Source organism: Antechinus flavipes, chromosome 5 (genome assembly GCF_016432865.1).
Source record: "Antechinus flavipes isolate AdamAnt ecotype Samford, QLD, Australia chromosome 5, AdamAnt_v2, whole genome shotgun sequence".
Classification (NCBI taxonomy): Eukaryota; Metazoa; Chordata; class Mammalia; order Dasyuromorphia; family Dasyuridae; genus Antechinus; species Antechinus flavipes.
The window spans coordinates 80,380,705-80,669,062 of NC_067402.1; the positions used below are offsets into that span (position 1 = coordinate 80,380,705).

The following is a 288,358-nucleotide window of genomic DNA, read 5'->3' on the forward strand; positions in this document are numbered from 1 at the left end:
ATATATATATATATATATAATGTATATTTATATGTGTGTGCATATACAAGGTATTCTTTGTGTACATATGTTTATAATATATATTTATATGCATTATATGTTTATATCATATATTTATATTTATAAAAGATAAAGTAGCTTTGCAAGGGAAGGTGCTGTCAACTGGGGAAAACAGAGAAGGCTTTACATAGAAAATAAAACTTGAGCTGAGTTTTGAAGAAAGCAGGGCTTTAAAGAGGCAAAGGTGAGGAAAGAACAAATTCCAGCTATGGGAAGAGAGATGCAAGAAGGATTATCTGTCAGGTATGACATATAGTATATGGCCCTGCATATAGTAGATTCATAAACACTTATTGAATGAATGAATATATTTGGTTCATCAAGTTTTGTTCCCCAACTCCACTCCAGCACTCCACTGCCAAGCTCTCTTTTCTAATGTTTCCTCTTCCATCTGCTACCTCTATAATCCTAGCTTTCATCACCCTTTACTGGACTGCTGGATTGCTTTGTAGTCCCTAACTTCAGTTTTTTCCCTTTCAAATTCATCTTGTAAATCACTGCCAGATTAATCCAAAGATCTCAACAAGCTAGAATGATAGGGCAAACCTTATAATATGAAATTTAATAGAAACAAATTTGTAATTGGTTTCAAAAACATCAACTGCTCAAGAATAGGTTTAGAGAAAAGAAAACAGCTCATATGAAAAAGCCCTGAGGGTTCTCATGTACTGCAAATTCAATATAAGTCAGCAGTGTGATCACACAGCCAAAAAAGCTAATGGGATATTGGTTAGATTATAATAATAGAAGTTGAATGTTCAGAATGAAATAAAAATGAGTCCCATTTTACTCTATTCTGTTCAGAACACACCTGCAGTAAGTCCTGCTGACATTTACATTCTAGGAAGAATATTGACTAGTGAAATACATACATACAGAAGAAGGTAACCAAGATGGTGGAAAAACTAAATGTTTTCAGCTGGAGAAAATTACACTTAAAGACATCACAAAGTAATAGGGGTAATATTTTGCTATTCTTACAATGCAACAGATGTTGGCACTTAAACAACAATGATTTTCATGGTGGTCTTTTTACTTATGCTAGTCCTTAGCACCAGTCCCATGGGAAAAAAAAGTTACTTGTTGCCTTTGGGCACACAATAAAACCAATTCTGTTATTTTCTTTGTTTCTTTTGTTTAAAAAAAAAATCTGAATTTAAATACTATCAAAGGGCACTACCGTACACACAGAGCACACAATGTTGAATAAGGATTCCATAGGAAAACTGTACTTCATCTTTTCATACCATGTTTTTAAAATTTTTATAAGAAATTCTGCAGGTTATTTTATTTTTTTAATAACAGCTTTTTATTTTCAAAATACATGCAAAGATAATTTTCAACATTCACTTGCAAAATCTTGTGTTCTGAATTTTCCTCTCTTCTTCCCCCTTACCAAGTAATCAAAATAGGTTAAACAAGTACAATTCTTCTAAACATATTTCTATATTTTTCATGTTACACAAGAAAAATCAGATCAAAAAGAAAACAAAAATTAGAAAGAAAAAAAAGCAAGCAAACAACAATAACAAGAAGAAGGTGAAAATACTGTGTTGTGATCCACATTTAGTCCTCATAGTTCTCTTTCTGGATGCAGATGGCTCTCTTGATGACAAGTCTATTGGAATTGGCCTGAATCATCTCATTGTTGAAAAGAGCCAAGTTTATCACAGTTGATCATCACATGATCTTCTTGTTATTGTGTACTATGTTCTCTGGGTTCTGTTCACTTTACTTAGAATCAGTTCACTTAAGTCTCTCCAGGCCTCTCTAAAATCATCCTGCTGACCATTTCTTCTTATAAAACAATTATATTCCATAGCATTAATTTACCACAATTTATTCAGTCATTCTCTAATTGACGGTCATCCACTCAGTTTTCAGTTCCTTGTCGCTACAAAAAGGGTGGCCACAAACATTTTTGCACATTGGGTCCTTTTTCCTTTTTTATGATCTATTCAGGATACAGGCCCAGTAGAGACACTACTTTCTGGATGAAAGGGTTCAACATCCCTTTGGACATAATCCCAAATTGCTCTCCAGAATGGTTGGATCATTTCAAATTCCAACAACAATGTATTAGTGTCCCAGTTTCCCTCCAACATTTATCATTATCTTTTTCTGTTATTTTAGCCAATCTGAGAAGTATGTAGTAGTAATTCAGAGTTGTCTTCATTGCATTTCTTTAATCAATTGTGATTTAGAGCATTTTTTCATATGACTAGAAATGGCTTTAATTCTTTATCTGAAAATTATCTGCTCATGTCCTTTGACCATTTATCAATTGGAGAATGGCTTGTATTCTTATAAATTTGAGGCAATTCTCTATATATTTTAGAAATGAGACCTTTCTTGGAACCCTTGGATGTAAAAAAAAAAAAAAAAATTTCCCCTATTTTTCTGTTTCCCTTTTAATCTTGGCTGCATCGGGTTTTGTTTGTACAAAAGCCTTTTGATTTAATATAATCATTATTATCCATCTTGCATTTCATAATGTTCTCTGGTGATTCTTTGGCCATAAAATCTCTTCCTTCTCCACAGCTCTGAGAGGTAGACTGTCCTGCAGGTTATTTTGAAAACTGTCTTTGACTGTTCTTCCTGATGAAATTTCCTTTTTTCTGTTTTCTTATGTGTACTTTTAACAATGTTAGAATGATCCTCTTTTCCTTGGATTCATTACTCTTAATCTCTCTCTTCCCAGTACTAACTCTTCCCATACAATGAAAATGGAAAGAAAATAAAAAACTTTGTAACAAATAAGCATAGTTAAATAAAATGGATCTAGTCATTGGTTGTGTCTAAAAATATATGAAACAATAAATGCACCATGAGGACATTCCCTTACTGGGAAGAGGTAGTTAATATGCAATTAGGGGGTACACTAGAGTCAAAAGTATCTTAGTTCAAATCCAGTGTTAGATACTTAGTAACTACAGAACCCTGGATAAGTAAGCGATTTAATCTCTGCTTGCCTCAGTTACTTCAACTTTAAAATGAAAATAAATAACCCTGGAAGGGTTGTTATAGGCATGAGATAATATTTGTAAAGTACTTAGCACAGTGTAGCTCTTGGCACATAGTAGGCATTTAATAAATGCTCATTTCCTTCCTTTCTTTATAAGAAATTCTCTGGATATAGAGTTGGTTATTTCATTGACCAGAGGTAATAAGTCTTTAAAAGTCTCTTTTCTTTACAAAGTTGCTGTCCTAGAATAAATTGTGTTATTTGTTCTGCTTACTTCATTCTGGAACAGTTTGGTATTCCCTGAAATTTTCTCCCTTATAATTTCTTAGTGTGCAATAATATTCTATTACATTCACAATTTGTTTAGTCATGCTCCCAGGTCTATAAAAGGCAATCTAAGGTATTCTCTTAGGTTATTTTTTTTTCCTTTTAATTCTCTTTTACTTTCTTATTTCAGTATCAAGAAATTTGTTTTCTTAGTTATACCCTTCCCACTATAGTCCTCCCAGTTGTGGTTGTTTCCCAGTTGAGTTGTATAATTTTACATCAAATTCTTTTTGGGGGAATCAGAGAGGAGGAAGGAGGAGTTTATGCTCCTCTGTCTAATTAATATAACAATGAGATTCATCTGAATCCCATTACCTCAACAGTTTCTTCTACAGTTATATATTTTTCTTCTCATACATCCTAATTATAAGAAATAACAAGTTCTGCTCCCTTCTTTGTCCTTCCTATATTAATGGATTCTTTTATCCTCCTATCTCTTTTTTCTTTTTAAAACACTGAGGATAGAACCTTTCTACTCACAGGAATTTTTTTTTGTTGTTGTTATTTAAGTCCCTCAATACTCTTTGAAGACATTCACACTGGGAAATGACACTTGTTTTTGTGTTTATTAGAATTTTAGCACTATATCATCATACAATTCCTTCTATCTTTTCAAGCAAATTCACATTTCTAGATTTCTCTGGTTTCTGGTTTTTGTATTTCAAAGTTCCTTCTCATTTCTGATCTTTCCATTAAAAATACATTTCCTTCTTATAGGATTATATTCATTTTTGCAGTGTGTTATTCTTGGTTAAAAACCTGTGTTTTCTGAATTTTGGAATATTCTAAATCAAGAACTCCTCTGTTATCTAATAGAAGCTAGCAGCACTTGTGTGATCCTCCTGTGGTCTTTAGTATGTGCCCTGTTCCTTTCTGGATGCTTGCAATAATTTTTTTTATTGACATGAAAGCTATAGGTTTTGAATATCATATTCCTAAGACTTTTCTTTGGGAGGTTTCTTTCAGTAGGTGATTAGCAGATTCTTTCTATTCCCCCTTTCCCCTCTTATTCTAAAAGATATGGGTTTGTCTCATTTATGCTCTCTCTCTCTCTCTTTTTTTTTTTTTATTTATGAGGCAATCAGGTTTAAGTGACTTGCCCAGGGTCACATAGCCAGTAAATATCAAATGTCTAAGGCCATATTTGAACTCAGTTTCTCCTAATTACAGGGCCAGTCCTCTACTTAGTACTGCAAACTACCTGCCCCTCATTTATGATTTCCTATAAGTATAACATCCAGTCTTCTTTTAAAAATTATGTTTTTAAGAGAGTTTATTGATTCTTACAACATCTCTCCTTTCTTATTTTCCAAGTCAGTGTTTTCATTTTGTTTGATTTACAAAATCTTTTGATTTTATTCTTATATTTCTTGTCTTGTGCAGTTATTGATTTTTATTGGCCAATTCTGATTTTCAGGGAGTCCATTTCCCTGATAAAAGTAAAGTTCTTTTTCTTCTAAGCTATGTATTGTCTAATTATTTCCTGTAATAATTTCCTAATTATTTTCCTTTGTTTCATTCTTTTCTCTTGCACTTATTAACTATTCACATAGACCTTGAAGAAAGTCCATTTTGCCCCTCTAAGTCATTTGTATAGATTTATATCTCTCTCTTCTTTGAGGAAGACCTGCAGATTTCTAATAATTTTTGAACAGTAGAGTGTTTTCTTTCATTTTTTAAAAATCTGCATTGACAGAAGAACTTTCCTCAACTGGAAGTCACTTTTATTAATGAAATAACAAGTCCTTTTCTATTTTGACATTAACAGAAATATCACTCAGTTCCCTCATAAGTATGGCAGTTTCTTGGCCACTGAAGTAGTATTTGAAATACTGAATACAAGTTTAGAGTGACAATTAGACTAAGATGATCTGAAAGCAGGGCCATCTTAGTAACTTCTTCCCTTCCTGTTTCAGAATCTAACACTGTCCCTGAAAGTGACTGGAAACCATTTTGTATTTTTCTTTGTTTCATGGGTTACCATGGTCAAAGACAAGTGACCAAACACTGGGAATGAGCTTTTCTGTACTTAATAAGTTTTGTACTCAATAGACAGTTTCAGTCTTTTGTCAGTACCATAGTTAATCATTTTACTATAGTAGAATCTACTTAACCTTGTTTATCCTTTGAGAGCCCACATCCACCTCCATACCCTTCAAGTCTTAGAATCATGACTTCATGGAAGTATATTCTTGGAACCCTTTTATGCTTTAAACTTACAACATTTTTTAATTCCTTAAATTTATAACATATTGCTAAAGCTAGGTGGCATTTTTGTTAGAGGGCTGTTCTTGAGTCTGGAAAATAAGTTCAAATCCAGCCTAAGACACTTCAGCTACTATGTGACTCCAGACAATTCACTTAATTTCTGCCTACCTCAGTTTCCTTGTCTGTAAAACATTTAACTCTCAGGGTTATTTTAAGGATAAAATAATATTTATAAAGTATTTTACAAACCTCAAAACACTATACAAATGTTAGTTATTTTTCTTGTTTTTACTGGGTAACCTACTTTATGAATAAAAATTTGTAATGCCAGAACATAAGTGCATAGGATTTAAAACTGGAAAGCATATTTCATGTCAACTCAGTTTTTGTTTTTAAACAGATCAAAAACTGAGACACAAATAAGGGACGTTTGTGTCAGGCTTTAACCTGTGGTTATAAGTACAAAAAATTCCAGGACACATTCCTGACCTCCTAAGCCTGCTCTGACAAAGCAGATCTGTATACTACCAAACAACATATAGAATTACACTAGAATAACAGGTCACTGACAGAATCTTAAGGAATTCTTGGTCTCAGGGCAAATTCAGTTGGAGAGGAATGAGGTGGTACATAGGATAGTCTGCTCTTAGTGTATCCACATTTAGAAAGTCAATAGGTTCAATCCAGAGCTGATGACGCCCAACTCTAGGAGAAGGTGGAATAGTGGGTGAGTTCTGAGAAAGGGTGGACCCTCCTAGAAAAGTAACATAGTAATAGAAGGCTGACCAGAGAGGCCTAGAGAAGAAGGGAGCAGAGCTTAATAGTAGGTAATAGCTGAGAAGGACTGTTAGTCACATAGATAGAGGAATAGAGCTTTGCCAGAGGAAGTACCTCTTCCTCTACTTTACCATTCTGGGAGCAAAAAACCCTGGTCATTTTACCTTAGTTAGGAATCCAGCTTCTGGTTTGAGGCAATATGACTCTTTTAATAACTTTTAATGGTTTTGAAAAATATGACTGTATCATTATGGGCATTCTTTCTGTAATTTGTGAACTGCTTTGGCCAAAAATTCATCATCCTTTTTGTAATGAGCCCCTCAGTAGTTATAACTAGACAGGTTATCTATTGTTTATTAATCTCTTGTTCAACCCCAAGTTGAAGCATTTCCAGCTTATTAAAATCTGTTGAGTTTCTGCTTCACAAGCACAACCTTTAACAACCCACAATCATCTCCTTGTCACAGTGCAGCAACCAATTGGGACTGAGGGTGGAATTTTTATGTTCACAAAAGAGGTGATTCAAAAGTGGTAAATGTATACCTGTAAAAACAAAATAGAAATCTCAAATCTGGGTTTGTATTTGGTATATGCTCCCCAAGCTATGTGCTATTAACATATTCTAACAAATGCTTCTGAAAGAAATTTATCTTCCATTTGGTGGCTTGGCAGAAGAAAAGAAGGAAGATGGGGAACATTTATTCCAGTGATGTTGCAAAGATAAATCAAAGCGGATGTCTTTTCCATCAGTAAAGCCTTGGAAAGGAGAGGCGTAGGTGGTTTGGAAAACCAAAGTTAAACTATTTCATGTCTTTGGCAATCCCTATAATTAAGAAGGCTACAACCCTTTATTTTGTACCATGGTGTTCTCAGTGAAGTGTGTTCTTGGAATCTGCTAGGAACCGGTTTCCATGCATGAGTTTAGCAGAGACTTGGGAAATCAAACGATTTATAGTCAGTAAATCACTAACTACACATTGGGTTAGCACTGTCCTGGCATCTAGGAGGTAGCCTTTTAGTCACCATGACAACTTATCTTTGATGGGAAACTTGTTCACTTAAATTAAAAATAGCAGAAGCATATCACTGTGCTGTAGTGACATGTTAGGCTTAAAGCTACAATTACATCCTGGCTAACCTGAGATCCAGTCTATCTCTGGGATCCTAAAAATGTAACACCAAAAAGAACAGGCACTAAAAAATATACATAAAGGTTAAGGATCTCTGGTTTTAGATTTCCTATTTGTATCCCCTATGTTTTAAAAGAATGGATACCTGACCTTGGGATGTAATTGGCTACTACAATCATACTATATTGAACACACTGATCTTTTCTGAGATGGAGTTGAAGTGAGAAAGTACATGATGATTATATGTGTCTGCCTCCTATTACCAAAACTACTATTATAGTTAGTTTTTACCCAAGATATCAGAATAATTAGATCCCTTTTAAAAATTCCAACAGGACTAGGAAGATCATAGCACTTATTTATTCAATTTTTGTCTAACTACATTTATAATATTATGGTCAAATGTGAGCTATAAATTGGGAATTATATTGCTCAGCTGAATTGTGTCAGAGGATGACAACCAAGATGCCAAAGAGCTTTGTCATTGAGCCATAGAGGAGCCAAAGGAATTGGGGGTTAGATGGAAGCAATGACAACTGGCTTCTGAGGACTATTGAGTGGAATGGGTAATAGACATGCTCAGCCTCCAAAAATATAAGGAGGAATAATGGCTGCAAATTGAAAGGAAGTAAATTTAGTCTTGACATATGGGAAACATTCCTAATGATTACAGTTATCTCAAAGTAGAATGGACTGCTTCTGAAGGCTTTTATTACTGTACAATTTTAGGTAAAGGATGGACAGATATTTTCTGGAGATGTTACAGAGGAATTCCTAATTAAGGTATAGTCTGGACTCCTCAATATTTGATGTCCTTTTCATCTTCTAAGTATAAGTGATTCCATTATATCTTTCAAATAAAGTATTCTATAAACCACAATAGCTAGAGGATAGTAAGTTTTGGAACTTCTAAGGCATTCTATTACTATTTAAAGTCACACATACCCAAATTAAAAAAAAAGTCACAGACTCATACATTTAGAAATATATGGTACCGTAGAAGCTATCAAATCCTACTCCTTCATTTTATAGACCAAGAAACTGAGAATAAGAGAAATTAAGTAATGTGCAGGTGACACTGTTACTGTGTGTTTGAGACAGGATTTGAGCCTAGATCAAGTCTAGCATTGCCACTGCTCCACCAAGTTTCCTTAACATACCTTCTAGATAAAGAGTCCTTACTATTACTGTGGAATGTGCATTCTTCCACTTCTAGCTGTTGTTTAGTCAGTTTTCAGTTGTCTCACTCTTCGTGATCCCCTTTGGGATTTTCTTGGCAAAGATATTGAAGGTTTGCCATTTCCTTCTTCAGTTCATTTTATAGATGAGGAAACTGAGACAGTTAAGTGACTTGCCCAGAATCACACAACTTTTCCTTCCAAGTAGCACTATTACAGGAAATTAAGCTCTCATTACCATCAAGAATGATCAAGAATGACTTGACATGGGTGAAGATTGGGGAAGGTGATCAGACGATGAAGGGTATGTCCTCAAGCTATTTATACTTTTAACAGTAAAATGAATTCCCTAAATATACTATGTTAGGTATTGCTTTATTTTCTAGGGAACAATATTGTAGTTTTTCCCATTAAATATGGCTTCAGGGCTGGGATCAGGAGAAATTGCTGTTACTATATAGAAAAATAGATAAATAAACACTAGACACATAAGAGTTAGACAAATAGATATGTGATATGATACAATAAAGATATAGATGAGATATAGTATTATGTACAGATCTATACAGATATCTCTCTGTACAAAGTGTTAACAAAAGTCTGAGTAAAATGTTAGGCTATTAAATATTGCCATTGATTCTCCATTATCTGCTCTAGGTACTATTCCTTTATTTTCAAACTGAACTATTGGAGATTACATACAGCTAAAAAGAAAGACTCCCAGGAGGAGCATATGCAAACATGTCATCACAATTTAGGTTTTCTGCCTCAGCAAGAAATCCTGCAATCTTTATTTCCTAAAGGTCATTTTATAATTGCCTAGCATGAAAGGAAGTAGAAGAATGGAACCACTGGGAAAAAAAACCCAGAATCTTTTAGTGGAAAAAACTCTGGCCTTAGAATCAAGGGGGCCTGGGATTCTAATCCCCACTCTTGTCACTGACCAGCTGTGTGACCTTTTAATTCCCAGTCTATAATTGACTAGCTGGGTGATTCTCATCTAGATAGTTCTCAGCCCTACTCCTCCACATTGGATATCATCTATTCCACTGAAACATCTGACATGCTCACTCTTTTGTTAACAATGTCTCCTTTATACTCTCTCTATTCTCATGGGATAACAGAAATCTGACTCTCCCCAAAAGACAAGCCAACTTAGGCAAAGCAGCAAATGTACCCTACGGGAGAAATAGTAGGCAAATATGCCAGACGGATCAAACCACCATCACCACTGATCCTCAGACACTGGTAGAGAAAAACCAGGACCCTGAACTTAAAAGCCCAAGGAAGCTCAATATCCTCTGTTCCAGTCTTTTGATCCAGCCCTGAAGCCATTTTCAAGGGAAAAAACTACTATACTGTACCCTAGAAAATAAGGCAACATGTAACATAGTATATTTAGGGAACTCATTTTATTGTTAAAAGTATAAATAGATTGAGGACATATCCTTAATCTCCTGAGCCTGGTACAAAGAAGGTGATCACCGCCGCCCCCCCCATCTTCACCCATGCCAGAAGTCAACTAATTGTCATCAACAGTAATCAAGCTATATACCCCAAATAATCTACTGACTTCTTAAAATCTTAGAAATCTTTTTCTTAGACTCAAATTAGACACTAGTTACATGTAAATGTGTTAAACTTTTGTTTATGGATATGCTAGGTGCATCAATTCATAGGTCATCAATTGATAAGACCTATGATACCATTCTACTCCACCCTGCAAAAAATTGCCTATTCAGTGGGGGGAAAAGTAAAGAAAAACAAGAAAAATATTTTCCTCTAATATATTTTCTTAAGAAATTAATATATATTCTGTTTTGTAAAGGTGATCTTGAAGAAATTATCTATGTGTCTTTCAGATATGAGGGGGAGGAAACAACAAAAACTTGGAAAAACAGCCTTAAACAAGTTAATCGTTGTTCCTCTTTTTAAAAAATGTAAATGTATAACCAATAATAGGAATAAAATAGCAGATATTATAACTTGTGAAACTTGTAAGTAATGGGAATAAAGGTGTCAAAGGCAAGTATTAAAATAGATAGCTGAGTAAGTCAGTTATGAAATCTGCCAAGGAGAGAACAGAGACTGACTGAGATGTAGATAAAGATTGAAAAAGATGAAATACTAATCACCACAAGCAACTCCTGAAGACAGTTTTCTCTGACATACTATGACAGAGAATATGAAGACAGCTACATGGAATATTGTAAATGAATTCTAGGACACAGCCCTAAAAATCCCCGCCACCAATAAAAACCTCCTCTGTTTCTCTATGTCTTTGTATTTTTCTGTTCCAATCTGTTTTCTTTCCCTTCAGCTCTTTTTTCTTTCTCTGTAATCTTCCCTTCTTTTCTTGTTTTCTCTATATCTCTGGGTCTTTATTTCTATGTCTTAGTGTCTTTCTTCTATTTCTCCTCTCATTTTTTTTTTTTGCTTTCTCTTTCCCTCTCACTTTTTTGTTTCTCCTTCTCTGTCCTTTCTTTTCCTCTCTCTAATTCCTTCAGTCTTCGTCTGTTTGTCTCTCTTTCTTGGTCTCTTGAACACACACACACAAACACACACACACACACACACATCTTGGAACATTTGCAATATTTCCTTAACCAAAGTACCTTTGTTGCTATAGACATGCTATGAAGAGAAAACAGAAGCAGTGACTAGTTCTGAATCACCACTGCTGTTAACTAAGGCAGGATATAAGACTTTGCACCAAGGCAAGAAATTTAGAGAGGACCAAGAGTATCATCAGAAACTGCTACCCTGATCATGTAAAATAAAGAGTCTGCAGCTTGATGAGTAAAGAAATCAGAGTGGTAAAAAAATGTGGAATCCAAATCTTACCTCAACCACTAACCAGTTATATGCTCCAGGCAGGTCATTTAAACTTTTTGAGCTCCAATTTCTTCTTCCATAAAATGGGGATAATAATAGTACCTATATGACAGAGTTATTGTGAGAATCAGATGAAATATGGTAAAGCCCTTTATAAGTTTTGTTACTATGTAAATATGAATAATTTTTATTATTAAAAGAAGATGACAGTTTCTATCAAATCAGAGGGCCAGAGTAGGTCATGTCTCAGGCAACTTCCAGGTCTAAATCCTATTAGCAATTTTTGTTCATGGGGTTTTGGACTTTTTTGGGAATATTATACTGGAGGTTGAATCTTAAGTTATCAGGTTTGATATATTATGATTAAGTTAACCGTAAGATGTCCTGCCCTTTTATAATTGATTTATTCTATGCAAATTCAATTGAGATTGATTTACATGCCAAAAAAAAAATATGTTCAGCTATACTAGAGGATATATATATATTGTATATATTTATTTATTATATATTATTTATATATTTTATATATGTAATTCTAGGGGCTAGTTGTCCTGATTCTAGTCTCTCCCTATTCTAATACATCTTTCACAGAACTGACAGCCAAAATAATCTTCCCTTTGGTATCAAAATGACCAGGTCAATCCCATGCTCCAAAGTCCTCTTGCCTTCATTTGAATTCCTCAGCCTAGCATTTAATGTAGTGCACAGATTGACTCCAATATAACTTTCCAAACTTATCTCCCATTGCTCCTCTTCACACATTCTGTATCCTGGACAAATTGGACTACTTGCTGTTCTCTAAAATTCAACATGCTTCTCTCATCTCCAGGCATTTATACAAACCAGTTCCCATTCCTTCTTATTTCTTTACCACCCAGGATTCCTGACTAATTCAAGGTTCAGCTCAGACATTGCTTCCTCCATGAAGACTTTCCCAATTCACCTGCTGATAATGCTGTCTTTAATCAAGTTACCTCCCATGCATATATCTGTACACATCTTTCATTGTTACCTTCCATGCATATATCGGCACACATATTATATGCCCTCTTCACCCCACCTCTAATAAAAATTTAAAACTACATAAGCTAATTGAAATCAGGGACTGTTGCATTTTTGCCTTTTTATCTTCTATACCTAGTTTAGAACTTTACACGTAGGTCTTTAAAAGTTTTTATTGAATTGAATTGAGTAGAAAATCTAACCTATGCACTTCCTGAAATATCAGAAGAGTCAAAGTGGTTATGAAAAAAATTGACTGATGAGGAGATAAAAATAACAAAAGCTATTAGGAAATATAGTGGGATAATTAATCTAGATAACAACATAGCTTGACATACTGTAGTATCATAGCGGAGATATAGCTGCACAGGTATTTAATGATTGGGCTCATAGATTTAAAGCTAGAGGGCATCTTAAAAGTCTTCTAATTTAACTCCCTTATTTAACAAAGGTCCAGAGATTTTAATGACCCATTGTTCCCAATGGGTCCCAAACCCAATTCTGGGCTTTCTTCTCTTTTACTATAATATTGTACTATACACAGTTACTAATGGTGTTCTAATTCTAGATGTGATGGTCTTTTCTCAGTCTTTCTTCTTGACTTTTTTTGCAATTTTTGTCACCGGCAAATACTGAGAAATTTTGACACTAAGTATCCTTCTTCTAGATTCCATTATAACAATTATCCTTCTCTTTGTGCTTGTCATTGCAACAATTCATCTTTTCCACATATATCCCATAACATGTTTCAAATACAAAAGTCCTGACTTGTTTTTACTATTTTATTTGAATTCACTTGCTTCCATTGACATATAGAGAAGTATATTAGTGGAAATAGTAAATTACCTCTGGATTTCATTGTAGAATGAATCCTCCCTGGAAAAAATTTTCTGCAGATTTCTCATATCATCCTTCATGGCCAGACTTGAATCAAAGTCTTGATTAGACTTTGATCTTGACTTGAATCAAAGAAAATAACTTTTGCCTGAAATCAATGTCTCATTATCTTCCTAAACTTTTTCTTCAGTGGCCTCTTCTATATTTTGGGAGCCTTTTCACTTTTGAGCTTGTAGATTTTGATCCATTGGTATAGCATTGATAAGCTACTGAAGTAGGGGTTTGAATTGTGCTGAAGAAGAGGCAATAAACAGCAAAGTTTTCATGGTCAAAAGCTATTTGTGTAGGCAATGTTATTTTGACAATATGTGATTCAGATTCAGCCAATGGGTAAAGGCTCAGGGAATAAAAGGAAACTAGCTACTGTGAAGAGTACCATAAAGTAAATTTATAATGGAAAGACCTGAAGGTTATATACTCTAACACAATGGATGACATCTGATAGAAGTAATGAAGTGAAAGCAAAAAAATTAAGTGAAATAAAGAGATATGGGGCTGTCAAAATTATAGAGGAAAAATAGATAATATATAGTGGGCAACTTATAACTATATATGTTTTCCATGGATTAAATAGAAAGAGGAAAAAATCTTCACTCACTACTCCTTTTGCATTCCAAAAATTTTCATTTCTATTTTAAGAAGATTATTTCTATTTAGGAATATAGCCTATGAGAGCTTCCCAAATCAAATAATATCTAAGATCCTCTTGCCTCAAAATATACACTCATTGCTTTCCATAAGAACCTGCCTTGTAAATTAGGAAGCAGCATCATATATGGAAAAGCCATGTCCTAGGCACTTGGTTGAAACCAAGCAGAGCTGCTAATGGAATATGGAGCAACTATTTCTGTTTTCTTATAATTGTCTTTATGTTTTGATGATTCCATCACTGGAAATTTTTTTTTTTATGTATCAGTCAAACACCTCTTAAGCTTTTGTCCTTCACTCTGCAAAAGGACCATGGGGCCAGGGAGGTGATGCTGTGATATGCAAGTGAATCAGATTTAAGTGAAGGATGGCTGTGCAAAGTCATCAGTCTTACTTTCTCCTCCAGAGCCATCTGAGTTCAACGACAAGATATAGATCAAGACGACTGGAGATGGCACTTACTTTGGATCAGAAACAGAAGAGGAAGGAATTTTTATTTGACTTCCAATTCTTACTTTGGAAAGTACTTCATACTGAAGTTCAAATAAGATACTGCACATAAAGGATTTTTGTGAAGATCAAGTGAGATAAAAATGTATAGTTGTAATGGGCTGAGGAAAAGGAAGGGGAGGAGATGGCTCAGTGGATAGAGCACCAGCCTTGAAGTCAAGAGGACCTGAGTTCAAATCCAGCCTCAGACATTTAACAAACAGAAAAAGCTGTCGAAAGCAGCAAAAAGCAGAAGAGAAACAAATCAGCTAACAGAGAGAGATGTGAGCTGAGCCAACCGTGGCAATGACAATCCCAAAAGTCTCTCCTCCCCTTCCTTTTCCACTCCCCTGCCTCCACCCACCAAAATCGTCATTTCCTATACAACACATCAGGACTTGCACAAAGAGTGGGTGGGGCCATTCTTTCTCCAAGCTTATCTATTAATAGAGTATGGTCCAATTACTATTTAGCCTCATGTGCCTGGGACCTCAGTGCATCAACTCAAGCCTCAGCCCATTACATATAGTAATTAGGAAAACAAGTGCATGTGTATATGTATATAATATATTTATTGATACAACTTAATCTGTATAAGTACTTCCTTTTGAGGAAGTCTTTCAACTAATGCAGATCAGTAACCTCTGTGACTTACAGTCTTACAGTCACTGAGAGGTTCTCTTAATCAATATATTTTAGAAGCAGGATTTGAACCCTGTCCTTCTGACTTGAAGATCAAGCATCTACCCACTCATCAAGCTGCTCCTCTGTCCCTATATTATTATCATTTTCACATTTACATGAAGATTAAAAATACAAATATGTTGCCTGAGATGAATAAAATGATGTCATTAGCACCTTATAAATATATTAGCTTGGGTTAGTTTATCAATTCATAACCCAAGCCTTGAAAAAAGGAGTTGCAGGATAGATTACTAATAAACATATCAAAAGACTGGAGCAAGTCAGAAGATTTAGGGCACATTTTCAATTCAAACTTTCATTTCAAAATAAACATTTATTAAGTGCCTGCTATTTGTCAGGTTTTGTGCTAAAGTGTAGAGATACAAATTAGGTAATGAGATAATCCCTGCCCTCAAAAAGCTTGAAATCTAATAAGGAAGACAACATACAAAAGGGAGCTGAAAAGAAGAAGCTTATCAGGAGGTACTGGGCACAGGAGTGATTGAAACCAAGCAGAACTGCTGATGGAATATGGAGCAACTATTTCCTTTTTCTTACTCATAACTGTCTTTGTTCTGTAGATTCCATCAGTAGAAATGTTTCTTTCTACCTATCAGTCATATACCTATGAAGCACTTACTTTGTATCAGAAACTGTGCTAAACTCAGGATATATAAAGAAATGTACTGTCCCTGCCTTCAAAGAGGTCATAATCTAATTGGGGGAAAACATATAAATAACTTTGTAGAGACAAGTTAAATTCAGAGCAAATGGGAGGTAACTCAGAGGCAAGACATGAATGAGCATTTGAGATTATAGAGGATGAGTGGGTATAGTTTCTTGCAGAAGATAGGACTAAAGCTAAATTCTGAAGGAAAGAAGGGAAGCCAGGAGGCAGGGATGAAGAGAAAAAGTATTTCACAAATGGTGATAACTAGGGGAAAGGGATAGAGAGATGAACTGTTGTTAATGAGGAACAACAAAGCTAGCGCCTCTGGTCTGTAGAGTATATAAAGGGAAGTATAATGTATGGAACACTGGAAAGGTAGAACAGGAATAGGTTGTGAAAGAACTTTAAATTCTCTACAGCAAATTTTATATTTGATCTTAGAGGTAATAGTGAACAATTGCAAATTATTGAATGAATGAGGGGGTGACACTTGAAGAAGATCGCTTAGGCAGCTGAGTGGGTGATGGACTAGAATGGTGGAAGAAACTTAGGATAGAGAAAGCAACTAGAAGATCATTGTACCCATCCAGGTATGAAACAATGAGGACCTGAAGCAGGGCGGCAGTTCTGTGAATAGAGAGAAGGGTTAGCATGAGGACAGGTACCATGAAGGTTGAAATAACAAAACATGGCAATAGATTAGCTATGTGGGATGAATGTGAATGAAAAATTGAGGATAATGCCAAGGTTTTGAGTCTTCCTGGAAGATAGAGTGCTCTTAATAATAATAGGGAAGTTGGGTATTCTTGCTTCAATGCTAATTAGATTGTGCCTATCTATTTTCTTGTTACCATAAGCTAAGCCATAATGTTTAGGAATGATGGGTAAGCATGTAGTGCTTATTCCCCATAGAGTTATTCCTTGTGCTTTTAACTAATTAAGATCAGGGGTATTTTTGCTGACTTATGGTACTTGAAACTTTACAAAAAGCCTTTATCTCCTTCAGAGTGGCTAGTCTCCTAATTGTGCCTGGAAATCTCTTATTGGAGACTTCTCTAACAATATGTGAGCTTCAGGAACCCTAAAGTTCAGAATCCTATAACTCAGAGCCAAAATAATCCTGCCTTGTTCTATTTGGTTTAACAGGTTAATGGTAAATAGTATCATTGACGCTAAACCTTTCCTTATCGTAAAAGGAAATAAACAGCGAACTCCCTTTTAAATCTATGATCCTAAATTGTTACCATCACTCTCAGCAAAGGTATACTGTTGCAAAGCTGAATGGATGATTTCCAGAAGAAAGTGATCTATTTATTTTCTCAGTCAGTACTTCCATAGGTATGTGCTGGAAAGTGATTAAAATACAGGACCTATTGTTCTAAAACTTGGGCACAAATCTTGAAAAAGTGTCTTAAGTTAGATCAACACTAAGTTCCTTTTCCAGGATGCGGTCAGAAGGATTTTATTTTGAATAATTTTTTAATGCTAGGGAAAAAAAAGCAAAATTCATGAGACTCAAAAATAGGTATCATCATTCTGGAGCCCAGATGTGATCATTGAATGTAGATGCCCTATTACTTTCTGTAAAGACTGACTGGAAGCAATCAAAATGAGCAGGAATAGGGTGTGTTGACACTCCCAGGTTGCTGACAACTTAATTAATATGCAAATGGAACTAGGGAAGGGATTGAGGCCAGAGTGAGTAATTACTTAATTTCTAAATTAAAGGGGACCTATACCTTGCTGCTGTTTGAAGAGGATCAGGGTTCTCCCTGGATCACATCAACAATTCAAGGAGTAGGAATATCCATGCTGTACTTTGTTTTGGCCCTGTAGAGCTCTAAAAAGGAACTGGGTATGAGTGCGTAAGGGTGGGGAAGGAGGCCAGGAAATAATTAGCTTCTCATTCTCTACCAATCATTCCCAGAACAACCTCTCACATCAGGGATTTCCTGGTTCCAAAGGTCTAGACCCTCTTTGCCAAATCCTAATTAGTCTCTTTGGAAATTCTATCTATGTAGAGAGTATATTTTAATCAGGCTCTTTGTAAGGACCAATCTAGTGTAACATGCATAGAAGGACTAATGCATACTTACAAAATGAGAATGGGAGAACTTGACTTTCCCACAAGATTCAGGCCGAACCTAAAGACAAAGGGAAAGACAGGTTTCTTTTTCCTCAAACATTTATGGAATTGTAAACACTGGAGATTATAAATTTAGAGATGGGATCTCAGGCATCAATTAGGAGAAGTACCTTATTTTACAAATGAAGAAATAGGCCCAAACAGATTATTTGTTCAAGTTCACATGGCAAATGAAGGCTTCAACGAAAACACCAGTTCTCTGATTACAAATCTGTTTTTGTTCAACCACTTGGCTCTCTTATCTCATGTGGACATTGTCCTCAAGGGGTTTACAATCCATTTCAAAGCTTCTTAAAATATGGATTAAAGCTGAATGTGGAAGTCATGAAATATCAAAACTATGAAAAATGTTGAAGATTCTCTATGTCCTGCATTATCAAATATTCCTCCAAGATGTAATTCTTTATATAAAAATAAGACATCCATCTCATTATCATGCAAATTTGCTTTCATTTTTAATCAATGTAAAATTATACGTATATCAAAGAATTGTTTTAAAATAAATTCTTTATAATTTATTATCAGTAAATCTTTGATTTGTGTACCTATTTTAGATATTTACATATCCAGGCAACTGGATCTATAAACTTTCTCGGGCAAAAAAAAGGTGTCATGAGTGGAAAAAGTTTAAAAATCCCTGACCTATTTGGTTTGACAGGGTATAAAAAGAAACAAAAAAAGTAAAGTAGCATTGGTTTATGGCCAAAGAGTGATATAAAAAGAGAGTACTATAGGAGTTCAGAGGATGGAGAGATCATTGCAAAATGAGGCCTTCAAAAATGAAATGGGAGATCTACACTTGAAGAAAGGGTTAGATTTAAATATATCCAGGTAGTCAGTCCAGGTAGAACAGTAAATAGTGCTGGTCTTGGAGTCAGAAAGATCTGAATTCATAGCCTACCTTAGGTATTAATTGAATGGCCCTGGCAAAGTCATTTAACCCTTAGCTTCAGTTTCCTCATCTATAAAATAGGGATAAAAATAACACCTACTTTACAGAGTTGTTGTGAGGATTAAGTAAGCAAACAAAGCATTAAATAAATTTAGCTATTATTATACAAGATGTCCAAAAAACTTAGTGAAATGATAAACTATTATAGTTTTAAGCATTAATAGTTCAAAACAACACTAAGACTTTTGGAAGGCCATATATATTGGCTATTATCACATATTTATTTATAATTTTCTATGTGTATGCTACTGTGCCAATAATTAGATCCATTGTAAAACTTACTGAATTTATTTTTTTAAATGATGAGATATAAATGAAATAATATTTGATTCAAAAGTCAAAAATTGCTAGTAGATTTTAGTGAGTAGAGAAATGTTACGGAAAAATCTGTGCTTTTGGGAAAATCTCATAGGTAGTGAGAAAAAGAATAAATGGTAGAAGGGGAAGACTTGAGACAGAAAACCTAATCAAAAGGCCATAATAAGAAAAAAGTGGTGAGGGTCAGAACTAGAGTGAGGGCAGTGGGAAAACAGTAAAGGGAACAGGTACTGAAAGATATGAAAGTAGGTTCAGCAAGGTTTAGTGACTGATTGGACATGAGTAAGAATGAGAAGATTAAAAGATAAATTAATCAGATAGATTCAAAACTAATTAAAGGCTCAGAATTAAAGACAAGTTATTCATGATTCAATACCAATGAGTCAGGAAGTCTTTAGTGGAGCATCCCAGGAATGTGTGCTTAAACCTCTTCCTTTTTTTTTTAAATAATAGTTTTTTATTTTCAAAATATATGCAAAGGTAGTTTACAATATTCATTCTTGCAAAACCTTGTGCTCCAAAATTTTTAACCCTCTCTTCCCCTTCCACCCTCCCCTAGACAGCAAGTACTCTAATATATATTAAACATATGCAATTCTTCTATATTTTCACAATTATGACACAAGAAAAATCAGATTAAAAGGGAATAAAATGAGAATGAAAAGAAAAAGCAAGCAAACAGCAACAACAAAAAAGAATGAAAATACTATGTTATGATCCACATTTAATCACTATAATCCTCTTTCTGGATTCAGATGGTTCTCTCCATCACAAGTCTATTGCTATTGTCCTGAATCACCTCATTACTGAAAAGAGCCATGCCTTGGAACTCTTTGAGTCAACAATTTTACCAATGTTTTATATAAAAGTATAGATGATATGCTCGTGAAATTTGTAAATAACAGAAAGGACAATTTGGATGACAAAATCTGAATGCAAAATGATCTTGATAGATTTGAGCCTTGGACTGAATTAAACAAGATGAAGTTCAATAAAGATAAATGTACATCTTGTCCTTGGGTATAAAAAAATCAACTTTACAAATATAAGATGAGAAAAGTGTGAATAGACAGAAGTTGCTCTGAAAATGATTTGGGAGTTTTCATGGCCCAAAGCTTCAAAGAGAATAGCAGGCAAATGCAGCTAAAAAATGTGAATATGAGTAATCTCTTAGTTCATTTCCCTTATTAAGAAGAAAATAACTTTCAAGAAGACATAGGTGACTGACTTATTGTCCTCTGCCCTTGTTATATGCAGAATATCATTCTCAGTTCTAGACACCACAGTATATGGAAGAGACTGATGAAGTGGTGAGTCTTCATAGCAATACAACCAAAATGGTGAAAAGCCTTGAGTCAACGTCATATAAGAATCAGGATTTAAACATGTTAGAAAAAAGTATATTCAGGAGAGATATGACAGCTGTCTTTGGATATTTGAAGGGCTTGCATGTGGAGTAGAACAAGGGATTAGACTTGTTCTCCTTTACTCCAGAGATCAGAACATGCAGCAATGAAAAAGAAATTCAAAAGAGGCAAATTTAGGATTGATGTGAGGAGAAATTTCCCCCCAATTAAAGCTGTCCAAAAGTTGAATTGGCTATTTGATAAACAGGGAATCCATCCTTTCTTTTCCAGTGATTACCTGACATACATGATATCATAAGGATGCCATTTCACATGAGAATTGGATTAGACTAGGTAGCCAAGGAGGTCCCTTCCAACTCTCAAATTACATGATTCAATGATTCTTTCAGTTAAGGATTAATATGCAGCTTGTTGGATCCTCAACCAAAGAAATGTTTAGAAGATGAGTACATATTGGAGGAAAGAAAATCCAACTGGGTCTGAGATTCCTATGATCACTTTGTGAAATTCACTTTGTCCCACCAAAACAAAATGGGCAGGAGTGGAGGGTATGATTGTTCCCAATGATCCCTAAGCCGTGTGTAAATAATTATTGGGTGTTTCTTTGGCAAGAAGGGCCTGAATTATGTTTTAGGAGGTGAGGGGCTTTAGTTTCCACCCTCAATCCACTCCCAGGAAATTGTTCCACTATCCAATTAAAAAAAAAAAAGTTCTAGGGTGACTAGTGCCAACCTATGCAAGATATCCTTCCCTTGAAAGCATCTGGAAAAGTTCAGGATGTTTTTTAGCTTTCACATGGAAACTTTTAATTAATCTGTTAGGCACCATGGATTGCTTTGAATCCAGCAATGGACACCATTGACCTTCTAAGTACCAGTTATGTCTCCTTCCAGAAATGAAACTAAGCTGGACTTCTAGTGCTAGTTTTAAAGTTAGATTCTTCTTTCTTGGTTTTATTTCGTTAGCTATTGAAAAATATAAATATTAGCTTTTCTTTAATTTACAGTGGAAAAAAAAACAAACAAGGTCATGTTTCCATGTAGTCACCATACATGATAATTTGTGACTTTTAAAAATAAGTTTTATAGATGACTAGTTTTTAATGGCACAATCATTTCTGAAATCCAGTCCTTCCCCTTCACCATCAACACCCATAAAGAGCCAAACCTTCCCTTGTAACAAAGAAAAACAGCTAAGTAAAAAGAACCAATACAATGCTTCATGTGAAAGTTTATGTTATTTTTGATAACCTTCAGTGCCCAGCCTCTCTGTCAACTGAGAGGTGATATGCTTCGTGATCTCATTCCTGGGATCAAGTAATTTAATTTTTTCTTAAGAAATCTTTCCATTTCTGAAAAAGACCTCATTTCTAAAATAAATAGAGAGTTGATTCTAATTTATAAGAAGTCAAGCTTTCTCCAATTGATAAATGAACAAAGGATATGAACAATTTTCAGATGAAGAAATGGAAACTATTTCTAGTCATACCAAAAGGTGTTTTAAATGACTATTGAGCAGAGGAATTCAAATTAAAACTACTCTGACATACCACTACACATCTCTCAAATTGGCTAAGATGACAGGAAAAGATAATGATGAATGTTGGAGGGGATGTGGAAAAATTGGGACACAATGTTGTTGGTGGAGTTGTGAACTGATTTGGCCACTCTGGGGGGCAATTTGGAATTATACCCAAAAGACTACCAAACTGCATCTCCTTTGATCCAGCAGTGTCTCTGCTGGGCCTATATCCCAAAGAAATCATAAAGGAATAAAAGGGACCCACATGTGTAAAAATGTTTGTGGCAGTCCTTTTTGTAGCGCAAAGAAACTGGAAATTGAGTAGATATCCATCAGTTGGGGAATGTTGAATAAGTTATGGTATATGAATGTTATGGAATATTATTGTTCTATAAGAAACGATCTGCAGGATGATTTCAGAGAAGCCTGGAGAGATTTATATGAACTGATATTAAGTGAAGCAAGTAGGACTAGGAGATCATTGTACGCTTCAACACCAAAATTATATGATCATCAATTCTCCTGGACACAGTTTTTTTCAACAATGAGGTGATTCAGCCAGTTCTTGAGAAGACGAGAGCCATCTTTACCCAGAAAGAGGATTGGACCGACTGTGGATCACAACATACTATTTTCATTTTTTTGTTATTTGCTTGCTTTTTTTTTTCTTTCTCATTTTTTCCTTTTTGATCTTATTTTTCTTGTGCAGCACAATAATTGTGAAAATATGTATAGAAGAATTGCACATATTTAACATTTATTGAATTACTTGCCACCTAGGGGAAGGGGTAGAGGGAAGGGAGGGAAAACAGTAAGGAACATAAGGTTTTTCTTTTTCTTTTTTTGCTGAGGCAATTGGGATTAAGTGACTTGCCCAAGGTTACACAGCTGGGAAGTGTTAAGTGTCTGAGATCACATTTGAACTCGGGTCCTCCTGATTTCAGGGCTGGTACTCTATCCACTGTGCCACCTAGCTGCCCCAAACATAAGGTTTTTCAAGGATGAATGTTGAAAATTATCTATACTTATGTTTTGAAAATAAAAAACTTTAATGATAAAAAAAGAAATGAAAAAAAAAAATGATGTGAGATAAAAGAAAAAAGAAATCTTGCTATTGGAAATCCTCTCCTTTTTAAAAGAAATTGTAAATTTATAACATCTATGGGATTTATTCACACTTCATTGTGGACATGTTGAAAAGTAAGTCATCTATAGAATTTATAAACTTGAAGGTTAACCATAATTCTGACTCTTTCAAAGCTTATATGCTAAAGGATTGACCTATTAATTTAGCTATATAATCCAGTTTAAAAAGCATTAGGCATTTATTAAGCACCTATTATATGCCAGATATGATGTAAAATTCTAAAGTGGTAACGAAAGAGACCTGTATACCCTATGAGGAGTATAATGAGTATATTTGGGAGAAAGAGATAGGTTATTTTTGAGCTTTTTTTTTTTTTAGGAGAGCTGAGCAACCTAGATCTATGATTTTATTAGTGTAGGGACTTTGTGTGAAAATTTTATCATCTGATAAAGATTGTCAATTCATATGTAACTTATAGTTTAGTAATTCAGGTTAAGTCGTACCTAATTAAAAATTTTTAAAAGTCAAGAAAACTATTTTATACTGAGCACAGTGCTAGATATCTAGATAGTGCAAAGACAAATAAGCTATCATGTGTGCCTTCATAACATCTTTACAGTTTAATTTGTGCGATGCATGGATAAATAACCTCATAGACCCGAACCCCTGATCCTGCACTCTTAAGTTCTAAGCAATAAACCAAATTCCTGGATAAATTTCTAACAGTGAACCCAGTTAGACGGCCAAGAGCCCGTAGCTATTAGGCTACATCAAGTGGGACCAGATGATATCCCAGAGGATGTGTTTGACTACAGCCAGCAGCCAGGACCTCTTGTGGCAAAAATCCCCTGACAGAAATTTTTTCTTAGTAACTTCGTTTATCTCAAATGTCATCTTCCATAACAGTTGCCTAGCTACATGTTTATTTACAAAATAAAGTGTTAGTTTCAGAAAATAAGAAAACTAAACATAATAGATAGGCAAGACATAAAAAGACGTACAGCAGAATCATTTTTTTAAAACCAAGGGGCATTTCAGATGGCTCCAAAAAGCACACAAATTTTACTGTGGCTAGTCCGTGATGGATCTTCCCTGATCCCTACTCCCCTCCTTCTACAAGAATCATTTTTTAAAAATTTTTGTTGTTCTCCCTTGCCCCCCCAGCCCAGGACCAAAACCCAGAAACATTCTGCATCAGGATTTAAGGAGACAGGTATCTACACTGAAATTTAAGGACAAAACATAATTCAAAGGCATACAAAGTTTCAATTAGACGGGATACTGGCTAAACACACACGAAGCCTGTTTTATTAGAAAGCAATCTCAAAACATAGGAACCAACTAATGCAAAAATGCCCTTTTATCCCTGTAACTAGAGAAAGAGATAGATGCATGGCACACTGTGTGCTGTAACAAATTAGGGAGTTTTGCATGCAAAAAGAAACCTGTCACTTTTGTTCGTGGGTGGCAGGAAGGGGGAGTAGAGAAAATTGAAATGACAGGGTATGAAATTTCTCCAATTGCCAAGATCATTTCTCACCTTCAGAATTTAAGATAACATGAAAGAAAATAACTCATCATTATACTTGCCCTCAAATCCAGGAGCACTATTTCTTGTCTCTGGGTCTGAATTGAAACTTTAAAGACTTCCTAGCCCTACTCTGCTCTCTCACTCCTACTCCCTCACTAAGGCTCTATAGTACGCTGGCTCTTTGATTCACAAGGGTTTGCAGTCAAGTCCCAGCTCCTAGATTTATTAACTCTATCATGCTGGTTATGTAAATCACATAAGTTCTCAGAGTATGATTCCTTATCTGTAACATGGGGATAATAATACTCCTGTGCCCAATCTCTTGGAATTCAAATTAAGAAAGTGCTTTGTAATTTTTCAAAGTGCTTTAATAAGAAAGCTATAAATTTTCCTTTAAGGTCACAGTTTTGTTTTGTTTTCTTTTGTTTTTATTCCTTATGTCCTTTCCAATTTTCCAGTAGCCAGAACATGTCAGTTGAGGACACATCTTGAAGCAGACCTGCCTTTTGGGCATAAAAAATGCATAGTGAATAAAAAGATCTATGGCTACCTACCAACTTACAGCTTCATTCATGGCAATGACCATCTAGTATAGGAACTAGATAGACTAATCCAAATAATATATTAGGAAGAATATTGTAGATTTTCTAAAGTTTATGACTATCCCCATCTTGGGCAAAAAAAATGCATAACACAATATATATGTCAATGTGTAAGTCATCTTGAATTTTTTCAACATGAGTGGAATTTCTACCAGTTATTTGAAGACTAGATTAACTACAAATTGGATTAACCATCCTAGCTGCTACTTAATAGTTTATCAATAGTTACTTTAGCAACCTGATTTTATGTAAAAATTGCCCTTGTATTAAAAAATAACACTCTCCAGAAACTTGTTTTTCCCACCCCACCCCCTACTCCTTGAACATAATACTGCTGTAACCCCTCAAGTAGTATGTTTCTAAAGTACCATTTCATCACTCTGAAGAACTGAGGGGTTCAAAGAGTTCTTGCCACAGAAGGAGATAAGTGAAACAGAATTTTGGAAGACTACTAAAAATGGAAACTCTCTCAATCATGAGAACCACTTGTTCCAGTGCTTGAGCAAATAAAAATTTCCCTCCCTCTCCCTGATCCAAGGATCTCTTCCACAAAGTGGTTCTGGTTTATAATCTTCCTCACTCTCTCAAACTATGGAAATTCATCTTTGGGATAGCTATCAAAAGTCTTCCAGAGATGTCTGCTCAGTAATCCTCTTATTCCTTTCTTGATCCAATCAAAGAGGTGTGTGTGTGTGTGTGTGTGTGTGTGTGTGTATACCTCATAATTGGATTAGATATCTTCAAAGTTAGCTAATTCTTCATAAACATCTTTTAATTGTATGAAGGTCATATAATCCAATCTCCTTTTCTAAAAAAGAAAAGGAAAAAAGGAATGAAGAGAGAGAGAAAGAAGGGAGGGAAGGAGGGAAGGAAGGAAGGAAGGAAGGAGGGAGGGAGGGAAGGGAGGAAGGAAGGAAGGAAGGAAGGAAACAAAGAAGGAAGGAAGGAAGGAAGAAGGAAGGAAGGAAGGAAAGGAGGGAGAAAGGGAGGGAGGGAGAGAGGGAGGAAGGAAGGAAGGAAGGAAGGAAGGAAGGAAGGAAGGAAGGAAGGAAGGAAGGAAGGAAGGAAAGAAGGAAGGAAGGAAGGAAGGGGAGGAGGAGAGGGAGGGAAAAAGGAGGGAAAAAAGGAGGGGAAAAGGGAGGAAAGAAGGAAGGAAGGAAGGAAGGAAGGAAGGAAGGAAGGAAGGAAGGAAGGAAGGAAGGAAGCAAAGAAGGAAGGAAGGAAGGAAGGAAGGAAGGAAGGAAGGGAAGAAGAGGAATATAAGAAAGAAATTAGGAAACAGAGTTCCAAATTTTGAAATAGTTTACCCAAAGTCAAAAATAGAAGCTAATAGAGCTGGGATTCAAAATCAGGTACTCTTGCTCCTGATCCAACATTCTTTCTTCATTGTATTGCTCTGGTCTCCTCTGTGAACTTCACAATTCTGTGAAAAACACATTTTAGATGTGTTGCTTTCTCAGCCTGAACTCTGTTCCTTTACTTTTATAACTATCTAGAAAAATGGAAATAGCCATTTTTTTTTTTTTGATACTTCAAAGACATAATCCTTCACTTGATATGTCTGGGAATCAGGCTTTGCTGAGATAAACTGAGGGCTTTTCAGGAGAATCTAAGCAGATATCTTCAATCTAAGCAGATATGTACTAAGTGGCTACCCTAATCTAATCCCCAACTCTAAGAGATTACCCTGTAGGAAGTCAGTAGGTAACATGCAGCACTTTCAGATATCTGTGCCAATGGTTTTTCAAAGTAAATGTAACTATAACAACAAGGTCCTTCATTGGCAAAGGACCCTTAACTCTGCAGAGAATTGTCTTGTCAATCTGACAAAAGGAAGTGTTAATGATTTATAAATTATTAGACTCAGCTTATTTCAAATCAGAGTTACTAGAAATAAAATGAGGTAAGTGAGGTAGTGGAACTCATATGAAGTACTTGGTTTCTTTTGCCTGAGATGTTCAAGCAGTAGGGGGTGGGGTGGAGAGTGTTATTTTTTAATACAAGGGCAATTTTTACATAAAGTCAGGTTTTGGGAGCAGAACATGTAACACAATCTTAGGGAGGTTTCTCAGGGACTAGAATGTTCACACCAACAGATATCTACATGATTAGAAAGAAACATCTCTCTGTAGGACCTCCTCCACGCAGCTTTTAAATTTATACTTAAATTAATAATTTATTACATATAATTGGTGATAATTGATAGTTTAAATTAATTAATTTTTAGAAACTAAAATTTAGGTCCATTAATGTAATTCTTGTATTCTTAAAGCTCTTTACACAAAGCTATAATAATCTTACTCCTCTTTCCAAATTGATTACACGTTAAGCCTCTTCCCACACTCACTGGCTTACTTCCATCCATTTTCCCCATCCGTTTTATTCTATCTCTCAACCCGCCTTTAAACAAGCTGACTACCTTTCCTGGAATATACTCCCTCCTCAATTCCTTATCTTAGATTTACTGATTCAAACAGATGCCTTCAAAGTTCAGCTCAAGAGAGACCAAGGCCTTTCCTGATTTGCTGAGTTGCTGATGCATCAGCTCAAAATTACTTTTTATTAGCACAGAGATACACATATGTACACATGTGTATACATGTAATAAAGTAGTCTCCCACAAATTGGATAAGAATGTTATTGTATGACTTGAAGGAAGGCAAAATAAATATCTTTAGCGTCTTCTCTCGCTTTTCCAAAGGAAATTTTAATTCTTGCAAGGAAAAGAAGTAGAAGATAGAAAGCAGAGACTACTTTTTTCCTCAGAGAGGGGGTACTATGCTAAAATTATATCTATTTGCTCCCTTATAAGTTAGAAGGCATATTTTTCCATTTTTAACTAATCTTTTGATAATTATCCATTAATGGAAAAGGAGGACCCAATATTTATATTCAAAGATTGTCTCTTCCCCCTAAATACTATTTCTACAATAAATCATATAGCAAGTAGCCAAGAAACCCATTTATTCGAGTTTATAACTTAATGGAGATAAGGTAAAATATACATAAGAGAATATATATCAGATTACACAGACTGAAGCCCCTCTCCCACTCAAAGTGAGATAAATTGGCTCAACTAAAAGAGACAGGGTGCCAGATTTCCCTGAAGGAAAATTCCTCAAAGTTTCTAGTATAGCAGAATGAAAATGGGAATATGATCCTTGAACTATATATCAGCCTTTTCTAAAGCCTTTTCTTCCCTTCAGCAACCTAAAGCAGGGGGAAAGGGGAAGGGAGAGAAAGAGAGACAGAGGGAGGGGTTGGTACTGATCATCTTCATTCTTGAAGCTGGAAACCAAGAGAATGCAAAGTAATTATAGAGCCTGAACTACTCTCACCAACTCCACTGTACCCCTTACATACCTATGGGGTTATGCTCTTCCTTACTGAAGAGAGAGTCCCATAATAATTAGCTTTGGGACTCAGGTGGCTTTGACATGTGTATTTGTGTGTGTCCTGTAATTCCTTAACATTTGGACATTTACCTTACCTTACCTTTTTTAATTTCAAGCATTTGAAAGATTTTACCAGTAACCTTATGTTTACTTTCTCACTGGCAACCAGGTATATTCCCAGCTATATGCAATAGGAAAAAAAAAATGAAAGGCATGATGTGTGCAAATTTGTGGAGTATCTGCTATCCTACTAGGCTGCTGACCAACTAGATTATTCTCAGGGTTAAACGTCAGCTTATCTGGCCATCTTCCTATTCTCTGAGACCATTAAGGATCTCAAATGGCACATCAAACAGATATCAATTGGCACACAAAGCAGGCATTGCAGGCGGATCATCTGAAGCTAATGCATCTTTCATGATCTCCAATGCCATCTACCAGCTCTGAAGTACAGAGAGTCGGAGGTGTGATTGAGACTTTGTCAGAGCCAGTGTCCTCTGATAGCAGCAACTAAACTCCCAATAATAACTGCCTAGGTTCCTATAGGGGAGACCACAGTAGTACAGTGTATAAGTGCAATGCCTTCATATTGTCATCTGACACAGGAGAAGGTAAGATTCAGGCTAAAAATGTTTCAGTTTTAAGAATTTTATTTGCTGTACACCATTTACAGTACTATAGATTTCATGTTATGAAAAGTAAATATTGTCTATAATCAATTTTAGTTGAAATATTAATACAAAAAAGTCACAGAATTCTAGTGAGTTACTAGCAAAAATATTTTGCATATTACCAATTTTGTTATAGATACTGCATTTTATGGATTATTTTATGGTTATTGTGTCAAGAAAAGTACATATTACCAGAATTAGTGTTTTATTATAAAGAGTTATATGCAGAAAAGTATTTTCAGCAATCATTAGCTAAAGACTACAGTTTGGGGTTGTTATAGGAAACAGGATTCTGGAAAAGGCCAGTTTCTGCAAAGGATGGGCTGCTCCTGGCAGAACACTAATTAATTTTGAACTGTTCTCTGCCCTGCTCTCCATTGTCCCAGCACTGAATGGGGATGAATTCTCTGTTCCATCATTACTTAAATTTTCTGAGGTCCTCTTAAGTTGACTTAGAAGGATATATTTTTACTCCTTTATTTTGCTGCTTTACATTTGTTTGTGGTGATTTTCTGGCTATGGAGAAAATCTGGAGCACCTGGAAATTTCTGACGTACTCCAACATCTTTGGATGCTAGAATGTATCTTTTACATTAGATTGATTGCCCCCACATGAAAGAATTCCTAGTTATGACTCTGATTGCGAATTCTCAAGGAGCTCCCTCAGGGAATTTACATTCTTAATAAGAAAGCATAATAATCCCACGTGGAACAATTAGGGAAGAGTTAAGATCTAAATGCTGCAGTCCTAGACACAAAGGCAAAAGCAACTCAGACAAGAGAGACTTCAACCAGATTGTTCTAGCTGGTAAATCCTCACGAAGGAATGGAACTTGAGCAGAGAGTTTTGTAGAAAAAAAAACCCATTTCTTTTTTAGTATTTCAATGATCCCAGCTTTCATGGGTATAAGTACTCATTTCACAGATTGCTCATAGCCTTCTATTAAATAATTGTTTAGATAAACAATAACACACTTCATAACCAACCTGATGATGATCCTCTCTGAACTCAAATGAATGACCTCATGGACATAGTCCATTGGAGGACCTGTATTTGAAGTATTTCCAGAATTTGCAGTATACCAACATAATCTTTGGATTCCAGAATTATTTTCTCATCGTAAGGAGATATTAGCCTAGGGCTTTTTTTCTCCTGTTATTAACCATTTAAGTTGCATCTAACTCTTTGTGGTCCCTCTGAAGTTTGGGAGTGGTTTGCCATTTCTTTCTCTAGTTCATTATGTGTGTGTGTGTGTGTGTGTATATATATATATATATGTATGTGTATATATATGTATATATACATGCATACACACACTATATATGTATGTGTATATATGTGTGTAGATATATGTATATATACATACATACACACACTATATATGTATGTGTTATATATATGTATATATACATACATACACACACTATATATATATATATACACATACATGTATATATATATATAAAAACTGGGGCAAACAGGGTAAAGTGACCTGCCTGCCCAGATTTGCATAGCTAGTATCTGAAGCCAGATTTGAACTCAGAAAGATGAGTCTTCCTAACTCCAAACCTAGCATTCTATCTACTTTGCCACCTGGTTGCCTCTAAACTAAGACTCATATGGGGGCAAAAACATAAAGCATTTTAAGAAAGTGATTATTATTGGAAAGAGATTGGGTTAATAGAGATTTCTGCCAACACTGCAGAAAACTACTTCATGGTCATAGCAGAAGGCAGGCTGAAATATAAACCCTCTAGAATTTATAAATAGGAGTACAACATAAATGGATTTTGAAGTATGAAGTGATTCTATCATATCTATCATATAGATCATCCATGATCTATAAGCCCTTTATGAAAGTATCAATGTACCAAGCTTTTCTCAGGGCTGGTAACTGAAACATAACCAGGAGAAGGTAGAAGATGTCTAGAGGACAATAACCAAAGGAAAAAGGAAAAGGAGATCATTCTATATAACTTAAAGAAGAAAAAGTAGTATTCAGATACATGATAACATATGATATAAATAGTGAATAGTTCTTGTTTACATTTAAGAAAAGATTATTGTAATAGAAGATACCAGGGTTAGAAAATAGAGGAGGAAATTTCAATGATTCTGAAACACATTAAGATACAATTTTAAAGGAAGTTTGGGAGTTTTCTTCTCCTATTCCTTTTTTAAAAAGGATAGATCTTTCTGGAATGCTTTTCTTAATAGCTCTAGAAGCAGCGAGATGGACAGAATGACCTATTGAGGTCTCTTCTAACTCCCTTATCAAGCTGTTGTATAGTTGATGGTGATCCAAGTCAATTTCACTTTGCCAAAAGCAAATTGATGTAATTTTTCTCCTGGGATTAGAAAGTGGGAATATGTCAAATATCCCAGTGATAGCCATGTAATTTCTCCGTGGTTCATTTTGTATATCTAATCTATGGGTATTTTGATAATGGACTCTTTTGTATGTGAAAGAGAGAGAGAGTGAGAGACAGGTGGGGAGAGACAGGGGAAAGAGACAGAGGGATGAGGGAGAGAAACAGAGGGAAAGGAGGGAGAGACAGAGGGACAGGAGGGAGAAACAGAGGGAGAAGGGAGGAGAGAAGGGGGGAGAAAGGGAGGGAGAGGGAGATTTAATATAAGAATGTTATAATTTGGCTTCTGTCTAGGATTATGCATAAACTTGATGACCTAAGCAGCCTTTTTTATACTATTGTGGTTTATTGCTTTTATGTGTTTTCTTAAAATTCTTGTTTGTATATTTAAAGATCTCAGCGATGAGTACATTTTCATAAATCTAAAATAATAATAAGCATACTCGCCTAGAAAGGTTTATTCATAGTTAATCCAAAGTCACTGGGTTCCCATGACAATATTTGCTTCTAATTGAGCAGAGCTTCCTTTTCCCTAGTTTCTTTATATTTCTCTCTTCTCTACTCATTTCTCCATCTACTCAGCCACTTTATAACTTAAAGAAATTATACCCCCACCAATAATCTGTAAGCAAGAAAAAGCCTGAATTGAACTAAGGGGAGGGAAAAATGCAAATCAGTAGGATGTAAATATTGAATCTAATGGCAAAGACACTTGGTATCCTTAGACTTTTTGTGGAGAATTGCCCTTTACATTATGAAAACTTCCTAACTACAACATAATAGATGAGCTAGGGAAACCGTAGATAAAATGATGACCTTGGAGTTAGTAAAATGGGGAGTTAATTCTACCTCAGATCCTTAAGAATTTTATGACTCTTGGTAAGTTTCATTTGCTCACTTATTAAAAATGTATAATAATGTTGTTGTTTTCAGTTGTGTATGACTCTTTGTGACGCCATTTGATGTTCCCTTGGCAAAAATACTGGAGTGGTTTGTCATTTCCTTCTTTGGTTTATTTTAAAAACAAACTGAGACAAACAGAGTTAAATGACCAATCCAAGATCACACAATCAGTAAATATCTGATTTACTCACATTTACTCATACCTTAAAAATAAATTGCAAATATTTTACAGTTATTATGTATGTACTGGGAAGTTAGGGTTGGGGATGATGGGAATAGGGAGAGGTGGCAACAACCTTGCCACATGTTCTGTTCATAGCCTATCTAATGAATATTACATAGGAGTACTTACCAGGGAAAGAAAAACTGATTTTTTTTTAATTCACCACTTAGTCATCACTTAAAAGAATCATGTCTTAAATCTCTTTTTAAGGTCTCTCTTGGGAAGGTTGTATTGATACATCACAGATGGAGGAATGTTCATCCCTATAATCCAGAACACATTTTCATAAAAGAAAGGGACCAGCGTCTTTCCTGCAGAGTTGCATCAGTAGGGTTAATCAGATTTGTAGAACAATCCAGAATCCAGGATGCCAAAACCAAATCATTTTTAAAAAATGGAGAAATTGGTACTCAAGGTCAGGTTACTAAATTGGGGTCATAAACAGAGACAATGAATTTGGATGGAAGCGTATGCAGGAAACAGGAAATAGGGGTGGGAATACAGATGTCAGATTTGGATTACCATGCCAAAATCTGTTAGGCAGCAAGAGAACAGTAAAGCAGCAAAACCAAGGCAAGGATACCAAAGGTCAGAGTGAAGAAAAGGTAGGGAAAATACCATGGTTCATGTTCACAGGCCTAAAGAAGGCAGGGTCAAAAAGGGTGATTACTGGGAAGAAGTATAAAGAATTAGAAGACATGGTTCTTCCTCCATTCAGAGTTATTTATAGGGGATGGAAAAAATCAGCTCTCTACTATCTGACGTCCTCTCAAATTAATATAGAGAAGAGTTGACTAGAACTAAACAGTCAGTCAAGAAGGCATTATTAGAAGGAGCTGGAAAAAAAAATGCACAGGATTATATATGGCAGTCAATACAAAATAAGGAAAAGACCCAGTATTTTGTACATAAGAAGACAAGAAAGTCCTTGTTCTTGAAGAGGACAATATAGTCCTACACAATATAGTAGGGAAAAACAATAGGCAAATAACCATGTACCAAAAAGCTAAATCAAGGATAAATCAGAGATTATCAATAGAAGGGAAATACTAGAATAAAGAAGGATCATCATCTGTCCCATTGAAGTTCTAACTTTTCCCCCACGCCCAGAAAGTACTATTCATTATATAATAAATTGGTTCTTTACTACACTGGAAATGAAATTACAATTTCAGCCTCTCTGTAAAATAATTGGGTGGCAATCAATGTCCATCACGATTCCTACACCTATCATTCTATGTTTTTTTTCCTAATAAAGTCTGAACTCTTAGACTCTCAGCAGCTGTAGCTGCTTTTGTGAAGATTTATGCTCTCACTTCCCCCAACCACTTCTACATTAAGCCTTGTTGCTCTTAAAAAAGATGAAACAATAGCATCAAAGGCCATAATACCAAGCACACTTAATCTCAGAATTATAATCACAACATTACCGGAAGGGGTCAAAGTCTCACTACAGTGACATTCACTTAGCATCACTGTATGGATGGTGACAATTATCCACTTCTGTCTTCATTCTGAGGTCTCCTTATAGACCCTAGAGATGCATTAGGATGGCCATAGATACTTAGAAACTCTTTTTATCCTGGAACCCTTCCAATGACATAGCCTCTTCCTTCTGGTATCTAAAAGTTTCAGGAAATTGGAAACAAAAGCTGATTAAAACATGGGCTATCTAGGTTTTCTCAAAAATCTTGGTACAGTTTTAAAATTTAATAACTTAATAACTTTAATAGCTTACTAATAGCTAGCAAGGTTTAAAACTGCTCTGAGACTTGTGAATAATTTCTTGAGCCTCCTTAATTACTGAGTAATCAAAAATTTGAAGGAAATAGTCCCTCCCATTAAGGAGATTATTTTCTAATGAGGGTGAGAGCAATATGTGACTAACACACAGAACAATCAATCAGTCAGCAAGCATTTATTAAGTGCCTACTATGTTCCATATAATATGAAAGGTGCTAGGGATAAAAAGATCCCCCAAAAATCCTATCCTCAAGGTACTTACATTTTATGAGGGAAAAAATTGTGCCTATAAAATGAATACAAAATAAATGAAAAGTAATTTGAGGATAATATAAAGCATGATGTAATGGGAACCAAAGAGAAATTCCCATAATGTGCTCTCAGAAAATCTGAGGGTAGAAATATATAATAAGGTTTTCAGAATTATATAATAACCAAACTGATTCATCAATTAATAAATATTTATTAAGGTTTTATGACATGCCAAACTCTGTGCTAAGTGCAAAGACAAAAGGGAAAACAAATCCTGCCTTTAAACTTACAATTTAACATAGAGACAATCATAAAAAGAAGCTACAAACCAAGCATCCCATTGGATGTAGCCAATGCAAAACCTGGGAGATGGAGTTTCCTGTGGAAGAAAGAACATGTACACAAGTATGGTTGGATCATAGAAGGCATGGAGAAGTCACTATCATTCATAAACTAACATACAGCAAATACTGGTCCCAATTTATTCTTGAGAGCTCATCTGAAAACCACTGGAATTAGAGTGTTGTCCACATAAAATCATTACTCATCTTTGACTACGTATACCATTGATTCATAAAAATTTAAAAAAAAATTTTATGTTGTCATGTTGCATAATCCTTATCTCTAAATTAAGTAGAATGAAAAGCTTCGCAAATACAGAGATGTGCCACATAAAATCAAAAATATTTAGAAATGTGACCATGTGATTTTTTCTCATCTAGGAGGTCCCCAGGGAAATCACAGTTTTAGTTCATATTCTTATGTTATTCACAATTGCTATTCTTAACAAACATTTCTCAAATGCTTACTATATTCTAGGCACTGTGCCAACTACTGGGAATATAAATGCAAAAGTCAAGAAGCAATTCCTGCCCCCAAGTAGTTTATATTCTATTTATATATTTACAGACATTTCTCTTGCATCTTCTTCCAGCACCTAGCATTAAATTGAGTGAATTCCCCTTTTCTTTTTATGCATTTGTAATAATGGGTTCTACATCCTTCCCCATAAGTCTTATCTTGGAAAGGCATAGTTGTTTGGAAACATGGAGTATTCCTGAAAAGTCCACTGGAACTGCAATCTTGGAGTTAGCACTTATAAACTATTCTCTGAGTACCCATCATCCAAATAAGTGGATTTATTAAAAGTTACTTCTCCCCTCATATGTAGGGTTGGTAAGAATACTTGGTCTGCATAAATATGCAGACACACATATACATATAATGTATGTTTACACATACAATCAAATTATTCTGTTCTGGAAGGAAGAGAATAGAGTAAAGGAAGAAACTAGGGGCTCAGAGCTCATGTATCTGAGGTCTCCTTTTAATTTCTATCAGGTGAAAGTTCCTTAATATTCCGAAAAAAATTGATATTGACAATCAAGGAACTTGGATGGGAATTTACAAAGCCATTTAGAAAACCAAGGGGACTAGTCAGCTTGGGAAAAATTCAGCAAGTCCTCCGTGTGAATCACTGAGCTAGGTGCTTTAACAAGAAGTCCTCTTATAGCTATTGGGACATAACATTGCAGGCTGAATTATGCATTTTAGATCTTTAATCCCAGTCATAGACAATGGACTATATCCTTTCACATTTGCCTATTATATGTTGCCTGATCACTCTCTAACTTGACCCTTAATACTTAACCTCTTAAAATATTGTAAAGCCAAGACATTAGGCAAATTTTGGTGAACCAACAAAATTCAATGTGATATAGTAGATATAGTGATATATACAGGTTTGCCAGTCAAATCTTTGAAGACTTTAAGAGATGAGGAACTTCCTATCTCCTGAGGTAGCCCATACACTTTGGATATTTCCAATTATTAGGAATTTCTCCTTTATATGGTTGAAATCTACCTATTTCCCCATTGTCTCTGGTCCTTCCTTTGAGGTTCAAATAGATTTAGAGAATTTTCAAGTAGAGGAAAGAAAATAAACATTTATTAAGCATCTATTGCTACTAAGTACTTCATAATTATTATTTCAATTGAGGAAACTGAAGCAAAGAGGGGTGGGGTTTTTTGATAATTTGTTCAGTTACACAGTGAGGAAAAGTCTGAGACTGAAGTCTTCCTGACTTCAGACCTGGCTTTCTATCATCTGTAGCACCTACCTGTCCTAGTAGGGAAGGATTTCTGGACCCTGTTCTGTAATCTAGTCATGTATCTCTGAGTTAGTGATTTGAATTATAAAGTCCATAGGATTCAGTTTCTTGAGCTTATGAAGTGCAGTGAAGAAAGAGTTAGATTTGGAGTTGGAGAACGTGTGACACTTATTAACTGTATGACTCTGGGTCTTTTCGTGTTTCTGATCAGGCAGTAAAACTATAATAATCATTTATTAAACACCTACTACACACTAGGAACTGCTCCAAGCACTGATGTTAGTGTTGACCCTTTAAAAAGAGAGATGACCTCTTAGATCGCTTTTTGCTCCAAATCTCTAATGTCTGAAATCCATTCCAAATCTAAAATTCTGTGACAGTTTATAAAAATTGCAGTACCACATGTGCTATCTCTGCTGTCTCCCCTGCTTCATTTCTGATAGCCAAAGTCTGGCTTTATTAAGGTTCTTATTACAGCCTCCTCTTTCACTCCCTCTTTCCTTGTTCAGTGCAGAATAAACACTTAAAGAGGAAAAAAAATCTTCAAGAATCACAAATTCCTCTGAGTATCACCAGAGCTGCTCATGGGGAATATTTGTGCAGGAATGAGTTTTGGAAGAGCGTGAGAAAGTTTGGGAGTCTCCAAGTCCTGGTTTGGAGACTTGTAGGAATTTTCATCTGAAAGTTGGCTTGCAACTCCCTTCATTTGCAAGCATGGATGCTATTTGTGTTTTACTCCTGGAACCTGTTGATGCAGTAGCTTCCAGAAAGAACAATCCCAATCCCTTACAAAAGTCACACTATTTGAATGAAGGAATAGATGCATAAATCACTTTCTCCAAAGCAATGGTTCAATTGCAATGAAAAGAATTTTTCCAATGAAACATCTCTCTTTTTTTCCATTAATTTCCATGTCTATTGCTACCAAAACCATCCTAAATTTATCTCTAATCCTAATTCTGATTCCACCTCCAACTAATCCTAAATTTTACATTATTTCAAATCTAGATAACAGTAACGTCCTTGTCTAATACCAAGATCTACTAATTCAAATTCATCCTCTATGCAATTGCTCTGTTAATTAATTGGGGATAGTGGGCCTGAAAAAGAAAAGATCTGGCATGACATACAGCAGAAGAAACTTAGTACAGTGAAAAGAACACTGGCTCTGGATTCAGAGGATTTGGGTTCAAATTCTCCCTCTAATACTTACTACCTTCATAACCTTAAGACATACATTAAACTTCTTGGAGTCTCAGTTTCTTCATCAATAAAATGATAAGGTTAGATTATGTGACCTCTATATAAATATCAAGTATTGTGAATTATAATAATCATTACCAACTTTTTTTTGCTGAACTTTTTCCTATGATCTTCCAGTACCCCATAAGTTAAAAAGAAATAAGAACAGAATCTAGGTTTATTATCCTAGTCTAATGCATCAAAAGCAGAAATGTTGTTTTTAAAATTATTTGCATAGCTGTAATTTGTGATCCATTTGGTTTAATGTCACACCTGACAGATCCAGTGCATTATTTCAGAAATTCAGTTACCAAACATCAAACACTATTTCTTCTTGAATTTTACTTACAAAATTCTAGTGTTTAAAAAAAAAAAAAGCTAACTGGTAGCTCAACATAACTTACAAAATCCTAAGTGAAATATTCATAAAATTTTATGACTATCTCAATACTGGGAGAAAACTTACCCAAACAGAGTGGCATTTCTTAATTGATTTACTGACTTACAAAAATTTCCAGGAAGTGAAATTCAAAAGTACTATTGACCTCTATTAAAACCCAGCCTGTGGTGAGGACTTAAGTCTCTTATCAAGATATAGACAGACTCCAGGTCTCCATGGATTTCTAAGAGTTAACTTCTAGAGCATATGAAGAGAAGATAGCTTGTCTACGTCTACTGGTGCTGCATATTATCTATAATAATCAGGGCAAAGTAGTGCTTTTATGACAAACGGTTTGGTATTTGATAAAAAACAATGATCAACACACTTAGTATTATCTTTAGGTAACATGGTAAGACCCACTGAGGTGCTCATAGTAAAAGATATTAAATATTCTGGCAAGATTTAATTCTTTAGGTAAAAATAAACAAGTACCCATGCCATTAGTATGCAAATTTGATTTTATCTTTAATAAATAATAAAAAATTATATGCATACCAATGAATTGTTTAAAAATAAACTTATGACTTGTTATCAGTAAATGGTTGATTTGTATACCTATTTTATATACTTGTATATCAGGGGGTCATATAAAAATTTCTCAGTCATAAAAAGGTCATGAGTGGGAAAAAAGTTTAAGAAAATCTGCTTTAAGGGACCCACACTTTCCTCTTTTGTATCCTTTTTTGGGGAATATTCTTTTTTGCTTCTTCGTGCACTGGGCACTTACTTTCTCCATTTGTCCCTATTAAAAACCTATTCTTTGAAAAGGATCTGATATAAGAAACTAAGATGATGAGGGGAATGTGGAAGCTAAGTCACAGGACATTAGCCTAAAGAAAAGATTTTTGGGGAAGGGGGGTTTCAAATGATAGTAGGGGAAAGTTATCTTAAAAAAAAAAAAAAACCCAACCCTTAACAGTTGACATATGAAAGAATGCTTAGGCTTATTTTGCTTTTGTTAAAGAGGACAAAACTAGAACCAGTGGGTGGAAGTGGAAGGGTGTCACATTTCAACTCAATTAGAAAGGACTTTCTAGTATTTATAACTGACCAATAATGACTAAGCTCATAAGGTAATAAGTTCTCTTTTTTGAGAGATGTTTGGACAAATGTCTTGGATGATCACCCATGGGGATATTGTAGAAAGAAGTCCTACATAGGTTCAAGATTTGAACAAGGTGACCATGATTCCATCTAAAACTAAGGTTCTATAATTTTTAGCTTAATCAAAATTTAAATCACTAAATTATCCCTTCTTAGGCAGTATTTTCATGTAAATTATTTTCTCTCATCCATGAAAGAAGGAATTTGTTGCTTAAGGAATTTCAACCAAGAAAAGAAGGAGGTATTTGGAAGATGCCTCAGAAATACATTGCATATATAAATATCATTATTATTCAAAGGAATTATTAGAAATTTAGCCTTACATTGTGGTGGGGATGTTCAGAGTTGGCCATTTACTTCCTTTGTTCTTGAAGCCTTTCCTTGAAGTTACTCAAACACTGCTTCTTGATCCTCCATTTGTCAATTCTCTCTCTTTATTTATAAGTCTCTGCTATAAGAATTAAGTTCCCTGAAGGCCTCCTTTACTTTTGAACAAGCTCTTGTTATTAGGATATTTTTTCCTGATATCAAATTCAAATTTGCTACCATGCAATTTCCATCTATTTTTTTCTAATTATTTCCCCTCCAGAACACGTTTTATCTCTTACCCATATGGCAACCCTTCAAATTCTTGAAAACAACTATTGGACTCCATCTCCATCCCACCCAAAGCTTTCTATTCTCTGGGCAAAATATGTTTTCATGATATATTAGTTCTGCATTGAAATCTATATGCTCTCATATACCACATAAATCTCCATTGTCTTCTGAATAATTCTAATTTTACTAATTTTTAAATCTTAAGACCTATAGTGTTTTATGAATCTTAGCTATCAAACAACAATAGAAAGATACTACCATTGAAAAAGGTTAATCATTTGATTATTATTATTATTATTATTATTATTAGAAAAGTTGAGATGATATATCTCTGGTGATTATAGGACTAGAAAAGAATTTACATAAATCTTAGCTGTTACATAAAACCTTTATAAAAAGTTTATAAGACCATATATTGGCACATAAAGATTTCACTAAAAAAAATGTAGAAATGCAAAAATACTAAGTGTATTATTTACTGATCACAATGCAATAAAATTATGTTTAACAAAGGAGCCTTTAAAGAAAGGTTCTAAAAGTAATTGTAGACTAAACAGCATAATTCTGAAGAACTGTTGAGTCAAAGAACACACCATCAAAATAATAGAAAATTGCACTAAAGAAAATAAAATGAGAACTTTGGGGATGAAGTTAATACAGTTATGAGGGGAAAACTTACATCTCCAAACATTTTTATCAACAAAAATGGAAAAGAACAAGTTAACAAATTGTAGTGCAATTAAATAATCTTGAACAAAAACAAATTTTAAAATCCCCAATTAAATAACAAGTTTAATTATGAAAATTAAAGCAGAGACTTTATCAAAAGTAAAAAGATTAAAGAATTGATAAATAAATTTACCTAATAAACTAGTGAAAAGGTCATTTTGTTTGTTTGTTTTTTTTTCAAAATAGAGGAAAACCAAACTGTTCACATCAAAGTTGAAAAGGGAGATTTTCCAATGGAAAAAATATAAATGAAATCATCAGAAACAATTTTGTCCAATTATGTGCTAACAAAACTGATAACTTAGAGGAAATAAATGAATACTTTCAAAAATATAAATTATCTGTATTAACAAAAGATGAATTATACTATTTAAATAACACTATCAGAAAAAGAAATTTAACAAATCATAAAGTAAACTCCCACTGAAAAACTATAATAGTAAATTGAGCCCAAAGTGAATTCTATAAATATTTGAAGAGCTTTTAGTGCTAACCTATTAGCAAAAATAAAAAAGAAGGTACCTTTCTAATAGCTTTCTATAAAACAAATATGATCTTTATAACTAAACCAAGGAGAAACAGGGAAGAAACTATGGAGTATTATCCATTTGTTGAATATCTATGCAATTTTCCATATACATGTTTCACAAATATCCAAATAGTGACAGAAATTTTTTAAATAAAATATTAGCAATTTGGCTAAAACAGGAAAGTCTTACTCTGTTTAGTTTGGGATACCAGGAATTCAGAATTAGTCTAACACTTTAAAATTTCATAAATGTAATAAGCCATGTTAATAATAAAAATAACAATATTATAATTTTTTTATTTCAACAATAGATTGTCATCTTCCCCACAAACAGGTAAGAGATTTTATGGACACAAGGATGTCAAAAAGTTACAAACACATGGAATTGTAACAAGCTGCAAGTCAAAGGCCCTGGATTAATACTTCTAGGGGTTGTCCTTCCTCCCCTCCTTATCATGGCTATAGCTCACCTTAAGATTCTCTACTATGGATGACTGACTGGCAATGTTTCAGCCCTTCCCTAGCTGTGGTTGACAGGAAAGGTAGTCCCCAGAAATGATAGCCTCTAAACTTTTCATTGTCAAGGCCTATTCCTCCACATCCTAAGTCCTCTAAGCAAGGGCAGGACTAGATTCTTTCCTGTACTGGCTGGACGATTTTCTGAGCCACCTCTGCTTCCCTTGTTCTCCAAGTAGTTTTTGCTCCAGGTAAATCATTCTGAATTATAATTCTATTCACAATTTCCTCTTAGCACAAGAAATATTTCTATACTTATATAGCAAACCATCCTGCATTGAGGGAAGGTGGGTGAGGGTAAGAGAAAAAGCAACATCTTGATGCAGAGGGAAGAAAACCAAGAGAAAGAAGGTATGTGTGGGTGTCTCTTGGTGTCTGTCTCTCTCTCTCTCTCTCTCTCTCTCTCTCTCTCTCTCTGTGTGTGTGTGTATGTGTGTGTATGTGTGTCTAAGGAGATGGTGTTTACTTCCTCTGGTCTTTGTCCTTTTGTCCTACTGGCACATGGAAAGAATTTTTGTCTAAGAGCTTCAGTTTAGCAAAAGGGAACTTCTCCAGAGAAACCTGCTTTGGGAAACTGAAATAAGGAAGGGAAACCCCACTTATAAATTCCTCTTTGAAGCATACTTTTTTTGTTTATTATGGAGCATTCTAAGAAATAGATTCAGCTGCGAGTCAAGGCTCCTTGAGGAATGTGGCAAAGACTTTCCACAGATTGATATATTTTTATAAAATCTAAAAATATATAATTTTTTAAAATACCTATTAAGAAGTGGGTTGTAAGAAAAAGGACTGGTATTTATGATAAATATGACACATTGAAAAGTTTTCTACTTTGGGATCAAATTGGAAACTTTTTACCAAGCTATTAACTCTCTTTTCATAATTTTCTCATTTTTTCCCATATCCCCTTTACTTATTTCCTGTACTTTCCCTGTTTTTTCCCTGATCTTTTTTGACTTGAAAAAAAATTTAGAAATCTATTTGTTTAGCTCTTCTAAGAAATCTTGTTGAATTTGTATCCTATCTTTACTTCTCTTTGAGGTTTTGATTATAGATATTTTCACATCACTATCTTACAAATTTGTATCTTAAGTTGCCCTGTCATCGTAGAAGATTTTTTTGTAACCAGGTGATATGATTTCCAGAAAGACCTGGTCATTTTTCTCCTCTTCTGTACCCTAGTCTTTATCCATGTAGGGCCTTTACTCCCTCTTGGGACTGGATAATAGGCTTTAAATTAAAAAAATAAAAAAGACACAGATCCTGTACTCACTGCTAGCATAAAATCCTCTGGAATCTCTTTCTGATCAGATTTTCAATTATCTTACTCTCCTTGTGCAATGAACATACCTAGTCCTTCTACTGATGCTACTGCAGCCACTGCTTTCAAGGCCCACAACCAATGCCACTTCCATGGCAACTAGTCCTCTGTGTTCTGGACCAGTCCCCACTGCAAAGTCCACAGACCTCTCTTTTTATCTGTCTAAGCTGCCCTGGGCTAGAATAATGACTCACTGACTTTATTCCTTGTCTTTTTTGCTCAGTATTCAATTTAACATTTTGTTTGGTAATTTTGTCTGAGAGATTTTGATAGAAGTTTAGCATTTATGTTGCTTTACTTACCATCTTGAGTCTACCCCTCAATTTGCCATCCTTTGGATGTTCTTCACCTTATAAATATCCCTCTGACAATATGGTACCTAATGTTCATCCTTTACTTTTGAAAAGGACCAATGACATTATGGAATGATTCCTTGACTTTCATGTGAATTGGATTAAGTGAAGCAGATATTTTTTAGATTCTAAGTTTGAAATTTTAAAATGAGTTTAAAACCCTAACTTTTAGAAAATTTCATGAACTGAACTTTTAAAAATAGTTCCTCTCAAGTAAGATTTATTGGCTTCTTTAGTGTCTTTCATGTTCATGGGATGAAACAAGTTAACAGTAGCAGCAAAAGCAACTCCAGCCTGAAGATGTGGCAGGAAAGAAGCAAAAAGTACATGGTCCCTTTTTAAAATAAATCTTCTTTTAAAAAAAATCAATACTTGTTTCTTTTTGATTTACAGTTAGGTTGACATGATCTTGGATGCCAACTACCTAAAGAGTACCACAAATAAGACATAGCATTCTAGGACAGAATGTTGTTTTTAAAATGATAAATTGGAGAGAAAAAAAGCTCTTCTGTTTTTCATAACAAGTTAATAAGTTCCTTCTGAATTTTACTAATACTAAAAACACTGTACTTTATTCTATTTTCCTAACACAAGTCTATCAAAAGGCCTTTGTTATCCACATTAAGCCCACATACTCTTCTCATTTCTTTCATTTCACTTTGGATTGTATGGTTTAAATATAAAAGTTACCTCTCTTCTCCTGACTTTCTTTCCCCCCAAGAATCACATTTTTATTCAAATTAAAATTAATTTTTTCTACTAGTGATCAAATAATGCTCCTTTAAAATAAGGAGTTCACAGCAAAAAGAAATTCAGGGTGGTTTCTCTTTCACATGAATCCCTTTGCAAAAGTATTGAATGACCATTGAGTTACTTCAAAACTTTCTCAGGTAAAACTTCAGGTTATTCTCTTACATGATAGTTGAAAAGAAGAAGGATCCACCATTCATTAACCAACATCAATGCTCTTTTTATCACTGAATATATCTCAGCAGTTTCTTTCTTTTCCTGCTCTTATAAGGCAGATAGAAAATTTTCCTCCAGACAAAAATCTAGAGTGTTCCCACCAGCACTGTGGGTATTTGATTTCCATTTCAGAATTGTGTTATAATGATCTTTTTAGCCATTTTCAGCTTGAAGAGTATCTAATGAAGATATTAACAGTAGATATAATTTATGGTCTGATGATTGTTTATGACTATAATATTTTATAGCCAGTCTATGGAAAGTGAATTTTTATGATTAATTACATGGTGGGGAAACAGTGGAGAACAGTGGCCAGAGAGGAGTCTTCAGAGCCAGAATGACCTGGGTTTCAAGTCTTGCCTCTGATCTATGCTGCCTGTGCTAATATGGGCAAATCACAATTTTTCAGGACTCAGAATTTGCTCTAAAACTAAGTTGCAGAAACATATCAGTCTGAATTGTTAAAGAAAGTTTCCTCCTTGGCAGTTCCCTATATCAGTGAAATTACAGGCTCAGTCCTATCCCCCTCCCTCAATTAAATATGAACAAAGTGGCCACTATAATGGAATTCTTAGCTGCTTTATCCCCTAGATTTTCTCTTCCTGCTTACTCATCTATGTGAGGCCTTACTGATGGCAGTCCTTGGCTCTTCAAAGCAATGGACAAATAATCCCTTAGTCTGCTACTGTAACCATCTCTTATTTACCGAGTATAGAAGTTGTTACATGCCTTCTACTCTTATGTTCAGAAGGCTGAGGAAAGCATAAGAAGCAAAATAGGACTTCAGTAGGAGTATGGAGTAGGAAACTAGGACTGGATGGATGGGTTCACTTCTTACCTCACTTCTTGGTTCCCCTTTCCTTTTAGGAACATGGAAGAGTAGCCCATAACCCATTTCACAATTAGAAATCTGGTGATTTGTCTTAGATGTCCTCCTACCTCCTTTCCTTGGAGCCCCATTGCCCAGGTGTCCAATAACTCATGTTGTACTTAGTTGCTTAAAGATTCCCTTTTTCAATATTCTGTTCCAGTTAACATTATCTGTCCAGTCATAATTTACCTGTTCCATATTCCCTTGTTGTTGGGAAGCAGTTTAGTAAATCAGTCCCTGATAAACCATTCCAAGAATTTAAGTATCTTCTCAGTACTATGTTTGCTTCTGGGGATATATAGACTGAAATGAAAGATTCTCTGCCTTCTAGGACTCTGTCTGTCTGTCTGTCTGTCTGTCTCTCACACACACACACACACATACACACACACACAATTATTACTACTATGTAAACACCCTTTGGACTATTCCTTTGCTTTTTATGCATTTCTCTTCCCCCTCCCCCCAATTATATTTGTGACCTTCATCTCTCTTGGATTCATCTATAAATGTAGGCATTTGAATTAATAAACTCTTATGGTTTCTTCCAGTCATAAGTCTTGATATAATTAGCAAAAAATAAGCAACTGTGAACTAAGAAATGTATTTAAGGCAAAGGAAGAAAAACTTTCCATACATATGCTCTCAGTTTCCACTTTGCCAAATAAGTAGAAGGATAGCTCTTAAGAATCTGACAAATTGTGCTGAGGGACTTTCACTTCCGGGGCTTAGAGGATTAACGGATAACAGCTTGTAAACAGCAAAACAGAACTAGGTCAGTCTCAGTCCTGCTAGTACTCTTGTTTTAGGGAAAGAAATTCATGCTGGTATTAATCACCAGGCCTCAGCTGCCTCCTAACTATTCCTCTGACCACCTTCTTTGATTGGTGAGTTTTCCCAGGAAACTACATTCTAGAGAGAAACCCCACTTTGGCATCCACCCCTTATTCTCTACTTAGTCTTAATTCTTAGTCAAGGTACCCTTAGTCAGGGTACCATTAGGTATCCTGATCAGGTACCTCCCTTTCATCTATATGAATTCCCAGCTATTTTCATCTTTTCTTATGTGTTGTCTTCCCTCAATAAAATGTAAATTTCCTAAAGATGGGAACTGTTTTTCTTTTTGCTTCTATTTGGCTCCCTAGTGCTCCATATAGTGCCTGGCACATAGTAAGCACTTAATAAAAGCTTGGTGACTAATTACCAATGTGAGATGTAAGACCACTCACAAACTAAGATAAAACAGCATGAGTTAGACAACAGAAAGTAGTACTTAAGAATATTCTACAAGTCATGCACATAAACACTTCCCAAAAGTAATATATCACTCAAAATCTCTATGAGAGCTCTAGAGAGCTCTCAAATGCTGATAAATGTAATGAAAACTTAAGTATCTAAGACCCCACCTTTACAAGGCCACCAGGGTTTCAGATTTAAAGTTCTTTGGATTAAGGATATGAACAGTTTTCAGATAAAGAAATGAAAACTGTAATAATATTAAAATGTTCTAAATCACTATTCATTAGAGAAATGCAAAATAAAGCAATTCTGTGATATTAGCTCATAACTATCAAATTGGCTAATATGATGAAAAAAAGGAAAATGATAAATGTTAAAGGGGATATGGGAAATCTGGGACACGAATACACTATCAGTGGAGCTGTGAGCTGATTCAGCTATTCTAGAGAACAATGTGGCCTATTCCCAAAGGACTATAAAACTATGCATATCCAGTGCTACTGTTTGTTCTATATAGCAAAGACATCCTTCATAAAGTGGAAAAAAACCTATTCATATAAAAATATTTATAGCGGTTCCTTTTGGTGATAAAGAATTGGAAATTGAAGGGATGTCCACCAATTGGAGAATCCTAAATAATCTGTGGTATATGATTGTAATAGAATATTATTGTGCTATATGAAATGACAAGAAGGATTTCATAAAAACTTGGAAAAAGTTACATGAATTGATGCAAAGTGAAGTGAACAGAAAAAGAAGAACATCTCATATATTAGTACCAATATTGTATGATGAAAAATCATGATTTAGCTATTCTCAGGAATACCATGATCTAAAATAATTCCAAATAATCACAAAAGAGTAATGATTAAGCATATTATTCTCTTCCAAAGAAAGAACTAATTAATTGAATGCAGACTACAACATGCTTTGTTCACTTTCTTTCATGCTTTTTTTTACTTGAGTCTTCTTGTACAAAATGAATAATATGAAAATTTTTTACATGATTGTACATTTATAAATTATAACTGATTGCTTATTTCAGGGAGGGGGAAGGGAAATAAGAATAGAATTTGGAACTCAAAACATTTTTTAAATGTTAAAAGATTGTTTTATCATGAAGTTGAGTAAAATATAAAAATTGTAAAATATATAATTGGGTAAAGTACTAGAAAATTTAAAAAATAAAAATAAAAAAATAAAGTTCTTTGTATTTGGAGCAATCTGGTAGGACAGCTTAACTATAAACAGCCAGAAAACAGAACCTTTCAATTTGTCTCCAGTTTTCCTGAATTCAGATTCAGTTTTAGAGTCTTCTAAACCATTTTGTAGTGGGAACTTTAAATTTCCAGGAGTGAAAATCAAAAAGGAAGATTCACAATAAATTCATAATAAAATGAACCAGCATGTAAACCACTATAAGAACCAGCAAAAACAATTACTGTATGAATATTTACTAAAGTACCTACACTCTACTAGGTGCCAGATACAAATACAAAAGCAAAAGCTGTCCTAAAGAACGGATAGTTTATGTGGGAGGACAAATATTTATGCATGAGATAGGAAAGTGAAGAGATGAGGACATTTGTCCAGGCTCAGGGCAGAGTAGTTTTAGTAGGTATGGGAATCAAGGAAGACTTGACATAAATAGAAAGTGGATCTTGACCTGCATTTTGGGGAAAACAAGAGATTTTAGGAAGCAAGGATGAGTAAGGAATTAATTTCAGACATGGCAGAGAGCTTGTGTAGTAACATTAAGACCAGAATTGGAGTTTCATAAATGAGAAACAGCAAGGCTAATTTTATTGGACCACAGAATTCATAAAGGGGAATATCAGGTAGTAAGACTGGAAAGGTAATTTTGGATTTGTATGAAGAGCTTTGAATGCCAAACAGAAGAATTTGCATTTGATTTTAAGACAACAGGGAAGAAAAGAAAACAAAGTGTTACTGAGACATTAAAAAATCATACACAGAAGAGATAAGAAGGAAATTAAAAAAGAGGTATAATAAGATTATGATAGTACTTTCATCAAATATATATTCTATGTATTAAATATAAAATATACATATAACATGTAGTATATATTATATATATATATAAATATTCACTATAAACATACAACCTAAAATCTATATTATTAAACAAAAATATCATTACATATAACAAACCTTACATCATGAATTCATGTTTTTCTGTACTTTGTATATAGAATTGTTCACATACATTCTGTTAATATTTTTTTCAAAAATTCTTTTAAAATCACTCTGGAAGCTGTATGAAAAAGTTTGGAACAAGAGAAGATCAGATTGGGGAAATTACAGAAAAAGTCCAAGCTATAGGTGATGCTCTCTCCTTTCAGTTTTACATTTTATATACCCTCTCATTTGTCAGAGGGTCATAGCATTTAGAAAAGCTCTTAAGAGATCCCTTAACCTCTGCTTGCTTCAATTTCCTCATTTGGAAAATTAGGATAATAAAGTACCTATCTCCTAGGGTTACTAGGAGGATCAAATGAGATATTTGTGAAGTGCTTCATAAATCTCAAAGCACCATACAAATGTTAGTTGCAATCATCATTGTCATCATCATGATGATCATCCAACCCAATCCATTCTTTTCACTTTATAAATGAGGAAAATGAGACTCATACTAAGTGACATATTTCTCCAAGGTCACAAGTTGCTGAATTGAGAGTTGTAATTTAACTCCAAAGCCAGTATTTCTTCCAAAATACTATACTTGGGTAGTTTATACCTTCTGGGGGTTGGAAGAATGTGTTAAGAGGAGATAGAAATTGACACAAACCCATCATGCTGGGAGTCTGAGAAATTGTAATTCAGGGATGAGTTGACAATCATGTAAATTAAGTTCATCATTCATGAGAAAACAAGGTACTCTTCACATATTCACTACTTAAAAGTAAACATTAAAAATGTAAACATTACTGAGGGGCCAATTTTGTTCCTCTTGTTCACTGATATGTATTTTTGGTTCTTTTCTTCTTTATTTACCTCTTTTCCATTTTCTGTACCTTTCCTCACTGTCGGAATCTTCCTATTTTAACACTTGGAAATTATTTAAAGTGCCCACTGCAGAGTGGTTTAGAACACTCTGAGTCTTGCAACTTGGGCTCTCCAGAGAAAAGCTCTATGAGAAATATTAAATAAATAGAGGAATTGCACTCTTAAGGTCAAAAGAGGCTCAAGAAACTTTAAACATTCAATGTCAAATCTTGCCCTAGAGACATTCATTCAGGATCAGTTAGATTGTGCTATTACAGAATCATAAACTTACAGCTGGAAAGGACCTTAGAGGTCATCAACATCCAACCTTTCATTTTACAACTGATGCACAAAAAGGTTAAGTGAGTTGGTCATCTAATAAGTGCTTAGGGCAGTGAATTGAGATCCAGCATTCCATCCATTATACCAAGTAGCTGCCAAATAATTTGGCATACATTACAAATAGTTCTGAGTCAACGTCAAGGATAATGAATTATAAAAACCAACTCTTCCTGAGCTTAATTAATATTAACTCATATTTATATAGACCTTCAAGATATCAAATAAAATTTAATTTAATCTACTCAATCTAATAACAATAATATAGTGCTCTAAGGTTTCTGAAGTATATCACAATATTTTATTTTATCCTCACCATAACCCTGGGAGGAGATACTATTATTATTCCCATTTTACAGATAAAGAAACTGCAACAGACAGGAGTTAAATGACTTGTCAAGAGTGACAAAGCTTTTAAATATCTGAGGCTATATTTAAGCTCAGGTTTTCCTGACTCCAGGTTCAGAATCCTATCTACTATGCTATCTATTGTCTTACAAAGCACCTTCCTCACAACTAATATAGTGAAGTAACAATGTACATATAATTAATGTGATTTTACAGAAAAGGGAACTGAGGTTCAGAGAACCCAGTTTAGCAGCTAGTTCAGCACTCTTTTTTTAATAAAATCTGTGGCCCCAGACTATGTATTAGTCTTCATGTGCACATGTATGTATGTTATGGGAAGGAAGTAGGGATTTGCTACAGTATGGTTCTGTATTACATAGAAAGTCAACTCAAAACAAAAGGATTTGGTACCCACTTGTTGGAATCTTTACAAATTGTTAAGTCATTAGAGTTGATAGAGACAATAATTATCTAATTTAGCATGGTTCAGAATCATTGATCTGATCTTATTGCTCATTGTTCCATTGCTCCAGTGATTGCATTAACCATAGTTGCTTAATTTCAACTTGGTTGAACAATCAATGTATTAAGTGTCTACTATATCAGTGCTATACTAAATATTGAGGATGAAAAACTAAAAAACAATTCGGTTCAAAACTTGAAGGAGCTTACAATATAAAAGAACACAATATGTGCACAAATCATGATAATGTAATAAGTCAAGGAGAAATGCAAAGTATTCATAAGGAGGAAGCCATCTTTCCAAGTTGGAGGCAGAGGGAGGGAAGCTGCACTTAAAAAGATTTCGTGGAGGAAAATGCACCTAATTTGGTCCTGTGTGGCACAGAAAGGTACTAAAAGGCAGAGATGAAGGGGATACATTCCAGCCTCAGGGGCTAGAGCACTTAATACATAATGACTGAAGGAAGCCCAGATGAGAGCTAAGAATGGCTGGTTTTGAAATAGTTTTGAAAGTTATTCATGTAACCTAGGGTTAGAAAGGTAGCTTGAAACCATACTGGGTAGAAATTTAAATGCCAGGCTAAAAAGAAGGAAAGGGAAGAAATATTTATGAAATGCTATTGTGTGTCAGGTGTTGTGCTATGTGCTTTGCAAATGCCTCATCTGATTTCTCTGAATAGGTGCCATAATTTCCCCCATTTATTTTATAGTTGAGGAATCTGAGGCAGACAGAGAGAGGCTGTGAGTTTCCCATGATCATATAGCTAGTGTCTGAAATTTGAACATAGATCTTCCTTACTCAAGGCTGAACATTAGGGGCAGTGAGCGTAATAGTTTTGTTAGAAATAGTTTGGAGACAAAACAGACATAAGGCAGGGAGAACAGAGGAAACCATTAAGATAGCCAAGGTGAAAAGTGACAAAAGACTCAACTATGGAGAAGAGAGGAAGAATGAGAGATACGTGCAGTAGAATCAACAAGGTTGCAATTGCTTGGAGGTAGGAGCTAAGAGAAAAAGAATTCAATGATTCTGAAGTCTTAAACCTGTGTGACTCTTAGTTCAATGGTGCCCTTAGGTTGAAAACTCCTTAAGGCCTAGAACTGTCTTTTGCCTCTTTTTCTAACCCTAGCTCTTAGCACAGTGTCTGGCATACAGCAAGCATCTAACAAACGTTTATTGATTATTGTCATAAAACTAGGGGGATGGCTGGGATCTAAAAATGTGGTACCCAACTCTAAATCTCCTAAGTCCTTTAGATCTGGAGTTTAACCCAGTGGCAAAGTTGTATTCACAAAATCACACTTTCTTAGCCCATAACAGAAAGTAAAAAAAAAAAATTAAAAATTGAAAATAAGTACCCTATGTTCACTTCTTTTTCTGTTTTTTTCCTCTCTCCTGTTTTTTTTTTCTTTTTGCTCTGATTTTTCTCTTCCAACATGATTCTTTTTTTTAAAGTTAGGTTTTTATTATTATTATTATAGCTTTTTATTGACAAAACATGTGCATGGGTAATTTTTCAACACTGACCCTTGCAAAAATTTTTGTTCCAACTTTTCCTTTCCTTCCCTCCACCTGCTTTCCTAGATGGCAGGCAGCCCCATACATATTAATCACCAACATGATTCTTAAAGCAATGTGTATTAAAAAATAAATAAAATTACTAATTGTCATAGTAGACCACATCCTGTATTGTACTGGTGCAATCAACTGATCAATAAACATGTATTAAGCAAAAAAAAAAAAAAAAAAAACCTACAAAATTTTGCTCCTTAGAGAAGCATTTAATAGGTATTATCAGGATGTAGAGTACAAGGAATTTTAGCTCAAAAATAAATTTACCAATCCATTGTAAATTGAAATACCAAGCATAGGAACCATCAGGGGAATCCTTAGCTCAACAATACTTATTAATGAGTTCTCTAACACAAGTACAATCCTTAATAATAACCTTAAAAGTAAAAAGCACTAAATGATTTCCATAAAGAAAATGGCACTGTTTAAATGTCTCATAGGGATTTCTAGGCTATATCTATATAGAAAAGATGAGAGAGAAAGAGACAAAAAGAATGACAAAGAGAGAGAGAAATATAGAAAAATATAAAGAGATAAACAGGGACAAAGAGAAAAGGAAACAGAAAGATTGAGAGAAAGCCAGATAAACGAAACCATATCTTTTCTATGTGACTTGGCTCAAGAGAAGAGACAGCTAGGTGCTGACCTGAGTTAGGCTCAGAGTTTTCCTGGACCACTAGGAGAGGGACACCAGTATGGCATAATAGATAGGTTACTGATCTTGAGTTCAAATTCTACTTCGGACAGTTACTAGCCATGTCAGTGAGTAAGTCACTTAATTGCCCTGTACCTAGGTTTGCTCATTTGTAAAATAATGAGATTGGACTCAATGGCCTCTAAGATTCCCCTCATACTTACTTGCAAGGTAAAAAAGAAAAAAGAGGGAATGTCAAAAGCCAAACCTCCAGAAGCCCTACTTGATACTTAAACTAGATTCCATGCAATTATCTGTCTCCTTTCAGTTTCAGCTTTTTAGATTTAAGGCAATATTTATCTATTCTGTCACTTTGGAGAGGATACAATGTTTTTCTATAATAAAATGCCAAAAGGCATCATATTTTTGTTTTGTTTGGTTTTGGTTTTTGTTTTTTCTTTCTTTTTTCTTTATTTATTTTATAATAACTTTTTATTGACAGAACCCATGCCAGGGTAATTTTTTACAACATTATCCCTTGCACTCACTTCTGTTCCAATTTTCCCCCTCCCCCAACCCCTCTCCAAGGTGGCAAGCTGTCCTATCCATGTTAAATATGTTGCAGTATATCCTAGATACAATATATGTGTGCAGAACCAAACAGTTCTCTTATTGCACAGGAAGAATTGGATTTAGAAGATAGAAATAACCCGAAAAGAAAAACAAAAATGCAAATAGTTTACTTTCATTTTCCAGTGTTCTTTCTTTGGGTGTAGCTACTTCTGTCCATCATTGATCAATTGAAACTGAGTTAGGTCTCTTTGTCGAAGAAATCCACTTCTATCAGAATACATCTTCATACAGTATCATTGGTGAAGTATATAATGATTTCCTGGTTCTGCTCATTTCACTATGCATCAGTTCATGTAAGTCTCTCCAAGCTTCTCTGTGTTCATCCTGCTGGTCATTTCTTACAGAACAATAATATTCCATACCATTCATATACCACAATTTACCCAGCCATTCTCCAATTGATGGGCATCCATTCATTTTCCAGTTTCTAACCACTACAAACAGGGCTGCCACAAACATTTTGGCACATACAGGTCCCTTTCCCTTCATTAGTATTTCTTTGGGATATAAGCCCAGAAGTAACACTGCTGGATCAAAGGGTATGCACAGTTTGATAACTTTTGGGGCATAATTCCAGATTGTTCTCCAGAATGGTTGGATTCGTTCACAACTCCACCAACAATTTATCAGTGTCCCAGTTTTCCCGCATCCCCTCCAACATTCATCATTATTTTTTCCTGTCATCTTAGCCAATCTGACAGGTGTGTAGTGGTATCTCAGAGTTATCTTAATTTGCATTTCTCTGATCAACAGTGATTTGGAACACTGGTAATAATTTCAATTTCATCATCTGAAAATTGTCTGTTCATATCCTTTGACCATTTATCAATTGGAGAATGCCTTGATTTCTTATAGTCAAAAGGCATCATATTAGGAAGGATACTGACTTCCATTAAATTCCAAGTGTTTTCCCCTCTCATGCTGTCTTCCATCAATGTTGCATTTCTTGTTTAGACCAATTTTTATATATGTTCTCTCTTTGAATGTAAATTCCTTGAGGACAGGCACTTTATTTTCTTTTGTCTTTTTATAGCCAGAACTTAGCATAGTGCCTTGTATATACTAAGTGTCTAATAAGTATCTGTTGATTAGTTGATTGATTTGATTAAATGAAAAGAAATCCCTTTACCTCCTAGATGTCCATAGTTTTGAATAAAGAGGGTCTTCTGCTTCTGAATGGAAGTTGGATATGTGAAGAGTTGAGGTTAAGAACAGAGGTTAGGACTCTACAGATTCTGGGTTCATTCAGATGAGATAATAATTGAGGCCATGCAAGAAAATGAGATTGCCAATCAAGTGAGCAAGAAGGTTAAGGACAGATGCTTAGGAGAAGGAAAATGAATTTGTGAAAGAGATCAGAAAGAAATGTCACAAAATCAAGGGAAAATAGGATAATTAGAATGATTACCAGAGTTAAATTCTACAAAGGATTCAGTGGTGATGAAGACTGAAAAGATGGCTCTGGGTTTAGAAACAAACATATTTAGTGATGTTAGAGAGTAGCAATGTCCATTCATAAGAAGAGCTGTACACTCTGCTGGCTAGGTACCATTTTTTCTCCCTTTCATATGACTCCCTGCACTATGTCCAACTCTAGTAGTAAGCCATCTACTTTAACACAGATAATGGATTCTCTCCCACGTAAGTAGATAAATCATCAGGGAAATCATTAACAGTAGAAAGACATATAACCTTGAAATCTGGTAAATGGTTTCAGAATCTATGAATAAATATTGCCCCCCAAAAAATGAGTGATCTAACACTTGATTAGATAGAAGACCCTGTGGGATTTGAGGAAAATATGGAACCATAAGATACTTTTCCTGCATGGTTCAAAGAGAAATGAAAATTATGAGAACAGAATTTATAGCTTGCACAACAAAAATGATGGACAGAATAGAAAAACAAATCTGCAATGATAATTCTCACCAAAACAACAAGAGAAAAATACATTGAGAATGTAAATATGTAAAAATGTAAATGTCTAGAAAAAGACAATCAAAAACCATTAACAGTAACGAAAATATGTTTTCTATGAAAGCAAAGTATGCACAAACGCATAAAGATAACTTAAGGTTCATAGACCTTCTAGAAGAATACAACAGAACAAAAAAACTTAATTATCACAATGCAGTGAAGAAAATATAAGAAAACTGCCCAGAATTCCTGAACATAGAAAATGAAATATGAAGTGAAGAAATTTATAGGTTGCCATAAAAAACTAAGATTGTAAATTCAGATTTAAATTTAATAATTAAATTTAGAATTCAAAATTTTAACAGTTCAATTCAGAAGCAATAAGCTCTTCAAGAGGATCAGGAGAAAGTCCTTCTGAACCTACCAGAAATTGGAAGAGGGAATGGAATAATGTGTTCCAAAGAGCAATGGAATTCAGAATGTAGTTCAGGGTCCTACCCTGCACATTTAAGCTTAACCATACATAAAAAGAGGGATATTAAATAATAAAAAGGCATTTGAGACAATCTTTAAAAGAAAACCATACTTGGAAAGATTATTTGATTTTTGAACACCCCAAACAGAAATGCTGAAAAAATGAATAAATGTAAGAGCCAAGGGCAACAATATTAAGAGTGACAGAATGGAAACCAGTAAGAAATTCTTTCTAAGAATACACAAGGAGATGGGGATAAAGGCCCAAGTCTGGTGGAGATTAGGAGGAAGAGGTAATCCTGAGGAATTATGGACATAACCTGGTAGCACCCTGCCTAAAGGTAAATCAATGTTCTATTGGTTTGTTTTTGTGGGAGAGTATCTTAAAGAGGGGGGGAGGAAGAGAAGGATAAAGAGAATCTGACTGTGATGTATCTGGATCAAAATGAGGACTAACAATAAAAATTGGAAAATACCTCTAAGGTCTCAGTCAGAGAAGACCCTGCAAGGTAATAGAGAAAAAGGGGGAAGAAAGGAAAGGATGGGAAAGGAAGAAGGATTTTGCTTTGGTGGAAGAATGGGGTTCCACTAATGAATGCTCCTAGAAGTGAAGAGAAGAAAAGATGTGGAGGAAGATGAGAATCTTGCACTGGACATAGTCTGAAGGATTTGATGCTTGAAAAATCCATTTGTCCTTCCTCAAGAAGAGAGGAGTAGAAATTTCTAAGAGACCTAAGATAGTAAGAGGGCATGGATCCAGGGAGAATCTAGAATAAACAGATAGAGAAGATGGAAAGGGAAGAGCGTGAGAGCAATCCCTGTTGGAAAGGGAAACAAAAAATGAAATTTTTAAAAATCCTAATGAATAGGATTAAAGGGGAAGAAAAGGGAGAATCTACATAAGTGAAAGGGGAAAGGAGGGGCAAGGAGAATTATATGGCTAATTAACTACTGTAAGAAAGAAAGAAAATGGAACTAATAAGCAAAATTCCAAAGGTAATCAAACAAGAGAAGGAGATCAAGGTTGAGAAAAAGACAGTCATTGGGAATAAGGCCATCTTTTTAAAAAATTAATGGAAAGTAACTAAAATAATATAGAATAGTTTAAATTAGAAAGAATAAATTGTAACTTGAAAAACTCAATATTAGAGACATATATAACTGATAACTTTGTGTGAATAGATTAAATAATTCAATAAAATGAGAAAGCACAAGTTGGACAAGGAAAAGAAGGCTTTAGATTTGTTGATTATTACAGGAAATAGTTAAAAGATATGCTAAAAAAAAAACTGAGGGAATGGGAAAAGATTTACTATGAATTGAGTGAAGTCAAAAAAGCAGTTGCAATCATGCTTTCGAACAAAGCAAAAAGAGATAGGGATAAACAAGGAAACTTCACTATGCTAAAAGGAACCATAAGTAACCAATAAAAGTAAAAAAGCAAACAAAAACTACACCCTCCAAATGCCTTACCATCTAAATTCATAAAGGAAACATCTGAGATACATGAATATGAAACTAAAGAAATTACCAGACAAATTTGAATTAAAAACACTTATGAAGTCATTTAAATAGGACAACAAAAGAATAAACATATTTGTCAGCACTATTAATTTGGACCTTTCACAAAAGATACCCATGTACTAAGTAGGGCACTGAGATATGAAAACAAAAGTTAAAAGGCATAAATAGTTAATTCATTAGTTACAATACAAACAGTAATTGGTTCAAAGACTACAAACAAAAGATAGACTTAAATGGAGACTTAACAATGAAATTCTAAAAAATGAGTGGTTCAAAGAACAAATATAGAAACAATTAATAATTGAAAAAAAAATGATAATGAAGTAACAACTTACCAAATTTCCTGGGATGCAGCTAAAGCCATCCTCATGAAGAAATCACCTTCCTATAAGAATACATTAACAGAATAGAAAAAGAATGTTTTAACAAAATGAATATAAATCTTTTTTAAAAAATTAGAAAGACAACAAATAAATCTAAAATAAGCACAAAAATATGGTAAAATTAAAGAGGAATTAGATAAATTAGAAGCAAAAAGCTCCATAGAAATGATAAATAAAAGTAAAAGTCATCCTTTAAAAAGGCTTTTAAAAATGATAAACTGTTAGCTAATCTGATTAAAAAGAAAACAGAAAGTCAAATCAATACAAATAGTAAATGAACAACATTAAATCATAGCAAAACCAGAATCAATCAAAAAGAATAACCAGAACATAGTATGCATAATTATGTTAACAAAATTGAAAACACAGAAGAAACACAGAAATACTTTCAAAAATATAAAATATCTAAACTATCAGAAAATCAGATAGAAATAACAAATAACTCAATCCCATGAAAGAAAAGAGATTTAATTATAAAGTAATTACTAAAGAAAAAATAAGTTCTGACCTTGATGGATTCTCAGTAATATTAGATTTTTAGAGAACAATTTGTACCTATACTTCAAAAGTATTCCATTCTAAATATAAAATGCCTAAAATATCTTTGGATCTACCAAACACACGATTCTCTGTATTGCAGATAGCCTTTTCCTTGTGAAACCAAGATCTAAGCTATTCATCCCAAATCCCTCTCAGTCCTTTCAGCTGAATGGATTTGGCTCATTTTTAAGAGGATGTGTGATCCACCCTCAGGTCTGAGGTAGAAAAGAACCGAAATCATGTCCTTAACTCTTACTTCTTCACCTACCACATGCAAACAGTTACCAAATCTTATTCTACCCCTATAGCAACTTTCACTATCCTCTTTCCTCCTTTGGAGGATCATGCAATAAACAACTCTAGATTAAATCATCATCTTTAGCCTAGACTTTTGCAAGAATTGACCTCCAATCCTTTTCTCCAATCCATCCTCCATATGACTGATTACCAAAGTGATTTTACTAAACTCCATTCTTACCAAGTCACTTCCTTAATCAAGAAGCTCCAACAGACTCTAGGATAAAAAAAACCGGACTCAGTTTGGCATTTATATCCTTCCACAATCTGGCTTTAGCTTATCCTAATAAAATAATCCTCTCATGAATTTTTTCCTCTCATGAATTTTATACTTTTCACCAAACCTACTTGTTGGTCATCATATGACATTATGTATCATATATCATCTTTTAAGAATCAAGGTTCAAACTGTCTCCAAACTGAATAAAGGCATTTATTAGAATAACACATTTAAGAGGCCCTTTTTTTTTTTTTTTTCAAAGGAGCAGCAGCAATAGCACTCCAGTTGGAAAGTGGTTGAGTTTATACAGAATATAAATGCTGAATCATATTATCAGTCTGGGGCTGGATTGTGATTAGCTATCCACTGGGGGTTGGAGTGAGATTGGTGTTAATGAGTGCTAATAGGCCCTGAGATTACTATCAACTGGGAGTTGGAGTGTGATTGATTAGTTCAGCTGTCTTATCCTAGAAGTCTAGGCTGTTGCACTGACCAGGGAGTTCCTCATTAACATTCCTCCATACTTTTTACCTACTTAACATATGCAAACTGCCTCCCTGACTTTGCATAGGCTACTAATATACTCACTTCCACTTCACCTCCAACTTTCAGGTCTAAGTCCATTCAAGACCTAACTCAAATGTGATCTCCTTGGAGAAACCTTTCCTTATTTCCCCAAGCATTAAGATTTCCTCCCCAAACTTTGTATTTATTTCATTTATATTTTGTTTGCATTTATTTGTGAACATTCTGTATCTCCTCCCCCTCCTTCACCTTAGCACTCTAAATAAACTCTTTGAAGGGTAGAGACTGTCTCACTCTTACATTTGTATGCTCATTATCTAGCACAGTTCCTGGCACATAAAAAATTCTTAAATCAGTCTTTGGTAGTTAGGTGGAGTGTTGGAAAGTGTATTTAAATTATTATTTTAAATTATTTAATTATTATTTATATTGTATTATATTATTATAAAATTATTATTTAATTTAAGAAGAAAGGATACCCTCAAAGAAGGGAAGAGTCTCAAAATTGCTGGAAAGAGGCAAGTGAATAGATATATTTATACATGATTAAATCAGCTTTCTTTAATTGTATCTAGTGCCAATGAAGAAGAAGGGGAGGAAGTAGAGATTTGAATATTCTTCCCTGCCTAGAATCAGCTCATAGATTTATTGCTGAGAAGGACCTTGGAAGTCATCATATCAAATCACCACACTTTACAGATGGCAATACTGAGAGCTACAGAAGTAAAGGGCTTTGCCAGCCCAAGCTCACACTGCTAAAGTAAATGGCAGATCTAGGATCCACTGTTTTTTGTATTTTTTTAAATGTCTTCTTTATCATCTTCTTTAGAGGAAAATGCTGAGTCGTTATAGGACTCAGCATTAGAAGCACCCATAGAAATAATTTAGTTTGACCTCTTCATTTTACATATGGAAAAACTGAGGCTTGGAGAAATAAGGATCAATAATCACTTATCATTCTTCTTTTTTTTTTTTTTTTATCCTGCCAGAGGGCAAACATGAAGGGAGGGGATACAGAGACATTATAAAACTGCATTCAAACAGTAAGCTCCTTAAAAGCAAAGGCTAACTTTGTTTTTCTTTGCATCCCTAGCACTTTAGTATAGTGCTGACACACAGTAGGCACTAAATAAATAGCTACTGACTGACTGAATAACAATGAAAGTGTCCTTAGACATCATTTAGACAAAATCCTGCATTTTACTAATAGGCAATCCTGATCCAAAAAGATTAAGCAACCAGTCCCTGAATATAATGGTGCTGAAGGGCAGAGCTAGGATTCAACCTCAGATCCTCTATCTATAGATATAAAGTAGCATAAGATAAATGCTAAGGATACTTCTGTTCCTTTCCCTTATTCCTCTCTTAAGCCTTAGTTTTCTGAGCATCTATCTGGTAGTCTTAACTTGTCAGAGGTCTCATCTTTTGTTTCAATGCTATTTTGGAAATGGGAATCATTTTCCAAAGCTCTGGCTATATCTCTTCATTGATCTTGTTTAAGTAAAGGCAGGCTGAATCTTCACATTTTTAGAAGCTTCCAAATCTTTGTCTTTGATATAGCTTTGAAATAGAATGGTAAGGCTCATAATTAAAACTGCATAGGTACCCTGTTAATTAATTTAATTAAGTTTTGAACTGAATGGGCTCTTGGGAAGTTATCTTGCCCAAATCTTTCATTTTGTAGATGTAGAATCTGAGGACCAGAAAGTTGTAGTGATTTGGCCAATGTGACACAGATAGATATTAGGGTGCTATTGGGACCTTAGGTTCTTTGCTTCTGAATCCAGTATTCTTTTCACTTCCATGAGATTTTCTCTACAATAACACCTAGTATGGAATGTCAGGACTTCCAAATAAGAAATATTTACCTAAGTTCTTGAGTTTTGAAAAGTACTTCCTCCTCTCCCTATTTCATCTGAGTCCCACAACAATCCTGTGAGTCATACATTAAAGATATTATACCCATTTTACAAAAGAGACAAATAAGGCATTTAAATGTGAAGTACCAGTAGTACTTCAACAGTAGCAAACAACAAGGGTCAAAATGCTATGTTGTGATCCATACTCAGTTCTCACAGTCCTCTCTCTGGGTGTAGATGGCTCATTTCATCAGAAGATCATTAGAACTGGCCTGGATCATCTCATAGTTAAAAAAAAAAAAACACATCCATTAGAACTGATCATCATATAATTGTGTTGTTGTCATGTACAATGATCAGATCTGTTTTTTTTAAAACATTAATTTTACAACTGAGTGATCTGATGGGCTGGTATAGATCTGACTCTGGAAGTTCAAAAAGCAATTATGACATTCAGACAAAAGGTAATAAGAGCTTGAAATAAAATAGTGATAGTGTCAAAGGAGAGAATCATACATAGAAAGATGTTACAAAGTCATAGACATCAGAACTTGATAGCAGATTGAATATAGAAGGTAAGAGAGAATGGGGGTCAAGGATAACACTTAGGTTGAGTCTGGGTAACCAGGAGGCTGATAAAGCCATCAATAGTTAAAAAAAAAAAAAGTTTAAAAGGATTTAAAGGAAAAGAGAAAGATTTCAGTTTTGGACATACTCATTTAATACATCTATAAGACATTCAGTTTGAGATGTCCACTAGGCAGTTGGAGATGCTATTCTGGAGTTGAGAGGACTTTAATGCTGAATAAGTAGATTTGAGAAACATTAGCATAGAATCAGTAATTGAATTTATGGTAGCTGATAACATTAACAAGGGAAAAAGTATGGGGGAAAGTGAAGACAACCCAGAATAGAGCTCTGGAAGACCCACCATTATCAAGCACAGCCTACATTCAGCAAAGGAAACTGAAGTAGTCAGATAAGTGGGATAAAAAAAACTAAGTCTAGACTAGCTCCCTGTAGGGCCTCAGGATTAGCCAGAATCAGGAGAAATCAAAGTCCTTGGTCTCTAGGGGGAGAAGTGAAAGAGGCAGGCAAGCTGCCAGGTGGCTTGCCAAACATGTATCCGGGATTCTGGAGTCTGGAGTCTCCAGCCTCTCTCTTCCTCATCCTGCCACCAAGGACCTCTGACTTCTCTCCCCCAACCCTCCAATCTTTCTTAGGATTACCTCACTACTACTCATTCAGCAGGCACCAATCATGAGGAGAGCAGCATCTAAATATATGCTAATATAGCCATTATCTTACATCAAATAAATAATTAGCCTTAAGTACTCTCTTGTCTGATTCAAGCACACCTTTTTTAGAGTTTCAGCCCTCTACAAAAACACAAGGATAAGGTTATATCACAGAAACAAACCAAGAGAGAAGAGCATTTAGCTAGTAAATATCAGAGGCAGGTAAGATATGAAAGTTAGTCTTCCTGATTCTGATGGTGTTCCATTTCTGACTGTAGCTTTTGTATAAGAGACATTAGACTTTATTCATTGGACTTGCCTTTACTAGTATCTGTTAAATATCAGCCATATGAAGGTTCTGTGAAAGCCATACAAAATGCTTTTTTGGTTGGTTAAGCCTTCAAAGACCTCTAACAAAATTAACAGGAGCATGAAGGAATAGTGATCATGTGTGATGGGTGGAGTTTGTCATGCTCCTCAAACCCAACAATGACTGAATCATTCCAACCTAACTCTGGGTTTCTTCCCTAAACCCACCCCAACTCAGTATATACAAGACATTCTCAGAAAGCCAATAAACATATTTTTCCCAGCAAACAGTAAAATAGAATTTGGAAAGTTATATTTAGGGTAGATGTTAGAATGCACAAGAGTAAATTGGTACTTCTACTTTGGAGAAAGATAAAAATTTTCAAGAAGAACATTATCAAAGGAGGTGCTCCTAACCATTTCTGAAAGTTCAAGCAATAGAAATCAAGAAATATGTTAGGAATTCAGCTTTCTCCAAAGGATGGGGTCCTGTTAGCTACTTAAACCTTTCTCACTTGAACTAGGTTTCCCCGTCTATCAATCTCTTTGAAGTCTCATCTCCCTTACAGTAGCATCCTACAGCTGTCCTTCAGGGAACTGTCCCACATCCACCCAGGGCAAGGTTGTTTGTTACACATGGAATCTTTGAAGGTTGACCCTGACTAATCAGATCAGATTTATTTTAAAAAATATTATTTATATAGGTTAGTAACATAATGCCTAATATCTGCATGGCATTTCATCATTTTCAAATGCTTTCAAGGTATTATTAGCTCTGTTTTACAAATGAGAAAACTGAAGCCCACAAGTTCATTGTACAAGATGATGTAATCATGGGCAAAATCAGTACTAGAGCCCAGGTCTCCTGACTCATAAAATCATTGGTTCTTAGGATTAGAGTAGGGATCAGTTTATTTGTTTGATTGTTCATTTGCTTTGTTTTGTTCTTGCCTTTCTTCACATCCCCTACGAACAGCACAATGCCCGGCACATAGGAGGCACTTGATAAATGTTTGTCGACTTGATTTGATATTGTCCAACATTAAACATACTGCATAAATTCTCAATAATCCACCCTCTGTTTCAAAATTTCCAGAGAGAAGGAACTATCTAATAAGGCAGGCAAACCTGATCTCTTTGCCCCTATGTGCTCCACTACCAATACTGCTTCTTATTGCCCTCTCTTCATCTTTCTCATCTTTTCCCTCCCTTTCTCCTCTCAAAAGCAGCTCACAGGAGAGATGTTAAACCCCTGTTCCAAATGCTCTTTCCACTACACTGCATTGCTTATTATATTAAAGAAATAGGGCATAATGTTGAACTAGATTGTGTTTATTTTTGGATCTTCCCCTTCCTACCCTGTGTATGCCCCTTCCTTTTCACACATGTCTCAGATAGCCTCACTACTTCCCAAAAGGATTTATTTTCTTGGATAGCTCTGAAGGATGGAGAACCAGGAGAGGAATGAGAAAGAAGGTGAAGAAGCACTGAGAACCAATTACCAGCAATTCCCCTGACTACTGACATGACATTGGATAAATCACTTTCTCTGTATCTTAGTTCCCCAATCTATAAAATAAGAAAATAGGCTAGATCAGGACATCTTAAACTTTTTCCACTCCTTTTTGAGAATGTTTTCATGACACTAATTATATAGGTACATAAAATAGATATATAAAAATTAAACATTTACTGATAATGAATCATAATTTCACAATCTCTACCATATGGAGCCACAAAGCACAATTTAAGAAGCTGGGGGCTAGAACATAACTTTCTCATTCTCAAATTCAAAAGTTTAACTATTCTAATTCCTCACTAGGCTTAAAACTATTCTTTTTTATACAATAGGGAGTTTCCTCTAAAACTGAATGGAAATGGATTTCTTTTATTTGATAGGAGTGTGATGGGGAAAATAAAAAAGTTTAAATGCACTAAAGTAACTCAGTAAAGAAACTACACTGAGAAATATTTTGGAAAGTGAGCAATTGCCATGATTCCATCTCACCCCCAAATTATGAGTTAAGACCCAGAGTTTGCCCAGAGCATGACCTGTCTTTTTTTCATGTCTCTGAAGAATGAAACCAGAAGCTTCAAAATGGATGCTACTAAAAGAGATAGTCAAGTGGACTGCTTGACGTCTTGGATTCTTTACCACTTAAAACAAAAATGTCCCAGTTTCTTTTCCTCTTGGGTCTGATGGGTCCGTAAAAGTCAGGGTACGTTCTTTGGCCAGCAGAGGGAGCTGTGCGTATGTCTCTGGAGGAAGAAATTGAAACTCTATGCTGCTTCATCTCACAATGCTTCATTGCCAGTATCTCTTGATTATAGTTAGGGCCCGCCTTTAAATTAATAGTTTTTCCTCCCCTTATCCAGTCACTATGATTTCAGAGGCACTAGAAATGCCCTGCTCAGTTCCTTCCATTCACTTGGGCTCACCAATTCTTTTAAATGTAGAATTCTACAACAGATTTCTTTTGACATAGGACTTCTTCTAAGAGAAGTCGATCTTTAAGTATTTATTATCGGTCATTTATATCTTATCATCAGTAATTTAACCTTTTTTTCCCATGGAGCAGATTTTGATAGAGGGGATACTTTGCTCAACATGGATATCGAGTGCCTATGGGAGATAAGAACAATAGTGAAACACTGAAAGGAGAAAAGAAAGATGGAAGTCTTGAAGACAAACCTTCACTCATTTCATTAATAATAATAGTTAAGCGAGTTGTCATATATAATTGTGATGGGATACTATTGAGTTAGAAGAATAACTAGCAGAATATTTTCAGAAAAACTTGTGAAGACTTGCATGAACTGATACAAATTAATTCAGAATATTGTAAACAGTGACAGCAATATTATACAATGATCAACTGTGAATGACTTAGCAATACAGTGATTTAAGATAATTACAAAGGACTTCAGATGAAAAATGCTATAAATCTTCAGAAAAAGGACTGCTAGAATCTGAATGTAGACAGAAGCATAATTTTTACTTTCTTTATTGTTCTTGGATTTGATTTTTTTGGTTTTGTTATGGTCTTTTCTTTTGCAGCATGATTAACGTGGACATGTTTTATGTAACTACATATGTATAATCCATATCTAATTTCTTGCCTTCTGAATGAGGGATAAGGGAAAAGAAAAAAGGGAAGAATATGAAACTCAGTTTTTTTTAAGAATGTTAAAATTTTTGCTTGCAAGTAATTGAGAAAATATAGAACTTAAAAATTTTAAATTACTTTACTATTTTAAAAAAACAATAAAGAAAAATTTCTCACTTATTTTGTCACATGAGGAAGGTCAAGCCCTAGCATTCTAGTGAATGCCGCAAAGACTCAAAAGTACTCATCTCTAACATCATGAAAGAATTTTACCTCAAAATCCTTTGATAGAGGGAATAAGCAATCATATAGCATCTACTATGTGCTAGGTCCTGTGTTAAGTACTTTACAAATATTATTTCATGTGTTCCTCACAACAATCCAAGTATAATTATCAACCACATTTCACAGTTGAGGAAATTGAGGCAGAGTTGTGATTTGTCCAATTAGGGTATATCTGATGCTAGATTTTTGACTCAGGCCTGACTTGAGGACCGGTGCCATAGCTATTGCATTATGTAACTGTCCTGAAATTCTAAATAGTGTATTCACAGGGCCTAGATACTGTATTGTATGCTCAATGAAGCAAATTCATATGAAAGAAGGAAAAATTTAGGCCACATATTAAATATAATTACTGACTAAAGCTTATCATTATCTTAAAATTATTACTCAGGACTGTTTGTAAATCTTTTTATCTAATTTTTTTTCAAAAGATAAGTATCTTGGTCTTCCACAATATTGCTCCTTCTGTACTACATCTAATTTGAAGGATTTACAGCAAGATATAATTGAGGGTTTCAAAAGAAGGGAGGATCTGAATTACTATTTGATCTTCACTATGGAGTGCAAATCTGTTACATTGCTGATTCATTGAAAAAATGGAGCACAATATAGCTATTTTCTAGGATGCCATAAGTATAATTCTTTCTCAATGCAAGTAGGAGATATCTCAAGATTGATTTCTGACTGTAAAACTTACCAAATAGATAAATCAAGACATTTATTTTTTACAAAAAGATTTAATAATATTTTATTTTTCCAAATACATGCAAACATAGTTTTCAACATTCACTTTTGCAAAATCTTGTGTTTCAATTTTTTCTCTCTCCTTCTTCCCCGCTCCCCAAGACAGCAAGCAATCTGATATAAATTAAACATATGCAATTCTTCTAAACAAGTTTTCATATTTGTCACATTGTGCAAAAATAATCAAAAGAAAGAAAAACATGAAAAAGAAAAAACAAGCTAACAAACAACAATAACAAAATTATACTATGTTTTGATCCACATTCAATCTTCATAGTTCTCTCTGTGGATGCAGAAAGCACTTTCCATCACAAGTTTATTGTTGAAAATCTCATTGTTGAAAAGCGTCAAATCCATCATAGTTGATTATCACGTAATTATTAGTTCATGTAATTCTTTCCAGATTTTTCTGAAATCAGCCTGCTCATAGTTTCTTATAGAACAATATTATATTCATATATCATAACTTATTTAACCATTGCCCACTAATGGGCATTCACTCAATTTCCACTTCTTTGTCACTACAAAAAGGACTGCTATAAATAATTCTGCACACGTGGGACTTTTCCCCTTTTTTAGGATCTCTCTGGGTACAGACCCAATACAGATACTGCTAGATCTAGTTTCAAATTGCTGTCCAAAATAGTTGGATAATTTCATTCCACCAACAATGCATTTGTGTCCGTTTTCTCACATCGATCCTAATATTTATTATTATCTAAAAATGTATTTCCTTTATCAAGGAATTTAATACAAAATTCTTTTAACAGTGAATTCCATTATTCCATTCTCTGGTTAACTAGTTTATATTAACTACCTGGTGAGAAAAGGAATTTGAGATAAGGAAAATTAGCAGAGAAATCTGAAAATATTTTGAGCTCTTGCCAAGTGAAGATTACTCAGAAATTAGAATGAAGTAGCTGGACTTAAAAGCAGGGTGGGGATAGTTATAATATGAGTCAAGAGTAAAATGAGACTTAATTGACCAAAATGTGATTCCCCAATTTTTTTTTCATGAACACATTTACCACATTTTTCAAATGAACAGGTAGAGTTAATAGCTGTTTAATAGGTATAATTTAAGAGACAATTTGGAAAGTCTATCTTGCTTCCCCCATAAATATCAAGGAAAATGCTTCTAGTCTGAGGAGGCATTTCTTTGAATGAATCATTTATCCAAGATCTAAGTAAAAGTCAATTCATGAAGTCACTACTAGTCATTTGTACTTCAGCAAGGTCAGCTATCAAAGATATTTAACAGACAGAATAAGATATATGATAGGGAAGTTTTGAGGAAAAGATGAGAGAAGAAAATATCCAGAGAAACTGATGCTGACTAATCAGGCAGACTTGTGTAGGCAGGCATCTCATTGCAGGGTACATTATATGAAGACATGGATTTCTTGAGATATAGCCAAAATGGAACACAGAGAAAAAAGAGGAAAGGAAGAGTAACTGCACTTGATTTCAAATTTTACCTGATATGGGCCCTGGCATAAATCAAAGTATACTTGTGCTTTTATACTAAAGATCTGAGAACAAGAAATCAGTTTCCTATGTTTTCCTATAACAAAATTATAAATTCTCATCTTATACATTTTCCCACAGGAAATTCAGGAGCATCGTGAATTTCTCTTTTATTGGCCTAATTTGTGGGATCTTCTGGCTGAGACACATGTTCCAAGTAAGCACTTACACTGGGGCTCCTAACAGCTCAAGCAGTGAGAAAGAATCACAGTTTCAGAGTATTAGATATGGAAGGAACAGCACACATGTCCAGTCCTGCCCATTTGTTTTACAGACGGAAAAAACAATTGAGTTCCAGAGAAATCTAGTTCCAACATTTTCAGCTGAATTCTTGAGAACTACTTCAATATTTCACTTCAATTTGACATGGATTTATTGAGTATCTACTGGGTACAGGACTCAGTTATAGATGTTCAGAAAAGAAATAAAATCTGCTCTCAGGGAACTCAGGTTCTATAGAGGTTTTTTTCTTGGAGATAGCCAGTAGTTTAGAATGGATCACCAATAGCTCTCTTGCCAAAAGTATCTCTGCCATGAGCCAGCCATATTGTCTAAAATAATCATAGACCTGTAGGCTAAATCACTGACCTGATATTTAAAAGCTTTGGAACTACAATTTAATGACAAATATCACCTAGTAACATATTTGTTCCAATAATTTGCCAGATTATATTTACTGAAGTATAAATCCTGATGTGATTCAACAAAGAAGAATTTGAGGGTTGAAAAAGATCCAAATGAAAATGAGAACATAAAAAAGGTCCTATATCTGAGGATTAGGACTTCAGTATCATATGCTTAAATCTTAGTCTCCTAATAAGTTTCCTAATTTCCCTATTACCTCTAATCCATTCTTTTCTCTAATGAGAGATATCTCCTTTTGCATTAACAGGGTGGTGGCATTCTACCTATAATTTTATAATATTTATCTTCTACCTATCACGTCCATTTTAAATGCCTTTGCTTGACATTTGAGGCTTTCCAAAATGTGATACCACTATACCTTAGCAGCTTTATCTCATATTATTTTGTATTTTATACTCTTTACCCAGTCAAAGTGGGCTCTTCATTTTATCATATATTTTCCCATTCCACCAAAGCCCTAATTGTCTCTAGCTAGTTATAGCTTGAAACTAAGAAACCTCTTATAAATGATCATAAACTATGTAGACTATGTTACACATTATACTTGAAATATCTTTAGTCATAAAGAATCCAAGGTAGAAATACTTGAAAACTCACATATATGTATATACACATATCATATATATATACATTTAATTATGTGTGTTATATATAATTAAAGCATTTTAACAGCAAATCCAATTATTAATGGGTCAGCAACATCTCAGATGAAGGTGAACACAAGACTATAATAGTTATCGTTAGAGAATGTATACCACCAACCTTCCCATCCCAATATCTTAATATTCTCTTGACTTGCATTCAAAACATTTATTTTTATTCTTACTAATAAATTGTTCATCTTTTCCCTCTCCATAACTAGTAGAAAATATCACAAGGAAAATTCTTTTCCTAGATCATAAATTTACATATAAGTTATGGTTAAATTATAGGAAACCAAATGAAAAGAACAAGGAAGGTGTTCAAAGCTTTCAACTGAATATCCTAGATCTAAAGTTCAATTTGATCTTTGGAAAAGGTCTTCAATAAAATCAACATTTTCTCTACCCTACAATGAAGAACAATAGGAATTTTCAGTCAGGATATAGATTTAGTCTGACATCTGGGTAAAGTAAAGCAGAGTACAGAATATTTAGTGAATATGTGGTCAACCAAATAGGTGAAGGCAAACTTAAACTCTGGCCTTTTTATCAGGAGCAGGGAATTTGAGATTGAATTATTTGCATAATTACCTAAAAATTTTACAGTAACAAGATTGGCAGAGGTTCAAAGCAATTGCATTTCTTTGTTCTGTTGGGGCAGGGAAGGATGGCATGTCCACAAATGCCTGTGGCATAAAAGCAAAATATAAATCTTGGGGTTTTTAGGGAGGAGGAACAGAGAGGAAGAAAGGGACACCAGAGAGAGAGAGACAGAGACAGAGGGAAGGAGGGAGGGAGGAAGGAAGGGAGGAAAAGAGGAAGAAAAGGAGGGAGAGACAGAGACAAAGACAGAGAGACAAAGAGGAGGGAAGAAAGAAAGAGAGTTAGAGACACATAGAAGAAGGAGACATAGGAAGGGAGGCAGGGAGGAACAGAAGGAGAGAAAGAGAGAGAGAGAGAGAGAAAGAGAGAGAGAGAGAGAGAGAGAGAGAGAGAGAATATTTTGTTTTAGCCCAAGATGTATGAAAAACAATTCTAATTGTGCTAAGCACATAGTAGGTACTCCACAGATTTTTTAAAATCATCAAGCAAATCTTTATGGAGTATAGGCATCATGTACATGAATCCACATGCCTATTGAGTGAAGAATTAAGAAGGCAAACAAAAGAATCAATGACAATTAAATAGGTAAAGATAACACTTCTTTCTCTTTGATAGAATCAGTCTGTGAAAATAACTCTAACCAATAGGTGAAGCCATAGGGTCTGAGTTCCCAAGCACAGCTCTTCTAACCAGACCTATGAAATGCATAAGATCTGCTGGCTTCTGAGCTTCCTTCTTTCTTGGCCCTCTTCCCATTGCAGTATCCCACACTGGGTCTGAGCAAACTCTGGGATCGGCTTAGAACTTTCTTTTGTGCTGATGTAAAAAGGCTCTACATCAGAGAAAGGATCTACATCAGTAGAAAGGGAAAGGCTCCCTAGGCATCAGGGTACTCCACTTGTCATGTGGTCCTGCCCTAAGCTGTCCCCTGTATCCACAGACCTCTTTGTATCATTGTGTTGATCTGGGATGGACTAAAGGACTCACAATGACTTTTTTTCTGAATTTCTCCATCAAGATAAGATCTTGTGCATTTCACAGGTCTGTTTAAAGAAGTTATGGATGGGGGGCAGCTAGGTAGTGCAGCAGATAGAGCAACAGCCCTGAAGTCAGGAGGACCTAAGTTCAAATATGACCTCAGATACTTAAAATTTCCTAATTGTGTGACCCCGGGCAAGTCACTTAACCCCAATTGCCTCAGCAAAAAAAGAAAAGAAAAGAAAAAGAAGAAGTTATGGATGGGAGCTCACCTGTACTGCTTCCTTCTACTCTGTTATCTTAACCCTTTAAAGAAATCAGATTACAAATCGTTCTTCTTATATTTTACTCTGCACCCTTCTTGTCTCAGCTGTTTTTATAGATGATGTCATTAGTCCAGTCTTGAATTAAGGTGAGGTTGGACATATTCTGGAAGGCAGAGGGTCTTTCCTGAGATGTGCTCTTATAGTAGAGCCATTTGTAGTTTCAGCCCTTCTCACCACCACCCAAACCTTGAACTGGTCTAGATTAGATGCTCCCTAATACATTCTAGGTCTTCTCATGTGTCTGAAAATAAATTAGAGAGATTGAAGCTTTCCTTCACCCTCAAAATGATGGTAGGGATACTCAAAACACAAATACTTAAAAAAAATCTACAAGCAAAATTTCAGAGAAAAACACGGCTTGAACACAAATTGTGGGCGGTGAGAAGAGAGATCCTGGCAGATTAAAACAAAATAAATTATTTTTTTAAAAAATGTTTTAATGTAAAAATAAAATTCAATATAAAGAGATGGAGAATTAGAATAATTTATGAAATAAAGGCTATTATCTCCTATAAGTAAATCCAGGAATAACATAGCTAAAAAGTGATTCCTATGATTTCTTTTAGATCTTATCTTTTTGTGGCTTTCCATGGGTCAGTGCTTTATTTTGTCTTGTCAAAGTTTCCATGTTGCTTTCAGAAGCAAGTACAAACCTGCCAATGTGCTGAAAAGAAACCAGGAAGTAGTAAAGGCCTGGATTGCTAGAGGATTCCTACTCTGACAAATTATATTCTATTATATTATATAGCTTTATCCAAAGAACCTATTTACCTAGTCTGGCAGAGAATCAAGGGAGGAAGCACTTTGCTAACATAGTGGTCATCAAAAAAATAAAACCTCAGGGTCCAGAAGGCTTAATGAATCATGTCTTTAGGGGAGTCAATTATTTAATGTCTATCCTTTCCTCAGCATCTAGATTTGAATGTAGTGTAAGATTGTCTTTTGTCTTTTGTTTTGTTTCAAATTTAACAAGTCTTACCAAAAATTTGGGTTGATGTGGAAGTTATATGATGTCTAAGCTTCCTTCTGACTTTCAATTCTACAACAGTCTAGACTTCTCAATGTATCATTTCTTCCCCCAAACCATCTTTGACTTTTTATGTCCTCCATTTATATTTTTGAAGTTAATTTGGAATCCATCGCTGTCTGAGAACCACCCATTTTGACTTACACCTTTATACTGGTTGTCTCATGTGTGTACAATATACAACTTCCTCATTTCTGCCTCTTAAAATCCTTCCTTTTCTTCCAGATTCAACTTAGGAGCCACCTTCTATGTAAAGTTTTTCTTGACATTTCCTATATGTTTGTCCCCCACCACCATTTTCTGCCATCATAGGCTATAAGCTCCTTGAGGGAAGGAATTCTTTCACTTTTGCCTCTTTAGTCCTAGTTCCTAGCAAAGTGTCCAGCACACAGTAGGTACTTAATGAGTATTTGTTGATTGATTTATTGGCAGTAATGTAGGCCTGGGAGTGCTAGAAGAAATGCTTAGAACCTAAAGCCACAGAAACACTGGATTCCTAGTCATTTACAGAACTGCTAACTCTGCATCCCATTGGGAGTGAGGTCTCCAAAACCATGGAGGCCATAAGCCAGGTAAGCATCAAGAAGTTGTTATAAGAGAGAGAGCATCATGAGTCCTACAAATAGTTCTGTTTGTTACCTTCTAAAACACAGACACATCAAGATGAAGAACATTAGTCATCAGTGGTTAACAACTTATAATCAAAATATTATAAGTACTGTGAATAAATACCAACATGGACACCTTTCCATTTCTTTATAAAGAATCATCTTTGTGGCCAGTGAGTGGTTAACTTTCTTGCTGTTTTCCACACACAAAACTCTGTGTTCTCTCAATAGTGATCCCCATGCCTAGAATACTTTCCTTCTTATTTCCATCTTCTGGTTTCCTCGGCTTCCTTCAAGGCTCAACACTAATCCTCCTTCTCCAAGAGACATTTCCAAGGGTCCCTTTTACTTTCTTCCTCCAGAACTAGGGCTTTCCTTCTGAGATTACCTCCTATGAATACTGTATATGTTTTGTATGTACATAGTATGTGTATGTTGCTTTCCCCATTAGATTGTGAGCTCCTTGAAAGAAAGGATCATGTTTTTGCCTGTCTTTGTATCCCCAGTGACTATTAAGCATAGTCAATGCTTAATAAATGTTTCCTGATTGATTTTTGTCTACAGATACAACAGGTAGGAAATTGTTTCCTCCCCTTTGAGCACACCCACAACACTCAGTCCAAGCTCTTTGATATTATATATTATCCTGGGGCTTCATTGCTTTAGTCATCTAAACAAACATTTATTAAAGGATGAAAGAAAACAAGCCCTTATTATATGACTACTATGTGCTAGACCCTGTCCTAAGTGCTTAATGAATTTACTGTGCTAAGAAGAGCCCCTCTTTGATTTGGGAACCAATACAGGAAAATATCTAATTGTGAGACTGTCACTGTCTTCTAGAAACTATTGGGGATTTGATATTATTAGGCTCAAAGAGCAAAATGTTGGCTAGATTGTCCAAGTCTGCATTGTCCAAGTTTGAATTTGAAACTGAACTTGATGGTTAATGCTCTAACAGTATGTAGAAAGACAGAGTGCACCTGTTTAGCATGATGTTAAAATGGTTTTTTAAGAGCAGTTTTTTCCTCCCTTTTTATTTTAGCTTTAAAAATAAAGGGATATACCTTGCAAAAAAAGTCTGTCTTCTAGAATCTGGGAAAAATTCCCAAATCAATCCATTCACATCTGCAGAAAGTCTTCTTGCTGCTTTTGCACAAACATATTTTCTCAAAGACTGAGAGTTTGGAGAAACAAAACATCCTTATGAGGCAAACAGGCAGCAGGATTTGACCAGTCTCCTGCCTAAGGGTAAAAAGAACAAATTTTTGCCTCTGACCTTCCAATTATGTAGCTGACCCTCTTTGAAACTCCACTTCCTCACCTGAAAAAGGAATATAAATTAGCATGAGGCTTTCTGAAAGAACTAGTTCTAGGACAACCATTTGTTCTGGAGTCTTGAGTATTAGGGAGATCCTATACTGCTATGGAGCAACTGGCCAGTGATTTAGGGAACTACTTGTTGAAGACAGAGGAAGTTGCTTCAGGTGATATTTAAAAATACTTGCATATAATCAATGTACAGCATACACCTCTCCCCACCCCAATACACACACACACACACACACACACACACACACACACACACACAATGGATGATTGGCTACCTAATAACATCCCCTTATCCTGTCCATCCACTCCCTGAAGCTGCATATTGATGATGCCTTCTCTCCTTCAAAGTTGTCCTTGATGTGCATTTTATCATGATTTCAACCCTGTAAACATATTAGGGAGAAAAGAAAAATTCACAAGATGATTTATGTAGGGGCTAAAGATGATTGGGTTACACAGAAGCGGCCTTCTTTCTTTACATTAATGATTTGCATGAAGGGGGACACGAAGGTGAGAAGAATGCTGAAAGACATCAGGGAAAAAGATGAAAAAAAGCCTCTTCTTCCTTTTGTGACCCCAGAAATCATCTTTCCCACTTCAATGGAGAGAGTCAAGTTGAGTAATGTCTGCTACTGATCTGTTTAAGAGAAAAAAATGCCAATCCAGCTGACATCTGCTAGTCCAAGGCTAAATGGTGAATTGGCAAATCTGGCTTGTAAGATATTTCCATCTCTCATCAGTATCTCTTCTCTGTGAGGTTCCCTTAGTCTAAGAAGACTCCCAGGACCCTCCACTTTGTCCAAGGACCTTTCCTAGGATGCTCCATATTTAAGTCTAGAACAAGCAGGGAACTGAAGGGATCCCTATTAAAACACTTCCCATTAGACAGATAAGAAAATTGAGGCTTAGGCCTTCTAAGTGACAAAGCTTTTATTCATATTTATTTCTCATTCTCGTTCTTTATTTCATATTTATTTCACTTTTTTCTCTCATGTTTATTATAATAATTAATATAATAATAAAAGGTACTCAGTATAGGCTTAGTGCCTCATTGACTGACTGAAAGGTGAAGTTTGAACTTGGGACCTCTGACTATAAAACTTATTTTCATTATGCTACTCTGCCATGTTTCTCCAGGCAAAATGTATCTATCTTATGTCCCAGTTTCTTTATAACTCTATTCAGTGATTGACCTAGCTAACAGGATAAACTGATTTGGGTGGTAAAATGTTAATGGGTAATAATGATTTAATGTGTTACTAATTTCTCAACTTTTAAAATAAGAAGGTTGGATTAGGTAAACCTGAAGGTCACTTTCAACCCTAATATTGTATTCTTTTGACTCTTTCTGCATATGTACATTTCACTAGGGTCTTTGACTCAAAAGAATGGCTATGACCATTTCAAGCACCTTGCTTGGTTAACCTCAGTGAAAGGATTGTCTCTGGACTTCTGCAGTAACATAAAGTGACTATTGAGACTATCTGTGATTGAGGTAGAGTCTGCTGCCAACACACTGAGCATGTCTGGTGGCTGAAGTGAGAACATCTACCCAACCACCCTATTATTGACCCAACTATCATTTGATGGTCCACATTTAAGTAGAGTGCAGAGGAGAAAATTGAGAATCAGGAGACCTTCATTTCTCAACTTGGCTACTAATTAGTTTTGTGATCTTGGGAAAATTATTTCATCTCTCTGTGTCTTAGTTTTCTTAAGTATAAAATGGAGGCGGGGGGGGGGGGGGCGGGGTTGACCAGATGATTTTTGGAGTATCTTTCAGATCAATTTTCCTAAATCTAAGCTCAAGGAAAAATCTTAATTTAGAGTTTGAGAAATAGTGCATTTAAAAAGACAGGACCCACCACATTTTTTAAAAAATGAAATTGATTCTGAAACATACATTTTTGAGTTAATAGTAAATGTTAAAATGGTATATGTGCTGCCGAAGCAAGCACTAAATGTTAAAATAGCAAATCTAACACCCAAATATGCATGCACAAAAAATTAAATAAATAAATCCCTTGTTTCTTAGTCCAATGACATTACTAAGGCTGCATTGTCCTATTCTCAGCCAGTGGTTAGTGTGTGAGCAATGACACATTCTAAAGGGAAAGAAGAGGAGAAGGTGGGAGGAGAAGATGGGGAGAATATAGGGTCCACAAGAGGACATCCACTCAGGGAAGCAAATTAGAAAGAATGCTAACACAGAGACAAATGAAAATGTTTCTACCATTACTTTTTATTTCCTTTTGAATCTCACCAAGTTGGTAAAATCATAGCTGATAATCTACAGCTAGGTCAACCAGACTGCAGCTTGGGCAGATTCATCTCCCTTGGGCCATAAAAAAGTTATTAATGGTATGAAGAAGCAAATGTAGTTATTAGAATAGAGCTAGAAAGGATTAGCTAAGGGGAGGATTTTAAGTAGGATGAATTTTAAGTAGGCTCTTAAGAGGAAGGAAAAGACAAAACTCAACAGAAAAGCAGAAGGACATTCATTCTACTCTGGAAATGATATGAGTGAAGGCCTATTAGGTGCTAGAGTAAATAAAGCACTGGACAGATCTGAGTTCAAATATGGTCTCAGTTATATGATGCTAGACAAATCACTTAACTTCTGTCAACTTCAGTTTCTTCAACTATAAATGGAGATAATAATAGCATCCATCTTAAAGAATGGATCAAATGAGATATTTGGAAAGAATTTAGTACATAGTAGGCACTTTTTTAGTGAATGCAAATAGAAGGCCATAGAAAATTTTTCATTTTTTACTTAAAGCCTAGTCCATGTTTAAAAATAATCATAAGCTTAGGGGGTACTCAATGGAAAAGTTCAGGTTAGTAACCAGAAATCAAAGTGAGAAAAAAAATGTGAAGTTCAATATAACACTTAGGAAGGGAGTCTAGTCTTCTGTGAGGATGAGTAAAATGTAACTTTGGTGTGACTTCTGGGAAAAGATAAGCAAAGGGGGTAGAAACATTTTCATTTGTCTCTGTGTTAGCATTCCTTCTAATTTGCTTCCCTGAGTGGATGTCCTCTTATGGACCCTATATTCTCCCCATCTTCTCCTCCAACCTTCTCCTCTTCTTTCCCTTTAGAATGTGTCATTGCTCACACACTAACCATTGGCTGAGAATAGGACAATGCTGGAGAGAATGTCACTGAGAAAGAGAATAGTGTAGGCTTGAGCTAGGAAAAAATTTCCCCTTGAGTCAAGAAAGATCTTAGGATCCCATATTAGCTTGCACACATAGACTAACTTCCCTGGGATATAGACAATTTTCATGTAATTGGGTGTAATTGGCTCTATCTACTCAAGTGTCTGACATGTGCCCCTCTTGAAGTAGGTCCAGTAATCTCTGACCTCACAAACCATAAGAGAGGTGACATATAGGATTAAGTCTTTGAGGGAGAGGATGCTAAGTTGGTACTTGTGTCCCTCACGTCCGGGATAAATGGAGAACTATATAGCAGTGTTGGTTCCAGGCTGATAGAAAATCATTGGAGATGACCCAGATAAACTTCAGAACTATAGGCTTAAAGTCTTGATTGTCTCACCCCTAGTTGTGTCTCAGATTTTGAAAATGTTAAGAAATTCTATTTAGTGCCCTTCTCTTACTATTCACCCACCCTGAGTACCCTGCCTTTATTATTACAGGAGGCAGAAGATAGCAATCTAACATCTGGGCATCTGTTCAATTAACCAATCAATAGGAATCTGTACGTGTTTTCTGAAGGGAGCTATTTGGGACCAGCCACCTACTAGATCTACAACCTTTGGAAAGAGTTTCTACTTAAGTGTCTATTTGCTCCCTGAAGAAAAAAAAAGTAACCAATAAATTTGTCCCAGAAGTAATGATTGTATTTCATTAAGTTCATCAGTAGTTCAGATGAGGAAAAATCAATTACTAGCTTAAAAAGGCCAAAATACACATTTAGGGTTTTTAGTTAGTTTAGTACTTTAGAAAGTAATAGGACAGCATTGGGTCTCTTTTATTTCATTTCTCAGTCATTTTATTATCAAGGTGGATGGATACCTGCAAGGATGTAGAATATTTTCTAATTTTAAGATATAAAGCCAGAATACATCGAGTGTAGATTGAGCAGATGGAAGAAACCAATTAGAAATATAACAGTTTGACCTTTGTTGATAGTAAACTGTTGCTACTTTGTTTTTTCTCTCCTTTTGTTATTTCTCTATAGTACTATACTTGAAATGTTCTTTTTTTAAATGTCAATTTATGATATTTTTATTCCTCTGAAAATGGAAAAATAAATTTAACCTATTCTCAACTAGTGATTAGTGTGAACAATGACACATTCTAAAGGAAAAGGAGAAGATAGGAGGAGAAGATGGGGAGAATCGAGGATCTAAGATACTATCTCTTCCATCATTCCATTTTAGCTCTTGCAACTATCTCCTCTTTGTCTGAATACCTTGGTTTATGTTTATGCTTTCTGGATCTCCCTTATCAGCTATCATTACACATCAGCCTTTTTTATTTATTATTGCATACCAAATAAACCAGCACCAGGAACAAGATGTCTTTCAGAGTTGATATAATTCTTTAATAGACTAACTATTTCCATTTCCCTTTGCTGTTATAAACTAAGATTGGAAAAGTTCTCCTGCCTTTTCCAACCTCATCTGGCTTTTGCCAAGTGCCAGAATTAGTTCTGTTCTATGTATTCTATAGTTAGTTTATAATAGCAAAGGGAAATGGAACTTATAATCTGAGTTCAAATCAGATCTGTCAGTTATTACTTATATGAATTTGGGCAAATAATTTTATCTCTCTAGACTTTAATTCTTTTGCCTTTATAATGGAGGGTTGATTCAAATGGTCTTTGAGCTACCTTCTAGGTTTAGATTCCTAATCCTGTGATGTATAATGCTATAAAGAGGATAAAATAAATTAGTCTATTAGGCTGTAAAGTTTTATTTTAGCAATTGTATGTTTAATAGATCATTATTGTTATTTCCAATCATTACAAGTACAAGTTAGTCTATTAAAGAATTATATCAACTCTGAAAGACATCTTGATTCTGGTACTGGATGGTGAACTGGGTTGGTTAGAGTTAAATATTAGAGCCATGGCCACTCTGCTGAGATACAGTTTACTGAGTGCTGGATCAATCAAATAGAGGCAAGAATTTTCTAGGGAGATGACACTCTAGAGGGAGAGTCAAATAAAAAAGGCTGATGAGTAATCGGTATCTGATAAGGGAGATCCAGAAAGCATAAACAGAAACCAAGGAATTCAGGCAGAGAGGAGATAGCTACAAGAGGAAAAGTGGGAATGATGGAAGAGATAATTCATCAGTATACAATGAGAAAGATCTAGAGAATGTAATCCAGACACTTTAGCCAAGAAATTAATATATGGGAGAGTTACTGGCAGAAGGATTCATAATATGGGCTCCAGTACTGCCTTAATTTGCTTGGGTTAATGTCCCAATCCTTCATGTTTGTGTTAGAGTGCTAATATGTCTGTGAGTCCAACCCCCAAGCCACTTAGCATTCCTGCATTTCATAGCCACCAAGGGAGAAAAGGGGAAGAGTGCATGGTTTAATTGTAAAAGTTCATCTTTCAACAAATATTTGTTTTTGTGGTACACAAATGCATGCCATGGGGAAGGTCCTAAGCTAGACACTTCGGAAGGATACAGTGAAGCAACAGTGACATTCCCCACACTCTGGGAGCTTACAGTATATTCAAGAAAATTTGTAATCTTGAAAAAAAAAATTATACCAGTGTTGCCATGTTGTTGTTTGTCCTTTGTTCTCAAAGAGGACATCAGGAGATGATCCATATGTGGCAAATGATTGGATTTAAGAGAGAGAGGGATGTGTAAAATGACCAAAATTCTCCTCTGGAAACATCTGGGTCCAGTTGCAAGATATAGATCAGAACAATTGGAGATAGCCCTTACAAAATAAGAGAAGTGGAATAATTGAGCAAAAGGATGATAAGATACCAACTACTTTCAATGACCCTAAAAAAGGACAGCAACTTCTCTCTTTTACAGAGCCTGCCTAAAAGCAACCAGATATTAGCAGAGAAAGGTATGACTTCTGCATTAGTATTCTAAGCAGACCTACTGAGTTGTAGCTGCAGAGCCACTTACCTTTGAAAGGATGAGGAAAGAGAACAAGTGATAATTCTGTGACAGAACACTGGTGCTTTTAAAGATCTGTTATTCTGAAATGGTTTCCTCTGTGCATGTGTGTGTATTGTGTGTGTGTTTGTTTCAGTGTGCCTTTGGGAAATCTTGTGTGCCAGCCTTGCTGTGTGACTTCTAAAGCCTTGGGCTCAGGACATAGAAGAGCTTGGCAATGATGAATAACTAGCTAACTGCATGTATATGTAGGAATGAATTAATGTGTATATCTATATTTAGATATACCATAAATATGTACATATATTTATATAAAACATGTGCACATATACATATATGACAAATACACATTCACATATATACACACACATACACATGTGTGTATGTATATATACACACATATATGTGTGTGAATATATATAAAATAAAGTCAGTAATGACTGTGTTTTTAACAGTGTCTTGTGAGCCCTTCACTATTAAATCTGACTTGCTCTTGTCAGAGATTGGAGCTTGTTAGCAAAGATAGTAAAGGATCATAGTAAATAATATAAAGATCTAACATTACATTAATGAATTAGAAATTTAACTCAAAGAGCAGTAGTTAGTTCTCACACACACACAATGGTGGGGGAGAAGAAGAAAAGAAAAAAGATTTAATTTTATTCTGTTTTCAAAATTAGGAACTAGATTTGAATAAATTTACTATGTTGTAATAACACAAACAATAGAGAGACCACTACAGAGCATGGAAATATGTCACCATATGGTTTACAGCTAAAAAAGGCAAGTTTGTTATTCCCTATTTTGTTAATGGATAGAATTAACCTCACCACCACCACCTTCACCATGGCATTTGCCTCCCTTGAAGCTTGTCTTTGAAGGTAGTAATTAAATGCTTTTTAAAATTCTGGGTCTATCTCAATGGGATTTTATCCTCAGTACTCTTTAAGTTCTTCTAAAAGGGAGTTAGACCTAGAATATCCCTTAGAATTTTGAAAGGAATTCCAGCTTTGAATCATGATATCATGGTATCATGGTCTCTTAAAAATAAAACAAAAACTGATGTTCCATTTACAAACTTGTAAATTTCATTATGTTCTTTAAAATTTTTTTGAGATATTCAAGAAGTATGACTGAAAATCTTATAAAATGATGAACTAAAAGAATGAATGCTTGAGTAGTATCTTAGATCCAGAATCCACCATTTCAACCTCTCAGGTTGTATTCACTGTGGGTAACTTAAAAAAAACTCTGTTTGATGGTGAAGCTATCTTTACCAACTATTTAGTTGGCAACATGTATCTTTGCGACCATGAACCTCACTATTCATTCTCCTCCAACTTTTCTTCACTCCTAACATGCTTAATGTTGCAAAACCTTTCCCATTCCAAAGCTCTGTCCAAATTGTTTGCACCTCCTGGAATCAGGAAACCAGCTCTCACTTTATATCCCTTGGGGCAGCTATATAGCCCAGTCAGGGGTCCTCAAACTTTTTAAATAGGGGGCCAGTTCACTGTCCCTCAGACTGTTGGAGGGCTGGATTATAGTAAAAACAAAAACTTTGTTTTGTGGGCCTTTAAATAAACTTCATAGCCCTGGGTGAGGGAGATAAAAGTCCTCAGCTGCTGCATCTAGCCAGCGGGCCGTAATTTGAGGACCCCTGGCAGTGGATAGAATACCTGCACTGCAGTCAATAGAGCCTGAGTTTAAATCCACTCTAAGATATTTAACAGTTACTAGCTGTGTGACTCTAGGCAAGTCACTTAACCCCAATTGCCTTGACTCTCCCAAAAAGATTTTGCTCTGACACTTACTAATATGTGACCATGAAAAGAAAAATCACCTAATCTCTCTCACTATATTTCCTTATCTGTAAAAGAGATGAAACTTGAAATACCTTCTTCAAAGTATTACTGTGGGGTGTTTTCCAAACTTTAGTTAATGTCAGTCTTGAGAATTATAATTGCTAATAGCTTTAAACTTCTTCCCTTCCTGAGGGAAAATATATTTCAATGGAGACTGAATGAAAAGCAATATTTCCCCCCTTTTTTTCCTGTTGTTTTTTTTTTAATCTCCTGTCTTTTTTCTTTTATTCTGCTTTTTCTCTCCCAACATAATTCATAAGAAATGCGTATTTTTTTTAAAGTACATGTATAATATAAACTGCTTGCATTTTTGTTTTTCTTCCCGGGTTATTTATACCTTCTGAATCCAATTCTCCCTGTGCAACAAGAAAACTGTTCGGTTCTGCACACATATATTGTATCTAGGATATACTGTAACCTATTCAACATGTAAAGGGCTATTTGCCATCTGGGGGAGGAGGTGGAGGAAGGAGGGGAAAAATCAGAACATAAGTGAGTGCAAGGGATAAGGCTGTAAAAATTTACCCTGGCATGGGTGCTGTCAATAAAAAGTTATTAAAAAATAACAATAATAAAATAAAATAGTAAATAGGAATAGCAGGCATTAAAAAAAATACATGTATAACCAGAAAAAAAAAAACAATAAAATTGAAGCAAGAGTTGGCTTAAAAACTACATTTCAACAAGTAGTAAAGCCTTAAATTACAGAAGCTAAACTTTTACTAGAATTTCAGGCATCATCCAATAAAATCAGTGAGGATTTGGTTCCTGGCCATTTTCCCTCTACCCTTTAATTCACACTGTTTAAATTCAAGTCACTCACTTTGCTTATGAATAAATCTGGCCCAATTTCATAGACTGTTGAGACCTAAAGAGACCTTTACAAATCAGCTTTAGAAATCAATATTTCTGTTTTTATAGATTAGGAAACTGGAGCTCAGAGATCAGACTTGGTCAATGTCACATAGAGAGTAAATGGCAGACCCTGAACATGAACTTACACCTTCTAAACAAAACAGTAACCAAGAAGTCAACTGAGACATTCTGCCTCAAAGTAAAAGAGGGCTGAGAGTGAAGACTGCCCTGTGATAGGGAGACAGAGGCCAGAACACTATGAAAGTTGTCAGTCCTCTCTGAGTGGCCTTTTGTAAATTCATGATTATCAGGGATCTTTTTCCAATTCCAAGTGCAGTATACTTTCCACAATTGCATACTACCTATCTTTATGATTGTTCAGTAAACTGGTCACTGACCATTTCTGGTTCAACTGCTAAAATGAGGAAACTGCCAGTTTCCATGACCAAGGCCAGTTTTATGCTGATTGCATCACTAGCCCCAACAACCACTACACAAATGGGCACCATTCAGGAATGAGGATCCTATGTGAAAGAAAACATTTTGGGATCAGTATCTCTCTCATTACCCTGAGTCAACCATGAAGCATTCCTGTAAAATCTGCTCATCAGTAGCATTGTTCTTGTTTAGAAGATGCAGTCCAAGTGCAAAACCTGCATCAGATACCTGTTTTCTCTTCTTTTTCTCCCCACTGCCAATTTATTCCTTTCCCTCATTTACTGCAGTAAACCCCAGCAGGAGAGGCCACTGAATGCTAAAGAGCTCATTCAAGCTTCAGCTACAACAGGTGATATGAGTCTCTTCTGTTCCACAGAATATTGATTTCCCAGTCAACCCTGTATGAAATTCATGCTGTTCATCCAGAGATTTCTCAGGAGACAAAGTGGAGAGACCATAGTATTGTAGTGAAATGAAAAGAAACTGAACTTGAGAGTGCAGAACCTGGGTCTCAACAATACTTTTTTCCCCCCTGAGAAGGGTTTAAGTGACTTACCCAGAGAAGGACAAATAGTAAGTATCAAATGAACTAAGATTACATTTGAACTCAGGTCCATCTGACTCCAGGCCAGTACTTTATCCACATTAACCATCCAGTAGTCCCCCCTCTCCACCTCCCAATCCCCCACTCCCCGAATACTAGTTCTGATACCTCACTTGGGTAAGTCCTTCCCTCTGTCTGGACCTCTCTTGCCTCCCCAAAAAAAAGAGTATTTACTTAGATGAATTATGAGGTCCCTCTCACTTTCTTACAGTCTGACTCCATATTTCTGTTAGAACCAGAAGGGAAATTCAAAGTATATGCCTTGCTAAGAGATGCTTAATGATGTCATCATATGGAAGAGCTGATACATCATCTGGGAAACCAATCAGCAAAGACATGACAGCCAACAGGGATGTTCTGAGCCCAAAGAGTATTGCATTCTCCTTGCTGGATGATTCAATTACAAATTCTTTTTGCTGTAATACATTAGTTATTTGAAACTTTCCTTTATTCAGAGTAGTTCAACCTCCCTAATGAATATCACCTCTTAATTCTTCTGAAATTTCACTGATTCCTCACTGATTTCTGGGGAATGAACCGGTCCACAGATATACATTTTTTCAGAGAATTAAATTCTTCCCTCCCACCCTTTAAAGAAAAATAATGGTGAGTTCCTTGAGGTCCAGGCATCTTTGTCTATGTCTTATTTAGTTTTGTCTCCCTCAGGTTACACCTGGCCTTTAAAGGATAGTGTTTTGTAAATATTTAAAATGGTTTCCTGAAATGTTGAATTTATTTGGTTAGATTAACTAGTTATTTTGTTGTTTGATTGTATTGAATTACTTTTCTTTCTTTTTTTAAATTTGTTACAAGGGATGGCTAGAGAAAAGGGGGTAGAGCTATATCTGGACATGGAGATATGAAAAGAACATATCAAAAACTTTTAAAGTAAAAAGCAAGAGAATATTTCCGCCCCTCCACCAGAGAGAAAATTATGTTCAGTGACCAATCTTGAAAACAAAACATTCCTTTGATTTAAAAAAAATCCGTTTCTTTCACTGATAAAAAGAAGAGGTTGAGAACAATTAGGCATACAAAATTCCTCACTTTCATTTGGGGTTTTAATTGCTCTCTGGAGAACATTATTAATTATTTAAAGGACCACTTGAGTAATTAATTATCCTTCACTGTTCACTTTGAATGCATACTTTTAAAACTTAGCTCCATTAACTAATTTACCTCTCAATTGGATTTTTAATTCTGCTGAATAAGCAGTTAAAAACAGATGGTCCCTGTCATGATGCCCTTTGGTTTTATTCTTTTTTTCTTTTCTTCCTGAAAAAAAGCACCCTGAAAGCACCTGTCTTCCACACCACAGTGTTGATTCCATTTAGTTTTGAAGTCTATAGCAGGGAACAATTGTTGTCCTAGACAGAGCTGGCCATAGCCAAAACTGAGAATAAGCATCAATCCATTTTTTAATTCCTCCCCTTTTTAAAAAATCACTTCTCTTAATCCAAAATTTTTTGAAGATGGCCAATTTGCCCTTTTCCTGCCAATGAAGTAAAAAAATCTAACTAACTAATTTATACTAAAGTGTTAGCAACACAATATGATATTCCTCCAAAGGCTATTTGCTTTTTTAAAAAGGGAATCATAAAGATGGGAAATTTTAATAAAGGGATAATTAATGGAAGAATTTCAAGGACTGGGATCCCTTATAAGATTCTTGAAGAGGAGGAGGAAGGAAGAGAGAGGGGAGGGAAAGAAGGAGAAAAAGGAGGAGGAAGTAAGGGGAGGAAGGAGAAAAGGAAAGTAGAGGAGGAGATGTAATATTTTTCAAATTGCCCTTGGTGAATGATCTATTATCCTACAATGGAAAGAGCAGGGAGCATTTACAATGGAGGGAAAATAGGGGAGGTCATTGTTGGAATTTCACTCTCATCTGAATTGGTTCAAAGAGGGAAAATGTACACACACGCGCACACACACACACACACAGAGAGAGAGAGAGAGAGAGAGAGAGAGAGAGAGAGAGAGAGAGAGAGAGAGAGAGAGTTGAATATGGAAATCTACCTTATTCAGTAGGGAAGTAGGTGGCAAAGGGTATAAGAAAAGGGGTAAGAAAGTTTAAAAATGGGATGGCACTCCCTCCAAAAATGAGTTAATGGTCAGAAGCAAAAGAGACTTTTGAGGAGGGAGAGGGAAAGTGAGGGAGGGAGAGAGACAGAGACAGAAATAGAAAGAAAGGCAGAGAGAAAGAGAGAGAGAGAGAGAGAGAGAGAGAGAAAGAGAGAGAGAGAGAGAGAGAGAGAGAGAGAGAGAGAGAGAGAGAGAGAGAGAGAGAGAGAGAATAAATAAAAGAAAACAGGATGGAGGGAAATGTTCACTTAATAATCATAACTATGAATATGAATGGGATGAATTCACTCATAAAAAGAAGCAAATAGGATGGATTAAAAACCAGAGTGCAAACAATGTATTGTTTGAAAGAAAAACACTTGAAACAGACATAGAAAGTTAAAATCAAAGGTTGCAGCAGAATTTATTTTGCTTCAGATGAAGTAAAAAAAGGCAGTGGTATCAAGCAGTACCTTACACAAAGCAAAAACAAAAATAGACCTAATTAAAAGAGATAATTAAGGAAACTACATCTTGTTAAAAGATACAATAGATAATGAAATAATATAAGTATTAAATAAATATGCACCAATTGGCATAGCATCCAAATTCTTAAAGGAAAAATTACAGTTGTAGGAGTTATAGGAGTAAAAATATTCTTCTGGGGAAACCTTAACTTTCCCTTCCCAGAACGAGATATATCTAAATATAGAATAAATAAGAAAGAAGTTAAAGAGTTGAATAGAACATTTAGATATGATATATTTCTAGAGAAAATTGAATGGGAATAGAAAGACATATATCTTTTTCACTGTTCTATACAGCATCTTCATAAAAATTAATCATGTACTGCAGCATAAAAATCTTATAAACATGTAGAAAAACAAATATTAAATGCAAACTTTTCAGATCATAATATTAAAAAATTGCATTCAATAGAGGAATGTGGAAGCATAGATTAAAAATTTACTGGAAACTAAATAACCTAATCCTAAAGAATGAGTGAAATAATAAATAAAAAAATCAATAATTACATTAAAGATAATGACAACAAAGAAACAGCATGCCAAAATCTGTGGAATGCAGTTTAGCAGTACTAAGTACTTAGCTCTTAAGGAAAATTTTGTATCTCTAAATGCATAAATCAATAAAAGATAGAAATGCAATTATAGAAACCTTTAAAAACCCAAATTAAAAATTCCCAATTAAATATCAAAATGAAAATCCTGATAATCAAAGAAGAGATTAATAAAATTGAAAGAAAAAACCCAGTACAGGGAAAAGTCCCATAAAGCAGATAAATCATTTGCTAATTTTATTTTTTTAAGGAAGAAAATCAAATTACTAGCAGGAAAAATAAAAAGGATGAATGCACCACCATTGGAGATGAAATTAGAGCAATTATTAGGAGATAATATGCCCAATTATATACCAGTTAAACTGACAATCTAAGTAAAATAGATGAATGTTAATAAAAATATAAATTGCCCAGGTTAACAGAATTTAAAAAATAGCATACTTAAATAACCCTACTTTGGGAGAAAAAAAACCTGAACAAATCATAAATGAGCTCTCTAAGGAAAAAATCCCCAGGACCAAATGAATTCACAAGTGAAATCTACCAACATATAAGGAATTTATTACTCCCAATGTTATATAAACTCTTTGAAGAAATAGGCAAATAAGGGTTCCTACCAAGTTGGTTTTATGATGCAAATATTTTATTGGTACCTAAACCCAGGAGAGCAAAAACAGAGAAAGAAAATTATAGGCCACTTTCCATAATGAATATTGATGCAATTTTTTAAAAAATAAAATGCTAGCAAGGAGATTATAGTAATATATTTCAAAGATGATACATTATGACCAGGTAGATTTCTATCAGGAATGGAAGTTTTGTTCAATTTTTAAGAAAGCTATCAATATAATTGACCACATCAAACAAAAATAAGAAAAAATTGTATGGTTATCACAATAGATACAGAAAAAGCTTTTAACAAAATTTAACATTCATTCCTATTGAAAGCAAAAGAATAGTTTTTTTTCTCTTAAAATTATAAGCATTATATATCTAAAATCAAGAGGAAGCATTATTTGTAATGGGGATAAGCAAGAAGTCTTCCCGATAAAATCAGGGATGAAGCAAGCCTGTCCATTAACCCCATTATTCAATATAGTACCAGAAATATTAGCTACATCAATAAGATGAGAAAGAAATTGAAGAAATCAGAATAGGCAAATAAGAAATAAAATTATCATTCTTTACAGATAATACAATTATGTATTTGGAGAACCCTAGAGTATCAACTTAAAAATTAGTTGAAACAATTAACAACTCTAGCAAAATTTTAGGATATAAATAAAACAATATATTTCATCAGCATTTTTAATACTATAAACAAAATCCAGTAGAAAGAGATAGAAAGAGAAATTCTATTTAAGATAATGATATAAAATACTTACTTAGGAGGCTATTTGATAAGACAAACCCAAGGACTATATAAATACAGTTACAAAGCATTCTTTAACCAAATATAGATTTAAATAATTAGAAAAATATTAATTGCTCATGGGTAAGCTAAGCCAATATATTAAAAATGACAATTCTACCTAAATTCATTTATTTTTTGTGTCATATTAATCAAACTTCCAAATAATTATTTGAGAGCTAGAAAAAATAACAAATTTCCATTGGAAAAATCAATGGAATCAATGAAAAAAAGTATTTTATGCCATTATCTTAAAATGGAATTTCTCTTTCTGTCTTATTCTGCTGGATTTTATTTGTACTATATAAAAATGCCAGTGATATATATCAGCTTATTTATATCCTACAATTTTGCTTAAATTGTTAATTATTCCAACTAATTTTTAAGTTGATACTCTAAGGTTCTCCAAATATGTCATTGTATTATCTATCTTCAAAGAATGATAGTTTTGTTTCTTCATGGCTTATTCTGATCCTTTTGAAAGAAAGGGGGAAATTTGAAACTTTGACAGCAAGTTTCTCTGATAAAGGCCTCATTTTTAAAATATATAGGGAACTAAGTCAAATTTATAAAAATAAAACCCATTCCCTGAATGATAAATTGTTAAAAAGATATGAATAGGCAATTTTCAGAAGAAAAAAACAAAGCTACAATAATGATGTGAAAAAGATTTCTAAATTATCATTGATTAGAGAAATGTCCATTAGAACTATTCTGAGTTACCACTCCCAACCATCAGCCTGGCTAACATGACAGAAAAGGAAAATGACAAATGTTCATGAAAATGTTGAAAAATTGGAATATTGTTGGTGGAGTTGTGAACTAGTCCAACCATTCTGAAGAACAATTTGGAATTATGTTGAAAGGACTATAACCTCTTTGATCTAGCAATACATCTCCTAGGTCTGAATTGCAAAGAGATCAAAGAAAAGTGAAAATGGCCTATTTGTACAAAAATATTTATAGCAGCTTTTTTTATGTTGACAAACAATTGGAAATTGAGGGAATGCCCATCAATGGGGAATGGCTGAACAAGTATATGATCATAATGGAATACTATTGTGTTATAAGAAATGATAAACAGGATGATTTCAGAAAAAAAAACCAGGAAAGACTTACATGAATTGAGATAAAGTGAAGTGAGCAGAACCAAGAGAACATTGTACACAGTAACACAATATTTTGATGATGATCAACTGAAATACTAAACTACTGTGATCAGGACAATGATCCAGGAGAATTCTGAAGGATATGTGATGAAAAAAGCTATCTACCACTAGAGAGAAACCTGTTGAATTTTGTATATACACTGAAGTATAATTTTTTCACTTCCTGTATTTTTCTCACTTTTTTTGGTGACATGCTAATATGGAAATGCATTTTGCATGATTTCATATGTATAATTGAACTCATATTATTTACCTTCTCTGTGTGGAGGAGGGGCTACAGAAAGAAAGAGAAATTAACCTCTAAATTTTTAAAAAAGAATGTTAAAAATTAATTAAAACTAATTAATTATTAAAACAAAATAAATTAATTTAAACAATTAAAAACAATCATAGCAATAGCTAATATTTATATAGTGTTTTACGATTTGGAGCTAGTTGAGCAGCTAGAATACTGGACTTGAAGTAAAAAAGATTCATCTTCCTGAGTTCATGTCCAGCCTCAGACACTTACTACCTCGAAGTAATAATAGTAGGAATAGTAGTAGTTGTTGTAGTAGTTGTAGTGGTAGTAGCAGTAGTAGAGGTGGTAGCACTAGACTACCCTGGACACGTCACTTTGCCTCAGTTTCTTCATCTGTAAAATGCACTGGACATAGAAATGGCAAACCACCCTAGTTACCAGATACTAGAAAATCCCAAAAGGTGAGATAATCACATAATTAAAATGACTGAACAACAAAAACAAATTTTGCAAAGCAATTAAAAATAATATCTTATTTTATACTCTCAACAATCCTGAGAAATATGTGCTATAGTTTCCCCACATTTTACATATGAGGAAACTGAAGCAAATAGAAACTAAGTGATTTTTCTAATGTTTGAAGTCTAGCAAGTGTCTGAGATTGGATTTGAACTCTTGTCTTGCACTTCTTATGCTTTATGTACTTACTACATCACCCATCTACAATGATTTGCAAGAGCTATATACATTTCAGTTATTTCTATTTTTGTTAGTTCATGAAAATATAATATTCATTCATTCTATTCATTCATCCATTGTTGTACAGTATTGTACTATGGATGAAGAATTAGGAAGATCTGAGTGAAAATTCTGCTTCTGATTAGCTGACAAGCTCACAATAGGCAAGTCACTCAACCTCAGTTATCTCATGTGTAAAATGGGAAAGCTTATAAAACCTACTTTACAGGTTTGTTGGGAGGGTCAATTGAGATTAAGTATGCAAAGCACTTTTAAAACTTTAAAATGCTAAATAAATGCCAGTCCTTGCTGTTACTATTATTACAAAGTACTATGCTAAATCCTAGACTATGGATTAACTGATTTATTAATACAACTTGAACTGATTTCAGCTACTCCAATTTATGCTTTAAAAAAAAAAAAAGTCTTCTATTTCTCATTATTCCTTTCTGATTCAGCCCTGCAGTGGAGTAGATGGATTTAGAGAATGTGAAGTATATTTGTTTTGGTTAGTTTGGGGGTGATGGAGGGAATGGAAAGGGGGAATGGGATTATCATAGAGAATAGTACTTCCATTAGTCTGAGGGATCAAAAGCCATTAGAAAAATTATAGCTCCATCTGACAGCAGGTGGGAGCAGAGTGATCTCCCCCTCCCCCATAAAAATCCTCCCTCTTTCTTTTTTCTTTATTTTCCTTTTTATTTAATATCTCCCTGCCCCAGCTTGATACCAGTTAGTAATCATCCTCTGCTATCACAATTTTGGGGAAAGGAGCAGGAAATTAAAGAGCAAAAAGAGAAAAATCACCACAAGTGCTGATTATTCTCCTATTTCTTTATTGTGTCCTAAATATTTGAGGAAATTGAGTCTACTAAATAAGAACTGCCACATAAGTAGGCAAAATAGATGATCACTCATTAAGTGTGAGTTGAAAGATTCTTAGGAGTGCTCCTGTTCTCAAATAGTTCTTGATACTTGTCACAGTGTTAAAAATTCCATCATTTGATTTATAACTTTAATATAATTGATGAAATAATAGTTAACATTTATATAGTGCTTTAAAGTTTGCAAAACAGAATCATCTTCAAATGTGCATACCTCTGTGAAGAGTAGTACTTTTGGTAAATATTCTAGCTTTTATTAACGTAGGAGGAAAGAACACTATTGGCATTGGAAGATAATTAAGTATGGGCTTCAACACTTACTAGCTGAGCAATTTTGGCAGATCACTTAATTTCTCTATCTCTCAGATGCTTTCTCTGTAAAATGGGAATAATAACAGCAACCATTTCAAAGAATTGTTGTGAGAAATGTGTTTTGCCAATCTTAAAATATTATATAAGCTTGTTGATATCATTACTCCCTCTGGAAGTGAAATGGAAAAATGTCACTAGGGATACTCAAAAACTGGCTGGGAGGCCATTTATTAGGAATATTGTAGAAGGAATTGTGCATGGTTAGGGGATTGGACTCAGTGACCTTGAAAATCCCTTCCAACTCTGAAATTCTATGTACTCCCATAATCCAATAATTCATGATTACCCAAACATATCTTTGGTATTCAGAGAGCTTGTACACACACACACACACACACACACACACACACACACACCCCTCTTCTCTTGCTTAATTGAACTCTTTGTTGTTCACTCATGTCCAACTCTTCATGATCCTATGGGGTTTTCTTTGTAAAGATACTGGAAAGGTTTAGCCATTTCTTTCTCCAATCTTATGTAGGCAGGAATTAAGAGTCTGAGCCCAGAGTAACACTAGCTAAAAAGCTGTATCAAATCTGAGGTCAGATTTAAATTCTGGTCTTTCTAATTCCATGCCCAGTGCTCTATCCACTAGACCATATTGCTGCCTATTTGAACTCTGTTTTCCCCTTAAGTCCCAGCTTTCTTTTCAAAATTTAACAAAGTCTACTGTAATTCTATCTTTTCTGGACTGCTATATTGCTTACTACTTATACCCATCACTTAGCACTGATTATATCTATCTTACTTAAAGTTTCTAGTGTGCCTATGTTCTCATTCCAACAAGATTGCAAATTCCTTGAGGAATGGGGCAGGTTTTAAATTAGGATTCTATTTTGTCCCCCTTCCTTTCACTATCTAGTAATACCTTATTTGAATTTATTGTTTAGTCATTTTCAGGACCCATTTGGGTTTTTTCTTGCCAAAGACTGGTTTGTCATTTCCTTCTCCAATTTATTTTACAAATGAAGAGACTGAGACAAATAGAATTAAATGATTTGTCCTGGGTCACATGGAAATAAGTGTCTGAGGCCATGTTTGAACTTAGATCTTCTTGATTCTAATCTACTGAATCATATAACTGCCCCAAGTAAATCTCTACAAACTGTTACTGTGGAGGTAAGGGTGAGCTCAAAAATCTATAGGAATAGGAAACAGGATAGGTTCCTTGAGAGTTTGACTTAAGAGGATACCATGGGGAAAAAAGAGGATTTTGAAAGGAAGGGACCTTGGGATGACCCATTCCTTGAGCTTTAAATTTTACAAAGAGTTTTACAAATTATCTCATTTGATCCTCAAGTAAGTGATATTATTGTCCCCATTTTACAGATGAGGATATTGAGGCAGTAAGAGATTAAGTGATGTGCAGGGATACACAACTAGTAAGCACGTGAGGAAGGATTCCCATTTCTGTCTTCCTGACTGCAAGACCAGCCTTTTATCTACTGTGACACCTAGATAGCTGCCTAGCTAAAAATTCAGATCTGAGAAGCATCAGAGTCCCCCAGATTACTACATGATCATTGAAGAAGCAACTTGCTTAGTGGCCTGAAATGAAAAACTATTGCTTCTGAAGCTCCTCCAAGTGTGGAGGAGATGAGGCCCTGGGAAGAGCAAGTTCAGTACTCAAACTGATTGGGCTGCAGTGAAACATTTCTTCAGCACCCCCCAGAGTGAAGTGCATCTCGCATAACGGTTAAGACAAGAAGGTGTTTATGAGCTCTTTAGTCTCCATCACTTTAGAGCTCACTACTGAAAATTAAGGCAGCAACATCAGTGTCACCCAAGGGGATACAAGAAGCAGCTGTTTGGGAACAGTAACTGCGCCATTTAGTGATGATTTATAACTCAAGGCAAAGTGAATTCAATAGAGAATGGCAGAATGGGGGCTGCAAACACCAAATGGAATAGTAAGGTGGATTTTGCAAGAATTGCTTTTCTTTTTTTTTCCTCCTTCATTCCTCTCCTTTTTTGTTTTTTGTTTGGAAGGAAAATACAGTATGTACTAACTCTGAAGATGTTATCCAAGCTATCCAAAATCCAAGGTTTTGGGGGAAGGAAATGAAGAAGTGTGGATTGCCCAGTTTTCAAATAGCATCTTCTCTTCTCCTGTGACCTTTGTTCTATGAGCTGTAAAACTTGCTAGTTTGGACTTATTAGCTTTGCAAAGTGAGCATGACATCTAAAACATCAAGGTTATAACTATCAGGGATTTTGTGGGATTTTTTTAAGGTACAGAAAATCCTTCTGTCCACATTTGTCAATTGAGAAAGCATTCTCCATCTCATCCTTATTCCTACTGGAAAAAAAAAAGAAAGAAGAGGGAAAGAGGAGAGTTTGAAGTGAGAATTTATTAATCCATAGAATTTACTTATTTGAGTCCCTTAATAGTGTCAGCATTTGTTCCATTAATACACAAAAATGTCTAATTTTTTTAGTAGATGGTCTCCATGAGTTGCTAAACCATAGATCAAAACAAAATCATCATTGCCTTATTGCCAATTCTCCAAGTTACTCTGGGTTCGACTATTCATGATCACTCACAAGTGCTCCCCAAAGATACTCTGGTCTTCTAGATCTACCAAAGATCCCGATCCCTTAATCCAGCCTCAGATAATCCCCATATTGGGAAGGTTATCTCTCCCACAACAATGAGGCATTTAGAGCAGAATATCACTGAATAAAGTAATACAAGGTTATTCACTAAAAGAGATTCTTCCTCTTTCCCCATGGATCCCCTATTTTCTGGTTAAGGATGATGCTTCTTTGTTCTCTCTTATCTAGGACATGTCTGTTGAACCTGCCTCTGTCCCAGATATTTAAGTTCCTTTGGTACAGATTCAGTGTGGAAGAACTGAATGGTTAAAAATGATGTCAGAGGAGGCATGGGGCCAATAAACTAAAGAGAGATATCCAGGGGCTAAGGAGGTTCTTGGAGTAGCACTTTGGAGTTTTTACTCTCTGCCTAGGCAGGATGAGGCAACTACAAAGGAGGGATGCCTAACTGTTTTCCAGGTTTTCAGTGTAAAAGCATAAACCAGATTTAAAGAAACAATTTAAATCACTGAGGGGAAGGATTCTTTCATTCACTATATGTGTATCCTCAAGCATAGTGTCTAGTATAGAGTAGATGCTTAATAAATGCTTGTTTCTTAATTCAATTAAAATTGATAAAATTAAATTGATTTTTAAAAAAATTACAGAAAATCCATTTGAAAACCCCTCAGAAGTCACCTAGTCTACCTTATCTTTTAATAGGATTCTCTTCCCCAACAGGTGATCACTCAGCCTCTACCTAAAGACCTTTATTAAAGGGAAGCCCAGTGGTGTTCTGGACCCAATTTATATACTCCCAGTATTACAAATCAGCATTTGATCTATTCTTTTGTTGATTGTCTAAACTTAAGAACGTGGTAGAGAAAGTGTTAATAATGCAAATTAAGTTTTACAAGTATCAAACTTAAACATTTATCGACTATTAAGCAGCTATTAGCACACCCAAAGGGAACTGACTAACTTCTGAAATAGCTTGAGGTAGCTCTAACTGAATCAACCTATTAATCAATAAAATTTTATTAAGTGCCAACTATGTGCCAGGTACTATGCTAAGTGATGGGGATACAAAAAGAGGCAAAAGATAGCCCCTGTCTTCAAGGAGGTTACAATCTAATGGAGGGAAACAACACACAAACAAATATGTGCAAACAAGTATATCTGGGCAATTCAGAGATAATTAACAAAGGAAAGGGACAATAATTAAGAGGTTAAGAAGCCATAGTGGTGGTAGGGAGTAAGAGGCAATGCTGGGAGCTGAGAGATGGAATCTTGTTTGATATCCAGACCAATGTCCTTGGATCAAAGGGAGAAGAATGAGGTCTAAGAAGATTCTAAAGATTGGATTAGGATTTTGGATGCCAATCAGAAGATTTTATTGAGTAAGCGGGTGAGAAGATCAGACAAGCCTTTTAGAAGAATCACTTTTTTGGCTGTTTGGAAGTTTTACTTCATATGGTACCTAAATTATCTTTTTTCATTGCCCAATTCCTCTTACAGCTTCTGACCTATAGGACCAAGCAGAAAAATTGTTTTTTTTTTTTCTAAATTGTTTCCTAAAGGTCAATCTTTCAAATGCTTAAAGAGAATTATCGTCTCACTAAGTCTTCTCTTCTCCCGTCCAAACTTTCCCAGTTGATTTAACTAATCTTCTAAGCCATAGACTTCAGGTCCCACCCCATCTTGGGCTGCTTTACAAAGGATGCTCTTTAACTTCTCAATGTCCTTCTCATAATGTGATGCCCCGAATTGAATACAATGCCCTAAATGATTAGGGCAAAATAATAATGGGGTTATCCCTTCTCACATTCTCAATGAGAATCTCTATTTACACAAGATTTTCAAGGGATTTTAAAATATGTTTTAAAAAATAAAATATATATTCAAGGTTTTTGCACACTTGATTTTCAATGTTCTCTTGAAACTTGAAGGAAAACAAGTGATTTTTTCAAGTGCATTCCAGTTTTAGAATCATAGAGGGATCCTCAAAGTTATCATTTCTTGGATGAAGAAGCAAAACTGCATAGAGGTTTAACTGACTTAGTCAATTGACAAGTCAATGGACAGATCTGAGGTCATACAAATAATAAAGTGAAGAACTGGTATTTGACCTAAACTCCTATAATTCTAAATGTAGTTGACATTGCTTCTCTCTTGTCAGTCGAGGTATTATATATATACATATATACACATATATAAATATATATAATATTTTAAAAATAAATATACAAATACATTATATAATATACAGTATATATGTATATATACTATATATACTACATATTATATATATATAAATATATGTCTTTAAATTTTGCAACTATTTTTCTGAAGAGTAAAGTTGATATCTTTGGAGTGTTTGTGAATCTCATTAAGGAATGCTGACCACAATGTTAGGACATTGGATGCATTAATCAGTATGACATTCACAAATAGAAGAATCTGAAGAAGTTCACCGTTTATAAGAGATACCTCTTTCCTTTGGACTATATGTAGATAGTGGATAATAGATACTATCTTTCATTATGGTAGAGACTATCTTTGGTGAACATACGTCTCCCTGTTTTTATGACTTTTCTGTTATGAGCAATCAGATAGTCACAAAACAGTTATCATTGTAGTTGTATTTGTCAAGGAATCTTATATGATCTTATCAAAAATATCATATGAGACTTCTTGCTGCAAGGCAGCCTTCATTTTTTTTCTGCCATATCAAATACTTTTTTTTTTTCAATTAACAAACAATAAACAGAAAGGGATTTTATATTCTCTGTATCTTTCAATCAGTCAGTCATGTGATTATTAAGATATGGTTTACTGTTGATATTGATTTCAAAAAGCTTACTTGTTCCTTTCTCATATTTTCATCATGGATAGATCAGCATGTAGAGATTATTCTCATAAAGATTTTTATGACTAAAAAGTATATATGCATACATATATGCATATATTTTTTTCCTTTATGTCTTTTTGGTTGTCTTTTCTGGGAGTACTGAATTTTTTTTCCCATTCTCCAAGAAATTTCTCGTAAAATGATCCCCAAGAGTTTCCCAACAAATTCATACTTGTTTTCATCCAACTGCTCTTCCCAACCTAATTTTCCTAAATGCCTTTTCTACATTGTAAAGTACATTTAGGATCAATCATTCAAAAAAGAATGTACTAATAATTCACATAGGAAAGCCTAACTGGATGAAAATTACCCTTTTCCAAAGTTATAATATACATCCATGTGTTTAGTCCATTGATTGACTAAACACAGAATCTTACACACACACACACACACACACACACACACACACACACACACACACACAATTTACTGAGTACTTACTTGAAAACTGAATTTTCAATGGCTAGTGTCTCAAAAAGCAATGGAGAGAGTTATAGAATATCCACAAAGAGTGTGTTGGACGGGAAGGAGGAGGAAATATACTGCTATTTAACACCATAGATCCTGAACCCTTAATTAGTTGTTTCCCATATATATAAAAAATCAGTCAGGCATAATGATATTATTGACTCTTAAGCATGAATCAAAACCTAAGCAATAAGGCAAAAGTCAGGCTGCTTATAACAATTGTCCATTAAAAAGTTAAAAACAGAAATAGTCATGGTGACTATATTTAAAGGCCAAAAATGGATCACAGCATTCACTTGAAAGAGGCAAGAGTTGAAACAATGCAACCAAAACAGTGTATTTACAAACCCAAGTGCCAATGGCAACCCACAACTCTGGATGACAGACCTTTGTGTAATGAGCCTTTTAAACACAAAACTACTTTTCTGCTATCTCTTCCCCACCTGATCTTCATCACTCTCCTGTTGGGCAAAGCTGATTCTTTTCTACTTTCAGGCTGCTGAAGCATTACATGTACATATAATCTTGTGTCAAACTCTTTTAGCACAAAGCTGTCCTTTCCAGGATATTGAGAAAACATTACAATTTTTCAGTTTCATGCAGCATCTTTAGGCCAGAAGAAAACTGCCAAGTTTTCTAAGATCTGCTCTGGGCCTCTGAGAAGTTTCTCCATATCAAACTATATGAAATTACAGGGACATTCAGCCTGGCCCTGAAATAGGAAAGGATTTTGCTTTATTCAATCAGTTGTCAGTCAATCCACACATCTCCTCTCAGGAAAGCTGATGCAAAACCTATCTTTCCCCACTCTGTTTTTCCCTTTCACAATAGAGATGGAAATAAAGGACAACACCGACTCTGAAAATCTGCAAGCCTGTAAATGGCACAAAAGGGCATTTCAACTCTCTAGTCTTTTACATTCCATTAAAGTCATGCTCCTTTCCCCTTCTACAAGTCTGCCAGTCAAACAATTGCTATCCTTTTAGATCCTATTTTCTGAATCCTGTGTCTTCTGTTCCTGATTCCACCAGAGCTCTTTTTTTCTCTTCTGTTGCTAGCTTCATTGGTCATCTTCCCTGAATCTTAACTCCTTAAATATTGTTATGGTTCAGTCATTTGAATTGTGTCCAACTCTTTACAACACCATTTGAAGTTTTCTTGGCAAAAATACTGGAACAGTTTGTCATTCCTTCTCCAGCACATTTTATAGAAGAGGTAACTAAATCAAACAAGGTGAAGTGATTTGTCCAGGATCACACAATTAATAGTGTCTAAGAATGGATTTGAATTCAGGTCTTCCTCAAGCCAGGACCAACCCTCTATCCACTGACCTACCTAGCTGCTATGTACATATACATATGTGTATACATGTCTGTACATACACATATATATGCAAACATATAAAAATAAAATTCATGAGCCTACAATCTTATCTTGTTTTTCATTTCTGTTATAATTCTCATATATAAATATATATAAAATACATGTATGTATAATTTTATCCTGTTGATTACCATGTCTCAATTATAATCCTCATATATAAACATATATATAATCCATGTACATATAATCTGCTTATTTATCATTTCTGTCATAATCCTCATGTATAAACACACATATATAATTTATGTATACATAATCTTATCTTGTTTATCATTTCTCAGTTATGATTCTCATATATAAATATATATGTATATAAAATTCATGTACATATAATCTTGTTCTATTGTTTATCATTTCTGTTATAATCCTTAAAACATCAAAAAGAATCCCATGCAACTGAAAAATGATAATAATAATTGCTAATACTATGTAACACTATATGCTAGAAATTATGCTAAATACTTAATATCATTTGATATTAAGAACTTATTATATTAAATACAATATCATTTGATCCTCACAACTACCTTGGAAGGTGGCTGCTATTATTATTTGCATTTTTCAGAAGAAGAAACTGAAACAGAGATTACATGATTTGTCCAGGTCACAAAATAAATGTCTGAAGCAGAATTTGAATTCTGCTCTTTCTGACTCCAGCACCACCTAGCTGCCCTGGTGACAATCCATTACTTTTCGCTGGGTCCTCTTAGCAAGTTTGGGGCTTAGGAGGGTCAGAAAAGTGCCCACCACACAATGTTTGTCTGAGAGGCTTTGCTCCTTCTCTACCTGATTTTCTCAGTTTTCCTAATATAAGTGTCCTTTCTCTGCCCATTTTAGCAGACAAAAAAATCTCCTGGATACGGATGAGGAATCTACAATGCAGACAACTTGTCCAAGATCACAAAGTACAAAAAACAGGATATAAACCAGCCTTTCTGACTCTTTCCACTCCACTCTACTTTACTCTTTGTTTTTATGTTCTTTCCAAAAGTTGCCCTCATATTTCCCCTTAGTTCTTAACTCACATAAAAAAGAAACACCTTAAATGTTTACACTCATCCTGGTGATATCCTATATAGAAGTGCTGGTCTTAGAATAAAAAGATCCCAGTGTAAACCTTCCTTAGCTACTTACTAGCTGTTTAGCTCTGAATAAATCCCAACTTACCAGCCTCAGTTTTTTCTCATCTGTAAAAATGGCAATATTTTTAATATTACCTCCTTCACAGGGCTGTAAAAGTCAGATGAATTGTTATTTACAAATCTGAAAAAACTATATATTAGCCATAAGCCATTAGCTATTATTTCCCCTTTCTCCACTAAAAGGTCACTGTCAGGTTAGAGTCAGAGAATATCAAGAATTGAAAGGACCTTCAGAAGTCATCTCTTAACACCCTCATTGTGCCAAGGTCTCCCATTTAATTTAGGACCATCTCTAGTCTCTTGATCTGTATCTTGCCACTGGATTCAAATGGCTCTGGAACGAAAAGTAAGGCAGGTGACCTTGCACAATCCTCCCTCACTTAAATCCAATTCACTTGCATGTCATGGAATCACCTCCCTGATGTCATAGTCCTCTTCTAGAACCAAGGATGAAGAATAACATTGTACAGGTGGGAACACTGAGGCCCTCGTAGTTAGCGACAGAACTGAGATTCCAACGGGAATCCTCAGCCCAAGATTATAGTTTAATGGTTCTTCCACCTTTTTAATGAAATTTAAAAATTTATATAAATTATGTATAATTGAATGCATCTTCAGATTTTATGTAGATACACTCACTTCTTGCCTCTTTCTGGATTCCAGTTAATTTCGGTATTCATTCCTAGCCAAGAAACATCTCTCTTGTCCTGCCTCAACCCACGTGGGGGGTCTCCTCCTGTGGGAAAAACTCAGGATCAGCCCTTAACAGGACTCCCTTCTTTCCCTCCTACTTTTTTCTCTCTCCCTTCTCTTCTCTCCACCCAGAAGCAAAGTCAGGCACTGGAGGAAAGCAGGGTTGTGTTGGGGGTGGAGGGAGGAAGAGGGAAAGAGAGAGAGAGAAACAAAAGGGGGAGAAAGTGAGAAGAGGAAAGCAAGAAGGGAAGTGAGTAGGAAGAGCTCAGGAGAGAGAAAAGAAAAAGGGGAAGAAAGATTCTGGGAGATCTTGCCCTATGTTCACACTGCACCGCGCAGGGGCAAGATTAAGGGGGGTACATTTAAGAACCTGGGAGCCTCTGGCTGTTCCCCCGAGTAGCGAAGGGGCCTGAGCTACTGTAGCCGCAGCTACTGTCCCAGACTGCACGTGGGTGGCTGCTCCAGCAGCGGCAGCAACGGAGGCTGCACAAGCTGGACTGGCAGTGGGACGTGGTCTTGGGTGGGCACCTCTCTCCCTTCGGAAAGAGAAGACACGACAAGGCAGGGCTCAGGCGCCTCGGCTGTCTGTAGGGAGCAAGGCAAGTCAGAGGACTAGGTAGAGTGGGAGTAGGATAGAGGTGCGTGTGTGTGAGAGAGAGAGGTCGGCTCTTGTCCCCTTTGCTGACCGGACCTCATGTTTCTGCTCCGGGATTACGGAACTCTTTGGAAGAAGACAGCGAGGACGGGATTCCCTCTTTTCAGCTGATCCGTGCACCCCCATCCTCCCCGCATCCTCCAAATCTAGGACCTAGGCGTCTGAGGGGATGAGGAGGTACACTGTGCTGATCCCCGTTCTCCTAACCTGCTGGTGCCTGCTGCCGTTGTCTGTAAGTAACGTCCTTCCTCCAAGCGGGGTTCAGGATTTAGGGAGGAATGGGGCGTGAGCGGAGAGGCGGGGGGCTATGAAAAGGGAATATTCTCTCTCCTCTCTACAGCCCTCCGAGCCAAACGTTGGTTCTGTTCGATCAAGCTGTTACGGATTCTTTCTGAGTAACCCAAGCAGGGGTGCGCCTTTGCTGGGAGTTGTCGAGAAAGTTTAGAAAAAAGAAAAAACAAACCTCCGGGCAGGGTTTGGGGGTCAGACTTCTATGAAAGAGCCCTGTGGGGCAGCCGCCCGCCTGTTAGGGTGCTTGAAGGGTACCCGCATGCCCGTCTCCTTTGTGCATTACACATAGTAGGTTGCAAGCTGGCTTGCTTTGCTTTTCACGAGCTATCAGATAAACAAGTTCTCCTACGGAGCTCGCTGCCTACACAGGCAGATGTTTCGAAGTAAAATCGCTCCAGTCTGGCGAGATATTGCAACTCTGAGGCTTAGAGAGAGAGCCTTGTCTTCCTTCCCACCAAAGTTCTCCCGCAACATCCTTCCCTTGCTAGAAATGGGCTCTAGCTGTCTATTCTCAACCATTAATACAAGTGATAAAAAACAGCTCCTGATCCTCTGAACGCAGAGACGCAGCTGGGAGGCTGGAATTGACAATGACCTTTCAGCTTTCTATTGCAAGAGTCAGCCTGGGCAGTCGTTAACACAGGTTTCAGACTCCAGAGAGCAGCAGCGTGTATTTGACTAGGTCACTAAAGATCTTTCCGTCTCTAATCTCTTTATCCTCTCCATCCCCATCCCCACCTTGCACACAAATGCTCAGCCCAGTACTTTTCTGTTTAGAACTTGTTCCCAAGAAAGGAGAGAGAAAGGAAACCTTCAGAACATCCTAAGTAAATTTGTTGCTGGAAAATGTTGAAGCTGAAACTCTCCATTTCCAAGCATAGGGATTTAAAAAAAAAAAAGATAAACCAAAGTGTAGTAGATAGGTAAAGTCAGTAGAGAGAAAAATCAATCGATTCTTCTTCTAGTGTGAATTGTTCATTATTCGGAATATATAATGAAAGAAAGTGTTCCACAGTGGCTGGAGTTTATTCTCATGGGAAAGATCTGGGTTCAAGTCATCCCTCTGATGAAAACAGAGGCGAGTCATTTATTCTCTCAGCCTCTTGCAAATCTCTAAGACAAACTGCAACCCTGCTACTGAGTTCCAGATGAGGAAGGACTTTCCACACAGGTAAAACTACTGTCCAAACAAAGAATGGGAAAGTTAAATCTCAACTCTAATTTTCCTATGTGCACATCTTCCATTCAGGGAAGGGAAACTATTTATTAAACATGAGCATTGTTATTACTAACATGTTAGTTGAACTTAAAGCCTAGATCAAAATGATGAAACTAGTTAGAACTGATCTTTGTGTTTGAGAACACAATGTAATGTTTTCAATGGAATGCTTGAGTAGGGAAAGGTGAGAATTACTAAACTTTGTTCGGAGGAGCTTTCTTGTCATACACGAATCCACAACAGACCCAATCACTTCCTTTCCTGATAAACTGATAACATTACAATATTATAGAAGTCTTTTGAAATGCATACTTCTTGGCATTACAAGGTGCTGTTCCTTATCAATGCTACTTTGGTCATACTATTATTGTGACTATTTTCTTTTGAAATACATATTTCTTGGCATTACAAGGTGCTGTTCCTTATTAATAATACTATTATTGTGACAATTTTCTATATCTAATCCATAGTGGTCTTTATTTTTAACCATCCTAACCAATTTTAACCAATAATTTGAATGTTTTTAATCAAATCAATAAGATTTTCCCACATTTTGACATTTTAAGTGTATAAACATTACTTATTTCCCCAAAAACTTCATTTATAATCAGGAGTTTTCTCAAATTGTAGCTTGTATACAATTTGTGTATAACAAAGTGAAAAAATGAGACTTTGATTCTGTGTGTGTGTGTGTGTATGTGTGTGTGTGTGTGTGTGTGTGTGTGTGTGCGCGTAAGGTACACCTCCTGCTGTTTAAATTCTTTGCCTAATGTACCATGTATTATATATTCTGTGAATGTTTTCCCCTCCAAAATAAAAACAGTCTACACTAGGAACTCTATCTAACCTGTTTCAAGGGTATTAAAATTATATGTGACTTTATAAAACAAAAGAAACACAATTCTGTGCTTATCTGCTTCCTTAACAAAAAATATTCTTTGGCCATACATTCAGTCCCCTAAATCTGAATTCCTTAACTGATGAAATGCAGCTGAACAAATGTGTGTAGACATAGGGACAAGGGAATTGAGCCTTCTCATCCAAAAACATCCAAAACCAGAACTCTGAGAATCAGCATTCTACATGGATAGTAGTTATTCTCTAAGATACAGAAAATTCAGTAGCCTTATCTTCCTTGATAGTAGCTTTCTAACTAGCATTTCTTAAATCAATACGTGTGTAATATATTTAAATCTAGTTACAAAGTAGAAAATTATCTATCTCTTCCTCTGTTTCTCCTCCCATCCTCTACTCTAAATTTTAAAATTAAAAAAGTCACAATTTCACATTTTGTGACTCATTTTAAAATCATGTCTATACTATTTTTGTTTAGATAAGTAATAGCTAAATCAAAAAGAGTGGAGAGTGCTTCAGAAAACTATGCTGACATACTTGCATCTGGTATACGGTGTCATTCAGTACTCCCCTATGAATACTCACCAGTGTATTTACTTAACTCATCAACTATGAGATATTATGATTTTCTGTACCAAATAATTACTCAACTAAAGCATTCTTTTCTTCCTAAGATTCGTGCAAACTGAATACACCATATTATTTGTTAATATAATTTTCTTTTAAAGGTGAGAGACTGTATTCAGTTTTGTTTTTTACACTGATATTTTCTAAAAGCAAACAAAAGAACTTCATTAAACAATAACACCAGAGGGTTAATACTGATTGATCTTGAATAGTATTATTTTGAAACAATTGAGAACGTAAGGGAGTATGTATGTTTTATTTTTGTTTAATGAGGGATAGGTTTGATTCTACTCCGTGTGAAAGGACCATAATTTATCAAACATTCCTTTAACTTCTCATAGATAAATGGTATTCATCCAGAATGCAGATTGTACATGGAAATCCATGAAGAGGAAACCAAATGTATGGCCTTCCTAAGTACCCAAACAGAACACAAAGGTAAGAGAAACGGGCCTTTTCTTCAAGTCAGAAAGAATTAATTTTGTTTAGCTGTGTTTAACTCTTAATGACCCCATTTGAGGTTTTCTTGGCAAAGGTAATGAAGTGTTTTGTCATTTCCTTCTCCAGCTCATTTTACAGTTGAGGAAACTGAGGAAACTGAGTGACCTACCAAGATTGCCCAGCTGTTTCTGTTATTGTTTGTTCTTCATTTTCCAAGAGAATTGGATTTTAAATTAATGAGGGCTATGTCAACTCACCAGTCTGTCTTTCTTCTGGTGCCGTCTGAGTCAATGGCAAAATATAGTTCAGGATGACTGGAGATGGCCCCAGATATAATGTTCATGAATATATCTGTGTAACATATATCAAATTGCTTACTATCTCAGGGAAAGGGGGAGAGAATTTGGAACTCAAAAAAATTTTAAATGAATGTTCAAAATGGATTTTATATATAATTGGCAATAAGAAAATAAAAAATATTTTTAAAAGTTTAGATTCACCCTCACTCTGTTTCCTTAAGAAAACCCACCTAGACACTTGAGAAGGAATAGCTTGCTAGGTCATGATTAATGCCAAGTTCAATTACAACAAGATTAAATTTAGAGATTGTAAATGATGAACTGATATGGGATCACATTTAATTCAAACTACAATTTAATTAATGCAATGAGCGTGAGCTGGTCAAGGGTTTTTAATCTGGTTAACATCAGTGTTCACTTGCCTGTTATAATATGTGGGAGTGATGTGCTGTTGTATACCATATTATCAGCAATTGTGTTAATGTGTGTGTTTTTTAAAGAGTTCTTAACAAATTGGACAAAAAGAAAAATATTTCACCAGAAAACACTGCCAGTGGGGGATGAGGGGAGGGGAGAGAGAGAGAGAGAGAGAGAGAGAGAGAGAGAGAGAGAGAGAGAGAGAGAGAGAGAGAGAGAGAGAGATGAGAGAGAGATGAGAGAGAGAGAGAGAGAGAGAGAGAGAGAGATGAGAGAGAGAGAGAGAGAGAGATGAGAGAGAGAGATGAGAGAGAGAGAGAGAGATGAGAGAGAGAGAGAGAGAGAGAGAGAGAGAGAGAGAGAGAGAGAGAGAGAGAGAAATAACAATTGGATGTAGCTGAATGGCATAAATGTGGTCATAGTCACTTTGGGATTGAATGAGAAGTCAAAATACCCGAATGTATAGTTGTTACTTTTGTTATTCCCAACTCTTCATGATACCATTTGGGACTTTCTTGACAAGATACTAGTTTGTCATTTCCTTCTCCAGCTCATTTTACAGATGAAGAAACTGAAGGAAACAAGATGATGAGACTTACTGAGTACCACATAGCTAATAAGTGCCTGTTGCTAAATTGAACTCAGATCTTCCTAACTTCAGGCCTCAGGGGTTCTACTCATTTGGTCCCCCAACTGCCCTAAAACAATGAATAGGTAATTCCATTGCCTAAATATCTCTTAATTCTGTCTCAGTGAAAGTATTATTTAAGACTGTAGCTTCAATTAAAATTTCTTTTCTCTTTTATGAGCCCCAGGAAAAGTAAATAGTGTTGAGAATAGTTTGAGCAGTTTTGACATTCCAGTCAATTAAAAGTAAGCTTTAATCCTCAATAGTAACACAGCTTTTCTGGCTTGTACTGATAGCAATAGTTACTAAAATAATTACATGGTAATTGTAAGGAGAAGAAAAAGTAGTCCACATATTGCATGAAGGGAAAATGTTTTACATTTTTTGCATTTGGGGAACTGTATTGTTTTATTTTTAAGTTCAAGTAAATGGAAAGCTTATCAGAATGCAAATAGGGAGCATGGACTCAACTAAGGCTAAAATAAATATACTTTTGTGTTGTGTTAGAATTTTCTAGTTTAAATAAACAAAAAGCATACTCAGAAAACACAGATGCAAATTGAGGAAGGATCACACATGATGTTTATAAACATCTTGCCTCTTCCACTTACTAGACATGCAATCTTGGGAAAGTCATTTAAACCCCATTAGAACTCAGTTTGCTTATCTATCAAACGAAAATTTTCACCTAGATCTTTCAGGTTTCTTCCAGCTCTCTATCTACTGGGCAGGACAAAAGTCAGAACTGATTTGGCTATTTTGCTTTGGGTTTGTCCTTTATGATTAAGGAACTCTCCAATATGAAAGAAACCTCTAGAAGGTGCTTCAGTAACAAGCCTGATGGATAACTGATGGACGCTTATGTGCTTCACGATTATTCAATGAGATTAAGAATATGGTTTGGATCCTTTTTGGAGGATATATGTCAAAATATGGATCTAAGCTCCACAGAATAAAAAAGTATAGATGGGTTACAATTTTCTCCCACTGGAGGGAGTATCACATTAATGAGATAACACGATTCAATGAATGTGTTTATATACATATATCTATATACATGTCTATATATCTATTACATATAAAATATATTTCCTAAATATTTTGTAGTTTTACTTATTATTCATATGGTCTGAGACAAATCACTACTTAGCTGGGTCTTAGTTTCCTCATTTGTAGATAATTTCTAAGATCCTTTTCAACTTTAAATCTTATTATGCTCAAGTTGGAAAGAATCTCAGTTGGGTTGTGGTCTAGGTTTTTTATTAATTAGCTCTATAACTTTAGGTAAGCCACAATCTCTCTCAGTTTCCTTATTTACAAAATGGGGTAGAATTTAGATAAAGTGATATTGTCCAGGAATCTATGTCATGAGTAGGGCACAGATGATGACAGACCAAATAAAAGGATTAATAAGACCCAGAGACCTATGCATTCACTGGGAAACCCCAAATAGTTGCTAATAGGATAAAGGCCAGAAAGTAGGAAGTTGTCATTAGGTAGGTAAAAGATGTTAGGAGAATCAGTCAGTAGGAACTATTCAGAAGTTTGCCTCTTAGGCAGTGATTGTCAAAGAAGTTTTATAATTCATATAGTAGGAAAAGAATCACAGGGTCTGAGAAGATGGAGGATTCTAATACTTGGAAAAATTAAGAATGTAGGTATATGAGTCAGAAGAATTGGGGATATTGGGCAAGGAGCAAAGGAAGGGATGTGGGTCCAGAGCAAAAATAAAATGGTCTAGTTATTAGAATAGGGCTATAAAGTAGGTACTTTGTCTCAAGTTCAGTTACTAGAAATAAGGAAACAAATTCAGAGTGGGATCCACTGAGCTATGGAAGCTACTGGCATAAGGATCCATTTTATTATCATCATCATTATTAATATGCTTTGAAAACTTAAAAGCACTGTATGTATATATATATATATATGTTATTCTTATTCAATGACTAATAAAGGCTTCATGATAAGCTTTAGAAGCAATTTGCCTAAGCCCTCAAATTACTATTATTCTTGTTGTACCTTGCAAACTTGAAAGCAGTATACATCTCATTTAATAATAATAGTACATGATGGCATATAATGTATAAAAAGAATGGAAGAGGGAAAGAGAAAATTATGGAGGACTTTGAACATCAAATAAAGAATTTTATATTTGATTGTGGAAGTAATGGTGAGGTTTATTGAATGTGAGCAGGTAGGGAATGGTATGGTCAGATCTGTGCTTTAGAAAATAAATTTGAAAGTTGAAGATAAAATGGACTGGAAGGAAGAGAGACTCTTAGCAGAGAAGCCAATCAAGCGGAAGGCGATGAGGGTGTGTATTTGAATAATGTCATAGGAAATAATGGGTCAGGTCATATATGAAAAATGTTATGAAAGTAAAATCTAGAGCCCTCAGCAACAGGTTATATATGCGTGAGTGCATATATACATATACATGCACATACATGTGTGTGTATAGACAGACAGAAAGAGATAGAGACACAGAAAGAGAAAGAGAAAGAAACAGAAAGAGACAGAGACTGAGAGATAGAAATAGAAAGAAAGAGACAGAGATGGAGTAAGGGAAATTGAGAGTGATATCTAAGTTAATAACCTTGGTCTGCATGACATATTAATCTAATTCAATATTATTTAATGGTAGAATCTCCATTAAGATTAAAATAAATAAAAGAACACACTATTGCTCAAATTATAGAATTTTAAATGGCATGTATTCCAACTTCTTACCTAGTTCAGGAATCTGCCTGTATACCTCCAGAAATGCAGAGTTTTCTATGCCCATCTCACTATCTAAATGCTTTCACTATTTAAAATATATTTGTTATTTTGAATTCATCTGCCTCCTTTTAATATACAAACAGTGTTTCTAGTTCTGCTTCCTAAAGCATTAGAAACCATGTCTTCATCCTCTTCTGAATGGTAGCTCTGAAAATATTTGAAAAATATTTTGTTAATAATTATAATGATGGTATTTTAGCTAGTGTTTACTTGAACTTTCAGGTTTACAAAGCATTTTGCACATATTATTGCATTAATCTATTCTTATATACATTTTACAAATGAGGAAACCGAGGCTCAGGGAGGGTCAGTGACTTGCTCAGAGTCATATTGCTAGTAAGTGTCTGGGGCAAGATTTGGACTCAGGTTATCCTGACTTCAAGCTACATTTCTAAATCTATTTTATTGATACAATTTAAATTATTGTCCAACTTAAAATGTGACACCTAGAGTTGAACACAATATTTGATATGTTGTCCAAACAGTTCAAAGCACCATGGGACATTTTATAGCTTTTAATAGTCAAGATGCTTTATTTCTATCAATAGGGTCTAAGATCAAAATCATATTTTAGAAGCAATACTAAAACATTGGTTAATATTAATAAGTCACTGCATATTCATTTATGGCTTTTTTCAAAAGTACTCTAGTTAAGTCATATTTTTTTATCTTGTAGTGTGCAGTTGATTTTTCAAAAATTTAAATAGAGAACTTTGCACTTATTCCTTTTAATTTCTATCTAGGATCATAGAATTTTAGAAATGAAAGGGACCTTAGCCTTCCCTCTGGCCCTTTTATTTTAAAGATAAAAAACCCCAGGCTCCAAGAAAAATGTTCTAAAGTCATATACAGTATCACATATCACTAGTAATAGTAATCCTAACCTTTTAAATTCCAAATCCAGGGCTCTTTCCACTAATTTATAGAATGCTGAGATTGTATTATCTATTGTATTGTACTAGTGCATCCATCAAAGACAGAGTATTGAGATAGATGAGTCAACATGGTAGTTATCATATTTATGCATACATAGCACACACATACAAATACATAGATGTATGTGTGTTTTTGTGAGACATATAGAGACACATAGAGAAAGAGAGAGAAACAGAAAGATCATATAAACATGGAGAAACCTTATAATAATGCCATTAATATTAAACTGATTTGTCTGGTGCCTGTCTAAAAGGATTCATAGGATAATAAATTTAGAATAGGAAAAAAATTTAAAGGTCATGGAACCTATTCCAACCTCTTCATTTAACAGATGAGAAAATTGAAGTTAGGGAAAGCTAGAGAACTTGGAGAGTTTAAATGACTTCCCCAAGATCACATAGCTTGTAAGTTAATGATTCATGAAAATGACTTCATTAAATGTCTGCTTTCCCCTCCTCCCCCCATAATGTGGTGCCATACTGTTGATCTAAAGTATAGAGTTCTACTAGGTATACAGTGTACGGTAGATAATCTCATCCCTGTTGCAGAAAAGACTTTAAGAGAGAAACTTAAGGAATTAACAATAATTTTATTGGAGTAGGAAATACTAGTATGGAAATTCCCTCCATTAATACAAATATGAAAGCTGTTTTGCTCGGTTCCAGTCATAGGTGTCAGAGGCAACAAATTTTCCTGTTGGGAGATAACACTTTCTACTATACTTGCCATTTTTCAAAGGAAAGAAAACTGTGAAGAATTTATATTATGTTTGAAAATAATCAAACTTTAGTTCCTTAAAATTTTGCTGTAATCTTGTCTTCTCTCCTGCCCGCCCCCCAAAAAAATGCCAAGTAGAGAATTTTTCTGATATGTGTGTTTCACCCTTGCCCAGAAAAACCTTGGGAATACATTAAGATGATACAATACATAGAGAAAATCAAAGAGATTAAGCATTTATTTAGTACCCACCATGTGCCAAACACTGTGCTAAGCATTTTACAAAAATATTATTTGATCTATCTAGAACTTTACAGAATAGAAAACAATGATAGTTGAGGTTTCAGAGTTGTAGAAGGGATACACAATCACTTCTTTACTATCTGTATTCATACTAGGGGACACATAGTTCGCTGTCTTAAACTATTTGAGTATAAAAAAGGAAAGAACTAGAATTCCTCAGAATCAATGTAAGAAAGAACTTTCTAACCACTAGAACTGTCCAGATATGGAAAGAGCTGCCTAATAAGGTAGTAAGTTCCTTGTGACTGGGAATGTTCAAACATAGCCTGTTAGAATTCATGCTTTAAGTAAAGGTCAGAACAGAGGACTTCTGGGATCCTTTCCCACTCTGGGGTATTTGATACTAGTGTGGGGGAAAAAAATAGAAAAACCCAAATGATCTACCCACCTCTAGTCCTGACCAATATAGTTATAGAGGATACCCACCCTTCTCCCCAAAGATCAGGGCTCTGGCAATGTAATATCCCTACTAGAGAAAAATCCACATTCAAATTATCATGTGTTGTGCATGAAATATGATCAGATACTGGGGTGGGAGACTTCAGTTTACAACTAAGGAGTTAATAGGAATGGACAGTCTAAGTGTATGACTAAGCCTTGTCAATGTAAGTAAACTTATGAAATACTATTTTATGATTCATGCTCCATTTTTCTTTTCTTTAGTTCCTTTCTAAAATGACTGTGGTTGGTTATTTCAGTTGCTCAGTGTTATGTAGATAGAACACTGGGCCTGGAGTCAGGAAGACTCATCTCCCTGGGTTAAAATCTGGCCTCAGATACTTACTAGCTGTGTGACCCTGGATAGGTTACTTACCCCAATTAGGCTCAATTTATCATTTGTAAAAATGAACTGGAGAAGTGAATGGCAAGCCATTCCAGGATCTTTTAAAAAATGGGATCATGAAGTACCAGTCCTAACTGCAATAACCAAACAACAATATTTCAGTTGACTAGGTAATAATGAGCTTGTTTTGTTCATTTCCTTCTTGGGGCAGTTGACTTTACTAAGTTTCATGGCCACAGATTTAGTATTCTCCTTCTGTCCAGCCATCTCATACGTACAGGCTATCAGTCAGAAAAGAATCCAAGTGAAGCATGTGGATGATCGGGGGAAATCTATCCTTATCACTCAGTGTGAATACAGAGAATAATGGAGCAGTATAGTACCTTCTTATCCAATGATGGCTCTTCATTCATTTTTAATCTTTCAATCTTTGTGGTACATTGGGTAGAATATTGTATGTAGAATCAGAGGACCAATTTTAATTCTGGCTCTATCATTTACCACCTTTGTGATCTTGAAAATAATCAATTAGGCCTCCTTCCCCCCACCCATTAGTTTAGTTTTCTTACCTGTAAAATGAGATTGAACTAAATGACTTCTTGGGTCCCTTCCAATTTTGCATTATGAGTTAGAATCTATAATCTTTCTTCTACAAAAATTCCCAAACTCCTATCTCCTTCACATCCTCTTTGTTATCAACTGGGAAAGGACAGAATGTGATGTTTTTAGCTATAGTCTATAAAACATCTTCCTTTGCTTAGGGCAACTAATTCTGGACAAGAAGTGTTTTGAAAACAAAGCTACTAATCAGTTGCTTAGTAATAATAAGTTCCAGTATTCCATTTACTATACATAGTGCTTTAATTTCCACTATTAGCACTATAGAAAAAAAAAAACTCTGCATTTGATTCCACTGACCTTTGGATTTGTTCAAAATGCCTGGTAACAAACTTTTGTTTGTTGCTTTCCAAGACAAAAGCAATGCTTCTTTAACCTGATGATAAGTTAAGATTGGTCATTGCTATGCTTTTTCTAAGGGGAACTAACTCTTGTTTTAGATTACTTTAATTTTTTTACTTGAAATTGGTGCAGCACAAATGCCAGGGATAAAAATAGGATATTAAGATACCAGAGTAAAGATTCCATGGATGTTGTAAATCAGAACTGACAAAGATGAGTCAAAGAATTCTAATTGGTATTGGGAAAGGGGGAAAGGGAGAAAAAATGCCATATATTTTGGCATTACTCTTTGAGTATTTGCATGTGTGTGTGAGAGCTTAAATAAAAACAGAATGAAGTGTTTTTCAAACCAAAGAAGAGAATCAACTAAATAGCAGAGGTCTAAAAATTTATTTGGGAGGACAAAGAAGAAATTATGCTTATTATAAGTTATGAGAGGAAGCAATTTTTAGTTAGATTCATCCTTGTTCCCTTGGCTCTATGTTGAGTAAAAAAAAGAATAGCAATTCCAAATCATTTAAAGGGAATCATTTGTAAGAAAGAAAGGTTTACTGGGCACATGGGACATTTTGATTTAATATTGTTGCTGTTTTTTGCTGACTTTGACTTAATCTTGCCAATGTGTGTGAGAGGCACTCTAAATTTCACAATCTTAGTTTGGTCTTCACCCATCCACCTCTCCAGCATTAAAGACAGTGATGTGAGAAGAGACACTGCAATTAGATTTCTCTACTGCTACTTACTCCTGATTTGAACTGAGACTGCATATGAATGTTTATTTTTTCAATCAAAAACCCAACTCCCTATTAAGCCACGATTATGGCATCTTTCCAGTGATAATAAATCGCCATGTTTCTGTACATGTACAGACAGCACTTTATATTTTTCAAGATACTTTAAAATGGGGGTAAATAGGACAGTGGCTGTTATCTCCTTTTTACTTTAAAAGTCAGAATGGCTTTGTGACAAGAGTGTTAGATTCCAAAACAGGACAATATAAATATATTTCCAAGCAGGGAAGAATAAGGGAGAAAATTGACATTCAACTTCACAGAATTTTTAAAATGGAGAATTTTATAATCTGAGAAATGATCTAGTGAATTCAAGGCATTTTACAAATGAGGAAATCCTTCAGACTAGCATACCTAGAATCTCAGAGTAGCATAGAACTAAGTCATTCTTCAGCTTTTTCTCTTGTAGGTTCAATAATAACATTTTTTTGACCTCTCTTCATTAGTACTCTTGGGCAGCCAGGTGGTGTAATGGAGAAAGCTCAATTCTACATTTGTCCCAGATGAAACACAATCCATTGTGCTTTACTGTTTTCCCAATTTAATTTGTTATAATCTTTATATATTACAAGTCATTCCCCTCAAAACTGTATTTTTTTTGCAGATTTAATGAGCATGCTCTGTTCTATCTCCCATATCACCATCCATAAAAAGCCTAATGTCTCTCTGGACCAGTATCAGCATTTACAGAGCATAGCTTAACCTCTGAACTGACATAATGATTCTATTTTGAACTGATTTTCCAATAAACAATACTGATAGGATTGAAATCTCTCTCTTCTCAGTTTTCAAGTCAAGAAACATTTATCATTTTCCTACTATGTGTCAGGCATTATGCTAAATGTTGTGATACAAAGAAAGGCAAAGCCCAGACCCTACTCTCAAGGAGTTCACAGTCTAATGGAGGAGACAACATTCAAATAACAAATATACAGGATAAACTAGAGATAATCTCAGAGTAAAGACATTCAGATGGAGAGGACAGAGAAAGGCTTCCTACAGAAAGTGATATTTTATTTGAGACTGAAGGAAGTCAGGGAAGTCATGAGATGAAGATGAGGAAGGAGAGAGTTCCAGGTATGAGGGAGAGCCTGGAAAAACATCTCAAGTTGGATGACAATCATATATGAAAAACAGAAAGGAGACCAGAGTCACTGGTTTGCAGAGTGCATGGAAGGGAGTAAAATTTAAAACTGGAAAGTTTTCTGACTAATAATACATGGGGAATATAAGTCTTGAGAAAATATAAATTTACATTTCTTGTTTCTCCTTCTTACCCTTGGCATGCCATGGTGACAAAGGGAAATTACACTGATCTAAGAGCAAAATTGATGTAAGTGCTGATTTTCCACAAACCTAGCTGGATTATTGCTCAGTACCTTATAATTTTTTTAGATCTGGATGGACCATTCAAGGCTGCCAACTAGAGAAGATGTGAAATAAGATGTTATCCTTTCATTGTCTATTAGCATGATGATCCTTACAGAAACACAATTTCACTCTGCCACAACCTAGTACTAAAGTAGGCTGTAGAAGCCTTTGGTAGAATGTAAGTACCTAAAGAACAGGGATTTTTTTCTCTCCCATTTTTGTACTTGTATGTGCAGCATCTAACATGTATCAAGTATCCAATTAATAATTCTATTGATTGATTTATGATGCAAAAGAGGCACCAGAAACACAAATAAAAAAATGAAATGGTCACTGCCCTCAAGAAGTTTATATTCTATAAGAGTATACAATTATTTTAAATTAAATTTAATTTAATTTAATTTTTTTTTCACTCTTATAAAGCTTTTATTTTCAAAATATATGCATGGATAATTTGACAATATTGACTCTTGCATAGCCTTATGTTTCAGATTTTCTCCTTCTTCCCCCCACCTCCTCCCATAGATGGCAAGCAATCTAATATATGTGCAATCTAATATATGTTAAACATGTTAAAATATATGTTAAATCCAATTATACATAAACATATTTATACAATTTTTGTTGCACAAAAAAAATTAAATTAAAAAAAGTAAATGAGTAAGAAAACAAAATGCAAATGAACAACAACAAAAAGAGTGAGAATGTTATGTTGTGATCCACACTCAGTTCCCACAGTCCTCTCTCTGGATGCAGATGGCTCTCTTCATCACTGAACAATTGGAACTGGCCTCAATAATCTCACTGTTGAAGAGAGCCACGTCCATCAGAATTGGTCATCTTATAATCTTGTTACCATGTATAATGATCTCCTAGTTCTGCTCATTTCACTCAGCATCAGTTCATGTAAGTCTCTTCAGGCCTCTCTGAAACCATCATGTTGGTCTATTCTTACAGAACAATAATATTCCATAATATTCATATACAATAATTTATTTAGCCATTCTCCAATGATCGGCATCCATTCAATTTTCAGTTTCTGGCCATTATGAAAAGGGCTGCCACAAACATTTTGGCACATACAGGTCCCTTTTCCTTCTTTAGTATCTCTTTGGAATATAAACCCAGTAGCAGCACTGCTGTATCAAAGGGTATGCACAGTTTGATAACTTTTTGAGCATAGTCACAAATTGCTCTCCAGAATGGTTGGATCTATTTACAGTTCCATCAACAATGTATCAGTGTCCCAGTTTTCTGGCATCCCCTTCAACATTGCTCTTTGTCTTTTGAAGGATACAATTAGACTTTCTGAAGTGTGCTTGGCTCATAATAGATATTGAAAGAAAAATATCTCTTGAATTGAATTCTTGTATCTTTCCCCTTCTTTCCTTTGACATGGCTGCCAACTTCAAGCAAATCCTCATCACCCCAGAACTGGAATACTACAATAGCTTGCTACCTAGTCTCTGTTCACCCTCATCACCTCCTGCTTTTTTTTGTTGTTTTTCTTTTCCAGAACTCTACTTCAAAATTCACCCTGTCTTCCACCCTACCTCAACTCTCTATGGTATCAGATTTCTTCTGGGATTATTATATTTTAACCTGCATATGTATATCATATATATATAGATACACATGTATATATAGTATATGTGAGTGTTTGCTTTTTGTTTCCCCATTAGAAATGTGAATTTTTAGAAAGCTGGGGTTTTTTAGCCATTCTTTGTATCCCCAGGACAGAATACTTTGCTGAGTCATTTTCAGTCATGTCTGACTCTGTGATCTCATTTGGGGTTTTCCCTTCAAAAATACTGGAGTGGGTTGCCATTTTCTTTACCAATTCATTTTATAGATGAGGAAACTGAGACAAGTAAGGTTAAGTGAGTTGCCTGTTTTCACACATCAAGTATGTGTCTGAAGCCAGATTTGAACTCACAAAGATGAGTTATCTCTGATTAAAAACCTGGCATTCTAGCCTGCTACTATTTTATTGTTTAACTTTAGATAAGACATTTAATTTTCCTCATCTATAAAATGAGAAGATTGAATAAAGTGTTCTTTAAGGTTTTTTTCAGTTCTAAATCTAAGAGATTGTTGGGAATTCTTGCTCTAAGAAACAGCATAGCAGCAAAATGTGGATTCAGACATTATGAATCATAAAAAAGCATAATGGAAAAGACATGAATCTTAATCTAGTAAAATAGCAACATCACTAAAGACTTCAGTGGTAACCAATTTGGTTTGAGAGGAATCTATTAAAACAAAGACTAGAAATGTGATATACTTCAAGAGAAAAAACACTTACTATTTATGTACATAGATGCTGATTTGTTTTAAAGATAAGTTCCTTACTTTCTTACTCTTTCCCTGTAGCTCAAGGATGAGCAGAAAATGGAACGAGTGACATAAAAATGGGAGGGAGCTAAGGTATATTTTAAGAGCCCTTCAGTTCTCCCCATTATAACATTATAATATTTTTTCTTCCTTTATCTTTTTCTCTAATTCACCAATTCCCACAATTGCCTTTTCCATCATTCTACAATCCAGATCCATTATCAGGATAGCATGATCAGGCCTTTTGTCTCAGGGAAACATAATTTAAAGAATACTGATAATGTTCCCTCAGCAAAGAAACAAATGAGTTTAGCATTTAATTAGCAAGAATATTCAGTTAAAATGAGAATACCAGATATACCACTCTAGGTGAACAATCTCTCTATTATTTGGCTCTTCTATTCCCCATTAATTCTTTCTATATCTTTTAGGGGGGTCTCCTGACAACAGTTTCTGAGTATCCTGTGATCTTTGTCCACATTGAATTCTTTTCCACTGAATTCTGGATCTCCATTCCCCAGATAGTTTTATGGAGCCTCTTACCCCATGAGCCTCCCTTCCCCCCACCAGAATGTGGTTCCCGAATTTGTCTTTAAAAAGTTAACTCAAAGAGGAGTTTCATACTCCAGGGGAATTTAGTGAAGCTTTCCTTAGGTATCAAAACTATATATTCCAACTCGGTCCCTACCCATGATTTAAAGTATCGAAACCTCAAGGTAATTCTTGACTCTTGTTACTGATCCCTTTCTCCCCTTCTTCATCTAAACCAGCTTCCAAATCTTGTTGATTTTACCTCCAGAAACACCCAGAGATGTTGTTCATCATATTCATCGTTGGTTCAAATTTTCATCTTCCTTACAATGGATTGGTCTACTTGCTTCATGTCTTTTCCCTCTCCATTATTTCACATGATTAACAAATTCTAAATCATCATGTGTGACCTGATATTGATCAATAAATTCCAGTGACTCCCTTTTACCTCTAAAACTCAAATACAAACTACTCTGTGTAGCATTTATTGCCCTTCAAAACCTGGCTCTGACTTACCTTTCCAGGATTATTATGCATTATTTGCCTTTATCCACTCTAAGATCTAGAAAAAAACTGATTTTCTTAAAATTTCTTTCACAAAAGATTCCTTTACTTATTGCCATGTTTTTGTACATATAGACTGTGTGACGTTTACAACGAATTGCCTTCTGACATCTTAGCTGTTCTGTTTCAAAGGCAGCATAAATGCTTTCTCTTATATAAGATCCTCCATGTTTCCCCAGGCTGCAAGTACTGCCCTCCCCACCCCCACATATTTATTTTGCCTGTATTTTGCTTATATTTCTATGTCTACTCATTTTCTCCTCTGATTGCTAGAATATAAGCTTTTTGAAGGAAGAAACTTATTGTTTCCTTTTTGACTTTGTAATCTCTATGTCTGACCCATAGCAGGCACTCATAAATGCTCAATTATTAATTTTTACAATGCTCCTACTTAACATCACAGGACTTGGGACTGAAAAAAATCCTAGAGATGCATTCTGCTAATTGGGTGGGTCATACATGCCCATATATACATGTTCATATACATGTTGTTATTTGGATATAATTTATACATACTATATGCATACAAATCTCCTTTGCTTCATTTTTATTTTATCATGCTATTGCTCAGTTCCCCACAATAATGTCTTACTTCTAATAGCATTAAATCTGAACTCTTAATGCCCAACTTTCTAGGTCCTCTTCTGCAAAGGATACCTCGGCATTAGAATGACAGATTCTAGAATCCTTGAAGATAAGAGGAGGTACTAGAACAAGGAGATTGTTTTGTGACCTGGAAGAAGTAATACTGATGACATGGTATATTTTCTTCTGATGGGGGATCATTTTACATGCAAGCTCAGAGGAGTATCAGATCACCTAGAAAAACAGTGCAGGGACTCTCCTTTTCTTCTGCTATTTTGTGTGTGAAGGATCTATTTGTCACAAGATATCATAACAATAGTAGACGTATGATTTGGAACAGTACTGGGAAGTCACCCAAATCCTAGCCATAAATCACTGGGAGATTACCTTTGGAATAACATGGCTCCAATCCCAAAGTGGTGTGTCCTAGGAATAGCTCACCTCTGGATTCTTAGAGTGTTCATTTTCCCTAGATTAAATTACTTCAAATTAAAAGGCCTTCCTAGGTAAGGCTTTTAGCGGGAAGCAACCCAGAGAGCTCTCTCTCTCTTTCCCAATATTGAAGCTTTGGTGAAATCAAGAAAGTTGGAGACAAAGGTAATAATCTCTTAGCTAGTGAACTTGATACCTTAAAGAATGTTTCAAATGTAGTCACTTCTAATTTGGAGGCTGGAGGACAAAGTGTTAAACTCCTCCAAAGTCTTACTTTATAAAGGGCTCACAACCTTTTAGATAATTCCATTTTCTAACAACCACTCAGCTTGTCTTAAACTTCACTGGAATACCAGATATTCCCTTTTCAGATTCCTTTTTGAATTCTCCCAGGACTTCTGCCTCCAAGTCCAGCAATCTCTCCACTGAGTCATGCTTCCTATTTTCCAATTTTTAAGAAAGTCTGAGTCCAAATGAAATATAAGATTAGTTTACGTTTGTAGAATATTTTGATTCTTGGACTTTTTTTTTAATTAAGCAGTTTGAGAAACTACAGATAGATTTGAGTTTGTTCCCAAAGTGTTTGTTTGATTGTTTTTCATTCTTTTATTTCTAATAGATTAGAGTCATTTTGGCTTCATGGTTTGCATTTGATTAAAGTCCCTGAATCTGGGTGCAATTTCTTCCAACAATCCTTTCCCTGCAAAGTGAAAGCTAAATTATATCTTTTGATAATCCAGTCACTTGCTAAATCCAATTGATTTCATCACATTTCTCTTAGCTGTCTCTTATTTAATATTCCCACAATCAACAACTTAATTCAGAGTCTCACTATTTCTCTACTGATCATGGCATCAGTCTCCTAACTGGGTTCCCTTTCTTCAATTCCCAACCCTCCACCTCCAAGCTATCCTGTATATAACTTGCTACCCAGATAATGTGAATCACTAAATTTGTATTAAATGAGTACTGTGTACTGAGTATTGTGCTAAGTGATTATCATCCTAAAGCATAGTTTTAAACCTAACATTATGAACTCTTTCTTTCCCAAGAAATACCCAAATATATTTTCAGTGGTCTATAACAATAATAAGAATAAATAGTACTTTACGCTTTTCAAAGTGCTTGCTTTATAATTTTATCCTCCCCACAGTCCTGGATGGTAGATGTTATATAGTGCTTGCTTTATAATTTTATCCTCCCAACAGTCCTGGATGGTAGATGTTATATTATCCTCCTTTTATAGATTAGGAAACTGAAGCAGAGAATTAGGGACTTATCGAAAGTCACACAACTAGTAAATGTTTGAGGTAAGATTTGATGTCAGGTTTTCCTGACTTCTGATCCAGTGCTCTATTCATTTTATCATGTAACTCAACTTCATTTTCAAGGCCTTCTACAAGCTCTTTATTTTACCTTCCTGGAATATTTTACACTATTTCCCTTCATAAAAACCCATAGTCCTTTTGGGATAGACACTTCATTCTCCAATCATAACCCATTTTAATTGATTTTTCTTTTCTAATACTTGTCCTTCATTCTCAAAAAGGACCATGATATTAGGGAGCTGATCCTATGACATGCAAATGAATTGGATTTAAATATGGGAGGGCTGTGCAAAGACATCTGCCTCATTTTTTCCTCCAGGGTCATCTGGGTCCAGTGGAAAGATATAAATCAGGATGACTGGAGAGGACCCTGGATGCAGTGGGAGACCTTGACCTATTTACACTAAGGTCTTTAACAGGTCTAAGTTTGACTGAGGCTACAAACATTCTGTGCTTCAAGAGAAGTGACAATTGAGGCAAAGAATGGAGAGAGAGAGATATAGAACTAAAAAAAGCATTTTCACCAGTAGTTTCATTAAATAATTATGATAGGAAGAATCATAGTGTAAAAGTTTTCTTAAAAGGTATTACCACATAGAAAAGGGGGCAGATTTGGTTGGCTTGGGCCCATAGGGCAGAACTAGTAACAATGGTTAAAAGCTGCTAAGAGGCAAATTTAAGCTTGATTTGAAGAATAACTTCCTAGTAATTAAAACTATCCCAAAGAAGGATTATTTTCTGAGGAACTACCTACATTGATAGAGTTGAACTAGAACAGAGATTCTCAAGCTGGGTTCTTAGGCTCTATGGTTAAATTTCAGGGAGTCCATGAACTCGAAGGGGAAGAAACTACATCTCCGTTTCAACATAATTAGTTTTATTTTAATCTTAATTTATTTGATATATTTAAAAACACTATTCTGTAAAGGAAGGTTTATTATGTTATTAAACTTTCAAAGGGGTCCAGATTAGGGATCTTTGCGTCTGAAGTTTATTCTCAACTCAGATTCTAGGTGCCTGATAGATGAGCCCCCTTATTTTATCAATGAAGAAACCAAAGACCAGATAGGTTATGTTCCTATTAAGATCATATAAGTAGGAATTGTAAAAGGTGCACCCATAAATTAAACCCAGCTCATCTGATTCCATGATATAACATGTGAGAACTAGAAATTACCTTAGAGATCAACTAATTCAACTTCTTGGTTTATAGATAGGAAAAACTGAAGTTCAGAGAGATTTAAATGTTTTGCTCAAAACCACACTGCTTGCTCATGATAAGAGTTAGGACAAAAATCTAGGTCTCAACTTTAAGCTTAATGTCCTTTCCTGTGCTTTTTGAACTGTTAAATTTTATATTATGGAGGCAATCGGGATTAAGTGGGTTGGCCAAGGTCACAGAGCTAATAAGTGAATGCAGGTCCTCCTGACTCTGAGGATGGTACTCTATCCATTATGCCACCTAGCTGTTAAATTTTAATATGGTTTTAAGCAGAAAAGCACAAAAGCTTTCCTCTAACAATGAAATTCCTGAAGTTGAATGGATAAACCAAAATCCTCCAGAGGATATTGCTCTCTACCCTGCAGAAATTTGCTATCTTTTTTCCAAGCAGATGCTAACAACAATAAAAATTATTGTTTGCCTCTTTGTAATTTTTTAAATAGAAAGAACTGCAATATTTTCTTTAATAGCCATTAAGTTTCACTTTCTTTGCAAAGAACCAAAATTGATACCTATGAAGGAATTAGGAATTTTTGGTTGTTTTATTTCTGCATGTCTGTATTAAGGAAGAAATGCAAAGATGAGTTCTACATTGTGCATGATTTACATTGTCCACAATAATCTTTAACATTATGGAGGGTGATAAATGTCTGTTAAATTGAACTGAACTGAACTGAATTGAAATTCTTGAAGCAATTTTTAGCCTGATGATGCAAAAAGATCCCTCACCTGTTCTATTGGAATACAATTGCTAAGCGCCATCTTGTGGCAACGTCTTAATAATGGATTTTCTCCCCATTTCCTATGGCTTGGGTACTTTTCCTATATCACCAAGAATAAAATCATCGCAAGGTCTATGAACAAATATAATTAGCTAGAGGTAAGACTTGGTCTGGTAGCTTCAGTTCACACCATAAAATTTCTCCTTATTGTATCCCAAATCATAAGGTTCAGTTCAAGTTTGAATATATGTGTATGTATCAACTAGGTACATATAACTTATTACATCTTTCCGAGAAAAGAATCCTGAACAAGTAAGGCTTTATTTAGTTCCAGCTTAGTCATAATGATGATATAGCCCTAGTTAATTTACTTATATTTTCTGTATCTTGTTTTCCTTATCTATAAGATGAGAGATTTGATCTAGATTCTCTCTGAGGCCCCTCTCTATTATAAGAATCTATGTAGGTCATTCTGTGCGCTATCTTAATAGCTTAGAGATGATATTGGGAAAGAAGGCAAGGTGGTCATTTAAGAGAGATTGATGGAATTGTGGGAAATTAAAAAGCCATGAAAATGGATGGCTTTTTTGGAGAAAAGATACAGAACTGAGCAAAAAAGGGGAAAAAAAGGGAGATTTTGAGAGGTTTTTTTTTTTTTTATATGAGGATACAGTTGGGTAAAAAAAGTAGTCAGTTTTTTCCTCTTGATTAGATGAGCTTCTAAAAAGTATTTCCTATAAGGACTGAGAAGTCAGGTTATTAAAAAGATCTAGAATGCAGAGAAAATTTTTTAGAAGAATAGATCTGAGAGGAGGGTACATGCTGGAACAGAAACATTTTTTTTTTTTGGCTGAGGCAATTGAGGTTAAGTGATTTGCCCAGAGTCACACAGATAGGAAGTGTTAAGTATCTGAGATCAGATTTGAACTTATGAATTGAGGGCTAGTGCTCTATCTACTACACCACCTAGCTGCCCCAGAAACATCGTTTTTGAAAGTGTGTTTGTCATTTAAAATTAGCATAGCAAAAATAAACCCCTTATTCTTCTGCCCCAAAGGCCTCCATTTATTCTTTCTAGTGAGCAGCTCTTCCATTTATCTCATCCTGAAATTATTCAAAGATGGCATTATTTTGTTTTGACATGTTGCTTTTATCATTGCCTCACATTAAAGGGCCTCAATAATTTAAGGTTAACCCACCTTTCCACGGTTATTTCTTGCTAATCTTCCAAATGAAACCTCTCCATTTCATCCAAGCAAAGTAATCTATTGATTACCTTTACCCAACTCCAGCTCTTCTTTTGGAATCTTGCCTTTATACCTACTCATGCTGTTTTGAGATTCAGAATAGTAAAAATTAAAAGCACAATGAATTTAGAGTCAAAAGTTCTGAACTCAAGTCCTGGTTTTTCCTTTACTGTGCAATAATGTGTAAGCAGCAGACAATAATATTTCTTGTACTATTTATTTCAATGATTATTTGTGAGAAAAACTTTTTATAAATGTTAAGGTTTCATATATATGTGAGTTGTCATTATTATTCTGCCACTTTCTAAAATGTTTCTTCTTTTTTCTCCATCTTAAAAAAAAAGATTAGCCATCACTTGGCTGTTGGGGTTTTTGTTCTCCAAAAGAAGGGATAAGAGATAAAAATGGGGAATAGGGATAGGGATTAGAAAGAAAAGAAGACTCCCTACTTTTTAAATTAGGAAAACAGAAGGAAGACTGGAAAGAAGTACACATGGAAAAAGCTTTGAAAACTATAGGTTAAACATATATATATATACACATATATATGTATATATAAAGAAAACAAGCTATTCATAATAGAAACCTACAACTTCATTTTATTTTCTGTTTTTTATTATATGTATGGAAATGCTCATTTTATTTCATATTTAAGTTCAGAGGAACAGGAAAAAAAATCTTACATATTCCTGATGACTGCTTAAATTTCTCTTCACCAGGAGGCATTCCCTGATGGCCCACATGAAAATACACTGTGGCACTTAACTAACAATGTTGAGCAGCATGTGGGGTTCCTTCTGTTTGTGTATGTGCTTCATCCCCAAAACAAGAATAATAAATTTCTTGAGACCAGGGTTCATATTTTATACTTTTTCACATGATCATTATATATTATGAATAGTATGCATAATAGGCAGCCAATCAATGACAATTGCTAACTACTGAAAGTAAATTTTTAAAAATAGTAGATGTACATTTACACTGGATGTTCCAAAGGTCTTAGTCCAGTGTTAAAATACATTAAGATTCTTGGGATCCCCTGTATATTTTAGGTTGACAAAATGCTTTATACACATTGCCTCATTTGACCTTCACAACAATTCTGTGAGATTAAGGCTACTACCAGTAGTACTACTACCACCCTCACCACCACCATTATTATTTTTATTGTCATTTTTATCCCCATATATTTTTTGTAGATGAGCAACTAAGAGACTTTATGTGACTTGTCCAGATTCTCTGCCCTTCTGTGCAGCCCGACTCTCATTAAGCCATGTTAATTTCCTTATCCTTTGGAAATCATTTCTTCCCATATATTCTTGCAGCTAACTAATATCCTTTCTTTTGTTGTGGTCATTTTTCACCTGAACTGAGATTGTTGTCCTCTATGAATATTACATCCTCTTTTTGTTTGTCATGCAAACTTTAGCAGACTACTCTGACTACTTATGTCAGGGATCCTTATTTGTTATTATTGTTGTCTTTTTCTTAAATATTATTCTTAAAATACTTTGCTCTTGAGACTAGGAATTTATCTAATTTAATTATAAATACACATTTATTAAACTTCTATGTGCAAAGCACCACATTTTGCACTGTAAATGATGCAAAATTTAGCAATTATATTGTTAATTAAGATATTTCCTGATCAAAATTTCAAATTCTATGCAGATCAAATGCATAGAAAAATATCTGCTGATATCACAGACAAAATGTGTATTATAAATCTAACCCCATTGCAAAAAAACAAAAAACAAAAACAAAAACTAGTCATATGATGAAAAAGAAGAAAAGAAGAAGTCGTTGTTATTCAGAATATTTGGGATTTCTTTAGGTATTAAAAATAGCATAAATTGGGAAGTATTGATAGTTGAGATCAACAGAACCCACATTTTTATGAGCATAAAATATGCACATAGATATTTTCATTATTTTATGTTTCATCATGGGTCCTCTGGAATTGTGATGTTGTGTTCAAAATTCCTAAATGTTTCAAAGTATATGCATATATGTGTATATATACATTTATACACGTATACTTTGTATACATATATATGAAATATATACATAGATGTATGTAGGTATACATACACATATATACTTTGAATATATATACATATATACATGTATATTTGATATGGTCAATGCAGCATTTGTTTTGTTTGTACATATTTGTAATAAGAATTTCCTTTTCTTGTTTTCTTTATTGGGAAGATTGGAGAAGAAAAGAAAGATTTGCATTTTTAAAAATTAATTAAAAACAAGAATACAAATGTTCAAGGAATATAAATCATCAGCCTGGGGAAGATTTTTAAAAATGTTTTACCTAAGAGTAGGAATAGGATAAGAACTACACTTAAAATTTCATTATTATAGGAAACTCTCAGGTAAGAAAACTCCTACTAATGTGGTTTGCCACCTCCCCTGCATCTCTCATACTTTGAAGGTTAAATGACTTGTATGTGTTAGAGGTAAAGAGTTGAATGCTGGTCTTCCTGACTTTTTAACTAACTCTCTATCTACTATGCCATGATGCCTCCCTAGGGATTGAAAAGAGTGTATAAAAGACAGTTTTATTTAAGAAATCATTTGTTGTCATCTAAGACCAGCCACATAGTCCAAGTGGAGCCAAAATAGGTTATTTTTATCTTTGGGCTGTGTTTTGGAAAGAACCTTGGATTTAGAGTGAAGAGATAAGTCGTGACCCACAATTTAAGAAGCAAGGAATAGATTACAATAGGAATTTGCCTTTGATGAAACAAGACCTTTGGTATTGTAACTTTAGTGTGTGTTTGGGAGTAGATTTCTGAGGCATTCCTTCTCAGTAAACTCAGTGAAGTATCCATAAAAAGAGCCAATTAGCAGACACCAAGCATTTCTGTGTCCCTAAGAGAGCAAATATGTATTCTGGGAGGTTTCAGAACAAAGCACAGCACCAATGTGTTTAGGATCAAAGTGAAGGTATAACAGGAAGCAGTGATGGTATCTAATTTTTCTTAAAAGATTGTAAGATGTAGATATTCCTTCTGGTTTCTTGAGTGTGTCTGCATTACCCATGGACTTTATATTCCTTAATACTTGATAGACTCATAATTTCATCACTTTAGGTACATATAACCTCTCAATGACTTAGAAGATGGTCATCAGAAATTGCTGTGGCCAAAAACATATCACCCGATGGGTAGCCTATTGATAAGCCCCTCTAAATTTAGTTGACAAACCACAGCCATATAATTATTCTATCACCAAGCCTGTCTTTCCTGGGTAGGAGCTGCCAAAGCTTGTCACTGATACACTTCTTGACAATCAAAGAACACCTTTATGCCATTAAGTATCCAACAAGACTTTCCTTAAGTATGATCCTTATTCCTCATTAAGTAGCAAGACAAGATACTCTGAAAGTAAAATGCAAAGGGGTTTGTTGCAACTTTGCTCTACCAAGTGGAATGTGTGCTCAATCTAATATGAAAGGAAGAAGCAAATAGATCATTATTGGATTGTCTCCTCCATTAGAATGCAAGCTCCATGAACACTGGCACTATTTTCATGTTACTTTGTATCTCTAGCAGAGTAGTAATTACTTCCTGAATGTTTAATGATTCATTCATTCATTCATTCCAACAATGTGAACAAGATAGTGAATGAGATGAGTTAAGAAACTCTTAAAGAAATTCTAAAGAATAACTTAATTGTGATGGATTTGAGCTGTGGGCTGTTGGGAAATAGTAGGAAGAGCAAAATGGAACATAAAAATCAGGAGAGAGATTGCTTTGAAACTGGCTATTTTTCAGCAAAGATGAGTCAGGGAGCTATGGAAAGAACATCAGAATTCTGCAAATAGTAATTACAGCTACTGACTTGATGGTGGCAGGAAGAAGTTTTTTTCCTCAGAAACACCATCATATTTATATAGTTCCAAAGACAAAGACTACATGTGTATAAGCCCTCATTATAATGATGTGTGTATATTGTACAAATACACAAAGGATTTGTGATTTCATATTCTTGGGGAATTCCTGACATGAAAACTGTCCATCAACTCAGTTCTCAACCTGTCTATGATGTAGTAGGATGACAGAACCATATATTTACGGTCACTAGAAAGCTGAAAGACTGATCCAGGGAGTTTTAAGCTTGATTGTGATCAATAGATTGTAAACTCCTTGATGTCTCTCATCTCTTTTTACATCCCAAGCAATAATCTCTGTGCCTTATACATATTTGATGCTTAATAAATGTTTACCAACTGTCAAGAACTCCTTTGGCAGTCCAAAGAAGATAATGGAACTTGTTTCACAATGTTTTAATGCATAAAATAAAACATTTTCAAAGGACTTTAAAGAAAATTAATTATATTAAAACATAATTATCAAAATATTTTTAAATGAAATTTTAAAACAAGTTCACAGACTCCCCAAATTAAGAACCTCTGATCTTCCCTCACCCACCCACTATCATTTTATGGAGGAGAAAAGTAAAGTCAAAAGAACTTAAGTGGTTGGTTTAAGATTACAAAGGTAGAAAGTGACATGGACAGGCCTTGAGGCCAGATTTCCATTTCCATTTCCAAAGCCAGTCTTCTTTGCATTATTCCAATGGTGAATAAATTTTGGAGTTACTCAGAACATACTTAGGTTAAATAATTTTCCAGGGTCACAAAGTTCATGTTAGAGGGAGAATTTTCACCTATGTCTATCTAAACACCAATCCCCACTTTCTGTCCTTTATGCAGCTTGGTATCAAGAGCCTAAGCTATTGAAAACCCATCTTAATTAGCTTGAGAGGAATTGAGAGAGTTTTTTAGTAGGGTATGTATGGTAGAGTGTCAGGAACAACTTCTTCTGGGGAATATGCACATGTAAAAAACATGTCAAGCATGTAGTTCTCCCTTCTGAAAGTGGAAGGAGCCCAGATACTGCATTGGTTTCATCCCTGCCTACTAATTCATAAACATCTTAGTGATGTGGACTTGGAGCTTACTCTCTTCCCTTGTTAGGAAGAAGCCCAATTGGCTATTATCAGGCAGAACCAAGTCCCAGACCTTTCTGTTTGTATAAAGTGATTGTAAAACTGGAACTCTTTATCAGCCTCCATTATCTATTCCTCCAGCCCCGGGGCATCTTTAAACAATCTTTGAGATATTAATTAGTGTATCTTTAGACCAGTCTGGGATCTCCTCTGCCAGATGCATTCTCTCTGGCTTTTCCTTGATCCTTCCATCTCAGCTACCAATCCTTCCCTTGTACATCTCTTCCTCCCCTGAGAAATCTCCAAAGTTATACTTCAATAAAAGATGTACTCATAACAAAGATCTTTGCTAAGTCCTTTTCACGACTAAGCCCACTATGAGGTATTCTCCCTCCTTATAGTACCTTCCCTTTAATAGCATCTTCTTACTGTAGCTAACTCTGGTTCTTTGACTCAATTCCTCTATGGATTTAATTTGTCATTCCCTAGACAGCAAGTAATCCAATATATGTTAAATATGTGCAATTCTTCTATATATATTTTCACAAATGTCATGTTATACAAGAAAAATCAGATCAAATAGGTAAGAAATGAGAAAGAAAATAAAATGCAATTATACAATAACAAAAAAGAGTGAAAATGCTATGTAATGATCCTTATTGAGTCCCCACAGTCCTCTCTCTGGGTGTAGATGGCTTTCTCCATCACAAAATCATTGGAACTGATCTGGATCATCTCATTGTTGAAGAGAGCCATGTCCATCAGAATTGATCACTGTATAATCTTGCTGTTGCTGTGTACAATGATCTCCTAATTTCACAGCATACTTTTTTAATGGAATCTTCTAAACTCTTTTTCTTGGTAATTCTATTGCTCTCCCAATTCTATTTTATATTTACCACTCCTAGGGCCTATTTTATCTCTTCATTTTTTCTGTAACCTTTTCTCCTAAATAAATGTCCCTTTTGGCCAAAAGAATGGCCAGTGTAAATTTATTACATGTTTATTTCAAACTAGGAATTGCTACCCTGACCTCATCATTGGGATCAGGCTCCTCTTTGTTTTACACAGAAGTATTTGTAGGACCTTAGTTTTTTTTTTTTTTTTTTTGTTGTTGTTATTATTGTTTTTTTAAGTGGAATGCAACTGGAGAGAAACTTCAAAGAATAAAAATGCACAGGGCAAGGGGAAGTATTTCAAAGATGCTATTAAAATGTCTAAAAATAGGGCCCAGTCATAGCAAAGCTGTTATTATTTGAACATTTGCCCTTTTTTATTTCTCTATTAGTAGCCAGTTGGTCACTTAGACTAAGATGCCAAGACAGAGGCTGTCCAGACCCAAGCCTGACATGTGACCTGTGATATATGAGGAAGGCTGACATTCCATAGTTCCTGAGGATTCTCCTATTTTGAGCAATCCCTCTAGCAAAAGGTTTTTTTTTTTTAAACAATTCCTATAGTCATTCTTAACCCAGGGTCTTGAATATGGATTTCTGATGTTTTTGTTTTGTTTTGTTTTGTTTTTTTATGTTGTTGCTCAATTGTTTTAGTCATTTCTAACTCTGTGACCTAATTTTTTTTTAATGTTATATAACAGCATTTCAATGCAATTGCTTTCCTTTATAATCCAATGTATTTCATGGGCATTTAAAAACATTATTCAGAATAGGGGTCAGTAAGCTTTATCAGATCATCACAGGGACCCATGACCCCCCCCCCAAATTAAGAATCCTTGCTGTATTTTTATCAGTTTTCAAATAACCTTACCTAGAGCTTAAACTGGGAAATTAATATTGATTCATTTTCTAAAGGGAAAAATAAATGACCATAGCTATCTGATTTCCTTTATCAAAAAGAACATTCTTCCTGTTCCCTTGAGGTCCCTTATTGGAAAGAAGACATACATACTCATACAAACACAGATAGAAAAAGACAAAACATATGTACTCCTTGTTGGGTCTGCAAGTTGACAGGTGGTGGTTTTTGTATATATATACAAGTCAGTATTTGTAGACTGGGCTCATGAGTAACAGATCACATTTATTACCTGGTTCTTGATTTCTCCAACAAAGTATAGTTTCTACCAGCTGGAGTTCCTAGATACTCTGTGCTAGAACAATTCCAACTCAATTAAGATTTACAAAAACAAAGATGCCCGTAGTCCCTAAGTTCATTTTAATGGAAACCAAACAATCCTCCCCAAATCCTCACCTCATGGCAAGTTTTTTGCCACTACCAAATCCCCTTTTCTACTTAGTAAACAATTATGTTATTGAGTATTTACAACACTTACATTACTATCTAAGACATTAAATGGGGACAAATTACAACAGTTGTAAAAAGCATAAGGATTTTCAGTTTCAAACTGTTTCATTTGGGGCATTATGTCCCCTGCATTTAGCACTGCGCCTAGGATATAATAGGTGGCTTTGCTTGTTAATAAATGCTAGTTGCTTGATTGCTTGATGGTCTGAAAAGGACTTCCACATCATTGATTCTAATACTTGCACTTTACAGTGCTAATGAAATCCTGAGATAAGAAAGTTCATGTAGGTTGTCAATCACCAACCTGAGACAATAATAGCAGATGTTCATTTGACCCTCAGAACCACCTTACAAGATGAGCACTCTAGGCATTTTTTATCCCCATTATGGAAAAACTTGAAAAAGTATCAGATAAATAAAGTCCCAAGTGGAAATGATTCACATCATGAAGAGCATTTATCACTGGCGCAAAAGATGCCATTTATTATGTGAAATGGCTCATGGGCTAAATCAATTATGACTAGGAAAGGCTGAATTATATATGATTAAGTAAAATGCTTCTGCTGGGGTGGACTTTTAAATTCAAAAGGAAGAAGGGGAGGAAAGTAAGGGCCAATTCTGGGGAGCTGTGGAAGAATTAGGGAGAAGTTAGGGAAGTGTTAGGGAGGGGTTAGAGGAGGAGTCCAGTGGAGAACTCATGGACCAGGTGACCAGGCCTTTCTTTAGATAGTTTAATCAAGACAGTCCCAGAAGCTGGCTTAACTCTGTGACAATGGAAACAGGATGGGTGGATTAATGTTCTGACAATGGACTGTTCTATTTCAAAACTGTGGTTCAAAATTAACTAATACAATTTGGAAGTAACATTTGAACCTGTCTTTCCTAATTCTAAATTCAGTCCCCTTTTTCAGATTCCAGAACTTATGTAGGTCATTCTATAATTTATTCTGACAACCTGTGAATGAGGATAAAGAGGACAAATGTCCCTTTAAGAGGAAGGAATTGTAGCTTAAAAAATTAAAAAGATATGAAAAAAATTGATGGCTTTCTTGGAGAGAAGAAAGGAAGATTTGAAATAGATTTTTTTAATGTGAGAATATATTGCCCATTGCCTATAAAACCAGTATTGTCTCTAATAATAATGAAACACTTATCGGGTAACAATGAACATTATGCTAATGTGCATTATTAGAATCTGAGTTTTATTCTTTTATGCATAGAATTAAAAAGTGTTCATTTGGTCAGATGTCATATTGTTGAATAGATACTTCATGGGAAGATTAGAAAGACTAATAGCACAGGATGAGATGTAAACAACTTGGGGATTTTATCCCAGTGGAGGAAGTACCAACATGTAGGAGATAATTAATCTGTGGAAGAATCAATATTATCCTATTAGACAATGAGATGGCCCTCTTAAAATAACTTTATATCACTAAGTACATACTTTAGATTTACAGATGTTTATACATATTTTGTAAATGTTGCATTCTTCCAGTAGAACTTGTTACTCACCAATAGGGTTGGTTCTGTTTTTGCCTTTGATTACCTAGTCCATGGTCATATTAGGTGCTTTGTAAATATTTGTTGAATTCAGAAATGATTATGTTAGACTAGAAATGACTTTGTTTTAGCAATATGTATACCTGGATTCTAATCCTAACTCTAATATTAAGTAGATGTGTGACTTTGGACAATTTATTCGAATAAGATTTCATTTTCCTTTTCAATAGAAAGAGGGAATTGATTTCTGAGGGTCCTTCTAGTTCTAAAACTATGATGACAACAGCTTCGTTGTTGTATTTTTTTTATAAAACTTCCTGCTATATGGCTATCCAAACCTAAGTGACCTCTTCCTTCCTTCCTTCTTTCCTTCCTTTTCCTTCCTTTTTTTCCTTTTCCTTCCTTCCTTCCTTTTTCTATCATTATTTTTTTCTTTTTATCTTTCTTTCTAAAAATTTCCCTGGCACTGAATGATACATATTTAAAAGATGGAGAATGAAATGAATGGTAAATAAAACCAGGAAAGAGGAAGGTTGGAGACAGGCAGGAATTAAATTAATTTTTGAAAGTGTTTTTGTTCCTCTCTGTAACCTTTGGTTATATATATATATATGTTGGTTGTTCAGTCAACTCTGACAAAAATTTTTCTCTTTGGCTGGCAGAGCAGAGCTAGTTTTTTTGGAAATAGTGATCTCTTTCATCTTTCCATTCATTCTCCAAACCTCTCTGCTAATGAGCCCTACTAATGTTTCTGGTAGTACTTCATCTTCCTCCAGCAACAACTAACTTTACTCCAGAGGAATTCTAAATGTTCACCAGTCAGAGCTGGCTGTTGCCATATATATAGTCATACATGCTTATTTACTGTCCTTTTTCTACTATTTAAAAGTTGACTGAATTTTTTAAGCATTTGCATTTTGGTTTTCTATTCTATTAAGAAGATAGAATAGTAGCATGGTATGCAGAAAGGGACACTAAACTGAACACCTAGAGACCTGAGGTGTCAGGTTGGATCTGTTGCTAATTAGCTGTAGGGCTCTGAGCTCATGATATGAACTCTTGCCAAATCTCAGATCCATAAAATGAAAGCGTTAGAGAGCTTCAAAAAAGTACTGTATTTAGAATCAAAAGACCTGGGACACAGGTCTCAATCTCAGCTCTGCTTTATACTACCTCTACGATCTCCGGGGAAGTCACTTAACCTCCTCATATTTCAATTCTTTCAAATTTCAAATGAGGCATTTGGATTAGTCTCTGAAATTTCTTATAGCTTAAAATCCATGATCATCATAAGAATCTATCTATATTTATGTTATCTTGGAAAACTTACTTGATTCCTCCGGACCTTGTTTTCTCCAGTGGTAAATTGAAGGGATTGGACAAAGGGAACTCCCTGGTCCCTTTCAGTATATATTATTCAGTCAGCAAACATTTATTAATTGCTTGCTATGTTCCAGACACTCTAAACAATGCTTACTCTCAAGGAGTTTACATTCAAATGAGTGAGACAACATGTAAATAACTACATATATACATGATATATATACAGAAAAGATAATCTCTAAGGAGGATATAGGGAGGGAAAATCAGAGGCTTCCTATGGAAAATGGAATTGGAGCTAAGTCTTCAAAGAAGCTAGGAACACTAAGAGATAGATAAGGCCAGAGAACCTGGTCCCTTTCAGCTCCAACATTCCATAAGGACATAGTAATCCTCAAAGTACAGTGTTAAATATTCAACTTCAAAACATGGAGAAAACCACTGATATCCTTTTAGGTTACCAAAAGAGATGTTATTCTAAATAGGTAATATCCCATTATAACTAATACCATTACAAAAAGAAGTTTTATATAGCAAAGCTATTCCCACGTTCTGACAGATGGTCCTTGGAAATTGCTTTGTTGATCTGCTTACAACAAACTCTAAAATATCTGTGTACCACAAATGCTTTCTCTGGCCTCTATCCACGTAGCAGTCATTCTTTATATTGAAAGAACCTGACTGAGGGATGCTTTTACTGTAGGCAGGAAGGAAGGCAATTAGGATGAGCCAGTTAATCCTTATGATGAATTCTTGACAAATTCTTTTGTTTTGCCATTAAGTAACATTTATAGTTCAAATACTTCAACCACCTGAAAAAATAATATTTAGAAAATGTCTTCTCTCCCTCCCCTCACCCCAACAAGTATTATTAAATTATATGTGTCAGGTACTGTACTAAGCACTGGATGTTTTTTTTAGGCAATAGTGCAAAAAAAAATCCAACAACTTGGAGCAGAGAAAAGGAGATATCTCAAAGGCTCTCAGAGTTGGAAAGGACATTACTGGGTCATCGAGTGCACTGCATCCTCTGAATGAGCACATCCTTTTCAAAAGTCTTTTCAGGCAGTGGCTACTCAGTGTCCATTTGAAGACTTCCAGAAAGGAAGAACCTACTCCCTCCTGAGATAGCCCATTCCACTTGGGAGTAGTTCTGATCCTTAAGAAATTCTCCTTCTGTCAAGTCAAAATCTGCTATCCTGCAACTTCTACCCATTATTTCTTGCTCTGATTTCCAGGTTCAAAGAGAATAAATCTGTTCATTCAATACTTCAAGACATTAGTGAAATCCAGATTTCCCATCCCATCTTGTTGAACGTACCTTTTTGATAAACTACACCAGGGGTCAGCCAAATATGTGCCACAAGCCAAATTCAGCCTGCTGACTGTTTTTATACAGTCTGGCAAGCTAAGAATGGAAAATACAAAAACCATTCTTAGTTTTCAGGCTACACAAAAACAGGATGGGACTGGATTTGATAATAGTTTGCTGACCCCTAGACTACATCATCTATCAGTTTAGAAGTTAGGAAGACCCTAACAGCAGTAATATTTCTTATTTTTATTTTCAAGATTTTTTTTCTTTTCAGTTCTTTCTAGAAATAACTCTGAGGCAATTTCTGAGTCCTCATGCTAGTGAGGAGAAGAGAGGAAGCTAGAAAAGTCCTTTTATTTATATTGTGTTGTCAAGGCATACTAAGTACAAAGGACTTTTTCTTGTGTGTGTTCAATATTCATGGGCATTTAATGCAAAACAATTATAATATTAAACAAATTTACAACACTTTGCATAAGGTAGTATGTGCTATCATTTATTTTATAATTTCTCAATTAACCTGATGATTAAATAGTGACCTATTTAATGGAAAACTAATCTTATGACCTACTGGTTGAAGGCTTCAAAGTACAATGTGAACTCAAATTTGTGAAATCATTACTATGCTACTGTACTCTTTGAGTGCCTTATAAATCCTGAAGTTGGTTATAGTACATATTATGAATAATGTCAAAGACCTGAGCAGTGTTTAGACCAGCCTCTTCCTCTCTTTCGTAAAAGACACTTGAAAGGTTGATTCCAGGTCACTTGGAGAGGAGTCATTTCACAATCTGTAACCTCAGTATCACAGTCTGCTCTTAAAACATTTAAGCAGACATCAGATCAAATTTCTCCAGTTACAGATAAATAGTAAATGGCCTAGTAAATTTGGGGAAAGAATAGGATCCATAAACTGTAATATTAATCCAAGGTCCATGAGGAGCTTTGAAATCCATGTAAAGAGTATGCAAATATAGGGAACAGTCTTTCTCCATTCATTCATTCACTCATCTAATGAAGATTGATTATGGTCACTATCAACAAAATTCTATACTAACTAGGCTATAAGATATACATATACACACATACACACACACACACATATCACTGACATGGCTACCTCTTCCTTTGGAGCAGATCATAATTTATCCAGTCTTATTCATTCTATGCAGGTGTTGACTATATCTATATGGGTCATAAAGCCCACATAGAGAATCTGCCCCATGTACCAGAGCTCTCTAAGGCTGCACTTGGGTGATAACCCATCTGTTTAGCTTCTCTCTCATTATATGATTGCCAGCCCATCTTCTTTCCTGAAGATACATTATTGCTGTTTTTTCATATACTGTTAAATTACTGTCTTAAAAGTATAAGACTTTTGTAATACCCTGTCTATTTGATGCCCTTCTTGGATTTTTGAGATTGTTGAGAATATGCAATAGTTTGCTTATACTCACTATATATCTTTCCATAGACTCTTGAATTCTTCCTAATTTTAATTCTTCAATAATTGTAGTGTGTTGTGTTGAGCAATAATATAGCAGGACTAGGTAAATATTGGTTGGTTTATGCATGAATATACCTATATACATACATTTGGTATCAGGGAACAATTCAAGATAATTGAAAATATCAAACAGTTCTTAATCTCTTCCTCCTTTTCAATTCTGGAACTGACTCAACATCTCTCTGAAATGTCTACTAATTGTGTGTGTGTGTGTGTGTGTGTGTGTGTGTGTGTATGCAGAGAAAGAGAGAGGGAGAGAGCGAGAGCGAAAGTGAAAGAGAGAGAGAGAGAGAGAGAGAGAGAGAGAGAGAGAGAGAGAGAGAGAGAATTTCATAGTCTGGAAAATAAGCAATTCTCTTTCTTTTTTTCTGTGGATATTCTTAGTCAACATACATATATCTATATCTATATATGTATATAATATAGCATCTGTCCTCAAAGAGCTTAAAATTCAATAAATATTTATTAAACACCTACTCCATGTAGAGTAAAATGCAAGATTTTGCTTATACAACAGCAAAACAATAAAATCTCTGAAAGAAGCACTACTTTTAAGACATTTATGTCTTGGTATAGGAAGGAAGAAATTGCATTGGTGAGTTAAAGTTCTCTCTAGCCTCTTAAACCATATACAGCTTATAAAATGTGTGTCTTTGAAATATACCAAGAAAATCACCCAGGCAGAAAAGAATGGCAAATTATACAAAGTCAACTCTAGTTACTTTAAAAAAAAAAATAATTGCAGCTGAAGTGTTTATTCTACCTTGGCTTCACTTTGTAGTCTGGCAAATTGTGCTCAGAGAATGCAAATTAATTAAATTTTAGCCTTAAACCATAATTAAAATGTGTTTGTTTTGTTTTTTGTTTTTTTTTTTTTTACAATTTTTCATAATACATGTCAAAGATAAATAAGAAATATTTTTTATTGTTGTTTGTTTGTTTGTAAGTTAGCTTTTATTTTAGATTTCTATACCATTTCCTCCCTTCATTAGGGGGGGCATTTTCTAAGATTTCATTTCTTCTCTCTCTTTTATGTTTTCCTTCTGTGATTTGATCCATTCAGATATATTCTACTTTATATATGGATGACTCCCAGAATTACATCTTTGGCTATTCCCTGAACTACAGTATATGTCTCTGCCATACATTTTCATGGAATTGATTTGCCATTAACTCGAATTAAATATGCCCCAAAGTGAAATCATCATCTTCCCCCAACAAGCAGAAGAGAACAACTCTTCCAATTAATTTTTCCACTTAAAAAAAAAAACTGGCATTCTCCCAGTTACCTTGGCTGGAAACTTCAATTACTTAATTTATTTTTAAATTCAACTTAACAGAAATGTATTAAGCACCAATGGTGTGCCAGAGAAAATAGAACATAAGTTCCTTGTATGCAGGCACTTAGACTTTTCTTGAATTGAACTGAAGAAATATCAGGAACACACTGAAGTGGAAAGATGTGATCCTTGTCTTCAAGGGTCTCTACTACTCCACACATTAAAAGCCTACTAGATTACCCTCTATTTTCTCTACTTTTTCTCTAATCTCTGAGAAATCTATGAGAAAACTCATCTTACCAAGATCAACACTTCTACTTGTATCCTGTATCTTAACAAGAAATTTGACATCTCAATCATTCTTTCATCTTCAAATTCCTTTGCTGCTATCTACAAATATGTTCAGATCTTTCCCATCCTTAAAAAAGTTTTTCTCAATTTTGTTATCCCCAGCGGAGATCATCCTGTATCTTTTCTCCCCATTCTGAGGAGTCATATGAGATCACAAATTTAAAGTTGAAAAGTACTGGGGCAGCTAGGGTGGCAATAGAGCACTAATCTTGCAGTCAGGAGGACCTGAGTTCAAATTTGACCTCAGACATTTAACACTTCCTGACTGTGCTGGGCAAGTCATTTAACCTCAATTGCCTCAGCAAAAAAAAAAAAAAAAAAAAGTACCCCAGAGACTATCCTATAATGTCTCCATTCTACAGATAAGAAAATTGAAGCCCAGAGATGATAAAGAATGGGATTAAGGTCACACAGATAATAAAAATTAGAGTTACCAATGACTCTTTTCACTAAACCTCTTTTCCCAAAGTTCCCGCCATGTTTCCTCACTTGTCATTTCCTCATTCACCAGTTGTGAATATCTGGCCACTGGACTCAGATGGCTCTGCAGAAGACAGTGAGACTGATGACTTTGTACAACCCTCCCTCACTTAAATCCAATTGCAAGTCATTAAAAAATAACTCTCTGATGTCAATGTCCTCTTCAAAGAGCAAATAATAACAACCACTACAACCATTTAAACCATTCCTACCACCTGTTACACTCTTCCTTCAGTCTCCACTCATAGTTACCTTACCCTTATTCATATCTTACCTTATTTTATCAAGTAGGTAGTTCTGTAAATCTTTTCAGGATGACCCTAATGTACATTCCTGTTCCCTTTTCCAAGCAAAGTCATTGACACTTCATTTGAACTGTTTTGTCTGGAGTTATCTCTGTGTACATTATTTCTCTCACTAGATTAAAAAATTCTTGAGTACAGATACCTGTTCTATATATCTTTGTGCTCTACTTATAATCCATAATATAGCTCCTTGTAAATACAGGAAACATTCAATCAATATTTAATGAATTCAAAATGAATAAAATAACAGCACTAGAAAACTATTAAAAATATTAAAATTACATTGCAAAGTTTGGTGACATATACTTGTAATTAATCTCTGTAAAGGAGGCTAAGACTGGTAGATCTCTTAAGTGCTAGAGTTTTGTGCCATAGTAGAGATAAAGCCATTTCAAGGTCAACACAACACTAATAAAAGTAAGCCCTGCAGTAGCATCTTTTTTAAAAAAGCATTTTTAATTCCAAATTCTCTTCCTCCTTTTACCCCTTCCCCACCCACTGAGAAAACAATTAAAATAATAACCATCATACATATGAAGTCATGCAAAAAAGTGTCCACATTAATCATGTTATCAAAAGAAAAAAAAACAAGAAAAATTAAGTGGGGAAAATGTTTTATTATGCATGTTAATTCTCTTTGTAGAGGTGGGTTTCTTCAATCATGAATGCTTTGAAATTGTCTTGGATCATTGTATTAATCAGAATATCTAAGTCTTCATAGTTAATTATCCTTACAATATTGCTGCTACTGTATACAATATTTCCCCAATTCTGCTTACTTTATTTTGTATCAGCTCATATGAGTCTTCCAAGGTTTTTCTAAAACCATCCCCTCCATTATTTCTAACAGCATAGTAGTGTTCTGTCATAATCATATACCATAATTTATTCAATCATTCTCCAATTCATACTCTAATCCTTTACTGCCACCATACATGAATACTCTGCATATAAGTTAAATAAATAAGGTGACAATATACACCCTTGTATTCCTTTCCCTATCTTAAACCAATCAATTGTTCCATGTTTGGTTCTAACTGTTGCTTCTTGACCCACATATAGGTTCCTCAGGAGACAAGTAAGATGACCTGGCTGGCATTTCCATGTCTTTGAGGGCTTTTCAAATTTTGTGGTGATCCACACAGTTAAAATTTTAGTGTAGTGAATGAAAAGCAGAAGTAATTTTTGAACTTCCTTGCTTTTTCTTTTATCCAGTAAATGCTGGCAATTTGGTCTTCTGTTTGTTTGAAAACCAGCCTTCTCTTCTGGTAATTCTTTATTGCGGAGCCATTGTTGCAATATCTTAAGCATAATTAATCTTCCTGGCATATGAGATAAATACAATTGTTCAATAATTTGAACATTCTTTGACATTGTCCTTTGGGATTGTGACATAAACTGAGTTTTCCAAATTTGCTAGTAAATTGGGTGCAGCACTTTAAAAGTATCATCTTTTAGAAGTTTAAATAATTGAGTTGGAATTCCATCACATTTACTAGTCTTATTGATAGTAAAGCTTCCCAACACCATCTTGACTTCATTCTCCAGATCAGTAACCGCACCACAGCCATAATCAGTGATGGTAAGAACTTTCTTGTATAGTTTTTCTGTGTATTCTTGTCACTTCTTAAGCTCTTCTACTTCTATTAAGTCCCTATCTTTTTGTCTTTTATCATGCCAATTTTTATATGAAATGTTCTCTTGATACCTTTGATTTTCTTGTAGAGATTTTATCTTTCCCATTCATTTTTTTTTCTTTGCATTGCTCATGTTAGACAGTTTGATAAGGGAAAAGTAGTACCATAGAGTTTTTAAATTTGCATTTTTCCAATTAATGGCAATTTGGAGTGGGTTTTTTTCATATAATTATTGATATCTTTGATTTCTTCTAAAAACTGTTCATATTTTTTGTTTAATCACTTGAGGAATGGTTCTTATTTTTATAAATTTAGCTTTGTTTTCTACATATTTGAGTTGTGAGGCCTTTGTCAGAGAAATTTGCTATAAAACTTTCCCTCTATTCCTTCTAATTTGGGCTGAATTGGTTTTATTTTTCAAATCCTTTTTAATTTCATGTTATCAAAATTATCAATTTTGCTTCCTGTGAGTTTCTCTAACTTTTGTTTGTAGGTGAACTTTTCCTTATTCATAGATCTGAAAAGTATTTTTTCCAGGATCCCCTAACTTAATTATGGCATCAATCTGCATGTCTAAATTATATAGCCATTTGGGGCTTATCTTGGTACACAGTGAACTATTAGTCTGTGCCTAGTTTCAACCAGATTACTTTCTAGGTTTCCCAGCAGTTCTTATCAAATAGAAAGTTCTTGTCCTAGGTGTCTGGGATTTGGGTTTATCAAAATTTAGATTACTATGTGCATTTGCTTCTTCATATTGTCTCCCATTTTGCTCTATTTCTTAGGCAGTACCAGATTGCTTCATCATTCTTAGTAAAGTGGGAAAGTGTTTAACCTTACCCTCGCCTTCAAAATTCCTCTCTAGGTGCCCGGGGGCACCCTGTATAAGCAGTTGTTCTGACCCTTGCCTTAATCAAGGATTCCCATTGTTGACTTCAAGATGCGATTTTCAAGCATTTCTTATAAATGTGGAATATTAGTAAGAAATATGTGCTTAAAATACAGATGCCCTCACTATAGGTGCTCATATGATACTAACCTCAAGGGAATTTGATTTCTTAACACAATATTCCTCTTTTGACTCTCAGAGTAATATTGAAGAAAATTATTATCTTCCTTTAAATTGATTTTTAAAAATTTTACAGCATTTATATAAGAATGATTTTATTATTTGTTTGTTGGGTTATCCTAAGATGAGTCTTACTTTTAGGATTATGGGACTAATCTGGAAGGAAATCTTCATTTTAAAGATAAAGAAACTGAAAACCAGAGAGATAAAGTAATTTCCTCAAGATTATACTGAGATTGCCTGTGGAGCACAGTTGGGATGAAAACTGGGTCCTCTATTCTAAGCCCAGTGTACTTTCCATCATAGATTGAATTTGATGAGAACATGTTTTCATTCGTGTAATTGTAATGTGTAAGAAAACAAATCTTGATTTGCTAAACTTGGTTTATATCCAACTTTACAGTAGCACATCTGTTTGGGTTTTTTGAAAGCAAGACATTCTGTATTCAAACCACATATTATATATTTATTACATGTTGCCAGGTAATATTTTCCTTTGTAATTATTTTTATGTGGTTCTATTGTGGCTTTTTTTCCAACTGGATTCAGTCTATTTTAGTTTGTAAACTCCTGAAGGTCAGCCATTATGTCTATTTAATTTGTTTTAACCTTGGCTAACACATTGTATATATATGTATGAAATCAGTAGAATCATAATTCTAGAAATGAAAATCCTTCAAAAGATAAGCTACTCAGTTCCCTTCATTTTGCTGATAAGAAAACTGAGGCCCAGAAAGATTAAGTGAATTATCCAAGGTCACTTAGATATTAAGAGATGGTCAGGATTTGAATCCATATCCTTTGACTGTAAACTCAGTGCTCATATTGATATTGATATTGATGATGCCCTTATTGGATGAAGATGATGATAATAATGCTCTTATTAGATGAAGATGATGAAGTCCACTATAATTACAAATGTTGTTTACCTTGAGGCATGTTGGCTGACTAAAGCAAATAAGTTTCTTATTGAATAGCAATTCAACACAAATATATTAAGAACCTAGTATAAAATAATATCTGTCCTCCAAAAGCCCACAGTTGACTTAAAGAACTTATCTGCTGATATTATAGTTCAATTGAATGATCGGGAGCTTTTGAGGTGGACAAGAGAGCTGTCTCAGTACCCTCAGTACTTAGGCAACCTAATAGATCAACCTTTTAAGAAAATGATGGCAAAGAAGATGACCTGTAGCTCCTGACACAGAAAAGATCTGGATGGCACAGTGGTTAGAATACTAAACTCCAGATTCAATTTTGGCCTTAGATATTTACTGACTGTATGATCTCGGGCAAATCACTTAAATCTCTCTCTATTAGTGTCCTTATCTACAAAATAGGAATGATATTAGCACCTTTATCCAAGGATTGAAGAAAAAAGATCATATTTATAGAACCCTTTTTGCAAATTTTAAAGGACTTTATAAATGTTAGCATCATTATTATTGTTGCTGGGGAGCATAGGATAGGGCACTGACAGATCCAGCAATTCAAGCCTTTAACTGAACTGAGTCAACAGCTTAGGCAAAGTCAACTGACCCATAATAGCTAGTCAAAGATAGAATGATAACCTCTTTGAATGTCAGGGAACAGAAAGATATCTATGCCCTTGAAGTCAGTTCCCTGGGTTATATGTAGGAAAGCAATATTCCAGATCTCTTCTCAAGAAAGGAATAAAGATAGTAAAATGGCTGTACTGGGCTTTCCATAGTATGGCATCCTTAATCCTGGGGCCTGACCTGGTAATGCTAGTGGGTCCAGACTCAGGACCATAGCACAGCAAGAAGGAGTTAGCCAGATACAAGAATCAGTCGGTCGACTGTCATTATTAATATACCAGGACTAGAAGCTCACTGCACCAAGTATCTTATAAGGGGAGGGTACTATTTTGTGAATCAGGAAAACAACTCAAAAAATTAAAATGCAGGTATTTGCAAACTAAATTTATTTTTTCAAACATGTTTCTACTCTTGATTTTTATTTTTTAATACTCCAAAATTAAATGGAATAGAAAAAATAAGGTGATATAATTTCCATAAAATCATTGCTGTTAGTTTCCTTTTGAGAAAGAATTTGAGAAATAACTATGCAATGATAATTTTTTTTTATTTATACAGTGTTTTTGCAAATCATTTTAACATTTACATCTTGACTCTCTCTTTATGACTTCACTCATTTAAACTTTTTTTTTATTTGCTTCAGTGAGCAACCACCTCCTTACTTCCTTTATGTCTTTTTAAATTTTTTACAGCATGTAGTGGAGTCTGGGACAACATTACGTGCTGGCATCCTGCTGACATTGGAGAGACTGTCACAGTTCCGTGTCCAAAAATATTCACGAGTTTAAACAACAAACCAGGTAGAGTATGTTTTTATTGAGAATTCTTGGGGCTTTCCAGAGTGCTATTTTCTGTAGATACTGTGGATCCTGGAAAGGTAAAAAGAAACCAGAATGCCAGACCCCTTGGGTATTTATTACACTAAGTTAAAATGGGGACTAGCCTTCACCTGGATTTTGATAAATGTTAGTTTTAGAGAGAACACAAAGTTTCCTGCTTGGGACTGTTCACCTCATACAAATCAGAGGAAGGAAAAAAAAAAACATTGTCCAAGAAGAGATGGTATTTGAGTAGCATTTCCTTTACAATCAAGGCCAAATAGCTAACTCTACATATTTACATCTGTTTGCCTAAAAGGTATATGTGTGTGTGTGTATGTATGTATTATATATATTATATATATATATAATATATATAAAATACATACATAATTTATAATTTATAATTTGTGGTATATGTGTGCATGTATGTGTATACATGTACATATGCCAAATTATTTATGCATATACATTGAAAAATATGTGTATATACATGTATCTATATAAAAAATTCATATTCATATACTTATACATGGAGATAGAGAGAAATACTGCCACTAGATAACAATAGCTAAACTTTATATAGCACTTTCAAATTTATAAAGAGTTTTAAATATATTGAGTCATTTGGTAGTTCAATACTGCCCTGGGTGTGAAATAGATACTGTAGGTATTATTATCTCCATTTTTCTGATGAGGAAACAGCCTCAGAACTGAAATGGTTTTTCTAGTAAGTAATAAAATCATTATTCAATTCTTAGTTTTCTAACTGCAAATTCAGGGCTCTATGCACTGTACCAGGATGGCTTCCACTCTAGAGCAGAAGGCAACCCAAATAAGAATGTGAACTTGACTTTGATATATAACCACTGATCTTAAATAAGAGCCTGTCAGTCCATTTCTCTGATTGGACAAAATAGTAGAGTCAGAGATATCATAAGATCCCAGAAGGAAGTTCTTCAGTTGATTTTACATGAGAGTGGGATGAGAGTGCAAATTTTTAGTAGCCTTCAATGTCAGTATTATAGAGTCAGTGGTAATTATATGGATGGACTGACTCCTAAATATTAGTGATTAGGAGAACTTGTCATTTTCTAGAATGCAGGCATATTGTTTGGTTGATTACTTGTAGTCCAATTCTTCATGAACTCATCTGGGGTTTTCTTGACAAAGATATTGGAGTGATTTACTATTTCTTTCTCCAAGTCATTTCGCATATGAGGAAACTGAAGAAAACAGGATTAAATGACTTGCCCAAGGTCACAGATGGCAAATCTCTGAGCTCAGATTTGAATTCAGGTTTTCCTGACTCCATGGTCAGAACTCTAAATACTGGGCTACCTAGCTGCCCAGAATGCAGGCTACCACTTATTACCTAGTTTAATGTCCACCCTTAGCCCCCCATTCCACACCTTACTTTAGTTGAAATTTTATTTTTTCTCTGGGCTTCTGTAGAAATTCTCAAAGTGTTATTATGATCAGGTAAAAGATGAACTGCCTTCTTGGGTTTCATAGCAAATTGAGCATCCCTAAGCAGTGAGTTTCAAATGAGCACATCCTCCATTTCTTGTTCTCTGTCTTTATTTCTGCTTGTGTATTATTCTAGCTCACGTCCCTATCCTTACCTTAGGCTTTCAGGTATTTATAACAGACAGAAGACTGCCTGGGGAAATAAAAGGCAAATCCTGGGGTCTTTGGAACTACTAGAAAAGACAGAGATGCAATTAATTTTTATTTTAGGTAAATGATGAAAGGAAATACTTTTGTAGGATTGATAATTCTGCTTCAGGCTGAATAGAGTTTAGTAAGGATGACTTGGTACAAGGATGAAAGGACGTAGGTAGGATAAGTAGGAGAGCTTGTAGGAAAAGTTTGAAGATGATAACAACCATATCTCATTACTTTCCTTGCTTCCAACCTCCATTAGGGTGAGTCTTCATTACAGCACATCTGTCTATTGCCAAATCAGCATTTAAAGGACTTAGGAAATCATAAGTAAGTTGAGTGTATGCTGAGTTGTTGAATCTATCTACATTAAGATCATTGATCATTTTCCAGGTCTGAGAACCTGAGAGTAGCTGAGTTTTCATGAATCCCCATCAAATCAATAATATTCCCATTGAACAATTTAGGCTGAAGATTATTGTTCTAATATTTTTAAATTATTTGGCATCACCTGGACTCTTTCTAATCCTGTTTTATGGCATTAAAAAGGCTGTTACAAGGATTCAAAAGCAGTCCAGTGGTTTTCAAATTGGCCCATACCAAAATCAAAAGCTGCTAAGGTAGCTTTTTGCAAGCATCCAGGCAGAAGCAGGCTGGGGTTCAGAGGAATCTCATGAGACCTCTGAGGCCTTAGTTGTCATTTTAAATCACAAGCCTTTGGTTTTTAATAATAATACCCCTAATATTGATCTCATAAAATTGACATGCATGGCTTTGTCAACCAATTAACAAGCATTAATTAAATGTCTACTATTTTTCAGGCTAGGTTCTGGGAATACAAAGAAAGGCAAAAATAGTTTCTGCTTTCCAGGAACTCACAGTTTAAAAACAACTAAAGATGGGAAACTTTAAAATGCTACAGCTATCAATCTGAATATGTTTTGGAATATTATCAGTATTTTAATCAAATATACTATGTGCAATGCTTTTTGTTTTAAAACAAAAGATTATGGCAATAAGTTATCTCTATTGCTATTAGGTGAATCGAACGGGTTAAGGGGGAAGAGCTTTAGAACAACAAAGCTTTTTGAATCTCTCTAATAAAATTAATGCATAATGACATATTCTGCCAAGGTGTCTTTCCAAAATAAAGATTGTAAAAATATATATGAAATAGGGATAGAACTGGATATACCAAACTCTCATATAAGAAAACTCTCTACCCAATGCATCATTATCTTCTCTACAATTTATTATTTTAGAGAGTTATCTGGAGCAAGATATATAAAGGGAGCTGAATATAAGATGAGGGGAAGGGGGATATCCCAAACACCAGATAGAGTTCCAGGCTTGGAGTCAAGAAAACGCATCTTTCTATGTTCAAATATGGCTTCAGACTCTTACTAACTGTGCAGCTCTGGGCAAATCACTTAACTCTGTTTGCCTCAGTTTCCTCATCTGCAAAATGGGTTGTAGAAAAAATATGGGAAACCACTCTAGTATCTTTGCCAAGAAAACGCTGACTGGGGTCACAAAGTACCAGATACAATTGAAAAATAATTGAACAACAAAATCTTAACTAGCAGACCCACCCATTTTCTCCTACAAGTTTCATGCCTGCTCCACTAGCTACAGATGAATAAGTCAAGGTCTCAAATCCAAAAGAGAGAATCTATCATGAGATGGCTCAGAGCAATGCAAATGGCAATGGACTAAGAACAAGGAGATTGTTATATAGGTCATTAACACTATGTGTGATCTTCCATAATCACTTCCCTTTTCTACATGTCAGCTATCTCTTCAAAATGAGGGGGTTGATGCTAAGCTCTCTAAAGACCCTACTAATTTGAATATTCTCTAAATCTAGGAATACCAAATCAGGGCAGGGAGGGAAGAATCCATCCCACATTCCCTAGGATGATCTATTTACTGTCACTTTTTCACAAAAATGTTTTGGACCCGTGAAAGCATATCAAGACAACAAGCTCTTTTTTTTTTTTTTACAAAGTCCTTCCATCAAGCTTTCTTCAAGCATGAAGACTAACATTGGTCTTCAAAGACTGTGACAACAGAAGGCAAAGTGTAACGAGGTCTACAAGGTGGAAAGAATGAAAAAAGCTTATTTTAATCTATTCTTTTTGAGATTATTTCTTGATCTTTAAGAGTTTTAGGGAACTTTTGATCTTTTAATAGTCAATAAACATTTCTTAAGCACTACCACATACTTGTATCCTGTTTTCAAGGATTGTTTCCCTTTCTACTGTAAGGGAAAAAAATAACAATATATACAAGGAAGGTAAAAAGCTAAGGACAGGAGATAGTGTAAGTCGGTTCTGAGGGCATGATGAAGAAATCTAAGGAGTGAAGGTTGGTGAGATATGAAGAGATGACCAATAGTGTCTTGTACCATTCGTTACAATTTATATTACACTTTCCTTAGAACAACCTGGTGGGGTAGACAAGTGAAATGTTTTTACATATGGGAAATTTTACATATGGGAAAGCTGAGGCTCAGAGAAGTTAAAGGGGTTTTTTAAATATAGTACCAAAGCTATTAAACATCACAATTGGGACAATGTGAGGTTTTCTAACTTTAAGATCAATGATCTGATCACTAAAAGTTTTAAGCTGGAGTCACTCAACAATATACACACCTGACTAGTTTAAGCTCATATGCATAAAGCACACCTATTAATAGGTTCTATTGAGTGTGTTTGGTAATTCCAGACTGAAGCTGTTACTAAGCAGAATGACTGGAGCTTTCTCTTAGTGTGTGCACATCTAGGGAGGGAGGCTATGATGTACTTAAGTGCTCTCCAAGGTGCTTCTCCAGGCATCTGTCACCTTGCCTTGTGGTTGTCTATGACCTGCATAGATTCTGAGCCACCTTCTCTTAGACTACTATTGCCCAGACAACTCTCCTAGGGCCCACTATTCTCCATCTACTGACAATTTGGAGGCAGGTATGCAAGGGGCTGTCCACTCTTGGAACAGCTGTATCTGAACAGACTGAATTCTTCTCAAGCAGTAGGATTCTTAGTTACAACTGTGTCCCATATCAACTTGTACATTAAGTAGTATCAAATGCTACTATTATGGACACTAGGTCCCAGAAGCAATAGCTCACCTTTTTGTTTTCTAAGAAGGGAAGGAAGGGCTGGACCCAGGCTATTTCTTTGTGGATAGATAGTGGGAACTGAGAAGCAAGCTTCCACTGAGTCCAATTAGGAAGGGAAAGTAGAAGTAATGAGAATACATGAAGAGTCTCATAATCACACATTAAAGTTTTCTAACACTTGACTTAAAAGAAAGATCTGGGGTTTTTCTCTGTCACAAATTCAGGCTCTCAAAATTGGAAGGGGCCTCAGAGGCCACCTATTCCAATGTACACCTGAACCAAGAATCCTTTTTACAAAATAACTGGCAAACTGTCAGTTTGCCTGGAGATCTCTAAGAGAAAAGAACCCAATATTTTCCAAGGTAATTTGTTCTACTTGGGGGTAGCTTCTTTATGTTCATCATGCCCAGGGAAGAATTAAGTGGATTATTCAGGGGACTGGAGCAAGATAACAATAATCTGAACATCCTCTCTCCTGCTATGCTTTTTTCCCCTTCTAGCTTGCCCTTCCCACTTTCTGATTCTAATGAGAAGAATAATGGCTAGGATTCAGGCAGTAGGAGTGATAAAAAGTAGCTACCAGGAGCCAGAATAATAGGCCAGCTTCTTAATTGGCTCCTGAATAATCAGAAGTCAGCTATAGATGTGTTTCTGATTATGATCGGGCAGGTTCTGTCCTTTAAGAGTTCTATTCTGTACAGTCTTCAAAGATCCTATCATTTGTCTGCAGCTGATTGAAGTATTAGTAATGGATACCCTTTGATAAACCTATAGATTAAATGGCTGAATTTTGTATTACAGGAAATATCAGCAAAAACTGTACTAGTAAGGGATGGTCAGAGATCTTTCCAAATTTCTTAAGTGCCTGTGGCTATGGTGACTCTGAAGATGATAATAAGGTAAGATATGTCCACTGCCTGTTCCTTGCTTTATTTTGTGCTATTGCTTTATGTATTTTGAAAGGCCTGGGAAGCATTAGATTTTTTCTTTCATCTTCTGACCTTGTTTAGAGTATCCTGACTTTTATTCAGGAACTAATAAGGTACATTCATATTAGCACAATGATTAAATAAGAATTTAAGTTTAGCTGCTCTCTATCTTTATTCAATTTTATAACTGTTTGTTGACACCAGGCATGATGATGCACTCCTAAAATTCCTGCTGTTGGGGAGCCGGGGTCTGAAGCTGGTGAATTGCTTGAGTTTGAAAGTTTTAAACTACAATAAGGCTTAGGGCTTAAGTCAATCACTAACAGGGTAAGCCCTTGAGAACAAAGGGTTACTAAGCTCCCTGAACCAGAACAGGTTCTTCTATGTTGATCACTGTTGGGATCGTATATATAAAAGTCACTTAATTTCTAGCCTGAGAAAAATAAAAAGACCTAATATTTTGAAAAAAAAAGTTGACTCATTTTGAGGATATATAGTTACTGAAGGTATAGGATTATATATAAAATGAAAAACTGTGGATCAGCCTATGACCTAGAAACAAAATTAGATTAAATTAGATTAAAAACAGATTAAAGAAAATATAGTTGACTCTGAAGTATCCTTTGGAATTCTGATAAACTTTCCAACTGAAAAACTGTGAGTCAGCCCGTGATCTAGAGGGGAAAAAAAGGAAAGCTGTCAAATGGATATATTCGCCATCTCAGATTGTAATAAATAAAGTTCATTGTTCACACTACTAGTATTTCTACCTCTCATTTGAAACTATACTTCAGTTTAGAATTTTAACTAACTGTCACATTATTTCTTTCGTTGGTCCCAGTTGTTCATGAGCATAAAAAGTAGTCAAGAATAGAATGTTCTTTTGCAAAACTATGAGGTACTGTGAGTCAGGCAATATATTGCTGCTGCCAGCAATGACTATCTAAAACCGGTGACTCAATAGGTGACTTCTGTCCTTGTCAGGACTACCTTTCTTTGCCCGCAGAGTTTTCACAGAAGTTATAAAGGTATTATATTCTGCATGAAACTTCTCCAAACGTAGCTGAGGATTTTTTCCATAAGAGTTGTTATGTCAAAACTCCAAGTCTGGCTAAACAAAACAAAACAAAACAAAAAACTCTACTCAGGAATTCTGTCATTGTAAATTTTCCCAGCAGTTGCCCTTGGGCACCTTGCTCTTACTATATTCTCTCACTTTAGACTTTGCAGAATTTTCAGGTGATCTGGTTGATTCCCAGGAAAGTGAATCCTTGTGTGCCTTCACAGTAGGTACATCTAAACTGCTATATTCATATTCCACTTTCTTCATAGCAAGATTGTGAAAGGCCAAGATTTTATAAATCATTTTTGAGACAGCAGTTATACCTTTAATACAAGATGTGAAAATGTGACATAATACAATCATACTAGGACAGAGTACATTAAGACCAGTTCAAAGATATCAAAGATTCTTGGACTTAACTACCTTAAGCCAGGTATTTTTAAATCTCCTAAATATGGAAAAAGAAAATCTGCTTGATTCTAGTGATGTTTTCCTACGTGTTTTAATTTTCCTTTTGTCTGCTCCTACGAGTTCATCCCCTTTCCAGTCTAATCTCATCACTAACTCTACTCCTTTCTAACTTTTCCCTTTTCTTTAGAATATGAAAGTGTTTTGGATTTTGGATATCAGTGCTTTTTGCCTACTCTAAAGTGGAAATACAAGAAATTTTAGCCATTCTTGCACTTCTCGTGCAATTTAAGATTAACTTGACTTTGTTACAAATTATTAAACCCTAGGGAAAGAAACATTAGATTAAGGAAAATATAGTTGACTCTGAACTATCCTTTAGAATACAGACAGACCTTCTGACCCACTGTCAGGAATGCATGTGGACTAAGCTCTTCTTGTGTTGATGATAAATTTAAGTTGCAGCTGATCCACTTCTCACCCAATTTCCCTTGGGTCTTTTCCATATAAGGATGTTATGTAGTCATGGAATCTATATAAATAACTGTTCCATACTAGACTAACCTAATCCTTGTTAACTTTATTCTCTATTCAACTAAGCCAACCAGTCACAAATAACAAGCAAATGGTACTTTAGCCAATTGAGTTCTATTTCTATGCACATACTTCATTATCAGGGTATTAACCAAGAGTATTTTAGAGTATTTACTGAATACTTTCTATGTGCCAAGCCCTATAGATTACAATAACCTATTATGTCTGGAAGAGACAGACAATTCTTTCATTGCTTGGCAAAGAATATGATTCGGTTCAACATTAACAGGCTTTTATGTTCTTCATAGTCAAATACTCATGAGGAAAAAGTAGGTGGGGTTTTTCCCCAGTCCTTTAATAGAAGACTCACAGTGGTGGTGGCTTTTTGCATTAGATTCTCAGGTAGAATGGAGTCAACACATTTTTGTAAGTAATATCTAAATTGTCTGGTAGCAATGAATATAAATCCTATTATTACTGAAGTAATGCCATTTTTTTGTACAAAAAACAATCTCCTACAAGAAAATTTGTGTTAAAAAGGTGGCTGTGTTTTTGATGTAATGGGACTGAGTTAAATGAGGGAGAAATTCATATTTAAACATTCTGGTAGCACTAACTTCCCCTTTTTTGTGTGCAAAAATCACCGTTAGTGTTTCTCAGCCAATACATTTGATTTTAATTTTCTTCCTAGTAACTCAATTCCATTCCAACCCCACTTTAGTAAGAAAAATCAGAGTTTTAATTCTGCCTCAATCATTTTACTATGCTATTTTCAGATTAGTTACCTTGTGTGACTTTGAACAAATGAGCCATTTAACTTCTCTTGACCTTCTTATCTATAAAATTGGGATTACTACTAGTACTCACCTCCCAGGATGACTGTGAGAAAGGGCTGAGGAATAGTCAACATGGTTTTTGCTGCCTGACAACTTCAGAAGAAATGCAGAAGTGGACACAGCATATGTCCACCTGACTAAGGCCTTTGATGCTATCAGTTATGAGGACTTGTGGAAGATAATGGCAAAATCTGGTCATCCAGAGAAGTTCATTATTATTGTAGGGAAGTTTCATGATTACATACTTATACAGGTTCTGGATAAAGGATTGTGTTCTAATATTTTCCCAGTCACTAATGGAGTAAAGCAGTGCTATATGTTTGTTTCCCTGTTTTTCAGCATGATTTTTTTCAATGAGAATGAAAATGTCATCATGGTCAACCATCACACTGATGGCAAACTAATCTGATAAGAGCATGTATAAGCCAAGTTTAAGATGGAGGAAGAGTTGATGTGAGATGTTTTTGCATAGATCAATGTATCCTCTAAGGCTGAGATTCTCTGCTGCTTGTGCTAATTTTGGTCCGACAACTAACTCTAAAAAGGCAAAGGTCCTCCACCAGAGAGCACTTCACTATCCATACATGGAACTATTGGTGACAGAAATGGGAGAAATTTTGAATGCTTTGGATTAGTTCTTTTACCCTGACATTATACTTTCCAGGGATGTCCACACAAGTGTTGATATTGATGCATGCATTGCCAGAACTAGCTCAGTGTTTGGAAGCCTTTGAAAGAAAGTGTGGGAGAGAAGAGATATTAGTCTGCCTTCCAAACTGAAGGTCTACAGAGGCATTGTGCTGACCTCATTGTATAACTTAGACAATAGAACTTGGACAATATACCAGTGTCATCCAGGAAAATGAATCACTTTCATTTGAATTGTTTTAGAAGATTCTAATATTTACTTGGCAGGATAAAGTACTGAACATCAAGGCCTTTTCCTGAGTTGAACTGCCAAGCACTCAAACTCTACTACAGAGAGCAAAACTCTGATAGACTGGTCTCTCTGAAGAATGTTAGTATCAATTGGGAAACATGGGAGACACTGGCACAGACTTGCCCAGCATAGCAAACCCTCATCAAAAAAGGTCCTGTGCTGTATGAGCAGAACAGAATTGAAGTAGCACAAAGGAAACACAGGCTGCACAAATTCAGAGACCTCTCCATTCCAAATGTCATAATGAACTACTTGTACCCAATGTGTGATAGAGCCTCCTGAGATTATACTGAACTAACTGGTCAGTTGAGCACACTGAGATGTTCCAAATTTTTGGTGTTATTTGTTCTCTTTGAGTACAAAAAATAAACAACAACAGTATGGGAACCAACTGAAATAATTTATGTAAATTGCTTTTCAAACTTTGAAGCACTATATAAATATACTAGTTATTATTAATTATATTATTAAGTAGATATAATCATTAATAAATTCCTATGTCCAATAGGAATCACTCCTATTTTGATATCATGTCACATCTTATAATAATTAGTAATAACTTTAAATTTGAGATTTGGAAGGAAGCTTATAAATGCTACTATATAAACTATTTCACTGTGGTATAGGGGAAATAACACTGGATTTGGGAATCAGGAGAGCTGAGATCTAATTCTAGCCTTGCTACTGTCTGTTCCTGTGTCAACGTAAACAAGCCATCTAACCTCTTTAAGCTTTAGTTTCTCTATCTCTCTCCCACTAATACTGGATAATGATGGCAACAGTCTCATTGATTCCTTGTGCTGCCACAAGAAGTGTTATCCAAGCCACTGTGCCAGTTGTTAAAATTCTGCATGGCTCTCTAATGATTGGGGTGAGGGGAGAGAAAAGAAACAGGGGGTCCCAAGGGATAAAATCATAAGAAGTCTAAGGGCTCTGGTAAGATCCTCTTTTAAGGCTTTGGGAGAAGTCATTCAGAGGGCTTCCTTTGCAGCTTCTCTGTATTCTTTTCCAGGGATTTCTCCTGTATAAGCTCCAACTCCAGAATAATACACTATTGCTACTTAATTGAAGGGATCATTTATGCTTTCAGCATTGGCAAGCCATGACCTGACTGTTATGGTTTTTTCCCAGAGTTTCTTCTGTAAATATTTCCATATTTCAAAGATTTGTGGCTTGGTCATTGTGAGCACACTCCTAATTAATGGCAGTATAGATGGCCTCAGAATTACTGAGAATGATAAACACATCAATTTGTGATCAACCAGATGCCTAAGCCCTCCAAATTTAGCCAAGGTTTTTCTTGATTGACAGGTGCACTGTCCAGTACCAGACAAGATTCAAAGTCTCTTTCACCTTTAAAGGATTTGAGGAACCTTGTGCTTCATTGGTATAGTCTTGGGAATTCTCTACAAAGTGCTTATTTAATCTATCCATATATTCAACTCAGAGTCATCTCTGTGCTATATGCCATCAAAGAAAACTTTGATGAAGGTCTCAGGAAATATTTGTTAATAAATAGGAATTTCAAAGAATGGCTTAGAAATCTTTTCATTCTGGGTACATAGAAATATTTTCCTTATTCTATACATTGAATAACCAGTCTTTCAATACTTAACTGAGAGTTCCATATCTGAATTGGAGAATACAGAATAGATTGGGGAGGACATTTTACTAAGAATGAATCAGCAGAACTAAAAATGTATTAGTCAGTACAAACCAAATGTTACCTATAAATACTTATAGAGATCATAAACTTAAAGATAGAAGGGACCAGAGGCCATCTAGTCTAATACCCTCATTTTTTTGAGCAAGATGATATGTGTTTTTATTATTATAGCTTTTTATATACATAATATATGCATGGGTACTTTTTCAACATTGACCCTTGCAAAAACTTCTGTTCCAACTTTTCCCCTCTTTTCCCCCACCTCTTCCCCTAGATGGCAGGTGGTCCCATACATGTTAAATATGGTAAGGTATATGTTAAATACAATATATGTATACATATTTATACAGTTATCTTGCTACACAAGAAAAATTGGATTTAGAAAGAAGGTAAAAATAACCTGGGAAGAAAAACAAAAATACAAGCAAACAATAACAGAAAATGCTATGTTGTAGTCCACACTCATTTCCCAGTGATCTTTTGCTGGGTACAATACCCTCATTTTATAAATGATGAAATGAAGCACTGAAAGGTAATGTGACTTCTCCAATGACACACAAGGAATAAGTGATAGAGCTCAATTTTGAACATAGGTCTTCTGACTCCAAAGCCAGCACTCTTTAAATATAAAAAAGTAAGTGGCTTGCTCCCCATTCTACCTACCATTTATTCAATCATTGGTATTTTTGGTGAATGTACTTGGAAAATTCTTCTGCTTCCATTTGTGGGAAAATACATCACTTTCTCTACTTGAACATTATAGGAGAGATCTCCTCCCTCTGTCTTTTTTTCTCTTCTGGAGAACCAATTTTTTTCTTAATTAGATAAATCAAGGAATCTGCAAATACTATAAATGTATATTCCCTACTGATGGATTAAGAAGTCAAAACATCTTAGTATGAGAAAGGGGGAGAAAATGATGGCACAAAACCCAAGCTGGATAGTTTTATGTAAATATCTTTCCTTGTCTATTTTGAGCTGGGAAAATAATTAATGCATGAAGTGCTTGATTACATTGAAGAATCACTTGAAAGAAGGAGTAAACAATCAAAATATAGCACACCAGAGCTGCACATCCGCTATTATACTAGATTGAAGATCTCTAGCTTCCAAAAAGGAAATTGTACTCAAGTTTCTGGGGAGAATTGGGCCCATGCTGTTGGAAATTAAGTTTGGATTTAAAGAGGAGGGATAAAATAAAAGTGAAGTTTTTTGTAGAATATTAAACAATTTGTATCTGAGAACCTCAGCTGTAGGTCCACAATATAGACTTAGTTGATTCTAGAGGGATTTTCTCACAGATTCCAAAATTTTATCCCAGCACTTAACATAGTGTCAGGCATATTAAAAAATGCTTAATAAATTTTTAATGATTAATTGATTGATTTTCTGAATAATTGATTGATCAGTTCTTTAGTTGATGTCCCCATGCAAGGTATCTACTAGAAATCTTTATATATATTTTATTTTTACTTATATTTATATTTATCCTCATATAGAATCTCCCTTTGAAAACATCAGCATTTGGATTATGTCTAGCTCTCTGTAAAAGAGATAAAAGAGACCTGTCATGCAAGCACTCAGGTTATACAAGACAAACACAGCACTCCTGCAAGTTTCCACATAATTGAAGTTGACAGGCTAAAACACTGGACCAAATTGAGTGGGGTGAAATTTAATAACAATAAATGTGAAGCTATATATTTGAGATCCAAAAATCAATTTGCAACTACAGGATGGGGGTATGAGTAAACAAAAGTTCCTATGATGAAGATCTGAAGATATAAGTAGACTACAAGCTCAATATCAGTCAACCTTGTATTATATTAGCAAAGAAAGTTAATGCTTTCCCAGGTTGCATTAAAGAAAATAGTGTTCAAAGCAAGGTATATAAAAGTTTCACCATGCTCTGCTCTTGGCAAGTCACATGTGGAATATTATATTCAGTTCTAGCACCAAATTTTGGGGTTTTTTGTTTTTTATAACATTTTATTTTTTTCTGAATATATGCAAAGATAGTTTTCGGTATTTACCTTAGCAAAGCCTTGCATTCCAATTTTTCCCCCTCTCTTTTCCTTCTTCCCTCCCCAAGATAGCAAGCAATCCAACATAGGTTACATGAAATTTTTCTAAGCATATTTCCATATTCATCATGCTGAGCAAAAAAAAAACAGATCAAAAGAAAATAAAATGAGGAAGAAAAAACAAATAACAACAACAAAAAGTTGAAAATACTATGCTTTGACCCACATTCAGTCTTCATAGTTCTCTTTCTGGCACTTCCTATCACAAGTCTATTGAAATTGCCTTGAATTGCCTTATTGTTAAAAAGAGCCAAGTCCATCCCCATTGATCATCACATAATCTTCTTGTTACTACATACAATTTTCTCTTGGTTTGCTCACTTTGCTTAATATCAGTTCATAAAAGTATTTCCAGGCTTTTCTGAAATCATCCTATTGATATTTCTTATAGAACAATAATATTCCATTACATTCATGTACCATAACTTATTCAGCCATTCCCCAAATGATGGGCATCCACTAATTTCTAATTCCTTGCCACTACAAAAATGTCTGCTACATTTATGCACATGTAGCATCATATTTTTTGTGAAGACATAGATAATCTGAGGTATATCCAGTAGAGAAGGATCTAGATATGCAAAGAACTGAAGAACATATGGTATGAAAATTAATTGAAAAACTGGAAATGTTTAAATTGAAGATGAGAAGATTTAGAGAGAACATGCTGTTCTATTCACATATGTGAAGGGTTGTAAAGTAAAGGAGAATCATTCTGCTTTACCTTAGAGGGAAGGATTAGAAATAACAGGTAAAATTTAGATAGAAACAGTTTCAGATTTGAGGTAAAAAAAATTCATTTTAATTAGAGTTATCCAAATGTAAAATAAAGTGCTTTGAGAGCTGGTTGCATATGCCATCACTACAGACCATCAAGCAAAGACTGGTTGATCTCTTGATCGAGGTGATGTGTAGAGGATTATTGTTGAGAAATTGATTGGACTAGCTAGATGGTCTCTGAGGTCATTTTCAGCTGATTCTGTTATTCTTGATGAAGACAAGATAGCCTTTAGTTCCTCTCACAAAAGTATGCAAGAACTTTCTATATTCCAAAACATAACTATTAAAATTCTTTTTTGAGACTTTTCATTCTTACAGCACCTCCAACATAGAGTCCTATCTAACTCTCCAGATGTAGAGAACCTATATGCTTGAGGGTTCTCTTGGAAGGGGATTACTGGGGAATGAACACCTTTCTCATTTTACCTGTAAAATCTGAACAATTCAAGGGTACTTATAAAAGGCATGATTCATGTTTGTTTATATTCATATCAATGCCTTGTTTCTTAATATCATACCTTGTTACAGATACCCTTCCCCTTTCTTTAAGCGATTAGGTTCAAGAATTCTTTATATGTCACCAATGCCCCTATTTACGTCCATTTGTTGAGCTAAATGCCATTAAATCTCTGCATGTACCATTTCTAGACTGAAATTAAGAAAGATTCAACTATTGCTGATTCATAGCTGCCATCTCTGCAGCCATGAGGTTTCCTGGAGAGTTGTGTGGGAACCTGGAGTTAACTGTTCCCCGGGGATCCAAATTCACTTCCTATGTATAGTTCTTCTCTCAGATTGATATATTTTTTCTCTTCATCTCTCCATGTCCCAAGTATAGACCAAGTCAAAAGCACTCAGGTCTACAATAGCTGTGACTCACTCAACCAGCTCCAGTAAGCAAATACGCATATAGGACTAGGGTACTTATTAACTACTTCCATGGAAAACAATCAGATCCACAAAAAAATTACCAATGGTGATAGCTACACCTTTCATAGATAGATGAAAGCCAGAACATTTTTAATCTTGACAAAAGTTTTTCTCAAATAGTTTTCCTCATTATGGTTCATCTCCAGTATCTCATTTTCCCCCAACCTCTTGCATTTTTCAATCAAATTTACAACTTACCCGAAGTGTTATTTTGCATTGTGGGGTATGTATAGCAATTTTGTTGGCGTCAAACCAATTTGATTCAAAAAACAAACTTGATCCACGTTATAGGTCATGGCCTTTACCGTATAAGTAAAAGAATCAATTAAAATGGAGTTTGATGATGTTCTGAAAGGAGTGAAGCAATAAACTTGACATAATGTTTTTCATAGTGCTTCTATCCTTGGTACCATAGAATAAACATTAAATTTAGAGTCAAAAGATTTGGATTCCAATACTGGCTTCACAATTCTAATATCTGAGTGACTTTGGACAAACATTTTCCTCTCTAGTTCTGTGCTTAATTGTATGTAAAATGAGGGGATGATTTCCAAGCTTCTTTACTCTTTTAAATCATGGGATCCTTTAGTAAAGTAAGCCAGGAGTATCCATAACAAAGCTAGAGGAGTAAACATGGAAACATCAAAAGGGTTCTGCACAGAGATCTAACTAAGAAACACTTGATGGATTTCTCCAGAGTCTAGAGATTTGTAAAGCAAACTTCGGTTGTTAAGATCTGTCAAGGAAACATAAAATGAATGTGTAAATAGCTCCCTTCAGTAGGCTGCTTGACTATTTTATTTTGGGAACAGAAATATAATGGAGTCAATTTATTCAGGAATAATAACCTTGTAAAGGAAAAAAAATTGAAATCTCTAAGAACTCTGATCAAAGCAACAAACCAGGATTTCAGAGGAAATCTGAGAAAGCCTGGTACTCACTTCCTGACAGAAAGATGATGGATACAAAGTGCAAAGAGACAATATTTTTTTAAAAACCTCTATGTAGATTTTTTGCTTAATTGTGCCATTTTGTTATAAAGGCTTTCCCCTCCTTTCTCTCTCTAAGATAATTTGGAGTGGGACTCAAAGTCAAGAGGTTAAAAATTAAAATGCCACTTCCCTTCCAAATAAAGAGGAACAAATACATTTTTAAAAGGACAGAAGGATGTTCAGAAGGAAGCAGGGGCAGTTTTGGCAGGCCTATTTAGGACATGTAGAATTTGTTGTGGCATATAAAATGGCATGTAGAATTTGTTGTATGTTTTTAAAATAGCATGAAATGGAGGTTCACAGCTTTTAGAGTCCTGTTTTGGTCTGCAAAGTGTGAAAATACTCTTTCTGGGGCATTGTAGGTGGTGCAGTGGATAGAGCATTGAGCTTAGAAACAGAAAGATCTGAATTTAAAACTTGCTTCAGACATAACTGGCTATGGGATTCTGGAAAAGTCACTTAACTTTTTTTATCCTAGTTTCTTCAACTATAAAATTGTTGTGAAGATCAAATGAGGTAAATTTGTAAAAAGCATTTAGTGTCATGTCTGACATGTACTAGGTGCTATATAAATGCTTATTTCCTTTCTTTCCCTTCTCCTTTTTTGGCATTTGCATTAAGAATTTTAAAAGTAAAATTTCAAAAAGTATGTGAGGTATTAAAATCCAGTAATAGAAGAAAATCTTGAGATCATTTAGTTTAATCCCTTTATTTTACAGAAGGGCAAATAGACACTGAGACATTAAATAATGTACCCCACCTTTGTAAAAAAAAAAAAAAAAAGTAGAGCCAGCTCACTTCTTGTACTGTAACCCAAAGCACTTTTCCCCAAAGTGCATATCTACACTATACTCATAAATGCCAAGAGCCTTCTAAAGGTAGTGGGATGTAATGATGTAATATAGTAGCTTGTGAATCAGATACTGGTGCTATAAATTCTGTGCTTCTACTGTAAAGCTCTGCTTAGAGTTTATAGACCCCAAAAGGTAGATGGATAGATTACAGAGGATCTATCAACTTGGGTGGGAAAAAAAATATTGAAGTTTACATTTCTTCCTTCTATTTCTCTATCTTTCCTTTAGTCTATTAGTCTTATCTGATGTTATATAATCTGCTAATATATATGATAATATATAATCTGCTATTGGGCTCTTGTTTTGTTCCTTTGTGACTATTTAGCTAACCACTTTCCTTACATTTTAACTGGTTTAGTATTTCCTTCAACTAAGATTTTTTAAAAAATTTATTCTGAACTAGGAGAATAGTAACAATACTGTAACAATGATCAGCTGTGAAAGATAAGCTATTCTGATCAAAACAATCCACTATTCCAAAGGATTCATGATGAAAAATGTTATCCACCTTCAAAGAGAGAACTGCTGAACTCTGAGTACAGAACTGAAGGATATTTTCCCACTCTATTTTTTCTTGCTTCCTTTTTTTTGCAATATGGCCAATATGGAAATTATTTACATGACTTCACATATTGCTTAATTTCTCAAAGGCTGAGGAAGAGGCTGCAGGGAAGGGGAAAATTTGGACTCCAAATTTTAAAAATATATATTTAAAGAAATAAAAAGACTTTACTTAAAAAAAATGTTCTAAGAAAGGGGTTCATTGACTTTAAAAGGATATCAGAGAAGTCTAGAATAACTCCTTCTCTAAAGTATAGATAGAATCATTTAAGCCTGACTCCTAGGGTCAGTACTGCCTCCAGAAATGCTAAAGCGTCTTTGCTGACACTGCCTCCAATCAGGAGGAAGAGAAAGCACCCTAGACCCATAGCAGTAACCAGTTATCCCTGGTTACTGAGTTCTATATTTATTAGGTATGCATGGGGGAACAGTTGATGCAAAAGTATAAGTGAAAATTGGAATATTGTGCCTGAAGAACAGCAGGTAGGCTAATTTGGCTACGGTATAAATTATTTGACTAGGAAGTTTTGGAAGAAGGAAAAGGAATAAACATTTATATAGCACTTATTATATGCCAAGCATTATTCCAAGTAAACATTTATATAGCATTTACTGTATGCCAAGCATCTATTAAGTACTTTAGAAACAACATCTCCTTTCATAGTTACAAGGACCCTAAAAGATAGGTTATGTCATTATCCCCATTTTACAGTTGAGGAAACTGAGGTAGACAGAGTTTAAATAATTTGCCAAGACCCATTCAACATGTAAAGGACTCTTGCCATCTGGGGGGAAGGGGTGGAGGGAGGGAGGGGAAAAATCGAAACAGAAATGAATGCAAGGGATAATGCTGTAAAAAATTACCCTGGCATGCGTTCTATCAATAAAAAATTATTTAAAATATGTATATATATTAAATAAATAAATAAATAAATAAATGATTTGCCAAGGGTCACACAGATAATAAGTGTCTGAGGCCAAATTTAAATTCAGGTCTTCCTGCCACCTAGAAGATTAGTAATGTGTAAATGGTTTGGAAAGATAAGTTAAAGCCAGAATGTAGTTTTACATGCCCAAAAGGGTAATTAGTGTATTATCTTAAAAGCAATGGAAAGTCCCTATTTTCTGTGGGTTTTTTTAAGGCAAAAGGAAATGATGTAGTCAAATTCTTTCCCCCAAACTATATTGACTTGTTCCCTGTGTCTGAATCCCTACTTTTTTTCTTTTTTAAAAAACCAGTTCAGTATCATAATTCATCTACAATCCTACTAATTGGCTTCCTATTAGCACCCTCACACTGATCCATTTAACTTGACCACCTCCTTCATTACCTGCTGCATGGACCTCCTTCAATTCCCTGCCTTACCCCAATGAGCATTTAGTTAGTCTTTTTGTTCTAGCTCATTTATCATGGCTTATCTCACTTCTAACAGAGTCTCAGGTATGACAATGGTGAGTTTATACTTGGTTTTGACAGTCATAGTGTTATTCAGCCATATGCCTTCTACACCATTTCTTTCCTAATTTATGTACCTTCCTTTTTTACATAAAGAGCATGTTCGCTACATTGCCCAGAAGCATTGCTTGGCATTTTAGATTTTCTCCATGTATGAAATGGACATATTTCTTCCACATAATTCCTTGTTCCTAAAAATATTTATGCATAACTCCTCACTGCGTAAGAGTCAAAATGACTTTAAAAAGTAATATTTCTCTACTCTGCGCTTCATTTAAATGTATTAAAGCCCCACAGATGAATTTGGAGCCAAAATTGACTTCTCCTTCCTAGCCAATAATATTGGATTTTTAAGTAGTAGAAACTAGATGATTTAGTTGACTGAAGCCTTCAAAATTAATAATTTTGGTTGAGAACTATTTCTTGAAGACTTAAAAGTTTATAGATTTTCAGGGAAATTTCTAGCTCAATTTCTCACTAAACAAATAGACTAATCCATAAAAAAACAGCTTCCATAAGTGAGAATATATTTCTTGATAGTAACTATAACAAATAAGTATTCCAACAGAAAGAGGTTATCAACTAAGACATATCCCAACTCAGGCAGACCTCTAATGAAAGCACCAGAAAAGAATCAAAAGAAAAGCTAGGCAAACTCTACTACTCATTCCCTGTTTGATCTTTGTCAAATCACTTTTCTCTGATACTCAGTTTCTTCATCCGTAAATTGAAGGAGTGTAATAAATTATCTCAAAATCCCCTTCCACTTCTAAATCCCATCATTCCTAGGATCTACTCACTCTCAAATTCTTCATATGCTTCTGATCTATTCAACTTATGTATAATTAATAATCTAGGGTAACTACATGTCCCACTCTCCAGAGTGGTGGTCCTGGAATCAGGAGGTCCTGAATTCAAATCTGACCTCTGACACTTATCAGTTAATTCAGGGGTCCTCAAACTACTGCCACAGTCCAGATGCGGCAGCTGAGGGTGTTTAACCCCCTCACCCAGGGCTTTGAAGTTTCTTTATTTAAAGGCCCACAAAACAAAGTTTTTGTTTTTACTATAGTCCGGCCCTCCAACAGTCTGAAGGACAGTGAACTGGCCTCCTATTTAAAAAGTTTGAGGACCCCTGAATTATTCTATATAAGTCATTTAACCCTGTGTGTCTCAGTTTTCTCATCTGTAAAATGAGCTGGAGAAGGAAATGGCTACCCACTCCACTATCTCTGCAAAGAAAACCCCAAGTGGGGTCACAAAGAATCAGACACAGCAATTTGACCAAAACTTATCTTCCTTTTTTGGTAGAATTTCTATAACTTTCTTTGTACTATCACCCAAAGAATGGAGGCAACATCATATCTTTTGTATTTTGAGTTTTATGCCAAACTTGAAGTTCAATGAAAGTACCACATATTTTCAAAGAATAAGCCTTCACTCAAGAAGGTTCTGCCATGCTGCTAAGAATAGAAAGCTAGTTCCTTAATCCAGTTTAATGATTCATTGTTGCTCTCTTATTCTTTTCTTTTGGCTGGAAGTAAATGAGGGAAAAACAGCTATTATGTCTATTTCAAATAACTAAAAAAACAATAAAGAATTAGTTTTTTATAACAATAATATTAAGGATGGTTACTTAGGCAATTTCTTAATATACTAGCTCCTTGAGAATAGGGATTCATTCTTTGAATTTTTATGCATATTTCCTAACACATAATAGTCACTTAATAAATTTTTGTTAACTGATGGATGGAGGGATTAATTGATTGATTGAAAAATATCCTAACTGTGAAGTCCAAGCTGATTTGCTTCCTTATCCTTGCTTTCTAATTATTATCATAAAAAAACAAAAATGTCCTTTGTCCTAGTAAACTGAAGATATGAATTGAGGTATTTTTGCCTTTTCTTTAGTTTCTTCCTCAAGTACTATGAGAATGAAGCCAAAGTAATGGTTTTCATTTTCATATGAAAGTATGAATATTGTTATTTTTTCAAGTAATTCTTCAATCAGAGAATTCTGTCCCAATATGTCCAGTCTGGATGTCACTGGTCTTAATACTGAATATATGAGGATAGCTCTGTGCAAATTCATTAACCCTCCTAGAGAAATCACTGAAAAGTTCCTTTCCCCGACCTCCTTTGAGACACTGCTAATGGAATCAGAGAATATCAGAGTATGAAACGAGTTTAGAGGCCAGCTAGTACCACTATTACCGGATTCTCCTCTATAACATATGTTTCAAATAGTTATCTAGCCTTTGTTTGAACAACTCAAATGAGCAATACTGAAATTAGGAATTATACAGAGGCAGCTTGATATGATGAACAGAGTGCTAAAATGGAATCCCACAAAGCCCACCTCAGACACTTACTGATCCTAGCTTCCTCCTTTTCATGAAGTGAAAGTGATAATAATACCTGCCCCACATAGGGTTATGGGAAGATCAAATGAGATAATATATAAGTGCTTTGCAAACCTTAAAAAGCTATATAAATGTCAGCGGGTGTCATTGTTATTAATACCATATCAAACTATTCAATATTTACACCCAGGCCTGCCGCCAAGATTTCACTGGCTTCCCAAACAAGTTTCACCTGCAGGAGCTCTGTTCCAGCTCACATCAGGTGGTCAAATAAAAATCTGATGTTTTAAGCACTTAATGACTGGCGTGCGCTTTGCAAGCCAGATGTACTGAGCTGGCTCATCAAGTGATGAGAATAGATGACACTTGGAATGGAAACAGTTTGGCAAAGTGAGGGGAGGAAATCAATCATGGGTGAGACAGGCTGAAGAAATGCCTTGGAGCATGGCACTTTAAATCTAATGCTTCAGATTTAGCATCAGCAGGCAGATTATACTGGCATTTAGTTACCAGAGGTACAGACAGCAGAGTTATCAGTGATGGATGCCCTGAGATTGAGTGAAAGCATATTGACCATGAGGCTCACACATAGACAGCCAAAGGGCCTAGAAGCACAATTATTGATTAATAAGATTAATGGTAATACATGATTATTGGTATAGTGCTTTAAATATTATATAATAATAATGACCAGCATTTATGTAATGTTTTAAGGTCTCAAAGTGCTTCACAAAATATTACATCATGTATCCTCCCAACAGCCCTGAAAGGTATGGGTAACATAATCATTTCCATTTTACCATCTGAGGAAATATCAGAAGAGGTTAAGTGACCTGCCCAGAGTCACACAACTAATGAATGAGGCTCTTGCAAGTATTGGTACTAATTAATATTACTACCAGAATTCATTCATTTATTAATTCAACAGTCATTTATCACATGCAAAGAACTGTGGTAGGCATTGTAGCAGATTCAAGGAAAAATGAGATCACTTTTTTGCTCTTGGAGCTTACTACCTGGGAGGAGAGATATGTGACCCATATACAAATAATTTTAATTCTGAGGGGGGGTAGTATTCTAGGCTTAGGAAATGGTGAAATCAAAGGCACAGAGTCAAGCATGTGTAGGATTGTGCACAGAAAATGCCAAGTAGCCCAGTTTGGTTGAGCCTAGCATATAAAATAAGGAGGTGGGGGAGATAAAGTTAGAAACGCAGGACATTGCCAGATGGTTCTGTGCACATAGTAGATACATAATAATTACTTGTTAAATGAATGAACAAACCAGCTAATTAATGAATAAACTTATTGAAGATCAAAAAATGACTAAGAATAAAAATATTTCTGATACTAAATTATGCTGCTTCAATTGGCCAATACCTTTGTGATGGTTCATTTTATCTCTCCAAGAACAGATTCATGTAGGTGTGGACACCTTTTTTTTTTTTTTTTTTTTTTTTTTGGCTGAGCCAGCTCAGTACATCTGGCTTAAGTGACTTGCCCAGGATCACACAGCTAGGAAGTGTTAAGTGTCTAAGGTCAGATTTGAACTCAGGTCTGCCTGACTTCAAGGCTGGTGCTCTAACCACTGTACCACTAGCTGTGGACTCTTTTAACACAGCTTATGTCAAAAACCTGGAGGGGAATGGGAGAGAGGAAGGTGCTTTTCACTACAATAACTATCTCCTGGATTCATTTTAGGGCCAGATGACTTATAGGTGGATAAAATAGTTTATGCATGGCAGTCCAAGATTGGGGATACTCAAAAGTTTAAACTTTGAAGCATTTTCTAGAGATGACCGATTTTTACTATTCCTTTATATCCAGATATCTGAAATTCATCTAGTTCTCTTCACCTGGATCTTAATAAAGGGAACCAGGTGGAAAATGAAACACAAGGGGATATTCTTGGTCCTAAAGATGTGTTTGTGACAGTCCTGTTTCTGTAAAATTCAAACTCACACTGCCCCTTGGATATAATGACTGATGGTTCCAGAACAGCAAATTGATCAGCTGTCACACTATTTATTCATAGAGAAGACCATTTCCTTACTCTTAACCTATTTTTTTCAGTCCACTTATTTCTAATGAAAAGAAAATACAAAAAAAAATAGATTGGGAGTTGTTAGCTAGAGACCTGGCAGCAACAAGCAAGAAAGAACATGAAAAGTGGTCATTTTGTCCAAACAAGACACAAGAATTTAAATTATTTCAAAGACTGTTGTATTCTATGAGAACATCCTATGTGATGGGCACCTTTATTCATTTGGTTCTTTTTATGAGGGTAAAAAAATAAACTGGAAGAGAATAAGCATTACAGTCTAGATCTGGAGGGGGGAAGTGAAGTGCTGGTATTATTTGTACCTAGAGTATGGGCAATAACTATGGGGAGATCTAGAAGACCTTGAGTAGTGTCCTCACTAGTGTAGGGTTGCTACATCTACAATGTTAGCTGAAGGTCCTTTAGAGACTATTTTGCTATTTTATTGGCAGGAAAATAGAGAAAACAGAACTAAAAACCAGATTCATTAGTACTATTGGCAACCAAATTGGATAAATAATATTTAACATGTAGATCTAGGGATAGATATTGGAATTTAATGCAGATTTCTTCCAAATAATTAGAAGCATCCTGAAGTAGAATAGAGGTTGTGGCAGCCCTGCCACCACAGGTCTTAAGATATATTAATAACTTCTCAGTTATTAAATATCAAGGAGAAATGATATGATTCCTGGTGTTTATAGTCTAGCCCTCACAATTCTGTGGTTACAGAGGAAATAAATGCAAGGAAAAGGAGGGAAGGAATCATATAGAACTTTCACTGCAGGGAGGCAATGCTATAGTGTATTGGGATTTTTTCCCCTGAGGCAATGGGGTTAAGTGACTTGCCCAGGGTCACACAGCTAGGAAGTGTTAAGGGTCTGAGGCTAAATTTGAACTCTGGTCCTCCTGATTTCTGTGCTGATGCTCTATCCATTACATCACCTCACTGCCCCTATTGGGATCTTTTATATGTCTATCCTACCAGAACACTACCCATAGCCAAAAGAAATAAGTCTGTGGGTTTCCCTAGAAACATCTCATGAGGATTGTGAGCATGTTGTTAAGCTGCTCTAAAGTTTAGTCATGCAGATAAAGGTTGGATAGTCATAGAAAGAATATTACACTCAGAAGGTTGGAAAATAAATTTCATCTTCCATTATTCCCAATATGATCATGAACAAATTCCTGAATCTTTTTAAGCCTCATTTTTCTTACCTATAAAACTGAGATAATAATGCTTGTGATAACTACTTCAGAGGTTTTTGTGGAATTCTTTGCAAACCTAAAGACACTCTATAATAATGTCAGGGTTTGTTGTAGTTATTATAATTCTCTTGTTCTCATGTGGCATTTGGAGAGAAATGGTCTGAGGACAACTTGCTACATACTGCTACAATTCTTTTATATTAAATGACCTATGGTCTAGGATGAAGGTGGATAAGAATTATTGCTTTTTTCATTGACTAAGAATATTGGGATGAGAGCTCACCTTCTGTAGACTGACTGAAAACATTTTGAGGATAATTCCAATAGCAGACAAGATAACAGGGATGGCATGCATCTTGTCCTGTTGCCATATGGTTTTGTTTCCTTCTTCTGTCACTGTAATTTTTAAATCTTTTCACTTCATGTAGTTTCCAGATTATAAGTATTCTGGGTGATGACATCTGGGATAGGATCAGGATATCCCTTTTCCCCAAAATAGGAGTCAGTTTTCTCTAAAAGGGGCTATCCCTGGTCCTAGAATGGCCCTTTGCCTTTTTGGACAGTTTTCTGATTAAGCCTTAGGGCTTAAAAATCTTATTCAGATTAAAAGTTAATTAAGAGATTAAAAGTTAAAAGCCTGAGTGACTACACCCTACTCTAATGGTTTAATACATTTTCATACGAAGATAAAGGGATCAATTCCATAGAAGCTTAATGCCACAGTATTTTGTACGGCATGCCATTGCTGTTGTTGTTTGTCTTGAAAGAGAACCATGACAGCCAGAAGGTGAAATCATGACCCTCAAATGAATTGGATTTAAGTGAGGGTGCACCCTTACTTTCTCCTCCTAAACCACCTGGGTCCAGGAGCAAATTATAGATCAGGACAACTGGAAATGGCCCTGGATGCAGTGGGAGACCTTTTGTAAAGCTTTTGGCCTTTTTAAGCTAGGTCTTACTCAGATCTCAATTAGTTTGAGGCAATACCTATTCAGCAATTAAGGCAAGGTAAGAAATGAGGCAAAAACATGACCTCTTTTACTTAGTTTTAAAAAAAATCAATCTGAGAGGAGAAGCCCTTCAGGGCTTCTAGCCACTATTTATATTCACTCTGAGCCATCCGGAACCCAAACAATGACCAAGATAGGTCTGGGCTTGGGCTAGAACTGTATTAAGACAAAGCAAACTTTTTTTGTTCTTGTTAACCACTGAATGATTTATGAGTATCTCATGGCATTAGGTTCCCACCAAATGACATCTGATTAAAATGTTTTTAAATTTTTATGGATCAATGGTATTTCTGGGCAGTTAATGGCAATAATTCTATCTCTAATAATGCTCTGGTTGAATTTTCAAGGCTATTAGGAATTTGTATTTATAGTACAAGAATTTGTCACTAGTTAGTTAATAAAGGATACTTAGCTTCTGGTGTATAACTCTAGTTACATGATCTTATCTTTCTAGATATCCAGAAGATGCTAAAATGTTTCAGTTCAGTTGATGTTTCTCAGCTTCCATCATTTCATTTCAATAATCTGCATTACTCAAAAAATCTGGGATTATTAAAGATAGACTTACTGTATTTTCCATTGTCATTGGCAATGACATGATCCAGAATCACTATTATAAATTTCTCTTTTTCTGTACACAAATCTGTTTCATTCATTCTGACAACATATTGCTAGTTGAGTTACTTTGGATGTCACCCACAGAATGCTTTTGATTACAGGTTTGCATCATAGTTATTTCATTGGGTCTGTCTAGAAATAAATCACTTTTGCCTACATTTGATATATCCAGTAAGAAATACCTATTGTTAGATTTTATTTTTACTTTGTGAAATGTGATTTATTTCAATGGTATATCTGTAAAATTTTAACCTATTTATAGGTCTGACACCCTTTTGTGTCAAATGTTATTTGCTGAAAAGAGTTTGTCTATGATTTCAATCCTAAAGTTGAAAGTTGTGTATCTAATTGATACTCCCTTCTAGGACCACTCCCTTGCATTAAGAGAATGCAAAGTAGGGACTAGCTGTTCTCTAAGTCTCAGTTTCCTTATGGAAATTGGAACTGAATTGGAATTGGACTGAACTCCTGTGAGTTCTAAAATTCAACGATATTAAGAAATACAATACTTAGAAAAACTGCTATGTTTCTGTTTTTGGGTAGTTTTTATGTTTCAAAAATAAAGAAAAGTCACATTTATAGAATGGTCCATAATCACTATTTTCTCCTAATGTCATATTTATTAGCCATAATTTTTGTTAAATTTTTATATAGGAGCTGCCATGAAATCATAGTATTAGAAGCCAAAGAGACAATAGTCATCCACTATCCAAAGAGTGCAGCTTTATTTATGAGATCCTGACAAGCAGTTGTCAAGTTTCTTTGACATCTTGGAATCCAGGCTTCCTCCTTTGACTATCCATTTTTGGTATTCCATTGATGCCTGAGGCTTAGTTCTACTCTTGCTGAACGTGCAAACATTGATTGGCCACAGTATGCCCAATAAGCCTTTTATGTAGAATTAGGGTCTTAAATAAAGTTCTGGAAGAGTGATAACAAGAGCAAATTCAAACTAGTCAAAAGGATCAGAAACCAACGGTTAGACAAGATAAAATATGTGAAGCCTTCCTAGCCAGGAAATAAGGAACCAGACTAAAGCATTGTCTGCTTGGGTAGTAAATATCCTTGACTTTCATGTAATAACTGATACCACCCTTCTAAGCATAAGCACAATGGACCTAACTTCATGTTTTCCTTTATCCTTGCCGCTCCTGGATGCATCTTTCTTCTGCCTGTTTTTCCTGTTTAGAGAGTCAACCTGAAATAAAGCTTCATAAGTTCAAGTCTAACATGGCTGTGAGACTCAACAGATCTACTATCTTGGATCAAGCACAACAGGAGAAATAATTCCTTCCCTGATTATCTAAATTATTTTAAAGGAGGCAGCCAGGTGGGAAATGACAAGGAGATCCACTTGATTCAGCAGCATTTAGGGAAACAAAGGTCCAAAGAAGGAAAAAATATCATTACTTCCTGATATTTCTCAGTGCTTCATGCACTGTACTTCCTAACTATCTTCTTGATTTGAAAATATCAACGTTATGGAATACACAATAATATTTATATAGGAAAGTTGACAGTTTGCTAAATCTTTTCCTCACCAACTCTGTGAGATAGATAACATGAATTATTATGACTATTTTTCAGATGAAGAATTTAATGCTCAAAAATATTAGATGACATAGTTACACAGTTGTCTTAGAGCCAGAACTCAAACACAGGTTTTTTGACCCCAATTCCTCTTTCTGCTCTCCTTCTTCTTTAAAAGTAACTTTTGTGAGATAATTCCATGAAAATAAAAATTATCATAATTTGGATTTAGATTTTAAATGAAATCAGTTTCCCCTCCATTGCCAAAAAATGGAACACCTAACATAACCATGGGCAAGTCATTTACCTTTACCCAGCCTCAGTGTCCTCCTCTGTAAAATAGGAATAATAAATGCACCTAGGTCACCTAGCTCACCACAGCTACAAGGTTCTCTGAGATCAGTGGGGTCTAGTCCTATCTCTTTAAAGATGAGAAAGGCAAGACTGAAATAACTTACTCAAGTTCCTGCCCTGAATTAGAGGCAGAAATCAAGTCTCTCAACTCCTATCTTTCAACTACATTTGCTGCCACTTCAGCAAGCATCAATGGTGGTAGTGAGGAGAAAATGAGATATTTGTAAAGCACTTTGCAAACCTGACCACACTATGTAAATGCCAGCTATTATAAATAGGATGGTCCTGCACAAACAAGCTATTAGCTAACTCTAATTGCACATTTCACATGCTGTAATAACACCTGATCACTCGAGCTTTCTGGAGAGCTTACCTTTTCTTTAAAATGTCTCTGTAGGATAATTGCACTACAAAGAAATTGTGCAAGTAATCTCCCAATTATCCCAGTAGGCCCAATCCCAGAGTGTTCTTACTTTGAGTAATAATAATGTAAACCTTTCCTTTGGAAATTGGTCTTCATTCAGAATGGGAGCAGACAAGCCATGTGAGGCAGACCACCTGCAGAACTGAATGTAGCGCCTGTTGGCACCTTGCATTTTACTCAGTGAATAGAACCCAGGAGCTGGCAAAAGACAAGGAGGTATAAAAAATTACTCAGAATGTGACTGTTTCCTCCCAAGGAACTCCACTAGCCCCCCACATGGCCATGAATGATACCAAGAGGAGCACCCATTTCTATCCCAACATGAGATGTTGGAACAATTCAGCAGCTGCTTCTCTGGGGTACAGAATGGAGCTTAAAATCTTCTTCCAACAATTTTATGCATTGGTTTTGCCATTGCAAACAAAGCAAAGGATATTGGGGGTTAGAAGAAAGAGAGGAAGAATTATGTAGGTAACTAAAACAAAGGATCTATTTAGGGTCAAATTATTTAGAGAATAGTTTTATACTTCCTTGGTTCTAACAGCTTTCCTATACAGCAAAGTTATAGCAAATTAATATGAAGATCAGTATGTAGAAGACTGAGTACAAGGTGTATTCCTTATGGCATCAAAGAATCAGATTTCGTAAATGGAAAGAAGTTACAGGAAGAAATATATCAGTTTGATCTAAGGATGCTTTCTAACAAGAACTATATGATAGGCCTAGTGAGCTCTTTTTCAGTGAAAGTATATAAGCAAAGGTTGGATGACCAATATTAGGAATTTTGAAGAGGGCCATTCTGAATTGAGTGGCAAGTGGCACCAGATTATTTCTGTAACCTCTAGAGACAAAGAACTATGAGCTGATATGAAGTCAAGAAGATCTGAATTTGATTCCTGCCTCAGAAAGACCTTTAATCTTTCTATCATCATCTCTTTGTAAAATCAGGAAAATAATAACACTTAGCTCATAGAGTTGGGAGGATCAACTATATAACTTACATAAGTTACTTTGTAAACCTTAAAGCACTGTATAAATACTAGCTGTTATTATTCATCTTTTTAGCCTTCTGTGACTTATACATAGTAGATACTTATTATTTGTCAAATACAATGGAATATTAAAATCCAAGGCAGAACAAATCTAGTATAGCTTATGAAGAGAAATATGATTAACAGGAGAACCAAGTTTTATTATTTTGAGTTCCTGATTACTTATTCTAAGAAATCTAAAAATTAAATGGAAGCTTCTGAGACTTTCTGACCTATAGAGGAGTCTACTGGTATTATAAAGCTCATTGGAAAAAAAAGAAAACATCTATGTGATTTATCATAGGGCATCACCTCATTCAAGGAAAACAAAGAAGGATTTTTAAATTTCTGAATAATACTTTGCCCCCCATTCTTCACTCAAGGTTTCTGTTTGCAGACTTCATTAAATGCTTGAATAAGAATTTAGTCATATGTCCCCTAATAAAATCAGAGCGCTAAAAAAAATACCTATAGGATGATTGGAGAAAAAAAATTTCTCCAAATTATTTTTCTTGGTTGACTCAGAAACTAAATAAAGTAATAGCGATTCTATTTGTAGGTATTTGTTAGGGATCATCATTTTCAGACAATAAAATCACATATGCCTTACCTGGTAACCAAGAAAATTGCTTATATAATGACCTCTTCCATTCAGAATAACAGGATACATAATAAAATGTTCTTCTGAGCTCTAGCTCAAGGCCCCTTACTTGCTGGAATCTCCTCCCAAACACCTGAGCCCCATAGTCAGGAAAGAAAATGAGTGAATTCCAGAGTTACAAGGTTCTCTGAGATTATAGGGCCCAGTGCTACCTCTTTATAGATGAGAAAGTCAAAACTGAAATAACTCACTCAATTTCATGCCCTGAACCAGAGGCAGAGCTCAAGTCTCTCAATTCCCATCTTTCTACGCCACAAAGCTGTCACTTCAGCAAACAAGTAGAGACTCATGATCACAAAAGAGAAGCAAATCTGGAAGTTTGATCCTATGGACAGTGGGAGAATCAAGGTCAAATCTTGGGGAGGACATCCAAATCCCCCACTTCAATTATGATATGTTCTCTAAGGAGTCAGTGTAGCCGCCTCTGATGGCAGCTGGGATGGGCCTAACTAATGTATATTTATAGGATGGACCTTCTGGGTCTAGCTTTCTCATTATACCCAAGATACTTTGCCCAGATATGAGTACAAGGCTGCTGTGCATTGAGCAACCCCTGGAGACTTGTCTCTGTAGGTTAGAACTTCCAGAGTCTGGAGACAGCTGATGAAAAGTAGGTGAGGGAAGAGGAGAGAACAGGTGTGATAGAAACCAATATTGCTATGGCTCTACTTGGAATTTTATAAGAAGTGTAAGATTCCCCAGGTGGGACATCAGGTATATTTCCCTCCCTGGCTCTTTAGCTCATTCATTTAACTAATAATTAAAACATAGTTGGAGGGGGATGGATGAGAAGTAGCTGGTATTTTACCCACATCCCAGACATCTGCCTGAAACACAATCTGAATGTATGATTAATGAGAGGAACAACTGCCCTGTGACTGCTTTAATTACCTCATCCCTTTACTCTCTCATCCCTTTAACTCTAATCCTGTGAGCACTTGCTGAAATCCAAAATAAAGCAGAAGCTATGAATTAGCAATAAAGGAATAACAAGTCTATTGTTATTCAGTTGATGAAATTCAGCTCTAAAAGGAAGCAAGATTATTTAACTAGGATGCAGTACTCTACAGAAGAAATAGTTCTGGACCAGAAGTTGAGGTGGAAAAGGAGGAAAGTAGAGAAAAGGGAAACTCGAGTTGTAGTTCCAGTTCTACCACTAATTTGTCTTATGTGACCTAGTCTATGATCCAGTTCATGGAAAGAGTGGACCAGTCACTAGCAGCTAAGAGTTTACTTCTTATGCATCAGTCTTCTCAATTGTACAAAAAAAGTTTTGGAGTACCCAAACTACTTGTTTTCTAAAGTCCCCTCCAACTCTAACCCTCAAAATTTAGGGAGGCATCAGAAGAGGAAGATGGGAAACAGAGCCCTTGAATATACACGTTTTTATATACTGTGGAGCTGAAGAAGAAGAATCTGGGATGACAACTAAGTACCATCTTTAGAAGACTACCAGTTTGTTACTCAATTCAGTGTCCAAGAATCCAAGGGAAAAAAGTTGACCTTTTGTTGGCATCTCAGAGAAAAGCAGCCAAGGAAATATGTCACACAATCTTTCAGTTTGACCTTTAGCTCAGCCCTTGTGTGAACATTTATTTATCATTGGAAGTGACAATGAGGAAGCCAAGCTTTGCCCCTTGATAGACTATTAAATGGAAACTATCTTTTAACTCCCTGCAAGATGCTTGACTTCAAAAGATTCTTGGGGTTTATTTGGAAGTTGCTGGGTTTTCCTTTTTTTTTCTTTGGTTATTTACCTCTCTATATCTACTTTGATTTCAGTATCCCTTCCTTTTCTGTCCCAGCATATAAAACTCTTTTGTTGTTGTTGTTTTCCTCTCCATCAAAAAAAAAAAAGTGATTGCTAATGTGTTCTTATTTCCCCCTCAGTATTTTCTCTCTAGTGCTTATTAATAACACTATAATTTACTTTGAGTAAGTGAACAATTGAGCCTTTTCAGGGTATTTTCTCACACATTCTCTCACTTTGGATTCACTTCAGTTCAGCAGATATTTGCAGAACATCTGCTATTTAGAGAGTGCTGTTGAAGGGGCCAAGGGAAATACAAAATTAAAATATTTCTGTCCTCATGGAGCTTGTGTTCTTGTTATCATTGTTGTGGTGGTGGTTGAGTCATGTCTGACTCTTGATGACCCCATTTGGGATTTTCTTGGCAGAGACACTGAGGTGGTTTGCCATTTCCTTCTCCAGTTCATTTTACAAATGAGGAAATGGAGGGAAGGAGGATAAATAACTTGCTTAGGGTAATATGACTAGTAAGTGTCTTTGAACTCAGGAAAATTAGTCTTTCTGATATTAGGCCTGACATTATATGCACTGTAAAGGTTTAAGACATGTGCAAATAATTGTTTTATATAAGTATAGCAGCAGAGTGAGAAAAGTTCAGATTCACAGTCTATCTCATTTGAATCAGTACCATGGAAAACGTAGGGAGCCATAGCATCTGGGTTTTAAAATTGTCTCTTATGTTTATTCCCTATAGGACTATAGAAAAGTCACCTAAACACTTTAGGTCTTAATTTCCTCATTTGATGAACTTGGCTCTTTTCAACAATGAGGTGTTTCAGGCCAAGATAGTAAGGAGGACAGATTGGAAGAGAGGACACAGTGAAAGGAGAGAGATAATAGAATAAATGTAATTGTGAAAATATGATGGAGGAAAATGAAGTGAAAAAAAATGAAGCAAGTTGCTCTGATAAAGGTCTCATTTCTCAAATATATGGAGAGTTGGGTCAAATTTGCAAAAATGAAAGCCATTTCCAAGTGACAAATGATGAAAAGATTTGACAGTTTTCAGATAAAGTAACCAAAGCCATCTATAGCCATGTGACAAAAAGCTCTAACTCAATATTGATAGGAGAAATGCAGATTGAAACAGTTCTGAAGTACTATCACTTATTAGATTGGCTAATAGAACAGAAAAGGAAAATGACAGATATTGGAGAGGATATGGGGACAATGAGACAATAATGCATTTCTTGGTGAAGTTGTGACTTAATTCAACCATTCTCTAACCATCCACAAAGGGCTATAAAACTATGTATATCCTTTGATCTAGCAATAGCAATACTAAGTCTGTAGTGCAAAGAGATTGATTAAAAAGGAAAAGGAACTATATCACAAGAATATTTGTAGCAGCTCTTTTGTGATGGCAAAAAATTGGAAATTGAAGGCATGATGATCAATTGCAGAATGGCTAAACAAGTCATGGTTATAGGATTATGATGGAATGCTACCATCCTTTACGAGATGATGAGCAGAATACTCCCAGAAAAACTTGGAATCAGCATGGACTGATGGAAAGTGAAATGTACTGTGTACAAAGTAACAGCAATATTATAAAATGATCAGCTGGTTATGATTTAACTATTTTCAGCAGTACAATGATCCAAGACTCTGAAGGACTAATGATGAAAAGTGATATCCATCCCAAGAGAAGGAACTGCTGGTAACTGAATACAGATTAAAGCATACTTTTTTTAAACTTTGTTTTTCATGGAGTTTTTTTTTTCTTTTTGGTCTGTTTTCTTTCACAACATTACTAATGTGGAAATGTTTTGCATGACTACACATACACAGCCTATATCAATTGCTTGCCTTCTCAATGGGAGGAAAGAGAGAGAGAATTGGGAACTCAACAAATTTAAAAATGAATCTTAGAATTGTTTTTACATGTAATTGGGGGAAAATAAAATACTAAGCAATTTCTAGAAAAAGAAACAAAGAGGTATTTCAAATATGGCCCTTAGAGCATTGTACAGTGATTTGCCCTGGAAGCTTCAAGCTTGACCTCTCAGACTTTGAATCTGCCCTGAAGCTTTTCCTCAAAAAAGGTTGATTCCCTCTTGGTCTGGTTTGTCACATACTAAGCTTCTGCTCTACTTGTTCTGTGCTCTAGTAAAACCAAACTACTTTCTGTTCACCCAACCCTGCTGCCAGGGAACCCTAAGCTTTGCCTCTGTGCCTGGAATGGCTTCAAATCAACTACTTCAACTCCACAAGTATGAAGCACAGTGCCAGGTACCAGAGATACAAAGACATAAATTAAAACATTTCTTTCCATTGAGAAACTGAGATAGAGAGAGAGAGAGAAAGAGAGAGAAAAATGGAAGGATGGATGGAAGGATGGATGGATGGATTGATGAATGGATGGATGGATGGATTATAGACATCAGCATAGATATCAATGTACATTATGTAGTGTGCTTATTTTGTGGGTAGGGGAGTAGAAAACACATACACAAACAATCAGAGAAACTAGGAATGGTTTCTTGTAGGAAAGTAGCCTTTGAACAGAGCTGTGAGAGGAGCTATAGACTTCCAACAGAAAATAAGGAACTTTGCAGACATGAAATAAAGATAAAAAGATGGGAGACAGAATATTATATTCAAGGGAAGAGCAAGTATGTGTGGAAAGCATACTGTTTGAGGGGAAGTGATGTTAATCACCCTGGAAATAGAAATTGGAACAAGATTGTAAAGAACTTTAAAAAGAGTTCCTCTCCCTTATACTTTGGCCAGATTAGATGTCTATGCAGATTTTAATGACCAATTCAAATGCTATTCTTTGAGGAAGCAAAGACTGATTTTGTCAGTAATGATCTCATAGTGTGATCAGACATTGGAGTGCTTTGTTTTCTAATATTTTGTAATGTATTAAAAGAGATCAGGATAGTACAGTGAATACAGTTTCAGAGCCAGGAAGGGTCAGGGTTGTTAGTCTGTTTATTAAAATGGCAATATTCAAACTTAGTATATTTTCCTTTGAAGTCTCAATGTCAAATTCCTAATTCCAAGCTTGGCACTCTATTTTCTAGGAAAAATAAGGCAAAGATTTAAATTATCTTGGAAAACATTAAAAAAAATTAAATCTTCCAGATTTTTTTCTCAGAAAAAATATAGACATACCCTTGCCCTTAGAACAGAATGTACCTGTCTTCTCTTTTCCTTCCTGCTGGCTGTTCTACACTAAGGTCTGCCAGATGCTGAAGTCTACCAGATGCTAAAGCTGGAAAATCCATTTCTTCAGCCATGTTCCTAAAGGAAATTGCCAAAGAGGTCTAAGGCTTTTAAGTGAAAGAACTTTCTGAATGAATTAAAAAGTGTCAAAAAAAAAATGAACCATTGCTTCAGGTACCTGGACAAAGCACAGTAACTATCTTCTCAATCTAATGGATTTCCATGGACAAAAATTTAAGGAACAATCCCCGGCTACTTAGCCTGGTCTCCTTCATTGTCAGAATCTGTAAAACTGTGGAGGAAGTATCTGAACTATTGTGAGTTCTCCATAAAAATAAGAGAATAGTAAGGGAATGAAGGATGGTATCAATCAGCAAGAAATGACTGTTTTCTGTATATAGTCCAATTGCTTGGCTTTCAATATCCTTCATAATTGGTCCCAAATAACTTACCCAATATTTCACACTACCCCCCATGCTATTGCCTCTATTATACACAGATTAGTTTATATCCTTTCTTCCTTTTCCTCTCATGTTGTTTTCATATATTATATTAGATTGTAAGGTCCTTAAGGAATTATCTTTGCCTCTTTTGGTATCCCCAGTGCTTAGCACAATGCTTACCACATGATAGACATTTAATACATGCTTTTTTAATTTGTTGATTAATATTTGTTAATACTGTTCCATATAGAGAGAGAGACTAGAGTTTGAAAAGGATATATACATATATATATCCTATTCAAATTCTAATCAACCTTCAAGAACCAGTTTCAGTCCCACCTTCTCCATTGAGCCTAAATCTGAAAGCAGGAGAATCCCTGGCTTGAATACCACCTCCCACACTTACAAGCTGTTTCTCCCTGCAAGTTACTTAATTTTTCTCCAAATATAAACTAGAAGCAATAGTGCCTTTAAAATTGCCACACAAAGTAAACAAAATCACATTTGTAAAGTGCTTGGAAACTTGGCTGATTTCAATCTGAGGTCTTTGTATGACATGCCCCAGTTTAATGCCCTGGATCTGAAATCAAACAGATTTGAAACATTGTCTTGCTGCTTCTGATTTACTTGGCTTCCCTGGGGTTCAATTTCATTATCTGTAAAAAGGAGTTTGGACTAGATGATCCTACAAGATCCAAATTATCCTAACAACTATGTCTGGTTTTGATATTGTCAACAGACTCTTCTCTCCCCATTATATCCTGAGATAATTAAACAACCCCCTTCTATATGGGCAATCTTAAATGCATGTCCGGCTTCCTATGTAAGTGGAGGGGGCCAGTTGGGATAAACCATAACTGAGACAACTCTGGATTTTTACCCCAAAATCTATTTTATTTAAAGAAATGGAATAAGAAAAAATAAAAACAGAAAAACAAAACAAAATGAAATAAAAGAGAACATTATTATGTGCCCAGAAGAGTATCAGGGGGATTCAAAAATATCTTAACAACAAATACCAATCTAAAAAGTGTGTGTGTGTATGTATATACATATAAATGTATATACATACACACACACACACACACACACACACACACACACACCAGCTTCACTGGTTTCTCCTTGCCCAACTTTAATTTTCAAAGAGTTATTTTTATCTTTCAGACTGTACCTCCTTTTCTAATTGGTTAGCTTTATTTTTCATAATCTTCTTGCTTTTCTTGATAGGTAATTTTTTTCTTTAGTTTTTCCTCAAATGTCTCTCCTTTGAATTTTGAATTCTTTTTTGAGTTCTATAAATTCTGATTTTTCAGCAGTCCTTGTTCACTCTGAGGCACAAATTTATTTTATTTGTGGGGGAAATTGGCAGAACTTGAAATTTACCAACCTACTCTGCCATCTTCCCAGAATTTTCACCCATCTCTGGAATTTTTTAAACCAATAAAATCATGGATTTTCTTTTTCTTTAGGTAGTACCATTACTGGACACCAATATTCCCTTGTCAAGGTTATGCAGAAGAATAAAAAACTATGGAGTTCTTTCTCTTCATGTTTGCAGAAGTCATGACTACTCATATTCATAAAAGCTAGTGTATCTCATCAGCTATGGCAGGAGCCCTCTTCACAGACCTGTGTTAATAGAAACATCCATGGCCTTGGAGCAATCCAAAATCATAGCTTTATTAGGTTAGGATCTTCCCTGTCACCAACAAACTCAAGTAGAAAGACTTACAAATATCACCTTCTGGTGGAAGCATGTCAGTATTTCAGTGCCAAGTGAATTATTTCCAGAGCCTTCAGTAAAAGGGATCAATCATTGGCATTTAATTATCAGCTAAACCTGAAATCATTCCTTCTGTATACCCGTAAATCTGTCCAAGCCCAAATCCCTTTGCTATCAGTTCTTTAATCAGAATTATTGTTACATTCATTAGGCACATCTTTGATGATGTATATATAATACCACATCAATCAAATCACTTTTAGCCTGATATGAAAAATGCAACTTTTTTGTTGTTGCTTGACTTTTTTTCTTTTAAATTCTTTATTTTAGAGAGCTTTAACAGTTTCTGGGTTACTTTCTTGTACTTAAGACAACTTCTCTATATAATTTGATGGAACTCTATTTAATACCAACTTCCTTACAAAAGAACATGTTTTCAGAGATCAGATCTGAAATGTTGACCTGGTTTTAGTTTTTCTTAATTAACAAGCACTTTTTTTCTTTCTCACATTTCCTTTCCCACTCCTCTCAATTGAATTAAAAAAGATAAAAAATACACATCACAAATATGCATGGACAACGGAAGCAAAGCCCCCCATTGATTGTGTCCAAAAGTGTACTTTATTTTCTACATTTTAAATTCATGAAATCTCTGCCAGAAGGGGGCTAGTGTGCTTTATCTTTGGTCATCTGGAGTTATGCTTTATTAATACACTGATCAGAGCACTAAAGTTTTTCAAAGTAGTTATTGAATAAACTGCTCCTCAGATTCTGCTTTGCACTTTGCATCCATTCATATAGAACCCCAGTTTCTCTGAAACTGTTATTGGTCTGATTTTGTAGATTTTAGAGATCCTCTGGTCCACATCCCTCATTTTAAAGATGCAGAAACTAAAATCCAGAAAAGTGACATGGTATGTCTAGCATTAAAAAGCTACTTAGTGGCCACTTTCAGACATCAATAAAAATCTCTGAACTCCTAGTCTTTTGTCTATCCCAATCTATTGTGGCTTTTTAAATTTTAAGTAGCAAGTTGTGAAAAATAGATACATGATTCCAAGTTGAAAAGAGTCATAAGAAAACAATCAGAATTCTAATGGAATTCTGATCTTATTGCTGTAGCTACTACTACCATTTCTATAGTTGCTGTAGCTACTACTATCATTTCTGTAGTTACTGTAGCTACTACTACCATTTCTGTAGATCCTAAACCTTATAGTGCAACTCTTTGAATATCTTCTATGAATTTTCCACAAAGGAATCTGCCTATCAAACTGGACTTCTTCCTCTAGGATTTATAAGATTTTGTAAAATCCAAGCAACACTTTGCCCAAGTTACTGTTATTCCTCAGTCTAATTCCCTCCAGCCCATTTTCTTTTCTGATCAATCATTTCCTTGGTGGCATTTCTTTTTTTTCTGGTTATATGTATACATTCATTTTTAAACATTTTTCCTTATATATCATGTTGGGAAAGAAAAAAATCAGAACAAAAGGGAATAACAACAGAAGAAAAAAAGGTGGGGGTGAACATAGTATGTGTTGATTTACATTCACTCTCCAAAATTCTCTCTCTGCATGCAGATGGTATTTTCCAACCAAAGTTTATTGGGCTTGCCTTGAATCATTGAACCACTGAGAAGAACCAAGCCTTTCACAGCTAATCATCACACAATCTTGATATAACTGTGTACAATATATTTCTGGTCTGGTTGTTTTGCTCAGCATCAGTTCATGTAAATCTTTCCAGACTTTTCTAAAATCTGCCTATTAATTTTTTACAAAACAATAATATTCCATTACTTTCAAAGACCAAAACTTATTCAGCCATTCCCCATTTAATGGGCATCTACTCATTTTCCTATTCTTTTCCATCACAAAAGAGCTGATACAGATATTTTTGTATGTGTAAGTCCTTTTCTCTCTTTTATGATTTCCTGGGATACAGACCCAGTAATGACACTGCTGGATCAAAGAGTATACATTGTTTTATAACCCTTTGGGTATAGTTCCAAATTACTTTCCAGAATGGATGTTTCATTTCACATCTCTCCCAGCAATGTGTCCCACTTTTCCCACATCATTTCCAACATTTTTATGGTATTTTTATGCCAATGCTTGCATACAAGTTACCATGAGGTAAAATGATATAGCCTATTTGAATCCTCCATCTATCTCTTCATTGTTTTGTGAGTCATACAGAATTTTTTGTTCTTCAAACATTATGGTGTTCCAAATTTAGCAACCATATAACATCACCGGAATATTTCTGTTGAAAATATGAAAGGGGTTATAGATAGCTCAAACTCACTATTTCCAAAACAGAAATCATCTCTCCCCTGAAATCCTCTCCTCTTCTGAGCTTTCTATTACTGTCCAAGGACCCACTATCCTATCACATAGGCTTGCGACCTCAGTTGCATCTTCAACTCTTTACTCAATATATCTAATTCATTGACAAATCTTGTCATTTCTACCTTCACAAAATCTTTCATATAAACCAAATAATCATTTATTATAATAGTCTAGATGAAGGTGGAAGGATCTCAAACAAAGCACTAACAACACAAATGAGAGATCAGCCATACCTTGACAAGAGAAAAATTTTTAGGGGTGGGGAGTATAGATGGGCTGTTCCCTCTCCTAATACAGATGCATCAAATAGGGGCAAACTTCTGGGGACCTATGCCATGCTTTCAACAATATAATACTAGATAACTGCTTCTCTTCGTCCCCTTCACACCTACCAATGAAAATGAATAAGTATTTATTAAGAGATTACTGTATGCCAGGCATTATATAGATGTCTTCCCCACCTTCCTCCAACTTAATTTACCTGAGATACTAGAATTCCTAGCTAAGGCTATGTTTCCAACATTTTTAAAATATACACCCCTGGATTTATCTTTGATCAAGGTTATTGAGTTTCAAGTATATATTTCTTTTTTAATAATAGCTTTTTGTTTTCAAAATGCATGCAAAGATAATTTTCAGTATTCACCCTTGCAAATTTTTCCAAAATTTTCTCCCTCCCTTCCCCCTACTCCCTTCTCCTAGACAGCAAATAGTACCTTATATGTTAAATATGTGCAATTCTTATAGACATATTTCCACATTTATCATGCTGCTCAAGAAAAAACAGATCAAAAAGGGAAAAAAAATAAGAAGAAAAAAGCAAGCAAACAACAAAAAGGTGAAAACACTATGGTGTGATTCATATTCAGTCCCTATAATCCTCTCTCTTGATGCAGATGGCTTTTTACATCACAAGTCTATTGGAATTGTCCTGAATCACCTCATTGTTGAAAAGAGCCGAGTCCATCAGAGTTGATCATCACATAATCTTATTGTTCTCTTGCTTCTATTCACTTACTTTACTTAGCATCAGTTCATGTAAGTCTCTCCAGACTCAAGTATATATTTCATTGAAAACGTTATACAACTTTAAATTTTCTATGTTTCTTAGTTCTGTGCAACATATGTTGGCTCATGAACCTTATTTTTCATGATGTTATTTTAACTCATATTTATCACATGCACTGCCAAGGGAGATGACCAGGTAGCTACTGGAATTACATTCCTTTTTGCCTTTAGGTTCTCAAAAAAAAAACAATCCCTTTCACTCCTTTTTCTATCTCTCCAAAAAGAACTCATTCATAGCCCTATGTGCTTTTTTATCCTTTAAATCAACAATTAAATAAATGTTTGCAGATGATCTAAAAACATGATTCTTTATATCCTTTCCCCTCTTTTCTGCTATTTTGCTATCATCACTTCAAAAGCAGAAATAGGTAACATAGGACCAAGAGCCATTTTGTTTGTATTTTATTTTGTTCCATGGGTTGCCATGGTCAAAGAATTAGTGACCTCGGGACAAACTTTTGGCTATGGACTCTTCTCACGTGGCTAAGCTAATTCTTTGGTAGAAAACAATATAATAGCTGGATCTTACTCAAACTTCTACCCTGGAAGACACTGAGCAAGTTTACATTCTGCTGGTATATTGGTAGCCATTTGTTATCTAAGCACAGGTTTCCATAATTCTTTTGCTCAAATAGATCATTTATTAATTCCTATACATTTTGCAGGCATTAGTATTATCCTTCTAGTGACTCCCCAGAATTCTTTCTTATAGATTACTTTATAAACTTTTCCTCCCCAAGAATTCTCCTGATAGATAAAAAAATTTTCTCAATCCCTGAGTCTACATCACATGTGAAGGATGTAATGGGCCATTCTTGTGAGAGAAAGATAGATTATGCAGAGGAAAAGAGACACATTAATGAGGAGTGACATGTAAAAAAATTTTATGGACCTTTTGCCCTTCTATTTCCTTCTTTACAGATACCATATTTAAACTACATGTGAAAATCATGTCATCAGCACTTGAAGCTATATGTGTGTATGTATATATATATGTATATTTATAAACACATATACACATGTTTAAAATAACCCAATTCCTGAGTGTTCTTTCTCTATCATCTCTTTCTTTTCATATATATTTCATGTATATTCACTATAAATGCATATATACATATGTATATGTAATTGAAGATATTTACATATATTCAGATGTTCCACAAGTGTTCCTAAAAAGCTTGCAAAAATAAATCAACTATAAATGGCCTAAGGAAGCTGACTATTTAAAGGAACCCTACAGTGGAAAGTCTGTAAAATTTAAGATCCATAAATACATTCATTAGTAAAGATTCCATTTCAGATGTATGTAGTTGCACATACATGATCTGCTTATAGTGAGGAATTCTCAAAATAACACATTACATAATGGATATAGAGGTTAATTGTTGACATGCTTTTCTCAATTACAATCATGTTCCAGAAGAAATGATCTTGCAAATTGAGGGGTATATTTAAAACTAACCCAGAAAGACTCCCTCCTATGTCAGGGAGGGAGACAGGGAAGAGAAGACAGAAAAGAAAATGCCAAACTATAGCAGACCTTCCAAGTGCCATGGTAGGAGAAAAAAAATCAATTGTTTTCTTTTATCCAATCTGTTCTCATTTTGTTTCATTTTTTTGTTACTATCTGAAGTCAGCTTTGAAATGGACTCCATAAAAAGAACCTTCAGAAACTGTTTCCATTTTTAAATTTTTTCAAGAAAATAAGGAAGAAAAAAAAGATTACATATAAAACCCAAATAAATCTTAGTTTAATAGAAATAGCTGTTTTCTGTTGGTGGAAATCCATTTGGTTTTCAGGCAAAAGACAAATATATAACTTGCGTGCTTCCTCTCTTTAAAAAAGCTCTATTCTACTTTGCAAGAGTCTGAACTTACAAAAGAGATGAGTTGGGGGGTCAGTACAAAGGATCCTAAATTTTGCAGGAGTATACACTGCAGGGTTCCCTTTTTTAAAAAAAGCAGCTTTCCTAAGGTATTTGAAGTTGATTTTTTATATAAACATTCATTTCACAACTTTTAAAGAACATATTTGTTGCATAAAAGTACAACCGAACAAAGAAAAGTATATCTACTTGCATGTATTCATATATAATAAATATGTAAGTACAGTATATATACACATGTACATGTATTTATATGTGTATACGACCACATATATTCATACAAGTTGAGAGAGGGAGGGATACTAAGCTCATTAAAGGGTTGCTTTAAGAAAAAGACATTTAATAAAGAAACGGACAATATCACATTACTGAAAGCAACTTGGACATAGTGTGCACTAAATCAATGTTTGAATAAATGCATTCCTTTCTATTTAGTGTGTGGGTTTGGTGGTTAAGGGACTGAACTTGGAATCAGAAAGAAGAGTTCAAATCCTGCCTTTGATTACTGGTTGAGCAATCATGAGCAAGTTATTTAACACGTCCTTGGTTTCCTCATATATAAAATAAAAGATTTGAACTAGGTAACCTCTAATTTTCCTTTTAAAATTTAATATGGGAATCAATGATTCTCTGAACAGAGATTAAATACCTTATATGTGTAAGACAACACACAAAGAATTAATTATTGATTGTAATTCATTTATGTGGCCCTTTAATATTTACAAAGTACTTTCTTCAGGATAAACTTGTTAACGAATGGATGAATCATTCAATCCATCAATGAAGTAAAATTGAAAGTATAGTGAATTCTATGTAATTTTTGGTTCTTCTTTGTTGTCTCAAGGAAAACCAAATCCTATCTAGATAGTCTTAAAAAGAAAACATTTTCAATGCAATTAGAATCTTAAGTGAGTCAAAACTGAACATTAAACTCAGCACAATCTTTGAGAACAATTTCTTGTTATATCAAAGAGTTGTTGAAAAAACATATGATATCTAACAGTTCTTAACTCCTGATCCTATGATATCTACAAGACAAATACTCTAGGAAATTGGAGGAGAATAGAAGAAGTCCATCCAAATTGATCACATTAGGAAAGAGATGGTTCAGTTGCAGAAAGAGATAGATTCCAAAAGATAAAGATAAGGAGGAATAGAAAAATAATCTAATTGAGGAAAGAAATCACGCATGAAGATAGATATATTTAAGAAACTATGAGAAGACTGTCCTAAGATAGAAATAGGGGATTTGGACTTAAATAGAGTTTATATACTGTTTATTAATGGACTGTATCCTAGCTAACAAAATATCTCCTGTCCACTAAATTATGTGTCTCGATTCCTCCTACATGATGGAAACTTGCTGTCTCTACCATCATCCTCAATAGCTTGCACCTGGGTCCTATTCCACTGAAGTGCACGTAAACCTAAGAAGTACAAGAAACAGTAATTGATAGAGTCACTGAAATGCAGAGAACAGCAAAAGATGTTTAACGTGCTTGAGCCAACAAGAGAATCATCAGCACTGAAAATAAATGAGAGGACTGAGAATAAAGGACTCATGGGGAATTTTTGGAACTCTAACATTTCATCCACTTCCTGCTTGCAGTCAAACTGTAATATAACTAGATATTGGAAATGACAAACCTGGTTCTTTTCAGAATAACTATCATTTATTTGCAAGGAAACATTTGAGCTCCAGGCCCATTTCAACTTTACAGAAGTATCTGTCAAAGCACAGAGAAGAGAGTCACTTCTAACAAGATGTCTGAGCTTCTCTGGTGCACTGGGGCCAATTGTATCTTGTAAGGCTTGGGTCCTGGACATAATTCAGAATCCTGCCATCCCCTCTTGTCTTGAGCATATTGTTTCAGTTGTTAGTTATTAGATGGCCCTGGATTTGGAGGTACTCTGCTTTCACTCCATAAGAATGTATTTTGTGAGGTGAAATGTAATGCATCTAGATGGTCTGTATTCAACATTGCCAATATCTCAGCAAAGAAAAAAACTGAACAAATTATTATTTATGAATGTAATATAATATTATTATTGTTCTTATTGTTCAGGAATAAATATGAACTCAGAAAACATAGGATGATTAATACAGATAGATACTAAGAAATATATATATATATAATGTGCATCTATCTATATATATACACACACGTGTATACATATATACACACATTTCACTACAGCAAAAGAAAAGAAAAGGTCACTAAAATGAAGCTAAATTGAATAACTGAAAATGCAGAAATAACACGTACGAAGATAATGGAATAGGCTTTTGTCCTCTTGACAGAGATATGGAAAACTACTAAGGCAGAATGATGTGTGTAGTAAGACTGGTTTCTTGGTTACAACCTGTGTTTCTTGGTTACAAATTGGGTACAATTTGGGGAGGAAGGTAGGGGCACAGAGAAAAGGTAATATTTCTTTGTATGTCTATCTGTCTGATACACACACTCTCTCTCTCTCTTTTTTCTTTTAACCCCTTGTTACAGAGCCTATTGGCCCTGTGATCTCAAAGTTTACAATATTGGTGAAGGATTTAATTGGCTGAGCACACTATCCTTCAGAATTTCCAAATTCAATCTACCTGCCTCAGCCTCCTGGTAGTTGGGGTTATCGGTACCAACCTGTCCAGCAGATATTCCAGATGTGATATAAATAACTTTCCAGAAATAACTGTGATATAAATACAAAAAGTATCATCAATAAAATTAATTTTAGTAACAAGGTAAAAGTATTGGTTTCAGAATCAAGACAGATGAGTTCAAATCTTTCCTAGCTTCATCATTTAACAAGTCACTTAACTTTTCTGCTTTTATCTGTCTAATCTATAAAATGTGGGTGCTAATACTAGAGAACTCTCTCAATAGAGTTTTGGGTCTGGAGTAGAAAGATCTGTGTTCAAATCTGACCTCAGATACTTGGTAGCTGGCTGATCTTGGGCAAGTCACTTAATCTCTATTTGTCTTAATCCAATGGAGAAAGAAATGGCACCTCACTCCAGTATCTTTGCCAAGAAAACCCCACTGACAAGACGGTCCAGGAGTGGGGGTCACAAAGTCAAACTTGGCTAAAGGACTGAGCAACAACAAAATATCTGAAGTATCCATCTCACAAGGTTTTAGTGAGCTCAAATCATATATTGCATCAGAATATAAAGCATTTTGCAGGTTTTAAATGTCTATTATTATTATTATTGTCATTATCATTATGGAGATAATATTGTCATTATACCTTCGATTAAAGAACTAAAGTTACAAACTTTCCTATTCAAAATTCAATGCTGGAATTAACTTCTGAAATAACCCAGACTTCCTCTAAGGTTGCAGCTGCTTAGTTCCTTTGACCAAATGCAGACAATCCCACAGCATGCTTGCTTCTCCTTTGAAGTCAGAAATTAGTCTCTTCATAATACTATGTTAACGATCAAAGCTGTTATGAATACTTAAGATCAACAATAACTATAATGATTTCTGCTTTTTCCCTTCTGCTGGAAGAGATCATCAAAGCACTGAAGGAAATCAGCAGATGAATATTATTCCCAATGACTGCCTTTTGAATATCCATCTAAGAGTCAAGTAGATTTCTATGCTGGAGGGTAGGGCTAAGGGGAAATGATGGGGGGGGGGAGAAGGAGGGAGGAGAGAGAAAGAGAGAGAGAGAGAGAGAGAGAGAGAGAGAGAGAGAGAGAGAGAGAGAGAGAGAGAGAAGGAGGGAGGGAGGGAGGAAAAGCACGCATTGTGCACTATTAAGGCACATTTGAAGTTTTAATCATACCTCTTTGTAACTCCATTTATACTTTTACTCCATTTATACTTTCCTTGACAAAGATACTGGAATAGTTTGTTTCTTCTCCACTTCATTTTACAGATGAAGAAACTGAGGCAAACATGGTGAAGTGGCTTCTTAAGAGTCATATAATTTATAATCTGAGGCCAGATTAGAACTCAAGTGGATGAGTCTTCCTTTGTCACTGTCATCTAGCTGTCCCATTAAAATATATGCAAGGTTTATATTCCATGCCATATTTGACCTATATTGAAATTCAGCCACTGACACTAGTTATGTGACCTTATACCCCTTAATCTCTACTGACTCAGGATTTATGGAGGACTTATCTGTTTAGTCAATGATGGGTTGTCTTATGACAAACCATAGATAGAGGCCCCATATGAGGAATTCCTCATGTTAAGGAAATCCAAAATCACAACTCCTTTCCATATTTTTGGATTTGGAAGGTCCTGTACAAAGTACTACTTTCAGTGTATTTTTATCAGGAGTGCATTTTATCTACACAAACAGATAATTCAATAAAAGAAAATTTGAAGCGGAAGATAGCACTAACTAGAAAGATACAGAAAGATTTTCCTTAAGGGGTGATACTTGGGTTGATACTATTCTGAATTTGCTTTCCTTCATACATGGAGGGCGATTCTAATCATGATGGTTTTGTGCTAAGAAAAACCATCACATATACTCTTTCTCCAACTTTTTTTTTGTAACCAAAACCTTTCATTATCATAATGGCTTGTGTTAATGGCCTTGGAATTGCATGAATATAGAGAATTCTGTGATCAGGACCTATTTAGCTTGATACTCAAAGAAGCTAAGTGCGACCAGTCTATGGCCCTATCTGAAGAGATCCACCCAAGTAATGGACCATGTACACAATGGATTTATGAAGCTAATAATTTATTGATTTAATCTGAAGGGAAGGAGGAAGAATACAATTGGGAGCCCCAACAATCTGGAACTGGCCGTGGACAGTTCAAGATTTTTATCATTTACTTGGATAAATGAACAAATGATATACTCATTAAATTAACAGATGATACAAAGTCAGGTGGGCTAGCATACACACTGGATAACAATTTGGATACCAAAGGATATTGATAGGCTAGCAGGTGCTGGCTTACTAAAGCTCAAAGGCCAAATTTACCCTGCCATTTATTTTAACTCATCCATGAGCTAAGAATATTAAATATTAAAAAACAATAAAGCTTTTTTAATATAAAAATCATTCTTAGCTTGCATACCCTAAAAAAAAGTCAACAAGTTATATTTGGCTATTGTTTGTTGACTCATGGGCTAGAGCACTGGGCTAAATCTAATAATATGAAATTCAATAGAGACAAATTTCAAGTCTTAAATTTATGTTTTGAGAAATCAACTTCTCAAATATAGGGCAGGGAGGAATGCTTACACAACAGTTTGTCAGAAAAAGATCTGTGAGTTTTAGTGGACTGCAAGCTCCATATATGTCAGTGGTGTGAAGTTGAAGTAAAAAAAATAAAAAAATTAATGCAATCTTGGACTGCATAAGTAAAAGGATCACATTTAGGACTGATGAGTTGAGGAATATATTCTGACCTGCTTAGATCTTATCTAGAATATTGTGCTCTGCTCTTATAGTTCCAGGTTAAAATAGATATTGAAAAGCAGAGGAACATCCAAGGAAATATAATCAGGATGGTGAAGAATCTTGATGAGTCCATGTAATATGAAGATATGTTGAAGAAATTTGGTATGTTTAGCCTAGAGAAGAATCAAGAGGGATGTAATAGCTGTCTTCTGGTATTAGATTCACTGTTTCTTAGAGGGAAAATATAGAAATTATAAATATGCAAATTCAGGCACGATCTCAAGGAGGATATCTCCCATTTAGAGATGTCCCAAAGTGGAATGGGTTGCCTTGATCTTCCCTAATTCTCTTCTCTCCATTAAGTAGATATGAGACTTGTAGCTTTTACAAGAAAGGACTAATAGATGCCAAGTAGCTGCTTCTTCATCTCTCAGGGTCAAAGTATAATTTATTCACATCTCCTATGCTTAGCATAGAGCCTTACACACAGAAAGGGATTAATACATGCTTGTTGCTTGTTTGATCAATTGAGCTCAGAAGTTTTTACTGCATACTCATCAGGATCACATTCCATGTCCCTTTTTACATCCAGTGATTTTTTTTTCCAGAGCACTTTGGCCATGATATAAAGTCAAAAAGTAACTAGGTAAAAACCAGATGCAGCTTTAGTGAATCCAATTCCCAAGTTTTTCCCTGATAAGAACCTTAGATACTTAGGATGTCATAATTCTTTCAATGCAAGGACAGAAAGGATTGGGTGATTGATTAGTTCAGTCTTCTTATTTTATAGGTGAGAGAACTAAGAGACTTATAGCATATTGGACAGTATACCAAGCCTGAAGTTCAAAGCCGGTCAGACACTTACTAGTTGTGTGATTCTGGGCAAGTCAGTTAATCTGTTTGCCTCAGTTTCCTCATATGTAAAATGAGAATAATAATAATAATAGCATTTTCTTCATAGGAATGTTGTAAAGATCAAATGAGATAATATTTGTAAAGTGCTCAGCACAGAGCCCGAAACATAGTAGATGCTATATAAATGTTTGTTAGTAATGATGGTAGTGGTGGTGCTGAGGAAATATTGTAGAGCAAAGGAACTGGCTCTTTAAACTCTGCTGAATAAAACTTATTTGTTTCCTTAGTATCTGGCTTCCTAGATTTCGCAAGAAAGCACATTACTCCAAAGAAATTCCCCTTGAAGTATACAATCCTGTTTCTCTTCTCCCATTAATGTGTCTAGTCTACTATACCTCTAAGGATGGGTGAGAAGAAAACCATTTACATCAGAGCTTCTTAAACTTTCTCTGCTAGCGATCCATTCTTGATCAAGATATTTTTACATGACCTCAGATATCTAGTGATATGAAATAAGTATATAAATTAAACATTTACTGATAATACATAATAATTCACAATCCCCACTTTCAGTTATGAGACCCCATATGGGATTGTGACCCACAGTTTAAGAAGCTGGGATATATTGCCTTAGATTTATTAATCCCTGCTTGGGGTTCTTGAATAAGATAGGAGTTTATGAAAATGAAAGAGAGTAGATAGAGAAGAACTTATATAGAGATGAACATAGGGAGTTCTATTTAATTTCTACAAGCATATCATATATATACTTTTTAAACTATTACAACAATGATTCAGACGGAACTAAATAAACAGATGTGCCTGAGAAAGTTTCAATAGATGGAACCTCAGTCAATGGGGTTTTCTCTGAGTTGGATATAGCCTGGACAAGGCTATTCTGGACCAAAATAGAGACCAAGCCTTGCCCTAGGGGATTCTTGAGTATTATTGGACTGAAGCTAGATCCACAGAAGCCTAAAGCAAGGCAGAGGTGAGAAAATATTTAAGCTAGCGTGTGGTTCTCAGTGTCAGCACTGGGAATACTCCAGACCTATATAGTCCCTCATTCTGCTGCAAAGTAGGCCCTATATTATTTGTATCAAATCTACTTAAGATCTGGCTACTAACATAAGCAATTTATTTTCCTTAGACTTTTAACTTGAGTGTACCTATTAGACTGCATTTGCAAGATGTTTGATTTCATTTAGCATTCATTTTCATCTTGGCAAAATCCCAGCTACAAAATGAAACTGAGCCCTGAGCCCAACTAATCCAGCCTTTTCATTTTATTCTAGATATCCCTTGTCTTCCTTGTCTTCTCCAGGGCTTGTATAACCCAAATTTATGTCTGTAGAGCATTTTTCATTTCCAGTAGACTTCCTTTCGACCTCTTTTCTTCAAATGACATTCCATCTCCCACTTTTGTGTCTTTATCCATGTGCTACTTCCTCTCCCTGTGATCCTATATATCTGAAATACATCCCCTCTTCACCTCTATCCCTTTAAATTCCTATTTCCTTTAAAATGGAGGCCAGAAACCCTTTTTTACAGCATATGATACCATTCTATCACTTTCTTGTTTGTTAGGGTCCTTAATGTCTTGAAACTGCATTGAATTATTTTGCGTGTACTTTGTAGTAATCTATGTGAGCATTAATGATCAGTAAACAGCAAATTCCCTGGCCTACTTTGACTAGACAGAGCAAGCCACCTACTGTGCTGACTCTGAATCCTTGATACTTCTGAGAAAATGTGACTCAATGATAAAAGAATGAAGTACACTGATAGTTTCCAAGCCCTAGATAGTTCCATGGTCTTCTCCCAGCCCTATGTTATCAGCCCAAATGTTGTATCCTTTCAATACTGAACTATGTTTTCCCAGAATTAGACAAGATACATGGTCAACATTCTGAGAATTGTGTTCCTTTCCAAAGGGGCCAGGCAGGCCTGTGATTTATGCCCCGTTTCATATATACATGTTGCACCTCTTCCTTTAGAATATAAGCTCCTTGATGGAAGAGAATTATCATTTTTATATTTGTATCATTATCACCTAGTATAACAACTGATGAAAGTAATAGATTAATAAATGAATGTTGATTGTTGAATGAATGGATGATGACCCACATCCCAAAGCTAAACATTTCAGCCCAAAAAAATCCAAGAATTCTGTGCTAATGCATATAAATATATGGATTTTAAAGTCTTTTATTACGTTTGATATATAATGTATACATTCATTGCTTACTATTCCTTATGTCTTCATTATTATTATATATCAACAATATACTAAGTTTACCTTTCTATAAAAGGCCAAGTATTGTTTAAAATAATGAGATTAAAAAAAAACTCAGCTGAGATGCTCAATGAATCCTGCATCGTGAACTCAGCAGAGTTATTCTATTCTCTTTCTTAAGTGGAACTCACATAACTTATACACAACCATACACACAACTGTGTACAGCTTCCCCATCAGGACTATCTTCTTTGCTATGGCACATTCAGAGATTTTGCTGTTGCTCATGTGTTTTTTTTAAATACCACCAAAAATAATAATTTAAAATAAAATTTTAAAATACCACCATAGGTGCTCAAAAGCAGAATTCTTGAATCAGCTGATTTCTTGATCTGGTTTGGAAAATGTATTGAGGTAGAGAAGCTTTCTTCACATTCATTCTGAGGAGGCAATGGTAGCAAATCAACTTATGAACACAAGCAGTCCCAGCACCTACTGTGTGCACTGCACAGTTGTATATGCACCTGAGTCTGAAGCAATAAATGGAGAATTGGAAGACATCTTCCTTACCCCATATATGCTATACATCTTGCGAGGAAGAAAGAAAACTAATATCAAACAGCTAAACACCTAAAAGAAACATTTGCAAAGCTACATCTCAGCAAGCAATAAATAATAATATAGCATATATCAAGTATAGATGTGTTGAGAGAGGAACAAACTCACACAGATGAATATTTTAAATGAAATATGTTTGAAGAATTAGTAGAAGAGGTTACTTATATATAATATAATAACTATAATAGCTGTGAGGAGTAGAGAATACTGGAAAGGATCAGGAATTGTATCTCACATGGAAAAAATGGCACCTGCAAAGACAGGGAGACAAAGGATAGCAAGCAAGTTACCTTGCTTACAATGGAGGATCATTAGAAAAGAATTATGGGAAAGTAGAATGATAACAATGGCAAGGTACCTTAAACGTGAAATTATTGTTGTTCAATCATTTTCAAGTTGTGTCTGACACTTTGTGATTCATTTTGGAAATTTTCTTGGTAAAGATACTATAAGCCATTTCCTTCTGAGGCTCATTTCACAGATGAGGAAACTGAGGCAAACAAGATTAAGTGACTTACCCAGGATCACATAACAAATAAGTGTCTGAGGCTGAACTTGAACTCAAGAGTTTCCTAATTCCAAATCCAGTATTCTGTCCACCACACTACCTACCTGCCTCACAGTATGACAGTAAAGAAGAGCGAAGAGGTGTTATGGGCCAGAACTTGAAACAAGGTGCTAAGTCAGTGGAATTGATAGAGACAATGGTTATCTAGTTTAGCATGGTGCTTAATAGTTCTCTAATTCAATACATGTACTTAGTACTTACTATAGTTCCACAAGATTCACACCTTTAAGAGGACATATATAAGCTAGGAGCCTCAACCAGGATTCAATTGGGGAGATTCAGAAGCCAGAGAAGGCAGTCAGAGAGAACTAAGAAAGACAGAGAAGTGGTGGCAAGCTGTCCTGTGGAAAACACTGAAACCAAGATCCAGAAGACCTCCAGAAAACTAGCTGAGCCCCAAGTGAAGGAGATGAGACTTTGAAGAAAACAATAAAGGATTTGGATTTTAATCCTTGGCTGCACTTGTAATTACTGAACTAAAATGAAGGCTGCCTCCAGAAGCCCCCCAAGAAACCTGTTCCCAGAGAACATTACATTTTAGAGAAGAGTATTATAAAAGGATGATACACAACCAGATAATAGAAACAAATCTCAAGAATCAAAAAAAGGCATTTGTGATTTAGTGGAACCGAGTACAAGGTCTGGAATCAGAGAATCCATGTGGGTTTAAATCCAAGTTCTGCCTCCTTTTCTAAGCCCTTTGATGTGTGAACACATCATTTCTGACATGAGGGAGATTGGATTGGATGAATTCTGGACTCCATGCTCATTTGAAAGAAAGGGGATAAATTAGGGTCAAGGTGATTTGCCCTAGTATATTGGAGAGCTGGGATTAGACTTATCCTCACTTTCTCACCAGGCTATCCTAGTGACAAAAAGCACACATTTTCAAACTCCAATACTCATAAATTTAAATCTGAAAAGACTGTCAGATGTCATCTAGTGCAATCTAATTATGCAGATGGGGAAACTGAGAGATTCAGTACATTGATCTCAGGGAGGTGAATTGAATTTCCTAATTCAATCCAGTCTACTCCCAATCCAGCACTCTTTCTATTCTATGACACTTCTTTCTTTTTAGGCAGCCATGTGTTAATTAAACCTCCTCACTCTGGAGTTAAGTAAATTGCTCAGTGGGTAGAGCATTAGTCCTGGAGCCAGGCAGATCTCAGTTCAAATATGACCTCAAACATTCACTAGTTGTGTGAGCCTCAGCAGGTTATTTAGTCTTTGTTTCTCCCAATTCATTGGACCAGGAAATGGCAAACCACTGTAGTATCTTTGCCAAGAAAACACCATATAGAGACATATGTAAACAACTGAACAACAACCTCCCTACTCTGCTGCTGCAGGGATCACTCTGTATTCCTAGATTCATGTTTGACAGCTAAGAAGATCGACATAGTGATTCTTATTTTTTATGTTAATTACTAATAACTTGTATTCATAATCTTTTTCTTCTTAGATGACTTTTTTTATCCTGGTGAAAGCAATTTATACCCTGGGATACAGTGTCTCTCTCATTGCTTTGACAACTGGAAGTATAATTCTTTGTCTATTCAGGTAAGGAGAGAATGGAAACAGATGGAAAAAGATAAGGGTTGGTGGTTTCTCAGTTTTACGTATCTGTGAATATAAAAAGAAACTATGAAACAAACATTCCCATGTCAAATACTTCTTTCCCTGGGGAGAATAGTGCATGTCAGCTAAGACTGAAAAACATCCTCATAAAATTCTGAACAGATGGTTCTTCATATACCTCAGCGCTGGACTAAAATACATTGCTAACTCTCCCCCCCTCCATTTTAACATGCTGTCTTTTTCAAAGAAAATAGAAAGAACATTGATTTGGAGTGTCACAAATCTGCATTTGAATCTCTTCTCAAATCTTTCTTAGCTTTGTGTTCTTAGGCAAGTCACTCAGCATCTCAGAGTCCTAACTTCTTCAGCTGTTAAATGAGGTTAATTATCTTTATACTACTTACCTTTTAGAAGTTGTAAGAAAAGCACTTTGTAAACCTGAAAGTGCTATATTATTGTGAGCTAGTATCATTATTAAAGATGATGCTACAGACACATCTTTAATAGGATGTTCAATTCAAGAACTATCATTTACACATCTGAAAAGAGATTTTCTAATAGTATGTTAAAGATGAATTGCCTATCTTCATTATGTAGTGTTTCCTACACTAATAAAATCATAATATGGAAAAAAATCAATAAAAAGATCATACAGGATGGAAAGAAAGACAAAGGAAAAGGAGAGGGATGGAGAAAGAAAGGACAGAAGGAAAAGCAAAAAGAAGAAAAAGAAAACAGGGAAAGGGAAGAAAAGGAAAGGAAGAAGAAATAGAAGGAGAAAGAGGGAAAAGAAAAGGGAAAAAGTGGGAGGCAGAGAAGGAGGAAAGAATGAGAGAGTTGAAGAGAGGGAGACCAGCAAAGAGGATGAGAGAGAAAGAGAAAGAGAGAGGGGGAAAAGAGGAGGGAAGAGAGAGAGAGAGAGAGAGAGAGAGAGAGAGAGAGAGAGAGAGAGAGAAAGGAAGAGATGGGGCAAAGGAGGGAGGAGAAACATGGATAGAGAGGAAAAGAGAAGCACAGGACGGAGATAGACAGACAGACAAGAAGGAAGAGGAAGATGAGGAAAGAGAGGGGAAGATGGAGAAGAGACAGATGGAGAAAGAGGAAAAGAAAAAGAGAGTAAGAACAAAGGGAAGAGCAAGAGTGATGAAGGGAAGAAAGAAGGTGAGAGACACTTTTGGGGAACATAAAAGAGGTGACATGGACTTTGCTATTTAAAAGCTTCCAATCTTTTTAGACATATCCTGGAAATGGTTTTTTTCTGATAGTAGAAACAGATTTAGGATAAATCATTCATATATTCTCAATAAGCTATGTGATAAATGGTACATATTTTCAAGATTCCAGATATAGATTTAATGCAGCAAAAGACCTCAAAGGCATTCTAATGAAATCTCATTTTATAGATGAATTCATTTTAGAGATTAATATCAGAGACATGAAATGAATTGCCCAATTCAAATCTGGATCTTCTGAATCCAAATTAATTTCTTTTTTTCAATGGTACTTCTTTGTGGCTAGTCAAGGTCAATGATACTGACTATCCCATCATGGAAATGAAGTTCCACAAGCTAATTAATCCATCTATGTACTGAACCTAAACCTAGGTCTCATTAGCAATGAATTCCCACTCAGTGTACTAACAATTAGGTTTTTAATAAAATATTCTTCCAGCGGCAAAAAACATATCAAATAAAATCAGCCATATGACCAGAAAATTATCTTCCAAAAATAGAAGCACAGGGACTAAAGTATGATTTAAAACTGTTTTTTATTTTTCATGGATTCCAGCTTTATCAGATAGTTGATCTTAGACAACTTTTGAGAAATATTCTCAAGCTACTCCATTTCCTGTGCCTGGATCTCTGAAATGGTACCATTTGGGTCAATGATATATGACAGAAAATTTGGAGTAGATGTTAATAAGAGGATTTAAACTAGAGAGAAAGAAAGGGAAAGAAGGAGAGAGGAGGAGAGAGAGGAAGAGAAAGAGAGAGAGGGAGAGGGAGAGACAGAGAAGAGATCAAGACAGAGACATGAAACAGAGACAGAGAGACAGAGAGAATCATCAGAGATTCTAAATTCCAGGCGTTAATCAACTTCCCTTAAGTTTGAGCTCGGTGACCTACTTAACTAGCTGGCCTGATAGCAATTTAGGAGTTTCTGCAAGCTTGTTCATTCATGCACTAAGTGAATTGCTTTACTTGATATCAGACACGACTCTCCAAATGCAAGTCATAGTCATCTGCCTGAAGCACTCCCATTTATAAAAGGAAATTTCCGTGCTTGTTGAAGATTAAGTAAGTAACTTGCATAGCTCATGACTAACAGAAAAGTACCATTCTGGACTCTACTACTGGCTCCCTTAACCTTGAACCATAGAACCATTCTCCTGCTCCTCTTTTTCCCGATCACATATATTTAACTACTCTGTTCAAACTGATATGAACTAGACTAGTTCTAGATATGAACTGATATGAAGATCAGTCAAATCACAAAAGTTCTGATCTTAGGCTCTTGGAATAATAGACATAGAAGTGAAGAGACCTCAGAAACCATCTAGTCCAACCCTCTCCTTTCACATATGAGGAAACAGACCAAAAGATGTGATAAAATCACATAGCTTATGATAGAGAATGACAGAAGTCATGTTCAAACCCAGATCCTCTGACAGCAAAATCCAATGTTATTTCTACTTTACCATTCTCTCTCTCTTTCTCTCTCTCTTTCTCTCTCTCTCTCTCTCTCTCTCTCTTTCTCTCTCTCTTTTTCTCTCTCTTTTTCTCTCTCTCTCTTTCTCTCTCTCTCTCTCTCTCTCTCTCTCTCTCTCTCTCTCTCTCTCTCTCTCTCTCTCACTGTTGCAGTATTCAATCTGGGTCATAACCAGAAGAATATAGTAGTATCTATCTTCCAGAATTCAGAGGGAATCATACATTTATAACCAAAAGGGACCCTTCCCCACATAAAAAAATGTTAAGTGACTTGCCCACTATCTCACAAGTGTACCATAAGTGGTAAAGACAGTACCTGAATCCAAGTCCTTTTTGTCCAAATTCAATACTCTTTTCTCTGAATCAATGCTGCCTTTATTAGGTAGGAATCACAAATATATTCATCATCAGGCAATGTGTTATGTTTCTACCCTAGAATGAAGAAAATTCTCTCAGAAGACAAGTCAAGTAAATAGAATCTTCTAAGACCAAAAACACAAAACCATTACAAAGCAATTTCCTAACAATCTGGTGTCAGAACCTCAATACATTTCACCAACCAAACTATTAACATAGGAGAAACTTTTATAGAAATCAAGTACCACGTACGTTCTTTGACTCTCTTGTGCAACACTCCCTTGGAAAGGAACTAGCCAGTATACTAGGAAGACAGACACTATAAATCTAGAGAATTTCAGTGGAGTCACACTCTCATCCATGTGGGTATTCTTTCAAATTGTTCAGTTCATGATCAACATTCATGTTCTCAACTGGTGTCACCATTGCCACTATTGCCCAATAAATCCTAGAGAGGCTCCACACAATATGCTTAAATCGGGAGAGGGAAAAGGAGGTTCACCTTCTAGGTCTTTTTTTATAAGTAATACAGTACATATGTTTTTAACCCTTACTTCCAACTCATCTCCTTTTTCAGTGATAAAGCTTATGACATTTCCCATTTATTCTTGAATCATCACATGGCATATGCGATAGCATCCTTATAATGATATGTCTTTCCATGGCTTTTTGAGGGACTGTTGCCAATGTAATTTTTTCAGAGACCAATTCCATGATTCTGAGACATATAGTATCATCAGAAGAACATTACTTTAAAAAAGAATAACATTTTTTGTTCTAGAGAGTTTAGTATCGTTGAAAGCATCATGCAATTTCTGAAATGCAGCCCTTCTGCTTTGTTTCTGCTTTACAATTCTGAATGCTGTTAACTGCCTGTCCAAGATGTGGGAATTGATGAACTGGCCATTCAACTACCTAGGCATTCTTCCTCAGCCTGGGGCAGTAGAAAGATCTGTTTAACTTCAGCCTCAGCTACTAAGTTGTGTAGCCCTGAACAATTCACTTCACCTCTCCCTTAGTTTCCTCATCTTTAAAATGAGGATAATGATAACACCTATCTTTCAGGATTGTTTTAAGAATGAAATAGTATTTATAAAGCACTTTGCAAACTTTAAAGTTTTATATAAATATCATCTAGCTTTTTCTTAGGCTGAACTCCTGTGAATCTCATTCAAAAGGATATATATCATGTGTATTCAGTAAACACAGATAGGAAAATCTGCAGATCTTGCTATCCAGATTCTAAAGGGAAATCTTTCATTTGGGCTTTTCACTAAATGTTGTTTGTGACAATGTGCTAGATATTATATTAGGTTCTTTAAAATTATTATTTCATTTGATCCTCAAAACAACCATGTGAGATAGGTGCTATAATCATCCCTGTTTTACAGGTAAGAAAATTAAGATAAACAGGTAAAGTGATTTGCCCAGAGTCATATAGTTAGCAAATAAGTGTCTTAGGCTGGATAGGTCTTCACTCCCAGCCCAGAGCTGTATCCACCAAAGTACCTAAGCCTTTTAGTGTATGTATGCCTTAATTGATATGCTATAATTAGAGCAAGTACACCTAAGGCACTCAAATGAAGAAAAATTTCCAGAGTCCTAGAAGCCTGTACAGTCATGGAAACTCAGTATGATGAGAGTCCTACTTGACCCCTCCCTTTCCCCTTTTCATTCTTAATCACTGTGCAATATTGTGAGGTCAGCAGCCATTCTGCTGCTACCATCATCATCAATATGTCAGCCAATCAATCATCATCTGAATCCAGGTAGGAATAACAGTGACCTTTTGTGGCACCGTGCCTACATTTGTTCTATTTCCTTCACAAAGCTGAACTGCATTGCCTTCTTATTATTTTAACATTATATAATAAAGACTCATTTACCCAGAGTTCAACCTTGAGGTCAACCTGTCCTACTCAGAATCTATCAGACTCAAAAAGGAAACCAAAAAGAGCACTGAGCAATGAAGAAGAAAAACAATGCCCTCCAAACTGAAAGATCATACATGTTGGGTTGTGATTGGGTATTTTATTGTCCAAAAGGAAAGAATCACCATCACTGGCTTGTCATACAATGATTTATTCTCCCCTCAAGGGAAAGCCAAGAAATAAGGGAGAAATGGCAAAAAAAGAAAATATGACATAAGAAAATAGAAATTCTGGGGCAGCTAGGTGGTACAGTGGATAAAGCATCAGCCATGAAGTCAGGAGGACCTGAGTTCAAATTTGGTCTCAGACCTTAACACTTCCTGGCTGGGTGAGCCTGGGCAAGTCACTTAACCCCAATTGCCTCAGCAAAAAAAAAAGAAAGAAAGAAAATAGAAATTCTGATTTAACATGGGAAAAAACCAGCAGGGAGCAAAGATGATGAAGAATAGAATGGGGACCACACTCTCAGAGCAAAAGGAGAGAAGAGAAAAAAGCTCTCTCTTAAGAACGTAGAACACTAGCTAAGATCATTCTGGAATGTAAAACGAAAAAGGCATTTTCTTCTGGTACTTCAAGTTACTATTATTGATATGTATAATGACTCCAAGTCATTCAATAAAGTTTGAATTATGGTCAACATACTGTTTACTAAGCTTGTGTGGAAATTAGTAGGAATAAACACTTTTAGAAACATTTCTTAAAATAGTAATATAAAAACAGTGTTAAAAATTCCAGCAATTTAACAGTTAAAATTCAGTGATCTGACATTCACAAATAATGTCATACAAATGAATTCTTATTGCATTCAAGGAAAATCAGTGAAGCATGAAAAGAAGAGTGGTTGAAAACTGGCTGGTGTGCCAAATAAAGCATTAGTTTGAGAATTGAGAGACCTAAGTTGTATAGTAATAGAAGTTATAAGGGAGCTTAGAAGCCATTTACTCTAACCTCCTCATTTTAAAAACTTGGTAAGTTAGACCGAGGGAGATTAAATGATTTACCAAATGCACACAGTAAGTTAGAGCCAGGGTTGGATTTTTTGATATCCCATATGGTTTCCTTTCCACTAGATCAGTAGTTATCTTTTAGTCTCAGGATCTGTGTGATCTTGGGCAAGTCACTTAACCCCAGTTGCCTCAGGGGGGGAAATGTTTGCAGTGGTTTGGATTTCAGAGATTTTTAGATTAGTATGTGTGATAATGGCAAATATTATTAACTGAAAACTATTGTTACATAATAAAAGTTTAAGCCATTAAAAATCTAAACAAGATCTTGGAAGCCAGATGTTAATTAGCCAGGGGAAAATTTGTCTGCCACTGGAAAATGTTTTCATGTCAGGAGAACTAGAGATTGAAAAAATATCAAGGGAATATGCATGAGCCCCTTCAAAATCTCTTCTGTCTCCAAACAGAACAAGGACAGAAAATAAAACTTAAGCACACAAAGCCAGTCACTTGTCATCAATTTTGCTAAGAGACAGGCATGGTAGATAACAAGAATAATAACAATAAATAACATTTAAATCACATTTTAAGGTTGAATAGGACTTTACAAAAATTATCACATTCGATTATAACAGCAACCTTGGGAGAAAGATGGTATTGTCCCCATTTTATAAATGGGAATACTGAGGTGCACAGAAGTCAAAAGACTTATGAAACAACTAGGTAATACAGTGGTTAGATAATTCCTGGAGTCAGGAAGACCAGAGTTCAAATATGGCCTCAGACATTTACAAGCCATATAACTAGATAAGTGACTTAATTTCTGTTTATCTCACTTTCCTCATTTGTAAAATGGAGGTAATAATAGCATTTACCTCTCATGGTTGCTATGAGAATTAAATGAGAGAATTGTAAACCACTTGGCACAGTGTCTGGGACATAGGAAATGCTGCACAGAGGTTAGCTACTATTATTATTATTATTATTAGCTGTTGTCCTCATCATTATTGCTGTGCAGGGACACAGCTGGTAAGTGACTGAGGCCAGATAGGAATTCTCCCTTACTTCAGATCCATCACTCTTATATCTAAATCATAGAATTCAAGAATTCAAATCTTCACAAAACACGATGAATTGAATGTCTGTCTCATCTGCTTTGTAGAGTTTTTGCCAAACACATGGAGAAACTAAAAGCTGTTGGTTTCCAATTGGTTTCATTTAAGAGATAAAATTAAACCATATAAGCAAATTATTAAAATCTCTAGTTTTTAGGATGTTTAAAATATGGTATTTAATTTTTTTCTTTTCTCTAGGAAGCTGCACTGTACGAGGAATTACATCCATTTGAACCTTTTCCTCTCGTTCATCTTGAGAGCTATCTCTGTCTTAGTCAAGGATGACATTCTTTATTCTAACTCTAGCACTCTCCACTGTCTGGACCAGGCATCTTCATTGGTAAGAATGTTCCCTCTGTTACTGTTCTTAGCAAACATACAACTATTTTTCTTGACTCTATAGACATTAGACTGGCAAACCACAATATTCATCAAGATTTCAAGAGGAACAAAAGAACCATGTACTAAACTGATTCCTTTCTCTCCAGTTAAGAAAAATAAACATGATTTTATCGAAGCCTTTCTTTACATCACTGCCACTTTCCAATGACAACCCTAAAACCTTCCACTATAACAAAGGAGCATAGTTAACTAACTCAAAATATAGCTGAAAAGGTATGTCACATTCTATACCTGTTGTCTACCCCTGCTCTGATGAGAAGGAGGAAGCATATTTTACTGCCCTCAGGATTTATCACTTCATTGATGAGAATTCTAGTGTCTTGAAATATCATTTTCTTTTATATTACCCAACATCATAAACATTGTTCCTTTTTCTCCATTTTGACTTTTCATCATTGCAGAGCATCAAGGTGCCAGGGTACAGTTGGCTAAGCATCAGTAGCCAGGATAAAAAGCCAAGGAACTTATCATAAGCCAATGACAAAGAAGATGTAGTCAGCAGGCAACTATGTAGATTTGGAAGGATAGACCAGATCAGGGATCATTATCACAATAGACAAAAAATGTAGCAGTAACTAAATAGAGCACAGAATCATACCTAAGGGTATATAATGGTCCCAGACAAGTTGTTAAGGAGTTGGAAAGTTTAAGGATTTGGCAATGGGAAGAAAGAGGAAACAATGAAAATGGAATCCGATCAATGAAGTAGCTTGCTGTCCTTATTTCTTGACTTTTATATGATTCTGGTATGACTGAGATCAATCCAGTGAAGTTAGTCTATTTGCATAGTAGAAAGGGTACTGGATTTGAAATTGGGAAAACCTGATTGCAAATCTTGCTCTAGAAACATATTAGCTATGACCTTAAAAAGTTATTGAACCACTCACAACCTCAGTTTTCTGAGGGATTAAAATGGGATTAATAATATCTACTTCAGTGCATTGGGAGTATGCATTGAGATGATTTACATGAAGCACTCTGATAAGCCTTAAAGCTCTACATTCAATTTTCCATTTTCATTATCATAAATAATCACTGGGTTGCACCTAGTGGAGATAGGACATATTGTAAAAAGGGGCAAATTCCAGCACAAAGAAAGTAATTTTCATTTTCTGAATTCTTGGCGAGGCAGGGAATCATCAAGATGTAACCATCTCTTGACAGAAATCAGAAGTAGAACTGCTAAATCATTTAGCAAATAATAATAGCTTACACTATAATGCAAGTTTCCATGGAGAAAGGGGGAGTGGTAAATGGAGATTTTTAAAAATGTTTATTAATTGCAAAAAATGAAATAGAAATTAATTTTTAAATAAATAAAAAGCATATTCTAGCCAAAATGACATGTAAAATATCTGAATGGTTTTATGATGCTAAGATGCAGGAATCTATTTCATAGGTGATCCCTACAGTCTTTTTCAGCACCAGATTCTTTGATCCTCACAGCATCACAGGATAAAGAGAAAAAATCCTTTCTCCAAACTATATTTATATTCCACCCATTCCATTAGTAGTGTTGTTTCCCCCCTTAGTTCACATAAAGCTTCAGTTATCATTTTGGAGAGATTTGTTTGATAGTCATCTTACAGTATGGTCAAGATCTCCAAGTCATATTTGAATTTCTCTTGTGCTATGAGATTTGTCTGTTTAGACTTGTTGCTGATGGGATATTGTGAACTTTGGAACTTCTATTTGGTTTGTAAACAATTGGGAATGCCAGAATATCCCATTTATATTCTACTGAAGTGGACTGGGCAGCCGACACAACTGTTCCCAGATGAATGGCTTGGAAGACTGACTTAGTCTGGAATTTGCTTTATTATATTTTATTTTTCTAATATAATAGCAATCCTTTATAGCAATAGATAGGACTAATATCCATCTAGCACTATGAGCAAAGCTACTATGTTCCTTCATGCTTTTCCTTCAGGGACCTATGTTATCAAGAATGATTTATCTTAAGATTCATGCAAATTGATTTAATGAATGGTATCCTCCTGTAATCAACAATGGAAAACAGAACACTTTATTTGGCCACTGTCTCCAGAAAAAGGTCACATTTGAAGGTGGAGAGAATTGTTGCATTTAATTTCTGGGTAGTTGCCTCCCCTATCCTGTACTAAGTAAGACATGAGAATTGACAGAAAGGGGTAGGAAAGACGCTAAGACCATACTCTTAACACTAAACATCTCCATTCATAATAATTTCTTGATATTAGATACAGGACTTTCCTATATACTCTCTTCATTTCCTCCAGGCTCCCTTTAAACCATGGTGGGTAGTTTTCTGAGGAAGTGCCAAACCAGTCAATCAAAACTAAGAGGCCATCCAGCATTCCTATAAATGGGAACAAAAAGTAGAATTCACTTATTTTAACCACTTAAGCATATTCATAGGTCAAATGCTAAGTGGCCAACATAGGGGTCAGCGTTGGTAAATATTCATGAATGATGGGCATGGCAAGGATCTCTTGGCTAAGATGATTCTCTAGAAAAAATTTGGGGAGAGGAGAGGATCATGTTCTTTCCCCTTGACCATCCATTTCTTCAACTGCAACTTAATTTGAATAAAGTGGAAAGAAGTAGATGATTATCCAGACTCCTTCAGGCATACTTCCTCTCTGATCATGTCTTTGCCACTGTTTCTATCCCATCTTTTCACCAAAATATAAAAGACAGAATAAGGGAAGAAGGAAGAGACACAAAAAGGAGAAAGAAAAAAGATACAAATGAATCTAGTTCAGGTTTTTGCTATTCTTGTTGCTGTTTTTTTCTTTAAAAAGCAGAAAATCAGAAATTTGAATAAAAATATATATTCTAAGAAAGAAAAAAGGAAAAGTCACTTAGGAGGTTGTGTTTCCAGCCAGGCTTAGTCAATACTATGCTGTGAAACAAAATTTATGAGGCACATCTCCCAAAATAGGTAGTGTAGGACTTTCTCTCAAGATGTTGGCAGGACAGAATAGGTAGCCAAGAATATGAAAATATTTCCCTTTCAACATTGAAAACTTCCAGACTCCTCTTAAACATTTACTAGCTGACAGATGAACTGACAAAGGCAGCACAACTAAATTTAGTTGCTGACCTGATATTCCAAACAGCAGAAACCTAAGATACTGTTTTGTGTTAGTATGTTACTTTTTGCTAGTTGCCTCCATTGATCAAGAGGAGTTAACAAGCACACTAGTAATCTCGGAAGATAATTCTGAGAGTTGAATTTGTAGAACATTTTGGACAACCCATAAATACTCTGGTTAATGCTAGAATTGATCCATAGAAGTCTTGAGAAAAGAGCCATTGTATCCTGCAGTAAATTAGTATTGGACCAATTATGTTAGCTAGTAGGACAAATTTGACTAAGAAAGGATGCTCAGATAGAAATCCATGAGAGGAATAAGCTTCTATGACAAATAAATGAACAGTTTATCTTTATCACAGGTCAGATGGCTATCAAATGCGGCATCTATAAGAACTTTCTCAAGTCCCACATTAGAACCAATTGAGGGAGATCCTAGTGCTTCCATCTGGAATGTCAAATTGTGAGATCATGAATAAGGTCAAGGCTTTAAACAATAAAGTACCTAGCCAATATTTCATAGCAGAGCCATGGCTAAAATTTCTGTTACTCTAGGGTTCTGATGTTTAGCATTGCACATCTGTACAGTGCTGTGAGAGGCATCCCCGTAGCACAATCAGAAAAAAAATTATAATCAGAGAAGAAGGAAAAACAGGATGAAACCAGAGGACTCTCTTATTGGAAAACCAAGACTTTAGACCCTTTTGACTATTGTGACTATGCTGCTGTTTTTAGCTCCCTGCTCCATGACATGTTTTCTCTGATCAAAAGGAAAAATGTAAAATTTTCTAAAAACATGGAAGCTTTTTGTGAAAAAGTACAGTGGAGATGGAAGTCCTTAGAGGTCAATACATAATAATTTGGGGGGAGGGGGAAAATTGAAATGTACCCAATATTTTAGAGCACTTTTTATAGCTCTAAAGGTATTTCGTTGAATTTCAGAAGATAAAAATGTATCAATTGTGTACCACAAGTAGCATGTTCATAAATCCAATTCAACAAGTATTTGTCATATCATGCATAATATAACATAATATTCAAAGTCTCATTTGGAATATTTATAATGAAGAAAAAGAGAAGAAAGATTCGAAAGTAATTTTCACAAAATTAAAAAAACCACAGAGGCAATAAAATTTTCCTCCCCCATTTCTCTGTGTGCATGGATTTTTTTAGCCTTTCCTATCTCCTATCAAAGTTAACAATAACTATAACAATAAAATTATAATCCTTATTATCTAAAATTTTAAACTGAATATTAATAATTAAAATTTACAGAACAACCCAGAAAAGCTAGAAACTATATTTAAAAATAAATGTTTTATTATTGTTTCTTTCAACATTATTGTCAATTTCCAGTGATTCCTCAGTCCCCTACTGGAAACCATTTTTCTAACAAAATATAGTTAAACTAAATAAACCAATCTATTAGCTATATTTGACAATAAAAACCATATTCTATACTAATAACCCATTGGATAATATATAAGAAATCTCTTTTTTGTTAGGAGCAGAATTCTGCCTTATCCCCTCAAAAACCTTTTTCCAGAAATGACAACATAAAGAAAAAATTAGCTCATTTGAATTTGAATCCCTTTCCTTTTCCTATATATATATATATATATATATATATATATAGGTGTGTGTGTATATGTATATATGTGTATATATATATATATATGGTATATGTATCCTATGTCTAATAAAAGGAACAATTGGCCAGAACTACAGAATTATTAACATTATTGAGTTCTGATTTTTCATCAGACCAGCCTTAGTATCAATGTTCATAAATGTTCCAGAAAGTTTCCACACCTTTCTGATCAGGAACATACCTAGAGATGATTCCCATTCAACAAATTTCTCTCCCCATACTATTGCCAATGGTTTCTTTATGGACTCCTCTAAGAACCTACACATTAGGTAAATGAAATAATTCCCCAATATGGGGAAGAATAACTCATTATTATTCTCCGATGACCTTATTTGATACTAGAAGAGCCATGTGTATAGTACAGGGAAGGGGAGGATAAAACATAAATAAACCCTCCAAAAAATAAAAAAAAAAAAGGCACAGAACAAGGAATGAGAAAAGTTGAGGGAGAATGAAAAAGTTTAGAGGGATGTGCTGAAAAACCTAACTGTTTAGTTAAGCCTTCCAGCAGTTGACTTTAAAGTTATGAGTTGACTATTCTTAGAGATAGTTATTTACATTTATCTTTTTAAAAATGTTTATCTTAACAGTAAGTTTAATATGCCCAAATAAATAGTCTCTCGACATGTCAGATACACACATGGGGGCTTACTTTAACATAACATACATTCTTTTTCACATTTATATAAACAGCCTGAATACTTTATATTAATCACTTCCCTTCCCTAGACAGCACACCAATTTGTCCTTTGTTCCCTATTCAGAGGGACATAATATGTACTAGGGCATCTCTGTCTGCTATAAGCTATTTTTAGCCAAGTGTTACCATATTTCCCTTCTTCTTTTCAACAGGCCTTACTCTTTGTTTGTATTATTTCAGGTTGGCTGCAAGTTGATCTTGGTGTTTTTCCAGTACTGTATCATGGCAAATTTTTATTGGCTCCTGGTAGAAGGGCTTTACCTTCACACACTCCTTATGGTTATATTTTCCTCAAACCGATATTTCTTGATGTATCTTCTGATTGGATGGGGTAAGAATTTCATAAGAATTTGTCCTTTCCCATACCCAGTCTGTGCTCCCCTCTTCAATGATTATACAAGTTAATGTCCATGTCACTTTAGCTAGTTCTTATTTATGGTTGCACTCTCACACATTCTGTTACCCTTTACCATCTCAGCTCACAATTCACACCTCATTTGACCTAGCAAAAACAGAAAGATTTAACCCTATGGTGAAGGATATTTAAAGCCCATGAAAGCTTGCCTTTCGGGATCTCAAAAGTTACATCTTCATAGAAGTTTTGGGGGATTTTTTTTAATATATGTTCAAATATGTGTGACAACTAGGACCAAAATAACAATAATGGAAATTGACAGATTGTTTAAAATGTGATGTTTCAATAAACTCTCTCTTCATTCTTCTTTGCCTTGTCACAATTAGTCAGTCAATATATATGTATTAAGCACCTACTGTATGTCAGGCACTGTGTGATATAAGACAGTTCCTATCTCAAGAAGGTGAATGGAAGAAGAAAAAAAAGAAACTAAAAAGGGAAGGGAGATAGGGAAGATACTTGACGTAGGGACTGAGGAAGTCCTGAAGTTAGGGTAGGAGAAGACATGAATAAGTGTGAGTTTCAGATATGATTTCATCTTATAGAATGATGAGTTTTTGAAAATCATGAAATCCAGGACATCATCCAGGTGGGAGACTTCAAACCTTTTATCTAAACTTCTAATAAGAAGCAAAACTATCTGATTTCACCTTATTCTTTCTGCTTCTAATTGCTTTCTTGTGGATGTATAAACCCACAGAGGCCTTGCAAAGTGGTCTTAATGAACTGAGTCCAAATAACAGAAACATTCAATTAACTCAAATTCAAGGAAATAATGAGATATAAGGAGAAAAACACTGCATTTTAATGTAAAGTTGCCACAATCAATGACTGCGAAATCCCACCTTTAAAAAGGAATTAGATACACCAAAAAATGGCTCAAAAGTTTTAAAGATGAAGCTGTCACATTATAGAGCTATCACTGCTTGGCCCCTTCTATGTGTCCTATAGATAGATCTATGAAATAGTCCATGGTTCAAAATTTCCCCAAGATGTGTGTTTGTACTAGGGTTGGAAAAGGTAACAAGAGAGGTCACTGTTATTGTATCATTCTGACTTTTAGCAATTACACCACTCCAAGACATATGTTTGTCTTTGTTTTCAAAGCGGAAACATTCCAACAGTAGAGATAGACAGGGCAGTTTAGGCAGAAAGAAAGAAAATGTAGGATGAGCCCACAAATTAGAAAAAATTTGTTAAAGAAAGATTTTTTGAAAGAATAAAAACATTTCTTTTGGTAACAAGAATTCAGGTAGCTGCGTATGGGGAAAGTCACCCAGGTGATTCCCTAGACCCTCTAGCACCATCCTACTCTATTATAAAGAGGTCTTATCTTCATTTTATTCTCTTCTTCCTTAAACATGCATAACTCAGGGACCACAGTTGAAAAGCCTAACCCAAAACCAACTCTAAACCCTCAGCTCATCCAGCTGCTGTCTGCGGCCTGACAGGAAGATGCAAATAGCCTACTTAAGCCATGAGCATCATTTACTGCCTTCCTGCCCCAGAAGCTAATTGCCTCCCTTCTTGGTTATGATAAAGAGCAAAATCATGACAAAGTGAATGTTTATTTGAACTTCAATTGCTTTGGGGTTTTGTTTTGTTTTGTAAGAAGAGAAGATGCAATCTACATTCTGCCCCAAACTCACACCTCTTGCATAATATAGTCATGATCAATGACAGTTGGTATTCAGAATGATGTCCCTCTGGCTCTACAAGATTTTCAGCCAAAATGTAATTATCTCCACTGAACTCCATTTACCTCCTCAGGACTCCAGTGAGTATTTAATTTTGACAGCAGAGATCAGTGGTGTCAAACCAAACTAAAAATAGATCCCTACTTTATTAACTTAAATACCATAAATTGATAATATTTATATTGCACTGTATTTTTATTTATGGTGTTAAACATTTCCCAATTACATTGAAATCTGGTTCAGGCAGCAGTTTTGCTGCTGCTTGCTGTCTCATGGGACCCAAGTTTGACACCTCTGGTATAGATATTTCCTTCAATGGTATAGATCATAACTTATCACTAATGTCTCATTCTGTGTGATTCCTCTCTATTTCTCATAAATCCCACACAGAAGATCCACCCTATCTATTAAAGGCATTCATCTAGGTATTCTAACAGTTGATGGATATCAAAGTAGCACTCAGTTTAAGGCACTCATCCATCATCCCTTGGGCTTGCTACCTCATTTTCAGTTATGTATTTCCTAGATGATGTCATTTATACCATTTCTTGTTGGACAATTCATCACTAGTGATCCACAGCAGTCTTCTAAAGTCTACTCTGTATGTTTCTCCGACCTTTGGGGTCAGTTTACTAAGGCAGGAATATGGTATGACACATTTTAAACAGTTTTCTATAATATGAGGTGGAACAAAAGAGTCTCTGCTTATCCTTTGATGAACTCTGTGAAACAAGCTTTTTCCAACATTTTGGTTAACTGAAGTTTTCAAGTATCATTCACCATACCTTCAATGTCATTTGAGCTTGATTTATCACACTCAAATATTCTAATACTTCATTCTGAATCCTTCAGGGAGTTGTGATTAAAGAAATATCTTTCTGCAGGAATCCCTACAATCTTTATTGTTGTGTGGACTTTGGCAAGAATCTTCTTAGAAGACAATGGGTAAGTACTATCCCATTCATTTCAGCATCAAATTAGACTAACCAATATGTTTTGAGCATCTAGTTAATCTACATCTAGTCTTGGAACAGACACTGAGCTAGGCACTCTTGACAATATGAAGAAATATAATGTTCAGTCCCTTCTCTCAGGATGTATAATTTAGGGAGGAGGGCGAATTGGAAAAGGGAATATAATGATGTCAAAAGCTAAAGAGCAGATAGACCTAAAAAGTTAGGCCTATCTATTTCCAGAAAGATATATGAACTCTGAGTGCAAATTGATATATAATTTTCTTGTTCTCATTTTTATTCTTTTATAATATGACTAATATGGAAATATATTTTGCATGATTTCCCAAGTATACTTGAGATATCATTTACCTGCTTAATGGGTGGGATAATGCTGTGAAGGAGAATGAGAATCTGGAACTCAAAATTTAAAAATGCTAATAATAAATATTAAATTATTTTAAGAAAGGAAAAGGGAAGTAATAGCCACTGGGAATTACTGGTCAGGATATATTGGAGTTCCTTATACCAGTGAAAACCATTCTAGGTAAGATTCAAAACTGCAGAAGAATGTCTTTAACTAACCCTGACTCGAGTAGGTGACGAGAGAAGATAGAGAAAATAATTAGACCATCCTATCAATTATTATAAATAAATCACCAAATCTGTATTAAGATTTTTGACAAAAAATAATGGGATTTTGATCCAAGTGGCTTTAGAGTTATTTCTCAAAGAATTCTGAACAATGCACACAACTCAAAACAAAAATAAAATAGTTCTTGTTCCAAGGAGCTTACATTCTATAGTGGAAACAGCATGTTCATATATAGCTATATAAACAAAATAAATACAAGGTAATTGAAGGAATTTTGGTATCGGTAAAGGGAAGATCAGGAAAGGCTTTGTGTTGAAGGTGGCCCTCAAGCTAATTCTTAGAGGAAAGAAGAGATTTTAAGACAAAAAAAAAGATGAGGGGGATGTATAGTGTTAGTAATAAACAGTAAAATTTCAGTTTGACTTTGCAAGGGGAAGAATATGATTAGAGAGTCAGCACTAGAAATGTCACTGCAGCCCCAAAGTCAATATTTGATCCTTAATAGAAGCCAAGTAACAGTGAAGAAATTAATTCAAAATTTACATGTTGAAAGTCAATTCACATACCATGTAGCCTGGACAACAAAAGGAATTATTATGGTGTTATTTTGTATTGCTCAAGGAAAGGAGAATGTTCTTGCACCTAGCACAGTGCCTGGCATATGATAGGTACATAATAAAAAATCGATTGATTAATGAGTAGCATTTCTGTGAGTGAGGATTCATTACTCAGATTAAATGGCTTGGTACACCAGTTTTTCTGCTTTTGAAAAAAAAGTGTTTTGATGTATTACATACTGTTCTTTGAAGAGACGAAAGTCTATGGTATGTAATACATGTTGGACATAATCTGTTGGTTAATTTGACTTAAAAGTTTAACTTTTTTCTCTATCTCTTGATTGGAACGGGATAGAGGGTCATAGCCAAAAATGACATATAAAATTAAAAGGGAAAAATTTTTCTTAATATTTTGGAAGAATGGTGATAATTTGAACTTCTTAAAATGGGAGATCTCACTATCAAGTACTGATCCCATAGCACTAAAAAAATTAAAGAGAATTTTAACTAGGTCCCTGCTCTAAAGTCTCTTACAATATGGGAAAACTATGGAACAAAAATTCCTTCCACAGGTTCAAAACACATTCATTCCTCTGAGTTGTGTCATCAGGGTTGTACCTAAGCAATCTCATAGCAGAACTGTATTCTGAAGCACCCAACATCCTTACTTAACTGCTATTTGAGTCAGCAGAGCAAGAATAAAATGCATTCTGTGCAAAAAGGTTCTTTATACATCCATGGATATCCTTGGCCAATCCTTTGGCCAACATTGTTCATATTCACCTAAATCCTATACACACACACACACACACACACACACACACACACACACACACCCTTCCCCACAAAATCCTATTCACATACACATACATAGTCTGTGACTACTTCTGCCAAAAAAAACCCAAACTTCATACGTTATCTTCTTTACCTACTTCAGCTGTCCAAAACAAGACCAAACTCCACTGTGTGTATATATGTGTTAAAGGATGGTATCGTAGGGAGAAAATCCAGTACCATGTGGTACTTCAGTCTAGGAATAACAATAGGTAAGTTTCATTGTCAAACCATGCTAAGTTCCTTTATGGACCTATTACTTGCCTGTGAATTCTGTGGGTATGCATTTGTCTCCAAAACCTTCATCACCAAAGTATCACACCCAGAAGAATCAAACTAAACAATATGACTCTTTATAAATATTTGGTCCAGGTCTCAAAATAAAAAAATAATTGTTCTATTCAAAACAGAGTAAAAATAGTCATTTCAAAAAGGATTACAAGGAAAACCCAAAATTATAGAAATGAAGTGATAGATGCAATAGGAGACAAAGTAGTTATCATTTTGGTGAATACCATAAAAGATTCAAGTGTAGCACACTGATGTTTATATATATATATATATATATATATATAGCCAGATTAAATTAACACTAATACAATATTCTTACTCTCTTGTTTGTTTTCTCTCTGTCTGTTTCTCTGTTTCTCTGTCTCTTTTTCTGTAACTGTCTCTTTGTCTCTGCCTCTCTCTTTCTGTGATTATGTGTGTCTCTCTGTCTCTCTGTTTTTGTGTCTCTGTATCTGTCTCTGTCTCTGTCTGTCTCCCTCCTTCACTCCCTCCCCCTTCTCTCCTTTCCCCTTCTCCTCTCCCTCCCCTTTTTCCTTCCCTTTTCCCCTTTCTATCCCTCTTCCTATCCCTTTTCTCCTTCCCTTCCCCCTTCCCATCCTTCTTCCCATCTCCCTCTCCTTTCTTCTCCCCCTTCTCCCTTCCCATCCCCTTTCTCCTCCTTCTCTCCTTTTCTCCCTTCCCTCCCCTTCCCCCTCTTTTCTCCTCATCCCCTCCTTCCCCTTCTCTTTCTCTCCTTCTCTTTTCCTCTCGTACCCCTTCCTTCAACCCTGGGTGGGCTGCCTCTCTCTCTCTCCCTCTCTCTCTCTCTCTCTCTCTCTCTCTCTCTCTCTCTGTCTCTCTCTCTCTCTGTTTCTCTCTCTCTCTTTCTTTCTCTCTCTCACTCACAGTTGCTGGGATACAAATGAACACAATGTTCCCTGGTGGGTGATACGAACTCCAATTTTAATTTCTATCTTCGTAAGTAAACTCTGGATGGAAGGATAAATTTCCTATTGATTCACAGGCTTAAGATAACAACAAACCATTATTCTTTTATTAAGCGTAAATAACCCCAATCTCAAATAGCCTGCTGAGGAAGCCTCTTTACCTACATTTTACTGTTGCCCTAGCAGTCTGAACTCATTTCTTGCAAAAATCTAGTTAGACTTCTTTACTTGATAGTTTCTTCATTGCAGAGGTCTGAGTGGATGATTTGGGGAAAGCCTGAGGGGATTCTTCATCTCTGAGCAAAGAAGAGGGTTGAAAAAAGAAAGTGTGTTCTCTTAGCTCAAGGGGGAAATCTCAGGGGGAATTAGAGGCAAGTTGAATTGATGTCCTTGATTTTTGGTTTTAATTACATGTCCACTGGTATGAGCTTCAGGTTCAAAAATTAGGTTACCAGCATTGCTACAAATGTAAACCATGCTGAATGATGAACTTCATTTTATGGCATAACTCCATTAATAGAGTGGGAAGATACTGATGATTCCAACTCATTCAGTCCTTATTCTTGACTTTTTCTTGTAATGAGCAATTTTAAAGCCTATCACAAAACAGGCAGAAGGAAATGTCCTAAATTCCCCATAAATCCTTGTCTTCTCCCTTTCCTCAAATACATTTTATCTACCCTGCCCCCATTGCCTTTTTCATTTTTTTGTATCTCTATAGCAGTAGCCATTTTCTGCTGCCCCACCCAACCCCATTCTGTCTTTAGGGCCTAGATGGGTAGTTTAAAAAGAAAAACAAGTCTTGAAAAGAAAACTCTGGACCCCTTTACCTCTTTACCAGTTTTGAGATATATCCTCTTCCCTTCTGCTTGATACCTCTCATAATTTTTTGCTGTGCCCAATATCCCCATGGGGAACCACAGGGAGCTACAAGTCAAGGCCAGCAGGTGCTTAGTTTTTCCTCACAGAAAGGAAAAGTAAAGTCTAGAACTATGGAGAGAAAGGGCGAAAACGATATGGTATAATAATTGTGTCACACTCCCCTTCACTTTACTAAAGAGTAAACCATTCCAAAACGGTAAGGGTTCTGCTGTCAATGGACTATTTCTTACTGGCTAACCAAAGTACTATTGGGAAAATATTATCTGTCCATATCTCATCCCTTTAGGGCTCATTAGGTGACTGACAAACACACTGGATTAATTCATCCATACCCAGGGCTAAGAACAATTTTTGCTTTAACTCCCCATATTACATATTTTACCTTTTAATTGGAGTCCACAGAGAACAGTCACCAAAAAGGTAACTGATGGTAAATGTGTCATGTTCTGTGGTAGCCAAATGAGGAAGATATTTTTGAGTAAGAAAATTTTTCCACATCTTCAGTCTTTCCACTTCATCCATTCTCCCTATGCCCTAGACAGGTATTCATTGTGTTATTGTTTTATCAATTTTATCATGTTTCTAAAAATGATTGTGTTGATCCTGAGGAAAGAGGTCTCAGAACTTTGAGAAATAGACAAAGAGTAAGGAAACCAATTATACATGATTGAGTAGAAACACTTCTTTAGAAATGAACATAGAAATTTCACCAAAATAGGAGGATCCACCTTTCAGAGTGATTCTAAGTCTTCAGGTCAGAGAAGTAAGAAATCAAAATTACTGACAAATCTTTCTTTTGGGAGCAGGTGAATTTTATCCTTTTCATTAGTATTATAAGAATTTTACTGCAGAAGTTGAGATCTCCAGATGTCGGAGGCAATGATCAGTCACAGTACAAGTGAGTATAAATATACATATGTGTGTATGTGTATGTGTGAGAGAGTGTGTTTTAAAATAGTATAAACAAATGCAAGTATAAAAAATGATGCCTGGGGAGTTCCTTTCACACTAAGTTTCTGTGACATAAAAAAAGGCACTATGTCACTTGAAGCAAGGGTCAGACTTGTTTCATCAAATCAGAGGCATTTTCAGCTTGCTCAGAATTTTAGCAATGAAAGATATCAGTCCCCATATTTTATGATGAGAAAACTAAGGCTAAGAGCAAGGGATAATTGACTCAATATTCCTCCACTAGGTCTCAAAAGAAAAATAGAGTGAACAAGTTATAACTACTCCCAAGAACTGGGAACTCACCAGACACAAACACATACTCAACATTTTATGTATATGTGTGTATATGTATAGTGTGAAGGAGAGACTATGTAAATATGTGCATATGTAAATATATCTACATACATGTAGATCTACATATATACATGATTGTACTAACTGATAATTTGTATGTGATCTAAACTAACCACAGAAATCTCCCTCCATTTTTCAGCACAGATTAAAAAAGGGAAGTCCAGGAGCATACATTAAGAATAGAGAATAAACAGATCATCTCTGAAAAGTGAAATATTATTTGGGACAAAAGAACAACTTCCTCAAATACTGGGCAGTCGTGCGGTATAATGGGAGGAAAGCTCTAGATTGGGTGCCAAGACTTGTATTCTAATACCAACTCTATCACTAATCATCTTTGTGACAAGTGATTAATATGCCTCTTGGGTGGCCAGCTTTATAATCCAATCCTTTGTTTTGAGTTAAATTAAAATGTTTACTTTTAAGGACTGACTAGCTGGATGATGGGGAAGAAACAGCTTAGAAACTGGCAGGTGACAGTGAAGTTAGTGCTCATAATTATTTTAAGTGGCTATAGATAATCCCCAAAGAGGATAAACCACATGTAAATTAGAGTTCAAGGTTTCCAAACATCTCTCATGAGGCAACCAGAAAACCAGGTTTGAGAAGAAAATTCTGAAATCTTTCTAAAATAATTAAGACTGGGAATGGTAACATCAAGCAATATCTAAATCTCTCTAGATTTATATACAAGAGGCTGCCTTAATACCACATTCATTTCCTCATTTCTATCCCCCAACCAAAATGCCAGAAGTCATAGTCTGAAATTCAAAGAGAGTCTTCTGTTAGAAGGGTCACCATTTGGTATTGACACTGAAAAAGGGATACTTCCAAAGGAATGTAACGCAGACTAACAAACCGTGGGGGCAAAATTGGCTCAAAGGAAGAAAACAGAGAAAGTTCTCTAAGACACAAGGCTTGGAATTTTCCCCTTTTTTCCTAAACTGATGTAAAAAGGTGTGTATGGGAAGGAGAGATTGGAGGATATTTAAGAATTTTTTCTTTTGATCTAAATTGTATTTGAAAGCATAACCCTAAATCCTGTTGGCTGCGAAAATCTTTAAAATAATTATGTAAAGCCAGATTTGCAAAGAATTATCCCAAATTATTCCACTGAAGAAATGCTGTTTGTTAGGTCTGAAACTTTTGTGCATCCCACTCAGGAGAGACAGCATGAAGTCATAGGAAGAATAATGTCTTAGAGTCAATTCAGTGTCTGATTTAGCTCTGCCACAAGCAGTTGTCTAACCTCTTTAAACTATAGTTTGTCCTTGTCAAATGTCAATAATATCTGCCTTGCTTAACTTGTGTAGTCATTGTGAAACTTGGGTGGTACTATTTATTTTATTTCTATTTTTAACATTTAGCACAGTGCATATTATCTTATACATAGTAAATATTCAATAAATATTTATAGGCTGGATGACAAATGCCTAATTAAATAAGAATTGAAAGGAGAAAAAAATGATCCATTTCTTCTGAGTCTTGTGCACATGGACTGGTGCTTATAAATATGGCTGATTGGTCCAGAATAAATATTATTTTGCTAAAAGGAAAATATGTTTTTCTTATAGTTCTTTGACATAGGTAAAAGTCAACTTTATGTTGGGAGGTGACAGCACAATGAATAAAAACCAGGGTCAGTAGGACCTGTGTCCAGGTTCAAATTCTACCTCTGACACATATATGTGGCTTTTTAAAAATTTTACCTATTAGTGCCAAAACGCTAAAGCAGGGGCAAGTGGAAGTTACAGAACCAAGTCCTTTTCAGTTACCAATGAAATTATATACTCATTGCTATCGCATCTTCATGATACAAATGGGGCAACTGAGTGAAGAAACTGAAGCAGAGAGAAATGTTCTATAGCCAGTTAGTTAGACTATAGCAAAAGTTAGACAAGATTTCTGAGCTTCTGTAGTATCAGTCTCCAAGATTAACCAGAAAAGTAGTTCCTGAAGATTCTGTTGAATTAACCAAAGAAATAGCAGACATAGAACATGGTTCTCAAAGAACTTAGATGCTAGTTAAAGAAATGGGGGAGGGGGGAATGCACACAAAGCAACTCTAGCAGAAGATACTGATTAATATACAAATACTCAAATTCATCACCAAAATGAGTACTTAATGAGTAACAGGGGTTCAGAATAAAATTGCTTATTTATTATAGGCAAGGAGAGTCATTGTACTGAAACTCTGGGTGTAGGGGAAAAAAAAGAATAAATCATATCTTTCATTTCCAAGAGCTAGTAAGAAATATAAATAGTCTGGTAGGGAATATAAGACAAATAATTACAATGCAAAGCATAATGTGATCACATCAGCAGTAAATGGCAAAAGCATCCTCTGACCTGCAGTCTAGCTGATTCTCCCTGCACTACAGCCCTTCAGTGATAATTCAGAAGAGGAAGAGATGACATTTAGCAAAAAAAAAAAAATTGAGAAAGACTTGTGGAAATTTTTAACTAGAAAAAGTTCCATACTGGTCCTACATTTTCCAACCTTCCAATTATCTTCTAAAGTTGCATAAATCACAAATGACCTCTTCTTTTCAATGATAATCAGGGACAATGGACACTCCCAATCATGTCTTCTCTGACAAAGAGAAGAGACTTCAGGGGGAGCAATCCACTGACAAAACTGGTCTCCATGCTACCAGACAGCCTAATAAAGTCTATGATCAGTCAGTGACTTATTCTTTCAGCTTTGCAGAATTTAAAAAAAAATAGAACTCAGGATATTAGATACATTTCTGTGCCATTAGTACAGCTTAACACAGTAGAGCTTAGGGACAAAAAAAGGTGCACATTTTATATCCACGTGGGAATCCTGACTTCTTGATACTCAGAGAATGTGAGGAACAGACTGAGGATGCAGAAAAATCACGATTGTCAAGAAACTGAGCACAATTTATAAAATCACTACCTCTTTTGTGAGGATGATTCATTGCCCTCTGAGGCAAAAACAATAAGCCACAGTAAATTATACCATCTACTAAGAAGTGCTTGAGTAGATTAAATGTGTTCCTCACTGTAAGTCAGTTGACACTTGCTGAATAAATTGGACCAATGGAGGTTGAGAGTTCTATGAGATGTATGGTCTTTCCTCCTAAGGAGAAAGATCATCCTCTAACAATTACAGGACTTAAGAGATGTCGTTCTTTGGCATTGGGACAGAATTCCAATTCATTCTACATAAGTGACCCTACACACACATACATCATGAAAATTCAATGTACTTATTTTAATTTTATACATTTTGCCACAATGTCAACAGTCTCAGTATAAACAATTACATTCAAATTCCTCCTGAATGTATTAAGACATGGTTTTGAATGGGCTATAGTGAGCCCATTTCAATTAGTAAAGCATAGAGAAAAGTCACAGTATTCTACCCTACCTTGGAAGATATGTTCTTGTTCCCAACCAGAGAGGGTGTGTGGATAGGAAAGACTTAATTTTGGTATCCATGAAGCAATGGCTAAGTTTAAGTTGGTTTATAGTCAAGATGATCAAGTTAGAAAGATACAGACTAGCACAGGGTTCTCAGATATCTAGAATATTTAGAGCTTTGAGGAAGACATAGAAATTGACAACCTGGTTGCTTTTTTAAGTTGAAATTTGAATTTTTCTAAGTCTTGCACAGCTTCAATGCTGACTTTTTCTTTTGGTCCACCATAAGTTAGGGAACTAATTATCTTAGAAATCTTTGATTTAGAACAAAATTGCTAAGAATAGCAATTCACATTTCTGTGGCATTTAGAGTCAGCAGAGTGTTTTCCTTACAACAATTATGTGAAGTAGATAGCAGCCTTATCCTTATTTGTATTTTGTAGCTGAAGAAACTGAAACTTAACTAAATTAATTCGTTTACCTAATGGTTATCCAGTTACTAAAGACTGGACCCTTTACTAGATTTGGATTCAAATCCTCATTCTGCCTTTAATCCCTAAGTGACACTGGGCAAATCACAGCCATTCTAGCAACTTGATCTAAAAAAACATGAAACTAAGCAAATACAACTGAACTCAAGCTTAGTTCCATACTTCTCATCTCTCCCCTTCTCCACCAAAAAAGATAAAACAGTACAATACAAATTGACACAAAGTAAAAAGGTTTTCTTTACTGTTAGATGTGACTTTCTCATAATCAAAAGCCAGAAAAGGCTTTTCTTATACAGGATTGTTTGTTGCCATATAAAATTCCATTAAACTAGATCAATAAAATGTTCTTTGTAGATAGACTGGCTGCCAAGAATAATAATGATGATGGTAATAATGATAGCTCACATTTACATAGTGCTTTAATATTTACAAAGCCCTTATTGGAACTTAGAAATAACTTTGGTACAAAGAATACTTTTGACATTATACTTGGATTAAAATTCTATCCTTTATATTATAAGATCATAGATTTAGAGTTGAAAAGGACATTATGAGTCACCTAGCCCAACTCCCCCATTTTTACAAAGAAAGATCTGAGTTATTAAATCCAATAATTCCTACAGTCCAACCAGCAGAGTCAGATTTGGCCTGAAGCACATTTCATATCCATGTGTGAATCCTGGAATTTTTGCTACTGAATCCCATTGCTTCTATTGGAGGTTACAATTTATCTGGAGTTCTAGGTGTCATGGCAAAGCACAGGTGAGCAGCATGGTAGAGTGGGAAGAATACCAACTCTAGATTCCAAAGACCTTGGTTTAAGTTCCATTTCTGAGACTTAGTATCTTTTCTTATCTGTGTGACTTTGGGCAAGTTCTAAAACCTCCCTGAACTTCGGTTACCTCATTATAACGTGAAGGGGGTGCACTCAGTGGTCTCAGAAGTCCCTTCTCATTCCTCTGTTCTTATGATTATATAGTCTGAAAATCCTCCCACCTCTTGAGTGATGAGTAATGATTTGGCAATGTCTCAGGTCCCTTCCAGCTTTGATTCTATAAACCATAAACATAAGAGAATGGAGAAATATACTGTTAAAGTCATTTACCAATAAATTGATATAGTTCATTATTAATAAGTTTTTTTTAACTTAAGTACCTCCTCTTCTTCTAAGATTTTCATGGTTTTCCATGAGGTTCTCATACTGATCCACACATGAGAATCACAAGGAAATACAATAGTATTAGTTAAAGAGTAGGCATTAACATTGTAGAGATGAGATTCAAGAGGCTAGGGAGCTCTAAACACTTTGCCACCAATCACACAGAAACCAAACCAATTTGAAAACCATAGTCCCTATCCACTTAACTCTGACACTTCCTTAAAAGCCGTAATTTATTCTATTCTGTTTTTTTTTTTTTACAAAAACCAATTACTGTCTCTCATTCCTATGCTAAGTACTGGAGACAGAGAAATATGAAATAATCCCTACCCTTATGAAGTGTATATTCCATAGGGGGAAGAGGGAATATAATGACATAAGACAAGATGTACCCAAATGAGATAACATAGTTGGATAGAACACTGACTTGGAGTAAGAAGAGCTTGAGTTCAAATCCAACCTCAAACTCTTACAGCTATATAACCCTGGGCAAGTTACAAACCTCTCTTTGACTCAGTTACCTCATCCATAAAAAATGGATATAATAATATTTACCTCCCAAGGTTGTTGTGAGTATAAAATGAAATAATATTTGTAAAACACTTTGCAAATCTTAAAGCACTATATAAATGCTACTATAAGTAATTCTAAAATACATACAAATAAAAATTAACTTGGAGATAGCACACCAACTATTATATAGATCATGCAAGGCTTCTTGTAGCAAGTGAAAACTGACCCGAGTATACAGAGGAATTAGGGATTTCCAGAAAATCCCTATATAGAGAGCTATATAGTGAACTCTTTGTATGTGGCCCTCAAGATGAGAGTTGTAGGCCAGTCTGACCTGAGTAAAGAATGTTTGAGGAGAGATTATGTGAAAATCAGTTGAGAAATGTGGGTAGGAGCCTAATTGTAAGTACCAAAGGAATTTGATTTTTATCCCCAAAGTACCAAAAAGATGTTGAAGCTTCCAAAACAGGGAAATTACATGATTGTAAATTTACTTCAGGAATATCAAATTCAGAACCTATATTCAAAATGCTTTGAAAAGAAAAGAACTCTATGGAGATAGCTAAATTTCTTTTCTTTTTTTTAAATTTTCTTTTGAGGGTTTTTACTCTTCTTAATTCTTATTAATATTGCTAATTAATATTTTTACAAGATTAAAAGACAAATGCAACAAGCCTCCTTCCAATGCTCTTTTAGCAGATTTAGGGACCGCCATTTCCAGTCACCTTTAGGTATTTTTTTTAACTGAAGTAATTGGAGTTAATGACTTGCCCAGGGTCACATAGCTAGGAAGTGTTAAGTGCCTGAGGCCAGATTTGAACTCAGGACCTCCTGATAGAGCACTTCCTGGTGCTCTATCCACTGCACCACCTAGCTGCCCCTACTTTTAGGTGTTTTTAGAATCAATTGCCATCAAATCCTAAATTCAGGTAATACAGTGCACATTGAACTAAACTCTTCCATGATATAAGGCACATGATCATAAGTAGCAAATATACAAGAAACAAAAAAAAATCAGATAAAAAATTCATGCAAACAAATCCATAGATAAGGAGTATGATCCAGTTTCCAGAAGCATACACATAATTGCATCATGTTCTATATATAACAAGAGCTTAGTTATTTCCAATTCTAATTTATATGTGTCTATATCAATTCTATAGATTGATGCACAATATTCACATCTTCAATAATAAGGAAAAATTAGAAACCAGGCAAATGGCAATGAAGACAGGATAATGATAGCATGTTTTCACTGCAGAATGCCATTCATCAGTGTATGTAGGAATGCTAGATTAATGGCACATTTAATCTTGTGCGAGAATATCTTCTTTCTTCTTCTGATTTAGGAGACTCACCAAGTCAACACTGCTACTCATCCCTTTATTTGGAGTTCACTATATGATTTTTGCTGTGTTTCCTATCGGCGTTTCCAACACATATCAGATACTGTTTGAATTATGTATTGGATCATTCCAGGTACTGTCATCCACAAAACTGCTTCATTTTTTCTGTTTCCTATGTTTGACTTCATAATCTCTGATGCCTTTTTCCTATTTGCAGGGCCTGGTTGTTGCAATTCTCTACTGTTTTTTGAACAGTGAAGTAAGTCTTTTGCCTTTCTCTCAGGCTTATGGGTAAAAATGTAATCAGTTGGGTTCTTAGAATGTTTGCTCAATCAAGTGTCATCTCTGTACACCCATCAATATCAAAAGAATATGACTTTTTAGTTAAGGGTATCACACTGAAAATTGTTTTTACATGTAATTGGGAGAAAACAAAATATTAAATCATCAAAAGGATGCAAAAAAAGAAAGAAGTACCATGCTGGCTTCTATATTTAAAGAAAGGACTGTCTGAGGAGGAAAAGAGAGGGAATTTTGAAATAGATTTCACTTGTAAAGTTAGAAGTTCTTTACTTTATACTAAGCATCTTGGTTTTCCATATAACTCCTAATCTGAATCATCTTCATTAAAGCCACATTCATGAAACCCACAGCTCCCTCCTCCTCCATCTCTCCTTCCAAAATTCACACCCTCCTCTCCTTCAGTCACTGTAAAATACTGTTACCAAAATAGTCTCCCCTACCACTTTCAACAGAGTCCAAAATGCCAGGTTGTCAGACCCGTGACAACAACAGGAAATTTCAAGCTGAAAATTAATTAGAGTCTGCATGCTTTTTAATAAGCATCTGTCCTCAGTACACTGCAGCTGCTGTCACCTTGCTCCATCCTTTAATCAGATAAAATAGTGGAAATCAGCCTGTAGCTATTTAACATGCAAAAGTGAACATGAAGAAGCAAGAATTCAGTGTTCTCAATAAACAAAGGTGTTAGCAGCTGAGGATTCCGTGTGGATGCCCTGTTTATCACCTGCACATACCCACACCCAAACTCCCAAGGTAGTTAATTGCCAAGAATTACCCGCCCGTTGTATTTTAAGCCCTTGGCTTTGGCCACTCCATCACTCCATCTCAAAATTGCTCTAGCTCTTCATTTCTTTTGAACATCAGCCACCCCATTCCTTGCCACTTTTCTAGTGTATCTCTGATGTAGATCAAGAGTGTTTTCTATCAGCCTCTGTCTGACAATAAGTGCTTTGCGTTTGAAGCTGGGTTTTCTTACCCTAAATGCAACACTTTTTCTAGAGTATGGTGTAGTTGAAAAAATGTTGCATTTAGGAAAGAAGAACTGCATTCAAATCCTGCTCCTTCCGGAGCAGCTAGGTGGTATAATGGATAGAGAGCTGGGTCTGGAGTCAGGAAAATCTGCATTCAGATGTGACTTCAGGTACCTACAAGCCTCATCTGCTAAATGAGGAAAATAATGGCACCTTCTTCCAGTGTTGCTATGAGGTACAAATAAGATAATTGTAAAGCAATTAGCACATAGTAAGCTCTATGTAAATATTGGTTATGATGCTGGTAGTGTGACTGAGCAAATAACAAAACCCTTATCTACAAAGTGAGAGGATTAGATTTTTGAGGGCTCTTCCAACTAAATAGCTCTAAGTACCTCATAAGTAGAAAACAATCTCTCAATTTCACTTTGGCTAATCCGCAGCCTCTTTATTCCTCACTCCTGATACAGGGAAAATGACCTGACACAAATGAAAAGACATAAGGTTTGCTTTCTAAAATAGTGCTTTATATCCAGCTTAAAGATTTTGAATGTAAATTAACCATTTCATCTTATCTTCTTTTGTATGAATAGTCTAACACCTAGTACATTATTCTTCTTGTTGTGTGACCCCATTTGGGGTTTTCTTGACAAAGACACTGGAATGGTTTGTCATTTTCTTCTCCAGCTCATTTTGAGGAAACTGAGACAAAAGGGTTAAGTGACTAAAAACACAAAATGTGACTGCCTAAGATTACTCAACTAGTAAGTGTCTGAGGCCAGATTTGAAGTCCTGATTCCAGGCCTGGCACTCTATCCACTGTGCCATCTAGTATGTTCTAGGATCTCCCCAAATTCTCGGGACTAGAAGCTTCACCCTCATATAGTTTGCCAGAAGTCTCTTCTTCTCCCTTCTCTTTCATATCACTTCATTATCATGTTCATTATAAGATTTGGAACCTTGAAATTGGAAAGGAATTCAGAGGTCACCTAGTCCAACTCATCTCTGAACAAGAATCTTCTCTACAACGTTACCAAAAGAGTGGTCAGTTAACCTTTCACTACCTCTTCTGAGAGTCCTAGAACTCTGTTCTGGAGCAGAACTTCAACTTCTCCCATAGCCTTGGATTGTTGGAAATTTTTTCTTTCTGTGTAGCCAAAATCTGCATCTCTGAAACTTTTACCTATTGCTTCCTAGTGCCAAAAAAACCGAATCTAATCCAATTGTGTGATAGTATATGTTTAACAATCAACAATCAATTATATTTCGCAAAAATAAAAACACATACTCTGTATTCTTTTTTTTGCCTCTGAGGAAATGGCCCAAGGTCACACTGCTAGGAAGTGTTAAGTGTCTGAGACAAGAATTGAACTCAGGTCCTCCTGACTTCAGGGCTGGTGCTCCATCCACTGTGCATCTAGCTGTCCCTCTACACACTATATTCTTAAATGTAATCTGCATTAACATTTTCTCCACCTTCTTGTCTCCAGACAATAAACAAAACAATAAATCAAGCACTGAGGTATAATGCTTGTTGATATCCAAGAAAATATAATAATCAGACTGTTTTGAATTGAACCCAGCACACCTTCTTCCATATAGAATCAGCTAGATGGCATAATAGGGCAGAAATAGCACAATTGACAGAGTAGCAGACCTGGAGTCAGGAAAACTCTTCCTAAATTTAAATCTGACTTCATACACTTATTAGCTGGGTGAAGCTGGGCAAGCCACTTAACTCTGTTTGCCTCAGTTCCTCATCTGCAAAATGAGATAAAAAAGGAAACAGCAAACCATATCTTTGTCAAGAAAGCCCCAAATGGGCTCATGAAGAATCAGACACAAGTAAATGACTCCACAACAATGGGTAATGTAGTAGATAGGATGCTGGGTCTGACTGAGTTTAAATCTGTAACTATGTGACAATGAATAAAATCATTTAACCTCTATTTGCTTTAGTTTTTTCAAGTATAAAATGGGGATAAAAACAGCACTCCCATTGGGCTTCTACTGACCTGATTGTGGACAAAAAGAACATAAGGACTACACAATTCTTGCCCAAAATGTTGGGGTTAAACCAAGAAACCAAGTCTTTTTTTTAACAATTACTTTGAGCTTATATTTTTCAGAGACACATAGGCAACAATATGAAGTTCAATTTATAGAGGATCATTAACATAGAACTGGAAGCACTCTGAGAAGTCACCTAGTCCATTTATTATTTTATAGATAAGGAAATTGTGGTCCCTGTAGGTTAAATTAATTGTCCAAAGTCACATGCATCAGAGATAGAATTGGAAGGTCCTCTGACTCCATTGGGGATTCTTTCTTCCATATTCATTCTTCCCTTGACCAATCCATCAATAAACATTCATAGCATCTGTTATCTTTCAGAACTGCTAAAGACCCAGGAGATAGGAAGACAAAAATAAAAGAAGCAGGCTCTATCCTCAAGGAACTTTCATTTTAGAGGAATAGACAATACTTACACCTACACAAAACCTACACAAAATAAACACGAGGTCATTTTTGACTAGTTGATCCCCTTTCTACTCTTTCCCGGCAGGTGCAAAGCGAACTAAAGAGAAAATGGCGAAGCTTGTGTTTGAACCAGTCCATGAACCGGGATTACAGGCTTCATAGCTCCTCGATCTCTCGCAATGGCTCTGAAAGCATCTTGCATTTTCATCGGAATTCCCGAGCTCACTCCTTCCTGCAGACTGAAACCACAGTGATATGAGCAACAAAGTCCAGCTACCCAAGCCTATATCCCCTGTGGCCATATGTGGTATATTTCTCAGCTATGCTGGGGTGTTTCTGCTTCCCTTCCCATCTCTGTGTCTGAAATGGCCCATTTTGTGAGCCATTGGCAGCTCAGCCCTGTAGACTTTGAGCTTTAAGTTTGATTCACTCATATTGTACTCTCGTGTGATGTGTTCGTCATGTATCTGGATCTGAAAGCTAATTATGGCTAAACTGCAGCATTTTTTAAACCTTTTTTTAAGTGCTTCAGACCTAGAATGTACATGTATTTGGGATCTTTGATAAAATGTCCATTATCAAGGGGAAAAGAGAAGGGAGTGAGATGATCTCTGAGATGCACAGGTCAAAGTTGGTTAAGAACAGCAAGAGAGATCCAAGAGCTAGATCCTGCCCTGTAAGGAAGCACCGGTCTCGGTAGTCTCCCTCTGACCCCAGTGAGGTCTTCATCAACTTCCCTATTCAAGTCTTTAGTTTAAGCATAGAAACAAGCAACCCTTTATTTTCTATGGGAAATACTGTTTGGATTCAGACCTACCTCAGTGAAAAATGTGCCCTACAAGAGGGCATGTTCTCTGGCATTCATGATGTCTGGCTTTTAAAAGCCATACCCCCAAAATGAACCCTAAAGAAGGCAAAAACCATCAAGTAGCTCAAACTTCCCAGTCAGCCCTCATTCTCAATTCACAGTGGGCCTTCATTTCCCTTTGCCTGCCCTGGTTATCTGGGAATCTCTGTAGGCTTTTCTCCTTCCAAACAGTGTCCAGTAAGACTTCTCTCTTTCCTTCCTCTTCAACAAAATCAACTTATTCTTTGACTCATCCCCAACTTTTTTCTCTCAGCCAGAAAAGTAATTTAATCAACTAATTTTCACTAAAGTATTAATAACTAAAAAGTACTTAGAGTATTGCCCATCTTGTGAGTACTTTTAAAACAAAAATTTCTAACACTTCCTCTCCAATTAAATCTTTAATGATGGGATTTTAGGCCTTGTAACAGGTAGATAGATACAATATTTAGGTCCAGGGGAATGAAAGATATCACATAGGCATCTTCATATTTTATGCAAAAAGTCAACCCCAGTCTAAATACTTAACCTAAAAGTGAAGATACAGGCCACATCCCAGTCACCAGAGTAAAAATGAGGAAAATATCAAATGAATAAAGAAAGAAACTAAGAAAGTGTTGATGGAGGGAGGGGATAGGACACTTTTTGAACTCCTTTGTCAAATTTCAAATTTTCTTTTCAGTGGAGAATGATTAGAACAGTTCACAAAGGGGGAAATTATCTACAATTCATTTTAGAAATACTGTGCCTTCAATCAGCAGTCTGAACTTGTATACAAAGTAATTAAGGGTTTCTGACATGAAAGAAATAGAAGGAGCAGCCCCAGTGAGAAGGGTAGACACTACAAAGGGTATCTTTATTTATGTTATATGGATGGCATATTTATACATCATACACAATGAAATAAGACAAGTCTTGGACAAGGTTTTGTGGTAGCCTTAGAGTTCTTGGTTTATTTTAGAAGAAAAAAAATTGCTTTTTACAGAAGTGAGAACAGGGTTTCCAACCTGTCAAGACTTCTAGGGAGGCCCATGGATGATTTCAAGGGGTCTGAGAGCTTGGATAGGGGAAAACATATCTGTTTATTTTCATTAACCTCTAACTAAAATTTAGCATTTCCTTCAATTCTTAAAAAAAAAACCCACATTATTCTGAGAAGGGATCATAAGCTTTAGCAGATTGTCCAAGGGGTCCATAATACACAAAATTTAAAAAAAATCTCTTTGGTTAAAAGTTTACAATGGAAGAAAGAGTAACAGAATGATGAGCAAGTTGCTTTTAAAAGTTGGAGGATGCATGACGGGTGAACAAACCAATTCCTGTCTTTCCTTCCAACGGTTTTCTATGTCTCACCACCATCACCATCACCATGCACTCAGATTTGCTAGGTACTCTGAGTTCTGACAGTCCTCCAAGTCCTTCAGAAAGCACACATTCCAAAGTTCATAGCCACGTGTAAACAAAATCTTTAAATCATAGTTTGAAAACCATGAAATTGTATTAAGAATCTCTCATACTGTGTTGTAGAGTTACATGGTAATGCTACATGGCAACGATTTTAAGGGACAGAATAAGCTATATTTTTATTTACAACATAGAGTGGGTCTTTGGTCATATCAAAATGAAATGACAGGCAGAGATCTGAGGAGAGCAGTGGGGGAGTAGTAGGCTGAAACTAATAAGAACAATGGAATAGACTTGGATGAAGCCATAATATAGGGGTGGTTAAGGTTCCATTTTATTCTTTATGCAGTGGCTTCTTGCATTTTCTGAGAGGTGCTTCCATTACCAGTTCTGGGCAGTTAGAGACAATAGAGATCTCAGGTCTTCCTTACAAGTCACTTTTAATTCATGAAATCCACATTTCTGATTAACTAGGGTTAAATAAAAATGGAATTTTATTATGATAGAGTAATATTGTCTTCAATATAGAATTCAGAGCCATTGAGATGGAATGGCAAACCCTTGATTCATATGGAATTCTTTTATTTAATAGCATTAGATGAAATCAGCTCAGGAAAACAAAGCTTTTCTGAGACAACCATTAGCCCAGGGGACTAGCCTCATGATACAGAACTGGATGTTATAAGGGTGTATTCCTTTGTTATCATCAGATTCTGTTTTTTGCTTTACCTTAATGGACTGGAAAATAGTTTGGCCAAAAGTTCTTTTGGGGGAGGAGGAAGAAAACAAGATGGAAGAAAGATGAGACTGGGCTATCTAAAAAGAATGTCTTCAGTATGGCAGGTACAGAGGCAAGCATTAACTAACCCACTAAAATTCTTTCCAAAATTTAGGTCCTCTGTAAGAGAAAAAGGTATGATTCCTCCTTGCCCCAGAGGAGCAGGTAAATAAGATAAAAAACTAGAAAGAACATTAGAGGGTCATCCCTTGCAAAAATGAAAGTCAATCAAGGGATTGATTTTACAGATAAGGAAGCTGAGACCCAGCTATGTTAAATTACTTGTCCAAGGGCATATAAGAATTAAGGATCAAAAGGAAGATTTGTATCCAAGCCAACCGATTACAGAATGAATGCTCTTAGGAGGCTAAAAAGAACTTGTTTTATCATCATAGGATATAGATATATGGCCCTAAGCAAGTCATTTCTCTTTTATGGGTCTCAATTTCCTCATTTATAGAATAGGGGTAGAAAGCTCAGATTTATCTTTTCCAGTTCAGACTACTAAGATCTTTGAAAAAATCTGAAAGACTTCCTTTCAGTTGATTAAAGGTCTTGCCCCTCTTCAGAAATATATATGGGAACTTAAATAGGGAAAGAACCATCCTGGAAAATTCTATTCAGTTAGATAATTGCCAAAGCAAATAGGAAGCCTTTTCTGCTTTTGTCTTATTCAGTAAAAGGTTATAAAATGAGTTCAATATTTATTAAAAGAATAGTTTATTTAGAAAAGCAGTAAGTACTCAAATACTCAATTTGAAAAAATCTGGAATTTGGAGAATACAACAGAGTCCATCATGTCATAATATTTCCCATTCGATGAACTGTCAATATTTTTGATTTAACAATTTCACATGTGTAAGTTAACTGAGAATGCCACCCTAAGTATACGTAGAAGGCTTCTTCCAAAGTGGGACATATATGATGTATACTAAATGTAGTTTTGCTATTTAGTCATTTCAGTCACGTCCAACTCTTTGGACTCTATTTGGGGTTTTCTGAACAGAGATACTGGACTGATTTGCCATTCCCTTTTTCCAGCTCATTTTACAAATGAGAAAACTGAGATAAAAAGGATTAAGTGACTTGCTCAGGGTCACACAGCTTTGAGGTCAGATTAGAACTCAGGAAGATTAGTCTTCCTGACTGCAGTCCTGGCACTCTATTCATTGCACCACCTAGCTGCCTTTCTAAATGAAGCTATTGACAGGTAAAAGTGTAGAAAAGCCCAAGACATCATCAGAGATGATAAGATGATCTACTGCTAATTGTCTATTGAGAAGCACTAATGAGGTTAAAGGAAAGGCTTCTAAGTAACCTGGGGTCACCCTACAAAGGCAAAAAACAAATTCTGACAACTCCAGGGATCTTCAGATTGTTTTGTTGTAAGATAAAAATGGAATCCATTGCTAGAATCACATTTCCAGCCAGTGAAAGTGGAAATAATGCAAGGGTTCCAGGATTTCTATAATGAATGAATAAGCACAACAGTTATTTGTATACATGTCTTATTAATCCTACTAGGTTGCAGTTCTATGAGGTCAGAAATTAACTTTTTTATTCCCCCCCCAGCAACTTTTACAAAGTAGGTATTCAATAAATATGCACTGAATAAACGAAAAACAGTGCTCTAAATCCAGTAATGAGAATCAGATAGGAAACATATACATATAGAGACTTTCTTTCTCTATTCTCCACTTTCCCCTACCCCAAACAGAAACCCACACCCATTCCATATAATATTTATCCTTTCCTTTTTCTAACTTGTTGATCTTTTTGTGGGTGGGTAGCTTGGAAATTTAAGTAGCTTCTGATAAATGGATAAGATGTATAAAGTCAGAGAAACTGAAAAGTGATTAATATTTATAGCAGGACCAAAGATATGTAAAAAAAGAATTCAACTGTAGTTTGGCTCATTTGTATTTACCCTGCCTACAATGTGAACAAGTCAGTTGCATGGCCAGGGAAAAAAGAAAAAAAAAAAACTTGTATAACATTATGTGTTGTATAAAATCTATTGTAACTAAATCAATAAAGCATTGTTTATGTGGGTCATCCCAAGTTATGGAAATATCTCTGTTACACAGAATCATTCTTTGTAGTGGTGCTTGACATACTGAGATTTTTGTCTTTTTCAGAACCAATATCTAGGCCATATACATGGGGATCTTTGTATCCTGCATATCATTCAATACACATTAAACAATGTAATAATCCTTTTGACCTCATGTTCCATCAATGAATAAGATTATGGCAGAATGATGGCTGAGTATAATTGCACTTTACAGAAACTATGCTTTCACACCAAAAAGACTTGGTTCTGATCCAATGTCTCATTACTGTCTTAAGATGACTTCTAGAGATCAGGGGACTCTTTTTTCTAAGAAACTGATCTATAAGCTGCCTGAAACCAGGGACTAGGAGCATATTCTACTTCTTTATTCCTAACACAGGGACATGTATGTGGCAACTTCTCAATAAATTGTTGTATAATGGAACTGTAGAACAGAAAAGCAAAATTGCAAAACTATTTTATTCACAATCTTTTTCCAGTGATACAAGAGATCTTGGGTCAAATACCACATCTGTCATTTATTATTAATATGATCATGGGCATGTCAGTTTACCTCTGAGACTCAGTTTTCCCATGAAAATAATGTGTATAATCTCTACCTCATTCACTCATTATAAAATGTTCCCAAAGGGTCTGGTATTTCCCTTCATTTTCTCTGACTTTCTCTACAGGAAACAGGTACTGACTGTCTATAAGGCCTGACAAGATGGATAATCCCAGGAAACTATGTGACCTATCTGTAATCACACAGCTAGTAAGTGTCAGAGGCTCTACTTGAATCCATATCTTCTTATTACAAGTCATTCATCCATTAAGCATATTGTCTTTTGTGAGAAATATACTTTATAACACCCTGTAGAAAAACAAGTTATAATCATTACTATGATATTATACACATATACCGAAAGTTACATGGGTCATCTCAGTATTTCCAAAACAGTTTATAAAAGGCCAATTTTATAGTTGTTATTAAGCAAATCCTGACAGCAGCAGATGGAGAGAAGTCCACATTAGAATCCTTCTTCTTCTCACAGAATCTTTTTTTAAAAATGAAAATATAAATATTTCTCATTCTACAGCTGAGTTTCATCCTGATCTACAAACATCTGACAAGCAACTAGCCAGTCAGCCTCTTTCTCCTCTGAATGCTATCTCCAGCTGACAATCATTCAACAAATGTCTTGTATTATTTGTCCTGTTATTGGGAAGGATGCCTCCTACAACCCAATGTGCAGTTTTTAAGGGGACCCCTGGGGGTTGATGATAACAAAAGAGGATTTAGTTCATCTTTCATATGGAAAATTTTCTATTATAAATGGGGAAAAAGGAAATCTGTCACTGTCTTCCCTCTCTCCAGGGTCTCAGGAAGGGAAAGAAACTTGAGGTTGGTTAAGGAATATCCTTGTTGAGAAGGTATTCATATCAGTTTGGGTTTGTCTGGGATATCATATAAAACAAATCTTCAATGCAAGATATATGGTTTTAGTTTAGAAATGTTACTATAAATGAAAACAAAGGAGCCTTTTAAATTTTAATTGTTTGCATTTCCACACAAACACATACATTTCTGGTGACTGAAGGAAGAGAGCCCAAACTAATGTTTAGCATATAAAATATATGTCACACACACACACACACACACACACACACACACACACACACACACAAATCAGCTTGATGTAATGGGAAGACCAGTAGACTTGGAGCCCGACAGTTTGGGTCTGAGTATGGCTTCCATATTTACTAGCAAGGTGATCTGATACATTTAACTTCTCTAAAAATCATCTCTCTTATCTGTAAAATAAAGGTAATATTATTTAAATATCAAATAAGTCTATGATGGGGAATAAAGCAAATTATGTATATGATGTGCTCTGGAAGGCATTGTAATTTTTTTCCATGTGACATTTGTGAAAATACTAGTATCATCATTATATAATTTATATGGAGCTTTACAAATATTATCCTATTTTATCTTCATAACAACCTCCTGCAGGTAGTTGCTATTATCATCCCCATTTTATAGAGGCAACTGAGAAGAGAGGGGGAAATGCCCTGTCCAAAGCCATATAGATAATAAGTGTCTAACAGTAGTTTTGAATTCAGGTCTTATTCTTGGTCCATTTTTCTATCTACTCTGCCTCCTCAATATCTATCTTGCTATTACACCACATATATTGCATTCCATTATTTATTTTGGGGGTTCTTTTACAAATATTTCATTGCATGATTCATTTAATAATCACACACAAAGAGCTGTATGTGGAAAGATCTTGGCTTGAGAATATGAGTGCAAAGCACCTGACAAAAATTGTTTTCCTTTTACAAGTTAACACAAAGGAGATGTGACAGTTGTCTTCAAAATATGCAAAAGACAATCAAGAGGAAAAACAATTAGACTTTTTCTGCTTAGCTCCAAAATATAGAACTAGAGGAATGAGGAAAAGTTACAAAAAAGCAAATGAAGTTGGATATAAAAAAAAAGAAAAAAAAATGTCTCCTATTCCAAAATAGAATGAGCAGTCTCGGAAGCTATCATTGGACTACAAACAGAGGCTAGATGACCACATGTGGGCAAGTTGTAGATAACATTCTTGTTCACGTGTGCATTGAAATAAATGTCTGTGGGTCTTGTTCAACTTGAAACTTTATGATTGTGACAACAATTAAAGTTTATGATAATCTAATTCACTGGTATGAGCATATTGATATATAATGGACCAATCTGATTCTTCCAAAAAAATGACTCTATTCAATAAGGGCCTGAGGTATTCAACAAATTTTTTATAAGCACCATTAAACTTAATGCTACAGGGGATTTAATAGAACCCAAGACACAACCTTTATCTCCCAGCTTATTCTTCATTTTGGTAGGTGAGATATGACCCAATGAAGAGATAAATGACAGTATCAGGCAGAATCTCCTTAGAGCCAAATGGAAGTGGGAAAGAAAATAAATAAGTTATGAGAGTTTAGACCACAAAGGAATCCTTTTAGGCCATGGTGATAGGGAAGAAGTGATTCATCAGTGAAGAAGGACATGAGTTGGGTTTTAAAGGTTATATAAGATTTAGCTAAATGGGGAGAATAGAAGAAGAGTATATTAGTCTAAGAGTTCAACCAATGAATGGTCAAGCAAGAAGTATTCAATTCCAGATAAGACCTAAACAAGAGTCCAAAAAAGATAGAAATATTTGTTGAAGGAAATGCAGGAATACCAATAGGATCATTATCTACCCAAGTTCTCTCCTCACATATAACCTACCCCATGCATATACATGAGATATGTTTTTTTTTCCTTAAAAGGCAACAAAAGTGTCCCTGTACTCTATAGTCTCTGGCTATACTAACTTAGCTTACTGGTCACCTATGAGCATATGAAGGTCAGCCATGTGGAGTGGGACCTTCAGGTCTGAAGGATGTCTCAAGTCATTCTATCTTGTCGACCAGAGAAGTTTCTAAATGGAAGCAAGGGAAGATTCCCACATCTATCAAAATTATGTGCTAAAGTCTCCATTTTTAATGTCCCTTCTATGTTATGGCTAAGTAGACTTCCTCTTATTAAGTACTGCATTCTGGTGTCTCATTCAATTTCAACCAAATCTAAACTACCAGGAGATTAACCTGAATCAGACTTTCCCAGCACAGTGCCTAAAAGGTAGAAATGAGGGTAGGAGAAACTTGGGACATGGAGGATGTGACTTATCTCCCTTATTGCTGAGAAGAATATGTAAAAGCTGAGAAACACTGGTATCTACCATGCTGGGGCCCATTAAACAGCTTAGGTTTTCCAAATTAGTCCATGGTCAGCCTTCCACTGAGAAGAGGAACATCCAAGTTAAGGGAAATATCCGAAACACAGGTTAAATTGCAAAAATGAGCATAAGGATTCCTATTAGACAAAGAAAAGTCACTCATTCACTATTCTCTGTCATATATTCCCTTTTTCTTTTTTGAGAACTACCACATGTTTATTTTTGCCTCCTCTTTTAAACTAATATGAGAACTTTAAGCTTTCCCCCAACATACTACCTAATAAAACTAATTTGAAAAAAGAACTTAAATGAGACACATTCTAAAATTATTCAACCAAAACAAAACCAGATCTAAATCTTCATCAAACTGAACCTTAGCCAAATTAACATTTAATTTAGGTCAAAGCGTGGGTTTCATTTTGGTCTTTTGATGAATGTTCCTAATTAGAAATAATTAAGCAACTTGCCATTCACTCTGAAGGACATGTTAAATCTAGAATATATTTTCAGATTAAATAGCAGATCCCCATAAACAAATTTTTCAAAACACTATTTGACATAAAATTAGGCCTAAATCCTTGCCAGACCTCTATTTTTGGGGATGTTGCAGCTCTAGGATGAGACATGTTTTCCCTCTAGGAGAAATATGTCAGAGAGGGGGAAAGATTCTGCCAGGTTTAAATAGGATCTGAGTTACAGGAAAGAATCAAGACCCAACGTTTGGGGTCTAAGCCAGGGGTCCTTAATCCTTTTCAGTGTCATATTCCTATAGCAGTCTAGTGAAGCCTACGGATCCCTTCTCAGAATAATGAGCTAGAGATGGAGACAAAAATCTTGGAGAGAAGATAGAAAAGAACTGCCTGGTGGGAAACAAAGCTAGATCAAGGGACAGAATTAGCTATCTAAGTGGAAATAAAGGAATACAAAGAGACAACAAATCAGTGAACTAGGATGAAGGATAATCATGATAATCATAATCATTATCATATTCATTCATAATTATCAATATAATAATTATTAATAATAATTATCACATAGCAATAATAATAATCAGAATAATGAATAATCAGAAGTTCTTCATGAAAAGTGAGTTACAATGAGATGCCTGAGGCCAGTTCCAATGATCTTGTGACAAAGAGAGCCATCTACACCCAGAGAGAGAATGTGGGGAGTGAGTGTGGACCACAACATAGCATTTTTACTTTTTTGTTGTTGTTCACTTGCATTTTGTTTTCTTATTCATTTTCTTTCTTTTTTGAGCTGATTTTTCTTGTGCAGCAAGACAATTGTATAAATGTTTACATATATTGGATTTAACATATATTTTAACATGTATAACATATTGGATTGCTTGCCAACTAGGAGAGGGGATGGGGGAAGGAGGAGAAAATTTGGAACACAAGACTATGCAAGGATTGGTGTTGAAAAATTATCCGAGCATATGTTTTGAAAATAAAAAATTTTAATAAAAAAATTCAAACCTCAAAAACAAAAGAAAGAAAAGTGAGTTGTGCTACCATAATAGCAACTTTTCACAGACAAAACTTTTTGAATGGTTCTGCAAGTGGGTCTACCTTTTGTGACATAGTCTATCTCAACCTCAAAGGCAAAACCACAACTTATACAGTAGTATCTTCATTTACCTCATCCCAAGAACTTTCCACATCATATAGAGGAGATATGGCTATGCCCTGAGTGAGCTCTGAAGAATCAGTATGGTTATAGATTCAGGGTCGTCTATGACCAAGTTAGTTCCTCAGGAATCTAGAAAAATCTGTCAAGCAACAGAAATGTTCAAGGTGGTCTCCTCCCTCAGCTTTCAGCACTCCTATCACAGTGGACCTTAGTCAGATTTGCTGAAGTTTTTTTTCAAAGCAATTGCTTGGCACGCTGTCCCTGCTAACCCTAGCTGTCTAGCTCTAGAGGAGACTTTTGTCTAGGCTGTATTATTTATTTGTATCCTGAAGACCCATTTTGAGATGTTAATTATGGCATCCAAACAATTGCTGTCTCTTATATGATCTTAAAATATTATCTTGAATATGATTGCCAATTGGGAAGTTTTATAGAAATTTTATCATTCTTACCAATATGGAAATAATGATAGAATTTAGAGCTGGAAAGAAACATACATTCTCATCCAGGAAAACTTTTTTTAATAAGGAAACTGTATCAAGAGAAGTAGCTTGCTTAATGTCACACTGTATTATTGTAAATTAAATAATCAGAACACAAGTTTTATAACTCCATATTCCATCCTCTTTCTGTGTCCTAAAGTACTGAGTAAAAGTCAGGATTTACATATCACATAGCTGGGTCTGACATTCAAGAGTTATACGACAGTAATCCAACCTCCTCCTCATAGAAATGAGAAATAAATTTAGAAAAATGAAATGATATTAATGAAAAGCCTACAGATCTGAAAATGAAGGGCAGAAGAATGTGAATGAGATGAGAGAACTTGGTTTACAGTTTTAGAGGTATCAAAAACATGGTAGGCAAAGTACCTAAGGATAGTCTAAAGTAGAACAAAATATAATTAAGAAATATTCAATAAAATAAAGACAGAATGAAGTATAATGTTAATACATGGTTTTCTAACTCAATATGTGTCTTCAGGAATCCTCATATAATGTAATGATCTCAATTTCTTTTTGAGTTTGAAAATGATGCTCAGCTTCAAATACAATCAATCAGCTAACTGGATAAACTACTGTGATTGGAATAAGAAAGATCCTAAATTGCTTATGCTATCCTCTCCTCAGTTTTCTTATCAATAAAATGGAAATAACCATTGCATCCACTTCTGAGAGGTATTGTGAGGATCATATCTAAAGTGCTTTGCAGATCTAAGTGTGCTATATAAATGCTAGCTATTTTCACGAAAGCCAATAATCATAGCAATGTCGTGTGTCCTTGCCAGGCTTTGAGAGCACTGAAAGCTTTATTTCAGGAAAGGCTAGAATCTAATCACCTTTAAAATTCAAATCTACAGCTGTGAATAGCTTTGCTATTCTCAGCAATACAATGATCTGAGACTCCTCTGAAGGACTTATGATGAAAAAATGTTATCTATACCCAAGGAAAGAACTGATTGTATCTGAATCCAGACTAAAACATACTTTTAAAAACTTTTTTTTCTTGAGGGAGGGAGAGATTTATAGATTTGAGGGGGGTTGTTTTGGAAGTTTTTTGTAACATGGCTTTTATGAAAACGTTTTGCACAACTTCACATGTACCTTCTCAATTGGGGATGGGAATGGGGAGAGAGGAGAATCTGGAACTCAAAATTTAAAAAACAAATGTTAAAAAATTGTTTTACATGTAATGGAGGAAAATAAACATATTTAAAAGAAAAAAATTTTTCAAATAAAATTCAGATCAAAGTTTACTTTCTTCAGGAAGTCTCCTTCACTCAAACTCAGTTCAAACCCTTGTCCTTTTTTATCTCTCTCTTTTTTAACTTAATAGTATTTTGTTTTTTCTTATTACATGTAAAGATAGTTTTCAAGATTCACTTTTGTAAAATTTTGAGTTTCAAATTTTTCCCTTTTCTCCCTTATCTTCCCCCTCCCCAAGAATGCAAGCAATCTGATATAGTTTATACATGTACAACCATTTTAAACATATTTCATATTTCATTCCCTTATCCTGCATCTCATGAATTGACACATTCCATTTGAAGGATCACAGATTTAGAATAAAAAGGATCTCATACACCATGGCCTGCCATTGCCCTAAATTTTACAGATTAAATAAATGTGACCAAGAGGTTAATGTAGGCAGTAAGTGGCAGAATTAAGATCCAAACTCTTATCTTTTAACTCCAAAATCCCTTGGTCTTTCCACTGAATCACACTGCCTCTCTAAGACCAGATTGTTGATGGGCTACTCTGCAGTCCCCTCCAGGAGGGAGTCAGAGTTATAATTATAGGGTCCTGGGTTTGAAGGTTAGGTGTGAGCCCTTCATTTTAGAAAACTTACTGAGAAACTTTAAGAATGTCCAAAGGCAGATGAGCAGGTTGGCAAGGGGCCTCAGAACCATCTCATGAAGAACTATCATTCAAAAGTAAGAAGAACTTATTCTAAGAACCATAACTAGACATTATTAAAATGGAAAAAGAAATCTGGTGGTGAAGAGAGAAATTGTATCTCAGGTGCAATGATGACTACATCCCTTCTTTTGGGTTTTGAAGAAGGGGGAAGAGCGTGCAAGAGTAGGATACACAGTGAAGGTATTGCTGCTATAAGCATATCCCCTCCCCTCACACAACCCCTAAGCTAATTAGGATTCCATTTATTCTGTGCAGATCCAGAAGGAAATCCCTTTACTTTTGTGCCTCGATTTCCTCATATATAAATAAAGGAGTTGGGCTAAATGATTTTAAGTTATCTTCTTATTCTAAGTCTATGATTCTATGATCAGATATCACTAATTTTTTTTTATTCTCTTAAATGTTCTCTCATATAAAAGCCAGAAATAAATTACCTTTTTCCCATCCTGAGGAAGCACTTCAAAATTTCTGGGATGATTATTTCCAATAGGTAAGGTGGATACAAATTAGAAGATAGTTTTCAATTCAAAATTTAAAAAAAGCTTTCTAATAATTAGAACTGTCTGAAATGGATATGAGCTATCTTGGGAGGTCATAAACTTGCTGTTTGGAGAGTGTCCAATCAGTGATATACATCTTCTCACATCAGACCCTTGACTTCCTCTCCCTTTCCCAAAAGTTCTCTTCTCCCACTCAGAAACTCCTAGGGTTTCAGAATTGTGCCGATCAGAGTTGTGCATGAGTCAGTTTAATCAGATCTGCAGAATATTAAGATTACTCTGTGTTGAGGGACAGCTGGACCCAGGCCTACAACTTCTCTGACCTGGCTACACAGCTATATCCCAGCACCTGTTTCATTTGCATGCAGAAAGAAATGAGCATCACTAGAAAGAGTGTTCACACCACTAAAATACTGGTGTTTAAAGCATGAAAGTTATCTATCATTCTTTTCAGAACTATCCATCCTTACTACCCACCTTAGCTCGCTGGTAACTATTACCATGGCAACCGAATTGGAAATACAGAATCAGAAATAATCAGCCCAGAAATTTCAAAGTGCTTCCTTAGGGGGAAATTTATATATTCATTTCTAACTTTTGTATGGAGGTGTATATGCATATTTTCCTACAAGGGAATCAAAAAACCTTAGAGATGTCTAGTCACAGAATCATAGATTTAGAGCTAGAAGACGTCTTAGAGAAAATCTAATCCAATCCTTTTAGGAAGGAAACTGAGGCTCAAAAGGAAAAAGACTCCCTAAGATTATGTAGCTAGTAAGAAGAGCTAACATTTGAACCCAGATTCTCACTCCAAACCCAATAGTTTATACTGTAACATATTTTTTTTATTTTTAAGATAATTAAAATTTTAAATACAAAACAAATTTGGGTCAAGGTTATTGTTAAATATTTCTTAGCCTCCTGGAACATCTGATCTAAAATATTTAACCTTGAATGAATCAGTCAGTTATTTAACATTTATTAAGTAATTGCTTTGTGTCCAGCATTGTTCTAAAATGCTAAGAATACAACACTATGGGGAGAATATTATTTAAGATATCTCTATATTTCTGGAAGGTTTGATCAGGGATTGGAACACAGTCATATAATTAGGCTTACAGACAATAGTCTGTAATAATATTGCAATCCTGTGATAATCATAATAGTTTATATTTGCATAGGTCTTCAAAGTTTGCAAAATACTTCATGGAAAGTCTTTCATTTAATGCTCTCTACAATACAATCAATTCAACTTTAAAAGGCAAGACAAAAACAAAACCTTCTTCTCCTAAAAGAACTTACATCTTACCTTGAGTTATAATACATGCACAGAGAATTACATACATGGCAACTTAAAGAGAGGGAGAATCTATACTATGGATCAAGAAAAGTTAGTGATTCAATTTAGTTTAAAATGGTAGAGTACATGTAAGGGAGTAATATGCAATGTCTTGAAATGTATGTTGAAGCCAGATTATTAAAGAGTTTGTAGGATAGATTTATTTGTATTTTATCCAAGAGACAACAGGAAGATACTAGAGATTTTGGGTTGGGAAATGGCACCATCAAATCCATGTCTTAGAATTATGCTATAAACAATATGAAGAATGGATTGAAGAGTGGAGTCTGGAACAGGGAGATTTTCTAGGATCTCATTACAATTATCCAGGGAAGAAGGGTTGAAGGTCTAAATTAGTTTGGCTGTCCCGTGAATGAAAGGAAAAAAAATACCTTAAAAGACACTGTGAAGATACATTACATAGGACTGATCAGATAAGGGTGAGGAGAGTGAGGAAAAGGAAGGGGTCAAGACTATGGACCTTGGTGACTTAGAGGATGGTGATATGCTCATCAGAAATAGGGACTTTGAAGAAAGTGATATTAATCAGTTTCCTTTTGTTCATGCTGAGTTCAAAATGCTCCATGACATTTAGGTAGAATTGGCCATCAGCTTCATCTGGATGGAGGCAGGTAGTTGGCAGTGCTTATTAATAAATCAAACCCTGCTCTTTCTCCTTAGCTTTGGTCTTACACTGTCAGCTGCCTGCTAGATATGTCAGATCATAGCAATAATCTATACTCAGATGATATAGATCAGGTGTTCTTAAACTGAGGGTCCATTGACTTCCCTCTTCTCCACCAAGGGGTCTGTGAATAGATTTCATGCGACCCATAAAGCTGAATTGGGGGGGGCGGAAATCACATCTTTATTTCTGCATGATTGTTTCCTTTTGTATTCCTATGTATTTTATTTTATTTTATTTTTTAAATAGTATTTTATTTTTCCAAATACATGCAAAGATAGTTTTCAAAATTTTTTTGCAAAGCCTTATGTTTCTCCTTCTCTCCCTCCCTTCCCTCTCCCCAAAACAGCAAACAAACCAATATAGATTAAACGTGCAATTCTTTTAAACATATTTCCATATTATCATACTGTACCCAAAAAATCAGATCAAAGGAAAGTATTTTTATTTTATACATTCAAAAATATCCTAAGGAGAGGGCTTGTTTCACCAATCTGTCAGAAGCTGGTGACATGAAAAGTTTAAGAATCCCTCATATAGATGGAGAGAGTAAACCTCAAAGGAGAAGCTATTGAATGGTGATGGCAAAGGGAGTACAGCTTGCACCTTATCCTACTAGTTTGATGGAGAACTCTGGTCTGAAGAGAGTGACAAAGATGCAATCGTTTCTTAATAAAATCAACTTAAAGTTGATTAAAGTTAAAATAAGAGCAAGAAAGACCATGAAGGAAGAGATCTAGGATAAAAGTAAATTTGTTAACAAAATAATGGTTTCTAGAGTGCACAAAAGAACTGAAGGATAGAGAATGACAGAGACTAGAAAAAGATAGATCTGAGCTAGATGGGGTAAATGATGGAGGGTAAATGCGGGGGGGGGAACCCATATAGCAGAGTACGGGAGTATTTTCTGGTAGCAGAGAGTTTATGTGCTATTTCCTCAGATGATTGACTGATAAAGAGTGAAGGAAATACTAACTCAAAAATCCTATCCCTTAATGAAACAAAGGCTAGAACTCTCACTCTCAGTAGTACAGTGATATTGGCTTTGCTCCAGGGTAAAAAGACCCGCATATGTTCTATTGTCTGAACCATTCTGTGAGATCATTATTGCGGGTATTATTAGCCCCATTTTATGAAATTAGGAAATCAAAGTTCAGAGAAACTGGGAGACTTGCTCATGATAAAAACAGCTCTCTCTTATCTCCTCGTCTCTCTTATCACTTACCTGTCCATTATATTATTTTTGTGGAAGTACACTAGCTGGACTTTGTTCTAGAGCCAGAAACTGTGCTTCTTAATGAGCTACACAATCATAAGCATTCAAGGACACACATTTGAAAAGCAATTGACTAGTATAAATCAAACAATTTGACTATGGAAAGTCCAAAGCTCAGAGATCAATGGGAAGACTGAATCCAGAATCTTCTAAAAAAATTGATAACATATGGGCTAATAATTTTTAATTATGAAAATATATTTCACCATTTCCTTTTTAAAAATTTTTTTCAAATTCAGTTTTCAAAATGAATGACTGCTGAGCCATTTTAAATTTCAGTTAGTTTTTTTTAATCTGTTTAGAGCACCAGGCTAATGATCCAACAACTCTAAATTAATTTTTTTGTGCTGGCTGATTAGTTTTTCCTCTATTTCAGGACAATTGATTATATACACCTCACCACCCATTCCTAATCTTGTCTCATAAGTGCATAATATTAGCTACAAAGGTAAGAAAGTGAGGAATAATCGATACAAATCCATCTCTATTTAATAAAAATAATACACAAAACTATGTTTTAACAACAGGAACACATAGAGCCATTAGATTTTTCATGTGATAACCATCATAAACATAATGCTTTGCACCTCATATATGCTAATCATTAATAGGTGAAACAATCAGCAAGTCTCAAGAATTGGGGACATTGTAATCCAAGTACAAAAGCCTGTGCTAGGGATTCCAGGAATAGCTGGCAAGATCACAAGGATGAAGCCAGAAATCCATAAGAGAAAAGATTCAGGAAGGTAGGTAGGAAATATGAGGGGAGAAGCATGATTTGCTACTTCCAAACAACCCCAAGCAAAATCACATTATAGCACACAGCATTTGAATTACTTCTAATCATCTTTCATTTACTTGAAGGTACCATTGCTCTAGGCTTCCATAGTACTCTGGGCTGGTCTAAGTTTTCAGATCAAACAATATACAATAACTATCAGAATTATAATTAGAGTGAGGGAACTGGAATTTTGTCCAGGGGTACCAAATTAAGATGCTATCATGTTTAGGAGATATTAACTATTTACTATCCTTCAGCAGATAGAAATAAAAGAGCTTAGTACCGAATTAATAAGAGTAATTAGTTAAAATGGGGACACACCCAATGGTAGGCTGGAAAGCCTTACTTTTCCCCCCACTACATTCAATTGAGAATGGACTGTTCTCTGACTTTTTAATATTTGCTTGGGGTACAAAAATTCATAGTCATATCTCTGGTCACTATTACAAATAAAAATGCTATTTTGCAGAATGCTAAGGTAACAGAATGATAATTTAATAACTTACCTTTAGGTCAGACCAAAAAAAAACCCAACAAACTAAAAATGATAGCATCATCAAAAATGAATAAAGTCTTCTGGATTTGTCTTCAGTGAATAGACAAGGCAAAAGCTGCAAATTTGGTGGAATTACTCATATGGCTTTATATGTTATAAAACTTTAATCCCAATTTAATAATTGAATTATGTAAATTTAGGAACATTCCTTCTGTTTTGTATTGTTTTGTGATTCTCATTGTTTGAAAACTCCACAATTGAAAAATGCTTCTAATTGGTGATACAATACTTCTAGTTTAAGGGGAACAAAGTACCCAGCCTCATGGGAAGGTCCAAAAGCTCAAAATACATGATTTGGGCTTTTCAGATGAAACTTTATACCCTGTACTTGTATCCTGGTAATTCACTTTGTCAACTTCTTTACATAATTATCTAGAAATATTATTTGCAAAAATGTGAATTTTTCCCAAAGTCTGGTTTTTCTTTATTTCCTCTCTGCCCCTGGTTCATGATGAATTTCCTTCAGCATAAAAAAACCACTGTTGGGAAAGATCCATGGAAAGAAGAAGGGAAATGGTATATAACTGTTGAAGTGGTACACTTACTGTACAGAACTGAGTCCCCCAAAATAATTCAACATGAAGCAAAGTATGCTTTCAATATCAAAAGTCTACTTACTTATTCCATTAGATGTGTGTATATGTGTGTATCTATATGTGTGTCCAATTTGATATACATATATATTCACATTTCTTCATGTGAGGAACTCATGACTGCCTTGATGAACAAATTATTTCTATTTCTCACAAAAAAATCTTACTAATACAATTTAGATTGTCATTGATTTAGTTTTCAGCAATCAGTTCTCCTCAATCAATTACTTTACATTTTTTAAATGGAATCTGATAAACACATTTATTATCATTAAATATGGAAATTAGGTGTTTATATGCTTAATAGGACAGACTTTTAGACATAATGAAATTATCAGAAGGTAATTTGTAGATAAACTAATTTAACTCCCTCATTTTTGCAAGTAAGGAGATAGAGGAGGAGAATAGTTAAATTACTCCTCCAACACTACTTTGTGGGCAAGTTTCATACTAAGATATTTTGACTCCAAATAAAGAATTCTTTAAACTGCCACATGTATAGAATCTGATTATATTAATATGCTAATTATGAACTATATTTTTAATATACAAGTGCAAGTACTCTAGGGATTCCTAAACAATATTTTATTAACCTTCTTTGATTTACTATATATGTTTGAAAATAATAAAATTGTACTATTTTTTAAAAGATCCCATATTTCAGATCTTGTGCTCCTTCAGATTCACTAGTCCCGTAAGAATATTTCAATAGAAGTATATAGCAATACATTGGAAATTAATTACTGATTAAAATCTATTTTAAGAAATCATAATTAAAATTTTCTTTCATAGCTTTTGTTTATAGGTCAGACTCCTAACAATCTGATTTCTCTGGAGCATAGCACAAATACAGAAATAAGCAAAAAAAAAAAATCCTCTGAGAGATCATAAAATAGAAGTCACAAAACCTAATGGACTTTAGGTTCTCATTTAATATCTTATTTCTCTCTTTTCATGTAATTTTAAAACTACATTGGTTTTTCCCATCAGATCAGAAGAAACAATTTTAAAAGATACATCAGAAAGAAACTATAAGAAAGACTATTTTAACTCTAATGTTTCATTCAGCTCTAAATCTTTGCTTCTATGGCATAATTGCATAGTTGTTGTTTATAATGATAAACTTCAATTTACAAGAAAATGATACTACTGTCCAAAAAGGCAGGACATTTTATAATTCAATATACAGCAAATCCAAGAAGACAGATTACGTGGGGAAGAACTTATTATTAGTTAAGAATTATTGGAAAAATAGGAAGAAGTTTGGAAGAAATTAGACTTAAATCAACTTTTATGCTATATAACATGATGAACCCCTTTTTTGGATGATTTTTAAAATCTCAAAAATATTTTATTTTTTCAAATACATGTTAAGATAGTTTTCAATATTCATTTATCTCACATTTCTGTATTAAGTGATGACTACATTTCTAATATAATAGTGAGCATTTAGATCTAACTTTTAGATCTAATAGTCTAACTTTCTTATTTTACATATAAGGAAACTGAGGTTTAGAATGATAAAGTAACTTATCTAAGATCTGTGAAGGGATTATTAAATATTATTTTATTTTATCCTTACAAAGATCACAAAACCTAAAAGTTAGAAAGGCCATCTTGTCCAAACAATAGCTAAAATAGAATCTCTTCTACAATATCCTCAACAAAAGGTCAGTCAGCTCTACTTAAAGACCACCAATGCAAGGAAACCCATCATAGTATCTTTCAGTGTTACAAAGTTTCCTTGGCTCCTCCCATACTCACAATATCATAATTAACAACTGATACTTGGTTGTTAAATTAAGAGAGAGTATATCTACCCCTTCTGACTTGGTTCCAACAAGTATTGATGGTCACAATAAGTCAGGGATTGAGGGAACACTGACATAAATAAGTCATGTAGCTCTTAATTGGAAACTGTATGAATATGTGATATATATGGACTAGAATAAAGAAGGGAAGTGATCTGTTCTTTAATAGGGTCATATGTCTTTGATTTATAATTGTCTTCTCCCTGCCAGAGTTTAGAAGGCAAATACGTACAGTTTCACCTTTCAGGGAAAAGCTTAAAAAAAACAATCTTAGGTACTAATAAGAAGGTCCTTGCCTATGAGCAAAAAGTCAAATAAATCTTTCAACTCTTTTCTTTGACATGGTTTTTGTTCTCCAACTCCCTACGTCCCCTTTCCAGTTGGCCATGAGGGAAAAAAGAAACCCAAGCTAACTCTTTATCCTGCTCTTTTCTCCCTTGTAGGTGAATCATTAGGAGACATAGCAATCCCTCGACTTCTCATCAATAAAAACTTTTCTTTAAGCAGAGAGTTGACCATAATGGGGCAACGTAAAGATGACTGATTTGGGAATCAGAGGATCTAAGTTCATATACTGGATTTGCTATTCCCTTATTGTGTGACCTGGCCAAATAACAAGTCATTTTCTAGGCTTTAGCTCCTCATCTGTAAGATAAAGCTTTTAGATTAAAATGGGGCTTCTGAACTTGTTTTTTTAAAGACTATCAAAAACTTTCAATATAATCAATATTATCAGTTTCTTCTTAATCCTGTGTATTTTATGTTATTCCCTTATAAACATCATCCTGTTAAACTTTATCAAATTGCTATCATAGGAAATGAGGAGGTAAGAAAGGGAGGGAGAAAATTTGAAATACAAAGTCTTATAAAAAGGTGTATTGGTGAAAAGGTGCTCTAAATCACTGTTGATCAGAGAAATGCACATTAAAACAACTCTTGAGTACCACTGTACACCTCCCAGATGGCCTAAAATGACAGGAAAAGATAATGAAGAATGTTGGAGGGGATGTAGGAAAACTGGGACATTAATACATTGTTGGTGGAGTTGTGAACTGATTTATTTATTCTGGAGAGCAACTTGGAACCATCTCAAAAGGTTATCAAACTGTACCGTGTTTCTACTGAGTTTGTATGCCAAAAAGATCATAAAGGAGAGAAAGGGACCCACATATGCAAAAATGTTAGTACAGCAAGAAACTGGAAACTGAGTGGATGCCCATTATTTGGAGAATGGTTGAATAAGTTATAGTATATGAATGCTATAGAATATTATTGTTCTGTAAGAAATGACCAACTGAATGATTTCAGAGAGGCTTGGAGAGACTTATATGAACTGATGCTAAGTGAAATGAGCAGAACCAGGAGATCATTGTACACAGCAACAACAAGATTATACAAAGATCAATTTTTATGGACAGACTTTTCAACAATGAGATGATTTGAGGCCATTTCTGATGGTCTTGTGATGAAGAGAGCCATCTGCACCCAGAGAGAGGACTGTGGTAAATGAGTTTTTGATCAACAACATAGCATTTTCACTCTTTTTGTTGTTTGCTTACATTTTATTTTCTTTCTATTTTTTTCCTTTTTGTGCAGCACAATAATTATGGAAATATGTATAGAAGAATTGCACATGTCTAACATACATTGGATTACTTGCCATCTAAGGAAGGGGCTGAGAGGAAAGGGGAAAAAAATTGGAACACAAAGTTTTTCAAGGGTCAATGTTGAAAAATTATCCATGCATATCCTTTGAAAATAAAAAGCTTTAATAAAAAAGAAAAAAATGAATATTGAAAACTAATTTAACATTATTTGAAAAAATAAAATATTATTGAGATTTTTTAAATCATCCTAAAAAGAGCTTTATAGATTTTACCAGATTGTCAAAAAGGGATTCATGATACAGAAAATGATAAGAATCCTTGAATCAGATGATCTTTAAGGAAGCTTTGGTTTCAAATTTATGGTACTTTTTCTCTTTCTCTGCTGGAGTTAGAAAGTCTTTGTAAACAGGTATGCAGGCAGGCCCCATTGGGCTTACAACAGCTATTGATCTATGGCAACACTCTTTGAAGCAACAAATTTATGTTTAATTTTGTGTTATTGTTAAAGATTCTATTTTCATTATCTAGGAATCATTTCAATAGAAATATATGTATTTGTGTTATTCTAATAGATCATCCTGGTAATTCATATGCTGATTAACACATTCATCATTGATCTAATAATAACTCTAGAATCCACATGGATATTAGTTCCACTAAATAATTCTCCCTCTCAAGCATAATTGTGTCTTCATTTTGTGGAGTTTAGTTTTCCTGTCAGTTTTATGCTCAATGCCTATAAATTCCCAAAAACATTGTTCCCCAATAGATTTGAATTATATGCCATATATCAACCTATTTATTGATAATACATTTGATAATATAACATTTTGATAAAATATATCAATATCATTGATATAAGACTTTTCTAGCCTGCATGTGCTCCAAATCTGCTTACAGTAAATTTATACACACACACACACACACACACACACACACACACACACACACATACACACACACCAGAGGGAATGTATCTCCCAAAGTTTCCCCTACTCTAGTAGACTCAAGAACTAGAGTTGGTGAAAGGTGGGGGGAGAGGAGAGATACTTTCTTTAGTAGGTCCAATTGTTAAGATTTATTTTTATATATCTATATACTTAATCTCTGTTTTATGTCTTATAAAACTAATGCAAGTTCAGGACTCTAATAGTAAAACTATTTAGTCCGCTGCAATGGCACATAAGACATGCATAACAATTTGAGAAATGAGATAGCAGAAGCAAATGTTAAAGCTTGGGGGTGGTTTTGTGTGGTTCTTGGCCCACTTAATCATCGAACATTATGGAAACAGCTAATTTCTCATTGATGAAGAAAGTCTGATTTTTTTATTAGATACTTAATTAAGTGATTCTTTGTTTTCCCATTTAAGTTGTTGGTTATTGAACTTTATTTAATTAAAAAAAAAAGAAATTCCATCATCTCCAGAAATCTGCTTTAGGCTCCCACATTGAATATAATTTTTAGTTCTGAATAGCTAGACAGTAAAAATACAAAAGAGGATAAGGTACAAAAGAATGAGGGGGAAAATCATTTATGCTATTTAATACATACCTATCTACATGCCTACTTTCTCAGTAAATGTATTTATGAATATATCTATACACAAATCTAGGCTATCCTCAATAAAAGGAGGAGAACACAAGTAATTTTGTAAGCATTTCTCTGCAGCAGATTTCTAGCTTCAAAGTCTATTAACAACTAAAGAGAACTAAAAATATATGATCTCCTATGGTAATTGTTTGCTATTAATTTTCTCAAAGAATTTTATTCAGTAGATAAAAGACAGCTGAAAAGACTCTCCAACAAGATATTGCTCACAAATGTTAAAATTCATAAAATTTCTTTTGATGAAAAAAAGTTAGAAGATAATTCTAGCAATCCTCTAATGATCAATACTAAACAAAGCATAAAATGGAGAGATTCAACCTCATCAGAAGGCACGTGGAAAAATTATGATTTTAAATCATAGGATCATATACCCAGAACTGAGAATGGACTAAGAGGGCATCAATTTTAATCCCCTCATTTTATTTGTGAGGCTACTGAGACCTTCAGAGTTTTTTGTCAAGCATCACTCAGGTAAAGAGTAGAGCAAGCCTGAACCTAGGTCATTTGACACCAAAGCCAATGGTTTTTTCAGTGCTGTGCTAACTTGTCATATTTGTGAATAATATAGTAGTGATTTGGGGAAGCTAGGCAAGTCACTTAACCCTGTTTGCCTCGGTTTTCTCATCCCTAATATGATGTGGACCAGCTAAGTAGGCAGTGGATAGAATTCTAAGCCTGAAGTCAGAAAGACTCATCTTCCTGAATTCAAATCTGGCCTCAAATGCTTAGAGCTATGTGACCCTGAGTAAGTCACTTGCTTCAGTTTTTTTCATCAATGAGCTGGAGAAGAAAATGGTAAACCATGGCAGTGTCTTTGCCAAGAAAACCCTAAATGGAGGCAAAATGAGTTGTACAGGACTAAAAAAGAACTGAAGAATAACACAGTGGTAATTATCCAGCTGTTCATGAAAGCATTTTTCCCCCACTCAATAGTATCTTATTTTTCCCAATTACATGTAAAGATAGTTTGCAACATTTGCTTTTACAAGATTTTTATTTCCATTTTTTCCTCCCACTCTTCCCAACATGGTAAGCAATCATATATAGGTTATACTTGTACAATTATATTAAGCATATTTCCACATTAGTCATGTTGTAAAGGAAGAATCAGAAGAAAAAGGAAAACCCAGGAGAGAGAAAAACAACAACAAAATGAAAACAGCATGCTTTGATCTACATTCAGACTCCATAGTTCTTTCTTTGGATGTGGATAGTATGTTCCATCATGAGTCTTTTGAAATTGTCTTAAATCATTATATTACTAAGAGCTAAATCTATCAAAGTTGATCATTATGCAATGTTACTGATATTACATACAATCTTCTGATTCTGCTCATTTTATTAAGCAACAGTTCATGTAAGTATCCCAGTTTTTTCTGAAATCTGCCTTCAGGAAAGCATTTACTATTTGCCATGTACTGGGGATTAAGATTCAGAAAACAAGGGGACCCCTCAACAAGATCCATGGCCACCCAAAAGAAGTTAGCCAAATAAATAAAGAATGCTTATTTTCATAGTGAGCCAAATAGTTTTATGAATAGCTCATTAAGTCAGTCCATCAGGATGTATATTTTGAACAGACAATATGACCAATAGCTAAGCCCAGAATTACATAGGAAAAGAGAGGAAAAGATAACATTTTCAATAAACTCAAGTTGCTTTTTTGCACAAAATCCCATCTTTTAAAAAACAATATTTTTCAGCACTACTATATGACTATGAATAATGGAACATCAAAGAATAAAAACCAAGTGATCCAAAGTGCAATTGAAATATGTATGATGAGTATAAGCAACTTAACACATATTATCAACAATGGTTTCATGATACAGAAAATGATAAGAATCCTTGAATCAGATGATCTTTAAGGAAGCTTTGGTTTCAAATTTATGGTACTTTTTCTCTTTCTCTGCTGGAGTTAGAAAGTCTTTGTAAACAGGTATGCAGGCAGGCCCCATTGGGCTTACAACAGCTATTGATCTATGGCAACACTCTTTGAAGCAACAAATTTATGTTTAATTTTGTGTTATTGTTAAAGATTCTATTTTCATTATCTAGGAATCATTTCAATAGAAATATATGTATTTGTGTTATTCTAATAGATCATCCTGGTAATTCATATGCTGATTAACACATTCATCATTGATCTAATAATAACTCTAGAATCCACATGGATATTAGTTCCACTAAATAATTCTCCCTCTCAAGCATAATTGTGTCTTCATTTTGTGGAGTTTAGTTTTCCTGTCAGTTTTATGCTCAATGCCTATAAATTCCCAAAAACATTGTTCCCCAATAGATTTGAATTATATGCCATATATCAACCTATTTATTGATAATACATTTGATAATATAACATTTTGATAAAATATATCAATATCATTGATATAAGACTTTTCTAGCCTGCATGTGCTCCAAATCTGCTTACAGTAAATTTATACACACACACACACACACACACACACACACACACACACACACATACACACACACCAGAGGGAATGTATCTCCCAAAGTTTCCCCTACTCTAGTAGACTCAAGAACTAGAGTTGGTGAAAGGTGGGGGGAGAGGAGAGATACTTTCTTTAGTAGGTCCAATTGTTAAGATTTATTTTTATATATCTATATACTTAATCTCTGTTTTATGTCTTATAAAACTAATGCAAGTTCAGGACTCTAATAGTAAAACTATTTAGTCCGGCTGCAATGGCACATAAGACATGCATAACAATTTGAGAAATGAGATAGCAGAAGCAAATGTTAAAGCTTGGGGGTGGTTTTGTGTGGTTCTTGGCCCACTTAATCATCGAACATTATGGAAACTGAGCTAATTTCTCATTGATGAAGAAAGTCTGATTTTTTTATTAGATACTTAATTAAGTGATTCTTTGTTTTCCCATTTAAGCTGTTGGTTATTGAACTTTATTTAATTAAAAAAAAAAGAAATTCCATCATCTCCAGAAATCTGCTTTAGGCTCCCACATTGAATATAATTTTTAGTTCTGAATAGCTAGACAGTAAAAATACAAAAGAGGATAAGGTACAAAAGAATGAGGGGGGAAATCATTTATGCTATTTAATACATACCTATCTACATGCCTACTTTCTCAGTAAATATATTTATGAATATATCTATACACAAATCTAGGCTATCCTCAATAAAAGGAGGAGAACACAAGTAATTTTGTAAGCATTTCTCTGCAGCAGATTTCTAGCTTCACAGTCTATTAACAACTAAAGAGAACTAAAAATATATGATCTCCTATGGTAATTGTTTGCTATTAATTTTCTCAAAGAATTTTATTCAGTAGATAAAAGACAGCTGAAAAGACTCTCCAACAAGATATTGCTCACAAATGTTAAAATTCATAAAATTTCTTTTGATGAAAAAAAGTTAGAAGATAATTCTAGCAATCCTCTAATGATCAATACTAAACAAAGCATAAAATGGAGAGATTCAACCTCATCAGAAGGCACGTGGAAAAATTATGATTTTAAATCATAGGATCATATACCCAGAACTGAGAATGGACTAAGAGGGCATCAATTTTAATCCCCTCATTTTATTTGTGAGGCTACTGAGACCTTCAGAGTTTTTTGTCAAGCATCACTCAGGTAAAGAGCAGAGCAAGCCTGAACCTAGGTCATTTGACACCAAAGCCAATGGTTTTTTCACTGCTGTGCTAACTTGTCATATTTGTGAATAATATAGTAGTGATTTGGGGAAGCTAGGCAAGTCACTTAACCCTGTTTGCCTCGGTTTTCTCATCCCTAATATGACTTGGACCAGCTAAGTAGGTATTCTAAGCCTGAAGTCAGAAAGACTCATCTTCCTGAATTCAAATCTGGCCTCAAATGCTTAGAGCTATGTGACCCTGAGTAAGTCACTTGCTTCAGTTTTTTTCATCAATGAGCTGGAGAAGAAAACGGTAAACCATGGCAGTGTCTTTGCCAAGAAAACTCTAAATGGAGGCAAAATGAGTTGTACAGGACTAAAAAAGAACTGAAGAATAACACAGTGGTAATTATCCAGCTGTTCATGAAAGCATTTTTCCCCCACTCAATAGTATCTTATTTTTCCCAATTACATGTAAAGATAGTTTGCAACATTTGCTTTTACAAGATTTTTATTTCCATTTTTTTCCTCCCACTCTTCCCAACATGGTAAGCAATCATATATAGGTTATACTTGTACAATTATATTAAGCATATTTCCACATTAGTCATGTTGTAAAGGAAGAATCAGAAGAAAAAGGAAAACCCAGGAGAGAGAAAAACAACAACAAAATGAAAACAGCATGCTTTGATCTACATTCAGACTCCATAGTTCTTTCTTTGGATGTGGATAGTATGTTCCATCATGAGTCTTTTGAAATTGTCTTAAATCATTATATTACTAAGAGCTAAATCTATCAAAGTTGATCATTATGCAATGTTACTGATATTACATACAATCTTCTGATTCTGCTCATTTTATTAAGCAACAGTTCATGTAAGTATCCCAGTTTTTTCTGAAATCTGCCTTCAGGAAAGCATTTACTATTTGCCATGTACTGGGGATTAAGATTCAGAAAACAAGGGGACCCCTCAACAAGATCCATGGCCACCCAAAAGAAGTTAGCCAAATAAATAAAGAATGCTTATTTTCATAGTGAGCCAAATAGTTTTATGAATAGCTCATTAAGTCAGTCCATCAGGATGTATATTTTGAACAGACAATATGACCAATAGCTAAGCCCAGAATTACATAGGAAAAGAGAGGAAAAGATAACATTTTCAATAAACTCAAGTTGCTTTTTTGCACAAAATCCCATCTTTTAAAAAACAATATTTCTCAGCACTACTATATGACTATGAATAATGGAACATCAAAGAATAAAAACCAAGTGATCCAAAGTGCAATTGAAATATGTATGATGAGTATAAGCAACTTAACACATTATCAACAATGGTTTCTTTTGTAAAAAAAGTGTTATTAAAGAACTAACCAATGAAATTTGTTATAAGAGGTAGGCTTGTGATGTGGTGGGCTTGATGAATGTGACAAGTTGGAAAGGGTGCCTGAGTCATGCCCTGGTAATCTGGAATGTTAAAAGTCCTACATGAAGAACATAGATAAAAGTACCAAGTTGAGAAAGCATGTGCAAGTTGTGTCAAGCACTGCTAAAGGGAACAGTCTGATCAGTCAGTTCACTAGTCCATTGAATTTTATACTGGTGTTCCAGAAAAAGACCTGAATTTGGAATCATAAATTTGTATTCTAACTTGCATAGCTCTGCTTTTTACCTGTTGATTTCTAAATATCATTCTCCATAGAAAATTTGCTTTTCTTCTTTTCAAATGAACCTAACCTAGGATTAAAGCAACTTGACAAAACATGATAGTACTTGGTAGTAAAAGAAGGATATTATTATACTAATCCCCATTTTGTTTCTTGGGCTCCCTTCTATTTGTGTACTCCAAATCTTCTTAAAGGTTACCTGAGTAGTAGAAATGCCTCAGACAGGTGAGTTTCTATTCCAAATCCTCTTCCCTACTCCTCTCAGGCCCAAATCTCCAAATCCAAGGACCAATCGGAAGAATTAAGAAGAGTAGAGGATTTCAATGAGAGAAGTTTGTGAGCCATTGTATTTTGTAGGAAGAAACAGTAGAGTTTGTAACAGAACAGAACATGAGCCAAAGCAGACAAATTAATTTGTCTATCTACCTAGAAAACTGATTATTTGGGCTGGAAAAGTATCCTCACTACAAAAGAATACAGCAGGTTTCAAGCTTTGCTTATTTAGATGCTGTCATTCAAACCCAAACGCTTCCCTGAAAATTGTTTTCTTTTTAGCCATCATGTTGACAATCTAAGAATGAATTTTGGTGTTTCTTAAAACTCCTATACTATGATGAAATTATTAGAACTGTCTAGCAAGAAGCCTAACCCTCAGGAGATTATGAACTGCAGCATTTCTAACTCATGGAGGGTTGTAAAAAACAAATGGAATTGATTCTAAAGTCATACATAAACTTACAGAACTTTAGAACTAAACTAGAATGTACAAGTAATTTGCCCTATCCCATCTATTTAAAAAAACAGGACATGTGAAGTCTAACAAGGTAAGTGATTTTTGCACAAGTTAACAGTGGCAGTGCTGGGATTAATATTTGGGTTTCTAATTGATTTCTAATCTTTATTTCTACCACACCATACTAGGCAATACAGGACTCTTGATTCAGAAGTACCCTATTTGACTAGAATAATCTTCAAGGGTTTTTATTAACTTGAGCTCCACCCAGAAACTGGGTAGAAAAGGGGAATCTCAAATTATATTCTCTTGTTTCTCAATACACTCCCTATGTTTTGAATATGATAAGTATAGGGTAGGAAAAGAAAGTTTTATTAAAACTATTAAAATCAAATCAAAGATTAGATATATACTGTTCAAATAAAACAGTAAAAAGTCAATAATCAGAATTAAAGCATGGAGTGACTGGAGCTTTTCTCCAAAACAATAAATTTTAGAATTCTCTACTATCATAGATACAACTAAGTTAAGCCTCTAGTTAGCAACTCAGCCCAAGTAAAAGTGGTTTCCCCATGTTCTGTGGATTCCCTCATTAGCTTGTAAGCTCCTCATGAGTAGGAATTGTATTTTGCCTCTTTGTGTATCCCCATATTTAGCACAATGTCTGGCACATAAGAGGAGCTTAATGCATATTGCTTGACTGGTGATTGATTATTCCAGATGAAAAAAATTGGCAGATACAATTCTGCTTTTATCAAAGTACTCCCATATGACATTTTACAAATCCTTTTTTTTATCACCTCTGGATTCTCTGCTGTCTTGGGCTTCTTCTATGAATTCTCCTTCACTGTGCTCCACTAGAAAAGCAGTATAATATAATTAAAAGAATGCTTCATCTAAAGTGTTTCCACACCTAAGGTCAAGACTAGATATGTGACTTACTAGCTGCATGTTAATGGGTCACATAATTTCTATGAATTTAAACTTCCTTGTCTTTAAAAATGAAGATTTCCCTTTGACTTAATAATACCACTAATGAGTCTATATCACAAAAAAGATTGGAGAAAGAGGAACAAGATTCATATATGCATGTACATATAAAGGGTATTTTCAGTCATTAAAAAACCCTGGAAATTAGGGGGTTATGAATTACAAAATTTGAATGTGATATAATATTATTAAGTTATAAGAAATGATGAAAGAAATTAATTCAGAAAAATCTGGGGATACTGATATGAACTGATGTAGTAAAATAAGGAGAACTAGAGAATGACTTGTGAAGTAACTACAACATTGGAAAGAAAAACTTAAGAATTGCAATAACTAATGACAACTACAAAAGACCAGTAATGAAGCCATCCATATCTTGACAAAGAAGTGATATTAAAGAATGAGATGTGTGTTTTCTGGAAAAGTCAATGTATTGGTTTGTTTTGCCTGACTATTTTTTATTTGTCACAATGTTTGTTTTATTTCAAAATGGTGAGGGAGGAGTGAACAGGAGAGAAATTGGTCATGTAAATACCCCCCAAATTAAAAAAAGGTCATTGAAGTATTTTAATGTGCAAAATAGAACAAAATTAATTGCCTAAAGATACGCAAGCAGGTCACCTTTACAACTAACAAATTGAATTTACTCTATATTTACTTTAAAAATGCAGGTTGTTTGTATTAGATTCAAAGTTCCACATATATAATAATAACTAACATTTCAATAGCATTTTAAAGTTTACAAAGTACTTTTAAAAATTATCTCACTTTATCTAAAAACTCTGGAAAATAGGTGCTGTTACAAACTCTATTTTATAGAGAAATAAACAGAGGCAGACAGTGATTACATCACTTAGCTAAAATCACATAACCAAAAAGTATCTGATGCTAAATTTAAAATCAGAGTTTCTTGACTTCAGTTCCAGGGCTCTAGCCACTCTTTGTTCTTCTTTATATTCTTCTTTACTTGCAGAAATAAATGCTCATTTGTTGGTGTTTGTCAATTTCAGAATAACAACAAAAAATTATTCCAATAAATAAATTAAAATTCAGGTATGTATTATACATTCTCCTAGGGTTGTTGGAGAACAAAATGAGAAAGTGTAGATAGCCAAAATTATGCTACTGTCCCCACATAATAAAAAGTCCATAAAAAGGTTTCCAAAGATTTAAGTAACTCCTCTTCAGAAAATTTATAGAAGGATATGAACAAGTATCACCCAAGAAGAGAAGACATAAGTGATCTGCTAACAGCACCAGCAAAAGGAACACCTTTACTAGTGGATTCCTGAATCAGTTAAAGAACTCAGATAAGCAGCAGGGTGATTTCAGAAAGGCCTGGAGAGACTTACACAAACTGATGCTGAGTGAAATGAGCAGAACCGGGAGATCATTATATACTTCGATAACAACATTATATGATGACAATTCTGATGGACGTAGCTCTCTTCAACAATGAGATGAACCAAATCAGTTCCATTTATTCAATAATGAAGAGAACCAGCTACACCCAGCAAAAGAACTATGGGAAATGAGTATGAACCAAAACATAGCATTTCCATTCCCTCTGTTTTTGTCCACGTGCATTTTTTATTTCTTTCTCAGGTTATTTTTACCTTATTTCTAAGTCCAATTTTTCTTGTGCAGCAAAATAACTGTATGGATAAATATATATATATATATATATATATATATATATATATATATATATATATATATATATACACATACATACATATATATGTGTGTGTGTGTGTATACATATATATATATATTGTATTTAACATATACTTTAACATATTTAACATGTATGGGTCTGCCTGCCATTTGGGGGAGGGAGTGGGGAGAAGGAGGGGAAAAGTTGGAACAGAAGGTTTTGCAAGGGTCAATGCTGGAAAAACTACCCATGCACATATCTTGTAAATAAAAAGCTATAATAAATTTTTTTTAAAAAAACTCAGGTAAGCCCATGGACTAGTTGGATTGTGTCATCTATTGGGTCCTGCTATTACCATCTTCCCCTAATACTCTTGATTCTCTATTCCCAGTTGGCCATAGGAAAGAATAAATCCTTTTCCTCTTTCTCTTTTCTTCTTGCTCCCTAAAATCAGCACACCAACTTCTTACTAAGAATTATTTATTTTAAAAGAATACTTCTTTCCTGGATACTTCAAGAAGTATTTTTTAAAATGGGGTTTGCATAGGAGATATAGGAAACAGTCTTTGGGGAAAAGAAAGCTTTATAAGTGTTAATAGTTCTCATAGACTAAACTTGGTTCTAAGCACTATTTATAATCACTAAGTCTACTCTTTTTGAACACCCTCCTAGCTAACCTCCTATCTGTTCCTGATGTTGGAACTAACTCTGTCTTGTAGGTTTCTGTGATTAGGCTGCTGTTTCTCAGCCCTCTGAAATCTGCTTCACATCCAATTACAGATGTGAAAATCTAGAACTCAGGCAAGTACTCTTATCCTTTCCTCCTCCCATGTAATCAATATCAGTTTGCATATGCAGATCTGAGAATTGTCTGTTTAGAGATGATCATTGAACTAATGGAAACTATAGAAATCAAGTAAAAGAATATAGAGAAAATGAGGGAGAGGGGATCTTGAAAATCACCCAAACTGAGTAAGCCCGAATGGATGACGATGTAACTTAAGGAGACTGAGAAAGAACAGTCAAGCAGGTTAGAGAATTAAAGAGACTAATCATGAAAAACTTCAAGAAAAGAGAGTAAGCAGGAGGAAAAGGTTATCAAATAGTGTAGGAAGTGGAAATGGAAGGGAATTCAAGAAGGATAAAGATTGAGAAAAGACCACTACAGTTAGCAAATTAGAAATTATTAGTAACTTTGCACAGAACTATCTCACATGAATGATGAGGTCAGAAGCTATACTGAAGGGAGTTTAGTAGACAAGGGGGAGAGGTAAAGGCTTTTTCAAGAATTTAAGCTGAAAAAGGGATGAGAGATATAGATAGCAGGAGTGGGGAGGAGAGGAGGGATGATAGGATCAAGTAAGAATTTCTGAAGGATAGGGAAGAAATAGAGAAATGTACAATTAGAGAATGGAATTGGTAGTGGGGATTATGGTTACAAGTCTTTTCTAATCAGCTTGACCCTTGATAGTTAAATTCTGATTACACCCTAACAATGGTTTGGATTCTCTGGTCTAAACCAATAAAGAAACCCTGCTAGATCTGAATCTCCTATAGTAGGAATTCCTATAGTAGGAATCTCTTCCCAGAATAATTTTCTCTCTAATTATAAAATCTTCTCTTCTTTGCATTCCCACTTTAGATTCCAATTCACTGATCGAGTAGAATTCAGAGCCACTTCCTAAGGCAAATGGACTATTTTCCTTATTTTCATCTATAAACTACAATCACTAATCTCATCTGAGGGTACTAGAGCACTGACCCATGTCTGGGCCCTTTTCTTGAAGAAAGGATACTATGCAAAATTTATTTTTGCCACTCTTTAACCAAGAATGTAAGGACTTTCTGAAAATCAACATATTCCCACTGCTCCTATAATAATTGGGTGGATTCCTATCATCATAGGCAAGTTGCACAGAACTCTGTTAGCAAAAACCTCTTCTCTTCTAGGCTTAATACAGAAGATGGTACCAGAGCTACAAATTAAAGGAATAGAGAGATTGATTCTATGAGGGTGAGATAAGAAGGGAGAACACTCAAGACTTGAAAGATAGTCAGGGCAAAGGGGCAGAGTTGGGTAATAGAGTGTCATGTGAGAAACAAAAAGATGGACAGTTTCCATTCACATTTACTTAGGTGATACAACAAGTCTCCAAGACTTCCTAGCCCATGTGCTGCAGCTTAGTTCTAATCAAGATGAAATGTATTACGTCTATCTGCATCCCACTTGATCATTTCCTGTAAAGATTAAATCCCATTATAACAGATTCTAAGGGACTAGTGATACTAAAACTTTGGGCAGATGAATATTGGTCTAATAAATGAGCCATCCCCTGGGGCTTAAAATCCCCCTAATTATGTGGAGGATTTGTAAGGATATTTATTGGAACAAGATTTGACCTGTAGTTATAACAATGAGGACTCTCAATAAGATAATATATTGAGTAAGTTCTAAAATAAAGTCATTTCAAAAAATGGATAACTCCAAATGTACAAATCATAAGAATTTTTCTTCCTTTTTCTAACAAGTAAGGCATTGGAGTATAGTAAAAAGAATGCTGTTATCAAAGGATTAAAGAGTCAAATACTAGCTCCACTAGAGGTACAAACTGGGCACAGCAGTCAGCATCAGCATACAAAGAATTAGAAAGGAAAAGTGTCATCAGATAAATGTATCATTAACAAATACTTATTAACTGCTTAAAATATATCAACCATTACTAAACTCAGAAAAAATAAGAACAAAGAATGAAATAAATACTATTCTAAGGAAATTACTTTCTACTGAGGGAGATTAAAAACATATATTCAAAAAAAGCATAAATAAAAAAGCAATAAATATATTAAAACACACAGAATAGTTAAATAAAATTAGTTTGGAAGGAAGAAAACAAGGTACCGGAAAATGTGCTAAATATTTTATGAATATTATCTTGTTTGATCCTCTTAATAATCTGAAAAGAAGGTTCTCTTTATTATCATCATTTTATAGTTGAAGAAGATAGGATTTAAGTGAATTGCCCAGTGTCAGAATAAGTGTCTAAGACAGGGTTTGAATTTGGGTTTTTTTTTACTTCAGGCCTAGCATCTATCCATTATACCATCTAAGTGCCTATAAAGAAAGCACTAGCAGCAATATGTTGAATACTGAGGCAGATAATCTCTAAGTAACATCTTCCAGGCCAAAATGGGTGATTCAAAGAAATTAAATAGGATGGGATGAGAGGGTGTAGATCCAAGTTATAAATGACTGGGAAGATACAGGTGAATTATAGTTTACATCAGTTGGAAGAAATACCTGTATCAATGGGATCACAGGGTAGGTATTTGACTGGACTCAACTTAGATGACAAATTTCACTTTCTCACTTTCCTCATTTATAAAATAATGTGTTTGGTCTCGATGATCAATTTGTAAGGTCCTTTCCAGCTCTTAAGTTCTAAAGTGCTGTGAATTTGATAAATACAACTTCTGTTCATTCTATGAATTGCTGTTAAATTTATTCACATCATTTTATGTCTCACTATTAAAGAGTAGACACTGGTTAATGTTTGAAGAAAGAACAAATTGCAAATTAATGTTTCAGCTTTCAACAGATAAACCATTTGTTTATTTTGTTCACAGGTTGCCTCTTGATTAAAGTCCATTAGCAAATGAAATTCTACTGGGCTTTCACAAGTATGTTATATTTCATAGCCAAGGAATTAGGCTCAGTCAATACTTTCATATAGCATCATCAGTGACTAATTCATAAAGTATGATCTATACAAAAATAACTTTAGAAATAGTACATTTATTCCCTCTCCCACACTCAAATATAAAGCCAAATTCACCTCTATGTTTTTCCCACATGACTTTATACCTCTATCTTTGAACTGGCTATGTTTTAAGCCAGAAATGCAATCTCTCCTTGCCTCCATCTTAAAGAATCCCTCTTTTACTCTAAGCAACATCTCCTCAAACAATATCTTCTCTGGGTATTGACCCCTCAACTGTTAATGTTTTTCTTCTCAAACTCCTTTATATTTGTTCTTTCTTAGATTTAATTTATACTGATAAATGATCTTGCTGCATCACCATTACAATGGGAATTCCATAAGACTAGAGATTATTTTATTTGCTGAATTTGTGTCCCCAGAATGTGACATAAAGCCTGGCACAGGAACACAGTAAGTGCTTAATACGTCCTTGTTAAGTGATTGATGGATATAACAAGAAAAACACTAGATACAAATTGAGAAGACTTGGGAGTTGAGTCTTACTTTGGTTTTCTACTTACCAACTATATATATATATATGTAATCTTGGATAAGCACTTAGTCTTGGTATCCTTATCTATAAGAAACAATGGTAAATTTTAGTAATACTTGTATATATTATAAAGTTGTTCTGAGAAAGGTTTTTTGAAAAGTGCCATATAAAGGTGAACTACTAAGGTTGTTCATCCTTTCTGTGAATCTATATTTTTTGCTGTCTCTTCTACCTACAATATTTTTTCTCATCTCTGTGTTTCTGATCAGGTGAATGAATGACTTAACATATCCTTTTTTAGCCATAATGTAATCATCCTTTATGGTCCAAATCAAGTACCATATTATTCCTTGAAATCTTCCCAAAATAAATAAAATTTGCATCTTTGTTTTTCTTAATACTTGTAATCTAAGCCACAGGATTTGAAATTTAGGTATATAGTGTTACATTGTTCACAGATCCTTTTGTGTGTATTACTTTTGTAACAGGCACTCAGTAGATAATTTTTGACTAGTAACCAAATGCCAAAAGACATCATGATATTTGTAATAAAGTTTTTAGTTATGGAAAAAATCAAAAATATGAAATAATTCTTTAATTTGAGTTCTACCTTGTGAACAAACTTATTAAATTTTATTAAGTCATAGTTTGCTATGCTCTGAAGAGAATAAATTTATGGCCCCTTTGTGGACTTAGTGATAACACTTACCCAGAGGAAGCATTTTAAAATGTCAAGACTCAACCCAAATGGAGAAATATGGAAGTTGAGATTGCAACAGTCTAATTAGTGACAAGATGTTTAATTATTCTTAGAATTCTTTTGCTTCTTCTAAAGATTCATCTAAACTTGAAAGGACTGAAGTTTGAAAGTAGAAAAATAATTAATCCATTCTTTACTAACCGTCTCCAGTTATATCTCAGTCTCATACCTCCCTGCATAACTCTATTCAAACATTACTAGCCATCTTGTATCAGCTACTTGAAACAAAGACCCAGTACTTTGGAAAAAATTTAAAATCATCTATAAGCATACTCCATATAATATGGGTCCAATCAGTAGAATTCTGAATAGTATTACTCATATGATTTCAGGAGACAGATGACATAGTATACCTCCTTCCTCTTAACTGAGAGGTGATGAACTATAAATATAAAAAATGCCAAGTGGTAAGGCTTAACAATTATATTCTTTTGATTAACTATATTTCTTGGCTAGGAAATAGAGAGTAATGGACATGGAATCAAAATTGACATCATGGCATCAAATCTAGAGTTAGACTATCTTGTAACTCTGGATAAGTCAATTAATCTTTGTCTGACTTAGTTTTTTCACCTGTAAAATAGGAGTAATCATAGCACTTCTTCCAGGATTTTAGTGAGAATAAAATGAGGTATTTGTAAAGTATGTTGCACATACTAAAGCACTATGTACTAAATTATTATAATCAAATGAACAGAATTATCAGGAAATAATAGTAATTTTTTTACAAATCCATGGAACTTTCTTTAAAAAAACAAAAAATTGTAAAATCATAACATTATTGAAATATTACAACCAAATATCACCATAATCTTGTTTCATTATCAATCTAATTGTCCAAGATGAAAATCTGAGCTATGCATTGATCTTTAACCCCAGCAATAACTTCTCTTAGTGTTCTATTAATAACAAAGATAATTTGGCCATGTGGATGGAAAGCTGGAAAGAGTCAAGAAGAAAGGATTCAAGCTCTCCCTCTGATACATACTGACTCATAAGATCCTGGGTAGGTCATTTGACTTTTTTCCATGTTCATTGTCAACTCTGGAAAACTATAAATGCCAGAGCAAGTGCAGATTCATAGGTTTGATTCAAAATAAAATATTGCTTCCATACTATAAGCCATCCTCTGTGAAACCCATTTCACTCATTATTTTTTCTTTTCTTTTTTTTAAATTCCTCTTTATTTTTCTGTTTTTTCCTTTCTTATTCCCCTTTTTCTTCTTCTTTTTCCCTTCTCCTCTTACCTGTACCCCAAATCTATCCATTGCACCCCTGAGAATTGCTCAGCCTTACTAATAACACTTAAGGCTTGAAGTAACAAGACACACAAGAAAATTACTCGAATTACTTTACAGGGATCCCACAGATATGAAAATTGCTACTGTGAACAAAACACTAAACATTTTTCCTAATAGCATAGACAAAATGAATGATTTAGGAACTGAGCTTGACTTAGGTCAAGCTAAATAGCTGCTGCCTGATAAATAATAAATAGTTCCCAGCCTCTAAGTACAAACAGCCTGAGCTTTAAATTCCTCTGCTTATGTGTTCCAATGGCCTCCACAGGTTAAAATTTATTTACATAAACATCGAGCCAACAAGTTTGTGAACTCAAAAGAGGAACTTATTTTTTACTATGTGGAGAGCCCAAGAAGCAAGATCCATGACTAAATATTTAGGAGGAATAGAAAAATGTAAACAGTACAGCAGAAAAGCATGTTCACGTCAAAATTCATGCAGAGACTATAATCATTCTTTCCATAGGAAGTAGATGAAACATTATCCTCTGAGAAATTCAAATCTAAATCAAGCATATTCCTAGGATCAGCTCTCAAAGATATATATTGGTTCTCTTTGGATTTAGGATTCAAACCAAGATATTTAAACTTTTGGAAATCCATCACTGAAGGAGGCAGTTAGCTCCATTAGGTAATGTAAGGGGCTCTAAGAGTGTCTCCTTATTCCTAAAATATCTCTATTCTGTCCTACATTCCATCATTACCGACTTACACAGATAGAATATTAGCGCAGGAAGGAACCCTTTGGGTTTCACTTTATCTTCTGGGGGTAGCCAAGTCCTGACATCTTCTGTCTGATTTATCTCCTGTAAATTGTTTCCCTAGCAGGACCTCTACATACTACTTATTGGTAGTCTTTCCCCATGTCAATAGTCTGCCACAGAGAGATTTGGGGTGTAGATTAAGAATGGGAAGGAAACTGAGAGGATATTTAGTCCAATCTCCTCATTTCCCAGGTAAGAAAATTAAAACCCAAAAAGATAAGGTTATTTGTCCACAATCACAGGCAGTCAGATGGCAGAGCCAGGATCCAACATATGTTCTCTAATTTTCCATCTGATCTGTTTTCTTATCCTCCAAATCCAAGGATGTCTTTGCTATCCTTTCACTGACCAAACCCAAGTCCTGATACTAACAAGTTGTGTTATCTTGAACAAGACACAAATTTCTCTAAGTCTCAATTCCTTCTCTAAAATTATGGAGGGTGAATAAACTGATGATCTCTAAATGATCTACAAGTTCTAGAGTTTTGCTTTTATTATGGTGGTTGAAAACCTGAAGACTAGCAATTATTCTCAGGACAATGTGTTTCATGTTGTCATTATAAAACAAGCTTATTGTGAAGCTGTTTCTAAGTAGTAGGAGAAGTGATTCATAACATAAAGTCCCCTTCTCCATCAAACTGAACCGTCATCAATCTATTCTCCTTTTGCTTTTCTTATTAAAAGGGAACATAGTTAGGGGTGGACTTTAGCAATGAGAGTGGGACTGGGAGTTTAATGAAAAGTCTAACAAAGTGGGGGCAGGGAAGGGTGCTCACTTTATCCACAGAATTTTAGCTCCCACTTTACTCCAGATTAAATTTCCTGTTTAGTTCTGGTTTTTTTAATAGACATGATTGAAAATCTCTTACTTCATTGAAGCTCCATCTTCTCCCTTGAAAGATACTATTGAGTCTCTCTGAGTAGTTAATTCTTGGTTGAAATGCAGGTTCTTTGCCTTTCAGAATATGATATTCAAGGCCCTCTGATCCTTTATTATAGAAGCTGCCAGATCTTGGGTAATCCTGACTGTTGCTCCTTGATACTTGAATTATTTTTGTCTGGCAGCTGGCAATATTTTTTCTTTGAAATTATAGTTTTGGAGTTTTGCAACAATGTTCCTTGGCGTTTTCCTTGTGGGATCTCTTTGCAGAGATGATCGATGAATTTTTTCAATGAGTATTTCCCCCTCTGTCTCTAGAATATCAGAGCAGTTTTCCTTAATGACCTCTTGTAGAATGCTACCAGGTTATTTTTTAATCATAGATCAGGAAAACTAATAATTTTTAATTGTCTCTTAAAGATCTATTTTCCAGGTCAACCATTTAGCCAATGAAGTATTTCACATTTTTTCCATGTTTTTCATTCTTTTTAATTGGTTGATTTTTGCTGTCTCATAAAGTCATTAGCTTCCATTTGCCCTGTTCTAGTTTTTAAATATGTGATTTTCTTCAGTTATCTTTTGTATGTCTTTTTCCATTTGGTTTATTATACTTTTTTAAGAAATTATTTTCTTCAGACAATTTTTTTCCCTTCCTTTTCCAAACTGTTGACTCTCTCATGCATACCTCTCCTTTCTTTTCTCATTTTTCTTCTATTTCTCTTATTTACCTTTTGAAGTCTTTTATGAGCATTTCCCAAAAAAGCTCCTTTGAACTTGAGACCAAATTATCTCACCCTTTGAGATTTCTTCTGTGGACATTCTGTTCTCTTCTGAGTTTGTATTTTGGTCTACCCTGTCACCATAGTAGCTTTCTATGGTCAAGGTTCTTTTTGTTTCTTGCTTCTTTTCTTTTCTTTTCTTTTGGTATTTCTTCTTTTTTTTACTTTTAAGGTGGAGCTCTGCTCCTGGCGTAAAAGGGTCACTGTCCCAAGCTTCCTGGGCAGCTCTGAGCCTTGGCTTTAAGCATAAGGGCCCCTTGTGTTTATAGGAGATAGCTTTGCCTGTTCTTTTCAGTAAACTTCCTGGTTTCCCAGAGTTTGCCTTCTGAGCTGGGACTGGAAGATGCCCCTCCCCATGTGCTCTTCTACTGAGTCAGGACTGAGAGTCCAAGTTGCTGATTTTCTGTAATTCTCAGCATTTTTCTGACCTGGGTTGAACACTCTTCTCACCCCAGAGAGACTGGCCTTTCTTGAAGTTTTTTCAGTCTATCTTGAACTGCACAGTGGTTTTATTCCATAACCTGTTCAGACTTGATTTCATGTGGTTTTTGAGGGAAACTGGGAGAGCTCAAGTAGCTTCCTGACTTTACCTGTCATCTTTCCCACTTTATTCTACCTAAGTAATTTCACCATCTCCCCCACATCTAGTGTTCTTTTCTATCTCTAAGGCTTGTCTTATGATCTTCTCCCCACCTCCAACTCCCTTCTACAGAAACATATTTCAATCTTCAAATCCACAAGCCTTTCCAAAGGACTTCCTATATGTCTACGAAATGCTTAGTGATTTGATTGCAAGGTCTGGTTCAAATCTCCTCTCCAAGGCAGTCAGTCCTGTATTCAGAGGAAATATTTCCTGATATTTCCTGAGAAAAAGTCTTGCACCTGAAATAAAGAGGAAGTTGCCTTTTTCAAAGGCTACATGGGAATATTTTGTATTTCTATGACCACTGGCAAGTCACATAATTTCTGACCTTGGTTTCTTCATTTAGAAAGTGGGAGCTGTATTGCTAAGTAATTACTTAGTAATCACTAATTACTAAGCAATTAGCAATTACTTTGTAATCTCCAAGTAATTATTAAATAATAGCTATTATTACTAATTTGCTCTTAGAATGAAATGAGATAATGGATATGAAACACTTTGAAGAACTATGAAATGCTATAAATATTAGCTATTATATTTTTCTCTATCCCTAAAGGAAGGCTTCAGTCTTCTCTAAATGTTATTCAGCTGTTTTCAGTCATATCTGATTCTTGTGACCTCATTTAAGGTTTTCTTTTTTTTTTAATTTTTATTTAATAATTACTTTATATTGACAGAATCCATGCCAGGGTAATTTTTTTTACAACATTATCCCTTGCACTCGTTTCTGTTCCGATTTTTCCCCTCCCTCCCTCCACCCCCTCCCCTAGATGGCAAGCAGTTTTATATATGTTAGATATGTTGCAGTATATCCTAGATACAATATATGTTTGCAGAACCGAACAGTTCTCTTGTTGCACAGGGAGAATTGGATTCAAAAGGTAAAAATAACCCGGGAAGAAAAACAAAAATGCAGATAGTTCACATTTGTTTCCCAGTGTTCTTTCTGTGGGTGTAGCTGCTTCTGTCCGTCATTTATCAATTGAAACTCAGTTAGGTCTCTTTGTCAAAGAAATCCACTTCCATCAAAATATGTCCTCATACAATATCGTTGTCGAAGTGTATAATGATCTCCTGGTTCTGCTCATTTCACTTAGCATCAGTTCATGTAAGTCTCTCCAAGCCTCTCTGTATTCATCCTGCTGGTCATTTCTTACAGAACAATAATATTCCATAACATTCATATACCACAATTTACCCAGCCATTCGCCAATTGATGGGCATCTATTCATTTTCCAGTTTCTAGCCACTACAAACAGGGCTGCTACAAACATTTTGGCACATATAGGTCCCTTTCCCTTCTTTAGTATTTCTTTGGGATATAAGCCCAATAGAAACACTGCTGGATCAAAAGGTATGCACAATTTGATAACTTTTTGGGCATAATTCCAGATTGCTCTCCAGAATGGTTGGATTCATTCACAACTCCACCAACAATGCATCAATGTCCCAGTTTTCCCACATCCCCTCCAACATTCATCATTATTTTTTCCTGTCATCTTAGCCAATCTGACAGGTGTGTAGTGGTATTTCAGAGTTGTCTTAATTTGCATTTCTCTGATCAATAATGATTTGGAACACTTTCATATGAGTGGTAATAGTTTCAATTTCATCCTCTGAAAATTGTCTATTCATATCCTTTGACCATTTATCAATTGGAGAATGGCTTGATTTCTTATAAATTTGAGTCAGTTCTCTATATATTTTGGAAATGAGGCCTTTATCAGAACCTTTAATTGTGAAGATGTTTTCCCAGTTTATTGCTTCCCTTCTAATCTTGTTTGCATTAGTTTTATTTGTACAAAGGCTTTTTAATTTGATGTAATCAAAATTTTCTATTTTGTGATCAGTAATGGTCTCTAGTTCATCTTTGGTCACAAATTTCTTTCTCCTCCACAAATCTGAGAGATAAACTATCTTATGTTCCTCTAATTTATTTATAATCTCGTTCTTTATGCCTAGGTCATGGACCCATTTTGATCTTATCTTGGTATATGGTGTTAAGTGTGGGTCCATGCCTAATTTCTGCCATATTAATTTCCAATTATCCCAGCAGTTTTTATCAAATAATGAATTCTTATCCCAGAAATTAGGGTCTTTGGGTTTGTCAAACACTAGATTGCTATAGTTGACTATTCTATTTTGTGAACCTAACCTTTTCCACTGATCCACTAATCTATTTCTTAGCCAATACCAAATGGTTTTGGTGACTGCTGCTTTATAATATAATTTTAGATCAGGTACAGCTAGGCCACCTTCATTTGATTTTTTTTTCATTAATTCCCTTGAGATTCTCGACTTTTTATTGTTCCATATGAATTTTGTTGTTATTTTTTCTAGATCATTAAAATATTTCTTGGAAGTCTGATTGGTATAGCACTAAATAAATAGATTAGTTTAGGGAGTATTGTCATCTTTATTATGTTCGCTCGGCTGATCCAAGAGCACTTAATATTTTTCCAATTATTTAAGTCTGACTTTATTTGTGTGGAGACTTTTTTTATAATTTTGCTCATATAATTCCTGACTTTCCTTTGGTAGATAGATTCCCAAATATTTTATGGTATCAACAGTTATTTCTGAATGGAATTTCTCTTTGTATCTCTTGCTGTTGGGTTTTGTTGGTGATGTATAAAAATGCTGAGGATTTATGGGGATTTATTTTGTAGCCAGCTACTTTGCTAAAATTATGAATTATTTCTAATAGCTTTTTAGTAGAATCTCTGGGGTTCATTTGGGGTTTTCTTGGCAAAGATACTGGAGTAGTTTGTCATTTCTTTCTCCAATTCATTTTACAGATGAGGAAACTGAGGTAATCAGGGTGAAGTGATTTACCCAGTGTCACATACCTAATAATGTTTGAGGCTAGGTTGAACTTCTATCAAAATAAACTTCCTTGAAATTTTATTGAATCCATTTTTCTTATTGTAAAAATGAAGGAACTGAGTCTTAGATTGACCAAAGACAATAGAGGGACTAAATGGCCAATACAAAGCTCAGGTTCTCTGACCCACCCACCCACCCAAAGCAGGGTTCTTTCTGCTGTATTTCTCCAAATTGTTTCTATGTAGGAGTTAGCACCAGTTGAAATCATTTAAATCCCTTACCCTTTCACAGCTACTCCAGTTTAGGGAGTTAAACTCCCTAAACCTCAAACTCTGAGAAGAACCAGATGTTCACAGGGAGCAAGTTCTTCCTGAGATCTATAGAACCATAGACCTGACCTTACAGTCTAAGTTCTAAGATATAACCAATTACCAGGGTTTGTTTTTAAGATAGCAATTTAGTCTCACAATTGTTCCAATAGTTTTTTCTATAAAATCCAACAGTAGCTTTATGAAATGATATATCATGGTACCAGCTGCCTGGGTCACAGTGCACTCCAATGAGGAGTTGGGAACCATTGGATTTCAACGACAACCATGGTGATTTCTTATTAAAGAACAACAACAAAAAAGCCAGCCCATCAGATAAGAAATGTAACCAGAAATAAGGGCTATTCATTAAGTGAAATAATTCACTTAAAGGACCAAAATCTTTACCAAAAAAAAAAGGGGGGGGGGGAGAAAAACAGGGAAAAGATGGATCAGTTAAACATTTAAAGACAGGCTGATTTTTTTTTCAACAAATTCATTTTTGGCTTTTGGTGTTTAGACTCATAAATTGTCATAAATTGTGAATAGAAATTCTTCAAAGATTATCTAGTCTAAGCCCGCCATTTTTATAGATGGTTAGACTACAGTTTACAAAGAGGAAGATCATTCAGAAAATCAGAACTGAACACCAGGTTTCCTAATTCCCAATCCAAAGCTTCTCTGTGCTTCCTGATGTGCTAGAAAAAACTTGCTATTTTCTAATATAATGATTTAACATCCTTCTGATTTCCTGGGCCACCTGCCCAACTAATCTGATTTCATCCTACTCTGGGAGTACAGGTGCTAAAACTGGAACTCTATACAGGATTGTTATGGTACTTGTGCAAAGATTATCATAATCTGAGAAACACTTAATATTCTTTATGGGAAAAGTGTACTTTCATGGAGGGATCCCACCTTGGAGTCAAAAGTATCTGGAGATTGTATTCACAGCAGGAAAACCTTCATACTATGGTTATGCCCATTTTAGAGGAAAAAATCCCACGAACAAGAGAGAATAAATGACCTATTAGGGTCACAGAACTAATAAAGTGTGAGACAAGATTTGGAACCAGAATATCCAGACACTAAATCCAACACCCCAAACTTTATGCCATATCGCCTCCCTAAGGTGGAAGGAAAAAGCTTAATGGATTTCGTGCCATCTATATCTGGAGTCCTCCCAGCCACAATTGCCCTGATGATGAATTGGGGTTACTGACATAGCAGCTAAAATGTAATCCCACAAAGCTGGTTCTGACTGCCATACAGCAGCACCTGCCAGGAGCAATCCCATTAGTAATTCCTGCATGTCTTACCATAATGAGTACACCATTGTACATAAGAGAAGCCAATGATCCAAGAACTAAAATCCTTCCCAACATGGCTTATGGTCTTTGGCTGCCCAACACCCAGGCTGGGTGTCCTCCAGACGTTTTCCTGTTCCACTGCATCATGAATTCCACATTTCTAAAACTCAATTCCCTTCTTTACTTCTGGATTAGAGTGGCACATGTTTATATGCCAGACATGACCCACAGACATGACTCACAGTGGCCTATTTCTTTATGATGAATTCTCTAACATATTTATATTGTCAGAAAAAAGAATAATTTCTATGACAGACTTCCTAACCGGACACATAGAATTTTTCCTGACATTTTTTGAGATTCATAAGTACTTTATATTACATATGACTGATATAATTATGATTTTTCTTTTTCTGATAAAAGAAAGATTCCCTAGCTTTAGAGGTATGTAAAAAAGACTTCAATACTGTGTTTTTGTAGCTCTATTTTCATTCCTGTCTGGAGGAACTCATATTCACTCATGGTATCCAATAAGAGACAATGTGATAAGGAGAACATCTTTAGGACCTTCTTCCCTTCTGAGATCATATGTCCCTAGAGAAATGGATCCACATCCTTTCTAATCATATGAAAAGGTGCTCTAAATGACTATTGATCTGAGAAATGCTTAAGACAACTCTGAGGTACCACTATACACCTGTCATATTGGCTAAGATGACAAGAAAAGATAGTGAAGAATGTCAGAGGGGATGTGCGAGAACTGGGACACTGATACATTGTTCGTGGAATGTGAATACATGCAGCCATTCTGGAGAGCAGTTTGGAACCATGCTCAAAAAGTTATCAAACTGTGCATACCCTTTAACCCAACAGTGTTTCTAATGGGATTATATCCCAAAGAGATCTTAAAAGAGGGAAAGGGACCTGTATGTGCAAAAATGTTTGTGGCAGCCCTCTTTGTAGTGGCTAGAACCCGGAAACTGAGTGGATGCCCCTCAATTGGAGAATGGCTGAATAAATTGTGGTATATAAATGTTATAGAATATTATTGTTTTATAAGAAATTATCATCAGGATGATTTCAGGGAGGCCTTGAGAGACTTACATGAACTGATGCTGAGTGAAATGAACAGAACCAAGAGAAGATTGTATATGATAACATCAATATTATATGATGATCAATTCTGATAAATGTGACTCTTTCCAACAATGAGATTATTGAGACCAGTTCTAATGATTTTGTGATGAAGACAGCCATCTATACCCAGAGAGAGGACTATGGGAACTGAAATGTGGATCACAACATAACATTCTCACTCTTTTTGTTGTTGTTTGCTTGCATTGTTTTCTTACTCATTTACTTTTTTTTATCTGATTTCTCTTGTGCAGTAAGAGAATTGTATAAATATGTTTATACATATTGGTAACATATGTTTTAACATGTTTAACATATATTGGATTACTTAACATCTAGAAGAGGGGGTGAGGGGAAGGGGGAAAATTGAAACACAAGGTTTTTCAAGGGTCAGTGATGAAAAATTATCCATGCACATGTTTTGAAAATAAAAAACTTCAATAGAAAAATAAAATTGAAAAAAAGAAATAAATATACCTTTGTAAAGGCTTCCTGATGTTACAGTTAAGTAAAACTAGTGTGTACTAACATTGAACCCCTAACAGTCAGAGAACACCATTAGTGTCAATGGCAGTACAGAAAAGAGCCACAAATCACTATCATTTCCTGTATGGACTTCATCATGCTTTCTAGACCCTCATTATCCTACAAGATCACATCCACCTTGACACTCACAATTTATCAGTAATCCCTGTTCCTGAAGCCTCTCCCTCCTTCTCACTGGGGAAAAGGAAGAGTAAATAGTAGAAGGCTTCTCCCACCTTTACAAGAGAGTATCTAGAGCAGCTATCCTTTCAATTCCCAGCTAGTTGCATACTTCATCATGTTCACTTTTCAGTTTCTTTTTATGTATTATATTCTCCTCTAAAATGTAAACTCCTTGAGAGCAGAGAAAATCATTTTCACTTTTTTTGTATTCCCCTAACTTTGAACTGTGCCTGACACATAGTACAGGGTTAATAAACATTTATTGACTTTTGGCTACAATTTCTCAGGGTACTCTGGGATCCTAAGAAGAAAGAGAGATTTTGTCTGATCCTGACAAGAATGGAGCCAAAGAGTATATATTATATATGTAGCTTTTCTTCCCTTGACTTTTAAGACATCACCTTCCCTTGGTTCTTCTCTCATCTAAGCAATCACTCCTCTGTCTTCATTGATCTATTAGCTTCCTCCTCCACCCTATATTTTGGTGTCTCCCAAGACTATTCTCATCTCTTTCTATACACTTTTGCTCACCCCAAACTCATTACGTTCAAAACTAAATTCATTATTTCCTCTAATATCATTATGCCCTCCCGCCCAAAAAGCTGACCTCTTTCAGTTGATGATGTCACTACCTTTCAATCACCTAAGCTCAAAATAACAGCTTTACCTTTCATTCCTCCCTCTCTTCCACCTCCAATACCCAATCAGTTGCCAAATCTTATTGATTCTGCAGTTACAATATGTCACATCAGTTCCTTTCTTTCCTTTATCTAATTTAGTTAACGCTATCCCAAAGCAATCTCTCCTTCCTCTGAACTCCTCTGATATTTATTATTTGCACTTTTTATTTGGTATGACACAAATATTGCCTTGTAATTTTTTAATATTTCTGTATCCTATCAATTTGATACTATATATGTGTGTATAGACATATATATGTATATGTGTGTATCTTTTTCCATCATTCTCATTCAAAACCTCATCATCTTTTACCTCAATTAGCAATAATAGAAAGTACCTAGATTAGTAGTAATAGACTAACTGATTTCTTCCCCTCCAGGCTTTCCCTTTTCTGATCTATCCTTCACACAACTGTTCTTCCTAAAGTACAATTCTAATCACTCACCTCAGTGATTCCCCATTGCCTACAGAATATAGTACAAATGCCCAAGACTATCATTCAATATCATCTTGTAATTTGGCTCAAGCCTATCTTTAGCTCATACTTTTGAGCATATGAGGCAGCCAGGTGGTACCACAGTGCATAGAGTGCCAGGACTGGAATCAAGAAGATTCATCTTTCTAAATTCAAATCTCATCTCTGACGCTTCCTAGCTGGATGACCCTCAGCATTTAACCCTGTTTGCCTCAGATTCTTCATCTGCAAAATGAGCTGAAACAAGAAATGACAAGCTACTTTAATATCTTTGCAAAAAAAATTTGGAATGCCTCGGAAGACCCTACTTGCTTCTTTGTCCCACACCTCAAATGGTATCATGTTTTGCTGTCCCTGAAACCCTTTCATTCTTTCAAGGGGTTACCTTTCCCATGATGTCTTTCCTGGTGCTTCAGTTAGTGATTCTTCCTTCTCCCCAAATCTCTGTGCCCCAATATAACATTCCCTAGTGCACCTATTTCATCTCAATATGATATCTATGTACATAATACGCATTCCTACCACTTTACTCAAATATTCAATTATATTTTTTTCAGCATGTAGAACAACTCATCATCACACTACAGATATAATAAATATTTGTTAAGTGTCTACCATATGCAAACAACTATTAGATGCTGAAGGATAAACAACTTTTAGATAAAACATTTCAAGAGCTTAAAGTCAAGTAGGGAGCTTAAAATATCTGACTAACAGAGAAGGCTATAATATTCAGTAATATGTATTATGTACATTAGAGAGTTACAAACTAAAAGCTTTATAAGATTTGAAGAAGAGGATTGTTACCAGCAAAGGAGAGTGAAAGCCTCTCTCATGTTTGAGTATAGCTAGCTTAATGAAGAGCAAGAGGGGAATTTAACAGATACTGGCAACAGCACCCACAAGATATGGAGGCGGGACAGTGCAACATGTATTTTGAAGACAAAGAGCAGTCTGATTGAGTTTGTACATGAAGGAGAGTCGTATGAAGTGAAGTTGGAAAGATAAAGATAATTCTAGGTTGCTGAGTGCCTCAAATGTTAGAAAAAAGTAGATTTAGATTCAATAGCCAACCAGGAGTACCTGAACATTTTTTAACAAAAAATGGTGATATAAGATCTATGAATATAAGATGATTATAACAGCAATGTAAATGAGTGATGAAGAAGTGGAGGGGGCAGCAGGAAGTTTTGTAATTATTAAATGGATAGTGATAGAGGAAGAATGAAGAAGGGATAGATGCAAAAGCAAGGAAGAAAGGATATGAGAGCTGACCGAATGTAAAAGAAAAATATCAAAAATAACCTTAGGAACGTGAGCGACTAGTGGTGTCATAGACAGGAATAGTAACATCCAAAGAAGGAGCAATTTTGGGGTTTTTAAAACCAATTCATTTGGCTTTAGAACAAAAACAATCATAGATTTAGAGCTAGGAGGCATGTTGGAAACCACCAAGACTAATTTTACAAATAAGGGGGGAAAGAAAAGATAATAAGCATTTTACATAGTGCCTATTATGTGCCAGGCTATGGGCTAAGTGAATATGGAACTCATTAAATTCTCACATCAACTCTGTAAGGTAGGTGCTATTATTATTCCCATTTTACAATTAAGAAAACGGAGGCAGAGATTAAGTGTATTGCTTAAAATCACATAAATATTATATGTCTAAAGCCAGATTTAAATTTAGGACTTTCTCACTTTTGGATCCAGTGTTCCATCCACTGCACCACTAGCAGCTTTGAAGAATGGCAAGAAATGAGGAAACTGAGACACAAAGAGGTTCAGTAACTTCTCCAACTGCTAAAGTGTCTGAGGAAGGATTCAAACCCAGTTTTCCTGATTCCAAATTTAATACCCTATCTACACATTGCACTTCTTTAAACATGATTCTTTGATTTGTAGAAAGTCAAGTCAACAGAATCACTGATTTAGAATGGGAAGGAATCTTAGCATCATTCAAACTCTCCCATTTTACAAATGAAAAAACTGAGACAGAGAAGTCAACTTGTCTTGACCAAAATAGAAGGAAATAGGCAACTCACCATTTGAATTCTGGTTCTCAGATTTCAAACACATCCAGGTAGATGTAGGGAACTTGGAATATGAATCTGAAGATAAGAAGACATAGATTAGAGACTCAACTACTTGGGAAAATAACTGAATCAATGAAAGTGAAGGAGAAGAGGAAGGAGAAAGGAACAGGAGAGGGAGAGGAAGAAATGGGACTAGGAGAATAGAAGAGGGTTGAGGATAGATCCTTGGGCAATGCTCATCGAGAGATTTGGGGAGATAAGGGAGCAAAGAAAGGAAGCAAAGAAGAGTTCAGTCAAACAGAAAGAAACAAGAAGAGGATGTTATCACTAGAGCTAAAGAACAAGACAACATCAAAGCCATTAGAAGGGGAGTAACAATATGTCCTAAGACTTTTTAAAAGCCATTGGAGATGGGAAGTAGAAAGTCACTGGTGACTTTTAAGAGATCATTTTCAGTGGTCTGAACAGACACTTTATCACAAGAGTACATTGGAAGGAAGGGGAAAACCATCAGGTGATTTACTTTTTAAAAGGACATGACCCCAATAGAAAGGAGAGAAATTGTAGAGTAGTAGGTTGTGGTAGAGGTATCAAATTAAGCCTTTTTTGGATTGAAGGGACCAGAGCATGTTTGGAGATAGATGGGAAGGAACTAGTGGAAAGAGAAGGGCTGAAAATGAAAAGGGAAGAAATTATTTCTATCACTTTTGGATCCAGTGCTCCATCCACTGCACCACTAGCAGCTTTGAAGAATGGCAAGAAGTAAGGTTCTATCAGGAAAGGAAAGAATGAAAGGTAGCAGGATTAACTTGAGTGAGGAAGAGGAATAATTCATCTATGACCAGAGTGAAAAAGGAAACAGCCAGCAGTGCTGCTGAGAAGCTATTACAAGGATTTAAGGAAGACATTTGAGGTAGCCCATGTCTGATGACCTCAATCATCTCTTTTGGAGGCTGGGCCATTTGCTGGAAGTGTTGAGAATAGAAGAGCTATTGCAAATGAGAGAAAGGAAGTGAAGATTTGCAATAGTGACTGTGGGATTTGCAATAGGAAGTCAATGAAAGCAAATTTAGATTGTTGAGGAGCAAAAAAAGATCCAACTGAAGTTGCATTCCATATTTTGTGATTTAAACTATTTTAGAGAAAGGACTCTATTTTTTCTTCTTTGTATCCTAAACATTTGGTACACAATAAACACTTAATAATGTATTAACTAATATAATAATAACAATAATAAATTCTTGTACATTGTTTAACAAGCATTTGTGCATGTACTACATGCAAGACACTGTACCAGGCAATGAGAGAGATACAAATAAATATAAGAAAGACATTTTTCTTGATTCATGAAGTTTATAATCCAGAAAGGGGGATACAATATATACTCAAAGAATTTTAATATAAAACAATATGAGAGCACAAAAGAAGTACCATGTATTATATGTGGTCAGAAGAATGAAAGATAATTGCTGACTGGGAATCCAGAAGGCTTTGCAGAGGAGAGACGGCTGATCTTGGTCTTAAGGGTAGGAATAGGATTTCAACAGATAGAGGAAGGTATATGTTTGTAATAATCTCTCTTGATAGGATATAATTTATATCTTTGCATCATTATTCCCAGCCTATAAGGACTGAGCTTAGAACCAACTGATTCAATGTACAAGTCCAAAATATTTATTAGATAAGTATATTGATCATGACAATGGTGACAATACAACAATCACAGAGGCAATCTCATGCACAAGCATAAGAAGTACTTTACACAGATAATAATATAAAAATATGTATCAATCAAAGATCAGAGATCATAGAATTAATCTTGGAATGGGTTTCCATGAATCAGCAATGATCTTCAGGAAAATTGTGATGCTCCATTATAAATATTGAATCCTGGAGCAGGCATATGACATCTTAGTCCAGTTCCAACATGTAAATGACAAAGCAGAGGATCCAAATGTGTCCAGATCAAAGCCTTGGAAAAAATGCCATCTTGAATGACATTCAAATGTGAATGTTCACCCAGTTTCTGGTTCTCAAATTAAAATTTTTTTTGGACAAGAATCTTTCCATTATTAACTGGTTAATAAAAATTTTTTGATCAACTGCCTAACCAGGAAGAAGGAAAAGGGACAAGGAGAGGAAGCTTATAATCCAGGTCTCTTATCCTCAGTTGAATTCTAGGATGAAGAAGCAGCCCAAAACAAGATTGGATCCTGCTATTCTTCAAGGTCATCCAAAAGGGAACTAGACCAGAAAAGTGCTCAGAGGCTTCTCTCACTCTCAGTCAAGAGGAAAGAAAACATCGGGGTTAAGAATAAAACTTCCAAACTACTTCCAATCAAATAAATCATGTATCTCTTTCTAGTTTACTTCCACAGTCAATAAATCATTATTTATTAAAATATTATTTATTAGAATTAAATTAAATTTATTAAATGTTCATCATTATCAGGTATTGCACTAAGTTTGGGGGACACAAAGAAAGCTCTCAAAGAACTCGGTCTAATGATGGGGAAAATGTAAAATCAAACTATTTACAAACAAGACATGTATAAGATAAAGTCGAGGCTTAGAAGGAAGGCACTAAGATTAGTAAAACTTTCATGCTGAAGGTGAGACTGTATCCGAGACTTAAAGGAAGCTGAGAAATCTAGGACTTGGGGATAAAAACACTGTCCCTTGTAGCTTCTAAGATCTGGGAGTCTATGTTTAGTTTTCCAAACCATCTCCTAAATTCTACCCAGCAATCATGCCCACTTCTGCTAGGACAAAAAGGCTGGCACAGCCAACATGAGGCCCAATTTAGTAGGTTTGCCATGAACTCTGTCTGAACTTGAAAAGGGCCCGCAGCAGGTGCTAAGTCTGCCTCCTTATCAAATTTCTGCAGAGCAAAAATTTAGAATGAATGATATTCTTAATTTGCCAAGATGGTAGCCATCTATAATTAAATCAAAAAGGAAAGGCAAGTCTTCGCTCAGCAGAAGTGGATATTGGACATTCTGGGCCAGGCACCATCAAATCATGCCCCAAAAAATAAAAGAAAGAACAAAAACCCCAAAATATTCCAGCTGCTGCAGAGAAGGGGGTGGGGAGAGACAACATTTTAAATGACAGAGAAACAGCATCATGCAGAAAACTTTGCAAATTTGCTGTCTTGGCTTTTTTCCTTCTCTTTTGGACTTCTCAGATGTTTTTTTTAATGAAAAGTATCCTCTTCCTCATGGAAGGGTTTATGAAACTCATTGAATGACATTTTTCCCACTTCCACTCCTAAAAACCTACCAGCAAACAGAAATCTGAAGCTGGTTTGCTCTCAGGGAAGAACTCTGCTCATCTGTCACCAGAGAGCAAAGACAATGGAAATCTTTAACACATGCCTTAGGATAGCAATGAGAGTGAATGAGGAAAGGGTTTTTTTTTTTTAAGCAATGTATATAAGGATGAAGATGAGCAGAACAAAGCACAAATAAGCACATTTATCAAAGATATTCCTGGAGGAAGAAAAAATAAAACTTACAAGAAGAAAGAAAGAAAGGAGAGTGGGAGGAAAAGGGAAGAGAGAAACAGAGAGAGACCAAGACAGAGAGACCGAGACAGAGAGAGACAGAAAGAGACAGAGACAGAGAGACAGAGATAGAGACAGAGAGAGAGAGAGAGAGAGAGAGAGAGAGAGAGAGAGAGAGAGAGAGAGAGATTAAAAATCAGTGGGCTAAATAATTTAACAATTGCATCATTTTATATCCTATTATATAAAGAAAAAAGTGTTGACAAGAAGAGAAAGTATTATAAAGAAAAAGTCATTAGTCTCCAGAACAAATGGGATAGAGATCCAACTATTTCAGAGAAATCTATATATGAATCTTTACTCTGAATGTTTAAGTCAGAAAATCTAGTTTGCAAAAATTAGAGACTGAATGCTTCTACAACTCTTAGCTCAGCAAGACTTGAATTCAGATTTGGCCTCTGACACTTACTGGCTGATCCTACACAAATTAATAAACCTCTGCCTTGCCTCAGTTTTCTAATTGCAATATGATGGTTATGATAGTACTTAACTTTCCAGAGCTGTTGTGAGAATATTTATAAAGACACCTTATAAATGTTAAAGCACCACATACATATTAGTTATTATTATTAGCTACCCCTTTAGAAAATATTTTCACTAATATTCATCCTCTGTTAGTAAAATACTTCATGATGATGATTCTATTGATATTTTACATATTCCACAGAATATTCGTTAGCAAAAAGAGTTTATGGAGTCATTTATTGATGCAATAAGATTTAGAGCTACAAGATTCAACATCAAAACTGCTTTTTCTGGGGGATATAACAAGTATGTTTATGAAATAAAAAACTTGGTCATGTGTATATATAGCAGCTTCCTTCTTGTCAGTTGCTCCTTCTCCCTATACAGAAAAGAAATTAAGCTGGAATCTTGGGTTCAATATTGTAGTTCAGGATGCCAGAGGATCTGTTTTGCCCATTCCCTACTTTTGTTATGCATAGAATGTTTGTCACTTGAGAATTTCAAGACATAATAAATTATATCTGAATTTTTATACTTTTAATATTTCAAGAGATAGATATTTTGTATTGCTTTAATTGGATAAAAAATAAAAAGTGTGATTATTTATTTACAAATTAGCACAAAATTAGCAGTCATTTACACTGAAGATAGTGGGTTGATTGTCAAGACTTCCTTCTTTCTAAAATAGGATATAAAATGATGCAACTGTTAAATTATTTAGCCCACTGATTTTTAATATCTCTCTCTCTTTCTTTCTCTCTCTCTCTCTCTCTCTCTCTCTCTCTCTCTCTCTCTCTCCAGTCAAGCCTACTGCAAGAGGTAGGGAATGAAATCAACCCTTATTATGTCTTCTTTTAAACCCTATATAAATTCAGATATAATTTCATATTGTGCCTTGACTAGCTGGACAAATAATAGGATGTGAGTGTAATGAGATACCAATGCACCATCATAAAAAAGAATGGGGCAGTTTCTGAGAAACTAGTCCAATGTTTCTAATAAAGGCTAAAATGACAGGAAAAAATAATGTTGGAAAACTGGATAATGTGGGAAGGGATCTGGAAAAACTGGGACACTGATACATTGTTGGTGGAGTTGTGAACTGATTCAATCATTCTGAAGAGCAATAACTATTCCTCAAAGGGCCACAAAATTCTGCATACCTTTTAATCCAGCAGTGTCTATACTCAGTCTGCATCCCAAAGAGATTATAAAAAAGGGAAAATATCCCACAAAATATTTGTAGCAGCTCTTTTTGTTGTAGCATGGAACTGGAAACTGAGTGGATGCCCATCAGTGGAGAATGGTTGAGTAAGTTATGGTGTGTGAATGTTATGGATATATTATTGTTCTGTAAGAAACAGTCAGCAAGATGATTTCAGAGAAGCCTGAAGAGACATGAACTGATGTTAAATAAAGTGAGTAGAACCAAAAGTACATTGATTGAATAAGCTATGGCATATGAATGCAATGAAATATAATTATTCTATAAAACAACATTGTACACAGCAGCAACAAGATTATGTGATGAACAACTGTGATGAACTTGGCTCTTTTCAACAATGAGGTGATTCAGGGCAATTCCAATAGCCTTTCGATGGAGAGAGCCATCTGCATCCAGAAAGAGAACTATGGAGAAGTAATTTGGATCACACCATAGTGTTTTCACCTTTGTTGTTGTTTGTTTGTTTGTCTTTTCTTTCTCATTTTTTCCCTTTTGATCTGATTTTTCTTGTGCAGCATGATAAATTGGAAATATGTTTAGAAGAATGCATGTGTTTAACCTATATTGAATTACTCACCGTCTAGGGTTAGGTAGGGGGAGGGAAGGATAAAAATTTGGAACACAAAGTTTTGCAAGGGTGGATATTGAAAACTATCTTTGCATGTATTTGAAAAACAAAAAACTATTTTTTAAAAAACTAACATTTC

The 288,358-nt window shown here is 35.1% G+C and overlaps 1 protein-coding gene across 1 annotated transcript; it reads left to right on the plus strand.

Annotated features, from left to right (window-relative positions):
• The first annotated feature begins 102,126 nt into the window (after positions 1–102,126).
• VIPR2 (vasoactive intestinal peptide receptor 2) lies at positions 102,127–236,307 on the plus strand. The gene is made up of 13 exons (XM_052000371.1): positions 102,127–102,938; positions 106,040–106,136; positions 145,343–145,450; positions 151,053–151,150; positions 199,099–199,196; positions 206,468–206,609; positions 212,279–212,429; positions 215,095–215,155; positions 218,328–218,397; positions 220,055–220,146; positions 227,456–227,585; positions 227,670–227,711; positions 231,293–236,307. The coding sequence occupies exons 1-13, from the start codon at positions 102,876–102,878 to the stop codon at positions 231,464–231,466; spliced, it is 1,326 nt and encodes a 441-aa protein (XP_051856331.1). The 5' UTR covers positions 102,127–102,875; the 3' UTR covers positions 231,467–236,307.
• Positions 236,308–288,358: the final 52,051 nt, after the last annotated feature.

What these genes read in the sequence shown, in the direction of transcription:
- VIPR2 (XM_052000371.1), top strand. Translation starts at nt 102,876, where the DNA reads ATGAGGAGGTACACTGTGCTGATCCCCGTTCTCCTAACCTGCTGGTGC. An exon ending in GGTGCCTGCTGCCGTTGTCT is followed by an intron (nt 102,939 to 106,039) that starts GTAAGTAACGTC and finishes AACTTCTCATAG; the next exon opens with ATAAATGGTATTCATCCAGA. An exon ending in TGGACCAGGCATCTTCATTG is followed by an intron (nt 206,610 to 212,278) that starts GTAAGAATGTTC and finishes GTATTATTTCAG; the next exon opens with GTTGGCTGCAAGTTGATCTT.